At 41.9% G+C, this 231800-nt stretch overlaps 4 protein-coding genes across 11 annotated transcripts; 3 read left to right on the top strand and 1 right to left on the bottom strand.

Moving 5' to 3' along the window:
- Nucleotides 1-2001: 2001 nt before the first annotated feature.
- MAP7 (microtubule associated protein 7) lies at nt 2002-127162 on the top strand. Its single transcript, XM_086631958.1, has 20 exons — nt 2002-2131; nt 17325-17402; nt 69571-69639; nt 77808-77885; nt 89163-89326; nt 90153-90264; nt 91164-91250; nt 93383-93493; nt 99107-99220; nt 102588-102736; nt 105832-105947; nt 107089-107369; nt 110996-111179; nt 112974-113169; nt 114712-114813; nt 115102-115152; nt 115244-115301; nt 118888-119026; nt 125052-125278; nt 127089-127162. Exons 1-20 carry the CDS (start codon nt 2002-2004, stop codon nt 127160-127162), a joined length of 2520 nt encoding a protein of 839 aa, XP_086488084.1.
- Nucleotides 127163-131026: 3864 nt separating this feature from the next.
- LOC104373336 (uncharacterized) lies at nt 131027-161216 on the bottom strand. The gene is made up of 14 exons (XM_086632050.1): nt 160991-161216; nt 156441-156560; nt 155365-155484; nt 154199-154318; nt 147499-147621; nt 146398-146480; nt 144355-144480; nt 143534-143579; nt 142331-142464; nt 136799-136927; nt 134795-134909; nt 133738-133872; nt 132286-132411; nt 131027-131148 (listed from the first exon to the last, which is right to left on the bottom strand). The coding sequence occupies exons 1-14, from the start codon at nt 161214-161216 to the stop codon at nt 131027-131029; spliced, it is 1725 nt and encodes a 574-aa protein (XP_086488176.1).
- A 6433-nt stretch (nt 161217-167649) lies between these two features.
- BCLAF1 (BCL2 associated transcription factor 1) lies at nt 167650-194764 on the top strand. 8 transcript variants are annotated; one of them, XM_086631224.1, is made up of 13 exons: nt 167650-167738; nt 174878-174951; nt 177043-177166; nt 178045-178950; nt 180419-181090; nt 181205-181374; nt 184118-184223; nt 185176-185260; nt 185967-186142; nt 187294-187480; nt 191075-191221; nt 193118-193327; nt 193479-194764. In XM_086631224.1, the coding sequence occupies exons 3-13, from the start codon at nt 177063-177065 to the stop codon at nt 193482-193484; spliced, it is 2769 nt and encodes a 922-aa protein (XP_086487350.1). In that variant the 5' UTR covers nt 167650-167738; nt 174878-174951; nt 177043-177062; the 3' UTR covers nt 193485-194764. The 8 variants fall into 8 exon arrangements, with proteins under 8 accessions (XP_086487350.1, XP_086487348.1, XP_086487354.1 ...); XM_086631222.1 differs by lacking the exon at nt 167650-167738 and adding an exon at nt 168098-168217; XM_086631228.1 differs by lacking the exon at nt 167650-167738 and adding an exon at nt 168098-168217 and having other exon boundaries at nt 180944-181090.
- Nucleotides 194765-198668: 3904 nt separating this feature from the next.
- On the top strand, nt 198669-210678 carry MTFR2 (mitochondrial fission regulator 2). Its single transcript, XM_086632051.1, has 8 exons — nt 198669-198731; nt 199285-199416; nt 201325-201429; nt 201665-201789; nt 204512-204729; nt 205838-206138; nt 208018-208204; nt 209948-210678. Exons 1-8 carry the CDS (start codon nt 198669-198671, stop codon nt 210044-210046), a joined length of 1230 nt encoding a protein of 409 aa, XP_086488177.1. The 3' UTR covers nt 210047-210678.
- Nucleotides 210679-231800: the final 21122 nt, after the last annotated feature.

Below are 231800 nucleotides of genomic sequence, written 5' to 3' on the forward strand. Positions count from 1 at the left end.
GTACGAAAAGTGTTCATGGTACTGACTCATACGTGGTATTTGTGGTAGGCATTGAGTACGTGGGGTTTGATCAAGGGAGCTGTTTCTCTTACAGGATATAGTAGTAGCCTGTATAAACTCCAGAAGGGAAATTGCTGAGCTAAAGAACAGCTTGTGTTAGAGCTTTTTTCTTTTTTTCTTTTTTTTTTTTGTCCACACCCTTTAGTACAAAGCGTCTTTAATTGCAGACAGATGTCATCATGTATAGCTTCCGTGTACGCCCAGAGAGTCCAAGGTGTAGCCAAGTGGCAGGATGTAGCCAGGAGGAGATAAGTATCAGAGGTAGGCTGTGAGCTTGGTGCAGAACTTGTGCCGTCCTACAGAATACTTCTCTTCTGGTTGGGTGTTTTATGCCTGTGTTGAAGAAGGAAGAATGGTCCAGCTGAGCCTTGAGGTGGTGCCGTGTTCTTCTCCATCCACTGGGTTCCTGGGTGATGAGCCTAAGCTGTGTGAGAGCAGAGCTGTCCTGGCAGCTGAGCATGACCTTTACTCCTCATAAAGAGCATCCCAGGCCACTGTGATGCATACCATGTTGACTGTCATAAACTCTGACTCTGTTCTTCAGTATTGTTACCCATGTCATTGAGGTGATCAGGTACATCTATATCATCTTGGGTTTTCAATATAAGCCACCTGCAGATTTGTCGACTGATGTCTGTGCCATCTTGTGGTGGCAGATCAGGTTACATTAGGATTCTCTTAAAAAAAAAAAATCTGAAGTGGGAAAAATCGTGTGATTTTAACATTATAGAGATGTTCTAGCTTGCAGTTTTTCTTCAGTATCATTTTGCAATAGTGAGCACACCTTGAATTATAGAGGTGGAAGTGGATGAGGATTAAGGTCTCACAGGTAAAAGTGGCATTTGAGTCTGTGAACATGCAGATTGCAAAACTTGTGAGCAAGTGCTCTGTTGTAAATGGCTAAAGAAAATCCCAAATGCCAGCGTGCGAAGGAAATCCAACTAATTATAAACATCCAGGCTGTTTGTATTTTATTCATTTTGCAAAGTGAATGTTAATGGTTGGTGCTGTAAAACTAATGGTGTGATACAGAATATTCACTCCAAAAGTCCTTTTGTTGTCCTGTGTTGCCTGTACAAGCTAGAAATCCTGGGATTTGGGTTTTCACACATGGAAAAGTGTGTTCCAACACCTGCCTGTAGTTGTGAGTGTGCATTCCTAATGCAAAAGGTATGCACTGCACAGGAAGGTGATTAAGTTCAGGGGGGGACACCCAACACTTGCATGTATGGAAGAAGACTCATCTTCGTCGCTTGAGTTTTAGATTAGGCTAAAATTTCTAAACATGAATAAACAGAGCAGCTGGCAAAATGCAGATTCATGCCTGGAGCCTTCCAAGCTTCTTTTCACTCCGTGCTCATCTGCTTGTGCAAGCACAGCTCCATCCTCCCGCCGCCCTGCGCGCAGGAAGGAGCAATCCCTGCTGCCGAGGTGCTTCCAGCTCTCCGCAAGCGTGCGGGAGCAGCGTTCCCGAGGCCGGCTCACCGCAGCTGAGGAGACAACACTCAGAGACCCCTTTGATGAGGATGTGTCAGTGTTGTCAGGGCAACTGCTAACAGCGGCGTATCATATTTTCTCCTCTCGTGTTGCGAGCTGAATATTTTAGCGTGCTGTAGCTGGAAGAGGGCTGCGGAGGAAGAAGGTGCTGCAGCAAGGAACACGGAGCTGTGGGCTGGGATCCGATTGAACAGGTTACGACAGCGGCCAGCAGCATCCAAACCGATGTGCCTTTAATTAGGGCTTTTCTTGAAGGTGGGGAAAGCCTGCAAGCCTTTCGGAGCCGACTGGATGTTGGTGTTTGTCAGCTGTTTGCGTACTGCTGATCCATAGGGGATCTGTTACAAGTGCTCAGATGAACAGGCAGCGCTGCAGCTAGCGGCTGAGCAGGGGCTGCAGTTTCTTACTTTTCTTTTTTTTTAATAAGCAAGAGGCAACAGCAACATGCCTGGCTCAATTACTGCCCTCCGACAAGAGAGACTGAAGAAAAGTGCCAGGCCAAATCCCCTGGGTTTATTCACCATTAACGAAGAGGATGAGCAGCAAAAGAATGGGAATTCCAAAAGACTGACAGGTATGTCATGGTTCTGCAGCGCGGTCGGGGCTGTGCGTGGAACATGCTGCACAGGAGGCACGACGTTTTATTAGCTCTTCTGTGTGCTGTAGAGTCTCTAAGTGGCTGATGCAGTTTGGCAATGCATATTGGCACCCACCAATGCACTGTGTCTGTATTTAAACATTTAATTTTAGGTGTCTGGATTTAAATCCCCTGGATTGTTATGCAATAATCTGCTTTGGATATGAAGGAAAAATACTTTTAAGTTATCAACCCCGTTTTTTTCCAGCAGGGATAAGAGTCCTGCATCAGAAATATATCAGTGAATTTCTGTCTGTGTTTTCTTTGATTTCTGTGCACTGTCTGGATAAATACCTATTAAAAAAGGTGATTGTAGGCTTAGAGAATGCAGAATGCAATTCCAGGCTGTTACAGAAGACAGCTTTGCCAAAGACAATGTAAAATCAGCAATGCTTCCATTCGTGTGCGTAAGGGGCAGCGTGCCTTTGGCAGAGTATGGAAAAATATACGTTGTTCAAATATGCTGACTTTGAGAAGTGTGACAAAAAAAACCCTCAAGCAAACCAACAACAAAATACCCCCCAACAAATTGTAACTACTAAAGAAAAATATTTATGAGGCTTAAAGTAGGTGAGTGGTGGTGGTGGAGGGATGCTGGTGGCCATTGATTTATACGGAGGTCTGTCAAGCCCGTGTAGCCACTATCTGTATTGTATCGTGTAATTAATGTTCTCCACATGGATCCTTTAGATTTTGTTGGTCTGGCAAGGATCCTGCACCTTACAATTGTGACTGGAATTTTAAGTTTGATCGTTAGAATTTTTATTCTTTTTTTTTGTGATCAAGTGATTCCATTTATATGAGCACTCCTTTTTGTGGTGTTTTTTTTTTTTTTTTTTGGGGGGGGGGGGGTGGAAATTGTACTAGGTTTTTTTTTGTTTACAAAACAAATGTTAGTTTGTAGCCTCAAGACAGTGTTTCAAATTTCAGACTTAACCATTCTGCCATGTAACAGGAGAGGCTAGCAAGCATTTAAATAGCAAATTTATAGTATGTATATTTATTAGAGCTGAATCATATACAGCTGACTGGCTATTTTCTTTTTCTGGAAGGAAAAAGGTGGCTTGGTAGCTGTTACAAACAAATTCAGAACTTGAGTTTTTTTGGAGTTTGCAGCTTGTACTTTTTTTCTCAGAGTAGTAAAGAGCCTGACAGATTTGAGCGCCGTGATAAAATATATGTTGCTGGTCATTGTTAACTTGCCTAATGTGTTAGGGTCTTGTGTACATAGTTACTGCTTGTCTGTGTATTTGAAACTGCCCATCTAAAATGGAGATACAAACTCTAGTGTGAGGCTATTGAGTTTTTCATGTTTTAAGCAGCATATTACGTTCCTTTATCACCCACTGGATGCCTTCCAGAGTCAACAGTCCATGAAGCTAAGAATCAATAATTTTCCTGGTTTTGTTCAATGGCACTGATAGTTTCCCAGGGTAAAAGTTCTTGTTGACTTAGCTAGTGTTTTCTATTTGTAGCAGTTATATGGTTGCCTTCCTTGTCATAACTGAGATTCCATTTTTGGTTATTCCTTTTTTCTCTTGCTGCTGTGAAATGTAAGTAGACAAATGTGCAGAGTAGCACAGACAGCAAACTAGCAAGTGCATGTGGTTTTAATAAGATAAAAATTTTGTGGCTTACCTTGAGTGCTCGTAGTAAGATACAATACAGGAGGCTAATATTTTGGAAGTATACTTGCTTGTTTTTGTTTTGCTAAATACTTAAAATGGCTCATTCTGTCTCTAGAATACCGTTTGCACACTGAGACATGTAGTTATTTACCTCTCTGCACATTTGAATGTGTTATCAGTGGTTAGGTGGGTCAGAGCTGGAATGCCTGGTCATGGAGAGTGCCTGTGTTCAGGGTGGTGTTCTCCCTTCCCTTCTCTCAAGCAAGGTCACTCCAGTGCAGCTCTGAGTGGAAACGTAAGATGTGTGATGGACGCACGTGAGGCTTCCTTGAGTCTTTAGCACATGGAGCTGCTGGAGTGGGTCCAGAGGAGGGCCACGAAGATGATCTGAGGGCTGGAGCACCTCTCCCATGAAGACAGGCTGAGAGAGTTGGGGCTGTTCAGCCTGGAGGAGAGAAGGCTCCGGGGTGATCTTATAGCAGCCTTCCAGTACCTAAAGGGGGCCTACAGGAAAGCTGGAGAGGGACTTTTTCAAAGGGCGTGTAGTGATAGGACAAGGGGCAATGGCTTTAAACTGAAAGAGGGCAGATTTAGATAAGAGATAAGGAAGAAATTCTTCCCTCTGAGGGTGGTGAGGCACTGGAACAGGTTGCCCAGAGAAGTTGTGGATGCCCCATCCCTGGAAGTGTTCAAGGCCAGGTTGGATGAGGCTTTGAGCAACCTGGTGTAGTGGAGGGTGTCCCTGCCCATGGCAGGGGGGTTGGAACTAGATGATCTTTGAGGTCCCTTCCAACCCGAACCATTCTGTGATTCTATGATTCTATCTGTTTTTCTGTTACTACTTTACTGTGTTTGTTTTGTCTTAGTTCTTTACCTGTCTTGTTTGCTCAGCAAGCACCTGCTGCTGCTGAGATGCTTCTTTTTTTCTTCTTCTGCCCCCAGCACGTACTAAGGCAGTGTTGTCTTCATGGGAGATGGGCTCCATGACTTCTTTATCTGCAGGTTTTGTAATCATGCTGGACCTGTCTTTGTACAGCAGTTCAAAACCCAAGAGGCCTTTAATTGATCTGATCTCCAAAGTAATAAAGCAGCTAATTCCTCCATTAAGGATATTTAAATATCATCACAAGTGTTAAAATAATCATCATTTTGGTGGTTCAGGTCTGCTCAGAATACTGGGACTTGATTAGAGTTTGTATGAGAGTTGGTTTTGTCCTCTGGGAAACAAATATTTGTGTGGATCGTAAAGTGGCTAACATTTGTGAGATTTTCTGTAAATTTATTTTGACATCAGCCATTTCTTTTCTTGTCTTTGGCTGTCTGTATTGTAATCTGAGAAGTCTGATAGGCAATGAGTTTGTTCCTCCAGTGTAAACAAATAATGAAATGAAAATGTTTGTCAAGGACTTTTTTTTTTTTTTAATCTGGAGATATTAAAAACCTGCAGTGATCTTTGTAGCCACGTGCTCCTGATACTTCCTTTCCTTTGATGTGAATTGTTTTCCCTGCATTTTCACCAAGTAGTTTGACTTCCTTTTGTCCTCCTGCCTTTGCAACAAGGCCTGAGTCTTTGTTATGTATCTGTATCGCACCCACTATTGCAGGGTCTTGAGGTCCAGCTGTTGTGTAGAGGAACAGTGCAAATAAAAATTTCTTTTGACGTGCCTTTTTTACTTCTATTAACATCCTCTTTTCTGCTCCTCCCATTATAACATACAAGAATTTTGCTACCTGTACATAGTACATTTTTTCATTTTTTGGGGTTTGCAGAAGCTTATTTTGCACTTCAATTGTTTTTGCTTTTAGTCACCAACTTTCCAGCAGTTCTGCAACTATGTCCACAAAGAAACCAGACAAAACAGGCACAGAACTACACACTTAACAGCTTCAATGCTCCCTTAAAGCTCGTGTTGTAAAACAAATATTGTTTCTGTGACTGAAGATAGTGTGTGAATGTGGTTCTTTATGTAAATCACAAAGATATGTCCAGGTAGATTAGTGTTTAATTAAAGGTATCCCTCCCTTACAAGGGACGGACAAGGAAGGATGGTCAGAGGCTTTGCCCTCTACATTAAGAAATGGGTATAGCGTGAAGAGCTTTCTCTGAAGAATAGCCATGAGCAGGTTGAAAGCTTATGGATAAGGATTAGAGACTGAGGCAACACAGAGAACCTTGTGGTTGGTGTCTGCCACAGGCTGCCCGATCAAGGGGAGCCTATTGACGAAGCCACCTGACTCCAGCTACAGCTCACAGGCTCTCGTCCTGCTGGGGAACTTCAACCATCCTGACATCTGCTGGAATAGCAGCACAGTGAGCTGTAGGCAATCCAGAAGACTCCTGGAGCGCATTGAGGATAACTTCTTAAGCCAGGTAATAGACAGCCCTACCAGAGGGGATGCGATGCTGGACCTGATGGTCGTCAATGCAACTGAGCTAATCAGTGACGTCAAGACTGGAGGCAGCCTGGGCTGCAGTGATCATGCACTGGTGGAGTTTGCAGTCCTGAGAGATACGAGTCAGGCAAAGAATAAAGTCAGGACCCTGAATTTTAGGAAAGCAAGCTTCCAGCTGTTCAAGGGTTTAGTCAATAGGAATCCCTGGGAAACTGCCGTTGAGAACAAGGGAGCAGAACAGAGCTGGCAGATCTTTAAGGATGCTTTCTGTAGAGTGCAAGAGCTCTTGATCCCCAGGTGTAAGAAATCAGGCAAGGAAAGCAAGAGATGGGCATGGCTGAGTTGAGACCTTGTAGTCTTAAGTAAAGGGTAAGAAAGAAATGTGCAGGCAGTGGAAGCAGGGACAGGTATCCTGGGAAGAGAATAGGGATGCTGCCCGGCTTGTAGGGATGGGATGAGGAAGGCCAAGGTGCAGATGGAGCTGAACATGGCAAAGGATGCAAAGAATAAGAAGAAGGGCTTCTACAGGTATGTTGACCAGAAAAGGAAGGTCAAAGAAAGTGTACCCTCTCTGATGAGCCAGACAGGCAAACTGGTAGCAATGGATGAGGAGAAGGACAAGGTACCCAACAACTTTTTTGCCTCAGTCTTCACTGGCAACCTCTCTTCCCTTGCCTCTAGAGTGGATGGACTGCAAGGCAGGGAGTGGGGGAGCAAAGTCCCTCCCACTGTAGGCGAATATCAGGTTCGTGACCACCTGAGGAGCCTGAATATACATGAGTCCATGAGACCTGACAAGATGCATCTCGGAGTCTGAGGGAATTGGCTGATGTAGCTGCCAAGCTACTTTCCACGGTATTGGAAAAGTCAAGGCAGTCAGGTGAAGTCCCTGGTGACTGAAAAAAGGGAAACATTGCACCCATTTTTAAAAGTGGTAGAAAGGAGGACTCCGGGAACTACTGACCTGTCAGCCTCACCTCTGCATCTGGGAAGATCATGGAACAAATTCTCCTAGAAGCTATGCTACGGAACATGGAGGACAGGGAGGTGATTCGAGACAGCCAGCATGGCTTCATCAAGGGTAAGGCCTGCCTGACCAACCTAGTCCCCTTCTGTGATGGAAAAACTACATCAGTGGACAAGGGAAGAGCTATGGATGTCATCTATTGTCGGGGGAGCTCCTGGCTACTACAATAGAAAGCACCTGTGCCTTGTTAGGACAGGTGCTGTGAGTCACGTTGGTCAGCCGGAAACCACGTGACTCATGAATGAATAAAGGTGGGGCACTCCCAAGAGGGAGTGGGGCAGTTCCCTCCTGGAGACTGGAGTGATAGGAGCCCCTGGAGAGCAGTATCTTGAAGCTCTCTGTTGGAAGCCTTTAGTTGTGACAAGGACCTTTGGAGTGAGTGTGACAAAGCCTTCTGATATACGAGGAAGATCACAACAACCTTCTGGGTTGTGATCCCCGAAGATTGAGACACCAGTAGTCCGCAACAATTGGTGACCCCGACGTGATTCGTCGGAACAGGTGAGCCACTGGGAGTGAACATGGGTCAGAATTTTGTAAAGGAAAGCCAGACCTTCACCTTTCTCAAATCTGCAGGAATGGCTGCGGGGCTCAGTATAAGTAATGAGGATTTATATTACCTACTCAACTGGGCAGTGGGACATGAAGATCTAGTCAACCTCACCTTTACCTTTAACCTAGAACTTTGGAAAAGGTTGGGGGATAAGTTACTCTATGAAGCTGTGGTTAAGCAAAAGGGCCGGACCGACCTGCTGCGTACATGGGAGGCCCTAGATAATATAATTCAAAAGGGGTCAGCAGAAGAGGAGGAAGAGGAATCAACAGATTATGTATCTGCAAGCGAGGGGTATGAAGGGAACAACGAACTATCTGAAGGAAGACTAACCCCAGACAGCGTGGACAGCGAGTTAGACGTATCCTCGCTGTTCACAGAGATCAATAAAGTTGCAGGGACTATGCAGGGACTCTACCCCACCCTGCAGGAAACAGTGGAGCGTCCCCCACCCTTTGCCCCAGCAACCCCCCCTTCCTCCTCAGGATGCGTTATGCCTACGGCTCCGCCATTTAAGCAATTGGCCCCACCCTTGGCAACTTCATATCCCGCGGTATCTGGTTATCCGGCCCAGGTACATTTGGCGCAGCCAGCACTAGTGCGCCAGGCCGTGACAATGCTCCAAGGAGTATCTCAGCAGCTAGCAGCTGTAGTGGAGATACTGCATCAGGCTATGACCCCCCCTGTAGCAAAAGAAATCTCCAAAACAAGTGACAGCCCAGCTGAGGAGTTACCACCGAGGGAAAAGTCACTAGAATCTGTCTGTTTATTAAATCCAAACCCCTTGGGAACCCCTACAGTGACAGTTCAACGCCGTGACCCGGTCCGTTTTTGGAACGAAATAAAAATGAAAGCAATAGAGGCTGGGGATTGGGACTTGGCTCAAGTCTTGGGGCTGCCAGTCAATAACGAAAAATTATCCATGATGGAAATAGGGGAAAGGCCAAATGTATTCCCTGTGGAATTGACCCTCCCGGGTTCTAACCAGCCCAATCAATACCTGGGCTGGTCATGGAAAGTCGTACGAGACATACAAAAAGCGGTAGCACAGTATGGGCCAAACTCCCCAGCAGTAACACAATTATTACGATTACTAAACTTGGAAATATTGGTGCCGTATGACTTTCAACATCTAGCTCAGATTATGTTCCAGCCGGTACAACGCTCCATTTTTATGAGCACATGGAGGCAGTTGGCTGACCGTCAGGCACTACAAAATATACAGTTACCCCAAGGTGACCCATGTTATGCCGTAGGTGCAGATGTCCTGATGGGAACGGGTCAGGTATTTAGTAATCCGGCGGTACAGGCCCAATGGCATCCCCAAATTCTTGGGCAGATCAAACAAATAGGAATGCAGGCCCTCATGCGGACCACAGAAATGGCGAAACCCCAAGCGAGGTATTCTACAATTAAACAAGGAATCAAGGAGCCTTTCTTACAATTTGTAGAAAGATTGCAAGGGGCTATAGAAAAACAAGTTTATGACGGCAATCTACGGGCCCTGTTGACAAAACAACTCGCAAGGGATAACGCCAACGCTGACTGCCGAAGAGCTATTGAAGTACTCCCAGGGGACCCCTCCCTAGAGGAGATGGTCATTGCATGTGCTAAGGTCGGGTCCGTGGAACATGAAATGACCGCGCTAGCCACCACCTTGATGGCCTCAGATAATAAGAAACTGAAGTGTTATAAGTGCGGGAGAATAGGTCATCTTGCAAAAAACTGCAAATCCAATGGCCGGCCGAGGAGCAGCAGAAAGAGAAAGTATGCACAGATGTCTTATACTCCAGGCAAGCCCTTTGCGGGAACACTGCAACAACCGCAAACTAATCCGGAAAAGACCCCTGAAGGAATGTTGCAGCAGCCGCAGATTAAGCAGCCAGAACAACCAGGGTGGATGTATCCAACCTCATCAGAACAGTGGATATATCCACCACCGACGTGGTATGACAGGAAAACATAAGAACGACTCCCCCACGGTTTTGTTCCAAGGCATCTGACAAATGGCGATGAAAAATGGAACTGGAACATTAGAAAGTCCTAAATGCTATTAGGTATTTTTTCAAAAAAAAAAAGAAAGGGGGAATTGTCGGGGGAGCTCCTGGCTACTACAATAGAAAGCACCTGTGCCTTGTTAGGACAGGTGCTGTGAGTCACGTTGGTCAGCCGGAAACCACGTGACTCATGAATGAATAAAGGTGGGGCACTCCCAAGAGGGAGTGGAGCAGTTCCCTCCTGGAGACTGGAGTGATAGGAGCCCCTGGAGAGCAGCATCTTGAAGCTCTCTGTTGGAAGCCTTTAGTTGTGACAAGGACCTTTGGAGTGAGTGTGACAAAGCCTTCTGATATACGAGGAAGATCACAACAACCTTCTGGGTTGTGATCCCCGAAGATTGAGACACCAGTAGTCCGCAACAATCTATCTGGACTTCTGCATGGCCTTTGACATGGTCTCCCACAACATCCTTCTCTCTAAATTGGAGCAAGATGGATTTGATGGGTGGACTCTTTGGTGAATGAGGAATTGATTGGATGGTTGCATCCAGAGGGTAGTGATGAGTGGTGTCCCTCAGAGGTCTGTGTTGAGACCAGTACTATTTAATAACTTCATCAATGACATAGTGGGATCGAGTGCACTCTCAGCAAGTTTGCAGACAACACCAAGCTGTGTGGTGCAGTTGACAGGCCTGAGGGATGGGATGCCATCCAGAGGGACTTTGAGAAGCTTAAGAAATGGGCCCATGTGAACCTCATGAGGTTCAACAAGGCCTAGTGCAAGGTCTTGCACATGGGTTGGGGCAACCTCTGGTATCAATACAGGCTGGGGGATGAAGGGATTGAGAGCAGCTCTGAGGAAAAGGACTTGAGGATACTGGTGGATGAAAAGCTACAAATGAGCTGGCAATGTGCAGTCACAGCCCAAGACCAACTGTATCCTGGGCTGCATCAAAAGAAGCGTGGCCAGCAGGTCGAGGGAGGCGATTCTACCCCTCTAATCTGCTTTTGTGAGACCCCACCTGAAGTACTGCGTTCAGCTCTGGGTCTCCTAACATAAGAAGGATGTGGACCTGTTGGAGTGAGTCCAGAGGAGGGCCACGAAGATGATCCGAGGCCTGGAGAACTCCTCCTGTGAAAACAGGCTGAGAGAGTTGGAGTTCTTCAGCCTGGAGAAGAGAAGGCTCTGGGGAGACCTTCTAGCAGCCTTCCAGTACTTAAAAGGGGCCTACAAGAAAGATGGGGACAAACTTTTTTGCAGGGCCTGTTGTGATAGGACAAGCGTCAATGGTTTTAAACTAAAAGAAAGAAGATTTAGACTAGATATAAGGAAGAATTTTTTTACCATGAGGGTGGTGAAACACAAACAGGTTGCCCAGAGAGGTGGTAGATGCCCTGTCCCTGGAAACATTCAAGATGAGGTTGGATGGAGCTCTGAACAACCTGATCTAGTTGAAGGTGTCCCTGCTTATTGCAGGGGTGTTGGACTAGATGACCTTTAAAAATCCCTTTCAACCCAAACTATTCTGTGATCCTGTGTGTGAACGTTGGCCTCAGCTGTTTTTTGAATTCAGGCACAAGCAATTCAATTCACCTTACTATTTCCCTCCTCTGCCTTGTTCATTTTGTGCACCTTGGATGTAGTCTTAATAACTCTTATTCAATGTTATAAAATTGAGTGATGCCTCCTGTCCTTCCTCTTGGGAGGGGAGGAGTACATTCTGAGACTATTGATAATGTTGTGTTTCTAAAATTATCATTTAAAGAGCGTAGGAAAGTAATGCTTATATTTCTGGATTATAAATTTGAATAGTTAATAACTGAAATAGCTACCTTATGAGATTTATGGCAAATGAATGAAAAGAAGTCTCGACTAACCTAACAATGGAATCCTTCACCTGCCTGCTTATTTAAAACTGATGAAGGGAGTGTACCTCTAATTTGCTGAGTGAGTGTTGCTGCAAATACAAAGCTAGACATAAATCCTTTAGGTCTCTGAACAGTAACACTGATTCTTTGTCATCTTGAAAACAAGAAAAGGGCTTTTTCCAGTCCTTTGGTGCATGGCAGCGATGTCTGTGATTACCAGCAGATTTTGCCGCTGTTACCTGGATGTTAATGTTTTTGTGCAGTGCTCATTTCAGATCTGAGCTTTGCTCATCCGGGGAGATGAGGGACGTTTCTTCTAACATGACTGTTTCTGTGCTTAGTCTCAGTGTTGTGCACGTATTGGGGAAATATATGTTCCTTGTTAAACTCAGATTGGGTAACTTTTAATTCAGTTGTTATTTCCCTAGACATAAGTTTAAGATACCTGAAAGAAAAAGGAATTTGCCTTCTTCAAGGGCATTAAGCTGATAGTCCTGGCAGCTGAAACTGTATACCTACAAAACAGGTACTGCATGGGGTGTGGAAGTGTAATCTTATCCCACGCTGTGGAGTCTGTGCCTCAGGCTGGATCTGGAATGACAGCTTGGTCTCTGGCTTCCACCACACTTTAAACAAGCAAAACTGCCTGGGATGGTGGTTCTCCTGATGGGGCCTCTTAACACTAGTCAGTAGGCTGACCTCCAGTTTGGTTTGGGCCAAACAGTGAGCAGCTGTTAAAGGCTGGGGAACTGGCCCACCAAAATCAAGTATTAGAGGTTTTCGTGATGGTTGGTAGCCTTATCTTGTCCATCTGCGTCAGGGGAAAGAGTGGGTGGAAGGAAGGAAAGGTACCAGTTCTTATTACAATTCTGGTTGTGTAAAGGGGCAGGGCTGAGAACCTGGACAACATGGTTTGTCATGCTGTACCTTCCAGTGAGTTCTGCTAATGTTTCTCTGCACTTTCTCTTTCTTTCTGCTAGCTGAAGCCAGAAGAAGAGCAATCCAGAAGTGTCTGTGGTTTTCCTGAATAATATTTTAAAACAACTCCAAAAGTATCTGGGAGGTACATTCTTAAAAAAGCCCCCCTATATTCATTACCTAATTTGCAGCTGTTGGGGGTGCAGAAGGAAGTTGTGTTTTTTTCAGGAAGCTACTACAAAGCTGTCTCCTTTGTAGGATTTCACTGTCCGTAGCTGTAGGTGTTGGGTAGCATGAAACAATGTATTTGTAAGAGACAAAGAGATCCTAACATGGAGTAATTTATTTGTAGTAAAGCGAAGAGAACATGCTGGAAGTCTCAGGGATAGCAGGGCATATGTCTGCAGAGCAGTGGAACAAATCTGATTTGTTCAGTCCCTCTGGCTTTCCGAGTGAAAGTCCCAGGTCTGAGGACTTGGCTTGTGTTGTAATACAGTCTGTTCATCAAAGTGTGTGCTGGGATTACTGAGAGTTTTATCTCTGCTGAGTAAGAGTCATCTTACACTTCTAGCTCAACTCTGCGAGAAGAGGCTTCCACCGCTGCTTCTGGAGGATTCTGTTCATATGTTTTGTCAGCTGTGTTTGTGGGGAGAAACAGCCTGTGATCTGTAAATGTGATCAGGGAGCATACTTGACATTGAGTATGTGGATGGCAAAAGTGCAAAAAAACCCAACGTTGATAGTGTTTAAGATATTTGTTAAGAGGAATTCAGGTTAACTTGGCATGTGAGCAGGAAGCAGCCCAGAAAGCCAACCGTATCCTGGGCTGCATCCAAAGCAGCGTGGCCAGCAGGTTGAGGGAGGTGACCTCTGCTCTGCTCTCGTGAGACCACACCTGGAATACTGCGTTCAGCTCTGGAGTCCCCAACACAAGAAGGACATGGAGCTGCTGGAGCAGGTCCAGAGGAGGCCACGAAGATGATCCGAGGGCTGGAGCACCTCTGCTATGGAGACAGGCTGAGAGAGTTGGGGCTGTTCAGCCTGGAGAAGAGAAGGTTCCGGGGTGATTTTATTGCAGCCTTCCAGTACCTAAAGGGGGCTACAGGAAAGCTGGAGAGGGACTTTTTACAAAGGAGTGTAGTGACAGGACAAGGGGCAATGGCTTTAAACTGAAAGAGGGCAGATTTAGATTAGATATAAGGAAGAAATTTTTCCCTCAGAGGGTGGTGAGGCAGTGGAACACGTTGCCCAGAGAAGTTGTGGCTGCCCCATCCCTGGAAGTGTTCCAGGCCAGGTTGGATGAAGCTTTGGGCAACCTGATGTAGCGGAGGGTTTCCCTGCCCATGGCAGGGGGTTTGGAACTAGATGATCTTTGAGGTCCCTTCCAACCCGAACTGTTCTATGATTCTATGAACTGAGGATAAACCTAATTTGGGAAAAGACTGAATTTTGCAAAGTAACTTTTGTGAGTAAGCAGGGTTATTTCAACCAAGATATAAATGATAACATAGTATTATTCATCAGAGCTGTCCATGCGAGAGCAGGGTGCGGTATTTGGTTACTGAACTTGCAGGACAGACTGCTTGTTGAAGTTGTAAAAAGTCTGGAGTCCAATTTAATTTAGACAACTCTTAAGAAAGCTTTATATAATAAGGAGTACCACTCATGAAAGACTGGTAGCAAGCAGCGGAGTTTCTTCCTTATTCACTGTTACCACTGCAAAAGTAGTGGCTTTAAAAACCTTGAATTGGGAATATGATTCCAACTGTGGAGAAAAATACATGTAAAAGCAGTGTAGGCTTATAGTAATTTCTTATGGGAGAGAGAGAAACCTGGAAAGTGCTATATCTGTCCGAGAGTCTTGAAATTGTCTGGGAGCTTGTTGAATTTCTTTTTCCTGAAAATATGCAAATAACACTATTTTTAGGGGTTTATACGGTAACATGCCATTGAAATAAGATGACAGCAAGAAGTGGTGAACCTCTGTGCCCTCGCTGTACTGTGTTACACATGCCTGGGTAGTACTGGTTTTATTTCACAGTGGAAAAATGAGTCAATAGCTAAAGAGGTGTTTTAAAAAGAAATATCTTGTAGCTAGATCCCCTGATGTTTTTGTGATGTTGTCAAGATTCTTGGCACTCTTGCTGCTTTTTGTGAGCTTGCTCAGAATCTGCTGTGTCCATTCACTCCTTCAAAGTTGCCTTTGTATCCAGGTACACAGAAGTCTGGCTTTATTTTTAATAGAAAACCTTTTGCTTGCGATATCGAACTCCAGAGACATTCATCAGCACTGGCCTGGAGTGTTGCTTCTGGCCATGAGCAAGTGATGGTGGGACTCTACTCACCAGTGGGATCAGCTGAATCAGTGGGAGTACCTAATTTTCCTTCCTACACAAACTCACACATGTACATTCTTTGCTTGCTCAGCTACTCACAGAATACTTTTTGTGTGTGTGTGTTGTGGGTTTTTTTCCCTGCTTCTTTAAATTCAATCAGTACTTTACAATCGGAGAACTTGTTTTTCTGGTATTTCAGAATTAAGAGTTCTAATTGAAAGCATCTCAGAAGAGTTTTGTATTATTACCAGAAGTCTTTTCAGAAGTGATTTGTGTTTTTTAAGCCACGTTAAGGATTTATTTAACCCGGTCTACCCAACCTCAGGCCACAACAGTAATGTGCCAGGAGAAGAAATGCCACAATGATTGATACGATTTGCTCTGTTTCAGTGAACTACTTTCACTCACTGAAGGTGCATCTCACAGTGCACTGGTTTTTGCAGCCGAGCACTACTTGAAAGTCATACATATGAGTTTCACCCACGTTGAATTGAAGCATGGTATGAGTAGATGCTGATGTGTGGGTCAGATCTGTATAATGAAGGTGAGGGAGGCTATGGGCAATGTTTAATAAGCAACTAGAAATGCGGATAAAACATCAGAAATGAAATGAGTGAGTATGCTAAAACTTGGGCTTTCACATCTTGTTGATTGAGGCAAAATGTTTTTCTCTTTCAGAGGAGTGGAATCACATTTGCCCAATTTGTCATAAAAATCCCATCTCATTGATTTATGGGTTTGATTATGACAGCCATTGAATATCCAAATTGTCCCAAACCTCATCTTAGTGATCTGCATGTATACATGTAGTGTAGCTGCTTAGTCAAGCTCGAGGTGGGAATGACTAGGGGTAGCATGCAGATTGTTTAAATTTTCTTTTTATACTGGCAGTTTCAGAGGAGAAGCACTTGAACGTTAGCTTGGCTTTCTCCTTTAAATGATTAACTTGCTGATAAAGGTTAGAATAAACAAAGTTCCAGTTGGCAGGTCACTGCAGCTTAACCTGGATGCTGGTTTCTCCAGTATGAGAGAGTTGGGGCTGTTCAGCCTGGAGAAGAGAAGGCTCCAGGGTGATCTTATTGCAGCCTTCCAGTACTTAAAGAGGGCTACAGGAAAGCTGGAGAGGGACTTTTTCCAAGGGCCTGTAGTGATAGGACAAGAGGAAATGGATTTAAACTGAAAGAGGGGAGATTTAGATTCGATATAAGGAAGAAATTTTTCCCTCAGAGGGTGGTGAGGCACTGGAACAGGTTGCCCAGAGAAGTTGTGGCTGTCCCATCCCTGGAAGTGTTCCAGGCCAGGTTGGATGGGGCTTTGAGCAACCTGGTGTAGTGGAGAGTGTCCCTGCCCATGGCAGGGGGTTTGGAACTAGATGATCTTTGAGGTCCCTTCCAACCCTAACCATTCTATGATTCTATGTAGAATTTGTGTCCCTGTACTAGAGGGAGAGACAAAGGGATTTGGAGCAGGCTGTGCTGGTGGAAAGCTGGACTGCTGTGCCAGTACTGACAGACCTGTAGCAGCCTGGTGTGTGTGTTTGTGCTGGGGAGCTGTGGAGTGGGTTTGAACTGGAATATCTGTAGCTTCACTGGGATGACAGTACAAGATTCTCTCTGTCTGATTGTTTGCCAGATTAAAAGTCCATTGAAGCTTTTGTTCCTTTTTATTAATGCCAGGCAAATAGATTATCTTCTAGTTGTTTCTGGTCGGAGGAAGCCTAGCTTAGCTCTGTAGAGGCAGCACAGTTTTTCTCAAGGAATAGCTGTGCTTCTCTAGATATAAGTTCATGTCGAATTTGTAGAGTTTATCTGTGCAGATGTCAACAAGAGGAAACTGAGTTTGGAATCAAGAGTTTGAGCACAGGTGAGACTGCTGGGAAGCAAAATGTGGAAAGTAGCAGAGATTGCAAATCACAGAAATCTGTCAGTTGATGTCCTTTACTTAGGAATAAGAATTTATTTAGCTGAAGCACTCTTCCTTTTCTGGAACTAGTGTCTATACAGCTGGATTCAGGGAAAGCAGGAGTTTCCTGCTAGAAGTCATAGTTGTAGATTTACAATTGGTCCTTAATGTCAGTAAGTGGTCTTCAGTAGTGTGTGTTGGAGGCCAGATTTACAGTCAGCTTGGAAGAGGAGGCGGAGAGTCAGCTTGCTTAGGAGTTGATAGTTACTCAAAAACCTCAACAACCCAGGAGAAGAACTCAACATACTGGAAGTCTCAGAAGGGGCTCGATGTACTTACAGTCTGAATTTGTAGTTTGGTTGCTGGCCACCTGCTCTTCAGTCTTTATTTCTCTTGTTTAATACCGCTACAGTCTGAACCTCCAGTCATGCCCACTAATTGGCCTAATCCTTCACATGGAGGTTGATTTTTTTTTTTTATTATTATTATTATGTTTTTTTTCACAGTCAACTTTCTTCTGGGTCTTCCTCTTACATCTGAAGCAGACGCAGGAGCAACTGTCCTTCCACAGTCTGGCATGCCAGGTACAGCTGCTCACAGATCTCTTCTGTGATCTGCTGCTGATTTTTTGTTTAGCATTGGAGGGTTGTAGAACGAGATTAGTGCCACTACACATCCCTGCAGCCAGGAAATAATCCAGCTGGTGGGGTTTTGTCTTCAGAAGAGCCCTGCTGCAGCCTAGTGCCGTAGCCACCTCCTGGTGCCATAGCCACCTCCTGTCGCATGGTGTGCTGTGCTAGAAGTGTGCTCTCGGTTCCTTATTGGAACAGGGATGCCCCTTGAAGGATCTGAGGTTAGTGAATGACACAGAAGACATTAAGAAGAACTTTTATTGTCTATATGCTAGGAGACAAATGAAGAAAAGGAGTGAGGAAGTAACATACACTTTATAAAATAACATTTCTGCAGGATGCCTGAATTCTAATTTAATTAATGAGAATATGATCATAGTGCTGATGTTTTGGGCAGACACAACCTGACTATTTGAAAGCCTGGTGAAAGGCCCTGAACCTAAAATCTTGTAACATCCTAAAATATACTGTTAAGTGTGCTGAAGAGGCTTGGTTTTTCCGTTCTTGAGTTCCAGATCTTTTTTAGCTTCATTTTAAACTCCAGCATAGGCAAGGTTTATTATAGAAATGCTGACAGAACTTGATTCACACTGTTGTATCTCAGTGTACAAAGCTATCTTGTTTCTCAATTCTGCTTCAGAGAGCTTTTCAGAAAGCTATTTTGGAAATGCAGGTTTATCCAGTTACCCACCCTTGCCATGAGAAATCATCCTTTTGTGCAGCCAATTCTAGCTTTGTTTTTTTTTCCTTTTTCAAAGTCAGTTTCCTCATTGCCTGCATGCTGGCTACTGCACTGATGAAAATTACAATAGTTAATTTTGGCTTGTGTGCTAAGACACTGTGAATGAGATGAAATCTGTCTGAGCTGTTTTTGAAGCGACAGAGATGTGATGTCAGTGAAGTTTGCGCTTGTTTATAAACAGTTCAGAGTTGCAGCAGTGGCAGCGTGGTGGAACACAAACTGCTGAACCTTCTTCTCTGTTCTTACTTCTTATTCAGAGTGGCTATTTCATTGAGGAATGTGCATCCCATCTTGGACATGCAGACCATACAAACTCTAGACAAGGCTACTTTCACGTTTTGCATGCTTTCTCTTTCCCTAGAAAAAAAACCAAAACATGTTTACCTCACTCTTATTCCCTGCAGCAAAGCAAGAAAAAGTAATTTGTGTGCAAAAAAACAACTACAAAACAAACAAACAAAAACCAACCTTCTTGAGCCATCTAGCTATGTTAAACTGCTGTGTTTAATTGCAGTCTGAACTGCAAAAAAAGAGGGTAAAGGGGTAAAGAAAAAGCAGATGGCAGTCGCCATCTGTAAGCCAGAAAAGGACAGCAACAACCAGCTGCTGAGCGAGGTACTGGCAACAAAACCAGGCTGCAGACCAAGCAGCTTGTGCTTGTCGTTGTGCCTGGGTTATCAGTGTTTTGGTACCTTCTTACACTTCCAATCTGTTTTTTCTTTTTTTTTCTGAAATATTCCATAATGTACTTATTTAGTTTTGTGCCAGGATTTTTCTTCACCAGGTTATTCTCAAGTTTTAAGAAACACAACTGTCAACTAGTTTGTGTTCAGGGAGATTTTGGGAGCCTCGCTGTCCCTGTGAGTTCCCTGAGTTGCTGCTGTAAACCACATCTCAGATGCTCAGTGCCACTGAAGGTTGTATGGAGAGTGGCTTGGCTTTTCACTGCAGTATGACATAAATCTTTCTAGTCAGTACTGGATGCGGAGCATAGGGAAGCAGTACAGTGAAGACTGTGATGCTGACACTCTGGTGATGCTTATGCATGTCTCCTTTTTCTGTTAGACTTTTGTTTAATCACCATCCTTACAGATTTCACTTGTTTGTGGCATCTGTGAGATGAGCAGCATTCCAAGGCTGAAATATTTAAGGTGGCAGTATGATGATTTGATCTTCCTCTCCTGAAAAATGAAGACAGCACCTCCGTGATTACACTGCGTTGGAGTTCTGAAGAGGCTCCTGACGCCAAGGTGAAATTTCAGAGGTGATTTATCCTCGTCTCAGCTCTGCAAACAGGCCTTGCTATTGCCTGGCAGTAGACAAGAGTTCAGTGTGTATTACTGCTAATAGCAGTTCCCTTTAACACTCAGTGAAGATTTAGCTGAAATTTTGAGAAAGTGCTGTTCTCTGGTCTTCCTCTTTACACTCCAGGCTTTGATTATGGAGTTTTGTTAAACTTGTCCTAGAATTTCTTTTCAAAAAGATCTAGATAATTGCCAGTAGCAAGCTCTTATCACTAATGTAGTCCCAGATGGTAAGGCTGTAGCCTTCTGCTATAAATCAAGGCAAGAAGGTTCTGCTGATGAAATGTGGAAGTCTGCAGGCCAGTTTTTAGTGAAGTTCTCAGGTAGAAGTACTTTAAGATGACTTTGACCTCTTTTGTTTGTGGTGGTTTTGTTGTTTTGTGGTTTGTTTTTTGTTTTGTTTTTTTTTTTTAAGTGAGGGGAACAACAATATAGCCTCATAAACTTGACCTGGTAAGTTACCAAAAGCTTTATGAGGTGGGTCTGTGTTAGTGAGAGAGGTTACCCTCGTGTTTGTTACGGTTCACTCTTGTTCTTGTGTCTCTGAGGAGCCTGGTCTGACACTTTGCGACCAGTGAGTCACATAAGGAGGCACCTGCTCTTCAAAGTGTGTAAGCAAACATAGCTTTAGAAAAAAAACAAGCTAGGGAGCAACCTAATGAGAAGGTTTCCTTTTGTATTTGTGATGTTGGTGACATCTGTTTTACCAGTCCTTAAAGAGAGCCAAGATTTTGTTTTATAATGATGCTGTAGAGCAGTTGAAGTGGGTTGATAGAATTACTGCATACCTGGGCTGCATCAAAAGCAGCGTGGCCGGCAGGTCGAGGAAGGTGATTCTGCCCCTCTGCTCTGCTCTCGTGAGACCCCACCTGGAATACTGTGTTCAGCTCTGGAGTCCCCAGCACAAGAAGGACATGGGGCTGCTGGAGCAGGTCCAGAGGAGGCCATGAAGATGATCAGAGGGCTGGAGCACCTCTGCTATGAAGACAGGCTGAGAGAGTTGGGGCTGTTCAGCCTGGAGAAGAGAAGGCTCCGGGGTGATCTTATTGCAGCCTTCCAGTACCTAAAGGGGGCCTACAGGAAAGCTGGAGAGGGACTTTTTACAAAGTGATAGTGATAGGGCAAGGGGCAATGGCTTTAAACTGAAAGAGGGCAGATTTAGATTGGATGTAAGGAAGAAATTTTTCACTCAGAGGGTGGTGAGGCACCGGACCAGGTTGCCCAGAGAAGTTGTGGCTGCCCCACCCCTGGAAGTGTTCAAGGCCAGGTTGGATGAGGCTTTGGGCAACCTGGTGTAGTGGAGGGTGTCCCTGCCCATGGCAGGGGGTTTGGAACTAGATGATCTTTGAGGTCCCTTCCAACCCTAACCATTCTTTGATTCTATGTTCTGTGGAGTTAGCAGGATCCAACAGCTGTAATTAAAAGTAAAATTTTGAGGTTTTCTCCCTGGTTATAAACCTTTTGTAATGTGTGTCTGTGTTCATTTACTTATTTTTTTGAAAGTCTTTGTTCTTCCCTATTCTCAACTGGTTCTCTGCCACAGAATATCCAACCTGACCTGCCCACTTCAGTGGACTAAAGTAGTGTGAAAGCACACTGAGATGGGAGTCTGGGAGTGAGGGAGAGTCATGAAAGTCAAGAGAAGACATAACAATATGAATAAAGAGGCATGTTCTTCACTTGAGGAAGCCTTGTTTTTTAGTTTTAAAGCAACTGTCTTGTGAGACCGGTTATTGGGAAAGCAGTTATTGATTAACAGTCCTTCTGAGACCTGTGTTGTGAAACTGCCTTTTCACATGTGTATTCTGGTGACTTGGAGAATAACGGGTGATAAATATCATGTCTAGTAACACTTACAGGAACAGTCTCTCTTTCCCTTTCTGGGGAGGGGAAAAAACTTGGTTTTGCAGGACGTCCTAACAATAGCGATTACGATGAGAGCTTTCCAATTGACTTAAATATTTCAGACTGTGTAGGGATTATTGAACGTTACTCTGGAAAAACAGACAGCCGGTGAGGCTCTAACTACTTGTGACTGAGCAACAGTGTGCCTACTTCCCGTGCTCTGCACAGTGTTTTCTCCCTTTCTTTTGTCTCAAATTATTTGCTTGAATGTTCTTTAAATTAAACAGCATTAATTCTACATTCCAAAAGGATTTCATATGTATTGTAACACACATATATAGGTATGTGTGTATATATATATCACAAAATTCTTTTTTACAAAATTAGCACAAAATGTTTTGCCTGTAAACCTTTTGAGAAGACTTTGCTACTTGCAGGGATTAAAAGATGTTGTGAAATCACCGTCTGCATATGCTTAAACTTTCGCTCTCTGTTGTGCTCTTGGACCTTTAAATTGGCAAATCCAATGAGATCTGGCTTTCCTGTTACATAGCACGCTGCTGTGCAATTCCAAATGCTGAAGCCCCCTTCCAAATATCTTTATTTTCTGCTGCTGTAAAGTAGCGCAGTGCTGGATTAGTCTTATGCTGTGCTTTTTGAAGGGGGACAAATAAATCGAGGAAAACAAGAAGGGGTATGTTGGTGTCCTACATGATTTCAAGATGAATTGGGACCTGCTGCTGAAAGAGAAGTTAATTTGTGTTGGATACAACTCGCTGCTGAGTAAGCGGAGCATTGAGGCTTACGTTAATCGGCAGCGTTCTGCTCTTCCCTCTGTGCTGTTCTCCATGGGACCTGGTTGGGAAGGGCTGGCATGAGCTACAGCTGGGCCAAAGCTGCTCAGGCACTGGTGCTTGCAGAGTAGGGCTGTTTTAAAGGGCCACTTGTGTAGCACGTTGGTTGCGATCCACTGAGCTCTGCTTTTTGCATGCCAGTAGAGCCCAAAGCTGCGTGTGCTGAGGTGGTGGTGGCCAGGCAGATGGCAATGGGGATTGCCTGCCAGGGGGTTTGCTGAGCACGTCTGCTGCCACTGCGCTGCATTGCCTGTTCATGGGCTTGATGAGATGGAGACACGTCAGTTGTTACAGTCTTTCAAACAGTTTGGATTTCTTTTGGTGAATGTTGGAGATACAGTGCTGCCCAGTCAGCCTAGGAAATCACAAATAACAGATCACAAATTTAAAATTTTATTTCCTTTTTCTGTCCCGCCCAGTTAAGGCATTATAACATATTATAGTGTGGTTTGTGATTTTGGTGAAGGATAGAGGCTAAACTTTTTTCATCAGTGGTGATTGTATAAATGTTCCCACTGTCTGTGGGTGTCTTTTGGGGGATGTCTTAATGTCAGCTGATCCCCAAAGCTTTCTGCAAGCAAGGATTGCTCCTGCACCAGTGTTTCTAGTCCCAGCCTCTGTAGTGAAGTAGCAAGCAGTGCTTAGGGTGAAAGCTGACTTTTTCAACTTGAAGAGAAGCCTTTCTCTCTGCATCTGCCCTTATGCAAGCAGGGTACTACTCTTCACCCACATGCTATAATAAAGATGTATTGCAAGGAATCATTGACAAATATTCCAGTACTTGAAATCTGATTATTTGAGAAATAAAATAGGCAAGTATTGCTAAAGCATTCCCTCACCTCCAGGTAAACAAAGTAGGAACACTTATCTATGGGGAAGATAGGGGTCTTTTTTTTCTTTTTGTTTTTTTAAAGGGCCATTGTTTCTAAACATACAGATGTAGGCAGATTACTAATGCCAGCTGGAGTGTGGGAAGAGATTACATTATAGATTGCATCACAAGCTTTGGCAGAATGAAACACAAAGCTTGCAGACAGTGATTCTAGACCCTGTTCTTTCTCTGTTAAGTACTTTCCTTCGAAGAGAGTGGGAAAAACGCTGCTAGACTGTTGCCTGCAGTAGTTAACTCTTCAAATTGATGAACAGCTGCTGTCACAGCTGGAAAGATGTCCATAATATCAGCTGGAGCCCCCCTATTAAAGGATCTTAAGTTACTTCAGTTTTTGAGCACTGAAAAGCTAGACTTCATGTGCCCTCCATTCGCATAGTCCTTAAAACCTCTTCCAAAGGTCTTTTAATAAAGCCCTCTCTGAATAGGAGTTGAAACTGAGAATTAAAAAGGTATATGAGGAAAAAAACAAGGCTTAATTACCTTGAAGTATTTAAAATAATAATTCATGGAGCTGCTGGAGTGGGTCCAGAGGAGGGCCACGAAGATGATTCGAGGGCTGGAGCAGCTCTCCCATGAAGACAGGCTGAGAGAGTTGGGGCTGTTCAGCCTGGAGAAGAGAAGGGTCCAGGGTGATCTTATAGCAGCCTTCCAGTACTTAAAGGGGGCCTACAGGAAAGCTGGAGAGGAACTTTTTACAAGGGCGTGTAGTGATAGGACAAGGGGCAATGGCTTTAAACTGAAAGAGGGCAGGTTTAGATTAGATATAAGGAAGACATTTTTCCCTCTGAGGGTGGTGAAGCACTGGAACAGGTTGCCCAGAGAAATTGTAGATGCCCCATCCCTGGAAGTGTTCAAGGCCAGGCTGGATGAGGCTTTGAGCAATCTAGTGTAGTGGAGGGTGTCCCTGCCCATGGCAGGGGGTTTGGAACTAGATGATCTTTGAGGTCCCTTCCAACCCAAACCATTCTATGATTCTATGAAAATATTGCATGGGATAGTTGCAACTGAATGGTTTGCCCTTTTCAGAGCTGCAAATGTTTTGCACAACTGTAATCCTGACCTATGGAGTTGTAACTCATGAGTAGTGCAGAGCTAAGCCTGCCATAAGAATAGGTGCTGTGTTTGGGGGATGTTAAAGCCTGTTGGGCAAGAAGATGCAAGATAAGACTTGTGCAAAACCATTAGAGGCTGGGCCAACTTTGTCCCTGTCCTAATTCTTCTGAAGCAACGTAAATTGAGAAAGTAGAGCACCTAACCTCCTGTTTTCAGGCTTAGAGCACTTATCTTTTTCTCTTGGTGATGGACTGAAAGCACTTATTGTCCTGTTCTGGATCTCTCTGGCTTTATTGAACTGAACTGCATTTAGCAAGAAAACAATTAGTGGTCTAATTCTTGCCTGAAAGAACGAACCATGCACTATCCATTTCAAGGAATGAGACAGCTTCCAAGGATAGGTATAACTGTAGTACCTGAAGCTGCCTTGAAGAAATTAGTGCAAGTTTCTCATCAACCTTTGAATCCCAGTTCTGTTTATCTTCTGGATTAGTGACGGGTCTGTACATCGAGTCACATTCAGTCATATCTCAAAATAGTAGAACTATAAAAACTTTTACAGTTTTGCACTGGAGTAATTACTTTAAAATATCTTTTCTTGGAAAGTGGGGGATTGTTCCGTTATTAGGTGACTTGCAGAAAGGCAGTTTGGAGCAGGGCACTTGCAGAATGGTCTGTCCAGCAGGGCTGAGCCATGCTGGCAGGACTGCAGGCAGGGCTGCTCCTGCACAGCCTGGTGTCGCTTGTACGGAAAAACAAAGGGCTTCAGTCCTGAAGCACCAGCCTGCTCCTCATCGGAGAACAAGGCTCCATAGGACTTAATGGGAAACTAGGTTAAGAGTGTCTGGCACAGGGAAGAAAGGCATTATGAAGAAGAAGAGTTATTTCTACTTTAATTGTAATTTTTATTCCTGAAATCTTGCCTTTTCACGCTTCATGTTTCTTTGTTGAAATGGTTATTTACCTGGGCTTCCCAGAAGATTGCACTGCCTGTTTACTTGGAGTAGTGTCTGTTTGTGTGCCACTAGCTTTTCTGACCTTTCTTGTGCTTCAGAGTTTCCCAGAGATCAAAGCTGCATTTACGAGAACTGGAGAGACACCATGCTGGACTAGGTCCAGATTCCTTGGGTTTGCTCTTATGCTGTTGGCAGTAAATGCCTAGATTGTTTCGCAGCCATGCTATCAATCTGCTGCACAGCTCAGGCTGTGGGGACCTGGCACTGGGTTCGACTCTGCTGCATTTATTTTATTGCAAACAGTGCATCCTGAGTCAGAGAGAGAGAAGTGTTGGATGGATAGTGAATGTGTAAAGACAGCACTTTGAAATACAAAATTTGGAAGTGACTGTACTGATGCAGTTAGCCTGTGCCTTAGAGATGGTATCACAAAAAAGTGAAGTAGTACACTCAGTTCTTTCGTGTGTAGTCTCTGAAGTCTGAATTATTTAATAGTGAACTGATCCCAAAAAGTTAGAGGCTAGCTTGGGAGGCTTTTTTTGGGGTTGTGTTTTTTTTCTTTTCTTTTTTTTTTTTTTTTTTTTTCTTTTTGTGGCAAGTACTTTTAGCTTGAGCAAGTGAGGCTGCTGCTTTAAGACTAGGCTTTGGCTGCAGCTCACTAACTGCCTGAAACAACACTATGGGGAGTAATGAGCTGCCTGCTCTTGCTCCTGAATCAAATCCCAAACTGCCTGTGGTTGTTGAGGCTCTGTTCACTCTTCCAGTAATTGCTGTGTTTGATAGCATGGCTCTGTTTCCTAAATCTTCACCAAGTTCCTCAGTTCAGAGCTGTTTCCTCAAAGAGTTGCCAAACATACAGCTTGGCTAAATGCAGAAGAGAGTGTTCTTTCCACAGCATTTTGTTTGCTAGGAGAAAGAGGATTAGCTTGGAGGAAACGTGCGCCAGCATGCAAGGTGCAATTCCTGACAGTTCTGGTGGAAAAGATGTGTAGATGTTTAGTCACATCTAGAGACGGATGTGCTTGTAGCAAAAGTGAATGGATAGTGTTTCAAAAGGGTGTCTGTATGCCACGGGTACTGTATGGGAGCTACATGTATAACATCTCGTGACACTACACCAAAACGTTATTTTGGAAAATGATCTACCCTCTGAACTGTTAGCTGAAGTTCTTGTGTCTTTCCAGTAATAATATCCTAGTGAAACCAGCTTTAACTGCTGTAGCCTGCATTTGTAGGAGCTCCAAAATGATGGTAATAAATATAAATATTATTCGTTTCTTATCACTACTGAACTGCAAATTATGGCACTTCAAGCTGCTGGAGTCTGCCCTTGTTTTCTTTCTCATTAATGAGCCCTGCATACACTGCTGCTCAATACTAACTTCTTGTCACTGAAACTTACTGGTTTTGCTCCACAGTGGGAGCCACAACTCTCCTGACGGCCTCCTACTGAAGAGTATGTCAGACATCATTGCTTAGGTGCATAAATGTGTGGAATAACACTGGGTAAGAGGGAAGCAAATATCAGACTCTAGTGAATTCCCTTATAACCATAGTATTCATCAAAATAGTGGATTTTTTTTTTTTTTAAATTTTAAATATGGATTCTGTGGCTGTAGGCCTAACTGAAATCCAAATGTCTACAATTGTATAGTAAATTGTAGAAATGCTTGAAACCAAACTGGCATCTTGTCGTGGTTTAACCCCAGCTGGCAGTTAAGCACCACGCAGCTGCTCGCTCACTCCCAACCCCCCTGGTGGGATGGGAGAGAGAATTGGAAGATTAAAAGTGAGAAAACTCATGGGTTGAGATAAAAACAGTTTAACAGGTAAAGGAAAAGCTGTGTGTGCAAGCAAAGCAAAGCAAGGAATTCATTCCCTCCTTCCCATGCAGGCAGGTGTTCAGCCCTCCAGAAGGGCAGGGCTCCATCACCCGTAACAGTTATTTGGGAAGACAAACGTCCTCACTCTGGATGTCCCCCCATTCCTCCTTCTTCCCCCAGCTTTATACGCTGAGCATGATGTCATATGGTATGGAATATCCCTTTGGTCAGCTGGGGTCAGCTGTCCCAGCTGTGTCCCCTCCCAACTTCTCATGCACCCCCAGCCTACTCGCTGGTGGGGTGGGGTGGGGTGAGGAGCAGAAAAGCCTTGACTCTGTGTAAGCCCTGCTCAGCAGTAACTAGAACTTCCTTGTGTTGTCAACACTGTTTTCAGCACAAATCTAAAATGTAGCCCCGTACTAGCTACTAAAATTTTCATTTTACTAATGAAAATTAACTCTATCCTAGCCAAAACCAGCACATGTTCTAAGGCTCATAACAGCATAGTTGTAGAAAGTTCCTTTTCTAGAACTGTGTAATCAAATGTGTAATTATGGGTTAAAAAAAAAAAGGATTATTCTGCACATTTGGATCACATTGTTGATTACAGAGGGTTTTCTGCAGCATCTAATGAAACTTCTTGAACTCCCTGGGTCATGCACAGGCCTTGTTCCTGGCAATGGCTCACGAAGACTCGAAGAAAGATGTGTTGTTCCTCTTCCTGGAATGGGAACTGTGGAGCGCTTGTGGTGTCTGTCAACTGTCAACCAATTACCCTGCTGTTCTCTTCTTCTGGCTATACTTTGCCTTACGTTGTTCCAGAATAGCCATGGAAGTGATTAAACTTTCCAAAGGGGCAGAGGGATTGTTACAGTTCATCTTGGTCTTAAGCCATTGCTTCAGCTGTTTTCAGCAAATGCTCTTTGGAGTTTGAGGAGTGTTTTCAAGACGAGAGATTTGCTCTGAGAGTACCAATGCTATTATTTAGTTGTTCTCTTTGGTGTTTAGATACTGGCTTGCTCTTGACTGTGAGGACCCTGCCCTGTGCACGCAGTTGCATTAAAAAAAAAAAAACAAAACCTATTAAGATTCACAAGGCCTTTTCTATTTATTTATTTAATTTTATTTTTGAGGATAAGAGGATAGAGCTCACACAGTGGGCCAGGAGCCCTGACTTCCATTTATTCTCATGCCACAGTGAATATTGACTTCCACAGAAAAAAATTTAGGTTGTTATTACTGCTGTGGGTGGGTGCGGAGGAAGGAAGTGACTATTTGTTCAGATTTTCAGGAGCTTTTTCTGTTAGTGCACTAAAAGAATTTCATGAGGACCTTGAATCTACAGTGGAAACATATGTCTTGTCAGGAGAGTTTTTAGTTCTCTAAACGTGATTGCCTCCTGGTTACCAAAAAAGCAGCAATGAAAAATATCCGTTTATGTTTTGACGTGTAAAGAATGGGGAAAAAAAATTAATAACTCTGTACATGTATGATAAATAGCTGATGAGCTGATTTATTGTGGAGACATTTGTAGACACAAAGGAAAGTGCTGCTTATTCCACAAGATTATATGGGTCTCAAAACTGTGGGCATAACAGACTTGGAGGCCGGGGGACCCCGTTCCTAGCTACTCAGCTGTATACAGTAGCAATATATATGTATATATCAGTGTCTTCTGCTTTAGTACTAGTAGGCTGAATTATCTGAAAAGTTCACATGGACACTTTCCTACCTTTACAATGGTTTTAAGATATTAAGATCCTTTTATACTCCTTTAAAAGGAGATGGAGTGAAAGACTTTTGGAAAAACTGTTGTAGCAGTGGATTTATCTTACAATATTTAAATTTAGAGTCATATTCCCTGACAGCAGTCAATGTAATGAAAGCCACAGTGACATGGAGATAGTTCAGGGGAATATAACTGATGATGAAATCTCCCCCAAAACTCTTTTTCTACTGCTGTTTGACAGCACTGACTGAATTATACCCTTTTCAGGCAATTTTAATATTAAGTGCTAACCTGCTTAAGTTTTCTTCCTTAGGATAGGCAGTAAAGTATATCCTTGGGTTTTTCAGGGGTACTTTGGTTTTCTGGCGTTTGCGTTTTTCCCCAAGCCCTCTGCCTCTTTGTGAAGACAAGTTAGAGCAGAAACAGCTTGCTGCTTTTACATGGATGATCCACTATTCATACCATAGCCATGTCAGAAACACAGAACGACAGGAGCATCAAGTCTTGCCTGCCACTTGAATGATTTCCCTTTTTTTTTTAACTCTTTCTGTGCTGAACCTTCATAGAAGTACGTCTAGAAAGTTAAGCATCAAGCTATAACAGTAGCTGGCTCACCAAGTACTGTACTGCTATCATGTTACTCATTTTATAAGGACTGTGATGATGTGGGCTAATGTTTACATTTTGAAGGTTGATGATTGAACTCTTAACATGTGGGACTCCAAGACTGTCTTAGCTAAAGAGAAGTCTCCATCCCTTCTGCTCCCCATTGCGTTGATCTCCGGGAAAAGAAGGGCATAGTCTTGAGTGGCAAGAACAAGCTGGTAGTATGTGTGCTTTTTTAGATGCTGGGTGGTCCACGGGCAATGTAACAAGGCTCACCTGCAGAGTCAAGCTAGTCAGGGGTGCAGGGCATGAGTGGAGATTGCTCTTGGTCTTCCTACTGCTCATCGGCTAAAGGTAAAGCCGTGTCTGCCGGTGTAGGGCAATCCCCTGCTAATCTGGGGAAATCCATTTTGTCTCAGTCGGTTGATACAGGCAACGATCTCTCCATTCAGACTGAGCTTTCTTCCTCAAAGGTAACTTGGAGGATAGCATTAGAAAGACAGACCACTGTCCTCTCCACTGCAGAGATTAAAATGCCTGAGCTCTGGTCACACTCACTATTGCTCTGAGAAAAACATATACTTGTCACTGTTCCCGTGCATCAAAAATCTGTTCAGGGGAAATGCCTGAAGCCTACAAAGATGAGTCTTTGATGCCACTAGCTTATTAGTTTGTTTCATAGAATGGTTTGGGTTGGAAGGGACCTCAAAGATCATCTAGTTCCAACCCCCCTGCCATGGGCAGGGACACCCTCCACTACACCAGGTTGCCCAAAGCCTCATCCAGCCTGGCCTGGAACACTTCCAGGGATGGGGCATCCACAACTTCTCTGGGCAACCTGTTCCAGTGCTTCACCACCCTCTGAGGGAAAAATTTCTTCCTTATATCTAATCTAAATCTCCCCTCTTTCAGTTTAAATCCATTGCCCCTTGTCCTATCACTACAGGCCCTTGTAAAAAGTCCCTCTCCAGCTTTCCTGTAGTCCCCTTTAAGTATGGAAAGCTGCAATAAGATCACCCCGGAGCCTTCTCTTCTCCAGGCTTTAACACCTTACATTACCTACTGCCACCTGCTTTATCACGGAGAAGTGTGTTTTGTGTTTGTTATTGCAGTGCAGTGACATTCAGGTTCTTTGGTTCAAGATGCTGCCTTCTGACATGCTGAATGGACTGTCGAGCTGGTGGAGAAAGAGAGTTTGTGAATTAGCCGGAAAGTAGACAAGGGATTTCAGAGGGTCTGTCTGGCACACTGAGCTGTCATCAATCTTTGATCCTTCTAAACACATAGCACACTGATCTTCACTGGTTTAGCTCTTCCAGTTCGTGGTATTTTACCCGATCTAGAAAAAGCATCGAAAACTGTTAGTTTTAGTAATCGCTGCAGACAGAGAAGAGTAGGAAGAAATCACATTTAAAAATAACTGAGAAACTGAATAGGGGAAACATCTATCAAAGTTTGGGTCAATGCTCTTTTAAAGTCAACTGACTGAAAAAAAACAACCAAACAAAAAAATCACAACCAACCAAACAAAAAACCCCCAAAACCAGCAAAACCAACTTTTGCTTTACCTGACCTTTCCGTAGAAAACCTGTGCCACGTATTTTAATCTATCCTTTTCCTGTTATGTTTTGTGTATATACACATGCCTCTAGCTCTGCATGGAAATAGCTTGCAGATGATTCTCCCTTTAAACTCGGCTAAATCATGGTTATGAAAAATTAACATCAAGGATGAAAATGCGTCTTCCTCTCCCTTTTCAGCCCTGGCCTGTTACGAAGGTTTGTGCCTAGCCCTTTCTTGGGGCAGGGCTGCTCAGCCTGCCTGGCCTGAATGTATCTAGGGCATTCTGCAGCAGCTCTGCACACTTTGTGGCTATTTTTGGCGATGGAGCTTTTGTCTGGCAGTACTAGAGAAGGATGGCATATGCTCAGTGTGTACATGCTCTGCATGTGGCTGATTTAAGGATGAATTAGGTGGTTTGATTTAAACAACAACAAAAAAAGTATATATATTTATGAGTATTTTTTTAAAAAAAGAGTTCTGTATAATGTTCCAGCCCATACAAATTTAATATGCTTGACTGCACGAGTTTTCGTTTGCCCTTTTTATGTAATTGTATGCTCAGTGGACTGTGCATTAGAAAGTGAATTAGCAAGTTCATTTACCCTGCATGTCAGTGACAGAATAGCTTTTACCTCCTCAGGCTGTGTGATCTGAACTGCAACGTGGGTGTATCAGAACTCACAAACGCGACTTTTTATTTTTGGACCCATTGTGGTGAGTGGGTTAGTTTAACCTGCTCACTCCTTAGGTTTTTAATTCTGTTTTACAGTCGGGATCAATGGGGTGGCTTTGGACATGTTCTGAGTGAGTTTGGGTTTGGTTTTGGTTTTGTTTGTGTGTTTTCCATCCTTTATGTGCTGTATCTCAAGGGGACCACTTGCAGAGCAAGTTACCTGCGCATCATCTGAACAAGGATGATAAAATTAGTGATAATTAATCTTTAGTATTCGTAATCAAAGATAATTACTGCTTACACTCTGTTTTGAGTTTGCAACTCAAACTACACAGTGTTTAGCAATCTACTTTGATAATATTCCATAAAACCTTGTTGCTTCAGGCTCACAATTTCACAGGAAGAGCTCTAGAGCCGTAATTATTGTTTCTACCACAGGGTAGCCAGATCCCCCAGCAAAAAATTGGGCCCAGTTGAACCAGTTGTGGGGCTGGAGGAGAATATTTGCATCGGAACCAATAATTTGAATAAATGAGATGCTAAAAAGCTGAGAATAGAAACGTTTTCATCTAAAGATATAGATCCAAGTTGTGAGAGGCTAAGTGGGGTTAGCACTCCTGAGGCTGTTATTGCTACGGTTATACGGGAAGGCTCTGGCAGGACCAGATGCTCAATCCCGCTCTCCCGGGCTCCCTGGCCATATCACAAAGTTGCTTTTCGTGGTGCAGCCCAGGTTCGACAACGGTGACAAGACAGAGTTTTGACTTCTGTGGGCCTTTTTAAGGTCATGTGGATTGGCCAGCATGTGCAATGGGTGGGAGATGCCCTTGTGCCACATGAGGAGAGTAGTCGTTACGGCTTAAGAAATTATTATTGTAGAATCAGAGTGTTTGTAAGCGGTTGGTATTGAAACAGGAGGTCTAATGATGGCGTGATCTTGTTGGTGTGACAAATCCAATTTTAATTATTTTGTAAGAAAGTTTATAATGAGGAGAAATCAGAGGAGAAGAAGAATCAGAGAAATCATACTTCAGAGGAGAAGTATGTGTGGTCATATTCTATAGCTGTGTTTTATATCTTACAATGTGAAGTAAACAGCATAGAAAATGTGACACTGTAGCATGAGTGTTTCTTAAAGTCTGGGTTGAATGGCTATTAGCATTTTGAGGATGGGGAAGTAATATAGCAGTTGCTGTTAAGCTACTAGGAACTGATTCATATAGAATGGTTAGGGTTGGGAGGGACCTCAAAGATCCAAAGATTTGCCATAATATTGGACAAAGTGTTGACACTAATGACTGTGCTGTGCTTGTTGAAAAGGCTAATTTGTTATCAAGCCAATAGAAACATAGAATCATAGAATCATAGAATGGTTAGGGCTGGAAGGGACCTTCAAAAGTCATCTAGTCCAACCCCCTGCAACAAACAGGGATATCTCCAACTAGATCAGGTTGCTCAGGGCCTCGTCTGACCTGGCCTTGAACGTCTTCAGGGATGGAGCATCCACCACTTCTCTGGGCAACCTGTTCCCGTGTTCTACAACTCTCATGGTAAAAAATTTTTTCCTAATATCCAATCTGAATCTACCTCCCTCTATTTTAAAACCATTACCCCTTGTCCTATCACAACAGACCCTCCTGAACAGCCTCTCCCCATCTTTCTTGTAGGCCCCTTTGAGGTACTGGAAGACCGCTATAAGGTCACCCTGGAGCCTCCTCTTCTCCAGGCTGAACAGCCCCAACTCTTTCAGCCTGTCCTCATAGGAAAGGTGCTCCAGCCCTCTTATCATCTTCGTGGCCCTCCTCTGGACCCTCTCCAACTGGTCCATGTCCTTCTTGTGTTGGGGGCTCCAGAACTGGATGCAGTACTCCAGGTGAGGTCTCACGAGGGCAGAGTGGAGGGGAAGAATCACCTCTCTTGACCTGCTGGCCACGCTCCTCTTGATGCAGCCCAGGATGCGGTTGGCCTTCTGGGCCGCAAGAGCACATTGCCGGCTCATATTGAGCTTCTCGTCCACCAGCACTCCCAAGTCCTTCTCCTCAGGGCTGCTCTCGATCCATTCACCACCCAGTCTGTATTTGTGCCTGGGATTGCCACGACCCAGATGTAGGACCTTGCATTTGGCCTGGTTGAACTTCATGAGGTTGGTACGGGCCCACCTCTCCAGCCTGTCGAGGTCCCTCTGGATGGCATCCCTCCCTTCCAGCGTGTCGACGGCACCACACAGCTTGGTGTCATCGGCGAGCATGCCAAGAATTACGTGATATCCAAGAAATGCTAAAATGTTGAATAGTATACCCAATACTAAAATCTTGGAAATACCTAAGAAAACAATCTGCTTATGTACATGTGCAAAAATCCTTCACTAAAACCAAGGTCCCCTCTTGATTTAGATTTTAATCTTGAAATGCATGTTGTTTTTTTTTAGTATTGCTATAACTCACCTTTGCAGTAAGCTGTTTGGAAAGGGAGGGTGGTATTTTAAACTGTTGAACAACTGTCCAAGGCAAACACGGAGGCTTTACTGTCCTACTTCGTTTTGTCTGGAGGCAGGTTGGAGCTGGGAAGTGGGGCAGTGTGGTAGACAGCTGCCAGCACCAATAACTGGTGGCTTGAGCTGCTTAGCAGAGGCTAAGCCCAAATCCACTGACGCAGAGCACGGGGAAGTGCTCGGCAGACCTCTCCCCCCTCCCTGTCCTTGCATATAATCTCATGATGCTGTCTGTGAATGTGACAAACTCCATTTCCATCAGATGCTGGGCCAGGAATGGTGAGAGCGGGTCAGATTTGACCTCAAAAGGATATTTTGATGGCATGTGGCTGTGACACTTTCTGAAGCTGCACCTTTTCCTTCTGTGATACCTCTTCCTTTCGACTCCATGTTTGCATAACTGCCGGCCTGAAATTTTCAAATGTAGAGTAGGAGGCTGAAGTCGTGCATATGGGGTGATACGGATCATGCCACGGATTCACAGTAGACCTCTGCTGTGCAAATGAGAGTACAGTACTGAATATAATGGATGAAATAGGTAAGCACCTTGCTCTTCATATTTCCAGGAATAATCCTTTTAAATGGCTTCCCAATTAAAATTTGTAAATGGGAAACACTATTATCTCTAGCTGTGGGATGCATGTAGAGTTTTTCCTTTGTACTCTCACTTTCTAATTAATTGTAAGAACTCTAATGTGATGCAAGGGGTTGCAGAAGAGTGAGCTATGAGTGCACTGATCTTTTGATTTGATTATTTTTTGAAGATATATTATCAAATTGAAGGTTTTATCTTTCTTCAGTATCTGCTGTTGATAACTAATTCACTGCTGATTGTTTTCCAAAACACCTAATTTCTTATTTAAGTTGACTTCTTGGTTGTAAGTAGCCATACGGTTGCTATATAGTGTAGTTACCTACATGCTCACAACATAATTCAGTCTAATTAGTTTTCACTTCAAATTTGCAAGACTGATGGAAACTGAGGATGGTAAGATGCAGAACAGGAAGGGGCCCGTTTGTCTGTAATGAAATCTTTTACGTAAGCCAGGGATTGCTGTTGCGAAAACAGCTCCTACTTTGGGGATTGGGATGTTGTGTTGAAAGAATTTTGGTATCAAAATGCTTCCTTTCCTTCATCCACCCTAGGCCAGGCAGCTAGAGAAAGACGTTCTACAGTGTGGAAGTTCTATATGAGGAGTTATTCCCCAAATGGGGAATTAGCGGAGCTTTTTGTAGCTCTTAATCTCTTTAGTTATTTAAATTTGTTCATGTGAAGCATGAAAACAATATTATTTTGTGTTTTTCCTTCTACCTGCATTTAGTTTATTTTCTGGTAACTAAGCCCAGAAAAACTTTTTTTTTTTTCCCTAAATCTTTCTGTGAAGAGGCTTTTTTTTTTTTTTTTGCTAATTCATTTTGTCATTCAGCATATGTGTTTTCCTTTTTAGTGGTTGCGTGCTGTCTTTACTCTGTACGCTTTAAGTTATGCCGTGTGGGTGTCCTTTTTGCCTTTTTGTCTGCTGTGTAAAATCTCTGAAGTAATACATGATTTGCATTTTTCCTTTGCTATAAGTGCTAGTTAACATGCCTGGAAGTAGCCTGATATTGAATAGTAGCTTGATGTTATCCATGCTTTCTGTGTGCACCTCCCTCACCGGACCCTTCTTTCCCCTTGTGCTGTTGGCAGCTCACAGCCCCTCTACAGAGATGTGGCTTTTCTCCATCTTCTATGTCCCACGTACCAGCTGCAGCAGTATTTTTTTTTTCAGCCTGCAAACTGAGAGGTCAGCACCTGCAGATGTTGCCTGATGTTGCAGTGCCTGCCCTGGCACACAGCTGTGACCGGTAGGTGCTTGCCCATCGCGCAGTGCCTTTCAGGAGAGCACAGCCCCAGCACAGGCAGCATGTGCACTGCGCTTGTTAGACGATTCAAGGTCCTAGTAAATTTTGGCTGATTCGATGTCTGCAACTTTCATTTGCTTAAATCATGGCTGTCATACCCGGAGAAGTTGTGGATGCCCCATCCCTGGAAGTGTTCAAGGCCAGGTTGGATGAGGCTTTTGGCAACCTGCTCTAGTGGAGGGTGTCCCTGCCCATGGCAGGGGGGTTGGAACTAGGTGATCTTTGAGGTCCCTTCCAACCCAAACCATTCTGTGATTTGATGATACTGGATTGTACCAAAAGTGGATTGAGCAGCAAGTTCTTCAATCTCAAATCATGTTGTGAAGCCATGACAATGAATTATCTGGGATTTGTTGAATGTATTAGTTAAGTGGGGCAGGTGAAACTTAGCGCTCCTGGAAATAAAGGACTGCTAGCACTATCTGAGGACTCGCTACTGCACACTTAACTTATTTTCCCTGATGGTTAGAAGAATTTCTCCCATTTTTATTACTGAGCTTAGATTGCAGGCTTTTTCTCTTGGGAGTGGAGGATTTAGGGAGGGGAAGGAAGGGGGTGCTGAGCTGTGGAGTAATCGTGATGGGAGCAAGCAGTGGAAGTAAGCTGAGACCACCTACCTCACTTTAATTTCAAACAGCATTGGGAACTTGAGATGTGAAAGGCTGTTGCTTTAATCTGTTGTATGGTTGCCAAGATCTTTGGAAACTGAATTCACCTGAATATTTAATATTCATTGCCAAGGCTGTGGAATTCTGCAGATAAAGTTGCGAAGTAAAATTGAACGTATAATGTAATAAGGAAAACATTATTGAAGGATGTGAACAGAGCGTATTTCATTCTAAGGCCTTTATTGAATGAATTTCTTAGATATAAGAAAGAAATTCTTTACATTGAGGGTGGTGAGGTACTGGAACAGGTTGCCCAGAGAAACTGTGGATGCCCCATCCCTGGAAGTGTTCAAGGCCAGGTTGGATGAGGCTTTGGGCAACCTGGTGTAGTGGAGGGTGTCCCTGCCCATGGCAGGGGGGTTGGAACTAGATGATCTTTGAAGTCCCTTCCAACCCAAACCATTCTATGGTTCTATGATTCTAATTGATAGAAAACAAGGCAAACCTTTAGGCTATTGTAACTTATGTCGATATAATTTCGTTAGATGGTTATTTAAAAAAATAAATAAGTGTAATTATAGAATTACCAAATCAAACAGGAAATTCCTGTATTTTGGGGCTATTTTAGTATTAAAAAAATATACAGCTGGTATCAAATTCTTCAGTACTTATAATGAGGAAAATACTACAAAATGAGGTTTTTAGACTTCTCCAGTGCTGTCATGTACTTGTAAGCAATGTTACAAAATCAGAGCTGCTACAGTTTTTAAAACATGTAGAGTAATCAATATTTGTTAATAGAAAACAAAAGGAGAGGCCAAGGCTGTGTAAAATGGTGCAAGGGGAGAGAGAGACACTTGGAGTAGTTTTTGCACTCAGAAATGCTTCTGTGAATGTAACTTGTCAGTACTCATCCTCCCTGCCACCCCGGCCTAATTGCAAAAAATCCGGATTAACAGAGAGGTGGCAACTGGGGGTGCCATTCTTTCCTACAAAGTGGAAGATTCAGTTGTTGGGAATGATCATACTTATTTCCTTCTGTCTCCTTTTACCTACAAAAAGGTGTATGGATTCCTTGGTCAAAAAGAAAAAACAAAAATCCCTAGATCAAAATACAAATGGAGTAGTCCCTGAATTGCTGCTTGTTCTGCCTATGGTAATGTAGGATGGAAGCAGGGTTTTTTTTTTTTTTATGTATGTAGAGCAAGTCCCAGCTCAGAAAGAAAGCAGATCTGTTTCAGATATCTGAAGCAAAAGAACCAAAATGATTGTGTTTTTTTTTTTTCTAAGCAGTAAAAAATTTGAAATAGTCATGTTGCCCAGCAACAAAACATCTTGGAAAAAGATACTTATTCACCTGCATGAAATGAGCACGCAGCTTGTTCTTTGAAAGCATGGAGTAAATGCATGAAGCAAAATGAGACTTTCAGATTTGGTAACAAATATTCCTTGGAAGCTGTCAAAAAAAAAAAAAAAGTGTTTTAAGTTGTACCACTTTGGAAATTATAATTATGCTATTAAATGAAAGCCTGAAGGTAGCTGAGGCTTAGCTAGTGACTATACACGCTTCCTTTAGCCAGGAAAAACAAATGTTGAGATGTTAATAAATGGTTGCTACGTGTACTTCTGCTTTTACAATATTATGGTTTTGGGGTTTCTAAGATGTCAGAGGACATCAATAGGCAGATTTACAGGGTCATGTAGCTTTGACTTTCAAGCTTAGGTGGTATTTTTAACACAAGGTAGCTGAAAAAGCATTTGAAAGAACTCTCTGCTATTTTTAATGTGTCTAGCACTTAAAAAAAAAAAAATCCATATAATCCTCTTGAAACAGATGGCTACAGTGAGTTAAAATCCCATGCTAGGATTTGGGCTTTTACTTGGTGCTGAAACCAATGTCATGACACAAGGATGCATCACTGAGTTTCGAGGTGAAAACCTATATCAGAGCTGTGGTGGTGTTTTTTTTTTTTGTGGTTTTGTTGGTGTTTTGGGGTTTTTTTGGTGTGGTTTTGTGTTGTTGTTTGGTTTGTGTTTTTTTTTTTAAAAAAAGCTTGCAAGGAACTGTGGAGTCCCTCTGGATGTTGAGTTGTCTGTTAGTTTTATTTCTTACAGTTTATGCACTATATCATATCTTTTTCCAGGCTATATTGGAATATGGAAACTGGTGTTAACTGTTCCCCAACTTTTCTTTTTTGATAGGAAGCGAAATTCTTTAACTTCAAATCCTGTTAGTGCTAGAGCTGCCTAACTGAAGGCAGGATTCAAACTGAAGTTTTTGTTTTAACTGTATGTAAGGATATCCCAGGAATGCCTTGGGGGACAGGAGGTGAGGAGGACGATGACGGTATTAGTCTTACATAGAAGCATGTTTGCTTTTCCTTTCTTCTTTTTCTTTTTATTTTTTAGCAGGACAACTGTTTTTTCTTATTTGTAGAACTACAGTAGCGTCTCTAGAGATGGTGACAAAGCATTGATGTTCTTGTCCAGATAACTGGAAATAATTTAATATAGCCAGTGATGAATAGAAGAAAGGCGTATTATTTCAGTGTGCTTGTTTGCTGCACTTTTTTCATGGTAGAAGGAGGCAAGTGAGTGGAACGTTGAAGTGTTGACACGTTTAAGTTTTTACAGTTAAGTCAGTAGCTAAAATTTATCCCTGGTCAATTCCAGCAGTTAACCAGAGATTAATTTAAGCCAACTGGAGGCAGAAGTAACAGTCTTTCCTCAGGTTAACATCTCATTTGCACCAAGATGTATTTAAACTTAGCAAATACAAAAATAGGTTCTGACTTTTCTACTATGTATTATATAAAATTTGTATGTTTCAAGGGAGTATATTCTGTTCAGCAGTGATAGGAAGAGCGCAGCCCAAGTATAGATAGCCTCAGTGGGTACTGCCCAACCACTCTGAGTATGCATATAGAATCATAGAACGGTTTGGGTTGGAAGGGACCTCAAAGATCATCTAGTTCCAACCCCCCTGCCATGGGCAGGGACACCCTCCACTACACCAGGTTGCCCAAAGCCTCATCCAACCTGGCCTGGAACACTTCCAGGGATGGGGCAGCCTGTTCCAGTGCCTCACCACCCTCAGAGGGAAAAATTTCTTCCTTATATCTAATCTAAATTTCCCCTCTTTCAGTTTAAATCCATTTCCCCTTGTCCTATCACTACACGCCCTTGTAGAAAGTCCCTCTCCAGCTTTCCTGTAGCCCCCTTTAGGTACTGGAAGGCTGCAATAAGATCACCCCGGAGCCTTCCCTTCTCCAGGCTGAACAGCCCCAACTCTCTTAGCCTGTCTTCATAGCAGAGGTGCTCCAGCCCTCAGATCATCTTCGTGGCCCTCCTCTGGACCCGCTCCAGCAGCTCCATGTCCTTCTTGTGCTGAGGACCCCAGAGCTGAATGCAGTATTCCAGGTGGGGTCTGACAAAAGCAGAGTACAGAGGCAGAATCACCTCCCTTGACCTGCTGGCCATGCTTCTTTAGATGCAGCCCAGGATACGGTTGGCTATCTGGGCTGCCAGCGCACATTGCTGGCTCATGTTGAGCTTCTCATCCACCAGCACTCCTCATCAACCACACATGTGCCACTGTTGTTCTCCGCAGGAGTACTCAAGCATTTGCACCTGCCTTCTCACTCAATTTTGTTACTGACTGCGGCACTCAAGGGTCTGAAATTATGTGAGTATTGACAGAAAGAGAAATCTTAAGTAGCTTGGTAGCAGGTGAAGAAAGGACTTGAACTGTGGAGTGGTAAAGCCTGTTTTTAAGACATAAAATTGTCATGTTGTCTCTTGAGATGCATTCCAAACTCCCTTATGCTCCCCTAGTTATCATAGCTCAGTGTAAGTCCTTCCGAGCAAGTTGAAGGACAAAACGTACTAGAATATGGAAGACGTGTCAGAGAGATTCTTCACTGAAAGCTGGAAAAGTCCTTGAAGCTGGTAGCCCACAGTAAATGGTGTTTCTAAGGCTCTTACTGCAAAGCCTACTTTAGTGTTCTTAGTTTATTGCTCTAATACCTGCAAGCATATAAATAACTAGTTTATTGATGATACATTAAAATCTGGCGTCTTCTTAGTGAGACCATATGCATATAAAAACATGTCTTAGTATTGTGAGAGTGTTTCTGCTTCCTGATGAGATTTAGGATAACTCTGGGCAATTCTTAAGAGGGTGTGTAGGAGGTGAGAGCTGATCTTGAAGATGCAGTCACTCAAGAAGTTGAGTTTCTCTGGACTTCAGTGACAGGTTGCTGTTAGGCATGTTGGCACATGCTAGATTTAATCTTTAAAAAACTGGTGATGTGGCAGTCAGATTTTTTTCACTACTCTACTTACTTTACAGAGAGAGCTTTTTGGCTTGGTGACATGCCCCTGTCCTCAATTTCTTAATGCTTCTTCAGCTAGACTACTGCATTGAACCGCAGAGCAAGCAAAGAGCTCATTAAGAGGGATATTGGGACTGGGAGTGGGAGGTTTGAATGTGTTACATCCATTAGGAATGTCCTGAACAAGAAGTATTGCTGCTGGGCCTGCCAGATGAGTAGTTCAGAAACTAGGTTATTGTGAAATAACCTGGTACTGTTGCAGCCGCAGATTATTTGTGTGTTTTTTAGCGGAGGAAAATACAGTGTGTTTGTGCCGAAGTGTGCTGTTGTTGTGTGCTGTGGTAGATACATCTCTGCTGCTTTAATCTGTGCTTACACAAAGGCGGAGGGGTACTGGTGGTCTTACGAGGTCTTTGCAGGGGGCACTCTAGCAACTTTGTCTAATTAAATCATAATCAAGTCTTTCTCTCAGCTGTACAAAATGCAAATGTAGGTCTTAACCCTACAGGCTTTAATAGCCCAAATGCATACATGCAAGCAAAGATGATATTCCATAGGACTACAGCAGACCGAAATGATCTGTCTAAACATCACCTGTAACTGAGGCTGTGACACTCCAAGTGGTCAATGAGTCTTAGGCCCTTTCTGTACTTGCTGCAGCTTTCACACAGTGGCCAAGTGAGACCTGCTCCCCTAGGCCTTACAGCCAGTGTTAGCAAGCTTTTTTGCTTAATGAAGCTATGCCCCCAGACTCCCAGGGGCTTCCAAACTTGTGCATGATGTAGAGCCTTCTGTGTGCTAGTGCGACCTTGTTCAGTTTGCCAGCCTCAAACAGGCGGTGTACCTATGATCATAGAATCATAGCGTGTCCACAACACCACACAACTTGGTGTCGTCTGCAAACTTGCTGAGGGTGCACTCGATCCCACCGTCCATGCCTCTAACAAAGATGTTAAATAGCACTGGTCCCAGTACTGACCCCTGAGGAACACCACTCGTCACAGGCCTCCACGTGGACATTGAACCGTTGACCACAACTCTTTGAGTGCAACCATCCTGCCAATTCCTTATCCACTGAGTGGTCCATCCATCAAAACCATGTCTTTCCAGTTTAGAGACAAGGATGTGGTGTGGGACAGTGTCAAATGCTTTGGATAAGTCCAGGTAGACGATGTCAGTTGCTCTTCCCCTATCCATCAATGCTGTAACCTCATCATAGAAGGCCACCAAATTAGTCAGGCAGGATTTGCCCTTAGTGAAGCCATGTTGGCTGTCACCAATCACCTCCTTATTTTCTATGTGCCCTAGCATAGTCGCCAGGAGGATCTGCTCCATGATCTTGCCGGGCACAGAGGTGAGACTGACTGGCCTGTAGTTCCCTGGGTCTTCTTTTTTTCCCCTTTTTAAAAATGGGGGCTATGTTTCCCCTTTTCCAGTCATTGGGAACTTCACCAGATTGCCACGACTTTTGAAATATGATGGATAGTGGCTTAGCAACTTCATCTGCCAGTTCCCTCAGGACCTGCAGATGCACCTCATCAGGTCCCATGGACTTGTCCACCTTCAGGTTCATGTATGAAGCCTGTTCATCTGTCCTGGAAAAAAAATAATTTTATTACCTATTCTGTCTAGCCATGGTGGAATATCTATATTTGCAATAATAGAAGCATCTGTAAAATAAAAACAAGACAGGGAAATAGAGGTTGTGTTTATTGGGATCTTTCCTCACTGCGTCGGCCTTGCAGCTGGCTGTACGATGGCCACAGAGCCTCTCAGGGCTGGTATTAACATCAGTGTTGGCCCTCTTTTGTGAAAGACTGCTACTCCTGTCTGCTGGGCAGGGAGAAGGATGTGGAAAGGGTGAGGACAGGAAACAGCACGAAGAAATTTGACCCTCTCTTTTCCCCTTCCCAAGCTGGAGCTCTGCTTTCCGCTTGTTTCTCCCTTAGAAAGGCTTTCCATTACCATAGGGTGGCTGGGCCTGGGGCTCCACGTGCTAATGCAGAGGGATTGCATGGTTTTCTTTCCCTTCTCTAGCTGTCTTAATTAACGTTTATGTTGCTTAATCGACACGTCTGCCTGCCTACATGCCTTCTCTTGTTACAGCCTCCGAAATCACTTCAAGAATTTGATAATTATATACCTTGAAAAACTCATTTGTATAATCATCTTGCCTGATTCAAAGCGCTCTTACTCGCTCTCTAGTTAGCTTTGTGGAAAGATAGAATATGACATTTTTGATGGCAAAACTAGGAATGGATTCAGCGCTAACTTTTGAGACTTTGGAGACTCCGTTAGAGATTGCTGGAGCTGTTACCTCCTCACAGTAATTTGTCTTTACTTTGTAGAAGGAGGGTCACTTCTGAGTAGAATGAATGAAATATTTATTGTTCGTTGGTTGAAATTTTTAAATTTAAAAATTTTAAATTTTTACATTTTTAAATTTTTTAATTTTCTGATTCAAGTCAGTGTTGACTTACACTTTTCTCTCTGGGTTTAATCTTCAGCTAGTCCATAATCAGCATAACGTGAAGTGCTTCTGGAAAACATACACTGTAGGTTTGCCTACACTTCAATACTAAACAAATACAGCAATAATGTAACAAAATAATGTCACAGAAAGTATTGAAATCAGATTTCTAATGTGTAATCTCAGCTTAAACCACTCTGGAATGGTTGCTGCTATTTGTTACGTGTCTGGCCTCATACCCTGCAGTGTACTAACATCTGTGGCAGTTAATAAGAGAAGATGCAGTTAGACGTGTCTTCTTCACAAACAAAACTGTAAAGGCAAGCACACTGTTGCAGATGGTTTTATGAAGACCAGAGGGAAAAAAAAAAAAAATCAACCAAACCAAACAAAAAATCCCAACCACAGATGAGGGAGCTGCCAACTGTTATGTAAACGTAGAGAAATCCTTAGAAATCTGCACTAAGATGTCTACATTTTTAATACTCCATTAAGCCTTAGCCTTGGGGAGGACAGCCCACATGAGGCTTTTTCTCCATCTTCAGAGTTAGTAGTTCAGCAACTGTTTCTCAGCTGGTCCATTTAAGCCTGAGCACATGTAGAGGAAAGAACTCTTTCTTGGTTTGTGTGTGGTTCATTGAACAAGGTGGCTGCTTAAAAGCAGGAGTGTTTAGTATTACACGTCGTGTCACCCTTTGCTTTTACCCCAGCTGACCTTTCAGCTCTGCAGAGGAGAACACATGCAGCGATTAATCAGCCCACGCTTATTACTTCAGGCCACTTGCATGGCTTAGACCAAAGGAGGGAGAAGAATATAAATGCAAATATTTTCAACCATTTGCTTTTAAGAGTAGGATGGAGCATGACAACCTGGGCTGCCTGCCGTGTTACAGTGAGTTTTGGTGCTGTGTTGCCTTTTGGTGGTGTTGATTTAAATGCAGTTGGCTGGTTGTCCACCTCTTAGCAGCAACGGCCAAAGCTGCCTCTGGCTGCTGCAGCTGTAGGGGAAGGAGCTGGCACATCTTCCTAGTGGGATTAGAGGCATCCTGAGGTAAGGGGTGGACTGGAATGTCTTGGGCACTTCTTTGTATCCAGAATGTATTGTAGTAGGAATAGTTAATAATCCATAGAATGCAGTGAGCTTCAGATCTGATCAGGCAGGCAAAAGTATCTATTAAGACAAGATACTTTGGAAAGTAGTTTCATGAATAAATGTGAAAAATGTACATATTACAGTATAGTTGATTACTCATCCAGTGTTTCATGTGCTTAGAAAACTAAGCTCGCATAACACTTATTTTAAAAGTTTTTCTGGGGAAAAACGGTAACTGGTCCTATAGTAGCACTTAGACATTAGTGAATTTGAGACGTATTCAAGACTTTTTGGATGATGCTATTGAAATTGAAGAAGCGTTTGTTTTCCATTCAGCTGTCATAGTTCCTTCTGATTTGTAGCTAGCTCAGAGGAGGCTGTACTTGTTATCTGTTCTGTCTGTCCTTGTGATTTCCCTTCCTTTCCTGGTTTGTCAGATGGACCTAGGATAGGAGTGTTCTGTAGCAGTTCTGGATCTCCCAGGCAGTTCAGATCCAGCTCTGATGAGGTCTGAATGTCCTTGCATTTATACATAATGGTCTCTTGGCTTTAAGAAGGGCCACAGATCTAAGCTTACGTATAGGAGGAAGTGCGTGCAGGGTAGGAGATTTGGTTGCTGCTACAACGCAGAGAAGTTTTTAACATATGCAAATATATAAGCTGTTTAGCTTCCTACTGAATAGGTCATATAGCCTGACTCACAGTAGCACTGCGTGATGTGTGGACTACTTGGAGTACAGTGTCCTTCTCCCAGGTTGTTTACACTCTCTTAATCACTACAATATCTAATCCCAGATTAGATGCTGAGGAAGAGCAAGAGTTTCCAAAGACACAGTCATAGTGTTCATTAGCTCCCGACCAGATGACTCACTAGTATGTCTTTAAGAGATTTCCTTGGAACATCCATAGAAGATTATTGTTCTAGCACAGATCTGAGAGCATCGCAGACAAATTCCTGTCATGTAAATATAACATTAATTCTTCTAAGGGGAAGATCATGTAAACCTCCAGAGTATTTTTTGGTTTTAAAATATTACTGGAGTTATTGTCTCAAATAATGATACTCACTGGCACGTGTAACTCAGCATAGTACCTGAATTTCTTCCAAACAGGGAACTGACAAGCAGTCTGCCCTCTTCACTAGAACTTCTGTTCTTCTAAGGTCGTATGATGTTGTTTTGCACTTAAAAATATATTACTTTATTCCAGTATACACTGGGCACAACTATGAGGAGAAGAATGAAGTGATGCACATCCTGCAAGTGGAAACAAATTGCATAAGTTTAGCAAAGTCTAATTGCATAGGTCTAGTCTTCTACCAAAATTAAAATAATCTTATTAATTTCTCGTAAGCCAAGGAAAAAGACAAACTGCCTTAATTCATATTATTATTTCACATTATTTATCAAGAGAAATCAGGAAGAATTTTATTCAGGAAAAAAGGTCTCAAAATTAACTCCCAACTCAGGATCAAATCTCTGGTTTGTGAGACTCCTAGTGTGATCAAAATAAATACAAATGTAGACAAAATAATATTTTTATATAGAGTGCAAGTTAATCTATTTTCTCCCTACAATCTCCATATTACTTATTTATAGTTGCTTCCGTATCTAGATGTAGCAATAGCAGGAGGCTTAACTAGTATAGCTAAATTTAGACTCCTCTTAATTTGCAGGAGGTCAGGAGGAGATGACAGCTAGGACTACCTACTACTAATTATGCAGGTATAAGTATCAATTCACTGTGACGTTAATTACTTGTAGTTTGAAAATGCATGTGTTTGGGATTGTTTGTTGTTAATGACTTTTGGAACTTCAAAAATGGAGAGTATTTCAGCCCTTTCTCTCTGGCTCAGCATGGTGGCACTGCTGTGGCCCTATCTGGAATCAGGTGCTGTTGTTCAAGGCAGTGTAGAAATGCCAAGCAAAGATCTCTGTGTCCAAAGATCTGCCAGATTTTGAAGCTGTGGGAATGTTCAACAGTTGGCAAAGGACTGTGTTTCTTCTGATAAATAATTTAAAAAGTAGTCTGTTGGAGAGCTGTGGTGATTGGGATACTTCATATTCTTTACAGGCAGCATAATTCCAGTCCAGAATAGTCTGTATTGTGTGAGAGCACTGAGAAGAATTACAATTTGGCAAGGAAGGGCTCTGCTTTGCCTTGCTGTGATGGCTACGACCAGTTCCTCAATCACTTGTTTCCTGAGACCTCACTGAAGATCCAAAGCCTGTTTTTAATATTTACAATTCATATGCAGCTTTACAGTGATGTTAAACCAAGAGGGCAGTAGACATTGCATATTTGTTGCTTTATTCTTTTCATAAACTATTTTTCTGCTTTCTAGGCCTTGAAATAGTGGTGAGGCACTGGAACAGGTTGCCCAGAGGAGTTGTAGATGCCCCATCCCTGGAAGTGTTCAAGGCCAGGTTGGATGAGGCTTTGGGCAACCTGGTGTAGTGGAGGGTGTCCCTGCCCATGGCAGGGAGGTTGGAACTAGATGATCTTTAAGGTCTCTTCCAACCCAAACCATTCTATGATTCTAAATAAAACTGTTCCTGATCCCGTCCTAACCTACTCCAAACCAGAGCTATTTAAAAGGAATTATACTATTTTTCCCACTCATCTCTCATGAACTGGGCTTGTGAAGCTGAGTATGGACAGCAGAGTAAGCACCCAAGGCCTGTTGTCAGGCCATGAATAGCATGGGGCTTGTCAGCTGAAGAGCCCCGAGAGGCATTTCAGGTCTATATTTGCTGGATGAAAAGAGGAAAAATAGGGTTGACAGGTAAAGAGGAGGGGTTGTGCTCCATACAAAGGAATGGCTTGAATGATTGGAGCTCTGCCTTGGGCAGGTGGCAAACCAGTAGAGATCTTGTGGGTAGGGAGCACAGATGATGCTGTAGTCAATGTCTGCTGCAGACCTCCTGGTTAAGAAGAGGGGGCTGAGGCAGCTGGAGAGCCTCGCAGTCACAGGCTGTAATCCTCATGAGTGTCTCTTAACCACTTCTCTGGAAGGACAATGCAGCTAGGTGCTAGAAACCAGGAGATGAGTTCAATACATTCCAGTACAATTCTTGATGCATGAAATCAATGAACTGACAAGGAGACATCAGGCTCTGCTGGACCTCCTACTCGCAGAGAAGAACTGGTGGACGATGTAAAGGTTGAGGGCACCTTTAAACTGCTGTCTTGCAAACCTTGGTTTTTCAAAGTGTTTGTCTCTAGCTGCATCAGCTTCTGGCATTGATGTTCTATTAAAAGCAAGATAAATGCTTGTTGGAAGTGAAAAGTGCTGATGAGTTTGTTTTGGTGTTTGTTTTTTTAATTGCAAAGCTGGCACAGCAGTAGGCAAGCACTGATGAAAGTAAGTTAGCAGGCACTCAGGTTTTTGGAACTAATGTTTTAAAGTGTCTCGGACAGAAGCAGAGTGCATCTTGTTGTTGTGTCCTCTATTGTGTAGCTGTGATGTGAATCCTGATTGTTCAGAGCATGGACAGTGACATTCTGGAGTTGCCTGGCTGCGTTAATCAAGAGGCTGTGGAGCAAGGTGTTCTCTTACACAACAGCACCCTGTGTGACTGTTTCAAAGTGGTTGACTTTGAAACATCCATCGTGTGAATGAAGACAAACCAGTAAGATCGATATGCGTTATGTTATTTTAGTCACATTCCGTAGAGCTTTAATCTCTTTGTAGCCTGAAACCTCGCTAGTGGTGAGCTCCTGACCGCCCAAACCTGTGGAAAATACTGCGCTCTCATAGATGGAATGGATGAGACGTGAGTCTACCAAGAAGGGATGTTTTGAGATAAACTGGCAACATACGATGTCTGCTATGGAAGAAATATATTTTTTCACTTGTGGCACAAGTGTTCAAGTCTGGTTGGATAGTGCAGCAGGTATGCATGCAGAAACAGGCGTTTGATTGAAAGATAGGCAGGTACAGGATATGAGCAACTATGACCTGATGGTCATCTGGATCAACAGAAAGACAGGGACTGTGTGAGTAGATTTATGAAGCATGGTTGTAAGGAGTTAATGCTCTGCTCTCAAGTGAAAATCAGCATAGCAAATTATTCTAGCCTTTGTTCACTGTGGAAGACCGGCAGAATGATGGAAAGCACTAACACCCTGGTCTGGAGCTGTTACCAATCATCTAGAACAACCTGAAAGGAGGTACATGTGAGATGCATGTCATTCTCTTCTCCCAAGTAACAAGCAATAGGACAAGAGTAAGTGGCCTCATGATGCGTTTACAGGCCTAGATTGGATATTAGGAAAAATTTCTACACTGAAAGAGTTGTCAAGCATTGGAAGAGGCTGCCCTGGGGAGTGGTTGAGTCACCATCCATGGAGGTGTTTGAAAGACATATAGATGTGTTGCTTAGGAATGTGGTTTAGTGGTGGAATTGGCAGTATTAGGTTAATGGTTGATTACAGAAATCTTGCCTGAGATTCTAGTGGGAGTCTGATAGTGTTTGATTTCAGCAAGTTGGTCATTTTGAGTCTGTATTATAGTCCTTTGTGATGAAGAATACTTTTTTGAAGGATTGAAGCAGGCTTGATGAGTCTCAGTCTCCCTGTGGAATGGCAATCAAGAGGGCAAAGCTCAACAGCCTCATAGGTAAGGCTGTTTGCATCCTTAAAAACCATTTCCACCACTGCAACACAGGGAGCCTATGAAGCAGTTAGTGCTTGGCCCGATGCCAGCAGTAGCTGATCTATCTGGCCCCAAGTTTTGTGTAACCAAGCCTGGTGTCTGTCTCCACATAAGGAAAAACTTTACGGTGCTTAGTGAGGCCAGGAAATAGTTCGTTTGGGGATACTGAAGGTGATTTGTGAGAACCATTGAGTTGTCGGTATGGAACCAGTTCCGTTCAGTGGTTGCACACAGGGAAACTTAATGGCTCTGGCAACCAGCCTGGCAACCGCTGTCTCTGCGAGGAAAGGGAAGAGCTGGAGGACAGTGCTGGAGTGACCTGCCTGTGGGTGATGCAGTCTTGAGCACTCTTCCATCCCCCCTTCTCTATGAAGGGCAAAGTGGGCAAGCCCGATCACCCTGTCTGAAGTTACTGGACCTGTAGCCACTGATCATGAGCCAGAAATGTGCCCTTGTGGCCAAGAAGGCCAGTGACATCCTGGGGAGTATTAGAAGGGGTGTGGTTAGTAGAGATTCTCCTGCCCCTCTACTCTGCCCTGGTGAGGCCACATCTGGAATATTGTGTCCAGTTCTGGGCCCCTCAGTTCAAGAAGGACAAGAAACTGCTTGAGAGAGTCCAGCGCAGGGCCACAAAGGTGATTAAGGGAGTGGAGCATCTCCCTTATGAGGAAAGGCTGAGGGAGCTGGGTCTCTTTAGCTTGGAGGAGACTGAGGGGAGACCTCATTAGTGTTTATAAATATGGAAAGGGTGACTGCCATGAGGATGGAGCCAGGCTCTTCTCAGTGGCATCCAATGATAGGACAAGGGGAAATGGATATAAGCTGGAACATAGGAGGTTCCGCTTAAACATGAGGAAGAACTTCTTCCCAGTAAGGGGAACAGAACACTGGAACAGGCTGCCCAGAGAGGTTGTGGTGTCTCCTTCTCTGGAGATGTTCAAAACCCGCCTGGACGTGTTCTTGTGTGATCTGATCTAGGTGGTCCTGCTCCAGCAGGGGGATTGGACTAGATGATCCTTGAGGTCCCTTCCAATCCCTAACATTCTGGGATTCTGTGGCTACCAGGCATCAATGCGGGCTTTCGGCAAATGTGACTCAAAGATGGTGAACGATGCACTGCTGTATGGAGCCAGATACTATGATTTCAGCATTATATTGCTTGTCCCTTTTCTCTTTTTTTGCAACATTTCTGAAGTGTATATATTGTATATGATGCTGCTTTTTCTCTGTGCTGACGTGGAATATTTAATGCTCATTACAGAGCAATAGATTGGATTTTTAAGTATTGCAGTGACATAGTTAAGTCACTTGCAACACTCACTCTGTTTTGACAGTTCAGTTTCTTCTCTATTTTTGTTGACCAAACAAAAAAAAATCGGCACCAAGAACATGTTCAGTAAAAACTTCTAGAGGTATACATGGTATACTATAGTTTAGTCTAGCAATCCTTGTAAAACATTTGATCTTTAAAGGCAGGGACCCAACTACTGTGTAAAACGTCATTAACATGTTCTCATTGTTTCTGTAGGTGAATTCAAACACCCTTCATGAAATTAAATGTTTAGTTCTGCTATCACAGAGAGCAGTTTTCGTTTCATTTTTGTTGGTAACAGTCTGTCATAGTTAGGCTGCTGCAATGAAGAATGTGACTTAGAGGTCTAAATTCTTTGTTTTCTTCATCTACAATAAAGGGGAAGCCACTGTGAATTAAAGAGCTGTAACTCCATGAAACATTTCTGTGATGTTGTAAACCCAAGATGTTTTGCATAATAAAATAACCCCAAGCGAGAATTTTATCCTTCTCATGCTTGATTTGAATTTTACAAGGCAGATGGCAAATAATTAAGGTTGCATAACATTTCCCATTAAAAGAGCCTTTTTTCAGTCTCTCTGTCACTTTACTAGATTTAAATGGTTTGGCCTCTGTTTCTCTTTTGTCAGGTTCTCTCTTTCCTTTTTTATTGTGTTTGTCTTCAGCCGATGAACCAATTACATGGGAAAGTAATGGGGACTTCTGCTTCTTGAAACAAATCTTAATAGTCTCATAGGGATGGCTTAAGGCTGCCATGCTTTACAGGAAAGATTTGAAACTAGAAAAAGTATGAATTTGGTTTTGGAGCTATGCCTCTTCCTGTCCCTGTGAAAAGCCGTCCAAATTATCCACATAAAAAACCACAGCTCATGCCTGATAGGGATGCATTCAGCGTTTGAGTGTTATATTTCTGTCCAGGTTTTTTGGCTGAACTGAGGCAGCAGCCTTTCCTCTCAGATGCTTCAGGCTCATCAGTGTCCACATGATTCACCATCTCCATGGAATGAGTGAGCACGCTCCTCCCCGGAGCTCCCAGGGCTGAGCGGGACTTTCTTTTCCTGGCTGTTTCCAGTCTCTGCAGGCTGCTTTGGCACTGACACACCGACTACAAGCGCAGCGGCTTGCTCTTCTCCAGTGCTGCCCAGGTACCTGCTACTGGGCGTGCAGGAAGAGTGATCTTGTGCCATTGGAGAGAGGTGGGGAGAAGGAGGTGTTTGGGTTGGAACAAGGCTAGCCAGAAAACTACGAGGGTGAAAAGTAGAAAGGCAGGGGCAGAGAATTGCAGGGTAGCAGATTGAGGCACGAGAGGAGGGTTAAGGCAGTGCTTGAGGAGGTGTGGAGGGGGATGCAAGATCAGGAAAGGAGCAACGGATGTGGTTCGATGGGGAAAGTGGAACAGGAATGCAGCTGGTGGAGGGGAATGGAAAATATTGGCAAAACGTGTTATTCTCCCCATCTGGTGGCAGGGTAGTAAGTGTGCCAGATCAATTTCTGTCATCTTGGAGAATACAGCATCGAATTTCCTGAACTGATTTGATAACTGGGTGAGTAGGGGGTGGTGGTCTGTAGAGTTACCTGTTTTCTATGTTTGTATGTTTTTAATTTTAGATGATTGATACACGTCAGTACATAAGACAAGCTGCTTGTTAACTTTTCAGGTTCCACGTTCAAGCACTGAAAAGTTAGGAAACCTCACAGTGAAACTTGCCCACGCGGCTTGGTTTAGTATAACCTGTGCATGTACATACTGCCAAATAATTAAGCATGTGATTGTGCTCTTGGAAGTTAATAGCCCTCTCGTCAGTAGGGCTGAACAACTATCAATGAAGTCAGGTTGTGATCCATCTCAGCAGTACAGCGCACCTAAAGTTGTGGAGATACAGATTAATGGAAACTGTGTTGCAGCTTTCTTCTAGGTCAGAGTCTAAAAACCTTCTGGGATTTGCACAGTTTGAGTTTAGTTACTAGAAACACTGGTCCAAATACAAAGATTTGTGCGAGTCTTAGTATCAATAATGAGAGCCATTTGTTGCAAAATACCGAACTGTTGAAATACTGAGCAGTTACTGAAATAATTTGTGTGTTTTATCCTCAAATATTTAAAACTTGGTGCTAAGTGGATTTCTTTTGATTACAGCATGATGCAGTGCTTAGATGTTTTACATTACATATTCTGTCATGTCATCCTTGTAAAACAATAAAAAATTAGATCTGAAGAACAAAGCAGCAAGGTTAACACTTACCCCATTCTTTGTTCTGTCTGTGAGACGAAATCCAACCAGCACCATGGTGGATTTTCCCCAGGTAACTAAGTCACCAAATACAATGACAATAATACTTTTTTTTTTAACATCCTCTTTGATTTGGTGGATAGACAGACTACCTACGTACGTCAGACTAAAAGCAATGCGGTGAGGTAAGGTAAGACTTTATTGCTCCTGTTAAGAAAGTAGACTAAGAAATGTTGGTTTTGATTTATTTTCTGTAGCAACCCGTTCTTACATATGTTATTTCTCAAGAAGACTTAATTTTCAGGGATTGTTAAAACCTGAATACAGCTAGGTCCTCTCAGACTGGTTTTGGAATCATGGAAGGTGCTTAAAATAAAAGCTAGTCAGTAAGAGACAAAAGGTTTCCCTGAAGACTGGAGAGGAAAAAAGTGAAATTTATGTCTCCGAAGGCTAAGAGCTGCAAGTTATGGCAGTCAGGCAGTGCGATCACTAAGACAGCTAACAAACAAGTGCTTGGAAAGCCAGTGACACCAATGCTTGAGGAACTAAAAGAAAACCTGTGTGGACTTGGAGTGATTTATCCTTTTATGTTGTATAAGGGATATATGTCCTTTAGTCTAAAGGATATATGTCATAGTATTGGACTTAGGGCAAATGTCTGTGCTGCCAATAGAGTAGTCTGTGGCTGTGTCTACGAGAAATCAACTGTCCATGGAGATTCAAAGCCAAGTTTGCTCTTTTAAAAAGCTTATGTGCAAGGTGGGTGGCAGCATACAAAGATAAGCTCCACTTTTTAGTGCTGTGACACTCAACCTAAGATCCCAGAAGGAACCTTAGGATAAAATATACTTTGATTTTGCTATTGTACCTGAAATAATGAATTATTCTTATAACTTGAAGGCCAAAGAGCTCTATAACTATTTGATATGTTCATATTAAAGAGACTTCAAAAATAAATGTTAGTGTTATTTAAAAATTGTATGTGAGTGTCTTCCTGTTCAAATATATAATTTTGCCTTTCTAAACACATGTTCATTTAGGTAGTTTTTCCAAAGACATGGAGCTCAGAAATAATTAAGGTTGTTTGTGCAGCCTCAGTTCTGTGTATGCAGTATTGTAATTATCTAGTAGAGTCTGCTGCCCTTATGCCAACCAATAACTTACTCCTCAGGAAATACTGTTTCCTAGCAGCTGGGTATCAATAAAGATCACAATAAAGATTACAGTAAAGAACTAGTACCTGAATTGAAAATAGAATTTTCCAGTTTCCTATGATGTTCAAGGACGGACTTTGAAGGACAATCTCACCAGTAAATGGTGTCTTGAGCCTTACGTTGAGCTCTTGGCTGGTAGTAGCTATATTTGTCTCATGCCTCCATAAATATGACAGTGTAGTCCTGGCGTAGTTTTCATTTTTGACAGTGATTGAAGTGATTAAGGATAAGTCATGCAACAGAAATACATTTTCTGAAGTCAGTGTTTCGGCTTCGTTCCCTGCCCAGCAATGGTAGGAAATGTTCCTTTTTGCTTCACTGTTCCTCATTATATGGATTTCGCACCGCATTAAATGCTTGTTTTATTTAGCTTACAGTAATAGGATGTATCTTTTATATAAAGAACAGTAGAAGAATTAGAAAATGGAGTGTTCCACTTGCTCTGAGTAGTTACAGCATCCCTTCTAGTGAGGTAGAAAGAAGCAGGTTAGCAGAAAACTGCCTGTTTTCCTCAGGCAAGTGTGTCCTTGATTAGAGTAATGGCTTGAACGTGTGCACCCAGGAACTTAACTGCTAAACAACAGCATGCAGTCTTTGTAGTTTTAACTGTTTCAGAAATAATTGTCTGCATGGAGTAGGTTATATAAACAAAGTGTGGCTTCTGTGAATCTTCCTGCTGTCTTTAGTTGAGCAGTGGTTGTTGCTATAGCAACTGGCAGGCATTATTCACGTTTTATTTTCCAAAGGCTGGAAGGAAAACTCTGAACATCTCTGCAAAATTTGTGGGCTGTAGAGGAAACTCTGCAGCAGTGAAACGGTTACCTATGTCGTTTCTATTGCTCCCACTAACTTCTTAGGTGGTCTAGAATTTACCTCTCTCACGAAGAGAAATCCCAGCAGGTGTCCCACACATAAATCTAAGCCTAATGTGGTGGTGTGTGAAGACAGTGAGGTGCCAGGAGCAGTGTAGTATCTCAGTGCAATGCTTAACTTGGCTTTTCAGCCAAGGTGAACTCCTAGCTTGGAGTCTCGTGTTGACAAGGCTCTCCTGCTTTCAGTACTTGGGTTTGCTTGGGGTGCTGAGTCAGGAGATGAAATCCACATGGCAATGAACTTTTTCTTTAATAAACGAGGTCATGATACTTCATTATTTAAGGAACTGCATCTTGTAGACGTTTCTGCAGCTTCTATAGCCAATTATAGTGAATTTTACCCCATGCTTCTTTCTGTGGAGCACTAAATGCCTTAGACTGTTAGTGTTAAACAATGCTACTACTATTTTTCCCCACATCCTCCCTTCTTGTTTTTGGAACACCCTTGTTTTTGCTGATTCTTTGGTAGAACATTTGATAAGATCTCGCTAAAGGCAGTTGTCAGGGCCTGTGCAGAGCAGTTTCTTTGGGAGTAAAACACTTTGAATCTCAAGTCATTCGTCTGTTTCTACAAATATCTGTTATTGCTCACTGTAAGATGAAAATAGCTGCTAAATCTATAGGCTAGATTTAAATTATCCTGTTTCTTTTCTCGCAGTGGGCCCCTATTTATTCTCTTCCAAATGAGGTAATTGAACAGTTTCTCTTGCAACCCAGTTTTCCTCAAGGAGGCAAAAGCATGAGACTAAAGATGGTTTAAAGCAACAATAAGATGAAGGCCAGGAGCCCACTTAGTTCAGTGGATACAGTAATTCTGAGTTTAAAGTAATTGAAAACAGAGGAGAGGAAATATTGGATAATGGTAATCTCTTAAGCTTTGTTGTAGGTGGTGTTTAATAGGGGTGGGAAGTGAGGGACTTGTCCTTCATGTGGCAGGCTAGTAGCCTGGAATCCAGTGAGAGCTGCTGTACTGCTGGCAGAAGCTCTGTGGAAAGAAACTGGTTGGAGATTGAGGAGCTCAGGGAGCTGGTGAGTGTGTTCTAAAAGTAATGCAGTGGGAGAGCTGTGGTGTTGTGGGTCTCACTTGGTGAGTGTTGTGTAAGGTGACAATGCAGAGTAACCTAACTATAACTAGAAGGCTTTAAGAGGAAATAGTCCTATTTTTGAACTAACTTTCTTGAGCTTACAAAGTTCATATCACTTCATTTTTGCAGCGTTTTATGCCTCTTTAAAACACCTGCAGTGCTTCTTGGGGGGGGGGGGGGGGGGGGGTAAATGCTAGAAGTGCCCTAGTATTTAGAGTATGCAGTTACACACACAGCAGAGGGAGATCATTAAAGCAGAAAAATAAGCTGCTGAAATCTGTCTCTTCTGTATAATGTCTAGAAAGCCAGTAACTATGTGAATTTGCTCCCTGTAGAAAAAAGCAGTTCCAAAACCTCACCTCGCTTCCATGGTCAAAATCCCACCTGTCGAGCAAAGCTCAGCAGACTGAGATGTCAGTGAAGATAACAAGTGTTTGTTCTTACAGAGAGCATGCCTGGCGTGCACCTGAATGATACATGTATGTGGGCATGTCCCCGTATGGCAACGAATCGCTCTGTTGCTGTAGAAAGGGATTAATTACTGTAGACAGAAAATCAGTGGTGCCTTGTTTTTGAAAGATCAGTATGTTGCCATGACAGAAGCACCACGATAACAGGCCTGCTCTGTATCTTAAACCTGAAGTCACTGGGATGGTAGCTTTGAACCTCAGTGCACATGGCGTTAAATCCTGTCAGACTAGTGCAGCCTGAACAAATTTGGGAAGAGTTGAATCATAGAATGGTTTGGGTTGGAAGGGACCTCAAAGATCATCTAGTTCCAACTCCCCTGCCATGGGCAGGGACACCCTCCACTACACCAGGTTGCCCAAAGCCTCATCCAACCTGGCCTTGAACACTTCCAGGGATGGGGCAGCCACAGCTTCTCTGGGCAACCTGTTCCAGTGCCTCACCACCCTCAGAGAGAAGAATTTTTTCCTTATATCCAATCTAAATCTTCCCTCTTTCAGTTTAAAGCCATTGCCCCTTGTCCTATCACTACACGCCCTTGTAAAAAGTTCCTCTCCAGCTTTCCTGTAGGCCCCCTTTAGGTACTGGAAAGCCACTATAAGATCACCCCGGAGCCTTCTCTTCTCCAGGCTGAACAGCCCCAACTCTCTCAGCCTGTCTTCATAGCAGAGGTGCTCCAGCCCTCGGATCATCTTCGTGGCCTCCTCTGGACCCGCTCCAGGAGCTCCATGTCCGTCTTGTGTTGGGGACTCCAGAGCTGAATGCAGTATTCCAGGTGGGGTCTCCAAGAGCAGAGTAGAGAGGCAGAATCAAAAGAATGTTTTATTTTATTTTACTTTTGGGAGGAGAAATCATTACATTCTCTTGTTGCAAAGCTGAAACCAAGGAGATTGCATGGGTTTTAAAAATGTTTAGGTCTTAAGATCAAATTGTTTAATGGAGCAAAGTATAGCAAAGTATGCATTTCCCCCTTCTTTCCATCCTCATATTCATTTTACTGTACTGCAGGTGCTATCTGTTTTTGTAGAACTCAAAGGCTGCAATATGCTTTGATCATGGTGCCCTCTGAACAAGGATGTCCAATCATGAATACTCAAGTTACTCTCTCCAGCTCCAGCAATCTGACCTTGGGATCAGTGTGATGTTGAAAGCAGGCTGGTCTGTGCCTCATTCTCCAGTTCTCAGCGGGAGGTGTAAGCTTTGTCGTGACTTGGAAACACTCACAGGAATTACCTCACAGTTTGGAGCAAGCTCTCTAGTTGAAGTCCAGAAAGTTTTTCATCTAGAAAATGTACAGGTGCTCCATTTCATCATCTTTGAGGTGACCTTCCATGTACAAGTTCTACAACAATACACTGGCACAGATCCTGGACGTGAGGATCTGTCTGACATCGGGGTAGCAAATGCTGCTTGCAGCAGTCAGAAATCTGAGGAGGAGGACAGGCAGCTGGTGCTCTCACACTTGTCCTTGAGCAAGAGGATCACAAATAAATCAGTGCAGGGCGTATATTGCCCAGTCTCAGTGTTTGAAAAGCACATGGCCTAAGACAGACAAAATGCTGGGTGTCTGGAACTGAGGTTGCCCTGCCTGCCCTCAGGTGGTGACATTTCAGCTTTTGTTTTGGTGATGTGTAATTAAAAAGCTTCCATTCGTGTGTGTCTTCTCTATCTGGCCAAGGCTGCTAGCCCTCTGGTCAGCTGCAGAACCAGCTTCACAGCACAGGCTTTTTCAGCAGTTAACAGACCCTTTTTCCAGTAGTCCTTCTGTGTTAATATCGTCCTTTTATACTGCAGTAAAATGATGCAATATAATTATCCAGAGGAAGCAGTGTCAGCGTTTTTGTCGATGCTGTTACAGTTACTGTGTTTCTTTTATCATCTTTAAGAGACTCGAAGCAGCATAAGGGCTCTCCCTGCAAAGGCACTCAGGTTGGTATGTTCTCCTACGTTATTAAATATTTTAGGATGCAATGCTTTTGAAAGCCAACATAGTCAGCCAAAAGTAATCTTTTATAAATATGCGTCTCCCAATAGAGTAGTTACACAATTTTAGTCTAAAAAAACTGTATCCCTTTCCCTGTAGTTATTTGCATCATCTAGTTTTATGTCCAGATTATTTCGAAAGAAATCTATTTCTGTTTCTAGTGTTTTACAGTTTAGTGCTGAATTAACTGTGACAGTTTTAAATCGTCTGTTTATCTTCCTACTCTACAATATAATGAAGACAACGGCAACTCTTATACTTTTCCATGAGGAGTAAACAGTAATGCTGCTGACTTTTTCTGCTTGGCTCAGCCAGGACACCAGAGATGAAGAACATCAGTGACAGTGGTTTGGATAGCAACTCTGATGGTAGACTTCTGTGATAAGTGCCAGAGCAAAAAGGACTGGGACGGTCACTGCAGCTTGATGTCTTTTAATTTATTTATATTTGCAAACCAGACCTTTAAGTTCCACGGTGCTGGAAGAATGAAAAGATGCACTTCAGTTTCAAGCATCTAAGAATTGAAAGTGTTTTAATTTAAAATTAATTCATAGATGTATTTAAATAAGGCATGAACTTTGCTTTGCTTTACTGTTTCAGTGAGTAGAAATTACAGATACTGTGTCCCTCTGAGTCAAACCGCTAACTTGCAAATGTGCTCTATGAGTACTGATGTTTAGACTTTAAAAGAATAGGCATTTTCCATTTGCTAATGATGGAAGTTCCAAAACTGCCCCTCTACACTGCTCTTGTGACACCCCAGCTGGAATACTGTGTTCAGCTCTGGAGTCCCCAACACAAGAAGGACATGGAGCTGATGGAGCGGGTCCAGAGGAGGCCACGAAGATGATCCGAGGGCTGGAGCACCTCTGCTATGGAGACAGGCTCTGAGAGAGTTGGGGCTGTTCAGCCTGGAGAAGAGAAGGCTCCAGGGTGATCTTATTGCAGCCTTCCAGTACCTAAAGGGGGCCTACAGGAAAGCTGGAGAGGGACTTTTTCCAAGGGTGTGTAGTGATAGGACAAGGGGCAATGGCTTTAAACTGAAAAAGGGAAGATTTAGATTGGATATAAGGAAGAAATTCTTCCCTCAGAGGGTGGTGAGGCTTTGGGCAACCTGGTGCAGTGGAGGGTTTCCCTGCCAATAGCAGGGATGTTGGAACTAGATGATCTTTGAGGTCCCTTCCAACCCAAACCATTCTATGATTCTATGAAAAGTTTATATCTTAAATTGTGAAGGCTTGTACTGCCTGTACTAAAAATAGCAAACCAGTCTATAGTCTGCAAGTATGCTTTGCTTCACCCTAGTTCCCTCAACAGTTCCTTCGACCTGCTTTCCTTAACAAGAGAATGTAAGTGCTGACATCTAACCAGAATTAGGCACACCTCTTTATTCTTTCAAAACGGAAGTCTAGCTCTCAGTTCTAGATCACTGGGGTGCATTATATCGAAGTCATTTAGAGAATTCACAGGCGTCGCAGTTTTTACTGCCTCACTGCTATAGTAATGAGCAGAACCTTGAAGATATTTCTCAAAATAATTTTATCAGTGTTGCTCATTAGAGCATTTTGTTACAAAAGGATTTTAATTGGAGCTCTAATGGTATAACCATACCTGTTCTGCTAACGGTTTTCTGAAGCATCTAAATTAAGAAGCCTGAGGATATTGGTTTGGATGTGTTTCTATTTTTCTTCTGAAGTGTTAGGAAAATCTTTCTAGACTCTCTTTATGAACCATCTACACCAGGGCTTTTAAGAGGGCTTGGGTTTTTTTGAGTGGAGCAGAGCAGGGCTTGACAGGAAGTGTACAGAGTGTAGACTTCCCATCCTGATGCTTTGTTTCTGTTCTTGTCTGTATGTTCTTCCCCAAAGGATTAACGTGAGAGAAAGCCAGTGCACCATCAGTGTCTTGGTTCCCCCCTTCCCTAAAAGCTCGCATCTCTTGTGCCCGAGCTGCTGCACAGCTGCACATTCCTATAGGAATCCTCTGATTCTCTCCTTGTCCTTTCTGCAGCCTATCACTCAGTCCTACAGCCCTCCCATCCCCAGATATTTCCCTGCTTTCCCATCCTGTTGTGCTAAAAAAAAATCTTCATTTCTGAGCTCACCCCCAGCACTGCTCTGAGTCTCCCAGCTGGACTCTTCACTGAACCAGTCTCTGAGCCTTCCTGAGAGCAGCAGTTTCTTACTGTGCTGTTTTGCTCCTGTCCTCAGCAACTGCTCGGAGAGCATCTGCTGACTACCAGGACAGCACATTGGCTGTATAAGAAGGGCTCTGCAGCAAGATTTTTAAAGGATGAAGTCTTTTTTAAAGGACAAGTCCACGATGGTCTGTGGATAGGAGCTGACTGCTGGCAGGCTACTTGCTCTTTGGAGGCCAGCAGCAACCCACAAGCCACCATTTGTTATTTCCTGCAGGGAGAAGAAGTTTTAAGTTATTGCAGAAGAGGAGAAAAGGAGATGTTTCATATGAATCTTGGACACAGCTGTTCTGAGCAGCATGTACAAATGGTTTTCAGTCATGACGAAAGGAGATGGTTTGGTTTTGTGTTCAAGCTTTTGTGTTTGAGTCCCTGCTTGATCCATCTCATGCTTCTTAGCAAGGTCATATTGTAGTGTGTGTTAGCTGAAAGTAAGAATTTTCTTGCCATCTCATTTTGACAGACTTGACCTTGATAACTGTTACGTATGCGTGCATGAGAGCTTACAAAAGCAAAGCTAGTGCTGGTTGCAGTGTAATTTTGGTACACTCAAAGCACTGTTTTATAATAATCTTATGGAAAAGCACATCAGGCCCTGAAGAAGATTAGAGCTTCAGAGAGTGCTTACACAGTGAATAAATGAAAGCAAGGAGTAGCCTTGACTCAGTGTCCGTCTCAGGCACAGCTGATAGAAGCAGCAGCATAAGGAAGTTGGTCTGTCCAAGGTCAGTCCAGCTTCCAGTACAGTGTAGAAATACCGGAAAATGTTGCCTCCAGCTGTGCTGGAGCAGATTGCCAGGGCACTTCTCCCCAAGCTCTTCCCGAAGGGTTGTTTCAGAGTTGTTATTAAGTGGATTTTGGGAAAACTATAGTCATTAACAAGTGTGCATGTGGGGGTTTTTGTGTATTTTTTTTGACTTTTTGCCTCCTACATTTCTGAAGAGGAGAACAGATCATAACATTGTCCTGACTTACTCTGAAGATTTTTTTTTTTTTATATATTAGACATCCAACTGCTTGGTTTTTACCTTTTTATCTATCAGTTGAGCTGCATACATCTTGGTAATTTTTGGCCAGCCATAGGACTTTCAGATCCATTTCTCTGGAGAGATCACTGTCCTTTGTTTCCAAGCTTCCAATTTTGAAATAAAAGATAAGTATGGAGTGTGAGTATGGAATGAATGCAGTCTAGAGCAATAAACAGCACTAAAATATTGCTTAGTATGTTGTTTCTTTGAGTATATATATGGACACTATTGATAATACAAAGAGTAAGAAATGCTGAATACTTGCAAGATATATCTTACTGTAAATATGGAGAGTAGCTTTTATGTGTACATATTACCAAAGTCTTACTCATAAGCCATGAATGTAAGAAGAGGAAAAAGTCACAAGCAGTGGGAAAGCTTTTATTCACGTTGGATTTTGTTTTCCCTGTATCCAGCCTCTGGATACATGGCTCCCGTGAATTTGTTAGTAGGATAAACCCTCTAGTTTTGCCATTAGGGAGAATTTCACATCCAAACTTACTGCTTAATCATAGAATCATGGAATTGTTGTCTCGTTGGAAGAGACCTTCAAGATCATCGCGTCCAACCATTCACCCTGCACTGTCAGGGTCCCTAAACCACGTTGCTCAACAATCTTAACGTTCAGTGCTATTGCTTTAAAATAGAATAGCCAGTTGCTGAATGCTCAGAGTCCTATTCCACATCAGGTATTCAGGATTTCGGTCTTAATGTGGTTTTGCATTTAAGCTAATAAACTTTGTCAGCTCTGACCTGTACCTGCACTTTCAGCACACTCCACCCAGCACAGCAGTGTCTGATTTGACGGACGTGCTAGCCAGCCACTGTTTGCAGTGGCTAGGTGAAACTGCCTAGAGTAGCCCCACTTCTTCCTTCTTGCTTTTACAGTCCTAGGAGGCTCTGTTCTCTGCTTAATGCTGACTAGTTCAAACTACACACTTTCACCTTGTGCGTATCAGGCGTAAGAAAGATGCCATATAAAATAAGCATGTGAATTAAAGTGAGTTTTTGTGTGATTTTGGAGCAATGTTCATAAGGAGGTAAGTGAAGGTAGCAGAATTGGATGCTGAGAAGAATATACTAGTTCTCAGTTAACTCTCTTCTAAATTTCCCAGTTAAGTGCTGGATTTTCTCTGCTAAGAATTGGCAACACTTTTTGACTGAGGCACTAGTTTGTTCCAGTTGTCACTTCTGACGCCATCTCTATCTCCCAACACGCACCCCCTGGCGCTCCTCGACAGTTGATCCCAGTGTAACTGGGGGATTAGCTGGTGAGTGGCGGGGACAGAATAGCTAGATTTTTTTCTGTTTTCCCTTTAGTCCATCCTCCTGTGTTCTAGCGATTTCTTTTTTCTCCTGGCTGTTTTTCAGTACTTCTGTCTCTCACTTGTGGAGTTAGAACAAGAAACTGGAAGGTGGTATTTCCTCTTCACTGCTCAGTGCACCCTCTGCCCAGGGGTGTATCTGAACTGTCAGGCACCCGTAGCTGTCTGCATGTATGCATTGGGCTTGCCTGTGCTCTCATCTATGACTGGGTGCTGGTCGACAGCCGATTGAACATGAGCCAGCAGTGTGCCCAAGCAGCCAAGAAAGCCAGCGGAATCCTGGCATGGATCAGAAACAGTGTGGCCAGCAGGAGCAGGGAAGTGATTGTCCCCCTGTACTCAGCACTGGTGAGGCCACACCTGGAGTACTGTGTCCAGTTTTGGGCCCCTCACTTCAAGAAGGACGTTGAGGTGCTGGAGCGGGTTCACAGAAGGGCAACAAAACTAGTGAAGGGTTTAGAGAACTTGTCCTATGAGGAGCGGCTGAGGGAGCTGGGACTGTTTAGTCTGGAGAAGAGGAGGCTCAGGGGGGACCTTGTCGCTCTCTACAATTACCTGAAAGAAAGTTATAAGGAGATGGGGGGTCAGTCTCTTCTCTTATGTTATGAATGACAGGACAAGAGGGAATGGCCTCAAGTTCCGCCAGGGGAAATTTAAGTCAGATATCAGGAAAAATTTCTTTAGAGAGAGGGTTGTGAAGTATTGGAACAGGCATCCCAGGGAGGTGGTGGAGTCCCCATCCCTGGAAGTGTTTAAAAACCGTGTGGATTTGGTGTTGAGGAACATGGTTTAGGGACCCTGACAGTGCAGGGTGAATGGCTGGACTTGATGATCTTGAAGGTCTCTTCCAACCAGATAATTCTATGATTCTGTGACTGTGCAGCCCTTGTACAGTTCCCCTTTTCAGACGTTTGCTGGGGTGCAGTTCCTTCTTTCCTATTAGAAAATACGATAACTTAGTTTGGATTCTTTCCATTGTTTTCTGTGATTCAGTTAGGTACTTGATACCAAGTATACACTTAGGTATTTAGGCAACACAAAATCCATTTTAACTTAGGTATTTAACTTGTATTTCCAAAAGAATTGTTTGCAGTATTGTTTCACACTTGCATTTTAATCCCCAAAATCTGCCTTAAAGTTGAAGTTCTATGCTGTTCTATCCTTTTAAGCAATTATCTGTAGCACATATCTTAAAATCATCCGATAGATGTGCATTTTGAGTATGTCTGGGCTTTTATTGCTTAGTTAAATTACCTTTACATACTTGCAGTTAGGCATTTCATGAAGGTCTGTCTAACTAACACTAGAGAAGAAGCATGTGGTGAAAGGAAGTAGAGAAAACTCATTGAGGGGAGAAAGTGTTTGACTTCTTTAAGGAATCTCTATATCTGGCAGCTGGAGCAGATTATTCCACAACTTTGAAGCAGCTTCATCAAAGCTCGTCTCATGGCAAATTGGAATTTCACTAACCTGTAGTGAGCTTCTGCAGGTTTTTACATCAGTGACTTCAGATGACATGTTAGATAATGTTGAACATGAAGTTGTAGTTATGTAGTAGTATTGACTGCTTTAGTCAATAACAGTAGTAAGTTCAAAGCAATCCTTACACCAGGCCAATGCTCTGTCATCATCTGTTGCTACCCAGTCACTGAGCATTTAACAGGAATAGCTGAAATAAGATGGATAATCCAGCTCAATTTTAAAATTACTTTTAACTTCATAATAGATACTTCTACCTTTAGAAAATGGGGTGAGCTGGGCTTCCAACCACAACAATACAGTGCTGCATTGATGTGTGCAGAAAGAAAACAAGGTTTTGATTCTGCAAGTGCTTCGGTCAGTGGGTGATTTCTATGCCGTCTCTGAAATCCGTGTGCTGGATAGGTGGGTAAAGTTGCGTATTTTTGAGCCCTTGTAGGCCCTTTTAGACAAAGCTTTTCATCTGGCTTTCGTACCTGAAAGTGTTATCCAAGAGGACGGATGTTAGATAACACCTCACCTGGGGAGGAAGGCCAAAGAGAAAAGTTTAATAACTGGTAGGAGAGTTCATTTGTGGATGGCTGTTGGAAGACTGTCCACTGAAACAGGTCCTTGCAAAGTGAAGGTGGAGTGGTGCAGCTCTTTTCAGCTTTTTCCATCAGTGGAAGGTCAGGGTAGAGTGTTTACTATATGATCTCCCCTTCAACTGCGATGGGTGGCCAGCGTGGCTCTTGTGTGGCTCTGAGCAAATCACTTAGTGTTTTGGTTCAACATTAAAAACTCTGGAACAAAAAAAAACAAACCCAAAGAACAGCAAGGTATCAGAAAATACCTCATGGGGTGGAATAAAAGACAGAGCCAGACCTGCTTTGTCGCACATGGTGACAAGACAGGAGATGATGGGCACAAAATTCAAATACAGGAGATACCATTCAGACATAAGAAAAACTTGTCTATTGTGTAGAGTGGTCAAAGACTGACACAGGTTACTCAGAGCAGTTGTGGAGTCTCTATCCTTAGAGATATTAAAAACTCAACTGGGCATGGCCTGCTCAAGGCAACCCCACTTTGAACAGAGAGGATGGACTAGATGATCTCCAGATCCCTTCCAGCCTCAACAACTCGAATTCTGTGATTGTTTCCCACAACATATCTACACTATTACCTAGACTTTCTTCAGCCTTTTAAGTTTCCAGAATGCTTCACAGAAAAATATCCTCTTATTTCTAACATTTCTTTATGCAACTTTTATTCCCTCTATCGAAGCAGCAGAGACAGTACTAGGTAGTCGAACAATGTCTCTCCTTGCATGTGTTAGATTATTTACTGAGTCTTGCTGGAACCAGTTTGTCAATATTTAGGTTTGGATTTTAGATGTCTAGTTGTCTGATTAATCTGTTTGTATCTCAGAGCAAGAGGTATTTTATGTGGGAGCACACCTACACTAGTTACTAAATACTTGTGCTGATTCTTTAAAATTCATGGTGTGCCATCTGTTCCTTTCTTCATCACTTGTCGTATGAGTGGTCATATGAGTGTGTACTCAAACTGCGTTACAAAATATTCCAAGGAAATGTCAGAGAAGAGGAAATATGGAAAAAACTCCACTGTGTGCCTAGGCTCTATTACAAGTGTATCATCTGCATGGCCTTTAAACCATTGTTTTGAAGTTAACGGAGTATTGAATAATCCCATGGTGCAAGGCTTGGAGAAAATAATGTGTGTGCACTGTATGAGAGATGCAAAGAAACTTGTGCTGAAGCTAGTAGAACATCAGATCTCTCACTAATGCTCAGGAACAATATTCTTACTGTTTTGTAACTTTTCTATATGATGGCCTAGGCCAGGCTGATGAGAATCACGTAGGTTCCCTGTGCATTACAACAGGACTTTTTGTAGTATTAAGATACAAAGAGTTTGTAAGATATGAAGAGTTTAAATGCACTTACTCTTGTGAATAAAACACTTTTTTCCAGGCTTAGTACCACCCATTTGGAACACTGAAAGTAAAAAGTGTTGGTTTTAATAATGGTAGACCCTACAAAGCCTGGAGGTGCAAGTGTTCAGTGTTGCTAAGATTACCTTGCCAAAAATCAGTCGCTCTACCTATAAGTCAAACTAATCCGTTGTATGAGGCCTTTAAAATGGCAAAATACTGAAATCTTTTGTTGGGCTGCCTTTAAGGTCTGGCAATTCTTCCTGTGATTTGGAATTCATGTTTGTTAGGTGATCACTAGAAGTAACTACTGTTGAACAAGAGACTTAATACAGTTCTCAGGGAGGAGAGTGTCTTTTTCTGACAATTATTTAAAATTTCACACGTGATTTTTTTGTGAGATGATGTGGTTTTTTTGACTGCTGATCCCAACAAGACATTTGTCTTGAACACTAAAGATTTCATCAATGCTGTTTTTCTATTTCTCTCATCTGCCTCCCCCCTGCAGAAAGGGTACAGTAAGTGTTACATAGGCTCCTCCTGCTGCCTTTTGTCCTTTATATTCATCCTGAAACACGCTTGCGGAAGGAGGTAAAGGGGAAACAAAGACTTTTGTCAAGCTATGAAGGGAATGATCTCACTGAGGCACGAAGGCCTGAGTGCATATTGTGAAAGCTGAGAAGTGCAGGAACTTGCTTGAAGCCTTCTGAAAAAAATTTTAAAATTATTTTTTCTAAAGTGAATCAAATACAGTAATGCCTGTTTAACCTTTAAAGCTGAACTAATCAGTTTTTTCCAACTTTCATTTCTAACGATATTTTAATTTAAGTGAATTGTGTTGTGTGGGGTTTTTTTCCCACCCCTAAGCTTTATTGATATAACTGTCTTCACAAGCAAGGATAAAAATACTTCAAACTGTTTGCAGAAGGCTTCTTAGAATTCTTACAGTCTGTCTTTAGACCCTTGTGTTCTAGATTCAAACACTTCTGTAGTGGAGCTGCTGGACACGAAAATGAATAGTAACCTGAGAAAATTATGGCATCAAATGTCCTGGCTTGGCTTTTAATTATAAATAGATGCTGAGCCAAGGATATGGTTGTGATTTGAAGTATAATAATGAATCTTTTGGGTTTTCTTTATAAAGGGTTGTTGAAAGGGCATTCAGAGCCCCAGAATTAACCACTTTCTAGGCTCACAGGGTCTGATCAAAAGTCTATTGAAAATAATCATAGAATCATAGAATCATAGAATGGTTAGGGCTGGAAGGGACCTTCAAAGGTCATCTAGTCCAACCCCCCTGCAAGGAACAGGGATATCTCCAACTAGATCAGGTTGCTCAGGGCCTTGTCCAACCTGGCCTTGAACGTCTCCAGGGATGGAGCATCCACCACCTCTCTGGGCAACCTGTTCCAGTGTTCTACCACTCTCATAGTAAAAAATTTTTTCCTAATATCCAACCTGAACCTACCTCCCTCTATTTTAAAACCATTACCCCTTGTCCTATCATAACTGGCCCTCCTGAACAGCCTCTCCCCATCTTTCCTGTAGGCCCCCTTGAGGTACTGGAAGACCGCTATAAGGTCCCCCCGGAGCCTCCTCTTCTCCAGGCTGAACAGCCCAACTCTTTCAGCCTGTCCTCATAGGAAAGGTGCTCCAGCCCTCTTATCATCTTCGTGGCCCTCCTCTGGACCCTCTCCAACTGGTCCATGTCCTTCTTATGTTGGGGACTCCAGAACTGGACGCAGTACTCCAAGTGAGGTCTCACGAGGGCAGAGTAGAGGGGGAGAATCACCTCCCTCGACCTGCTGGCCACGCTCCTCTTGATGCAGCCCAGGACGCGGTTGGCCTTCTGGGCCGCAAGAGCACATTGCCGGCTCATATCGAGCTTCTCGTCCACCAGTACTCCCAAGTCCTTCTCCTCAGGGCTGCTCTCGATCCAATCACCACCCAGTCTGTATTTATGCCTGGGATTGCCACGACCCAGATGTAGGACCTTGCATTTGGCCTGGTTAAACTTCATGAGGTTGGTACGGGCCCACCTCTCCAGCCTGTCGAGGTCCCTCTGGATGGCATCCCTCCCTTCCAGCGTGTCGACGGCACCACACAGCTTGGTGTCATCGGCGAACTTGCTGAGGGTGCACTCCATGCCACTGTCCACGTCACCGACAAAGATGTTGAAGAGGGCCGGGCCCAACACGGACCCCTGAGGGACGCCACTTGTGACCGGTCTCCACTTGGACATTGAGCCGTTGACCACTACTCTCTGAGTGCGGCCATTGAGCCAATTCCTTATCCACCGAGTGGTCCATCCATCAAACCCATGACTCTCTAGTTTAGAGAGAAGAATGTCGTGCGGGACAGTGTCAAAAGCTTTGCACAAGTCCAGGTAGATGACATCCATTGGTCGACCCTTGTCCACCGATGCTGTCACCCCATCGTAAAAGGCCACCAAGTTGGTCAGGCACGATCTGCCTTTGGTGAAGCCATGTTGGCTGTCACCCACCACCTCCTTGCTCTCCATGTGCCTTAGCATGGTTCCCAGGAGAATCTGCTCCATGACCTTGCCAGGCACAGAGATGAGGCTGACTGGCCTGTAGTTGCCCGGGTCCTCCTTGTTCCCCTTTTTAAAAATGGGGGTTATGTTCCCTCTCTTCCAGTCATCGGGGACCTCGCCAGACCGTGAGATATTCCCGGATAATGGGAATATCTCCTCTGTTAGATGTCATTCAGGTCATAAATTGTCTTCTCTTCAGTTCTGCATAATGAGTGTGTTAGTACTTTGTAAGGAGTCTATGAAGTATTTACCAGTGTCTTGTACTATACCTTTAGAAACCGAGGATCTGCGCGTCACCTTTAGCAGCACAGTTTCCACATTGCATCCAAACGTTGCAAAATATTTGAATGTTTGGTTCCTCAAAGGCGCTCTGCAGTTTCATTCTGTTATTCCCACTAACTTACTTTTATCAGTGTGATTACTCTGGCTTCCTCCAAGGGAAATTAAATTTAAAAAAAAAAAATTAAAAGCTGCTGTTCTTTGGAAATAGTGGTTTCCAAAGCATCATTGGGAAGGAAGAGGGAAAACGAGCTGCGTGTATAACATTAGCATAGCATGAATAAAAATCACACACCTTATTAGAAATAACATTGTAAAATGGAATCTTCTTGTGGCTCTCTCCTCAATTTGAATGGGAACTTTTATTGTGGCTTCTATGTTTTCTGTGTAACCTTCAGGGTTTTTTCCATGCAAAATGGTGTAGAATAGTATTAAAGTGGTATTTCAGAACTGCCTGGTTTTAAAGGGAATTCGGCGATGTTTAAGTTGAATTATAATAGAGTGGTTGAGCTGTTGTTTAGAAACAGGGTTAATTAATCTCCTTCCTTTTCTTTATTTTAGCAGCTGAAGGTTCTAAACTACAAGACAAGAAAGTCACTTCAGGACAAAGCGGCACGGGAACTAAACCAGGTACGCCGTTCCACGTGCTTCGTGTTAGAAGGCAATTTGCCTCAATGTTGTAGAAAACCAGCTGTCTTTGAACTTCCGTAATGTTCGATCCTCTCATAATTCTCTGACTGTTTCAGTCAAAACTGTTATCAGTGACTGTTCATATTTAGTTAGACTGGAATCTCTGATTGTTTGCAAAGAAGCAAAACTGAAAAAAAAATACAGCTTAGGAAGTAGGGTTGGGAAGTGAGATAAGGCAACAGAAGCCACTATACTTGCATCTGTGCTTGCACAAGAATCATAGAATCATAGAATGGTTTGGGTTGGAAGGGACCTCAAAGATCATCTAGTTCCAACCCCCCTGCCATGGGCAGGGACACCCTCCACTACACCAGGTTGCCCAAAGCCTCATCCAACCTGGCCTTGAACACCTCCAGGGATGGGACATCCACAACTTCTCTGGGCAACCTGTTCCAGTACCTCACCACCCTCAATGTAAAGAATTTCTTTCTTATATCTAATCTAAATCTGCCCTCTTTCAGTTTAAATCCATTGCCCCTTCTCCTATCACGATACAGCAGAATGATCTGCTGTAGCCAAAGATTTACAGCTTTATATAAATGTGCTTCTGTTCAGACGTTTCTTCACTTACCACGAAGCATGCCATGCTCTGTAAAATATGTAGTGGGCAGATATTTGTCGTTACTTCACAATACCCATTTGGTACGTTGTTTGGATTTAATTCACTGTTCACTTACACAGTTGAAAGTCTATGCACTAAAATGCTTAGTGTAGTCCTTGATGCCATGAGTCGGTTCCATTCGCATGCTTGGACCAAGATCCAGCAGAGCACCAAAATACCTAATTTCTGCCAATGTTGCAATTCAGGTACCCAAGCTTAAAGTGTGCCATTAATAACGATCTGGTATAGATGCCTGAGAAAACATAGGTGCGCGTGGTGCTGAGGCCCAGGGACGCTGTGAGCATCCCCGTTTCAGCTCGTGGACAGTCTGGCAGCTCGGTGGCTGTTTCATCCTGACAGACTCTTCTCTGTCCCCAAACTGGGTACCTTTGGCCTACGTCCCCAGTGCTGTCTGTGTTCGGATCGCACCTCACGTGCTCTGCCAGGCAGTGCTGGATCCGGCACAAAGCACAGCATTCATGGCTGCTCTCATTCAGAAAGGCAATGGGAAAAAGAGGAGAGAATGGAGATAACAACATTACCCACTTTCACAGCAAATACAGAACTCTTGGCACTGGACAGTATTCAATATCCACTTTGTCCTGCAGTAGTTCAATCCCAGTTTTCCCTTCTCAGCGGGGTGTCCTAGCTGCTCCTATGTTCCCTTCATCTATGCTGGTGTGTAGAAAGGAACGCAAAATTCCTGGGGCTGGCGAGAGGGAGGGCATAGGCAGGTGTGCAGGGTTTAGCTCTGCACTCAGCTGATGAGAGTCGGTGTTGACGAGTGAATTCCTGAGAGCTGGTGGTTGGTTTGTTTGTTGTTTGTTTGACGTTTGTTGTTTTCTTTAGTCTGCATATGAATTTTGTGACAAACATTGTTTTGGTTAAAAACCAAACCGAAGAGTTTCTAGGAGGAGTGACAGCTGTCGCTATAAACAATGCCATTGTTGTCTGGAAGGTGTCTACAGGCTGAACAAATTCCGAGTCCAAGGCAACTCAATGTGTGCATAGCAGTGCAGAGGGAGCTAGACAAAGGGAAGCGAGTTTGAGATCCAAGTAATGTATCTTTGCAATTCCTGCTGTGGCTGACATTTCTTTTGCCCCGCAGCACTCTTGTGAACTAACTTACAAACCGGCTGTTGTTTTCCACTGGATCATAGAATCATAGAATGGTTAGGGCTGGAAGGGACCTTCAAAGGTCATCTAGTTCAACCCCCCTGCAAGGAACAGGGATATCTCCAACTAGATCAGGGTTGCTCAGGGCCTCATCCAATCTGGCCTTGAACGTCTCCAGGGATGGAGCATCCACCACCTCTCTGGGCAACCTGTTCCAGTGTTCTACAACTCTCATAGTAAAAAATTTTTTCCTAATATCCAACCTGAATCTACCTCCCTCTATTTTAAAACCATTACCCCTTGTCCTATCACAACTGGCCGTCCTGAACAGCCTCTCCCCATCTTTCTTGTAGGCCCCCTTGAGGTACTGGAAGACCGCTATAAGGTCACCCCAGAGCCTCCTCTTCTCCAGGCTGAACAGCCCCAACTCTTTCAGCCTGTCCTCATAGGAAAGGTGCTCCAGCCCTCTTATCATCTTCGTGGCCCTCCTCTGGACCTTCTCCAACTGGTCCATGTCCTTCTTATGTTGGGGGCTCCAGAACTGGACGCAGTACTCCAGGTGAGGTCTCACGAGGGCAGAGTAGAGGGGGAGAATCACCTCTCTCGACCTGCTGGCCACGCTCCTCTTGATGCAGCCCAGGATGCTGTTGGATATCTCTTTTAGTTTCTTTAGAACAAGAAATCGGCACCCTAGGAGTCAAGGGCAGAAGGGAAGCAGCCATTTGTGAGAAGAGATTGAGAGGATTATAGATGGAAAAGAATAGTAGCAGTCTGACTTTTGAAGTCACGCTGCGTGCAGCTGATAGTTACCTGAGCCACAGAAACTGGCCATATGTAGTAAGTACATATGACAATTACTAATTTAGCAAAATTACAACCTAATTTCTACAAACGTCAACTGCGTTCAAGAGTTCAGTGTGTATTAATTATATAGGAGATTTGAAAAGTTTATATTTTTCTTTTGTAAGTATAATTGGGGACCAAAAATGACTGACGTTTCAGTGCTGAATTTCTGCAAAATACTGCCCATGGCTTCTAAGCTCTTTTAAATGAACAGTGAATTCTTAAAAATAATTTTGAACTGACAGTAAGTGTTGTTAAGTTTGTGAAAAATGCTAGTTCTGTATGTAGTTTAGAGGCTTAATTTCCAGCAATAGGTGCAAAATTATCATGGAACAGATTCTCATCATGGAACAGATTCTCCTGGTAGCTGTACTAAGGCACATAAAAAATAACCAAGTGGTTGGTGACAGCCAACATGGCTTCACTAGGGACAAGTCGTGCCTGACTAATTTAGTGGCCTTCTACAACAAAGCTACAGCGCTGGTTGATGTGGGTAAAGCAACGGATGTCGTTTTCCTGGACTTGTGCAAGGTGTTTGACACTGTCCCACATGACATCCTTGTCTCTAAAAGGGAGAGACACGGATTTGATAGATGGACCACTCAGTGGATAAAGAACTGGCTGGATGGTCGCACTCAAAGAGTTGTGGTCAATGGTGCGATGTCTACATGGAGACCAGTGTCAATCGGTGTCCCTCAGGGGTCTGTTCTGGGTCCAGTGCTCTTCAACATCTTTGTCAGCGACATGGATGACAGCGTCGAGTGCACCCTCAGTAAGTTTGCTGATGACACCTAGCTGTGTGGTGCTGTGGACTCACTTGAGGGAAGAGATGCCATCCAGAGGGACCTTGATAGGCTTGAGAAATGGGCCAGTGCAAACTGCATGAGCTTCAACGAGTCAAAATGCAAGGTCCTTCACCTGGGTCAGGTCAATCCTAGGCACAAACACAAACTGGGCACAGAGTGGGTTGAAAGTAGCCCTGAAGAGAAGGATTTGGAGGTGTTTATAGATGAGAAACTCAACATGAGCCGGCAGTACGCTCATGTGGCCCAGAAGGCCAACTGCATCCTGGGATGTATCAAGAGAAGCGTGGTCAGCAGGTCAAGAGAGGTGATTCTCCCTCTCTACTCTGCTCTTGTGTGACCCCACGTCGAATACTGTGTCCAGTTCTGGTGTCCCCACCATAACAGACATAGATCTGTTGGAGTGTGTTCAGAGGAGGGCCACAAAGATGATCCAGGGGCTGGAGCACCTCTGCTACAAGGACAGGTTGCGGGAGCGGGAATTGTTCAGCCTTGAAAAGAGAAGACTTTGGGGAGACCTAATAGCTGCCTTCCAATACCTGAAGGGAACCTACAGGAAGGCTGGGGAAGGACTTTTTACAAGAGTGTCCACTGATAGGACAAGGGGAAATGGGTTTAAGTTGAAGGAGAACAGATTTAGATCTTAGAAAGAAATTCTTCAGTACAAGGGTGGTGAGACTTTGGAATAGATTGCCCAGAGAAGTTGTGGATGCCCCCTCCCTGGAGGTGTTCAAGGCCAAGTTGGACAGAGCCTTGAGTGGCCTGATCTAGTTGAGAGGCATCCCTGCCCATGACAGGGAGGTTGGATTAGATGATCTCTAAGGTCCCTTCCAGCCTATGTCATTCTATGATTCTATGAAAATTAATTTCCCCTTTATAGAACTGTGGCTTATTTAATCTCCAAGCATCTCTCTCACGCATAATATTAAGCGTTTGTATGTTATGTAAGTGTAGTGAAATAGATTGCTGAACGTGAGCTCACACGTATTGCATCATAACCAGACTGTGAATTCTACGGCAGCATGTGGATCTTCCTGGAGCATGCTCTGTAAGGCTTTGCATCCGCTCAGTTACCAATTATTTCTGTAAGAATTGAGGAATTCTTGCAGGATTTGTTGCAAATGACATAGTCCCATCTCCTTGTGCAGCAACTTAAAGCTATTCCCAGATGACAAATATGAGTAAGAGAGAGTACTAAGTACTTTGTGTGTTTGTCCTGGTATTCCTACTGAAAAAGAAGGAATACCAGTCCTCCAGGTATTTTCCTGACAGGTTGTTAATGAGCAGAGACATGAGAAATAAAATGGGGAGCAGGGCCAGTGAACTTTCTTGTTTTGCAACAGTTTGAAGCTGTTGAAGCTTTGTACTGGGGGTGTCAGCAGATCAGCTAGATTCCGAATGCAGTTGTTGGAGGTTGGGCTTGTAGCCAAACTATGAAGGATCATTTTTAAGGCTTAGAAAAGACATTTTAATAAACAGCCGAAGATTTGCACCAGCTTCTAGCAGAGCAAAGACAAAGCTGGTCTGCTGCAAAGGTGTTATCCCTGTCTTTGTGCTGATATTGATTTAGTTCTTTGATCCCAAACGTGTGCAGAATAGACTTACGCTCTGCATAGCCTGCAACTTAATGGGAATTCTTTAGGATTGTTCTAACATCCTGGGGTGTTGGGAGAGGGGCTGTGTGTGAACACTACCAGGTGTGTGATATAGGAAAAATAATTGGATATCTTCAAAAAGAATGGCAGAGGGCAGCTTTAAAAATTCATTTTATTCCTTCCATTGCTTATAATTAGGAATTCTTAAGGGAGACCTTTTTGGTTTGCCTGTCCATGTACCCCTCCTGCCTCTTTGAAGAATTGCTGCTTCTCCCCAGTAGGGAAATCTCTCAAGACGGGGGGAAAAAAAAGCACAAAAAAAACCTGGAAGGAGAATAGTACATTCTGAAAGAAGCAGGACTTTACGTTGCTCCCCAGTGTCTCATCATGCTCTGTCAACTCAATGTTACATTGACTTTGCTGACAGCTCTTGAAGAGAATCCTTGTTTTTCAGTGGAATTCATATTAGACGTGCATTATTCCACCAGTACTAAATACTCATGCTACAGAAATTCATGTTTTGTGAATCTCGTGTGCCAGCCACGAGAGAGAAGGAATAGTTACCCCTTGACCTGTGTCTGCATACTGAAGTGACTGCATGTAAGTCAGCCACTTCTTAACATCAGCCAGATGTTAATCTACACCATGCATTGGGCAACTCTGTGCAGTGGCATAGCTAGGCATGGTTTCATAAATGGCAACGCTGTGTGCTCTTCAACCAACATTAAAGGTTTGTTCTGTAACTGAGTGATGGATTACCCCGGTCTTTGCTGAGGACTTCTTCACTTGTTGGGCCTTTCATTTGGGCTATCATGTTTGAACGTTCTTCCAACCAACTATGAAATGGATTTTCTCCTTGCAGCTCTTACTTTACGTCACTGTTAACGCCATTAATTGGGGCTGTAGTCTGTGACCATTGTTGAGATGATGGTTTTTCACTGGTGAGAGTTCAAGAATAATTAAACTGAAGCTAGTTGCCAGTGAATTCTTTCATCCAAGAAATCCTGTTATCCTGATGCAGAAACTTCTGATAGAGTATGAAATGGATGAGAAGTGGTGGATGAGAAGCTCAACATGAGCCGGCAATGTGCGCTGGCAGCCTAGAAAGCCAACCGTGTCCTGGGCTGCATCCAAAGAAGCGTGGCCAGCAGGTTGATGGAGGGGATTCTGCCCCTCTGCTCTGCTCTCGTGAGACCCCACCTGGAATACTGTGTTCAGCTCTGGAGTCCCCAGCACAAGAAGGACATGGAGCTGCTGGAGCGAGTCCAGAGGAGGGCCACGAAGATGATCCGAGGGCTGGAACACCTCTGCTATGGAGACAGGCTGAGAGAGTTGGGGCTGTTCAGCCTGGAGAAGAGAAGGCTCCGGGGTGATCTTATAGCAGCCTTCCAGTACTTAAAGGGGGCCTACAGGAAAGCTGGAGAGGGACTTTTTCCAAGGGTGTGTAGTGATAGGACAAGGGGAAATGGATTTAAATTGAAAGAGGGAAGATTTAGATTGGATATAAGGAAGAAATTTTTCACTCAGAGGGTGGTGAGGCACTGGAACAGGTTGCCCAGAGAAGCTGTAGATGCCCCATCCCTGGCAGTGTTCAAGGCCAAGCTGGATGAGGCTTTGGGCAGCCTGGTGTAGTGGAGGGTGTCCCTGCCTATGGCAGGGCGGCTTGGAACTAGATGATCTTTGAGGTCCCTTCCAACCCAAACCATTCTATGATTCTATGAAATACACACTATTGATTTTTTTGTCTAATTGAAATAACTATTCCAAATCTGTCTAGCACATCCTCACTTCAGGTATTTATTTTTGCAAATACCTTTAACCTCATTTTATGACCCGTTGTATTGTTTTGCTAGTCGCTTTTCTCACAGGTTTGCAGTCCATACACAAATGGGCTGACTTGGCATGTGTTTGCAGATTGCTTACTTCTGTGTTTGCACTGAATAGTCAAAAGGATCTCTTGTCTTGTTTTTATGTGTGCTTCCGTGCTGACAGTATTCTACGTAGTTCTTTGTCTTAAAATACTTTAAAAACTGAGTTCTCCTTAATACTGAAATAAATCAGACCATTTCTTTATACCCAGAAATCTTTTTGGTTTTTCTGTGGGGTTTTCTGTTTACTTCTGCTTTTATTCAAAACGGGCTTTTTCAGTGCCAATGAAAAAAGCATAAAATGAACAGCTTTCCAGGTTTAACAGGACAGGCTAAGGATGAGTAGGAAATTAGTTTTGGCAGCATGCTGAGATGAACTGGTAACTTGGATTTTGTTCCCTTTTAGTCTGGAACAGCTCCACCACTGAGGATGGAAGTAGGATGCTAGCTGTTTGGCATTTTGTTATTTGCCAGAGAACTCACTAAGCAAGTGATGTTTTTCCAGCCAAGCCTCAATTTTTATAGTCAAGCCTGAGCTGACACAGATTTTTTTGTTTTAGTCTTATTGCTATGATCCAAGTGGCCAGTTGCAGATATTTTTAATGAAATTGTGTTGCTAACTTTCAATCTACAAGGATCGTTGAGGAAACTGTCATCTTACTTTACTGGTATTATACCAGTCCAGGCATGTGATGCACTGTCTCAACATGTTCACCATAGCTTTTAAGACAGGCACACACAACCATCTGTGGAGATCAATATCATACTTTCTTCCAAAGCTTGACCAGATCTGCTACAGTGTTTTGCTTCAGTACTGAGCTTCTTCAGTCTCATGAAATTGGGTTTTTTTGAGGAAAACTAGCGGTAAGAGTGTGCTGTGTTATAACAGGAGTTCCTGGGGATGCGTTTTGGAGAGAGGTTATGGAATAATAGACAGTATTTTGTCAGAATGCTCTCAAGCAAGCAAGTTGTTATAGGCTTGGAAACAAAACAAAACTTCTCCCTGGGTTTTCACAGGCAGTAGTCTTGCTTGGAATTCAGACTTACAACTTAGTCCACTTTTTGGGAGTGTTTTACATCTTGATAATTAGAATACATTAATCTTTTTTTTTTTTTTTAATTGTTCCATCTTTTTTTCATAAAATGGATTTCCAGAAATGTGATCTGTTTTAAAAGTAGAATAACTAGAGTTGTTTAATGGTCATTCCCCTAAAAGCTTGTTTATGGTACTATTGGATTTTATGGTGTTTGTCTAATGTTTTCCCCCTCCCTCCATTTGCAGATCATCCAACAATCCTAAAGGTTGATGACAGGCAACGGCTTGCTAGAGAACGGAGAGAAGAACGAGAAAAACAGCTAGGTAAGGCCTACTACTGTATTCTGTTTTTTTATTGTTTGGAGTTTTTTTATGGACTATCATCTGTGTGCAATGTTTTTGCCAGTTTGCTTTTAGGAGCATTCAGAAACTGATTGTGCTAGATATTTTATTCTAGATACACTATTACATCTTTAAAGTAGAACTTTTAATTCATGCACATCTTGGGATTCATCATTGCTGTACTTGTCACATACCTATTACTTTGTGAATCTGAATGAAAAATGGGTTGATTTCTGAAATGATGCAAGGAAGCTTCACTGATGTAAATGGAATTTTCAAGCTTTGGAATATTTTTTATTTTTTTTTACCAATTAAGATTAAACTTCTTAGTATATTGAACGCATCATTTATTGCCATAAAATAGAATTGCAGAATATGTTGCTGATGTATGGTTTGAATTTTTCTACATAAACCTGGATTTCGGTCAGGTAAAACCCTTAGCAGATGTCAAATAAATATGCTCAATATGTTATAAAAAGTCACCTGTGCATGAGCATGCATAACACTATTCAAGTGAATAGTGAAGGTGAAGGTTATTTAACCAGCAGCTAGTGATGGGCAGTAAACTGAGTATGGTGAAGAGAGAATTATAGAATTATATGAAGCCAAATTGGTGGCTTTCTAAAAACTGTTTATATATTTGGCTGCCACAACGTTCTATGGCAATTGGGAGGCTGGAAAGCACAAGTGTTTCCTCTTACTTTTTACATGTTCACCTTGATTTCTTTGGATGCTGCATTGTTCTGGAGAAACAAATTCTTTATGTCTGTTTTCTAGCTTCTGTAAGTTTATAGAACTGTGTCATAACCCCAGCTAGAGTTATACTGCTTTTTCTAACCTGGAAAGCCATGATTTATTGCTATCTAGGTCTTAATAGCATTAATATCCTTCTTCCTTTGCAGCACCTTATAACATTGTACTAGCCATGCATGAATCACTAGGGCTGTTTTGGAGGGGAAGAAGAAAGCTTTGGCTTTGACTTGCCCAAGGAGATAACGTGTCATGGTGCTTGCGAGTCCCTGAAAAGCTGCTCGTGGAGTTGAGGATGATGGTGTGTGTAGGCTTAGTTTCTTCAGGTTCCAGAGCAAAGGGAGGTCACTGGCCCATTTTAATGAATTTGTCATAGATGGCACTTCCATGTCTTGAATTTATTCTTTTTTCGGGTTTGATCCTTGTGTAGTAACAATGCTTTATTGAAGTGCAGAGAGAAATACTTTCCTTAAGTTTCCCTGAACTCTGATTATTCTGGCTATTGATAAATGAATATCTGTTGCTGGAACAATACGACTTCTGTTGAGAACTGTCATTTTGTGTGACATATTTTAAAAGCAACATCAAACTGTAGAGGTTTTTTTAAGTTGACATAGAATCCTTCATTCCTAAGTGGGAGAGTTCTGCATGTCCCCGTGATGTATGGTGTTGGTGTAGAGTGTGTTGTGTGTTCTTGCATGAAAAATTATTTTGAACTAACAAGAAAATTGAAAGTCATGCTGTACTTTCATCTGTGTATTTGTCTTCTAACATTATGATTTAGGACCTGTCTCTTGAGATTTGTGTTCCAGTACAACAAAGCAATGATTTTTACAATGGCATGCAAGCCTCTTTTTTTTTTTTTTTTTTTAGTGCAGAACCTAGATAATCAGTCACTCATGTCATGTGAACCATAGTAAAGAAATGCCTAAGCTGTCTATCTTAGACATTAAGTTGTATAATGTTGTTACATAAATGTGCCTTGCTGAAAATTAGAGTTGGATTTTGTTAATACTGGGACATCAGCCACGCAACAGTAAAGCAACTGAAGGAAGGAATTATTTTTTTTGTAGAATTAAGTTGGATTTAGACTGAATTCCTCTCTTTTTGATTGAGGGGATCTGTCGAATTTAGCAAAGACTTGTTTTTAAGCAGAAGTTGAGAATTTCAGCCATACTTCAAGTGAAATTATTCTCTGCTGCCAAAAAAAAAAAAAAAAGACTGTTTTCTTCTGTAGATGTAGAGCTGGTAGTAATCTGTAACAATTTCATTTTGTACTTTCAGCCTCTTGAACTGCAGGAGGTCACATTATCTACCTTTTCATGAAAATTAGCTTGTTTGACCCTTCTGTTGAGATCATGTAGAGTACCAGTTTAATAATGATTATGTTTCCTTAAGGAATATTCTAATGTTACAGGGGAGTTGATCTGAGACTTTCCCCCCCCATCCTCCCTTTTGTTTACTCTCAAGCTTGAATTTTTTTTCAAGTTCTGCTGTGCTGTGATAGATGTGGCTTTCTCTGGTATAATGGGTCGGTATGTGCTCTGCACTTTTGAGGATTTGCTTGCACCTGGCAGTGGTATTTTAGCAGTCTCATTTTACTTGCCACCCTTGGGTGTCTACCTCCTCTCTTTTTAATGAGAGTTTAGACAGTAGAAAAGACGAGTGCTGTCATTTTTGTTGTCTGGATACTTATATGTGTGGTGGGACTGTTGGCATTTGCTGTTTCTTGAGGATCATGTTATGCTACTTAATTGAAAAAAATAAAAAGGCTTCTACAATAATGCCCCTTTCACCTTTGTATATTCATGTCCAATTTTGGAACTTTCTTTAGAAAACGTAAAAGGGACACATATGCTATTTCAGCTAATTAACCCATCAAGAAGGAAGGATTTTTTGGTTCCTTCACTGTAGGAAAGGCATTGCTTTTGAAATGCCATCCTAACATGGTGATGGCAGGTGAGGGAGATAGCTGTCAAATGGGGGTGTTCTCAGAGGATGGAGTGAAGGGAGCTGTCACATTTCTCATGAATAGTTTCAACATGATAGATGGCCTGGTCAAACTGGAAAAGTTAAATAAAAGCTTCTGCTTTTTCAGTAGGGAGGCTTCACCCTTAACTCTGCCATATTGGTTGTTTTGGTTCTGGCAAATTAAACAGCGCTGAAGAGCGTTCCCTGGTGCTGAAACTCAACTGTTCTTGCTATTAAACTGTTATGATGGATCCTGACAGAGTTTTGGCTTTAGCCAACTAGCTGTCTCCTCACTGATTCCCAGACAAAGTCTGGGAATTGGCAGGGGAGGGCCATAGATTTTTCCTCATGTGTTGATTGAGTACTGTTGCCATTTTGGAGGGCAGAAGTTTAGTAGCACAGGTGAAAGTTGTTCCATGCCAGTTGGTCTCTGGCCACATTCCATTTATTAGCATAGACCTGGTTCTCCATAACTGGAAATAAAAAATCAAAATGTGTTTTTCAACAGAGAAAGTTACTGGCAGAGGTTTTAAAATGAGTTTCATTCTGGTAGCCTTAGGTAGTGGCTTGGCAAAGAGGAAGAGTGGGGGATTTTTTGCTTTCACTTCACCTTATCTCAGTCCCTGATTCTTGAGAAAATAATTTTTAAGTCTTACATCTGTGCATGGTTTATCTACACTAATCCCGCTTGAAGGCTGACCTTTTTTTATCACAATTATCATTCTGACAAGGACACATGACACATTTAGTTTCTAGTATTGGAAACAAGAGATGGTAATCCTGCCATCTGACTTAACTTGTCATTTAAGGAAATGTGTTATTAATCTTAGTTTTCAGAATATGTCTGAGTTTCCAGTTGGCTAAGTCCATTGAATTCTTAATACTTACAATGTATAAGTATTAAAATAATATTTTAAGGATCAAATTATGATACGTATTCCTCTCTCATTTGAAAGTGATCATTGACAAAATATCACATCAATAAAAAATACAATTTTTTTTTTCTGTCAGTGAATTCCTTCTGGCTTATTCTCTTCTCTGGCAGCTGGGGACAGAACTTTATTCAACGTTTCCACAGCCAGAATCCCTACAGAAACTGGGAATCGGTGACCCTAGCATATGTAGCATTTTGGGATGCCCTCGGGGGACTTGAGTGTCAGAAGGGCTTATAAGACAAGAAAACAGTTTCTAAGGAAGACTAGTTTAAAAATTTCTGTGCTGAATGTCCCTCAGAGCATAGTTACTGGGGAAAGGTTGGCTTAGAGAGTCTAACATTAACTTTGGCTTTAACACAGGTCTGAAGTTCACCTTTTAATTCATTCAGTCAGCCATTTCTGTGGCCTGATGGAATGTCCCCAGTTTTAGGTACAGTTAAAGCATCACTGATCCATTTTTCTGCTAATGCAGTGAGGAGGCCATCACAGTCTCAGACAGTGCAGAGCTGACAGCGAGGAAAGGTGGAACAGCGAGCGGTCAGAGGAGAAAGCTATTGCTGAGATCAGTGCTGTAAAGTCAGAAAAGAGAAAGGCTGGGAAAATTGATAAAGACCATAGGACCTTTACTCAGGTAAGCTGTCCGTCCAAGGTGGGTGCAAAAGGCAGACTGAGAAAGTGCGGTGCTAGAATGATTTGCCTTTAGATAGGCAGTAAACCAGCAGAAAAAGGACTAACGTGAAGGGACAGAAGAAGGGACAGCAAAAGAGGAGCTGGGGGAACCTCTCCTTGCTTCACACGGACAAACAGAAAATAGAGATTTTGACACCTAATGCATGCTCCCCTTCCCTCACTGCCTGAAACCTCTGCAAAGATGGGCTTTCTGTCAATGTGCGTGACTGGGCAAAGAAAACTACAAAATTATTTCCACAAGAAACATGCATGATTTGCAGTCGACATCTCCCACGTTAAATCAATTAATTCCAGTGTAAAACTGATTGGTTTCAAGTCTTACATGTCTCTTAATATTAGAACGTTTCTTTCTTGATTGACTTTGTTTTCTTTTGCTCTGTCATTCACTTCAGAGGTGCCAGAAATACAGCCTTAATTATGTTGCCTTGTAATCTAATCCAGCATTACTAGTTTGCAAACAAGCAGAAGGTATTAACAGCATGTCCAGTGCTCAATTTCTAAATCTCGTTTTTATGCTCTAATTTTGTGTCCTAGTATCACATGACTGTTCAAATTTATAGATTGTACTAACTAATGAGATAAACAAAGATCAGGTTGTGACTTTTCTTTGTATTTTCCAGCTTTAATGCAAATGTTCCGATGCCATTTAAGCTTTCAGCAGGCAGGTACTATGTGAACGACGACCAAGCTTTCTTTGAATGATTCTTACGTGCTGTCAGACAACGTGTGTTATTACAAGGGAGAGAAATATCATGAAGTTGTTAAGGCTCAGACCCAAGAAAAAACCTTTTAGTTGGACCATATCTGTACTGGAGGCGGGCACTGGCTCAGCACTGGGCATAGCTTCTGGAGGAGCCTTCACAGAAGTGCGTATTTTCCTTTTCCTACTGCAAATCAACTGCTCTTCCAAGTTGACCGGAACTTTTAGAGCTTTGTTTTAGAACTTTCCCATTTCCTGTAGGCTCATCTGCTGATTCCTTCTATCAGCAAGCCATTTGATGTATGTGTCTCTCTGAAGCACACCTATGTATTCAGAATATGGCTTAATATCCCTAATTTTTACCTTAGAGTAGGCTTTTTTTAACCTTTGAGTAAACTTCAATTTTTATCCTACAATACAATTTGTTAATTTCTGTCTAGGGTAGCAGGAAAAAAGTTTTGGCAAATTCATACATAGGAACATAAAAATGAAATAAAAAGATGCTATTCTAAGCTCTTTATTTTTCCTGGCGATATCGTAATATATCTAAAGACACTGACATATGTCACTGTATATACCTACCTTGCAGATGACAAAAACTGAGTCCTTAAATTCATGCAATATTGTAGTTCATATAGGAGGCAGTGAAAACAGAGCAGATATATTCTCCTTTGATTCTCTAATAGGAGAAAATGCAGAAATTAATACTTAAAAAAAATAAAATTTAAAAGCCAGAAAGATTATTTCTCTATCTGCAGAAAAAGTTAAATTCATGAAAATAGGTATTACGCTTTTCCCCAGAAAACAGATGTATCATAAATCATGCTTTTATGTACTAGTTTAATACTTAGTCCAAGCATAAAATCAGTATCTTCCTTGAGTTAACAGATGGGTGTATATTTTCTGCTGCCTTTTGCCTGTAACTTAAATATGATAGGAGGAGGTAGCTGTTATATTTGTTTGAAATCAGATCTACTTCTTTTGTATAATTTATTCCAGCCTAACGCTTCCATTTGCCTTGGTTAATCCATCACTAAAGTGTGTTTCTGTTATTTGAGCTTTCTTTATCAAAAAGTATGACCTTACCATCCCTTCTCTAAGGAGCAGAAAGGTGACAATTAGTGTTCTGTCCTGAGGTTTAGCGTCCTGATTGCCTTCCCAGCAGTGAAGAGTGTATGGGAAAGTTAACTCTTTTACATACCAAAACATAAAAATGTTTTCAGCCTTTCTCTGCCTGAATTTAGTCTTGGAAGTTCAAATATACTGTTTTCATTACTTTTTCTAAACAACATGGCAGGCTGAAGCCTGTAGAAATCGCCACAAATAATGCCCCAAGAAGGTCTCACAAACAATCTCCATGTCTTTTATGGACAAATTAATATTCCAGTGACATCAGCTAAAAAAGTTGTGGGTTTTTTATTTTATTCTTTACTTTTCTTAATTTCTCATATCCTTCAGGAAGTGCTTTATTTTCAGCAGAGAACCAAAGAGCCTTTTCGTGCTGGATTCTCATTGTGAGGAGATTCCAGGCACAAAAGATCCAGTTGATCTCACAATCTGTGGGTGTCTTTTGTCTTGATATGATTATTAGAGTCTATATGGAAGTGACTGTTGAGTAGAAGCCAACATACTGCAGCTAGATGGACTTTCATGAGGTAAATGCTACTAAGCTTCTTAGGTGCTCTTGGCTTTTTCAAAGAGAATGGATGTTTCAAAACTTCTGCGAAATGGTTTGGTTGAATTCCAGTTTTGACCAACTGCATTGTTGGGGTTACTTAGTGTGTTCAGGGTCTATGTAATAGGGTGTGTGCACTGTTATTTTTTTTTTTTTTTCAATTCATTTGTATAGCATCATGGTGACAGGATGCTGTAAGAGTCTAGAGCATTTCCTATGTGAAGGTGAGTCTAACTTAGATTACAAACATACGATGTTGCGTAAGAGAGCAGTCTAGTTCCACTCTTGAATGGTTAACTAGGGAAGCTAAAGCTTATAACAAAGATAAATTTATACAAATTTTGCATGCAATAAATGAAATAGACTCCAGATGTCCTTTTAAGAGGAGGATAGCGAATGATTCTCCTCCCTCCCCCAAGATCCATTTTGATGACATCTACAGATAGACAAGTAATAAAGACTAGAAATCAAGACTAATTGTTTTAGTTTGTGCATGTTAGAATAAAATAAGTCCATAAAATCATATACTCTTCTAAAGTTTAACTATTACAAGCTCTGCATCTATATGCATCTGTGTAATGCTGTCTGCAGAACTGAAACAAACCCTCTAAACATTTCTGTATGAGAAATGAAATGTAACAATAGACTCAAGTAGGAAGCGAGATATTTCACAGGAGTTAATTATACAGAAAGAACTGGAGGAGAGAGTAATACCACATCCTCCAGGACTGGCATTTAACAGTTATTTAATGGTACTGCAGGCTAACACTAATGAACAATTATTTGAGGAAATAGAGGAAGATTAAAACCTAGTGTTGAAATAGGAAAAATTATTAAAAGTATTGTGTTGTTCACAGTGTATTATTAGTTAAGTTCTGTTCAAATCTGGTTTTATGAAGTAAAATATTTTACCTGTTCAGGCCCATAAACTCAGGCTCTGAGTGTCTTTCCTTCCTTTTGTAGCCTAATAGGGATGATTTCCCACCCTTACTAAGCCTTTTCTGAATCTTCTGTCTTCAGATATATAGCATTTAGTGTGTATATATATAGTGCGTGTGTATATAAATACACTTCAGTATAAAGTAATTGGCTCTGTTGATGAAGCAGAAAGAATTAGTTTTTGGATAAAATATATCCTAAGCTAGAGTATTACTTATGAGAGAAACAGGAAGGTGATACTGCTCAAAACAGAGCTGCAGAGGGCTTTGGAGATGAGACAAAAACATTTGAATTAATGGGAGTGGAATTAGGCAATGACTGAGAGCTTGAGGCAGTCTTTCATAGATTTCATAGATTTCTAGGTTGGAAAAGACCTTAGAGATCATCCAGTCCAACCGTCCCTAATCCCCCATTAAACCATATCCCTAAGTAGTTCATCCACCCTTTTCTTAAACACGTTCAGGGATGGGGCTTTAACCACCTCCCTGGGCAGCATACATCTGTGAAAGACAGAGAAGCCACATTCTGTAACCTTCTTTTTCGGTGTAGGTTGGATTTGAATGAGTCTGGTGTCATAGTCTGGCATCAACGAGGTAAAATCAGCTTCTCTGCATGTATTGCATTGACCTGCTGTTGAATTCAGCAAACCATCCAGCACCTGTCTCACTTCCAGATTGCTCAGGCAGACTGTGCTGCACTGCCCAGCAGTCCCATTTCTGCCCCGAGGCTTCCTCTGGTTTCAGAACCCCCTAAACCCTCTCAGCAGCATGTCTGCTTACCCGTCTGTCCAGGCTGACCAGTCTCCAGTAGGACCAGCTGCAGCTAAGTGTTGGAAGAATAAAAGGCATGGAAGCAACCTGGCTTTATCCAACTGGTGTCAGTCCTGTGAGCAACACTGTCAGCATGAGGAGGAGGGGTACAAACTCAGGGCCTAGAGGAGAGCAAACGCTGCTCCTCTTCGTGTGGGCCAGCACTTTGGTTAAAATGGTCATGAAACCTCACCAAAATGAGTAAAAGTTAGTACAATTTTAAAATATGTGTGTGTCGAATAGGGAGATCTAAAGTGGTCCTATTCTGTATTAGTAAGTGTTAACTTTCTCTGAAATGTTCAACAAAGATTGTGGAGAAAAAAAAAAGGAGTTAGCATGAAATGTTTACAGTGTAGAATTTGAAGATTATGGGTTGCTGCTTTTAGAGAATGTTATCCTCATCTGCTGGAGAAAACAAGATAAGCACACGTAGAGTAAGTGAGGTGGCTGCCCACACTTGGACTGACCCTATTCTGCAATCCAGCTGTGCAGAAGCTAATAGGAAGAGAAAGATTTTGCAAAAATCGTTACCTTTTTAGTAACAGGCTGACAGTGCCTCTGCCCAAGGCATTGGTTAGCAAAGCTGGACTGTTAAACACAAGGCAAAGGCAAAAAAAGGGGACAGTACCTCAGAGGTGACATGCCCTACACTTCAGGTGTTCAGGATGTAACCTGAATTGTTGAGCCCTCAGACTGAGCTCTTTGATCAGTCTGTTTTGGACCTGGGCAATAGAAAGACAGCATCATGAGGTGTCTTGTACTCTGAGGAAAAGGGTGGACCATAGTGAGAGACATGTCTCTGTCCATCCATTCTCTTGGTGAGCTATTGGTCCTCAGAAGGGCCAGCAGAGGCGTGTTTCTGGTTTACAAATTAGTCTTGTGGTTGGAACACCAATTTTGTCTCCATTTTGTTGTGTTACATGGCTTTATTATAGAAGAAGAAGCCTTTGCAGATTAGGATTGGCCTGGAAGCTGCTTTTCTGCTGTATTCTGCCTTAGTGTGCAGTTTGCATTTCTCCTCTGAGTCACTTAACTAAATTAGCATAGAAAAGTATTTCTGTAGATCTTCTGGTGGCTCTTCCATTAGTATTTCACATTTGTAGGTGTCACTTCTCAAATCTATTCTTAGTAATTATTTAAGCAACTGTACTATTCCTTCTTGTTGTAATAATTCTAGGTATGGTTGTTAAATTTCCTGTAAGCAGGAGCTTTCCCTCATCTTGCCAAGAGGGTGTCATATGGTTGCTTGTAGCTACTCCTTTGTATACCACAGCAAAGCTAAACATGCTGTCTGCTTTTCTCGGCAAAGTATTTGACATCTGAAATGGTAGAGAGTTGTTTTCTTAGGGAAAATACTTTATATATGAACTAGTCTACTCAAGGTAGAGATTTTTCATGAGTCTGCATATACAAATACTTAAGGTCTAGAGTGCAATCAAAGTTCCTTATTAGGTGAGATGGGATTTGAGTAGGCAGGAAAGTGCCGAAATGCAGTTTGGTGAAGATGAGTCCTAGTGTTATAAGAAGTCATTGCAATGTCTACTCTGAACACCTTGGAAGCATTTGTGGTTTTTTGTTTTGTTATGTGAGTGTGTCAAACACCACAAATATCTCTTCTAATTGAAGGCTGGATTTGCTGTTCTAGAGTATATGATTATAACAGTAGGCTCTCTTTTTTCTTTTTTTTTTAATTTTTTTTTTTAATTCCCCCACACACCTGATTGAATTTTAAAAATCCTGTCTCAGACTGAAGTAGAAAACTTCCTTATATTGCTGGCCTTGGAAACAGAAAGTCTTTTTGACTCTGCTGTCCTGGTTTCGTTGCCGTAGTGTTATCAATGGGCTCCTTCTATGTGTAGTTTTCTAATGTGTTTCTCAGTGATGTTTGTCTCATGACCTTCACATGCATCTCTTCCTCCATCTGTCAGTTCATGAGGATCCAGAGGTATCGAATGTCCAGGATTTTTAAAAAGCAAGTAACAGTTTTTTTTAAAACACAAAAATTTCAGGGACCTGAACTTTTTCCAAGACAGCAATGGGAAGAGGTCCAGAGTGTCATATGTAAATGGTTTCATGTGGACTACAGTTTGAGCTTGTGTTCTGGATAGTACCTTCATGAAAATTCAGACCCTGATGGGGAGCAAAATTTGTCTCGTTTAGTGCTTCTTGATTTGTCTCGATTAGCACTTCTGAAACATGTTGTTCAGAGCTCTGCAGCAGTGAAGTTGTATGACAGATTAAAAAGTTCACCTTTACACTGGCTTCTTTGGTGGGTACCTTGTTTCCACCTGGTCAGCTGTTGGTATGGCTAACGGTCCAGCTGCTAGAATTGTCATCCCAGCCACTTCTACCGTAAGAGACATGTATTGATCACTAAAGATATATACTGGTAATAGTTTTATCTTTCTTTTTATTACCTTTCTTTTTACAGTAAAAGATTACAGAGAATTGTCATGGTTTGCACAACGGAAGTGTGTTCACATACATCTGACTGAAGTATTTAGGTATTTTAAACTAACAAAAAAATACTTTCTTCCCCATAGAAACTATATTCTTAAATAATTTAATTATTTCTGGTGGTAATTCATAGTGAGTAAATTGAGATGAAATGAAATTAATGTGTGACCAGGGTACATGATGTTTTAATACGAGGAGAGATTAGGATACTATGTATGTCTCCTTGAGAAAATATGTTCAAAAGTTTTTCCATTTAGGTTGGTTATTTAAACTGTATTAAAGACTTCCTCACACACAGCATGTTAATACTTTTATTTCTGATTTTTCTCACAGCTGCAAGAGAATCCGTCTGGTTAGAAAGAGAAGAGAGAGCCCGGCAACATTATGAAAAACACCTAGAGGAACGCAGAAAGAAGCTAGAGGAGCAGAGATTAAAGGAAGAGAGAAGGCGAGCTGCCGTAGAGGAAAAGCGAAGGCAGAGAATAGAAGAAGATAAGGTAAGAATAAATGTCATGAAAACACTTTTCAACTTGCTTTTACCGTAAGATACGATACTATCAAACTTTTTCTTGAGGAGTCGATGGAAAGGATGCAACGTAAGCCGTGGTCAGTGTGAGAGAACGTGCAAAAGAGGATTTTAAGCCTTACTTGCACAGATACTGCTTCTTAAAGTGCCCTTTATGAATCAAACGCAGCTAAGTTGAGCGTGTCTGGGTTGAAGTATATCGCACTGCACAAACTCATGCAGAAAAATACAAATTGGGTCGGTTTTGTGTGGTTCTCTGTTAATTCTTAGCCATTCAGTATGAGAGTAGCTAATATTAGTTGCCTAACAAAACCTTTAAGAAAGTGAGTGTGTAAGGAGATATGCTTTTGGCTGATTTGTCTCAGTTAAGCTGGGAACTACAAGCAATGTGATCCTACGTAAGTCAGCTCATCCTTGTGGGGTTTTTTGTTTCCTCTCCCATGGTTCTAGTATTTAGTAGGTGGGAGATAGAAGGTGGGAAGTAGCCCTAGGGTGTTTGTGTAGTGGCTGCCATAACAGGGCCACTGTTTTTCCTCTGCAGTTCTGCAGCTCTCAAACATCTTACCTTTTCAAAATTACAGTTAATATTTTAACTTATTTATGGCTTAATTACTGCTTAATCCTATTCTAGAGGTTACGATGGTTCATCTGAGTGTGTGTTTTAGTAGGCAGCACACAAGCCTGAAGGCAACTCCAAGATGCTTAGCTTTTGTCCGTGTGGAGGGTAGCAGGGTTTGATGAGAAGATGAAATTCAAAACCCAATAGTATCCAAATGTATTATCCTGTTGTACTTAAGGAACGACATGAAGCTGTTGTACGTCGCACAATTGAAAGAAGCCAGAAGCCAAAACAAAAGCAAAACAGGTGGTCCTGGGGAGGAGCACTACATAGCCGCATTAATAACACAGGTAAAGAGGGAGGCTTGATTTGCCAGCCAGTTCCCTGCCCTGCCAGTTAACTGGAATTTGCTTTGCTTCTGTTAAAAGGAAGGATGAGTCAGTGTATGCTGGTTTAAATTCTTTGCTCTTGATCTTATTATTGCTAGCAATGGCATGTTTCTGGCATTCTGGTGTAGCAAAAAGATAACAAGGAGAAATCTGAACGGAAGTTAAAACTTATTTCGGGAGTTGACTGATTCTGTGACTCTATTTTGCTCCAGCTTCTCGCTTCTGCTGCTTTGCTGCTGTTTGTGTGTGTACGTGTGGGTGTGCTTGTGCTGTGTCAGTCTTGTGATATGAGCTGCTCTGTGCAAACGCTAAATATCAGGGCTCAAAAAATAAGTCTGACGGAAATGACCAAATACTGAGATTAAAACAGACACAAGGAAAAAAAATTGTTCTTTGTAATAAGCTAGCTATATCTTGTACAGATATTTTGGGAGATAGAAGTCCCTTTTTCCCCCCTAGAAAACTTAAAGATGGGCAAATTAAGTTTAGGTGAATTTTAGCTGCATGCTTTTTTCCCCCCAATTATCTTCTCTAACTTAATCTGCCAATCATTAATGTGTATATGCCCTGTTAAATATGACTTGAATCCAAAAAAGAAAACTTGTCCTGTATTTCTTTCACCAGAAAGTGGTACTTAGAATTCTTCTCTTCCTACTCTAATGTATATGTTTCAACGTGTCCAACCTTTCATCACGGGGGGAAAAGAGTTGAGGAAAGAACGCTCTGAATTCTTTGTCATATATAAGTTCAATAAACAGTTATTTTTCATAAAAGGTTACTTTTTTGCTTAACTCTGTATAACTTATTTGATTTTTATTTTCTTTACTGTGAAAAATCACTGTCTTGCATTCTGTCCCTAGGTTATTTTTTTGAATCATCATTCACCTTTCTCGATTTAGCAGGCCTGGAGCACCACTTCAGATCTCTGGGTGGTGCTAGAAAACCTGGTACATAATTGCTGTGGTTTGTTGATTCCTTTACCCATAGCTAGTTCTCAGGAAGTGAGATCATCAGTAACTAAACCACCCTCATGTAGTTGCAATGCATGCTTAACATCATGCTGATAGATTAGAACTGTTTTTAGTACCAGATTTTTTCATTACTATTTATTTTTACTATGGAGAGTTATTACTGGCTGACTCTAAAGATTTGGCACAATTCACTGAAATGAAGCATAATGTTCTGTCTACTGGAATTCAAGGAGACCCAATTTGAATATTTTTGTCTTTTCCAAAACCCTTTTGGCATGCTACATATACACAGGATTTACAATTATTTTGCACATGAGCACAGACATGTAGCCAGCTGCACTGGCTGGTGTGTTGCTCGTGGATATTTTAGTTCTTTTTTTTGTTTTAGAACAAAGAAACCAGCTATCTTCTAGGCAATGGATCACATTTGGCCTGTTCTGTGTTTTTAGGAGTCATATTGCCAACACTTACACACTCATGCTGAATTTCATTCATTTAAATAAAGTTCATAGACACAAGAGAAATGTTGGCACGCCAAATATAAGAGGTGATTTTTCATGTTGCCCGTTCCCGCAAACACTGTTCTGGCAAGGATCCATGGCACATGAAGCCTGAGTATCCTGTCTCTAGTACTGAACTGCACACAGCGCTCCTTCAATGTACCCCACAGATCAATGTAGGATAATCTTGCCAGCCTACAGAGGTCTTGTTCTTAGCTATAACATTTAGATTTTTCCTTTTAAAACCCATTTCTGAGTTTTCTCCCCCATCCAATACGCAGTTTGCTGGTTCTGTACCCTCACTGAGTCATTCTAACGTTGGACAAAGTGAGCAAATAATCACATAGGGTAGGGGAGACTCTTTCTTCACCGCAACCAGTTGTAGTGAATCCTAGATAGTTCAGAGATCTGGGGAGAGTAAAGGTATTTTTCATGCACTGTCTTTGCATGAAAATGTTTGTACACAGTGAGTATACTTAAATCCAGTAGGTCAAAACAGGTAAATACAATGTTGATGTACTTGTCATAAATAGACAATTGCAGATAATATTTCAGCAACATCCTCCTGAATGTTGTCTGTGTCTTGAGTTTGTGTCTGCTTCCAAAACAGCACGTGGACGTATTTTTGCATACACAGAATAAGAATCAGCAGAACATTTAGCCATATGCTCAAGCCTCATTGCATTTCAGCATGGTTGAATGCTTTGCTGAGTAGTGCTGGAGTTCAGTACATGCTAAAATGTGAACAGCAGCAGAGTTGACTCTCCCGGTGCCTTCCAAATGTCAGATTTCCAAATAGAAATTTGCAATGGAGGACATGTAGTTGATGCACAGTGGAATTTTTTTATTATTATTATTTGAGAGAGAACAGAAAACATATAGCTGGTGTGTTCAGTTTTTTCAAGTAGTCTCTAGCCTTCCACAGACTGATTTTCTCTGTCTGCTAAACTGTGTGCTGTTTTGGATTGACTAACTACATCTTCATTCACAGCAGGTAGAAAATGACTCTGTGTTGGGAAGTTTAGCACTTATGCATAACTACGGAATTTTGAACTAAATCTTTTAATTCCTTTTATGCTTACCCTTGCTTCCCTTGTGCACTAGTCTTCCCTTCATCTTTCAACATTGTATTGTCACGACACTGACTATCTGCCTAGTAGCAGTGCCCTGTCAAGTGTCACCTTTTATTCAGATGCTAAGGGTGTTTTTTTATGAATAGCCTCACACTTCCAAGCATGTTGGTCCTTCCCTGAAACTTTCTATTGTAAGTCATGAACAAGGTTTTTCTGAGAATATTGAAAGGAACGAGGAAGTATCATCTTGTCTACTAGTATCTACTTCAGATCCTCCATTAAGTCCTTGGATTGCAACCTGATTGAATGATAATCAGTGAACAGAATATTTTGACATTTGAAACTTACATTACATGGTTTTGTGCCCAGTCTTTGAGTCACCTGTACAACATCTGCTGAAAAGTCCATTCTATTTTGAAAGTTCTTGTGGTAGAGCAGGCGTGACCTAGTCATGTTTTCCTCCTCCCACTAGCGAGCTAGGAACTTGCACTACTGCATGTGGGCTGTCAATTAGCATTATCTCCATTTGTTTTAGATCCAGACAGGCGATCTGTTTCAACAATGAACCTTTCGAAACATGTTGATCCAGTCATTAACAAGCGGCTCTCCTCCTCATCTGCAACATTACTAAATTCTCCAGACAGAGGTACAGTTTCAAAGGAAAAAAAAAAAAAAAAAAAAAAGGAAAAGCAAGAAAGAATGTTCTATATTGATGTATTACTTTGCACATAAACCAAGCTTCTGAAGTCATTTTCTGTACTTCATCTAAGTGGGAGTGAAAAGACTTCAAATGTGAAAAGTAAATGGTTGAACATTTTTTCCTGTGAGAAGGAATATATGTTTCTTGTTTTTTAAAACAAGAGAGCTTACCTAAACAATCTTACTTTAGCAAACGATATAAGCGGTGCTTCTGTCAGGTTTTTAGTAAATGAGGTACAACTATTGAAAGAATACATCGCTCCATAGTGCATGCAATCACGTGTGACCTTTGATTTGCATCAGGCCGTTTTGTCATTATTTTGTTTTCCTTTCTTCTTTGGTAGCAGTTCTTGAATATCTAAGAACGTGTTGCATGAAGCTTTCAAGTAGTTATTTTATTACCATTTCTGATTATTTTTATTGAAGAGGTATGGGTGCTTTTCATATGGTCTGTTTATTGACTTTTTATGTTCAGTTACTTTTCAAAGATTGCTTTATTTCAGTGTATGTTTTTGATGTTTACAACCGGCACAAATGATAAACAATCAAGCTTTTAAAAATTAATGTAGCTGAATTGCTGCCTCTGTTCTGAGGATTTATGGGATTGAAGCACTGAGCTTTAGGAAAGAATGTTTCTTGTGTAACTTGTGCAAAGAGCTTTACAGAAAAGTACTTGGGAGGGATTTTTTGTCCTCTGTTGAGAATGAGTAGTTCTGTCCCATTTCAATCCAGATAAATGCATGTTTTCAAAAACAATTTTTAGAATGGAACTTTGGTTGTGTTGCAGAACCGATTGGTAGACGTCATTGTTTGTGTGTCTTAACCAAGTGCCATGTTTTTTGCGCATGTTTGTGTGTGTGTGTCTGGTTGATTTGATGAGCCATGTTAATCCTAGTTGTAGAGTCTGGTGACTCGTGAAAAATACAGCATGATATTAGGAAATAATTTATTCCAAAACTCCAATAATTTTTATGCTCTAAATGTTGAAATCCAGTCAGTTCTAGTTTTATTAGCTTTTCAGGAGTATATATGTATTTCCAGATGGTTGCTGTTCTTTGCTAGGGAATGCTTCTTTGAGGAAGGATCTTGGGGGGGAGGAACAGCAGCAAGCCTTAGGTATGAAGGATAACCTCTTATGGGCTGTAACTCATTGTGTGATAGTCTCTGCCACCCATTTCAAATTCAAGAGAAGTTAGACCAAATAGTAGGCAGTCTCGTGGCGAGGAAGGGGCAGGAATATGGAAGTGATGGCCACCTGTCGAAAACTTTAAATTGTGAGGCATTCTTTGCTAGCATTTTCATTAAAACAGCTGAGAACTCTTCTGAAGTCTCTTATGTCTTTGCAGACTCCGAGACAGAAAGCAAATCGAAACGCTATAAAGGCCCTCTTTCTTGTGCAAAATCATATACCTGGATCTAGTCACACATATATTTGGAGAAGTGCCACTCGTTCTCTCCAGGGGCCTCAACATCTTAAGGCAAATGCTTAAAGGAGAGCTCTGACTTTCTGCTTCCCGTTTCACCTTCCAAAGGGCACTCAGTCACACTTTGTCTGTAGTGCATACTCCTACCTCCAAAACAGTGAGCAGAAGATGAGGATGATAAGCTTACCCTAAGTAGCTTATTGCTGTCATCAAGAATGTCTTCTGTTCCACAGCACCTTTCTACCATTTGAAGGACAGGATTATTTTTTTTAATTTTTTTTTTTTTTTTTACCCAGTAAAAGACAAAAGTTTTCATTAACTCATTCCTTTTCAAGTATAGTATTGCTATATAGCTCTTTATCAGAATCTTACAGTCAGGCAGCTTGAACAGGCTTCTCGTTATGCTTTTATGTTAGTGGTACAGATCTGAATAGTTGAAACTGTAACAAAACATGAACACCCATTCAAGCGGAGAAAGCTGGTGTTGACTAATGAATTTTGGTAATTGTGCTCTTTAAGGAAAGCTTAGCAAGTGGATAGTACTTTAGATGTGGTATGATTTACACACTTTCTCAGTTTTGACAAGCAAAACTTGCACCATAGTTGTGTTCCTTCTCTCTGCAGTGCTTTTTCTTTCAGACAGGTGATGGTCTTGATCACTGCATCGCCTTTGTCTGCCACCTTTACAGAAGAAATTCAGGGCCTCCAGTATTATTTCCTGTTGAAAGAGAATCTAAGCATAGAGTAGTTTTATCCCATCTACTCCTCACCATGTTTGTGGCTCTGTATGAGCAAACGCTACTGTTATCAGCGAGAGTCTCCTTCGTGGTGCTCATCAGGAGACCTGTTAAACCCTGCCTCCCATCTGTTCCTAGAACTAATCAGGTGCTGCTGTTTGCTTACTTGCAATTTATTCAGCTGCTGCTAAGACAACTTTCCAGTGTTCAGTTGGTATATCCTGAAGACAAATACAGATGACTGTAATCAATTCACTGTTACCAGCTCCCCGGGACTTTGTTTGTTTTTCAGTTACAAGTTAGGCTATAAAAATCTTCCTTGATCTGTTTAAACTAACCTGCTTGTAGCTGACCGTAGGAACACTCGCACCAGCAACCCTATCACCAATGTACTTCCTGGGTGGAAGCAAGGAGCAAACAACTCCTTGATGGCCTAACACATCATGAGAACAAAAAAAATTTCATTTCCCCTAGTCTGTCAGATGATTTGAAGGACTGTCTCTTGAAAACATCACCCTAAGGTGTTAAGAACAAAAAGAGCAAGGAAAAAAATTGACCTCATTGTTTTAAAGTTGATCTTATCATTTCGTGATGCTTTGTTTCATATTCAGTTTGCTTCGGTGTGAATTGGACACTGAAGTTAAGTTCAAAGTATTTAGATGTTAATGCTCTTGTATTTGGAGCTCAGTGGGCAAAAGCTTATTTGGCTGGTTTAGGTTAATGGTGATGCTAATGATTGTTAGAATATGTATTGAAAGTGTCAAATACGGTGCTTTCAGGGAGCTGTGCATTTCTGGAATTCAATACATGATGACCTTGATCCACAAAGCCAAGGTGTATTTAAATGAACTCTGATCCAACTCCATTTTAGAGACTTAGGGAGACTTCATTCCAAGCTCCTGGATAAAACTATTTTGATGCCTCTGAATCAGGCCCATTGCTTACATGGAGAAGAGAGCTTTTGTTGGTCTCTCTTAGCTCACTGTTGGTGCGTATCAGCTAGCTTGCTCCCAAACACTGTCTCAGTGCTGTTAGTTGGGTGCCGTGGGCACGTGATTGCTTCCAGTAGGTGATGTGGCTATAAGCTCCCCTGTGCTAGGGGCAAAGGTAAGAGTATTAGACTGTACTCAACTTCAGGGCAAATGGCATGGGATAGGTGAGACATGGCAATTTAATGTATTAAGTCATCAGTCTCTTAGCTGTGTCCTCCTGAGACTACTTCATCTCTGAGGCCTCACGTGTAAGGTCTGCGGCTGACCCACAGGGCCACATTGCATTGTGACGTTTGCTTATCAGCTGTTTGCAGCTGTACAGATGAACTCCAAGAAGCTGATAGTGTACACGGTTCTGTGTACCTAAAATTGGCCTAAAATTTCAGCGATTGCTTTCTGAGGTGTGGATCTGATTTTTGTGCAGCACTCTTACTCTTCTGAGAAGTTGTATGGTCTTTATGTTAAACTACCATAGAAGAGGCACTGGAACAGGTTGCCCAGAGAAGCTGTAGATGCCCCCTCCCTGGAAGTGTTCAAGGCCAGGCTGGGAGAAGCTTTGGGCAACCTGGTGTAGTGGAGGCTGTCCCTGCCCATGGCAGGGGGGTTGGAACTAGATGATCTTTGAGGTCCCTTCCAACCCAAACCATTCTATGATTCTGTGATTCTAAGAGTTTTTCCACTCAGCCATGTTCATGCCTGTGAGCCTCACCTAGCAAAGCCTGAGAGCACAGGAAAGAACCTGTTGTCTTGCAACAGTAGCTTTAAACAGTGATCATACAGAGCGTGATGCTCAGAGAAGAAAGCAAAGATTTTACCATTATTGCATCCAGTTTAATGGCAGTTCTGTGATTTTTCTTCATTGTTAAATTACAAACTTAATGATAATGTGTGTGCTGTAATGGAGGTGTCTGTAGGGTGTTTTGTGTCTCTAATCTGTACCAACACAGAATGGAACCATTAGTCACAAAGAGCTCTGGCAGTGGTACATTGTGTAAGGACACTTATCCAGAGAGCCTGCTGTGTTTTAGAGTCCTGTATTTCTATAGTAATGCCCCTTATTGAGTTAGCAGAATTTAGGGGAGCAATTTGGGAAGTGAAAAACATCACTGAGGGTGGATTAGGCAATTATGTTTTCATAGGATGAGATTGAGATCGGCCCCTCTTTTCATAGGGCTCAGCATGGAGTAGATTAAAGACAGATTCAGAGTTTATGGCTATTAAAAGTGATGGATCTCTGTCTTTAAAGATGCAAATTAATCTCAAGTCACTTCAATGAATGTTTTAGAGACTGAGCCTCATAAATTCAAGCTGCAGTTTTGTTGGCGTAAACACCAAACTAAGGCCAGTGAATGCTGACATGTAAAAAGACCTGATTTCACGTGCAGCATCAAGATTATTGCCATGGTCTAAGCTTATTATGATGAACTATTATGGGAACTACTCGAATGCTTTGTTTTGTGATGCTCATTGTAATACAATTTGTTGCATCAGAGTATCAAAGAAACATCTAGTTTAATATAAAAAATAACTTATAGGGCTCTTTTGGTTACTACATCACTGTGATCACTGTTTCAATAGTATTTTTTTTTAAAAAAAAAAAGTAAAGAGCTTTTACAAGGCAAAAGGAATATATTGACAAGCTAAATTTGCATTAGGCAATATTGGGAAAAGCAGGGCAAGGGAGTGACTGCAGCCAGGTCAGCAGTGCAAAAAAGTTGGCTGTTACTGCTTGAAATTGAAAATTATCGTTAGCAGGATTTTTTTTGACAGAGAATTAATAATCAAATGTACTTAAATGTATTCTGTGGCTTCATGTGTTATTGAGACAACTGTAGCTGCTAAGCTTGGTATCTGCAGTTGAGGCACACTGCAACCTTTTGCAATGCTTGGAAAAAACTTCTTTCCTTGAGACAATTCTATGCAAGCAGCCTTCCTTGTTTTCTAGCTGAGTTGGCAGACTCTGGAAGCTGTTTGAGTAATTGGTCTCTTTTGTAACTAGAAGACTATATACCTTAGGTGTAGAAACAGCTTGGAACACAAATATCTGTCGATATCCGTATGTAGGAGTGGCAACTGTTCTCCTAGTACAGAATAGATTATATATTATTCCTAACAGGGAATATGTGGCATATGTGCAAAATACCAGTATTAATTTGATAACAATTTGCCATAATGCCACAGGCAGCAACACAAATAAATGTTCAGATATGTGTGTTCCTATAGGAATTCCTCTACTGAAATGGAGTAAGAATAAAACGCAAAACACTGAACGATTGTTTGCTTTTGATCTCTGAAGGATAGTGTCAAGGTTTTCACAGTAGTGAGGAGATAATACTGATACTTCTGCAACATGTAGTTCTCTGTGAAGTGTTTGATCTAACGTCTTGCTTGTATGGTGCATGTTCAGCTCGCCGTCTACAGCTCAGTCCATGGGAGAGCAGCATCGTTAGCAGGCTCCTGACGCCCACTCACTCATTCTTGGCCCGAAGTAAAAGCACAGCTGCATTGTCTGGAGATGCAGGTAAACCTCTAAGAACAGAGGCTTCTCGTCTCACCCACTTGTTTTTCCAGATTCCCTGTGGAATGTTGTAAAGTCATTGATCTAATTGTGAGTGTCTGGTAGCATCCCAGAATGAACTTGAATGTCCATGATTATGTTGCTAGGACAGCATGCCAGCTTGTTTGTACAGTTGTTTGACATGCCTCTTTCTCCCACCACCCCCTTCTTAATCTCTTTTGCTTCTTCATCGATGTAATAAATGAACACAACACCCACTGGGCAACAACGTCACAGTGTCCATGGCTGTTCAATGAAATGCGCACGATGTTGTAAAGAACTGATTCGAAACACCCACTGCTAAGGCTGTGAGCTGCTTGCTGCAAAGAATAGTTTCTACCAGGGCACTTCCCACATGGAATGAGTTAGACTTGTAGAAAGATAGGCCCTGGTTGCAGCGGATTTAATATGTGTGAAGTTAAATGTGCAAGTTTAGTGAGGTTATAGTAATTGTAAGGTTCTCTGCCAACCTCAGAACAGCTCTCTGATATACTTATGGAGGGGAAAATTAACATGCAGAAATGTGGAAACGTTGCTAGGTGGTAACTTAAAGCCCAGGCAAAACTGTTTTCCAAAGACAACCAGGGTGTACTTGCTTATCATGTGTTTTAGGCAGGTGACAGCTGCCTCTTCTTTTATCATAGGATGTGACATGATCATGCACTGGGGACTTTACCATTACAGTAGTATATTGCTGCACATGATGAATGTTGAAGTCCAGGCAGGTCTTTCCTGTCTGATATGGACAGGATTTTTTTTCTAATTAAAGGACGTAGAAGGTAAGAAGGAGTAGAGATCTGCCAAGATTACTTTTAAAGAAGCTTTTGCTTAAGAACTCTTATAACTAATTAGGCCGCAGTACATTTCCACAGGGGTAGCTCTGTAGGAGCAAAAATGTGGGTGATATTCTGCAAACAGTGGAATTAAGTACAGAATTCCTTTTCACTCTTCGCAAACAACAGCTTGTAAAATGAATACTTAATGTCATGTACCAACCAGGATATTGGAAATGCAGCTCTTCATTAGGGAATAGTTGAGAAAGCAGTGTCTTCATTTTGTAAGTCATTGCTTTACTGGAGCAAGTGTGAAGATTTTTTTTTATGACTGCTGTTGTTTACCCTGCACAATAAACTCTAAACAGAGTGGAATATTGAGAAAGATTGCAAATAGCAAGAATGACTGATTTGTCAGTCATCAGTCTGAGGTAATTCCCCGAAACGCCTTCCCTATGCTAACTGGAACTGTACCGCCCAAAAGAATGATCCATCTGCTCATTGTTTTCCAGGTATTATTCTCTAGGAGCAATAACTGCAGTCTCTTCATGCAGGACGCTTCCTGGAGATTAATGATCAGGTGGTGGTAATGGCTCACAGCTGTGCTCTGAGCACTCAGCTCATCCCAGCCTGTCATTATTCCCTAGAAAATTACCCTGCCCTTTGGCTGGAGAGATAAATTGCAATGCAGAAAATCAAACTCAAATTAAATATGGATTCGTATCCTTAAATTTAAAGTGAGCTATTAGGGACATCCAGCATAAGAGTATGTCTGGATCTTGTTTTAAATAACTCTCCAAAACCAAAATGTTTTTTGAATAACTCTCCAAAAGCTCCTCTGAATAGCTGTAATCCTGTTGGTACAGGATTCACTGGAGGGCTTCCTACAGCATTGTTTGGCAACATTGCAAATGAAAATGAACTGCTTATCTTTTAATACTTATGATGTCATCCTTGGTGGTAACTTCAGATAATCAGCACGCAGCCAGAGAATTGATTCACAGAGGGTGGGAACCGCACAAATTATAAACTGTTCAAGACATACGTTGTGGCACTGCCTCCTATCTGGCTTAGATACACTCAACCAGAAATAACCACAAACAAACCCCTGTTTTCTTCTTTCTCAACATTTTTTTTTTAGTCAATACCTAGTTAAACAGAAATCCCTATAACAATAAGGCAAGCATGAGTGCCGTTGCTGTGACACGAGACGCTCTTTATTCATCACGATAATCTCTCAGCGCAGGAGAATTTGCAGCGTTAGTACTGTTAAGTCCATGATCTCTTCCTGTAAGAGCAGCTGTACTGTTGTAAGACTGGAAGAATTAACTGTGTGTGGAACTGCATTCTTTCAAGTGTGCTCAGAGGGGTCTACAGGCAAGAAATATAAGGTTTTTTTTACCAAGGAAACTGAGGATGTAATTATCTTTTTTTTTTTTTAAAAAAAAAAAAAAGGCATAGGGAAGATCCCATACAGAACCTCTACCTTTCCTTCAAGTAACATGCTGCATAATAATTATGCTAAGACTGTATTAAATGACCAGGAAAGACAAACAAGAGCAGACAAATAAAACTCTGCAGTAATAACATAGTTTTCCCCAGTCGTCGCCTGCAGTTAAATCAAGAGAAAGTCCAAGAATACTTTGCTGCAAGAAGTTCCCCATGATACGTTTTGCAGTGCTACAAATCTCTTAGAACATCAGAACACCATATATCTGATAACTTGCTGTTGGCAGGAGATGTTTTGGTAATAGTCTTTGTCCTTGTGCAAACCAATGAAAACTGCCATCCTGGTTACTCAAACAAACATTAATTTCCAAGTTGATTTGTTGTTGTTGGTCTGCTTTTTGTAATGTGTACGATAGTTTGCTGTTGAGAATGTATTTGAGTCAGCTGTTACTCCTGCATTATCAAGAAATATTAAAAGTTCTTAAATGGATGGGCTTCAAATATTCCTAAAAGAGGGATTTTATTAAAAACACATCACTTACTAAAAATTGTAGGCAGCAATTTAATTGATTTTCTAGGTGAAGCTGTTTTGTCTTGTTAATGTGTTTTGATCTTTGTGTATGTGTCTACTTTTCTTTCCCTCCACTTCCAAGACCAATTAATAGGTATTCTGATTTTAGTTTGATTGTTTTCTATTCTGAATGTAACTGAAACTCACGTCAATGCATATACTAAGCTAACCAGTCAGACTGGTCATTGTGTCCACTGCTTTTTCAGAACCACCAGTTGTATAAAACCAGAAAAACGTTCTTATTTTCTACTACTTGGTTATGTGGCATACTTTTAATTTATTTAAAAGAAATGACTAGTTTACAAATGGAAAAGTACATGAGTGCCTGTTGAAATTTTATCATTATTATATGTGTGGCCAAGCTAATGTATCAAATGATGGTTCTGACTTGAGAATTAGTCATTCCTCTGTGTATTAATACCTTCTTTCTCTTCTGTCTTTCTCTGTTGTTTCTGTTCCTGCTGGCTTTCCTCTGTCAATTCTCCAATGCTGCTCTGTAATTAAAATTAATATATAACAAAACCAACCAACACCGTAGTTATCCCCATTTGTCCCCGTTCAGCATCTTGCAGCCCCATCAGTCCTCTGTCCTACAAGGCCATGAACTGTAGGAATCCAGGAGACCGAGCGAAACTTTATGCCTCTACTGATGCTGTTGGACGTAGGAGAACAACGCATCTCACTGGGGTAAGCACGTGAGTTGGGCGTAAGCTACTGCCTCATGCCGTGACCACCTGATTGCATGGCTTGTTAGGACAGGACTTGACTAAGTCTGAAACTCTGCTCCATGTTGTCCCCACCCCCTCCACTTCGTTTCATAGTTGGCTGGATTTTAACTGAAATATACTCCATTTTGTGGTGACGTGGCCTGATTTTGCACCAAAGAATCCATGTGGAGAAACACCCATGTTTGCAGAGCGGATGCCTTAGCTTCTCCTGAGGCACAGAGGCAGGCGCAGCGTGTGTGCCCTCTTCTCAAGTGGATTCTTTGCTGCCTTTGAAGGCCCGAGCTGGTGTTGCAGCTTTTCCCTCAGTGGGGAATCTGTTTTCCCAGCAACCTGTTGTCGCAAAGCCTGTAAAATTTCATGTCTTCTGAGGCCTCTAGCAAATTCAGCGGAGCCTGTGGGATAAAGAGGGGCGAAGGCATGCCCTCCCACATGTCTACGTAAGCACACGGAGCACTGTCACTTCAGCTTTGCCTTCTTAGGAGACCAGGCTGGTAAACTTTTCCTCGTTGAGAAGGAAGAGCTCGGTTTAGGAGCGTGGCTTGTGAGTGGGGCTCCCCACAGGTCACCTCTTCCTTCTGAATGGTTTGATAGCAGTACTGTGCCCGCTCGGAGCTTTCAGGGAAGATCAGAACAGCGTGACACAGGCAGACCGAACTCGTGTTGACTGTGCTCCATCCAGTGGGATGCAGTCAGCCCCAGTGCGGATGTCATTTGCTGAACCTGAGCAGTTATGTTTTCCCTTGTACTCTACAGCCTGAGTTTTAGAGTGTGAGAAGAGTGAAGTCATCTCTGCAAATGATCGTGTAAGAGGCGCTTGCGTTTTCTTTTGACCTGATGGGCAAAACGTCAAGAGGCAGTGCTGCTGTTGACATCCGTGTTGGAAGCAGTACTAAAGAAAATTGCATGAATCATATCCAGTACTCAGTTTTTCAGGCAGATGGTGGCACATTGAAGTTTAAGTTAAGGCACAGCGTTGGGATGTATCTGTAGAGAAGTCTCATGGCATGTGCGCAGCGCGTTGCAGTCTACAGGGCTATCAGTTTAACACCTCCTGGATCTTTCTCATTGCAAGTGGTTTGCGTTGGGTTTTTTTTGTGTTGGTTTTGTTTGTTTGTTTATTTTCTTGTTTGTTTGTTTTTAGTTTTTTAAATTAAAAATAAGAAAGGTTGGTACATTTTGGTGAAGGAAACAATGTAAAAATGTTGTTAATACAAAATGACCGAGTTAAAAGCTGTTTTCAGTAGCCTATATGGTGTGGAGACTTTTATTCCTCCACAGACTTTTGTAGAAGTTCAGTTTTTTACTTTATTGATATTAAGAAAACTTTTCTGAGGCTCTGTTTTTAAGACTAATAATGTAGATCCAATATAGAGAGTTATTGCTAGCAAGCCAAAATTCTTGTTCATTGTAATGCATTTATTCTGGGAGTGTATGCTTTGATAACTCAGGTGATTATCATATTAATCAGTAGATATCTGGTAAATTATACTGCCAGAGAGCTGGCTTGAGTAATGAATTCAGGATCAAGACCATCTATTGCTAATATTAAGTTATGTTTTTGGCAATTTAAAATAACTCATTTTAGAATCATAGAATCATAGAATGGTTAGGGTTGGAAGGGCCCTTAAAGATCATCTAGTTCCAACCCCCCTGCCATGGGCAGAGAAATCCTCCACTACACCAGGTTGAAATCATATTTTAATCGTAAAGACCAAAAAAAACCCTCTTGGATTTGTGAAGATAAACCAAGGGTTCATGTGCTCATTAAATTGCTTTCAGTCTTTCTTTTCCGGTTGTTACCCTGTTTTCAGTTCAGCAGATGAGCATTGCAGAGCTCTTAGCTAGTGAACTTCTAAAGCAGCGTGGTGCACATGCTGCAGGGTTTGTGCTTAAGCCCCAGCCAAGGTGGTGAGTAGCAGCCTCTCTGCACCATCTGGCTGGGTGGCAGCTCAGAGTACTCTCCAGTATTCCCATTCTTCAGACTCCCAGAGTCTGAGCTCATAATTCCCAAAACCTGAAGTTTTTAATCTGAAGTCAAAAGGAGGAAGTATATAGATGCCTAAATTTGATAGGACAAGGGGTAATGGTTTTAAAATAGAGGGAGGTAGATTCAGGTTGGATATTAGGAAAAAATTTTTTACCACGAGAGTTGTAGAACACTGGAACAGGTTGCCCAGAGAGGTGGTGGATGCTCCATCCCTGGAGACGTTCAAGGCCAGGTTGGACGAGGCCCTGAGCAACCTGATGTAGTTGGAGATATCCCTGTTCCTTGCAGGGGGGTTGGACTAGATGACCTTTGAAGATCCCTTCCAGCCCTAACCATTCTATGATTCTATGAATCTATGATTCTATATATTCCTTTAAACAAATAGTTCTATTAATACAAACCAGAGCTATAACAGAAATATTTTTAAAAATCTTAAAGATGACAAATCTTAAATTTAAAAATCTTAAGATGACCAAAAAAAGGAGGAAAAGGGGGAAATTACTACCATGTATAAGAATCAATGGCAAAAAAGTATGTGCTGTGAAATCATCCAAGAAAAAAAGAATAGGATAACTGTTCTACCACATTTGAGGGCTTCGAAGGTGTCTGTGGTGTTCCCATATAAGCATGAAAGCAAAAAGCTGATGCTATACTGGGACTGTGACTAAGTGTGAGCCTAAGGGAGTGGTGGGGGAAGTGTTTTGCTTCTTCAGATGAAATCGTGGCTTTATGGGGAGCAGTGGAAGGTACTCTGTGGTAATTAGCAAAAATCAAACCGTAAAAGGTAATTTTTTGCCTGTGTAAAAAGAAGCCTCTGCAAATTAGTCCATTACATCTTAGGACATGATTAAGAAGGATTCTTGTTGTCAAATGCATGTTTGCTGACAAAGATGGTGTCAGATTCCAGGGGCTCTATTAATGAACTTGTTAAACAGGCTGTAGAAACTACTGACTCAGCACTGCTTTTTCTCAGCCCCCCAACCTTCCCTCCCTAACTGAGCTTGCTTTGCTTTTTTCAGCCATGTGAATGTTGGCTTGACTTTATCCTTTTGTTTGTTGAACTATAGGCTGACAAAAAAGAAAAGGAGAGAGACCATTTGTCATCCAGCTTCTCAGCCAGCTTTAAAGGAGGACATTTTTCTTCCAACCTCAAAGCTAGATCACCAGCTCCCTCTCCAGTTTGGTAAGCCAAATACATGCTTAGCTGGAGGTTGAGCTATGGGCAGCTCTGATTGTTCTGTTAATTAAATGTAAAACAGTGCAAATTTATTGTCCTGGTTTAACCTGGCTGGCAACTAAACGCCTCAAAGCCACTCACTCTCCCCCACCCCTGGGGATGGAGAGGAGAACTAAAGGGGAAAAGGGAAGGAGACTTGTGGGTTGAGATAAGAACAATTTAATAATAATAATAATTTAAAAATCAAATATAATAATGATATAATAGTTATATATGAAAATATATATAGTGGAAATAATATATACAAACAAGTGATGCATAGTATAGTTGCTCACCACCTGGTGACCGACTCCTGTCCTGTCCTGGCAAATGATCCCAAAACAGTCAAGTCCTGACACTGCAATCCTGGATGAGTGAGAGGCCCCAAAAGAGAGTGAGAGAGAGAACTCTGAGAGTCTTAGCACCCTCAGAAGAGAAAGATAACTTCTTCACAGTCAACCCTCATCTATATACTGGGCATGATGCTGCACAATATGGAATACTCTATTGGCCAATGTGGCCCTCAGTCCTAAGCCTAAGTTCAAATCATAAGGGGAATTGTGGGCCCTCTGTCCCAGCCATGCTCCCCCCCAGCCTGTTGTGCTCCTGCACACTGGCAAGAACGTGGGAAGCTGAAAGGTCCTTGATATCTCAGTGCCAGCTACAAACATCAGTGCACTATCAACATTCTTCTTATAACAAATCCCAACTGAAAACAAAACCCAGAGCTCTTCTGGCTGCTCAAAAGAGAAACTAACTCTGTCCCAGTCAAAACCAGAACGCTTATTTGATGATATAGATGTTTTCTCTCTGTAAAAAAGGAAAGACAGTCCTGCTTTTAGAAAAATATTACTGCTGCTTTGAGGAAGGGGAAGGAGGAAAAGGATACCTCATTTCTTTCCTCTTTGCTGGGCTCAGTGCTTACACCTGTGAAGAGTTGCAGAGAAGCATTTTGCATGAAAGCGAATCAGTTGCTCCAGCAGTCCTGCTCGGTAGCAGAGAAATAGAGAACTTGTTTTATTTTTAGCTATTGTAGTTGTAGCAGTGATATGTAGGTGGTGTCCAGCAGAGCATGTCTGATAGTGATTGTCACTCTTCGGTTACACAGGCATGCGTCAAAGTCTTTGCCTTATTTGCCTGGCACACCCAAGCAGATAACTTCCCCACCTGGTTCCTCCAAAGTTTCCTCTGCTCAGGCACGTCCTCCTTCTCCTGGCAACATCCGGCCAGTCAAAAAAGAGGTCAAACCAGAGAGTGAGAAGAAGAGACCAGAAAAGGAGGCTGAAAAGACCAGTGAGGAGAGGACAGAAGAGAGTAGAGGAACTTCAGCAGGTGCTGGAGAATCTGCAAGTCAGGAAGAGCTCACTGTCCAGGCAGAGCTCGCTCAAGGTAAGGAGAGAGCCTCCTTTAGGTTAAGGAATGTCTGAGAGTCTCTTATGTTCTTCCCTCCCTTTCTCTGAAACAACATAACTTTCAGAAGTTTTCTGTCAAATGTCAGTGTAAGTTCTTCAGAAATTTCCTGCAGATGTATGTTCATTATGAGGAAAGTGTAAACAGGTTGAAGTCATCCTGCTTTCACAGTCAAAACAATATATAGACCTGCCTTGCACGGTGTGGCTTCACAGCCCTCTTCTATACCCTTTTGGACTGGGATTTTGTCCCTCACATGATGACACAACTTCTTTTCCAACTGTTGAAGTAGAATAATGATGATCTGAAGACTAATGGTGCAGGAAGCCATCACATAAGGTAGTGTGAGCAGTGAGAATGTCCCACTCTGCTAGACACTGAGTACAGTTGTGCCGATAACACTACCAGCTTACCTATAGTAATGCAAGAGTAACTCATCATGGGAAGATTAGCAGGATAAAGTGGCATGCAGAGGAGAGCCAAGGAGAAGAGTAAAAAGGAATAGGCAAATTTTTTCAGGGAAAATTAGTTATTTTTTAAAAAAAGTATTGCCCAACAAACAAACAAAAAAAAACCCACAACAACCCTGAAAAGCAATAAGGCAGAAAAAGATGTACACCTAAAATAGAATAGTGATAATAAAATATAGGAAGGGCAAAAGGTAAATTCAAAAATGAAAAATGTAGGTTTGTTCTAGCAGACATCTTAGTCCATTGTAAATATGGTTTAAACTGTCTGTTTCGCAGATGGGATAGAATGGCCATTCTCAAGACGGGTTACTTAGGATTCTGAATTTAAAATTCATAGAACCCCTGTGATTGTCCTTCAGAAAACAGTTTTAAGTATTAATAATCCTGCATTTAACTGCAGGATGTGTAGTTGGGGCTGGTTGTTCTGCAAGAAGATGTGATGTGAATTGATTTCTTTTGTTCTAATAAGTTCTGTTACAGTAGTTCCAGTCTGGTACCCAGGTCCTACCACACGAGGTGCAGCCCCACAAAAAGCTAGAGGTTTACAATAATAAATACATGCTTCTGTTGGCCATGGTTTTTAAAGAAGATATAATTGCCATGTTAGCATGGGTTTTCACTGCTTTTCTGATAACCTTTTGCCTGCTTCCTTTTAAGGAGAAAGGTTCCTTTTAAAAGGATTTCAGGGATACCACTGAGAACTTGGCAAATGTTTACAATTTGGAGTTCCCCAGTACAAGGTGCAGACCAGAGGAACATCTTCATGCTTGTTTGACAGTTTAGCTCAGGAGGAAAAGATTCGACTTCTTTGCAGAGTCAGTTGATATTTGAGTTTGTGACAAGGTCACTTAATGTGGAAACAGGTTGTGTGTGATAAAGATACTCAAAAGTGAAGTAGTTCTGTATTCACAGCAAAGAAACAAGTAGTGGAGAGGGACGAAAGAGAAGGATGTTATAGTCAAAGTGGCGAGCAGCACTTCAAATTGGATGTCTTTTGCCAAAGCCAGAGAAAGTGATGGTTGGAACCAAAGATTGAGACCTTGGGCTCAGCACTTTACTTGTGAGGTTAGAGGACGGGCTTTGTGCTGCAGGTGGAGGCCTAAACCACCAAAACTTAGCCACTGGTTGAATGCAAGAATCTAGAGAGGGCAAGTGCAGCATTTGGGGCTAGAGGGATGTTGCTGGTTCTCCTAGGTCTGTGTTGCAGCAAACATAGTTGATTTCTGCCAATTAACCGAACTGGCCTTTAACCTGTCTGGCTCAGCTCCCTGCTAGCTTAGCTGTGTAGTCACAGGAGCCAGGAGGTCAGCAAGTAATGATCACTGATGGAGCGATGTCAAGCTTTTGTAGGCGAATCTCACGTGACGTTACTAATACCAACAAAGTTTTAAAGGTATTTTGGGTGTGCCTGTGCAAGCTCTTGTCATCTCTCTGGGCAGCAGGGCAGGTGTGCAGTAAACAGGCTACTTGTTACGCTGCCAGCTTCAGCACCTGGGGCAAGAAGTGAGCCCCAAGCAGCACAAAGCTGTGCTCCCTTCAGGGGTGACAGCCCTGCCTTGGTCCACGTTAGTTAATGAAAAAGGGCCGAGGTGCAGGAACTCTGTCATTCATACTGTTTAACTGTTACAGGGACTCTCTAGGATGTTTCTGATCCCAGGTGTAATTGCAACCCCACATTTTCTTACCTTCTGTCCCCAAGACTACTAAAAGCATAGCTCTAAAGAGCTCCCAAGATTCGGAGTGATTGAATTACTTACCTTTTTATATTTGGTCATCCTTGAATTTTCTGATTTCCCAGCTGCATCTTGGAGGTTGGCCCAGGCCTGGGCTGTTCCCTAGGGGTAATGTGAGAGAACAGTGCTCTGGCTGAGGCTAAACTGTACCAGCTCAGCTCGGGGCTAGAGAACAGGCCCTGGCACTTTTTAAGTTACTGGTGTACATCAATCATTTGAATTCAAGGTGAAAGCCCTGAAGCAGTTATAGAAAAATCTGCATGGTTTTTAGTTGATAGAAGAAGAGAGCAGAGAGGTCAGCAGATGTGAGCATTCAGCACAGAGAAAGCAGCTGAATTTGTGTTTGTGTACGCCACGAGGTGGAACAGGAGGGAATCAAGGAGGAAAACCCTCTTGGAAGTTGTTAGTGAGGGGAGGAAAATGCTGTTAACATCTCAAAGGATGGTTAGAAATGTAGATTTAAAATAATCTCCTGGCTGTTCCTGATTACTTACTTTACATGTATCTTCCCAGAATCGGAATCTCATTCCATTGACAGTTCAAAGTCTTCCCTTTCCATGTTTGTCTGCGTCAGCAGATGTGATTACCCTGGGAATGCTGCTTCAGTTAGCTTGTGTGTTGGTAATGGTCCCTGGCCTCTAGAGAAAAAGTGCAGCTGAGGCCCTCTGTACTTGTACTAGAGAATGCCAGGCAAACTTACAGAAATGTGAACTAGCGTTTTACTGGAGAAAAACCTGTGATACCTTATCTACCAGGTGGCCAAAGCTGGTCCTGGATAAAGATGTTACAGGCAGACACTATTAAGATTTGAACACAAGCCGTGGTTCACCAACAGTGGCAAAGCTTTTTAAGCTGGGTTCTGGTCCCACGATTTGCTTCGCGTTGGAGTAACTGCAAAACTGATGATAGTTTGTGTCCTGCCCTTATTGTGGATCACTTCAGACAGTTGATGTTTGAGATCACCAAAAGTGACTAGACTATCACCAAAAAGTTTGGATCTGCTGTTCAGATGTAGAGAATCAGACAGGATAAGATACAATATCACAATGTTTCATTTCTGCTCTCCAAATAGAATTGGTAAACTTTAAAAATGTGATGCTAGGGACTTGCTGAGTCAGCATAACTCCTGTTGAGCACCCGTCAGCATTTATTCTTCTGACGGAAAAGTTGGCTTAACCTTTCAACTGCAGCTGCGTTCACATATCCTGCAAAAACAAGCTTCTCTTAAGGAATATGAACCCCTAGAGTCTAGAAGTTTCTTCCTTCTCTGAATCATTTATAAAACTACGTAAGCTTGAAAATATTTCACAGAGTATTTGAAGCTATTTTGTGTTCCTTTCAAGAAAGTGTCATCTTGGCTACTGTGCCTGTACAAACTAGTTTTCCTTCCCATCTGTTTCAGCAGCCAGCCCATCCCTACCTCCTGCTCCACCAGCTCTTTCTCCACCCCCAGCCCCTACAAAGACCTCTGCAGGTACAACTGACCCTGAAGAAGCAACAAGGCTGCTGACTGAGAAGAGGCGCCTTGCCCGTGAGCAGCGGGAACGAGAGGAGCAAGAAAGGAGGGAGAGAGAAGAGCTCGAAAGGTGATTCTAGACCTTCGCAGTGGAGAAAATATGTTTTCAGCAGCCTCCTGGCAGCTTCTTGTGTATATTCTGTTGTTATATCGTGATATATGAAGCACAGTACTGAAGTGCAGGAGGCACGAGTTCCTCCCTGAAAACAAATTTTCCTGTTGGAGTTTTTTGTAGGTGTGATATACACCTAAGCAATTCTGTAAAGTTAAAACTTAGCCCAAACAGTGCTTTAAAACAGGACAGGAGGAGAGAGCAGATTCTTGCTGTAGTGATTCAGTGTTTCCTCGGAGATTAACAAAGCTATACTTGTTTATTCCAGCTAGGGAGCTCTTCATGGCTGTTGTCAACTTTGTGACTGGGACAGTCTCTTACTGTGAATTGTAAGATCTCTACCATGGGTGGTGTTTAGGTGTCCAACAGCTGTGACTTACAGCTGTTTGTTTTCTCGTTTAAAATCAAGACCTGCAGCAATTTTGGAGGGTAATCGATGTTGCGTCTCATTTCTACTAGAAAATGAGTAGCCTATCTGGATACTTATGACTGTGGCTATAACACAAGTTGAGCGCCTTTTTAGAGGGATTCCATGCCTCTGGAATTTTTTGGAGTTCTTTACCAACATCGCTGAATGCAGGAACAAGGCAGAGCCAGTTAAAATAGCCTGGCTTTCCAAAAGGCTCCCTTCCAAAGTGATCCCTCTCAAAAAGGGTTTAAAGAAAATGGGGTGTTTAAGAGTAATATGTTGAATAAAGACTAAGACTGAAAGATCAAAACCAAAAGATAAAGAACAATCAGCTTTCAGAGGAAAAGGAGTTTTCAATCTCTGTCCAGCACCTTCATAAATGGGCTTGAAAGGAGTTGCAGCCAGTGAGATAATGCTGGTCTTCAGTGAGATAAAGCAGTTGTGAAGAGTTTCAGACGTGTCTTATGTTGCGGAGATACAAAATGGAAGCTGAGATACAAAATGGAAAATACAAAATGGAAATAATCCTGACTTAGCTCATGTGATGGCGGTGGTCCCCGGGCTAATTGTTTCTGGGAGAAGAGATCTTGTTTGGAGTTGAGTATATGAAAGTATCAGGTGAGTCATGGTCAAAATGAATGAACTGTGATGAGTTACTGGAAAAGGAAAACAAAATTAAAATGTCATTCTGAACTATCCAAGGCGAATCCACTTCTTGAATGCTGAGTTTGGGGTTTTTTTTGAGATAGTAAATTGAGTAAAACTAGGAAAATAAGTGCAGGCAGACATCAAGGAAGATCACAAGTATAAAACAGCTCCCTTATGAAAAATCTAGTAAAAAGGTGAGGATTCTTCAGCTGGGAAGACCATCTGCCCTCTACTTCTGAGTGGGGATATGATAAGCTACAATGTCTTAAATAATTTGGGTAACATCAAAGGTGAAGGAGAAAAGTTACGCTCATAATACAAAGATGAGAGAGCATTAAATGAGATGAGGAGGTAAAGTTCAAAAATCAGTAGAATTTTAAATTAATTTAATTTCAGAAATTTAGATTATTTTCAATTCAGGAGGCATTGCTGCAAGGTAAGGTGGGTGCTAAAAATGTCTACTATTTCAAAATATGATCAAATGAAATCAGAGAAAGAAGGGGTTTGCAAGGTGTGTTAAAGTCAATGATGCTGTTCCTGATTCAGAAAGTACCCAAGTCATAGATCAGTGGAAGTCAGGCGTATGCTGGAGAAGTATTGGTATTGCCTTGCCAAGTTTTTATGTTCCATAGGGCTTCACCCTTTTCCCCTCTTTTTTTTAACTTATTTTTCTTATGCTTGTTTCACGATCGCAGGCAAAAGAAGGAGGAGCTGTCACAGAGGATAGCTGAAGAGAGAGCTCGCCGAGAAGAGGAAGAAGCTCGCAGACAGGAAGCGGAAAAAAAACGAAAGGATGCAGAGGAGGAGCGGGAAAAGGAAGAACGGCTGCGCCGACAGGCAGAAGAGAGAGAGCAGAAGGAGAAGGAGGAGATGGAGCGCATTCAGAAACAGGTGTGCTCCCCTCCTGGAATTTCTGTGCCAGTCTGGCTGGCAACGAAGTGGATGAAGCAACATCTCTTAGGCAGCACCTGGATTAGAGAGAGGTCTCAAATTTAAATGCTATATATAAGGTGCATAGGGTTGTGGCAGAGTTCGTTCCGTAGAGTGGTTCAAAGAGTAAAGATATTTCTTCTTGACAAAAACATGTAGGGAGGGAGTGGAGTTTTGTTTTTTTCTTTCTTCCCTCTTTTAGAGTTTGTTTTTTTGGAACAAATCCTTTCCTCTTCTTGATAACTTGTGATGAAAAAATCAACAGAGTTGTATTAGGGGATTTTAATGAATGGTGTTATACCAGAGAACTCTTTATCTCCACAGTTACAGAAAGTCTAAATTCCAAGATAGCTAACTGTTCAGAGTGTTGGAGACATAGCACTGCTGAGTTCTGATCCTATGCCCAATGTTGCTTTTGTGTGGGGCTAGTGGGAAGGGGTAGGTTTTGGTCACTTTAATTACGCCAAGGAGAACCTTTACCTGGTGCAGTCCTCTTGAAATCAGAGCAGCTGCTGAAAAGACATAAAAGAAATAAATCAAAATACAGTTTTTCAAGTGGTCTCATTTTTGATGGGCATGATGTTGGTTTACCAGGTTCAGGAGAGACTATGGTAAGCATTTTGGATAGGATTCTTCTCTTCTTGCATGTGCTCTTACTTCGTGCATGCGCTTTCTCACCCTCAAAATTCAGCACTTCAATCTGCCTCGTCGACATTAGTTTCTTCTTCTAGTATTGAATTAAACGTATACTTCTGAAATTAAACGTTTAAAGGATTGTATGAGTGAATATATCTTAGAAACTGCAGGTTGTTTTTTTTTTTTCACATGATGTATGCTGCTTTCTTTGAAACGCTAAACTGAGGTACATCCCCTGTTCAGCACTCAGAGATAACACATAGCCAAGAGTTTTTTGGATGTTACAGCCTTAACAAATGAACTGTTGTAGTAGTTCCACCATACAACACTGTTGCTGTCAGGAAGCAAGGCCTCTCTACAGTATATTCCAGAGAAGTTTTACATTTGATCAAAAAAAGCAGGAATAGAAAGCTTGTGCAAATGTACCTGTGGCTGTTTGTCCTTGGTCTCATTAAGTGATGACTCTGTTGGCCAAATAAAACATTCTGCTGCTTTTGTTTGATTCTCAAAAACTTCCCCCACTCAAAACTTGAATCTCTCAGATGCTTTTCCTGGCTACTGTTTTAATGCTGAAGTTTAGGAAATATATTCCTCATTTGTCATCTGGTGTGCTTTCATGCACATGTACCAGAAAAGGCACAGAACCAAGTATGATGTCTGTTGTTGAGTTGCACATCTCTTAATGAATGCTATGGAGATTAAGCAAGAAACGTGCAATTCAGTCTGAAAAGATTGTTGGTGACTTGTAAACCCCAGAAGTGTCTTTTCAGGGTTTTGTAGACATGCATACTTAAGCAGATATCAGTGTAAATCTGTCCTTAAATAGTAAATTATTCCTCACTTCTTTTTCTTTTACCATCAACTCAGAAAGAAGAGGAAGCTCGCCTACGGGAGGAGTCAGAGCGGATTCGATTAGAACGTGAAAAGCATTTCCAAAGAGAAGAGCAAGAGCGCTTGGAAAGGAAAAAGGTAACTCAGTACCTGCAGAGACACTATAATTAGTTTTGCCTTAGCAGTTTGTTCCCACTTCAGCTGCAGAAAGTTATCGATGCTATAAATGTGCCCTCGGAAGAGCTGCAGTCCTCATCTGCGTAGCCTGATGTGAAAATGGAAGGAATATTGCCAACAGTAATAAATAATTCATCTTTTTGCAATAAGCAGATGGAACTGGCAAACGACAAGCAGTTGTGGTTTGGGAGAGATGTTTTAAAATGAATGCTAGCAAACGTTATTTTACCCCTTTACATTTTGTTGTAGAGGCTTGAGGAGATCATGAAGAGAACTAGGCGTGTAGAAGCCGTGGAAAAGGTCAGTGCTGCTACTTAACATGTGTAAATATTGGGCATGTTTCACTTCCTCAGTGCCATTTTTAATTTAGAAAACTGTGCTTCCTTTGTAGAAACCCAATGACCAGCAAAATGGACACATATCGAAGGCAAATATTCCTGGAGAAGCAGGTATTGTGTTTAACTGTGCCCTGAGCACAACTGGTGAATAAATGCCTACGAAGTGCAATGGTTTGAGGTGCAGCTCTGAAACTTGGCACACTAACTGCAGTAAAGACAACCAAGAGAGGAGTGTAACTGAAGTCTTAGCAAACAGTATTTATTTAGCCCTTCTGTATAGGGAGGTAGCCATTACTAAAGGAGTCAACTGTTTTTAGCAACTTTACCACATTGGTGTTTAATGAGAGGGAGTTGCTTATTAAGTTTATTTATTTATAAAGTGAAAAGAAGCAAATTCTCTTCTGATCCTGATCACAAGAGAAACTGATTCTATAGTTTCTTTTGCATAGTATTACAGATGTGGTTGTTGCAGACTTATTCCATTTTCTTGAATGGTTATTGCGTCTCACTCATCAGAACAAACTGTTTGTGATTTCTCTCTTCCATACCTGCTGCCTTATTCACTTGGTCTTAATTTCTTTCAAAATTCATTTTCTACAAAGTTTAGGGTCTCCCTGTCACACCCACACTTTCAGTCTTCCCTTCTATTCTGCTCCCTCAGTCTTTTTATTTTCCTGTTCATTTTAGGTAAAGTTTTATATAATATTTTAATACTTACAATGAAGGAAGCAAAATAAAGCGTAGCTTGTGTTCAACAAACACCAAGTATGAACAAGCAGTACTTAAAGACACGGAAGTCAAGCTATCAAATGACTTACCCTATTGTAGGGTAACACATTAAATGACATTAATCTTTATTTCGCTTTTGTATTTGAGTTGAGGAACACAGAGGACAAGAAACAGCATTAGTTGCATGTACTGCTATTTTTTTTTTGATATTTAAAGTGAATGCTATAATTAGCACTGCCAGGAACCTTTTGACACAGATTTCCTTACGTGTATTTGGAAGTTATTTGGGAACTGCTAATACAGAAGGCATATGGGATGCCATCTTTTGCTGCAGGTGCCATAAACTGTTTTAAAGCATTGCTGCCCAAGGTAGAAGACAAGTAGTCAGTTTCCTAAGGCATACGAGAATTTGGATCTCCATTTCCTCAGGTCAAAGGGAAGGCTTGAGTCCTGAGTGATTGAATAAAGAGAAAACTGCCCTCACCTTCTGGGCAGCTTTACTGTTCAGCTTTGCTTTGTCTAGATATGCTATTAAGTTAAAGGTATGAATGAATGCACATGTTTCAGCCAACTCTAAGTTTACATATTATGTTCTAACAGACTTCTAACTATACACAAAGGGTGGGTTTTTTCTCTTTTTTCACTCTTACCATTTGACAAAATATGAGGACACCTTTGTGGGAATGGCCAAATCACAAATAAAACAAAATCCATGAGGTTTTTGTCATTTGTTTGGCTTCTGCTTCAAAATAGGAGAGAACTTTGCCTTTCCAAAGCAGAACAACTTTCTTCTGCTTTTCTCTTTTAAACGTTAAAGCCAATGTGTTTTCATCTTGTTCCACTTGTAGAAGCACTGAGGCCTGTATTGCCAATAATAATGTAAAAACTTTTCATGTAAAAAAAGAGATCAGACTAAGACATTCGGGGTAGAAGACTTCAGCCCAAGCATTTAGAGCATGGCAAAACAAGAGCAGCTGAAAGGGGGTCTCCTCCAATGAGATTTTGGGTACCTGAGATGAATGTGTCCAAGTCTGTGAATACTAAATTGTCCCGGTGGTTACTGTAACAGATGCCAGTATGGGTGGGGAGCAATTGCTTCCTTTTACTGAGCTGTATGGGAATTAGTGTGACTGTAGATGCAGCACAGAACGCTGTAGTTGTTAGTTTGAAAGAACGTCCCGAGGCAGGCCGGTGACATCTATTGTGTGGTCTTGGGATGAGGCACAAGGATACTCTGATTTTACGTTGTTCTCTACAGCATTTTGTCATAGTGATTTGGTACTTGTTGAAAGAAGTATCGTTCCCATGGAGAATTTTTCCTCTTTATTTCCTTTTGGGTTACTGTTGTGGTTTTAGGCTGATCCAGCAACTAAAACTCACACAGTCTCTCCTTCTCCAGTAAAGTAGAGAGGAGAGAAAAAAAAAAAAAACCAAAGGGACTGAGGGTTGAGACAAGAACAGAGGGAGCACCCACCAACCATGGTCCTGGGCAAAACAGGCAGAGCTTTTCTCAAAGCAAAACAGTTTATTAATGATTACTTAGAAGGACAAAGGGAAACAAAAACCGATTACTTGAGAGGACAGAAAGAAACAAAACCAGATCTTAAAATCGACACCTTCCCCCCTCCCCCTTTCCTTTTCCTCCCGGCTCTACCTCCTCCCCCCAGCAGCACAGGGGGCAGGGACTGGGGGAGTGCAGGTCAGTTCATTCCGTGCTGTTACTGCTGCTTCTTTCTTAAAGGAGAAGGAGTCCTTACACCCTTTTCCCCTGCTCCAATGGATCCCCTACCCACGAGGAAAAATCCACAAACTTCTCCAGCGTGAGTCCAGCCCACTGGAAACAATCCTTCCCCACAGATTGCTCCGGTGTGGGCTTTACCACAGTCTCGGGTACTTAGGGAGCTGTAGCCACTCGCTCCGCCGTGGGTCGTCACTCAGACTCCAGATGCCTCTCTGCCTTGTCGTGCATCCCAACACGACCGTCCTCAGGCTCAGGCATCTTCTCCCCATGGGCTGCGAGTGGGTCGCTGCTCCACCAAGGCCGTCCTGGTTGCAGGGGGGCCGCCTGCCATCTCACCATCAGCTGCAGGGGAAACTCGGCTCCGGCACACCTCCTCCCGCTCCATCCTCACTGACCTGGTGTCGATGCGGCTGTTTCTCTCAGATCTCAGTCCTCTCCAGGTGAACTCAGCCCAGTGGGCACCCTGGGAGTGGGGTGCCCCCGAGTTCCCCAGCTGGCTCCGCCGCCGCCATTCTCCGTGGGCGGCGCCAGCCCGACGCAGGCAGCCGCCCGGCCGGGAGCCAGGGAGCGGGGGCAGTGCCCTCCTCCCTTCTCTGCTCGATCCTGGGCGAAGCACCTTTTCCGGTTCCCTTGTCCTGACTTAAATAGGGCAATTCGCAGAGGCGCCCTATTGGCTCAACCCCGAGGGGGATGGCAGTCTGATCTGGTGGCCAGAACCAAACCTAACCCGGTTCCAAGACCGGGGAGGTCACAGGGACCAAAACCCCTCTCCTGCCACCAGAACCACCCCCCCTCCACATCAAACCATGACAGTTACAGTCAGTGATCAACACGGAAACCGAGAAATACTGGTGTGTGGAACTGATGATGTCCCAGTGTTCTCCTATTCTATTCTCTATTGCTGCTTGAAAACTGCCAGCATAATGTTCCGTCAGATATCAGCCTATTTTGACCACTGGCTTATGTGTTGGAATTGCATATATAATTGGAAAATGTTCATTCTTGTCTGTAAAGCTATAGCTTTGAAATCTGTGGCATTTACTCTGGACCTGAAACAGGGCTTGTGTGCCCAAAAGCTCGACAAAGGAGGTGGGGTGGGGGAGGGAACTCTATTTTTTAAAACTGTAGCTTGCATTGGCTGTTCTGTCTTTTGTAGGAAATGTTTTGTCCTAGTATGAATGTAGATGATGTCACTTGATTTCATGAAAACCTGTTTTCTCTCTCTAGTCGTAACGAGTCCTGCATCTCCCTTGGAACCTGCCGGAGGACCTCAGCTCCAGCACGCAACGCAACCTCCGCACAACGGGAAACCCGCCGCCTGCACGCATGGGATTGTTTCACATCAAACCCCTGGAAACATGGACAGGTAAGAACATTGCCAAGTATCCAAGAGTGTTTAGAGCATGAGGGTTACCAGAGGAGTAAGTCATTTTCAGATCCATGTGTTCATTAACTAAACAAGAGACAGCTGTTCTGTCTGCCTTGTTTCTTCTTTATTTTTATCTTTTCCTGCACTCAGAAAAGAGCATTATCATCTTTCACTTAGCAGTAACCTATTTTTGGCAACTGAAAGGGAAGAATTTTGTAAAAATACAGCACTTTCTTTGCAGTGTTTGGAGCCATGTTTTGTTTGCCAACAATTATTACATAAATTGAAACTTAATGGAAAGGGCAATTTTTTTCTGTTCCTTTCCATGAATTAAGCATCATAAAAACCACTCAGGATTTGCAGTGCTAGTTTTCTTGATTGGAATAATGAACACTATGCTTTCAGCCTAGATGTTTTGATTTCCAAACTGCTGTAAGTATTAACAAGTTTTGCTTACTAAGCAAAAGTCCCTCAGAGATACAGAACTACTCATTTTGGCTTTGCATTTTGAAAAAAAAACCCCTTTGTTCTCTGTAAGGAGAATTTGGGGAGGCAGATATTTAACATTGGAAGCTCTCTGTAGCCATGAAGCAAATCACTCACACTTTTGAGAAATTGTTGAAATGCTCGAAACTCAGGTATTGAACTGACTGAAATCTGTTACATAAGCATGAGCTGTCAGTTATTTCAATTTTAGTAATGCAGAAAGCCAAACAATCCCCTAGTCCTTTCATGTTTTATGCAGGTAGTGCCAGAATATGCATGGAAAGACGTGACTGTGGGAAGCCACCACGCAGTCTGTAATGGGCGGTGTGCTTCAGGGTGTGATTGGCACTAATTGAAGGAGGAATTTGCCCTGTCTCTGTCCCTCCATATGCCTGGGGGATCTTAGCCTGCTGTCATGCTGACAAGGATGCTCCTGCTGAGAGAAGTTCTGTCAGTGTCACTGAGCACTGAGCTGCACTGGATGAGCTGCACGGGGGCTGCCCCATCCTTGTCTCGGGCAGCTATTAAATGTTAATCACTCCCAGCCTTAGATGCACCTTAATGTCTGGATATAAAATGTGCCACGCTAATGAATGCTGTCATGTAGCATTATAATCCGTGTGGAAGGAACCTCGGAATGGCCAAAGTACAGAGTGAATAAATGAGATCGAAGAGCAGCAACAGAAGTAGGAAGTGTGTGCGGAAGGCTGGGGAAGGGGAAACTGGTATGCCCCTGTTTGGAGGGACTCGACTCCAGTGGTACATCCACACTGACTGGGAAGGCAAAGGCTGAAGCGCTTGGTAGAATCCTAGTGTAAGCTTAGCCCAGGTAGCCTGAAAAAGTATTTTAAGGAATACATAGCAGGATAGATTTTATCACATGGTAAAAGCCACAGTTGCCAACACCACTGCCACCACTGCATCTCGTGTGCCGAGGTTGTCTAGCATCTAGATACACCTAATATTGTAGCACGCACAACAGCAACAGGGGGAGATGGTCTCCTGTGTGAGTCCCAGGAAAGACTTGGCTTTTGTCTGGAAGAGGCTTGAGCATGTTTTAAGGGCAAGATAGTTCAGATTTCTGACCAGAACTTGAAAAGGCTTTGCCTGGGGGACTTATGGCATGAGCTTGTGTGTGCAAGAGGAGGGAGCGAAGGAGAGGAGTCTTCTTAAAGCCTAGAGCAACAGTCAGTCTCATTCTCCTCCTACAGTGTAGGAAGTGTGGGAAGTCCCACTGGGTCTAGGACAGAAGTAGTGTACGTGTCAGTGGGTCTGTTTTGTACAGCACTGGGGTCTAGCCTAAAGATGTGTCTTTGAACACGGGTGGTGCTTGGTGTTCAGTGGCCAAACCCAGAATTCCTGTAGTTGAGGTCAGAATACCTGTAGTTGTGGTCAGAATTCCTATAGTTGGGGTCACTCCCCAGACACTGCAGGTGCTCTATCCCTTGGAAAGCTACTAGAGGTTTGTGTGAAGTTAAGGAGTCCTACTCTGGGGCATAATGAGAAGTTGCCTGATTGCTGACTGTGCTCCACCTTCATCCCTGTTCCTCCCCATCATGTCATCCATCCTGTGCCAGCTCTGTGCCTGGGATTCAGTTGGAAATAGCATTCTTGCTTCTATGGCCACGAGTACAATGCAACTGAGAAAAATTAGAATAATTCTGGCAGAGTGAAGGCAATTGATTTCAACACTTCACCATTCTCTGTTGCTGCTTCTGATCAGCCATGCAGGTCTTGTTGTACTGAACTTCATTAGCTTTCCAAGACAATTGATCTTCATAAACTCTAATGAAAATGCTGTGATCTGCTGCATTATTTAACATACATCTATTGTCAACAATTATTAGTTTTATTAATAAACACTTATTGTAGATGATAGACTGGCACAATCATCTCTTACCTAATAGTTTCTCAAAATTCGTATTGATATTCGTACTCCTGTGTTTTAAACAAATGAGCATGAATCAATTTTCCTTAGGCTTAAAAGCTGCTTCCCTTTGCATCTTCTCCACAAGTAAATTGGGTTAAACAATTTAATGCTCGAATGCTAATGAAGAATCGTGAATTATTGGGGGGGAGGGAGGTAGTGAGTGTCCTTATATCTGATCTATACGTATGTGGTGAGAAGACTCACAACTGAACTTAAATGAAGACATTTCTCATCCAGTGTAGTACGATGGAAAGGGCAACACGAAATATATTTTAAAATGGAGTGTACCATGGAAATTTTCCATTTAGTAAAGTGCCTAGAATTACCAAGAAAACTGGTAGTTCATGGATGCTACAGTATTATCAATGGCATGTTAACTTCTGGCTGCATTCTGGGTTATTTGGGGTTTTTGCCTAACAAATGCAAACATGAATTTGAAACAGCCATTTGAAAATAAGGTATAGTGTTAAAATATTTTCAGACTTTGTGTAAATTATAAAAGATTCCAACATTTTTTTTTTTAGCTGCCATTTGAAGCAGTCCTTCAGGTGCTTGCAAGATGATGTTTGGAAATGCACTCTGAATAACTCAGGCAATTTTTTTTTTTTTTTTTTTTTATTATGTGGGTGTCTTGCTACAGGCACACTTATGGAATATGTTACAATGCCAAAATGATCCAGTTCTTACAAACATATCTGCAATATTGTATTCTTGAAAAGGATATCTCCAGTTGTGCTGGACACTGAGACATTGCTCAGAATGTAACATAAGACAGTAAGAACAGCTGTAGCAAGTCAAAAATCCATTTTTCTCGTGTTCTTGGCTTTAATGGCCTGTAGCAGTCACTTAGGGAGAGATTGTAAAGGGGAAAAAAAGGTAAGCACCAGGAGATCCTCTGGTCAATGAAGGGTTACTAAGCATTGTGGTCCAAATGCAACCATAGGCTCAAATAGTCCCTAAGCTGCTAATTACCAGAAGCTGGAGGGTATACCAATCTCCTAGGAATTTGTCTAATCTCCTTTTGAGCTTATGGCCCCTAAGACATCCAGTGGAATTAATTCCACAGTTCTCTTTTTCCCTTTGTCTCTTCTAAACTTGCCCCCCTAGTAATCTGGTGCAGCAAATAGCGTGCATAAAATATAGGAGATTTTACAGCATAAAATATAGACGAGTCATAGTCATTGTTTCCCCTTCTGTACCCTCTTTGTGATTGTATAGACTCTTCTGTCTGAAAAGACATCTTTGAAGTCTGTGAATCCTGGTCTAACTCAGCATGTAATGACAAAAATAAACAGTGCAATGACAAATAAATATGAAGGACTATTTATCTACGAAGTCAGCTGATCAATCAGGTAGAAGCATTAGTATCTGTTTGCAGAAGCAAGAGTCTTCTTCATTGTACCAGTGCGTGCAGAAGTGCCGTGCTGTTTAATTTATATGAATGAGCAGTTCCTCTCTTCCCCTGTTTTTTTCACCCCATCCATCAAACTTGCTGTGTTATCGTAGCTCTGGTAAAGTTATTGGTAGTAGATGGGGGTTAAGTAAATAAATAAAATAAATTAAATAAAATTTAATTAATTAAATAAAATAAATTAAATAGGGTACCTTAGAGTGAATAATAACCCAATAACTATACATTGTAGAGCAGGTTTTATTAGTCCTAAAGTATTTCACAGATTCTACTCCACATCTTACAGATGTGGATCTCTGGCACAAAAGGGTGATGGGACTTGTGACCCCTCCCAGGCAGCCAGCAGGATTTCTGTGTCTGCTCTCAAACTCAGGGCAACGTTTCACTTTGGAATTCGCTCAGTGTATCCACAAATGAAAAAAAAAAAAAAAAAAGAAAAAAAAAGGGGGAATGCCTTTCTGAGAAAGAGCTGGAGATGGTTTAAAAAACTTGGGAAAGGCTCGATACGAAAACCAGCGTGTTGTTCTCATAGGAAATCTGAGCTTTGGATAAAGCGTTGCTACTTTCAGAAGAATTCTGAAAGAATTTCAGAATTATTTTGTCTCTTGGGAAGTACTGTAAAACAGTTCTGTAATCATGAAGAGCTGGACACCCAAAGAAGCCAGCAAATGAAAATAAACTATATGCCAATTAAAAGCAGGGTGTTTAGGTTGGTTTTGTGTTTTTTTTTTTTAAGACTAGTAAATGTGCTGTCAGGAGAAAATTAGCCTGTGAAAGCACCTGCTCAGAAATGGCCTGAGGACATTGATAGCCTAGTTTAAATCTAGGAAAATTGCATCTGAGCCTTTGTGGCTGAAGCATTTCCAAACAACCAGAACAGTGGTGATGTGGTCCGAATAGGGAATAGGTACCGGAGATTGTCAGGATCTGATTGTTGAGGGCCTGAAGAAGCACCTGTGAAAGATCACATGATTTCTGACTCAGTGGAGTACTTGCTCCTTTCTCAAGGAGCTTATGGTCCCATTAGTGTCATCCTGTTCGCTAAATTGGCACCTCAGTTTCTCCCCTCTGGCAAGACAGCGCATGACGTCGGAAAGACAGCAGGATTTGACAATTCAGGGACTAATAAAAGGGTTGTGAGGGGAGGGGAGAGACTGTGAGACATCATGTATCTTCTCAGGAGAGTACGTGTAACTGGAGATTACAAGAGCTTGCTCACGTGGCATCTCTGACGAGTGGGAGATAGAATCATAGAATCACAGAATGGTTTGGGTTGGAAGGGACCTCAAAGATCATCTAGTTCCAAACCCCCTGCCATGGGCAGGGACACCCTCCACTACACCAGGTTGCCCAAAGCCTCATCCAACCTGGCCTTGAACACCTCCAGGGATGGGGCACCCACAACTTCTCTGGGCAACCTGTTCCAGTGCCTCACCACCCTCAGAGTGAAAAATTTCTCTCTTATATCTAACCTAAATCTGCCCTCTTTTAGTTTAAATCCATCAATATAGAAAAGGAAAGCGCAGATCGACGCGAGCGGTGCCGGGAGGTGTCTCTGTTGGCTTGCGCATGGTCAACGGGAGGAGTGCAGAGTTGGGAAGTGCCTTGGAAATAAGCCCTAAGAACCTGCAGGGGAGGAGGGACTGGGAGGAGAATGGCATTGGTGAGAGAGTGTTTGGCTGAGTGGCAGGTAAAAGAGGCTGCACCAAAACTGGAAGCAGGAGGTGATCCAAGGAGTAACAAAAATGACAGTGATCTTAGATGAGGGCAATTCCATTGATCCACAATAAGAGGAAAGGAATGGCAAAGGTTAGGAGAGCTGAAAAAGATCTTGGAGACTGTGTAAATTGCAATAGGCGGGTGGCCCAAAACAGCGGTGGGGGTGCTGCAGGGGTCCTCGGACTGTTCCCACTGCAGTCGCCTCTCGGAACTGCGGTGTCCGTAACGCGCTCTGTGGTTCTGGGGTTAGTGCAGCCAAAGGTAACGACTCTCCTTTGTATTTGAGGGAAGGCACATCTAGGAGTTGGCTGCAAAACCACGTTTTCTGCTGTGGTAGAAGCATAGTTTTGTTTTTACTGGCTAAAAGAACGCTCTGGATTAATGCAGACTTTTCCAGTTGTGATCCTGCTTTGAGGAGGACGAAATTTCTGTTCCAGGTAAAAGCACGTAAGGAAATACCTGTGTTTCTCTTTCAGCAATCTCAACCCAGAGACAAATGCAAATGAAAATGACACGTCTATGCAGAATGACAATTTTGAAGAGATCATAAACCTGCCTATCGGTTCTAAACCATCCCGGCTGGATGCCATGAACAATGACGGAAGCAATAGTCCCGAAATCCCTCTGAATCCCATTCTGGCCTTTGAAGATAAGGGGACTCTCTTGCCTCAGGTAGATAGTGTTCAGACACATCAAACAGCAGGTAGGTTTGCCTTGGCTCACCAACGTTTCTAATGTGTTGTAACTGACAGAGGACCTAGAGCTCTTCATTGACACAAGTTGACTAATGTAAGCATTTTTAACCCCATCTTATTTGGGGGAAGGAGCGTATCTCCTCTCCGTAAAGCTACGCGTGCCAAGTGCGTACGGATGCTGTGCCAGTTCTGGGGAGGTTTTATCTGTTGTTTGAGGGGGGTTCCCAGTTACGGGGCACTTTCTGCCCTTTGAAGTTGCCCGAGAACGTTTGCCCTGTGCTTTCGAACAGCAACGGTGACAGTGACAACTGCTCTGTTCAACTGCAGGTGTCATAATCTGAAGTGCACGTGCAGAAGGGGAGCTGGTCATTCCCCAAAAGTCAGTGCAGTTGAAACTGAACTTTCCAAGGCTCGTTTTGGAGTAACCCTTCGTTGCTGGGTAACACTGGTACCCACCTTCTGTGTAAAATTCTGGGTGTACTTCCCTCATCAAGTTCTTGCTGACATTAATATTGGGGGATGCTTTGCAGCACACGGGATTTTTTTCTGAACTACATCACAACTTGCAAAGGATGTTATGGAAGCAAATACTAATTTAGCAAACTACACTGGACTACCATTTTCTTTTTCTGTGGCTAGAAAATGTAAGGAAAATCATATTACGATAAAATTAACTGCATAAATGCATAGCACTTTGAAGTAAGCCTTGTCACTCTTTGCTGACCTGTCATTTTTGATACCTTCTGTTGTAGAAGTGATCTGATTGTTTCTTCTGAAGAACCAAAGGTGATTGTGAGCATCTCTGCAGTCAGTGGAGTTTCTTCCATGCTATGAAGGAGTCTTTTATTTTTTCTCTCCAGTTTTTTAAAGCTTTCTTGAATATCTTTTTTGGAAGGACTTTAGTAAAACTAGCAGAAGAAATGATGGGAATAGACTTGATCACCTTTCTAATAGCTTTCATCACTAGAAGAATCATGCTTCACATGCATTACTTAATATGGCTTTTTCCAACAAGCTTTTTCTGTTAGTGAATGGATATTTCTGCATCCCTTAAGACACAAGACACTGGAATCTGAAAGCAATGGGCTGATTTGGGTGGTGGGACTGATTCTTTTTTTTAAAAAAGGTGGGTGCTGGTTTAAAAGGCATAATTGTAAAATTGGCAAAGAATCTTTTACACTTTGTGGTTCTAATACTTGAAAAATAAATACCTCATTGCTCTACAAGTAGAGTTAATGGGGTGTTTCATTTAAACCTGTTGGTTTAAATATTATTGCAGAGAACTCTAATTATGGGGGCAAAGTATAGGCTTCTGTATCAGGTTCTTGTAAATGTAATTCCTACAGGGACATTCTGTAAATTGAGATGTCACTATGATCTTCTTGCATTTTCTCTAAAAACACAAAACAAGGCAGGTTTTAAAATGTGAACATTTGAAAGCGTTATTTTTTCATGGACAAGAGGAAAACCTATTGTTCTCCTAGATGATGTATTTATGAATTTTGTTCAGTACAGAAATAAATCATTTAATTGAATAAATTAGAAAAATGTAAATGATACTGCAAAGTTGATTTTTTTTTTGTTACATCCATGTTCACAATATTATAAAGGGTGTGTACGCATACATAAACACGTATGCACACACACACACAGGGAAATACCTTGTTCCGAGTCCTGGAAATTGCTGCTGTTCCCAATGATGGAAGACTTTTCCTTTGCCTTATCTGACTGTTGCAGACTGTGTGAAACCTGAAATGTTTGATTTGTGGATGATGAAGCAGGTTTGTTTGGGGATTTTTTTGGTTGTGCTCGTTTCAGAGCAAATGGAAAATGGTCATCGTGCTTTTTATGCAGTGTGCGACTTTTATAAAGCAGTAGAGTTTGAGTGGTGAGAGGAGCAATCAGGTGGCTTTCTCTTTAGTTTGATGCGGTTTTCTACCGTCATTCTCCCATCCCTCACTTTTGGTTGCTGTTGGGCAGAACTGTAAAATCTTGCCCCTTTTTGTGCTTTGGTAAGCAACGCTGTTACGGGTCGAGCTCACTTTAGGTGGTTGCGTTTGAAGCACCAACCAGGGCTTGATGCATTGCTCGCTGAAGTCGGTGAGAAGATCCTTGGCCAGGGGAAATGGAGGTTTGTGGGGTTTCGCTTTATGCCACCAGAGAACGTACCACCAAGATTGCTGCACTTGCCTCCAGTGAGCGCTGAGCTGGCCCTGTAGGAAGCTGTGCAGAAAGGCTGTGCTAGCAGAAGAGATCCTCTGAGACAAAAGCTGAAGAATTTCTGAAGAAATTACTTTCTGCTGCTGCCAAGTGTTCATCTCGTACAGGAGATGGGATAAAAGCAATGGAAATGCAATGAAAGAGAGACTTCATCTGCCAGAATATATATGGAAGGGAAAAAACAGCCATTCAGTCAGAATGCTTTCAGTAGAAGCTTGTGACACAGTAAGATGAATTGGGTTCCTTCCTTGCTTTCTTTTCTTTTCCATGTACATAGCCACAATATTTTGAAGTGTCCAAAAGATGTAGTTTTTCTTTAAATCTATATATAGCATGTAAGTACCAAATAAAACTTGTTTGAAATATTTATTTCTATTTATATTTTCATTTTCTTGCATAGTTGAAGCAGGAGTCAGTCTGTGATGGAAAACTCTTCTTTGCTACTCCTGCTCTGCTTAAAACTTTTCTTCAGACTTCCCCTAATCTCTTTACTGGAAAATCAGTACAGAGTCACTTGCAGCTAAAAACAGAGCAAAGAAATAGCTCTGGTTTAAGTCTGAGGATTCATTTAGGCTCAGGTTTAAATTGTGCTGATCTGTTTTGGGTTTTTTTGAGAGACATCAAATGCTTGCTTCACTGTTTGCAGCACAGAAGAAGAGCCTGTTTCATTTCTCATGTGTGTTTTGGTTTGGTTTTGTGGTGGTTTTTTTTTTAACAGGACTGAAGTAAAAAAAAAATTATAATTGTATTCATTCCAGGTTTGCTTCAAATGAGAGAGAGAACGTTTCCTCCTTTTCAAGGGCTCAGCATACAAACTAAAAGCTCGGGAATTGGGAGTAGAACTAGGTGTATGAATCAAAAAAAAAACCCTAAAGCAAGGAAAAGGATTGAAATTTTAAGTCTTTGGTTAAGCCCCTTTCTTTAAACACAGGGAAAAATAGTTTCTGTTCTGTTGAATGTTGTTCTTGACAATAACATGGGATCAAACGAAGGCCAGCTCCTTTGCCCACTATTGCAACTGGTTTTGTTGTTCCTACTGTCAGAGGCAACACTTAACATTCTGTGAGTAGGACTAGCTGCTCTGAAGGTACAGAGTAGTAACCTTTCCCAGCGGCTGGAATGTGTGCTTTGGACAGACTTAGCCCCTTGCTCATGCCTTAACAGCACGATGTAAGTGCTTACAGGGATGACGTTCCACCAGTTCAGGTCAGTACCTCAGGACTACGGGGTTAGTCACCATTAGCTCTGGTTGTTTCCCACCTGTCTCATCTCCTCATTCCTGATGAAGAAGGCTTTGTTATTTTCTTTCTTGCCAAGAACTTGAAATAATGTTTGCAATTAAATACCTAAGAGTACACATAGAGGACAGGTTCTGATGTCGTTACTTAATATTGCTCTGATTTTCTTTTTGGAAAACGATCTAAAGGCCTGCAAGGAGGTAGCCTGAAGTTCGAGACTTTCTGATTTTGTTCCTAGCTGTCATTGAGCAATTTCTAGTCCTCTGTCTTAATAAGCCCAGCTGCCCACAGCTGACCCACACGTGGGTTTTGCACATGAGATTTCAAAAGCAGATTCCTGTCACACATGAATATTGCAAATGCCACACTGCTTTATCTGAAGTCTCTTTAACAGGTCGTTTTACTGTGCTGCAGAGAGGCTTTTGAGTGTGGTTTTGTTTTGTTGGGTTTTTTTTTTTTCATTTTGTTGTTTGTTTTTTTTTTTCTCATTTTGTTTTGGTTTTAAACAGTACTATTGGAGAGAAGTTGCAGTTATTAGAATCATAGAATCACAGAATGGTTCGGGTTGGAAGGGACCTCAAAGATCATCTAGTTCCAACCCCCCTGCCATGGGCAGGGACACCCTCCACTACACCAGGTTGCCCAAAGCCTCATCCAACCTGGCCTTGAACACCTCCAGGGATGAGGCATCTACAACTTCTCTGGGCAACTTGTTCCAGTGCCTCACCACCCTCTGAGTAAAAAATTTCTTCCTTATCTCTAATCTAAATCTCCCCTCTTTCAGTTTAAATTCATTGCCCCTTGTCCTGTCACTACACACCCTTGTAAAAAAGATTAAAAGGAATCGTTAACAGAAAAGCCTCCCCCAAGCACCAAAACTTAAGCTTAGAGATTTGGGCCACAGAAAATGGAATGTTGAGCTCTTAGTTGACAGAATGATTTTTTTTATTGCTAGTACTATTATCAATTTTTATTTTTTTTTAATCTCACTTTTATTCTGTGTTTGTAGCCAGTAGCAGCTCTAAAGCTCTACATGCATGCAGGAGTTACATTATGGTCAGAAGTACCTCAAAAGACAGGAATATCTTCTGAAACGTTTTCCTAAGAAACTGTGCTATCTGGGAACAGATGTTTGCCATAAGAGTGGTTCCAAAATTTCAGTACTCCAGCCAGTGCAACATGAAGCTTCAGGAGGATTCTTTTATTTGAAAACAAGCTTATTGATCAAAGGTGGAATTGGATTACTTGTAGATGATGGTGATGGCTACTCTTATTAGATTAGTATTCTCTTACAAATTAAAACCTACTTTAAAAAACTAGTGCCCCATAATTTAAAGACTCTGTGCTTCATTTTTTTTTCCTGAAAAATATGGTTTTGATTGACTAAAAGGTCTGTGAGACAGATTCTTTCCCTCTGGAGGAGAGGGAAGAGGAGGTTGTTCAGCATCCTGTACACATGTAAGAATAATAGTTGAATTTAACCATATTATTACTTTTTTGTTGTTCTTTAACTCTTTTTAAAATGAAATATCGATATCAAAATATAAGATCAATTCCTAATTTGGCCGAATATGTTCACTTTTTCCCTGTCGTAAGTACTTTTGGAAATAATTTACCATTTGCAGAACACAGGTTTCTGTATTAAAACACATCTCACCCAAATCTTTATAATCTCTATATTCTGAACTTTACCTGCCTCAATGTGCCTTTGCTTTTCTGCTGGAGAGTAGTGCCTACAGCGTAGGCAAGGATCAGCCTTAAGGCTTGCCCTATTCTTGTTTCTTACAAATTTCTTGCAATTTCTGAGTTGTCCCTCAGCAGTTACTTCCTGTAGTAACCTGTTAGTAGTTTGCTACCTTTACACTATATGTTAATTCAGTTATTTTCTAAAGTCAAGTCCCTGGAGTGTGCTCTGAAATAAGGGACATGGAACAGAAAAAAAATAAAGATGAATGCAGAGTAACCTGCGTACTTGAGAGATGCCTCTTCAGTAGAATCTGCCTGTTACATGAATAAGACCTAATGAATACAGCACTGTGTGTTTTAGAGGGGAATGGGCAAGGAAACCAAAAAATAAACCATGGAAGGTTACCCAAGCATAACAGGTGTTTTCCAAACCGATGGAAGGAATGTAGCCGTAGACCTGCTCTGATTCTTGTCATCAGAACATCTCTTTTGTGTGATGAAACTGCAAGTAGCAGGAAAACTTGTAACTACAGGAACCAACAAAATGTTGTCTTCTCTGAAAGTGCAGGCTCTTGGATCTGGTAAGTTTTCGTAAGCCATCAGGCTTAAATATTAACTGTCTTCGTGGCAAAGAGCTGCCCTAAGGAGCTCTTGAGTTTCTTCTGTTTGTTGGCGGACTTGCTCAAGGAGTTTGGCCATTTGGCTTTTTCTGAATGCTAATGAAAATTCTGGATCTGAAAAGGAAAACAAGCGTTAGGCAACCTGCTGGTTTTCCTTGTATTTTAATGCAGATGCTTAAAAAGCTTATATTTCAGGTTAGGTACAGTTGATGGCTTGTATTACAGTAAAGTATAGAGAAGGTGGAACAATATTCTTCTACCACACAAAGCAGATATAAATTCAGTTTTCATCCCTATGACCAGTCAAGATGGTTTGCTGCTAGATTCTCCTGATCCGGATGTCTAAAGCTCAGTTGCCAAATTCAGCCCCATGCAACAGGTACGTATCAAGACATAGCAGGGTCTTGGCTCTGGCTCTACATATGTGAAGACACATTTATTACCGTATTACAGCTCTCATCTATACTCAACTTCTACTCAAAACAAATAAACAAACAAAAAACAAAAATTGAAAAAAAATCCAGAGTTTAAAATACAAAAAATATGAGACTTCCCAGCTTTAATACCAGCTAATCATACAATGTGTTTGTTTATTTGCTTTCTAAAAATAAACTAAATTAATATTTGAAAAGTTTTTAGGTTGCATCTAGTGCCAAACATTCTTATATTGGATAAAAACATCTGTACCTGAAGAACTGTTTCCCTGCTGGTTAGAAAGCCTCTAGTTTTAAAGCAAACAAACAAAAAAACCCAACGCCCTGCCTTTATCATGAGATACCTGTTTTTAAGTAACTGGGAGTAAGCTAACAGCTACCCTTGAGACTATTCTGTTTGCTGAAGTGAGCAGAGCTAGTCCCCAGGGGAAGGTGCCCGGCACTGTCGTTCCTCCTGTAGAGCAGTGCCCGTTTGCCGCTGATGGCAGCGCCTGGCAGCACCCTGGGAGCTGCAGGACATACCTTCATAGATTTCATAGATTTCTAGGTTGGAAAAGACCTTAGAGATCATCCAGTCCAACCGTCCCTAATCCCCATTAAACCATATCGCTAAGTAGATCATCCACCCTATTATTAAACACATCCAGGGATGGGGACTCAACCACTTCCCTGGGCAGCCTATTCCAGGGGCTGACAACCCTTTCAGAGAAGAAATACTTGCCTAACATCCAACCTGAATCTGCCCTGACTAAGCTTATACCCCTTTCCTCTTGTTCTATCACCCATCACTAATGTAAAGAGCCCTAAAGAGCCCTACCTTCTTGCAGTCTGCAGAACGTCGAGATGCCCAGCTGCTGAAAGCGGATCTCTTGGTGGGTAAGAAACTTCTCGAGGTAGGCCTGCATCTCCCCGATGTGACGTTTCAACAAAAGCGTCATTTTTTCTGCATAAACGGGAGAACCACTGGAGATCAGCAGGAGCCTTTAAAACACTCTAAAAACTGATTTTTGTATCAACATCTAAAATCCTTAATGACTCACCTAACTTCCCCTACAACCACTGTTACTGCAGAGAATGGCCAAGGACTTCAATGTACCACAGCCTCTAACAGTGTCGCTGAGACTTTGGGCAAATAAAACGCTGGGTGGGCTGCTGTGCTTGGGAGCTGGTGCTTGTGCGAGGTGTGTGCTGACCTGAAGACTGATCAGCCTGTCGTGCTAACCCATCCATGAAGCAATTGTGCTGTTGGACTCCGTTCAGTACTTGAGAATTTGCTCTGCTGCAAATCCTCGATGGTAGGATGGAAACAAGTTTGACTTTTCCCTTAATAGAGACCCATTACGGACTACAGTTTCTCTCCCATCGAAGGATGAAAATCTAACCATGCTTTTCTAGAGAACAAGGCAAGAATCATCTGAACACCTTTTTCTTTGAGGTCCCTCAAAGATCCCTCCTCTTCTGATCTTTGAGGTCCCTTCCAACCTTAACCATTCTATGATTCTTGCAAGTCTTAAAGGCTCTCAGCTGCATGGGACAAGTTTATTAGGCATAAAGTGATTGTTTTCTGCAGGTAAAAATAATGCTTTTTTCATTCTTGCTCGCTAAAACCTAAAAAAATACAGGCTACATTCTTAAAAGCCACTTTACTTCACTACTCCTGCTAATCTAGCAGTCTAGAATTACAACAGCAGCATTTGGTTTGGTAAAGATGCTTTCCTCTTGCTGGTCAGGGAGCAGAGTTGATGTAAAATTCTGGAACACAACCATCCCCTTGTAATTGTCTCTACCAACCTCCGCTGCTATCTGTGGGGAATGCCATCACATTGTACAAACCGAGAAAGAGGGTCAAACAGAAAGATGCAACAATGCCTCTGGTCTGAAACATATTCTCATCTTTCCCTTAGGAAGGAGTGTTTTACTACTTCAGTTGTTTTTGAGGACCTCAGAATTGGGTACAGACCAGCCCTGCAGAATGGCAGTGCTTGAAGAAGGCAACAAATGCCTGAATCAGATCTTTATCAGATCTTTACCTACGGTCCGTTTTCATCCCTGGGCTTTCCCAAGCACTCAAGTGTTGTTTCCTCTGTATTTCAAGGATGACTGTAGGCACTTTCATGTTAATAAATCTGCAGAGGCCAGATGGAGGATGCTATAGGAATGTGAAAGGTTGTTCGATGCCTGACAGTTAACTCCTTTGGGAAAAGGCTCATTTCACTCCAGCCAGCCATAAATATCTTTGAAAGCACAGTTAATGCTGTGTGACAGTTACCGTGACCTATCATGTGCTGGATGATGGAGGCAGCTTGAAAAGATGCCTCAGTGTGTTCCAGTTGGCCGGCCAGTCTCACCAAGCACTTTGTCAAGGGTTCATCCATCCATTGGACCATGCGTAACGTGGCTCCTTCTGGAAGACAGAAAGACAAGAGAGTAGTCTGTAAATAGAAACTCCAGTGTCAACGAAATGAAGATAAGAGGTCTGCCAGCAAACATACTGCCCAGACAGGAAATCCTTTATGCAGCTGGAGAAGCAAAGTAAGTGCTGAACTTGTGCAACAAGTATGCTTAGATTGTGAAAAAGGATTGTGTCCTGAGGTTGTGCTCTCAGTAAAGCAGGGCCGTGGATTTGATTCATGGGAAGGCTGATGGATTTTTTATTTTACTGGTTCTGTGTTCTGAAGGAATGAATCACTTTATATACCAGAGCCACTCTTGCCTAGTGGGCTCGGTCTGTCCAGCAGCTGTTGGGCACCTTTTGCAAAAGTAAATGGGACATACTGCCAGTTGCATGGTGGCTACTAGAGATGCAGGAGATGAAATATTTGACAGGCAATAGCCAGTGCTGGGACAGGCTGGGGAGATTTACATTGATCCTGTGTGCCATGAGGAGCACTGTATCTTCCATGGGTGGTAATTTGGACTCTCTTATAAAATCTGTGTTCAATAAACTTAAAGACAAAAAGCCACTTTGTATTTTAGCCTTTTCCTCTTCTTATATTAGTTTCTGCCATCATGAAATGAATTCAGGTGGAGAAACTGGGCAACGTTACAAATAAAAGTAGACAGGCTGTGTAGAGCAATAAAGTTCAGCACAAAGAACTTTGAATCAAAAATTTTAAGCCGTTCAATAGAAAAAGCGCAAACAACAGCCCGCATCTCCTGCTCGTGAGTCAAATCTTGTTCTTCTTGAAAATTATGGCAAAACTCACAGTGAGTTTGAAGGGAAAGACCTGGGCTTATGCCCATCCGTGCTTCATCTCCCATTTGGATTAACAAAGGACACATACAGGTCTCAGATTAAGCCATTTATGGTGGGCTTGCTTCCTTACCTTGCTCTGCCAGCTCAGCAAGGCAAGATGTCACATAATGAAGAGAGTCTTCTTGAATGTCAGTAGAAACCATGGTCTGGAGGAGACCTTCAACGCACGGGCTCTCGACGATTCTCTGCAACAAGAAAGAGATTCATGTTTAGCACTTCCATGATGTTTTCGTGGTGTCCGAGGACTTCAGAAGTACCGAATAACTCTTAGCAATACTGAGGGCTAAAACGTCAATAACGGAAACGTCTCCCCTCAGATCTACCACAACCAGGTGATGAGCACCTTGGCTCGTTCAGAGGTCACCTGATTTTAGGCATTTCCCAGGGCATGCTCTGTCTGTGGGATGTTCTCATCATCGCAGATCACTCTGAGCCCAAAGAATGTCCTGACCTACTGCTGCAGTACCAGGCTGTACGTTAGCATTAAACTGTCGTTTGCTCAATCGAGGCTTGCAGCAGAGGTCAATAAGCTGAATGCTCCAAGGCAAAGCATCGGGAAATATGGAAGTTTATCAGTTTCTTTTATTTGCCTCCAGAGCTTTGAAAATTTTCTGGTGGTGAAATGCTCTGATCTGCAGAAATACGAGATGACCTCTCGCTAGCAAAGGTGAGTTCTGTTTCTGGAGAGAAATGTTATGAATTAAGCATTCCTTTATATCCCTTATCTTATAGGCTGAATCTGCTATGCCAAAATTGGTGTTGGGCCAGCCAGGTTGGATGAGGCTTTGGGCAACCTGGTGTAGTGGAGGGTTTCCCTGCCCATGGCAGGGGGGTTGGAACTGGATGATCTTTGAGGTCCCTTCCAACCCAAACCGTTCTGTGATTCTATGATTCTATGTCTCTGTACTGGGATATATGTTTTAGAGACTGATGAAAACAGATTGGAGACTAAGCCTGTGCTGACCTGGATTAAAAGCAGGAGACCAAGGCATAAGTCCTGAATGAGTCACCTGGGGGTGACTGGTTACTAGTGAAGTTGAATCACAAAGTTATCAGCTCTCTGGGAGGTCCTAATAACCACAGCTGCTCAGACCTCTGTAAGGGAGCTCAGGTGTCTATGGACAAGAGAGACTCCCTCTCTTTGCATGCTCATTTTATGTTGCAGTTTTTTAACCTCCTGCTTAGTGGCTGAAGCTGGATTCCAGATCACTGCCTTTCAAGCTCCCTCACTTTGTGTCCTGCTGGCATAAAAACAACACTTTTTTTCCTCTCGTGCCAAGGACTCGTGCTTTTTGGGATGGCTCCTTAGAACTGACCTGGGAAACCAGGCATTCCCACTCATGTCTGTGGGTTCAGTTGTGCGGTGAGAGCTAAATACATTGCAAGGCACATTTGAGAGCTTTGTGAAGGTGAATCAGCTCCCTGCTGACAACAGAATAAAGTCACAGAATTTAGGTGACAAATATGGTAATTTCTTAAAAGCAAACTTTGAAAGGATGGTCCATTTTTACTGCGGGCCTCGAGTTTGAGGGAATCTATTTCCCTGCAAAAATTGGTTTCACAGCTATCAGAAATTAATATAATTTTTAGTTGGTATAAGTGAAAAAAAATATTGGAAATAGTTTTCCTTTTGGCTAGTTTATAACAAAGCTCAGATTTTTCTAGATTATGGTTCCTTTAATAGATTTAAATATTATATATATTTACATATTGTATATATTTCTATATTATGTATATTATAAATGGTTCCTTTTGTATAAAATGGCTTTGCTAGAAATACATTTTATACCTAAGATGCAGTCATTCAAATTAGGTAACTACATCATTCATAGGAAAAATTAGACATTTCTTATTTTGATTAGCATTTTTGTATTGCATTGGAAAAATACTTTAAAAATCCCTTTTCATTATGGCACAAGGTCCTTTTATTCATACACACAATTTTGTGTAGAGTATCCTTGGTGTATGTTTCATTAAAAAGAAAAAAATCTTGCTGTGGGCAGTGCTGACTCAATGTAAGCATAACTGTAACCTCCCAGGGTATATGGCACAGCGAAAAATACTGGGTACCCACCTGTCTGTATTTGGAAAGGGTCAGGTTTTTGATGATACAAGCAGCATGGCCAACAATAACAGGGTCTGCTTTATGCACTGACAGAAGCATCCCCAGGGTCTGTAGTAGCTCGGCGCACACCAGGGTGTCCTGAGAGGAGAAACCAGTATCTCAGTTGCATCCAGTATGGATGACACAGCGCAACTTTGCAGCAAACAACAGATAGATTGATCTTAGCTATGCAAGAAGAGCATTACTTAGCTCATTTAAACCAAGGGTGTAGCAGCTGGGTCCAGTGCTTTTTCTCTCAAAATATGGTCTATTGACTGGCACTGATCTACAAAGTACTTGCTATGGAAAGCTGGAGTCTTTAAGGTCCTGTAGTTTATTTTTGTTTGCATCAAACACTTCCCAGAGGTTGTTGGTAGGCAGGGGAAGGATGTGTGATCCTGACTGGAAGAAGTGGTCAGGAGTGAAAGGCAAAAGTACATGGTGAAGTAGCAGCAGCAGTGTGTCCTGGAGTACCTCAGCAATTTACCTTGCCTACAATAATGGACTGTGTGTTTAGATCAGTTTGTGATCAGGCACCACTTAACTAACACGTTCTGAACAGCATCTTCTGGCTATACAAACCTTTCTCTGCTGTCTAATGGATATTTTAGAAGGACGTTACTGAGTCCCTCTCTCCCTGAATGTAGTCTTCCTCCTATTCCTGCTAATATTAATTGAATCAGATCTGAGTTTGGATCACTGCCCAGGTAGTTTCCTCAATATCCTGGGCTGTATCAAAAGCAGCGTGGCCAGCAGGTCGAGGGAAGTGATTCTGCCCCTCTACTCAGCTCTCGTGAGACCCCACCTGGAATACTGTGTTCGGCTCTGGAGTCCCCAACACAAGAAGGACATGGAGCTGATGGAACGAGTCCAGAGGAGGCCACGAAGATGATCCGAGGGCTGGAGCACCTCTGCTATGAAGACAGGCTGAGAGAGTTGGGGCTGTTCAGCCTGGAGAAGAGAAGGCTCCGTGGTGATCTTATTGCAGCCTTCCAGTACTTAAAGGGGGCCTACAGGAAAGCTGGGGAGGGGCTTTTTACAAGGGTGTGTAGTGATAGGACAAGGGGCAATGGATTTAAACTGAAAGAGGGAAGATTTAGGTTAGATATAAGAAAGAAATTCTTTACATTGAGGGTGGTGAGGTACTGGAACAGGTTGCCCAGAGAAGTTGTGGATGCCCCATCCCTGGAGGTGTTCAAGGCCAGGTTGGATGAGGCTTAGGGCAACCTGGTGTAGTGGAGGATTTCCCTGCCCATGGCAGGGGGGTTGGAACTAAATGATCTTTGAGGTCCCTTCCAACCCAAAACATTCTATGATTCTATGATTCTATGACACTTCTGCTTATAAAAGCCTGATCTCAGCAGGCTTTGGGTTAGGTCTACAGCAAAAAGCAAAAGATTTCCTCTTGGAAGCGTTTTTTTTTTTCAGTTTCATTCCCTTAAGAATTTGAGTTCTTTATGCAGTTGTTACATTTGTTAGTAACGAGCGATTTTATTTGTGCTACTTAGAAACTGAGACACATTAGCAAGCGTGTTCAGTATAAACCAAATCGTTGGTTCTATACACAGTTGAGAAAAACTGCGTAGTTCTGAAACCTGTGAAACGTCACAGCGCTGAAAGGCCGATGTCTGAAAATTAGTTTGACTTGCATCTTTCTTTTACTTAGGTTAAATTGCAGAAGTGTATCTTTCTTTTAATATCAGCAGACACCTTCACTTATGCTCATTTTAAGCACTGTCACAATGAGTAATTCTAAAATTAAACATGACAATAGATGGAATATGCCTGAGCTCAGCGCATTTAAAGAATCCTATATGCAGATCTGGCTATAGATATTCTCTAGTTTTGTTTTTCCTTCTCTTCAACGGTGGAAATAATATAATTTTAGATAATCCAGTTAAATTACCATTGATGACTGTTTACTGTTCTTTTGGACCAGTGTCCTCTTTTCTATATAATTCCATCAACTACTGTACCCTTATTTGACTTGCTACAGCCTGAGAGCAGAAAATTGTCTACAGACTATAAATGAACTTTCTAATATATAACAACTTCCCTGCTAAGCTCTTCTGTTTATTTAGGACCTGCATTAGCAAGTGACAGTTCTTTAAATTTTGCTGAACCTTTTTTTTTTTGGCTGCTATATGGCTGGTATGCAGATTTTGTTCTCTAGCTCCGTCCTGCACAGCACAAGGGAATCATGAGAAAACTGAGTAAAAATGGATTGGGTGATTCAGGCAGATATTGATCTAACGTCTCTCAATATAAAAAAAAAAAAAAAAAACACAAAACCAAAACCAAACAAACAAACAAAAAAAAATGAAGAAAAGACTCCAGCAGCAACTGTGCTTACAGTTGCAGTGCTGCATTTGTACCCCTTATCCAGGGATTTCTTGACAAGATAAATATTATCCCGTTTCCCAGGTAGCAAGATGGGGAGGCAAGGTTATTTTGTACCCGGAGTGGAAAGTCAGTGGTACCACCTGGAGTAGACAGATCCTCACCACCCTGACTTTCTGGCCTTTGCTCAAAGGAATGTGATTTAAAGGGCTGTTTTCTCACAAAGCCTGACTCTTTCTTTAGTGTTTCAGGATTGAGCTGTCCTTAGGAGAACTGAATAAAATTCCCCCTGCTAGAGGGAAGTTCTCCAGCGCTTGCTGGGAATCACTGTCAATGGCCTGGCCAGGGGATTGCAAAAGAGGGGTTTAAGCAGGGAGAGTTGCTCCTGCGAAGCATTCCCGGGGGTTTGCTTCATGGTAACGAAAGGGCAGATGAATTCTGCCCTATTGTATCCCGGGTAGTATTTGTAATAATTCAAGCATCACTTGACTTGCTTGTAAAGGTTAGCTTTGTTCAGTGGTTTGTTTTCCAACAGCTGTTCCCATGGAGAAGTCCCTCTTTCACTCACTGAGAATTCAGCCTGGGTTGGAGAAAGAAACCTTGAAAAGACTTGAAAAACAGGCCAGAAAAGGCATGGAGGTGGGGAGGCAGGATATGAGTAAGGAGAGGTCAGCCTCTTCTCAGAGTGCCCGGGGCTCGCTCGCACAAAGCAGCAACATTCAGTAGTCAGGGACAGCCGTGTTTGCTCACTAAAACAAATTCCGAGATGTCGATACTTCTCACTGGAGAATAAACCCTCGAGGGTGACGCTTTGCTTGCCAGCCTCCTGCCACTGACCCTTTTCCCTATGAAGGACGGGCTGTTTCACTGCTGGTGTCACGAGTGTGAGCTCCTGGTGCTTTTGTCTGTTCCCACTGACACGGAGCTGTGCCCTTTGTAGCTGGGGGTTTGAAGCACTGGTAAAGACACATTTCAGGATGAGGGAGGAAAGGAGCTGCAGATACTCTTTCCTGGGAGAACAAAACGTGTCAATGGTGTTTGGGGCAAGAAGAGCAAACACGAGTGGGGACAATGTTCCAGCATGACACCTCATATGGAGTAATGTTTCTACTGTGTAAATACCCTCCAACTAACTTACTGGATTTCAACTGTGAGCTTGTTGAGCGCAAACTGGGTTTTGATGGCGTGAGGCAGTCGGACAAGCAATGAGGACGCTTGGTGCTAATGCAGCCAGCACAAGACCCACGAAGCCACAGCACCTCTGAAAAGCTCTGCACTCAGGTGCTGCTTCCCAGGCATTGAGCTTGCCCAGTTTTTCCCATCATGTTCCAGAGTTGGAGGAGGTGCAATTTGGTTCATACTGTGCCGTGTATGTGCAACTGAGGTGTAAGGCACCAGGCTTCCAGCACCCAGAGGGCATTTCAAATCAGACCAAGTGTGTTTCAGCCACGAGAAGCACCCAAGCCCAGCTGTGATTACTCAGACTGTCTGTTACTACTGCTTAAAGCAACGTGGCAGGAAAGATTCTCACATTTTTTCTGCTTTATCTACCCAAACGCTGACTCTTTTAAAAGGTTATGTTAGCTTAAGACACCTATCACAAACCTTTCATGTCCATGTTCCTAAGGCTGTCTTTAATTACTGTAGTGGAAAAGTATATTTAGAAATATTAATAATCTGTCAGTTGGTAATTACTGGTTTTGCTGTTTCATGTGGAGGATGAAAGTACAGCAGGAGTGTCTGTTTTGTTTATTTGCTGCAGTTTATTTCTAGTCAGACTTCTTCATGTATTTGCAGAGTGTTGCACTGTTAATGGTGATGTTCACCCTGAACGTGGGCAAAAGTATTGTTCTGTAACTAAGGACATGAGGAGGCTCAGGAAAGCCCTAGTGAATTAGCTAAAGATGGATAGGATTCCATATTCCATTTTTACAAGGGTGTGTAGTGTTAGGACAAGGGGCAACGGATTTAAACTGAAAAAGGGCAGATTTAGGTTAGATATAAGAAAGAAATTCTTCCTTCTGAGGGTGGTGAGGTACTGGAACAGGTTGCCCAGAGAAGTTGTGGATGCCCCATCCCTGGAGGTGTTCAAGGCCAGGTTGGATGAGGCTTTGGGCAACCTGGTGTAGTGGAGGATGTCCCTGCCCATGGCAGGGGTTTGGAACTAGATGATCTTTGAGGTCCCTTCCAACCCTAACCATTCTATGATTCTATGACTGTGTTAGCCCTCCTTGCTGTCTTGATCCTAATTCAAAAGATGTGAAATTTATGAAAATGTGCTTTTGAATAACTGTCCGCATAGGGAAGTAATGTATTTTCGCACTTTATTTCACACTGATGCATTTTAAATGCACACCCTAAATTAGTTTCTCTGCTTTTCAATGTGTGAGGAAGCTCTGTAGCCACGGAATAACTTCCTCAGCTGCCCCATGGAAGCTCTGTAGCCAAGGAATAACTTCCTCACCTGTCCCATGGCTGCAGTCTTTCATGGTACTAAGCATGTGTCCTGACCCTTGTACATCCACCTGGAGACCTACGGTCTGCGGACTGAGTGGACCGTAGTGAGTTGCAGGGAGCACAGGGCAGTGTCCGCTCATCCAAGGAATCATAGACTCAGAATGGTTTGGATTGGAAGGGATCTCAAAGATCATCTAGTTCCAGCCCCTCTGCCACAGACAGGGAAACCCTCCACTACACCAGGTTGCCAAAAGCCTCATCCAAACTGGCCTTGAACACTTCCAGGGATGGGGCATCCACAACTTCTCTGGGCAACCTGTTCCAGTGCCTCACCACCCTCAGAGGGAAGAATTTCTTCCTTATATCTAATCTAAATCTGCCCTCTTTCAGTTTAAAGCCATTGTCCCTTGTCCTATCAAAGAATCTGACGCCCATCTCCCCTTCTACCCTCCACTTGGTTCCCTTACAGGTAATCTGATTAACTTGAGAATCTCTGGATCCCACTCGCTCCTCAGGTAGTTAGCGACAGCATGCATGCAGCAGACAAAACTCCATCATTTTGGGAGGGAGAGAGAAGGACTGGGAAGCCCCACGGAGTCTATCAGTCATTCACAAAATGTGTTTCATTCACAGTTTTGCTGTAACAGAGCATTAACCCAGCTGGTGGCCAGAGCTACTCTGGTCTTGGGAAATGACCTCCCCTACCTGGTTGTGCGGGTGCTGGGACAGTATCCAGAGCAGAGCAATGGAGGAGCGACGCACATCCTCGCTGCCAGATGCCAGGAGAGAGACCAGCTTGGGCAGGACGTCCTCAGCAACCATCTCGGCCTGGATGTCTGCTGGTTTGGGAAAATGACCGATGTCAGGAGCTTCAGAGCACCACAAGGAGGCATTTGGGCCCTGGCTCATAAACGTTCAACTGTGCCTCAGTGATGAAATTAGAGGGGACCTCCTCATCTCTGTGGGGTGGGACAACGCTGGATGTTTGGTTATAAAAATAAACCCTAATTTGTTCTGGCTCCTTTTGCCAAAGGATTTATAAAGGCTTGAGAGCAGAACGTAGCTTTGAGCACTCTTCAGTTTCTGAACCATGGCGAGAAGAAATGAGGGGAATTTTCTGAGTCCTTCATCGGCATAAGGCCTGGCAGGAAGGTGGCAGCTTCTGCTGCACAGGCAGAAAGACCTCCCCAAACACCACCCATCTCACAGTTATGGTTAGCCAAGGGAGAGATCACCCATCCTGGCTGAATCCTTATATCCCACTTGTCCCTGCAACCTCAGCGAGTGCTTTCGGGCACTAAAGCTTTACTTCCAGCTCCGCTATAATTGCGATGGCTTGACAAGGAAGCACCTCTACTTTTTCTAGATGAACAGCTCCACCCTGGACCCAAGGGCTCTAGTGTTGAGTGTGACAGTCCTCTGCTTTCATCTCCCAAGTATGCTGTAGAAACGGATCTTGGGCATTTAACAGGATACGATTTTCTTAAGAGGGTGACAAATGCTTGGGAGAAAATTATATTTAATGACAGACAGATTTATGCCTTGGGATAAGGCAGGTCCCCACTCAAGCAGCAATTTTGAGAGACATTCTGTCCTAGTCAGGTTTAATGCTTGGAAAACATGGAAGGGAGGAAAACTTAATACAATTGCAGAGGGTCTGTGCATAAGACCTCTGCTGTCTCTCTCACTTTGTCCAGATACTTCCCCTCACTACCTGGAAGCTCTGAGACTGGTTTAGTTAGTAAAGCTGCACCTCCCTCTTCCCTTAACATCCAGTTAAAATGTAGAAAAGAAGGTATCTCTTTGCTTTTAACGTGAAAGATTCCCAGCCCACTGTGCTCACCCTGAAAGGCAGAGAGAGAAGAAAAAGAAATAGTGTGATTTGTTTATCTCCAACACATTGCTTACCTCTGGTAGCCAAATTTCTTAGGCAAACACATGCCTGGCTTGAAACCTGCTTGCACCAGAGAGAAAAAAAAAAAAAAAAAGAAAGAAAAAGAAGGGGAAAAGAAGGGATTTCAGTAATGTGTGTTCTTGCCTGTTGTATGCAAAATAAACATGACAACACTAGCAAGTTATTACATTATCTTCAGAGACCATATTTTGGGACGTGATTTTTTTTCAAAGTTTTGATGAATTTTTTTCAACTTCCTCTAGTACCAGTCATCTTGGTTTTGATGAGGAAGAGCCAATGGGGTTCAGATGTTGATTTATTTTTAAGAATGTCAGATAAGTTATATGAAAATGAAGGGAGTGAATTTGTCTCATTTTCTTTGCCTTTTTTTCACCTCCCTCCCTACACAGAATTTAAGGTTCTACCCTTTAAATCCTGAACTGTGGCTTATTGAAGTTTCTTTGGTATGGCTCCCAACAAAGCAAAATTTTCAAGATGCCTTCTGTCACGGACACAATGATCAAAGATAGTTGAGAGCCCAGACAGAGCACTTCACATGCGTAATTCGAAGTTTAAAGAATACAGGCCATGTTAGTCTAAAGGAAGTGGCCCAGGCTGCGGAACAATTTTAATTATTTCCCTTCTCTTTCTCCATACATTGACCTTGTAGAACCTAGGCATCTTCTACTATATGTGTCTTTTCTCGTGGGAAAGATGCCGCATAGGCACCTGTACAGTACCTGAGTAGAACTGTGCAAGACTGAAACTGGAAGCCTAAGTTTGCAGCTCTACCCTGATGCTAAGCCTTTACACAAAGAGAAAGCTCCAGCTTTACCTTGTCCACAGAAGAGGATAGGAGAGAGAGGAGGGTCCGCAGCAGGAATCTGTTGCCAGGTCTTAGCATGGCTTCATGGTGCTGACTGTTGGCTGCCACGTTGCTTAAGGCAGCACAGCTGTAATACTGCAGAGAACCAAGAAAAAAGTAGAGAGAGAGGAGGTCACAGTGGTGACATGTTGAAAAGAATAAAAATAAATTGGAGAAATACTCATATTTGCACCTGATGAAAATAAAATGCTTTTTAATCTTAAGAGTGTTTTATTGCATAGATGTGATAACAGCCTGAGGGGTCTTACTCCGGGAAAAGCGATGCAATCTGCTGTAGCTGCAACAGCAGTCATGCTGTGGTACAGCATGTTGTGCAAACCCTTTAGGACCCTGGATGGTTGAGAATGTACTGTGCTGCTGCAATGACACTGCTGCTGGCACCTAAGTTAGGTCACCTGCAGCTGTATTGTGTGTTTACATTGATTTACTCAAGCTGGATGTAGTCATTGCTCTAGCATGCCAAGAGACCATTTTCAAAGGATTTAAACATTAACACTAGGGAGGATTATTGTATAAGAGTATGTATTACTAGGGAGGTATAATTAGAAGAAACAGGTTGAACTGCAGAGAAGGAAATTTTAAGATTAATCTCATAGAAAGCTGACACTGCTTAAATAATTTACAGAAAGCAATTCCAGAGGCTCCATCCCTTCAGACATTTAAAAGAAATCTGAAGAGATGACAAAACCAATGGAGGAAACAATCCTGTACTACTCAGAGGACTGAGAGAATGAACTAGCAGATTTTAAGGTTTACAACTCTGATTCATAGTTTTTCATCAGCATACTTTTGAACGAAGACTGGCTCTCTGTTAAGCGTGCAGAATCACAAAGAGGTGCCTGTGGTAGGCATAAAATAGGAAGATTTCCCAGACACATACAATGCGAATTAAAAAAAAAAAAATCTTTGCAAGTTATGCCTGCTTGGAACACTTAGTAAAATTGCTTAGAGTGGAAGCTCAAATTTAGGATGCAAAAAGAACGAAGGGGAAGAGGCCTATCTACAACTTGTCTGATGATGTGAAAGATAGAAGAAGGTAACCGCATAGAATCATAGAATCACAGAATGGTTCGGGTTGGAAGGGACCTCGAAGATCATCTAGTTCCAACCTCCCTGCCACAGACAGGGAAACCCTCCACTACACCAGGTTGCCCAAAGCCTCATCCAACCTGGCCTTGAACACTTCCAGGGATGGGGCATCTACAACTTCTCTGGGCAACCTGTTCCACTGCCTCACCACCCTCTGAGTGAAAATTTTTTTTCTTATATCCAATCTAAATGAACCCTCTTTCAGTTTAAATCCATTGCCCCTTGTCCTATCACTACACACCCTTGTAAAAAGTCCCTCTCCAGCTTTCCTGTAAGCCCCCTTTAGGTACTGGAAGGCTGCAATAAGATCACCCCGGAGCCTTCTCTTCTCCAGGCTGAACAGCCCCAACTCTCTCAGCCTGTCTCCATAGCAGAGGTGCTCCAGCCCTCGGATCATCTTCGTGGCCTCCTCTGGACCCGCTCCACCAGCTCCATGTCCTTCTTGTGTTGGGGACTCCAGAGCTGAACGCAGTATTCCAGGTGGGGTCTCACGAGAGCAGAGCAGAGGGGCAGAATCACCTCCCTTGACCTGCTGGCCACGCTGCTTTGGATGCAGCCCAGGACACGGTTGGCTTTCTGGGCTGCCAGTGCACATTGCTGGCTCATGTTGAGCTTCTCAACCACCAGCACTCCCAAGTCCTTTTCCTCCGCTGCATGCGTTAGCGTGTGCTGGCAGATGCACTTCTGTGTCATAAGCTTTCTCCTGTGTAGCTAGACAAACTGAGTATTTTGAACATACGTTATCTGACTGAGCTGAGTTCCACCAAGATGCTCTCACGTGTTTCCTTGCTTCTCTAGAGAAACCTTCCCTCCTCTCCACCTTTTCATTTCTACATGCTGTGGTTTGTGCTCTCCTTACAATCCACTATTACTGTTTAAAAATGTGATCTGTTTGAACCATACCTGCACTTCTGAGTCAGGAGATTCCAGCAGCGAGGCAAGAACTGGTAGGGCTCCTTCCTTGCATAGGACCTGTTGGATTTTCTCTGCCATTTCAAAAAAAAAAAAAAAAAAATTGCTGTTAGTGTGTCTTTACCCTTCCCTCCCTCTCATCTGGAGGCACCATTCAAAAGGGATACGAATAATCATTGGATTCTAGAGTGGTGATGTTGTCCAAATAGATGCCAATCAGTGTGACTGGAGAGTATACAAATCAGAGCTTGTACCATACAGCAGCATGCAGACATTTTAGCAAAATTAAGCCTTTGCTGGTTTTATGCTAAAGATTGTTACAAGAATCTGAATTTCTAGAGAAGCTGAAAAACCTCAGGTATGCTATTCACTATGATTTATGTGTTTAAAAAAAAAGAAATTCTTAAAAAAATTCTGAATACCAACAGAAGTGTAATAGCCAACTGTAGAACTTCTTCCCAATCGTTCCCTTCCACCAGATGGAGGTAACAGGCATTACTCATGACTGTATCATTTAGCTGTGTGGGATAATGGTATCGTCTAGATAGGTGAGATTTAATGCTGGTTTGTTTCAGAGTTAATGTACGGCAGTGCACGTATTGCAGAAGCTGTTGGCAGACATCCCAGGAGCCTTTAACGTCTGGCCCATAACAGTTACATTTTGCATCTTCCAACATCAAGTTAGGGATACAAGTCAAAAGTTCCTAGAGCTTGACCTTGTTGGATAAGCTTTTGAGATTGCTTCAAAGTACCACCGAACATGCTGCTAACTTTTCAGACTAAGTTCTTTCTTTAACAAATGATTTTTTTTTCTATTCTGTTGACTGATGATTTTCATGCTCGTACATCAGCCCCTTGGGGTTGAAAATCAAGCCTTTCTATTTCAGTACTAGGCACAAAAGGGTCTGTAGTAGCTAAAGAGACGCCAAACTTAAATCATCAGCTATGGTATCAACATGAACACCACATGTAAAGGAAATAAGTTGTTGCTCAGGTATACTTTTATTCTTGCTTTAACTCTTTCGAATTATTTTTCTATCGGTGAGGAATTTTCTTTCAGCAATTTTAGATAAACCATTAGTCAGAAAGTACCTGATTGCGTGAGGTTGAGAATAGCACCCACTGCGTTTTGTTGGACTCTAGGATCGTAGGAGCTGGCGAGAGACAGCAGGGGTGTAACTCCTCGAGCAGCGCCAATAGCCTCTCGGTTGGACTCTGGAGAAAAGAATCAAAGAAAGAAATAAGACGTTGCCATCTTCCTGTAAGCCAGAAGCAGGACAACTAGCAGGACTAGATTTCTTCAGTGTTTGCTTCTCTTATTCTTTGGTATATATCAAAATTTCTCTGTATGCTGAAAGGAACCTGTTAAAAATTCCAAGAGCTCAACAGGAAAGAAACTACCTCTTCTGGATTACCCAGATCACAGCTGGGTCAATGCTTTTTTTTGTGACTGGGATGATTAAAATAAAAGGACAGCAACTCCCCTTAAACAGGTTAGCAAGGTGTCATCCTTGCCTTGTACCCATGGCGTGTCTAATAAAGCTATTCACAATGTGCCAACCAAAAGCTACATAATGAACTGCGGGCAAGACTGAATTAATTTAGCAGAGTATATCGAGGGTCAATTTCTCTCTTTGAATGTGCATGTGTCATTTCTTTGACAGCTACAAACAATGCAGAGGTTTCCAAAGACAGAATTTGATTTAACCACTGGAACTCGAAAAGTTGCATCTTCTCTGAAGCGGTGATGCTTCCTTGTGTGACAGAGTATTAAGCTCCACAGTTGTATTCAACATCTTGGAGTATAAGGAGAATCCAAAAAAGATCTGCAGAGCCCCTTGAGACTCCTGGATGAAAAACTGGGGAAAAAATAACTATAATACTTAAATAATATCATAAAATCAACTATATACTATAAAATACTATATAACATATTTATATACTGTGTATATGCGCATACAACATATGATAAAGCTATACTATGCTATGAAATATAATACAATACAATTTAGAAAAAAAATGTATCTGCTTTTAGTTCTTTTGTCTTGGACTTACTGAAGGTAGACTCAGCTGTGCAGTATAGAAGAGAATTTAGAAGAGAATCCTTCCATTATGTTCTTCTCTACCATGAGGCCATCAGAACATTTGCAACAAATAACCCACTGCCACACTCAGACAGCTGTGGTCCTCTCCCCTTTACTGTCTTATTTATCATAGAATCACAGAATGGCATAGGCTGGAAGGGACCTCAGAGATCATCTAATCCAACCTCCCTGTCATGGGCAGGGACGCCTCTCAACTACATCAGGCTACTCAAGGCTCCGTCCAACCTGGCCTTGAACACCTCCAGGGAGGGGGCGTCCACAACTTCTCTGGGCAATCTATTCCAAAGTCTTACCACCCTCGTACTGAAGAATTTCTTCCTAAAATCTAATCTAAATCTGTTCTCCTTCAACTTAAACCCATTTCCCCTTGTCCTATCAGTGCACACTCTTGTAAAAAGTCCCTCCCCCCCCAGCCTTCCTGTAGGTTCCCTTCAGGTATTGGAAGGCAGCTATTAGGTCCCCCCGAAGTCTTCTCTTTTCAAGGCTGAACAATTCCAGCTCCCGCAACCTGTCCTCGTAGCAGAGGTGCTCCAGCCCCTGGATCATCTTTGTGGCCCTTCTCTGAACACACTCCAACAAATCTATGTCTCTCTTATGGTGGGGACACCAGAACTGGACACAGTATTCGAGGTGGGGGTCTCACAAGAGCAGAGTAAAGGGGGAGAATCACCTCTCTTGACCTGCTGACCACACTTCTCTTGATACATCCCAGGATGCGGTTGGCCTTCTGGGCCGCATGAGTGCACTGCTGGCTCATGTTGAGCTTCTCATCTATAAACACTCCCAAATCCTTCTCTTCAGGGCTACTCTCAACCCACTCTGTGCCCAGTTTGTATTTGTGCCTAGGATTGGCCCGACCCAGGTGCAGGACTTTGCATTTTGCCTTGTTGAAGCTCATGCAGTTTGCACTGGCCCATTTCTCAAGCCTATCAAGGTCCCTCTGGATGGCATCTCTTCCCTCAAGTGAGTCCATGGCACCACACAGCTTGGTGTCATTGGCACACTTACTGAGGGTGCACTCAATGCCATCATCCGTGTCGCTGACAAAGATGTTGAACAGCACTGGACCCAGAACAGACCCCTGAGGAACACCGCTTGACACTGGTCTCCATGTAGACATTGCACCATTTATAGCTATATGTTATCTGTATTTGTACTTTATAAGCATTCTAATGGCATAATTTTGAAAAAATAAAAAAAAAAAAAGGTGTTGGCAGTGGTGTTCTTTGAAGTTGAAGAGATTTAAACGGGAATTAGACCAATGAAGGATTCTCTTAATATCATAGTATTCTGCAGATTATTTTATAAAAGGAAAGAGCAAAGCCCAGAGTCTACTTTGTTTATATGAGCCAAACTGCCACTGAAGACCACAGGAGTTTCAGTTGAGTCTTGCTTCATTTACGTCCATTTCTACACAGTTTAAACAATGACCAGTCTCTGGAAGTTTGCCGAGAGAAACACGAAGCAGAAGAAAGCACGAAACGTGAAGGTATTTGGATGAGCTCAACTCTTCAGGTGCCAATAACTTAGAGAGCTAAGGGAAGAAATCCATTATTTCTACACCTGCAGCCTATGTGTCCTGGGGAACCGACACACATAGATAATCCAGCAGATCTGTTCAAGTATAGTTCATCCAGTATCAGTTTAGTATTCCAAGACAAGTCTCTTTCTGCCTTCATATGAGCATTTTACACTCAAGGCAAATACCTTTTATTCCGGAGAAAAACCAAACCAACCTCTAATTTTTGAGCAAAATAATTGTTCTGGAAAGAGTCATGTATTTAAATAGCTTTTCCATATGGGAAGCTATTATTCTGGTGACATTTTCTGGCCAATTTTGTAGACAAGCCTTTCTCCAATTGAATCTGCCTGTATATTGTTCTTTTGTTTCCCTCAGCAGAAGCAGAAATTCTTTTGTGCGGCTCCAACTGATGGAAACCAGTCTGGTGTGATGTAAACTCTAATTAGTTGAGTAATGGAGAGAGGTAAAAAGATCGAGAACTCAGATATTGCTGCTTCCTTCATTCTTTCACACAATACACTCCATGAATGTTTGTGAATGTGGAAGAGAACCTCACATTTGGGAATATGGATTTAAAACATTCAGACAAAACTTGGGCAAAATATGACAGAATATGAGCCATTGGGTGTTTCAAAGGTGTTTTTTTTTCCTTAGAGAAACATAACTGGCTTGATTTGGAAAGGCTTCACATCTATGACTGCTCAAATGCTTTTTCTGCTGGAGAGATCAGAGGTGGTGGTCAACCCTGGAAGCCCACAGTGGCAGGATGAGCTCTTACAGGCTGCTTTGGAGGGAGGTGGCACATGGAGACCCAAGCACCCCACTCCTGCCTGGGAAGGACTGGAGTGTCTGCTCTCCTCACAGGGGAGTGGAGACACCAGAACAGATACCCACACAATGGAAACCTCAGTGACCAAAATTAAAAAAACTTTTTTTTTTCTCTTTTCCCTTGAGTCATTCACTAGCTGACAAGTTCTCCTCTGCAGTCTGTTAGTGCCCATTATCGTGAGTTTGCTGGATTTATTTCTAAATACGGCATTTCCTGTTGTCCTTCTCTTCATTCTCATTCTAGTTTTGGTCAGATAATGTGGCTGAACACTATCAGTTTCATCAGCTTATGTCAGAATGGATGGAGATATCTCTCTAAGATGTGTAACTCTACTACCACCTCCACAAGAGATGTGGCAGGCTAGATTATGCTTCTCTCCTGGACCACCTGTTCTTCTAAGTAATGCAGTCCCTCCACTGATAACACTGCGATCACTGATGCCTCTTAGAAGGGAATTATATTCAGATGCTACTCTAAAGTGAGAAAATCAGTAACATTTACTCAAGCTGCGTTTGAAAAACTCACCTTGAAACCTGCATTTATAAATTCTTTCTTTCCACTCTCTGCTATTTGCGTGCTTGAAAATTCTCCTGTTGCTACAACTTTGAACGTGCTCTGCACTCAGTTCCTCCTCCTCCTTGAGCTTAATACAGGTGTTCAGGCCTCCCTAAACCCTTGCTGTGAACGTTTAGTTCTGTTCCTATGTACTCGGAGAAGAGTTCTTATCCCAGAACTGATTACTTTCACCCACAGATTGAAAAGCTGCAGATAACTGCAAATGCACGTGTCCTCTTGCTGTGTGGACAAATGCTACTGTTGACACAAACTGGCCTTCAAATCCTTTTCCTCTGGATGGGTTTGTTTGTCGTTTTTATTTTTAGCTACCTATTGCAGCACGTAAGTACCAGACAACCCAGCTTATGTATCACTGGCAGCCACACTGCTAACCAGCTTCACTCTGTACACAGTCTTGCATGCTTATTGCAGCAGAACTAAGACACATCACCATTCTTGGGTTTAGAATTTTAGCCACCTTAAAGCTATCTAAAGGATCTTCCTAATTTGATTGTGCTTCCATATTTATCTTTTTTAAATCACTCTGAAGCATAAATGGCTTACTTGAAGGACATGGTTGAACAGTATACTTTTCTCAAGTAGGCCCTTTAAGATATCAGTCTGCAAGCTAAAATTAAAATGAATTCTAGAGAATTGTCTCTTGCTTTAGTGTCATTGCTATGGTAGCTAAACATAGTCTGAAAAAGAAATAAATGGATCCAGTCCATCTAAACGCTAGCTAAACTGAGACAGAGATCCTCAAAACTGTTCTAAATGCCAGGCCTATGCAGTTGCAGGACTGCCTACCTCTGTTCAGCACATGCTGTCCTATCTAGTTGGAAAGCTCCTCCAGTGCTTAATTTGAAGTACTTGTGCTCAGGAGTACACGACGCTTAGGGAAGTGTGCAATGGCATTAGGTGACCACCCTCAACAGAGAATGAAGGTGGATTGGATCTGTAGTGGCTGAAGGTTCCCTATACTCTGGGTTAGAGACAGAGACATCTAGGAGGGCCAGAGTGCCTTCAGGACTAAGGAACACCCTTAGGAGCCCAGAGGAGTCACTTTCGCTGTGCGCTGCTTAAAACAGGTGAAAGGATCCCTCTGTAGATCTTCAGGTGCATAACTCCACTGACCATACACAAAGAAAGCCCTCCTAGTGCCAAGCACCTAAAATTTTAGTGATGCCATGCCTAATTTAGACATCTAAATGAGACAATTTGCATTCCACACAGAGTAATGTAATACACAGAGTTCTTCACCTGACCATAATAATATGCAAAACTTCAAAGTTTCAAAGGGAAAAATATTTTAAAACCTGCAGATAAAAAAAGATGGGATAAAATGCAAATCAGCGCTTTCATGTTGTTGCATCCTGTTTATCTACTCTCCCTTTGCCACATAAATACTTAAGTGAGGAAGTAACACTTTCGCCACGCTTCTCCCAGCCTTCTGGGAGATCTGATTGCAACTTCCCATCATACTGGAGAGGGAAGCTGCACCAGGGGAAGGGAAATACATATTATTCATGGCTTTTACACAGGACTTTACACAATTTGTATAGTAGAATCACACAATTTGCAAAAGGTAAAATAAGCCAGACTAACCTGACAAGCTCAACCACAGTTGCCAAAAGAAAAGTTATCTGCCTGGATGCCAGGAAAATATCTGTATCATGATATGAAATATGCATAGTAAAGCACGAGAAGATGGTGATAAATGCAAGTAGTGCATTACTTATGGTGGATAAGGAACTGACTAAAAGCAAGCTGGCAGCAAGTTTTGCTGAACGGGAATGACTACCTGGAAGGAGACTACAAGCAGAATTCCACAGGAACTGGTCTGTTGCTTTTGAACCGGAAAGTTAATAGAAAGAGGTGAGTGCAGCACTGTCAATGCCGTGGAGGACTGGAATATTTTACAAGTAACAAACAAGTTAGAAGACTGAAGCAACAGAAATGGAATGAAACCTTATAGCACAAAATGCATGGATACGCATTTGGAAACATTTGTTGCAGACAATTAATTGGTGTCTGCTGGAAATATCAGCAGAGGAGGAGAAAGACTAAGTGATTAAGTCAGCTGCAGGACAACATCACCATGATGCAATCACAAAAAAAAGCAAGTGTTATCATGAGACGTACCACAAAACATATTTCCCTGGATAACACAATAAAAGACACACGTGAGACCCCAGCTGAAATACTGCACATTTCTGCTGAGCTCTCTTTCAGAAGAGAGGAATTCAAAACGGAACTCCTGCAGCATTTATGTACATCTTGGTACTGTAACAATGGCTGAGGGCTGTGGTATAACAAAACAGCAGAGGCAATTGCCATATTCCATTTCTGGAACATATCATTTACGCCCAGAAGGATTACGAGGATGAATGGAGAGCCTCACTTACAAGAGGAGTCTTAAATGAGCTTGGCTTTTTCAGTCTAGGAAAATGAAGGAGCCCCATCAGCATAGACATCAGAAAGGGAGAACGACTGAAGCAAAAGCCGATGTAGGCACTAATTAAGATAGCTGGTCATAAATATATTTAGGTTGGAAATCAGAAGGAGGTTTGTAATCATAAGAGAATGAAGGTCAGAAACACTGAGAAAAAGATCTTAACTGGGATCTCAAGAGGTTGAATTTATGACATGGGAATACCAAAATTTGCTGCTGCATCTTGTGACTCTTATACCAATCACCAAGAGGTAGTTTCACCTTGAAACATGACATAAGAGTTGAATGACCTCACTGCAGAGGATAAAGCAAAAGAACGGCATGCTTACCTGAAACAGCCAAAGTCATGGTGCAGGCACAGGAATTACACTGGACAGTGGGATCCTCCGACTCAAGCAGATCCAGAATTGGCTCAAGTAAACCCATTTGGACAACTAATTCTTTGTCAACTATTCACAAATTCAAGAAAAAATGGACAAAAAGAAAAGTAAACAGTTAATGCCTTTGTGAAAACAATGTGTCTTCCTTTGACGACTTCAGAGGTCTGTGTTATGATTATGCAAAACAGCCTGAAAGGCACTCACAGTCCCTAGCTAGGTTGGCTTGATTCCTCTTCAGACTCATGAAAGAGTGTAAGAGATTCAGAAGGTCCCAAATATTTCTGCTGGCAATTCTGTTTTCAGATGTAAGGATCATTTTGGAAAGTGTAACTGCAGCTTTCCAGTAGGTTTACAACTTACTTAGCCCCTCCCCTCTTTTTCTTCTGAAGTCTACCCTTTAAATATTTTTTTTCACTTGTAAATAGTGACATGATATTATTTGCAGCAAGACCTTTAAAAAAAAAGAACAGAAAACAGTTGCCTTCATTGAAGACTGACCTTGTCTTCTGGTGTTATGGGATAGTGTGATGGAATACCTGTTGTGGCGTGTTCATGCCCTGTCTATCAACATAAACTTTATTGGGAAGTTTTCATCTGTTGCTCCCAAATCCTATCTCAGTTACATTGATCCTACTAGCTACAGAATAAAGTGAATTATATTAAACATTGTAATATATTTTTTTTTAAATCTGCAAGCAATTTAAGACCAAGGTCCAGTTAATAAATAACAAGAAAATAAGCACTGTATCATAGGCAGGGTTTATTTCTAAGAGCTGTATCTGTTGCTTGAAAGGGTAAGTGGTGGCCTCTTGATCCAAGAATGAGAATATTATAGCTGTTCCCACATCAGCCTGGGAATAATTTATCGGCCTTTGCATATAGATCCAAGATCTCTTGCTAGATGATATAATCTAGCTGGAGAGATCTGATACATCTTGGTGCTACCAGAATCTATGTGGCTTGTAGAAAGAGACTCACACCTATCCTATCAGGAACACAAAATATGGAGTCTGGATTTATGTAGACCTGGGAGTGTAGACGTACCCTCCTTGTGTCTGAGTCTGGCTGAAGAGACACTTTTTCACCTGAACAGAGATGTGTTGTTAATGACTTACTATTTCCTTCCAGCAAGAAGTTGACAAGGGACAAGGAAGACATTTGCTGCACCTGCAGGTCAGCAGACCTTAGTAAGGCATAGAAGGGTTCCAGATGCTCCACAGGCAGGGGGATGTTCACTGCAGGAATGAAAGGAAATATTCAGGAGTCTCATCGTTCACCACAGTCACATGTTTCTCTTGTTGGTCTTAAGCCTCAGGTGCTACCATACATAGCATACCTTCATTTAAATTCCATTGCTACTAGCAAAACAGGCAAGTTTCCTGAAAAGGTTTTGAATAATTGAGTACTTCAAGATCATTGTGGGAAGGGGTGCAATATGCCTCCCTACCAAACAAGTCATTCCACCTCATAGCAGGTCCTCGTGTTGTGGCTATCTGCACTCTTTATCCAGAAAAAAAAATAAAATACATGGGATAAAGCTATCAAGCCAAGTGCCCAAGTGCCAGAATATTCTCCTTGAAGTAAACTTAAAACAAACAAATAAATAAATCAATCACAGCCTGCTTGTCGCTGGTATTTCCACCTTTTTGTAGGACCCACACTCTTGCTGGAATCTTATTTAGCATATCTAGGCTGACTTCTTACCATTTACAAATTACATCAGGAGCCAAGTGCTCCCACAGAATAGTTTGGACAAAGAAGAATGTTTCCTTCTTAAATTTCCACTACAATCTGGCCTCTAGAGCTTTGTCTTCTTCCAAAAAATTACACAATATAAAACCTTAAACGATCACTATGTCCGTTTAATTCCACCATATTTTGACTGTGTTGCTCTCAGGAGACTCATTATACACTGAGTCTAACTACCTTGGGTTCTGCTGAGCTTCATGGAAGTACTATAATTACATAAATGACAGTCTTTTATAATCATAAGAGATATCTCCTCATAGCAGAACCCAAAAAGACTGCCCACACAGTGATGACAGCATTTCCATTTTCCTTAGCAAACAACACAGCATGAAAGAAAAAAACCCCACAACTTTGATTAATGGATCAAGGGGATTTTCAAAGTTGGAAAAAGTATTTTGCTTATACTTGTGTGAAAATTTTCTAATGCACTGAGATAACTTACTGTGCTGACTCATATGCAAGTAATAGAGGGCAGCAGACTGCTGTAAACTCGGGTTTTCTGAAAAGGCTAAGGTCCTCAAGGCTTCCACAGGGTCCTTTCCCGGCGGTGACATTTCAAAACCTAAAGATGTACAATGTGAGCACAGACTCAATTATACCTGAAAAGGGTCAGTTTACAACAAGAAATAAAAATTCACAGCCAACCAAACACATAGGATTTTTGTCCTGCAACAACTCCATAGAGCTTATCTATCCTTATTCGTGTATCCATAAGCAGAAGCAATAAACAAATCTTGATAACCTGTCTTTGGCAATGCTTCGTGTGAAGCTCACGAAGCTAGTGATAAAGCAAGATAAATTACAACCTTTAGACGCTTTTATGCTATCCAATACAAACGCAGGTGTTCCTGTTCTCCATAAAAAATCTTTTCCTAAATCACAGAAGATCTTTGTTAAAACATATCTACTGAACATGATATTCTTAGTTATGAGTTATAGAAAGACTATATATTTTAATTTACTACATTTTATGTTCACTGTGTTTCCTATCCCAGGTATCACAATACAGGATTTCAGGGAACAGCTACATGGATTGCAAATGGGCTTGCCTCAGGCTCAAATTTCTAGCACGAATCTACCTGGTTTTGAGTATGATAGTTCCCCTGTGAATAAACCAGATGTTCAGCAATAGCCATAAAGCAATAGCAGTCATGCATGGCTTCTGTAGGTTACTGTATAATGTATTTATAATGTCTGGAATAGAGCAGCAGAGAGGGAAAAAAAAAGGGCCACTGAACCAATGTTCAATGGTATAAACAGTTGAAAAGGCAATGTAGTATAAATTGGCTGTTGGAGCACACAATTATAAGATATTTTCAGACGAGATTAGAGCAGTGCAGTTCTGGGTCCAGTTCTGTTTAACATCTTTATCAATGACCTGGATGAGGGAATTGAATGTACCCTCAGTAAATTTGCGGATGACACCAAGCTGGGAGGCTGTGTCGATCTGCTCGAGGGTAGGGAGGCCCTTCAGAGGGATCTGAACAGACTGGATCGTTGCGCTGAGGCCAATGGCATGAGCTTTAATAAGGCCAAGTGCAGAGTCCTTCACTTGGGGTATAAAAACCCCAAGCATCGCTATAGGCTCGGGGAGGAGTGGCTGGGGAGCTGCCTGGCAGAGAAGGACCTGGGGGTGTTGGTTGACTACCGGCTTGATATGAGCCAGCAGTGTGCCCAGGTGGCCAAAAACGCCAATGGGATACTGGCGTGTATCAAGAATAGTGTGACCAGCAGGAATAGGGAAGTGATCCTGCCCCTGTACTCGGCACTGGTGAGGCCGCACCTGGAATACTGTGTCCAGTTTTGGGCCCCTCGCTTTAAGAGAGATATTGAGCTCCTGGAGCGAGTCCAGAGAAGGGCGACTAAACTGGTCAAGGGGCTGGAAAATAAAACTTATGAGGAGCGGCTGAGGGAGTTGGGGCTGTTTAGCCTGGAGAAGAGGAGGCTGAGGGGAGACCTGATTACGGCCTATAAATACTTGAGAAAAGATGGTGGGGAGGTAGGGGAAGGGCTCTTTACATTAGTGTTGGGTGATAGAACAAGAGGAAATGGGCATAAGCTTAGTCAGGGGAGATTCAGGTTGGATGTTAGGAAGTATTTCTTCTCTGAAAGGGTTGTCAGCCACTGGAATAGGCTGCCCAGGGAGGTGGTTGAGTCCCCATCCCTGGATGTGTTTAAGAATAGGGTGGATGATCTACTTGAGGATATGGTTTAATGGGGATTAGGGATGGTTGGACTCGATGATCTCTAAGGTCTTTTCCAACCTAGAAATCTATGAATCTATGAATCTATGAATTAAAGATTGGAATATCTCTGTGAGCATGATCTAGCTCCCATGGGATAAAGACATGCAAGGGATGTGAGGGGTGTGAGCTTTCATGCCTCAGTGTAACACTCAGCCAATATCTCAAGCCATGAGAAGCTACTGACATGTCCAGAATAAACAACTCCTGCCTTCAGGATTAGGTAAGTAGGCTTCACAGAAGGACTGCTTCATATAAAGATCAATTTTGTTTAACAACTAACAATAAACACAAAAGGAAGATTTAGCCAGTGTGTGCAGGGTTTTAGAGAAAAATCAATAATTTCTTCATGTGGTTTAATTCTGTTCCTTACACACCATCTGAATCTCCCACATATCTGTGTGGTTCTGTTCGGGAGAGTGATAAAGCAGAAGCCACTCAAAATCTTCACCTCCTTGTAATAGCGAGCATTTGCTGCCCTAGCTAGCAACTGAGTATGATGATCAACGATGAAGTTTCTCCTTGCACGCAAACTGTCCAAATGTTGGCTCCCTGCTTATTATAATTTGTCCAGAACTGAGGATGGGCTTGCTCCATAGAACCATAGAATGGTTTGGGTTGGAAGAGACCTCAAAGATCCTCTAGTTCCAATCCCCCTCTACTAGATCAAGTTGCCCAAAGCCTCATCCAACCTGGCCTTGAACACTTCCAGGGATGAGGCAGACACAACTTCTCTGGGCAACCTGTGCCAGTGCCTCACCACCCTCTGAGTGAAAAATTTCTTCCTTATATCTGATCTAAATCTCCCCTCTTTCAGTTTAAAGCCATTGCCCCTTGTCCTATCACTACACGCCCTTGTAAAAAGTCCCTCTCCAGCTTTCCTGTAGCCCCCTTTAAGTACTGGAAGGCTGCAATAAGATCACCCCGGAGCCTTCTCTTCTCCAGGCTGAACAGCCCCAACTCTCTCAGCCTGTCTTCATAGCAGAGGTGCTCCAGCCCTCGGATCATCTTCATGGCCCTCCTCTGGACTTGCTCCATCAGCTCCATGTCCTTCTTATGTTGGGGACCCCAGAGCTGAACGCAGGTGGAGTCTCATGAGAGTGGAGCAGAGGGGCAGAATCACCTCCCTCGACCTGCTGGCCACACTTCTTTGGATGCAGCCCAGGATACGGTTGGCTTTCTGGACTACCATCTCAGAATAAAATACAAAGCCGAGCACTAAAGTAAGAGGTATGTGTCTTGGTTCTCTTTGTGAGGCTTCCCTGCCTCCATCTGTCTTGGCAGCAGGATGTGGCCACTCAGACAATTAACCTTGGTTCTTCTTCCTGGGGGCTGTGTAACTTCTATCATGGACATTGGGATTTCCCTGAGAGCACACATTGCAATCTGTGCACTGCTGTCACAGAAGCTCTAGGCTCACTGCTGCTGTACCGCAGTTCCCAAGGATCCAAGACAGACCACCCTTTTGAAGGCTCATCTCAGAGAGGAAAGGTTTTCTAAAGAAAACACACACTTAGTCTTTTCAGGAAGCACTAGTGGGTGCTGCAAAAGGCCATTCTGGCCTCACCATCTTTTCCAAACCACCTCTTTGTTGCGCCTGATGAACTGAGCTGGGATACTGCCAAGACATTTTCTTACACAGTCAGGAGCATTTTAGCCTTCGGAAGAAAAAGTTCAACCCTGGAAGATCCACAACGTACATCAAGCTGAAAGGTCTGGTCCTATTCTGGACATGGACTTATTGAATTAAGCCAGTGCTTAATGTGCAACAATTAGTGAACCACATCAGCAGCACAGGACCCCCCACATTCATAGCTTAATGACACCAGCTAATACCAGCTGAGGCTAATTCATGCAGTTCCCAACAACCATCGTCAGAGCAATTATTTCAAAGTTTGTTCCACCACAGATCATTTCAAACAGCATTAACTGTTTCACACCAAGGAAAAATGCCTCTCCTGGCCCCCTCGCAAGATGGTTTTATGTCCTTAAAATGGCAAGTAAAGAAATAGCAGTTTGTGTTCCACACCCTTCATACAAATAAAAGTAGAAGACTACAGAATTTTGTGTAGTAGCTTTAGCCCAGGTTGCTAAACTTAGAGCAACATACTCCACTAGCTGTGAGACAAAGCAAAACAAAAAAAAACAATGGCCCCCGCCTAAGCTCGAGACAAGGAATGATTTTAGGTTCAACGACTGACAAAATACATTCATCCAAGAAGATATTCTGTGATTGCAGGAGTGAAATTTAAAAAAAAGTTTTCCTATTGATATTTTTGTATCCTAGGACAGCATAGAGAGGACATCACAAGTAGACAGGGGAATTAGTGAGGTAGCCTGTAAAGCAGAGGAGATACATGAAGAGTTATGGATCCACTTTGATTCATGCACAATCCCATGATTGTGTCTAAAACGTTTGCACAACAGCACTTAGGCAGACCAGTTGCTTGGAATCTGAGGAAGTCCTGGGAGCCCAAAGGCGCCTGTCCCAGGGTGACTTTGACCTTCCCCATGTATAGCACAGACACCCCCACAGCAAGTCCAGGTGTTCTGCAGCTAGCAACATGGATGTGCACAACTCAGTCAGGACCATACTGTGATTTACCTGCTCACAGCTCGGCACTCAGGTAGCATCCAGTGGTGGTACAGCCTGTTTCCAGCTTTGTTATCTCAGTGACTGACTTCAAAAAATTAACTTCAATTGCTAGAAGGACTCTCTTAGAATTTAGAATAAAACAAGCCCTCTTACCTGTTTCAATATGCTGCAGAAACTCCTGTGCTGTCACCCTCTCATGAGGCTGCAGGATGGGCTTGTACAGCTGCCTGGCTTTAGAGCTGTTTTGTTTTAAGCAGGAGCATTTACTTATCAGAATTAAGCATTCCTTGATGCTGTGCAGTATGTTGGAGGACATCTTCTGAACGAAGGCCACGAAGTCCCGCAGCAGCTGCATGCATCGTCCGCACAGCTGACCCATTCTTGTTCCAACAGCAACACAAAGCAAGAGGAAAAGGAAAGTTTCTTCTCAACTTATCTGCTTTTTGAACTAATTTACTGCTTCAGTGCATGTCCTGTCTTACAGATGTTAACACTACACCGTGTGCAGCTGCTGTGAAGCAGACAAGCTTCTCCATCCAAAAGGCTACATTGCTCAACAAGGCTGGCGTCTGCTCTCCTGGAGCCTACAAAATATTATTTAAAAGGCTGTGCTGGAGCCACACTCGAACACCCTCCCTTTGCTTGAAGGAAAAAAAAATGATGACCTAAACACATCTCGTGAAGAACAGACAGAGTTTAACTCCTGAAGCATCCACCAAAGCCTTCAGGAGACTAGAAAAGGTCTGGGATAAAGGAAAAAGCAACCCCAGTTTTTGTACGGCAGCTTTGCACATGAAAGGCAGGCACCACCTTGTCTGCCTGTGTACAAACTACAGCTGCCAATAGGAGAGGAAGATCAAAAAAAAAAAAAAAAAAAAGAAGGGAGCACCAAACAGGTTTTTCCAGTTTTTGCTGAAGCACAGACGAGAACAAAGGCCCTGTTAGGCAAACAGCTCATAACGCAGTCAACTGAGACTGTGAATCAGCAAGAATAGAAAACTGAAAAAAAAATAAGAGTAAATAAATGCCTTTAGAACTATGTTTTCCTCCTGTCAAACAAATCCTGCAGAGTGGGCTGGATAAGCTGGCAACGGGAGGATGGAAAAATCATCTGGAGTTTTCATGTAGAAAAAGGAAGCAAAATGAAAAAGAGCAGTTCTCCTTTTGCTCTATCCTTTTGCTTAATTCACCAGTTTGGTGCATGTGCCCACCCTGGGTTGAACAGTTTTAAAAATTACCTTGGTCTAATTAATGTAGTATGAGTGACATTTGTAATGTTCTTGAGGTTCCCAGTAAAATCTGGTTTGATTCAAGATCACTCTCATTAGGAAACCAGTAGGTACTGGTCTGCTGAGTGTTGATAAATTCCATTAACTTCTCTTCATCCATGGATTTGATGGATTTATTCTAACCATTGCATTCGACACATTTATTGGTAAGTAAGAGAATGAGGCACTGGAACAGGTTGCCCAGAGAAGCTGTGGCTGCCCCATCCCTGGAAGTGTTCAAGGCCAGGTTGGATGGGGCTTTGGGCAACCTGGTGTAGCAGAGGGTTTCCCTGCCCATGGCAGGGGGGTTGGAACTAGATGATCTTTGAGGTCCCTTCCAACCCAAACCATTCTGTGATTCTAAGTTTTAGCCTGTGATAGATCTTTAAATAATTTCTGAAAATCAACCCTTTGTTCTGCACCCATCACCAAACACTGATGAACAGGCTCACCCAAATCTCACTGGTCTGTCCAGCTACTGCTAGTTCTTCTTCTCTTACACATGATGTAATTTTCCTACACACAGATACCATGTGGCACAGATAAACCCACCTACACCTGTAAGCCAAAAGGTGTGAGACCTCTACTGCACATGCAATCCATTATGAAGAATCAAGACTGATTTTTCTGGCTACTTCCTTGACCAGCTCTGCAAGCTCGCCAAGTTCTGATCTCTGGCTTCTTACTATTACCAAAAGTGAGGCTAGTATGCCTATTTTCTCACCGTGTCTTCTGGATCCTTTCAGTAGACATCTTCTAAGATAGAGGGAACGCATGTAATTGTCAGGTCCTGCTTCTGCCACCACTTGCTCTTCACCTTTTGCTCCTGGTCTTCCACCTTTCAGCTTCCATCCTAAAATCAGTGAGGTGGAAGATCCCTGGGAACCCATCACATGCGCCTTCTGTCTCTTGCTCTGTCCTGTCTACAGAACTGTAAGGTTTAATTGTTGTGACAATTTTTTTTTCAAGGTAATTTGAACTGTACTGCACTGAGGTGAGAAAAAAACAGGACTGTTTCAATGAGACACTTGTTACTAATGACTGCACTTCTGTAACATGTTCTTACTAAGCATTTCAAAACGTATTACAAACATTAAAACAGCTTTCCAATATACAAGACATTTCCCAAATGGAAACAAGTTTCAGAGGTGCTAAGCTCTTGGAACTCCATTTGAAGTTAATGAGAGCTAAAGAAATGCACCACACCTGAAAATCAGGCTATAATTTGCCTAAAGGCATAAAACTCAGGTGTCCCAATACCTAGTTTGATGAGTCAGTCAGGAAATTGCCCTCCTTTGATTTGAAACCACTACTTGAAAGCCAGTGTGGAAGGCCGGTTTGTGGCTCTTCAAGCTTCCTCTGAATTCGCAACAGCTGCTGTAAAGGTAAAGGTTGCAGCCACAAATCCAATGTTTCTGGTTTCCTGACCTAGACATGTTTCCTTATTTGATTGAACAAAATGTTAGCTCGCGACTGTAGAAGGGGAAAAAATTATTAGTAGTAATAGCATTAAACCATTTTGCTTTTATTCTTCTAAAGAACACGTTCCAAATAGTAGAAGCCCCACACCCTGATTTTTTTTTTTTCCCCAAAGGAAAAAAATCAGTTCCTTTGTAAAGGGTTAAAAAAAGCCTTTCCAAACCATTTCTATTCAAGTCGTATGTAAAGGACACTTCCAAGTAGTAACTTTACTGTATAAAGACTATTTGGAATTCTGTATAAAACGCATTTGGAAGTTTAAATCTGTTTGCCAAACAATACATAGATGCTGTAGCTAAACAGCACTTTCAACAGAGAGCTTCTATTAGTCCAGCATTTTATCTACTGTGTAGTTTCTCTGTAAAGGACAGAAAATACTGCTTTTAGGCACAGTCCCTTAAGCATCTGGCACTTGCAGCAGATTTATTTTGGTTTAAATTAAGAACAGAAAATCTAAAAATATGTTTATTCATCACTAAATTAATCCGCCATTTCACTCATTGCAGTATCCCGTTGCTTGAGCTGCTTCTTGTAACAGAAATTCCTTTATCTTGTTTGCAATGGTGCGTAACTTTTGATTGCTTAAAAGCTGACTGGCACTGGAGAGATGTACATAAATACTCTTTATACTCTTCTTTCGTATGTTACCTAGGGCTTTTTCATTCTAACAGGCCCAAAACCCCCTCAGGCCCTGGCATGAGTATCGGAAAAAACAGAGGTCAACAGCTTTATTTGAGATACGGTAGCAAATGCTTCCCTCTTAGAGGAAGAAAATGATAGATTCAGGTTCTGGATTTTAGAAGTACTGTCATCACTGTGATTTTAATCAGTGCAAAAAGGATTTTTGGGGAGAGAGTCAGGGATCAAGAGCATATGGAATCTTGACTTGTGTGCCAGTCAAGTAAGAAAATAGAGAAAGGAATGCTTAAAAAGCAGTAAGTTCAAAGAATATACTTGCATTACTCAAGAATTCAAAACTTCGAGAATCTGAACTAATTAGATTTGCATTTGATGAATTCGTCCATGTAATTTTTTATTGCAACCTTTGTCATACACATTTCTTTCACTCTCTTGCCTCATGCTTCTGTTCAGGAGGGAGGAAAACACTGCACAGTTCAGAAAGCTGTAAGGTGATGGCTGTGCATGCCTGTCTCGTTAGCAACAGATCTGATTGAAAAGGAGACAGCTCCCCTAACGCCTAGCAGATCTTTATTGCTCCCATTCCTGCAGTTGAGGCCTCCTCACTTGTACTAATTCTTTGCAACGGCTCTTCAAACTGGATCTATGAAATTTTGTGGCTTCAAAATAACAACGAGAAACAATCAACACACAAAAGATGTGAAGTTCTTAAACTGGATCTACCACTGACAGAATAGTAGAATAAAATTATGAATTAGAAACAAATCCATAATTGAAGAAGCAGAAGGTTGAAGAAGCAGAACAGTTCTGTTACTACTAAGCTCTTTTAAATATGTATATTTTATATATATCATAAACAAATATGTACCTTTTAAATACATCACGCGTGTGTATGTATGTATATATTTACCATCAAGATTTCAGAAGGAATTTCGGCTAAACAGAAACAGACTATGGTCATTTAAGCAGGGGGGGAAGCCAGATGCGAGGACTTGATAGATCCAGATTTGTGAAAAACTGCCAGGGGTTAGTTACTTCACTGCACAGTTAGGCAGAGCTTTGTTTGCGTTCACTGCAATTTTTGCAGAGTAGAAAGGAAGCTGCTCTCAGGTATTCGCTCATCCTCGCTCAGGGGGAGAGTGCCATCTACTGAAGCATCCCCTTTACACAGCTCCCTTGAGCCTAGTCCCACTCAAGGACATGCCGAAATTTACCCACGGGGGCTGTAAAACTGAGCAAGGTTTTACCAGGAGGAGAAGCTGCTTTAGGTGTGAATAACACCTAATCGTAAAATAACAGCTGCATGTAAAGGACCAGGCCAAACACCAGGCAAGTAACACCACTGACTTGTGCAAGCCTATGCCCTAGTGAAGAGATTAAAACCCACCTCACTTTGGGTTTCTTCATTCTTAATAAACCTTTGAAATTGAGGTTACGTTACCATTTTGTAACACTTAAGAGCAGCATTCCCTGATGGGACAATCTGACTTCACTACTGACTGTTAACCATGGACTTTCCTACTCATTTCCTCTTTCTACATCAGTGCTCAGAGACGTACAAGTACTCAGCCATCTGCTAACAGTCGGCGAGAGTTTGGCTTGGGCCAGTGGTGACACAGTATTATTGTGCTGCTTTGTCTTCTTGCATCTTACCATTGCCCTGAACCTCATGCTTTATTTTAAATTTTGGCAAATTTTTTGCTTTGTAGCAAAAGATAGTGCGTCTAAAACACCAAAGGTAAGTCAGAGGTGCCTATGTACCTTAGAAGTTTGAACAAACGGTATAAAAAAAAATAATTCTGAACTTTTATGAGGTAAATTACCACACAAAGGCAGGGGATCAAGGTTTTGAAGAAGTATACCAGCTTGCAGGAAGGTGAAGGGAGACCTGTCAGGTTGTGTTTCATAGACAATACCCTTAGAAAACCACTGGATTGATGTGTTTGAAGGCTTAGGCACACGTCTGGATGTTTTTGCTAACAAGAGGCTGCTCTGAAGAATTGCACAGCCCATAGCTCAGATGTCAAATTTCTGATAAACCAAGAGTGAACAAAACTTGAAACAGCTTGCACTGTTTGTCATTAGGCAAATATATAATTTAAGTATATTTGCAAAAGGTTTTATATTACAGTTTGTTTTGGTTTATTTTTTCTTCTGAGTCCATAGTATATTGTCTTAAATTGTTCTCCCTTAAATACAAGGGAGAACTTACAGAGTAAAAGTGACCACCCTTTCTGTCCCAGTAAGATATATCCCTCATATCTCACAAAACAGAGGACAGTTCTCCATCACTGAACGGAAACACGAGCATCCCAAAGGCATTCAGAAGCCTTAGAGAAATACATGTATGGAGGGGGTTGCATGCAGACAAATCCCACAAGGGTTCTGGAAAATTTACTGGCCCTAGCAAGCTGGCTTCCTCCCACAAGTGCATTATCAATCAACCTCCACATTAATAGTGTCCTATTGTTGGTAACAGCAAAAGCTGTAGCACGTGCACCACACTTGAGCTACAGGTTAGGAACCTCCACCCTCACATGAAAGAAAAAGCTTAAAAGGAGAGAGGGAATTGTGTGTCTCTAGGCTTGGCTAACCACAAACGGTCAGAAGTGAAAACTTTCACTGTTTCAGCACCAGTAACTCATGAGTGGCTGCCTCCATAGAAGGCCAGGTCTAAAGAATTTAGTAGCCAAAAGAAACAGATCTAAGCAGTGCATTACTTTCCCTATGCAGGAAAACAAAAAACAGCATTTGGGGATTACGTCTCATTCCCATCTTCCATGCCTTTTTCCTCCATCGCTTGGTTTTGGCTGCCTCCCTGTCATCGTCCTCTGAATTTAAAAACTCAGTTAAAATTATGCATACGCATCCTTTCCTGCTCTTCTTTTATATGTAGGCTTTTTCCTTGCCTCAGAAATAATCCGCAATAGCCTTTAAAAAAATAAATCAGCTGTGTCAAGATAGAATCATAGAATGGTTTGGGTTGGAAGGGACCTCAAAAATCATCTAGTTCCATCCCCCCTGCCATGGGCAGGGAAACCCTCCACTACATCAGTTTGCCCAAAGCCTCATCCAGCCTGGCCTTGAACACTTCCAGGGATGAGGCATCCACAACTTCTCTGGGCAACCTGTTCCAGTGCCTCACCACCCTCTGAGGGAAAAATTTCTTTCTTATATCTAACCTAAATCTGCCCTCTTTCAGTTTAAAGCCATTGCCCCTTGTCCTGTCACTACACGCCCTTGTGAAAAGCCCCTCTCCAGCTTTCCTGCAGGCCCCATGTTAAGATGTTAAGACTCGATCGGTGCAAATTCGAAGACCTACGGTATGGCGGGCGGCGCGACGCGCACGGCTGCCGCAAAAGCCGCCGCCGCAGTAAAGCGCCGCCATCGCCTTCCTGGTGCGCGGGACCGCCGGCCGCAAATGCCGCTTGGCGGCGGTCCGCTCGCTGCGCTCCGCTCGGCAGGCGAGCGCTTCCAAGAAACGCCTGTGGATGGACGCGCACCCCGACCGACAGGTAACCGGGCAGCGGCGCGGCCAGCGGCGGGCCCCAGCCCCTCGGATCGCTCGCCGGGGAGCGAGAGGGTAAAGGCGGCAGCTTTAGTTACGGCGGTGCGGGAGGAGACGAGCGCTGGAGCCGACAGGGCACAGAGCCCTGGGCTGTGGGACAGGGCGAGGGGGGACGTAGCACAGGGCCACACCGCTCCCTCAGGACACCGGCCCGGGGACCGCTCGCCGTCGGCCATCACCGCCGGGGACCGCCATCTTCCTTGCGGACAGCTACCCAAAAGCAAGATGGCGCCCGGGTGGCGAGCGATGGCGGTTTTACCCCGCCCGCGGCGGAAGTGACGCGCCCGCGGCGGCAGCCGCCCTCCGTTCTCTATGGTGGTTTTTCCTTTTTTCCCTTTGGGCCCCGCGTCTCTTCCTTCGGCGAGACGCGGAATGGCCGCCGAGCTGCCATAAGGGAGTGGGGCCGCCGGGGTTTCCGCCCGCCAGGTGAGGAAGAGGCGGAGGCGAAGGGGCGGCGGGGAGGTTTTGCTGGACAGCGGCGTGCGTAGGCGCGGCGAGGTGGCCGCGGGGGGGGGGGAGCGGAGCGGAGATGGCGGGGGGAGGCCGAGGGGGAGCGGCCCGGCCCGGCCCTCCCCTCCGCGGCGCTCGCGCGCGGCCGCACCTCCCCCCTCCCCTCCCCCCCGCGGCCGCCCGGTGGCCGCGCGCCGCGCCGTCCCGCCCTTCCTCGCCGCGTGACCTCGGCGCTGCGCAGCCATTATCCTCCGCGTCCCCCTCCCCGCGCCGGCCAGCTCCCGGGGCGACCGGGCCCAGCCGCTGCCCCGGGGAGGGGCCGGGCGGCCGCCGTCACCGCCCTGACGCGGGCCGCCGCTTCCCGCGGGCATCGGGCCGAGCCGGCGTCGCGCCTCCCTGAGCCCGGACGGCGCCGCGGGGAGCGAAGGTAGAGAGGGGAGAGGCGGCGGGAGTCGGCCGCGGAGCTGCCTTGAGCTGGTTGGCGGCTTCTGGAAACCCGCCGCGGGGGAGGGAAGGGGAAGGGGGGGCGGAATGGGCGGCCCGCCTCGCTGGGCCTCCACCCCGGCCGACCTGCGTGTGCAGCCTGTCCGCCCTCCCTGTGGGAGGTGGGCCCGAGGGGATCGGCGTGTGGCACTGGGTACGGGAATACAAAAATCTCCTCGTTATCCTAGCGGGTGTGACTCTTAAGGAGGGAACGGTGCTGAGGTGAAAGGATGCCTGGCGGTGGCGGGTCAGCCTTTATGCTCGTTGGAGGAACTTCCCGCGGGGCATGGCTGCGGCTCAGGTGGCTGTGCTTTACAGACGCTGCTCCCGCTTGCCTCCCTCTGCCTGCAGGGTCTGTTCAGAAACGCTCGCAGAAGCCGGTGAGGGGCTGGGATTCGATTTATGCGCCGTGTTGAAAGGGGCTGTTATATTCCCGGCGTTGATCGTACTGTAATATACGACCTTTGCAGGACCCAGTCCTTTATTTCTTGTTCGCTTTGTAAACCTTCTTTTCCCCTTTAATTTTCTCAGGAAAATGATTCTTGTTTTGTGTCATAGTAATCTACCAAGTCAGTACAACTTGTCACTTGTTTATCTCAGATCAAAGTTTTGCATTAAGAGTAGCAGTTAAATCTTACTACAGAAAGAGGCAGGGAATACAAAACAAAGGAGCTACTGGCACTGCAAGTAGTCACTGCTTGAGTAGTGTTGGTTCATTACAAGTATATAAAAACATCCCTTAGAGTAGTTGTTCTCGGTGTGCAAAGGATTGGTTAAAGAGCGTGGGGTTCCAGGAAAATGCTGTCTAGCTGTTCTCTTTCTCGTCTTTCTCCTCTTTGCTCTCTCTACTCTCCAGTAACTCTCATTGCTTTAGAGAAGAGTGGGGAAAATAAGAAGGGGTAAAGGCTCTGTCTCCGAGGTGCGCTCCAAGCGTGCAACTTCTTGTGGCAGGGAGGATGGGAATTGCTTCCTCCCACTCGTCCCTTTTGATGTTGAGTGACAGGCTGTGCTGAATGGCAGGAAGAGGTTTAATGTGTTACATATATCAGTACCTGGGGCCTGACTGCCTCTCTCCTGAGCACTGCCTCCATGGCTTGAGCAAGGTTTTAGAGGGCCTGGCTGTGAGAAGCAATTTCTCAGGTGGAGGCTGTGGCTGAAGGAATCGTTCTAGGGGGAAGGGAGAAATGGGGAGGAGCATGTACCATGGGGACGGGCCTGTTGCCATTAGGGATGCAGAAAACTTGGAGTGGTTGTAGGAGTTTAGAAAGAGTCAGCAGGGAGCTGTTGTTTGGAGCTAGGGTGCAGGTATTTGAATGGATTAGATTGGGCTGGTTGTAAAGAGAGATTGTGGTGTGTAGGGGTTTGAGGAATGCCAGAGAACGTTTGGGTTTTGTTTACAAGTAGTGGAGATAGGTGAAGGAAACTACAGAAGAAAGTAAGCCTTTGGGTTACAACTGTACTCGGATTATCTGCGTGAGACTTTCTCCCAAAGGTGTTCTGAAAAAGTGCATCATTACTGTCTTGTTCATTGTGCTGGCACTGGCCTCTGTGCAGGCTTGTGGAAAGTGGGGTCTGAGAGGTGATGTGGCTGAAAGTCAGCTTTGTCTTTTTGTCCAGAGCATTTTCTTCTGGATCAGTTCACTGCTCCAGCTCCCCAAACATCTATATAAATCTCATTCTTGGAACAAATGAGGGAGGGCAGATAGCCTTTTCTGCAGCAGCACGCTTGGTTTTATTGCAGAGATTGTGGAAACCACTGTGTTAAGGGCGTATGAAAAGACAGTGTTTAAAACACAAATAAAAAAAATGACAAGAATGGCTATCCAAAACAACTTGTATCCAGAAGCATGCTGATTCCTTTTAGTGTCTCGACAAAATTCTTAGAAATAGTCACTTTGATTTGTTTTTAGTTAGAGGAGAAACATGCTTTTGTTTGCCAGTAGTATTACATAAAAGAACAGCTACCAATAAAATGATGGTTTTGCAGAGCAGATTTTACTGTTACTAGGATGCTGGTTTTTGACTTTATTGAAAACAGTATAAAATACTTGCAAATTAAGAAATGAATGAATTAGGAAAAAAGACCTTTGTATGTTTTACTGTTCCAGTTGGCCTTTCATGCTGTGATTCTTACATGAGTCTGTTTTGTCTTGGTAACTGTGGATATTATGAAGACAATATTATATAGCAAGCATATAAAATAGGAGAAAATATTTGTATGTTCCAAGATAGTTTGGGAAAATTTACTATGGTATTTTAGCATTTGTGGGATTCTAGTCATTGATGATCTGAGTGATGCGCATTTATAGTCGCTAATGAAATACATTCTCTTCTTATTTGTGATGTGCTGCTGGTAGGTTTGTTGGCATTTAAAAAAAGGGAGGGAAGATAAAGAATGGATAAGGAGGCACGTCAGATGTACAAGCACTAAATGGATGCCTTACACTACTGTCTCAGCAAGACTGACCTTTAATTCAGCATATGTATTATAAGAGAATATTACAAATTCTGTGGGTTTTCTTGAAGACTGCCCTATCCCCTTTTGCGTTGTTCTGGTTGTATAATCCTCATTTCTTTGGAAGCCTGAATGAGAATGCATTTTGGCAGCAGCTTGTGAATTACTTTAACAAGATTTTGACTTAAGTCTTTCTGACAGCTTTCAAGTAATGCTTAAGCAAGAGAAATGGTGATGGCTAAATAACTATAAATTAAGGATAGCTAAAATAATGAAACTAAGAGGAAGCAGTATTTTTCTAGTGTAAATGTGGATAACTGTCCTGAAAAGTCTTAAAAAAAAACTTCCATGAGGTGTAGAACTTTAAAATGACTTAACAGATATGTTGCATCTGCAGTCTGTACTCTTGAGAAAACTTTGTCAGTGGTGTAGTAAAGACTCTTAAAAATAATATTTAAAAGGACTTGTAAACAATTTTGTTTGTCCTTCTTTTTTGTTTTAAGCATAGCACATGCTAACAACGATATTAACTTCCTCGTTATTGTATTGCCTGCGGTGGGATGAGCCTGATTCTGTTGTGTATCTCTTTTTTTGCTTGGTGGTCACACACACTTGCTGAGGCTGATCTAAAACACACGAAGATCCTGCTGTTACGTTGTTAAGAAACTTTTCTTGACTCCCTCTTTGGTCAGAAATGTGACAGTTATTTGACAGGTAGTGGACTATCCGTTTTTAAAAAATGTCTAGGTTTCTGTGTTAAGGTTTGGTTGTTTGGGGGTGAGTTTTCTTCTGGTTGTGGCTTTTTTAAACTACTTTTTAAAGCTGCTTGCAAATACTGTTAAAAAGCTTAACTTCCTCAAGTTCATTGTTGCTGATGGCTTTGCCAAGCTAGTTTCAGGGAATTTTTAAGATTGCAGTGCTGCCAAGAGAAGGAGTCCTGTCTGGTTGTTATTGCAACTTCCCTGCATTGGCCTGAATGTTTGTGGGGCTGTGTCATGAACCACATTGGAAAAATAATTTGTATTGAAACTAATCCAGGTGGTCCATGCATCTTTGGATCTAATTCGCTGCGTGGCTGCAAAAATATGTGTGCTGGCTTAAGGGAGAGGATCATCAGGAATGTAAGGAAACAAAGGCTAGGAGATGGGGCTGTTTCTTTAAACTAGTGGTGCCAACTTACTCTGGTTTAAAGTACTGTGGGGCTACAGCAGCTTCCTTTGTAATATCCAGGTTTTCTAACACAGGAATGAAACAGTTGAGGGCCAAGCATCTCTCTTCCCATAATCAGTGTGGAAAGCAAGGGAGAAAGAAGCTTGAATTGCAAAACTCACGTGGATTGCAGCTGTGGTGTTCCAGGCATAGACCATGTTTCTAGCATACAAGGTCCCCCCTTAAAAGTGCTCAGTGTTAGTGATGATGTTTTCTGTCACGTTCTTTGTACACACCTTTGGCAGACTCTGGATCTCCTCTGAGACTAGTCCAGAGATAAGCTTCACGCACTGAGATGAGAGGGGCAACTAGGTGTTTGATTTAGTGATCCATGTTGTCCTGCAGCAACATGTCATGCTTAGCACCTCTTTTTCATTGCCCTTTACCACTTGTGCCCTTACTTGACGTGGTGTAGCCACTACAGACTGGCTGCGGGCGCTAGAGTCTACAGGAAGAGGCTGTGGGTGACTTTATTTGATACCGTGAGGCAGTATTTTGTAGTTGTGATGCTTTCAGAGGAACATGTACTTCATCTGTGAAAGTGTGGAGCGTGTAGAAGCTTTCTGTTACAAAGGAGCTGTTTTCCTACATGTTTCTGTATCTACCACTGTTCTTCTCTGAGTTAGCTTTAATAGAGGTTAATCACATTTTAGGTTCTTGCATATCGTGAGAATATTTACACAGACAAACCTTTATTCAAAACCCAGCTATGTAGTCTTCTCACTGCTGTTCCTAAGTATGAGAGTTTCTTGGAAAAGGGGGTTTTGTGTCTCAAGCTGTACCTGTTACATTTAAATGGAAACAAAAGCTGCAAATAGTTGAAGGTTTTTTAATTCAATATTTAAATTAAGGTTTTCTGTTCAAAACTCCTTTCCTTTAAAATGTTATATCCATACTCTTCTTTTTTTAAAAAAAAAATAGAAAGGTAACAAATACACTTTAGCTGCCAGTGTTAGACATGATATATCCAATGGCTGTTTAAAAAAAAAAAAAGTGTGGCTACTTCTCACCTCTTCAGTTGCTAGAAAAGACACCTAAAACTGTGTGGAACTGACTGTCAGAGTTTGAGCTATAGTAATTTAAGATCCTGTCTTCTGCCTAGAGGTTTTAAAGGTGAAGTAACTGTCGTGTTCTGTATCCCCAGGATCTAAAGACTTGTCTAAATTTAGAATTTTGAATTTCAGCTGACACCAACAGATTGTTTTTAAAACTCAGAAGTAGAGATAATTTTAAATATTGGCTTAAAATCTCAGACTAAACTTCAACCATCTAGCTGAAGTTTGTATTACTTTTTCTGTACTAGACTTCCGAATGCCTGAATTAACCTTTGCTAGCTAATACCATCTCGCCTTTTGTCTAGACAAAATCTGAAATGGTCCGATACACTACTCTGCTCCTTCAGAGACTCATGCTTGCTGCTGCTGAGAAGTAAAAACTTAATCTTATTAAAGCGTATATTTTGTAGAAATGGGAAATATCTTGGTCACTACTAGTGAATGGTAAGTGGACTTTTGAAAGCAAGTGTTTATGAACACAAGTGCTACGTGTCTTCTTTCAGATGAAGAAAACTTTGGAAACATCTGTGAACAAGTGTGAAATGTCATTTAGGAGCAGTGAATGTCTTAACAGCTTGGGCTTTAATGAATAAATTGTTGAGGTGCAGAATTTTTGACATCTATCCCATCTGTATTGAATTGGGAAAAAATTCCCAACTGCTTCAATGGAATTGGAAAGTTTGCTTAATCTTGAGTCAGACTAAAATGGATACATAGTCTTAGAGCTTCGAGGCAATTAAAAGCTGAGGCCAGTGGAAAGCTCTTACTTTTGAGACTGGTTTCGTTGTTACAGTTATGCTTTATTTCTGTATACCTGTAAAAGAGCTTGCTTTCGAAAATGATGATGTTGGTTGTTTAGGTAAACTCATGTTTGCATGCATTTCAAACAAGAAGGTACAACAAAGTAATGCTTCTCTAAATGTTGCAGACAAACCTGAAGATAAAGCTTTCACTGTTGTCCTAAATTTTCTTTCCAAAAAAGATAGCCCCAGTTAAGTGCAAAGCTGTATGTTAGAGTTCAGATTGGTCTAACGGTTTGCCACTGTCCTTTTTGCCCCCTCCTCCTGGCTGCATGCTGTTCTTTCCACCATAATTCTTCTCTGACACTTGCTTGGCCCTTCATGAAGCCCGTTCGAAAACCTAGCCATACGAAAGTGAATTTCTGGAGGACCTGAGCGGTGTCAGGGCTGTTGTGAAGGTGATGATAATGCATTATACAGCCCTGTGTGCGAGGCCGAAGGAGTGATGGTGTATGGAAGGGGAGTAGGCAGTGGCGGGCTCTTGAGCTGCTCTAGTCTTAACGTGCAGCATCACCAAGCCCAAGAATAAATTTGCCGTTTCTAATCTCTTTATCATGAAAAGACAGCACGTAAATGTTTGAACCCGTTTAAGCAAAAGTTCATGTCTTTGACAGTCTCTTTTTCTGTTCTATAGAGATCAGTATTGCTGAAAGCACAAATAGAGAGTTTTGAAATAATTGCTTCATTGGCACCAACTAACAGTTTGAGGTAAGATTAACTTAATTCTGTTTTTAAATGTTCTGATTGAACCCAGCCATTTAGGATGAGAATTGATACTGTCTTCCTAAAATTTATGCTTGCGATGAGAAACTAAAATATAGAAAACTTCCTGAAATTAGCATTTCTCTTGTACAGGTCAACTATTGTACAGTATTTATGTAGTTGTACATAGAATGCAAATGTATAAATGTTATTGTGGAATAAAGGGAAAACAAACCACACTAATTTTCCTTTAAAGCTGAGATTGGCTGTATTATAAACTTGTTGTACATCTGAAGTTTGATCTGAAAATTACTTGTAATAGCAAAAATCCAAGGTTTTTATCTGTCACTCTTGGAAAACTGGTATGCTTCGTGTCTTACAACAGTTTAAAAACTCTAAATTTATGTTGCCTGTGAGTAGATGAGAGCATATAAGCCATTTTCTGTGAGTTTAATTGAACACGATGAGTTAGAAACCATCTTCTGAGTATAGGTTATGTAAATTTGCTTTTTAATGGAAGGAGCCAATAAAAGACAGCATTCAACATATTTTTCTCCAAGGTAAATAATTTTGCATTTGTTACATGGAAAGCTAGTTTAGATTAAAATCAATTTTTTGCTGGGTTAGTTTCAGATGAGGTTACATCTCTAAGGCCATGCAGAGTCTTGTGCTAGTGTGGTGGGAAAGTCATGTGGGGCAGGAGGGACCAGTTGATAGAGGAAAGATTGGTCTGCTTTTTCTTTTGGATTTGCTTATATGTGTCTAAAATCTCTGAAATTCTGTTAACTTTAAGGTAAGCTCTAATGCTGTTTGTCTTTACATAATTGAAATATCACCCAGGAAACAAGAAAGATTATATAAAGTATCTTGTGACAGAAAGTGCTTCTTGTGTTGAGCTTGTGTTTTCAGTACAATAATTTTAGACTTTCATGCTTGTTTGCAATACAAAAGCTAAATGTTTGCATTTTCCATTTTTGTTTTAAATATTGTTAAAAGATGATGATTATAGATACTGAGCATACAGAGGCCTGAAAATGCGTAGTTGTTAACAGTTTATAGTCAGGTTGGCTAGTGTGACCCTTGAAAAAATTAAAGCTGTGCAATTTCAGAAGAAAATGGTAATGGGTCAGAGTTTTTAATCATTAAATTAGGGATTTTTAGCCAGTGATCTAAAAAAAATACACATCTTTTCCTTTTATGATTATCACTAATTCATTCTAAGTATTTATTACGACTGTACAGAATACATGATAGTTTATTATGAGCTTATTTTCTTTTAGGACTCACTACTTTATAATCAATTGTAGTTTTCATAGCTTAATTGGAGCTGAAAAACGTTGATTTCTGTTGCAAGCCATATTATTTAACTAGCTGTTAAAATCTTTAAGTTGGCCATGCGTTTTACATGTAGTTTAAAGAGCAAAGTTAACGTAAAAAGATGCAGGGTGGGCGTATTGACTGGTGGAAAACTGGATCAGAGTGATCAGCCTGAGTACATGTGGTTAGGGGAAATAATGCCTCTAGCTCAAACCAGCAACTGCTGGGCAGGATACCTCAGGGCTTTTTCTTTGCTTGTGTAAAAGGTCCATTGTAGGGAACTTTAAAGTCCTTAAAGAGAAGGAAATGGAAATGCAGGAAAAAGGAAAGTTCGTTGAAGAAGGAAAAAGTTCATTGGAAACGCAAGGAAATTATAAACCACACAAATAGCAAGAATTTTGTTTAAAATACATAAAAATGTATAATTGTTCAGACTCACAATATTTTGTGCCTTAATTTACAGGAATGTTTTCTCTTGTTTCCTCTCTCCTTCCACAGGATCAGTTTGCAATGAAATCTGGAAAGCTTTTTACTATTTTACTTTATCTTTTCAGACAAACAGTGTGCATTGTAGCCACATTAAAATGTGGTTGAGGCTTTGATCTACTAATAAATGTACTCATATAATCTTCAAAGTTCTTTTGTTTAGGAAATGCTATACCTCTTTCTAATATTCTCATTTTAATATGTAAAAATTTTGTTCATTTGTGGTTTAAATGAACTCTAAATAGTTGCTTCCCTTTTTTTTTTCCTCCTCTCACTACTTTTCCTTTTGGGAAGGAGTACATCTACTGGGAAAAATGGGTCGATCTAACTCTAGATCACATTCTTCAAGATCAAAGTCCAGATCTCAGTCCAGCTCTAGGTCAAGATCCAGATCACATTCTAGAAAAAAGAGATACAGGTAAATGGATGTCTTACTGCATGAAAAGTTGGTTTACTGTATTAGTTTTTGTCTGGAAATTATTTTTCACTTGCACGATGCTGTGGCAAAAGTGAGCCTGGGATCTTATTTCATTTTAGGCAGTAGGTAAATTCTGCTTTGAATGTAATTTATGTTACTTGGTTTGTTTAATACTTGGCTGTTTTTTTCCTCTTTTCGTGAATCTTAAGATAATTTCAGCATGCTGATGGTTCTTCTTGATTTGTGGCTTGTTTGATTCTCCCCTCCAACTTCACATGGTGTTTCCTTTGTCCAGCCTCTTTCCCTGTGGCTCGTTCTGTATTTCTCATGCTGCTTTTCAGATCTGGAGTACCTTAAGGCTTCAGCAGATAGGCTTTGCTGTATCTTGTCTTCTCAGTTGCCTCCAGCCTTTTCGTCCTCTCTCTTACTAGTGGACATCACCATCTTCCGTAAAAGAACTGGCTGAATTGGACATTTGCTGCCTCTTCAGCTGCTGTCCACGGGCTGGCATATTAAACTGGGGGTCATCTAACTTCATGTTCTGGGCTGTGAACCGTGGTGGCTGAGAAGCTGAGTGTCATGCTCCAGAGTGGTGATTGTCTCTAATAAAATGGCAGGGCAGGCTGCTGAGGCTGGTCATGTCTTAATCATGGGATGCTGAAGTCAGAGCTTCACAGTCCTTAGGAGTATGGACATGTTTATTATAATCTTTTGAGACAAAAATAATAAATAAAGATAAATTGTAGAAGTTACTTTTAAGACCGTTAGTTCGCTTGCTTTACCATTCTGACTGCATTTGAGAAATCTAGTGTTCAGTGTCAAGGCACTTTTTTTTTTTTAAAAATTGTCAAATGTTAATGTTTGCTTTTTAATTTTAGTTCTAGGTCTCGGTCAAGGACATATTCACGATCTCGCAGCAGGGATCGTGTTTATTCTAGAGATTATCGCAGAGATTACAGAAATAATAGAGGAATGAGACGTCCCTATGGTTACAGAGGAAGAGGTAGAGGGTATTATCAAGGAGGAGGTGGTAGATACCATCGTGGAGGTTATAGGCCTGTCTGGAACCGAAGACACTCCCGAAGCCCTAGGCGTGGCCGTTCACGTTCCAGAAGTCCAAAACGAAGGTCTGTGTCTTCCCAGAGATCCCGGAGCAGATCTCGTCGATCTTACAGATCTTCCAGGTCCCCGAGGTCCTCTTCATCTCGTTCTTCATCCCCATACAGCAAATCACCTGTCTCTTCCAAAAGACGTGCGTCTCTGGAAAAGCAGGCAAAGAAAACTGAAGGGGCTCCTTTGCAAGATAGCCCTTTGAAAAATAAATCACAAGATGAACAGAAAGATACATTTGAACATGACCCTTCAGAGTCTCTTGACGATTTTAACAAATCATCAGCAGCTTCTGGCGACATTTGGCCTGGCCTTTCAGCGTATGATAACAGTCCAAGGTCACCCCATAGTCCTTCTATTGCCACCCCACCTAGTCAGAGTTCATCTTGCTCTGATGCCCCTTTGCTTAGCACAGCCCACTCAGCAAAGGACACACCTCAACATTCCCATTCCATTCAGCATAGCCCTGAGAGGTCTGGCTCTGGTTCTCTTGGAAATGGTTCTAGCCGTTATAGTCCTTCTCAGAATAGCCCATTGCATCACATCCCTTCGAGGAGAAGCCCTGCAAAGACAATCCCATCTCAGAGTGCTCCTCGTGAGGAGGCTCGAGTGCGGTCGTTTTATCCCGAGGGTGGCGACCAGGAAACTGCAAAAGGTGGAAAGTTTGTGAAAAGGTAAGAATTAATTCATAAGGTTAATGTTGCTTCTTAAAGTGCTGTCTGTTACAGAGTTTTGACAAGATCATCAGTGTGCAATTCTATGGAATAAATGTTACTAATTTTAGTCTGGTTGGAATTGAGCTTGAAACATTTACCTGTTCCCCTAAGATGCTTCAAGTTCTTGTCCGTTGGGTAGTGGAGATAGGGACGTGTGTTCTTGAGGAAAAATTAGTTCGTGCTTTTCCTCTACAGTGTATTTTCTTAAATGCCATTTACTGTTAAGAAAAATCTCAATTGGTATAGTGCATCAGACTTGCTTGTTTGATAGTGAATTCTGTTCAAGTATTTTAAAATTTTAATGCTTCATGTATTTTGAAATGCAAATCTTCTGGAAGTCTAAAAATGCAGATGTGCAATGATTTCTTTGTTAACATAAACAGCATCCATTGCTAGTTGTGTGGTGCAGTATGACAACTTTGGTGCCTTGACTTATGAAAGAGGGTACGTCTTGGTATTCTTGGAACATAATTCTTTTGACACAAAGGACGACATACTTTAAGTTGAATATGTATTTTCCAATTAACGTAAAACTCAAATTTGCTCTTAAAATGTTAGATAATAGTGATTTTTTTAAAGTTGTAAAAATCTTACTGGCATTATTAGGCTGTTCCTAATTAGGCTGTGACTCGTACTTCAGTGGATTTCTTATAAAACTAATTACAAAGCAAAGCTGTGACTATGCTGTCTGGGTTTGATTGTAGGCTTTTAAATGAGTTTGTCCAGTCAGTGATTTATTATGTAAAAAATATACTGCTTAGAAGGTCAAAAACGCGGCTTCCCCTGGGTTAGATGTGTTGGAGTTAGTGAACATGTTAGGACCTATGTGAAAATAGTGTGTAGATAAGACAGTGGCTGAAATAATTAATTGGTAAGTGTGTTTCTGTGTTTAGGAGAGCTTCCTTTTAAAGGTTCCCTGCTTGTACACATTATAGTGAATGTGCTAAGTCTGTGCTAGATTTTGGAATTGTCTTAGAAACGTGCAGGATCTTGAAAATAACTCAACTTTTTTTTTTTATGATGCTCCTGTAACTTTTTCACTAAAAGTAGTCCGAAAATGAATTACAGTCTGAATTATCAAATTTCACGTGAATTTGATGGAAAAAATGACCGGTGTTAGAGAATGTGAAACTGGGTACCAATTAAGGAAGAACAAACAACGAAACCACTAGTTTTTTTTATAAACTCAAGCAGAGAATTTCTGCTTGTTCTGCAGAAAGTCATTGTATGCTGTAGATGCCTTCAGTAGTACATAAATGACAGTGGGTACAGTATTGATGGTGTGCGAAGCGTTGCACGGGAAAGTTAAACTGCTCAGAGCAATGTATTTTCTTCTTCTTGGTGTGGGATTGACACAAAAGAGGAATGCAAGTGAACTGGAATGAATGCAATCCAGAGTTACCAGTCTCTTCTTTGCTATCCACAGGTACACAGATGAAGAGTCTAGAGTATACCTGCTTGATAGGGGTAATACCAGGGAGAAGGAGGCCCAGAAGGAGAGAGGATCAGAAAAAGGGAGGACAGAGGGAGAAAGGGAATGGGAGGAACAGGAAACTTTAGATTTTTTCGTTGATAAAGAGACTGGGAAAGAAAAGTTTAATGACTCTGAAGGGGAGGACACAGAGGAGACAGAGGATTACAGACAGTTCAGAAAGTCTGTCCTGGCAGATCAGGGTAAAAATTTTCCTACTGCATCTCACCGGAATGCTGAGGAGGAAGGAACCAAATACAAATCTAAAATATCAATCAAGGGCAATAGAGAGAGCGATGGATTTAGAGATGAGAAAAGTTATAAGCTTAAAGAGACTGGCTATGTAGTAGAAAGGCCTAGTGCAACAAAAGATAAGCACAAGGAAGAAGACAAGAGTTCTGAGAGACTAATGATGAAGAAAGAAAGTCAGTCACCTGAGCAGGTAAAGTCTGAAAAGCTCAAAGAACTCTTTGATTACAGTCCCCCTCTCCACAAGAATCTGGATGCGAGAGAAAAATCCACCTTCAGAGAGGAGAGCCCACTTAGGATCAAAATGATAGCCAGTGACTCCCATCGTCCTGAAGTTAAACTCAAAATGGCACCGGTACCTCTTGATGATTCCAATAGGTAAATTATTCCACTTTACAGTGTGGGTTCTCCACCTGCCTGCAGTGTCATTCATCTTTATTTAAACTAGTGGTTTCTTTTTTTGTGTCTTTTTTTGTTGTTGACGCGTTTTAGACCTGCTTCCTTGACTAAAGACAGACTGCTTGCTAGCACACTTGTCCATTCCGTCAAGAAGGAGCAAGAGTTCCGATCCATCTTTGACCACATTAAGTTGCCACAGGCCAGCAAAAGCACGTCAGAATCATTTATTCAGCACATTGTGTCCTTGGTTCATCATGTCAAAGGTATGCATTCCATTTATCCTACCAAGTACGTGTCTGACAACTTCATTTAAGCCTGTTTGCTATCTCTAGTACAGGAAGATTTCAGCCCTCTTTTAATGTTGATTTAGTCGTTCTTCTTTTTGAGGTACACATAAAAATAATTAGAAAAATAATAGAAGATAGTATCAAAAACCCCCGAGCTATGTAGAGCATAATAGCAGCTTTATGTTTCTGGATGAAGTTTTGAGCCTAAGTAGCATATAAAGTTTGAATTTTTGCAGTGTAGTTTAAATATGCTACTTTGGTCAATCATCTCTTATTTAGTTTTATTTTAATGGCTCTAACATACAGTTTCATATTATATGGTGCAATATGGGTTGTCAACAGTCTTTGCATTTAAATACACTGGCGTTCCTCTTGGAACTCCCTAGAGTTCATGTCCAGGTTCTTACTAGAAGGGTTTTTTTTTTCTGAAAATAATAAGATCTAAGAAAAATTGTGCTCTAAATGATACTAAAATACACCGTGATATTTTATTTTATTCCAATTTGACAGTATTGTAGTGCTGGAGCCAGGGATTTCACTCACAAGACCTTGGCAGTGGCTAAATAAACCTCTGTTAAATAAACCTCTGTTAAATGTGTTATATGCTAATTATTTTCTGATTTATCAGGCTGTGGCTTACTATAAACACCTAAAATTGACCAACCAAACAGCAAAAAACCCACCCTTAATGCACCAATAAACAAACCCAAAGCACCAAGTAGGTGTATTTCATTTAGGTTGCATATCCTGTCAAAGTTTTCTGATGGAAAAATAGAGAATTCCTTGAAATGCAGTGAGGATATCTCTGGAGGGATCTTTATATGCTTTCTTTTTCCCATAGCGTTTACTTTATTTTGCTGGGCTATTGTCTGGTTCTTGTGTTTAATATGCTGAGATAATGTGGAAGAATTTGCTGGTGAAAAATAATTTTGTTGTATCGTACAAAGGGGGAATGTGAAAATGCTTAAATAGGTGGCCAGTTTCAGCGAATCTATCTGTAAGCATTGTTTAAGATGCTTTAGCTTCTAAAATTGCAGAGGTTTGCAAGCTAGAAGTATGTGCTAAAATTCCCTTAAAAGTCTCATTTTGTTGGCAAAATTCATATTACTAAGGCCAAAATTTCCTGCGTTTTGAATTAGTTACAAAGAAGAAAGTAGTAGTGAGCAGTAACAGACTATGATGAAGTGTTAGATTAAAAAAAAAATTGGAACAGCTCTTTAGACTATAATGATCTTTGTTCTGAAAGTATCTGTTTTATTGATGTGTAAAGTGATTAAAGACATTTAAGGCCCAATTCAATGAGAGCTTCTGTAAGTTTTTGCTTATATGGTTTATGTGTAGGCTGTAGGTGAAATAATATTCCTGAAACTCTCACGTGTTGATCACAGACTAGACTGTTTTTCTGTAAACTTTTGTATGTTAAGCAAGTACCTGGTAAACATAACAGCTGAACAGCCTGTCTGGTCAAGTTATTAGAATATGTGCAGTTACAGTTGTTTTTTGAAAGCAGAACCTCTTGTTAAGTTTCACGTCTACTGTGGTCTGTGATCAGATTTTGGTAACTCTTTTGACAAATGGAAGTTAATGTTCGTTATTGGTGTGATGCAACCAGTCTGAACAGCTCTTTATTAATGTAGAGCTGAAAATGCCCAGTGATGTTTTCTTTTTCATTGTAACTAGGTCCTGGAATGTGTTTTGAAATGGCAAAATCCATGTTACAAAAGTAAAATAGCTGTTGAAAGATACAGATGCCAAACAGGCAAAGTTGAACCTTCTGTCTTCCTGGCAAAAATGGCATAAAAACAGAGTTGCTAGCTCAAATTCCTGTGTTTGATGGAATTATGATTGAGGCACTACCCTTGTAGTGGCCGTTTCGAGTTTTAATGGTTGGTTATGAGACAAATGCTGGATGCCGGGCGGTAAGTCGATACAGATGTATGTTGACCTGTTAAGCAGATAGCTTGCTTCATATGTAACATTTCATAGCTCATGACTTTATGTATTTTTCTATGACATTTAAACACATTTGTTGAGCTGGTTTAAAAACCTGAGTTTTGCTGTTGCTAATTTAACTGTCTCTGAAGGAAAGAGAACGTTTGTGAGAGAAGTTGTCAAGTTTGCCAAGATGCCAGATGCTTTAATGAGTTTATTTACGTTTAGGTGTGTTAATTGTCTTGGATTGTTTATCATCACAACTTCAAAGCAATAAATTGTATTCCTTTAAGAAACTACTTGTTAGGTCATTCATGTAGTTATTGAAGCATACATTACTTAAGTGTTTTCACTGAATTAACTCTTGTTTAAAGTTAAAGAGGAGAGGAATAGTAAAACGTACTTAATGCAAGTATTCATGATTCAAATAACTTCACTTTCTCTTATGGGCAAAATATAAAATAGCTGTTAAGAGATTGCTCCTTTCTCGCTCATTTTCAATGACGTTTTCCTCTAATGAAAAAGTTGAATCAGTAAATGATACTTGAAATAGATGTAACACAGTCATGGCATAGTCACAAGTAGACTTGCAGTGATGCTGTGTACTGTTACTTTGTTTGGATTGCGGAATGTGTAAAAAGTAGGGGAAAACACCACATTTGCTTGTCCTGATAGATTTATTGAAAAATACTATGGTTTTGCTTGTTACTTGCCTTTCTGTCAGGAGTAAAATACCTGTCAGTTGAATTAAACTGATGAAACAGTGTTTCTCTATTGTAACCAACAGAGCAATACTTCAAGTCGGCTGGAATGACCCTAAATGAGAGGTTCACTGCATATCAAAAAGCTACTGAAGAGCACTGCACCCGGCAAAAGAGCCCGGAAATACATAGGTATATGTTAACTGCATATGTAGATGCTTTGTGTTTCAAATAACATTTGCTAATATGTCTTCTGAGAGCCCCAAATATTTTTTTTTTTTCTATTCTGTATGGAGTAATTTGTCGATTTCTGTGTAAATATGAAATACCTAAAAACCCCACTAAATCCCCCTTCTGTAAAAGAGAACTCATCTGAGCCAGATCTGGCTTCATCTGTGGTTTTGTAGCAGATGTCTTCTCTACCTCTGTATCTCATTTGGGATATATTTACTTTTCTCACATGCAGTGCTCAAATATTGAGGGGCATATGTCTTGAAGATGAAAAGAAGCCCTGTACATGCATCTTTATTCTTCAGTGTGAAATGTTCCATCTCATACTACTTTAGTTTTTGTGTGTTAATTTACAGCAGTTTTTTGAAAAATCTGAGAGCCTGAAAGGTAAGAAGGTAGGCATGCAGATGTAGTTTCTGGTCATGTGCTATAGTTTTATGATGCAGTGTACTATATTTGTGTTGCATGTGAGGATATATTTTCTCCATATTCACTATCCAACTTCGTAAGTTTTCTTAACTGTTAAGTGTTTTTGACTTTACAGCAAACTATTGTGTTCATTTCTTGGGGGGGATGGATTTTCAACTGACTATATAAACTGATCTTTTGAAGTAACTCATTAAACTTTTTTTTTTTTGTATGTTTAATGTTAAGCTTACAGTTAAACTGTACTTAAAAAGTGAAAAATCAGACTGCCTATTTTCTGTATTTGTTTTTAGCATTCTTCACACAGGACTGAACTGAGGTTTTTTAGTCTGCTTTCTGTATTCTGATGGTGGGGCTTTATATGCAAAAAGTTTGTTCTACTGCAAAGATGCCTTCTTTCTCAGTCTTCTGTTGGGAAAAAAAAAGTCTGCGGCCATTACCAGTCACAGACACATATGGCAAGACACTGCTTTTATTTTACATTTAGGAGGATTGACATCTCTCCAAGTACCCTGAGGAAGCATACCCGTTTAGCAGGTGAAGAAAGAGTCTTTAAAGAAGAAAGTCAAAAAGTAGGTTCTAAGTAAATGTCCTATATGTGTTTCTAAACTTAATTTGTGTTTGTCTTTAAATCTGAACTTCAGCTTTGTATCTGTGTATAAAAATAGAAGAATAATTTGTATTATTCTACTTGCATTTGGAACAACTTTTTTTTCCTTTGAGTCAAACATGTTACCAAGAAGCTGACTTAGGTAGCATGAATTTTGCTCTATTGATAAGGTGGCATGTAAGCATGTAAGGTCACGTCTTCTCCCACCCTTCTTTTCTTCTTGGACGTTTCTTGACCAATTTTGTTGCACCAAGGACAAATAATAGAAGGGGGGTGGGGGGCAAGTACTGAGGTGGTCAGTGAGTAGTGTGGTTGAATTGCAAAGATGTGTTCTGTTTTAAAAATGATTCACTGGAAGAAATGAATATTTAAGCATCCTTCCAAACCATGTATTATGGTCTGTCTGCATCAGAAAATAGATATCCTATTGGCTTGATGGGAATACATGTTTGAAACTGGAATTCTCAGCTGTTTTTTTTTTTAGATCTAGCCATTGCAAGTAAAGGGCATTCACTTAAAGTCAATTTATGTGCTGAAGAGTTTATTGAAAAAATAGGTAAATTCTGTCTTGCTTGTTTGAAAATTGATGCACAACTTGCTTTTTTGTTCATATTCTTTCCTGGATATTTTATTTCGAAATTTTGTTCCAAATATATATTTGTTTACAGGGAGATAAAAAATTAAGATGTGATTCTGCTGATCTTCGGCATGACATTGACCGACGTAGAAAAGAGCGAAGTAAAGAACGAGGAGACTCAAAGGGTTCCAGGGAATCCAGTGGGTCAAGAAAGCAGGAGAAAACTTCAAAAGATTACAAGGATTACAAATCTTACAAAGATGACAGGTAAATATTTGAAGTCCTAACATAGATTTTTAGCTTCTAATTAGCCTTTTGTAATTGTAAGCTTAATTGCTTTCAATTTTCAATGTACAATGGAACGTTTAAATTTAAACAATTAAAATTATTTGTTTTACAGCAAATATGTATTATCTGTCTTTTACACGGCTTATGGTGGATGAGGACAAAAACTTTGGAATAGCAAGCTAACACTGAAAAAAAAAATGACAAATTAATCTGTCCTATTATCCAGGCTACATCAGGAGGTTGGACTTCAATGCAATACATTTCTATAAACAGTTTGTGTAAGAACTTTGGTTCGTTATGCTTGATTCCGCACTTTTTCAACTCATAACACCCAGAGTATGAGAATCTTACTGATACTTAGGTTTTAACATGGGTGAGAAGGGGAATTTTTTATTTTTGTCTAAAGCCAGTGGGCTGTTTTTAAGAAAAAAAAATGTTAGCATATCTGAGTGGATACTGTGTAGCAGTGGCAAGAATTACTTCAGGTATGACCTTCCTTTGAATAGAATGTTAAAATTTTGTAAATCGGGTCAAATTAATACCACTATGGGGTTACTGAAAGTCTTGCTGTAGGAATTTGTTTCCCTGCTTTGTACTGGATATACAATGAATTTTTACTTATGCTTCCTGTTTCCCATTTACTTTCTGATTTTGGTATCCACATTACCTTCCACTGGCTTATTCAATACAGCCATCTACGTAGGGAAGCCCACACCATATCTTCTCAACAGTGTGCAAACTGAACTGTGTAAAGTTACCGTAGAACTTTGCCGTGAGGGTTTTCTTCCCTTCAGTTTCTGTTTTTCTGCCTCAGAAGAAAGGCAGATCTTAAAAGTAACAGAATCTCTTCATGGCATCAAAACCTAGAAAAACTGTATTTGCAGTTTGCAGACTGCTGCTTTCCAACTCACTAGCAATGCTTTACGTTTAGTGCATTTAAATGTGTGAGAGGAGGCTGGAAAGTGGAACTATCCTTCACCTTAACATCTGAAATATGTAACATATATGTGACGTTATAATGCAGAAGGGGGATAGTTTTTCATAAAATATAGAGACCCGTTTTAGTATAGCATGTTACAGACTATCTAGTACTTTTGAAATAGCACACAGTGTATCTTTTTATTTTTCAGTAAACAAAAAAGAGATCAAGACCGTGCTCGGTCCTCTCCATCTTCCTCCCCGTCTTCTTCCTCATCCAGTTCTCGAGAAGAAAAGGATTGCAAGAAAGAAAGATTGCAAGATGAAGAGTTCAAAACTCACCACGAACAGAAAGAGTACTCTGGTTTTGCAGGAGTCAACAGGCCAAGGGGCACCTTTGTAAGTTGTGCTCTTCCTCCAAACTATGAACACTTCACTGACAGTAAAACAAATAAAATGAGGAAGTGTTGCAGTGATTAATGTTAGGCTAGACTTCCTTCATAGCAGTGATTCTTGGAATTCTTTTATGTGATGTACCAACCCTGAAAGGTGGTTGTCTTACCCCCCCCCACCCCCCCCCCAACACAGCCCAATAGCAGTTAATTGGTGTGTAAATACACATTAGCATGCTATTAGTGTAAGGGGTGGGGAAAAATGATTTCTTGCTTATTCCTTGCTTGTTTGTAATGACGTTGCTTTCTAACAGGATCTGAAAATTTGCTTTTTTTGTAAAGGTTAAATCTTGTGATCTGTTACCTCTTAACTCCATGCAGCTTCTGTTCTTCCCTGTCATTTTCAGTTTGGTTTTGCCCTTCTTTGTGTGCGATGCTTGCAACTTGTTAAATAGAGAGTGGCACGTAATTAAAAACGTACATCAACCTTGAAACAGTTGTATTGAGGAGAGGAGATGGTATACTTGTTATTTTTCAGTGTTTCTTTGGCCTGGACTAGCCACAGGGAGCATGAGAGCTCTGGAATGTGTTTTAGCATTGTGATTTGGAAAGTGACACATTGACCACTATAGTCTTCAGAAAAATGTTAACGTTAAAAATTCTGTGTTAATCCAATTATTGATATTTAATTTGGAAACATAGAAGCATTAGGAAAGACTAGGAATCAATAAAGGAAGCCTTGAAAATTTAAGAAACACTTAAAAAAAACCCAAACAAACAAACAAAAAAAACCACCATAACAAAAACCCCCAGACCAATACAAAACACCAAAAAAAAAAGCAAGTTCCATGTTTGGGTGGGCAGAAAGTCAAATACACTTACGTAACCGGTAGGAGTGATTTTGTACTTTCGCTGTAATTCCTTCATGTAGCTTGTAGTTAAGACTAAACAATGCTAAAAGGCATTGTTTGGTATAAATGTACATTGAATTGTTTGTAGTAGTGTAAAACAGGTTCTGAACTACACATGAGGATGTCTGATAATGCATGTAGGGCGTGTAACATGTGTAACACTTCAGTTAAGGTTTGAGTCTTCCATCTAAAAACCTGTAGCTACTTAGAAGAACATTAAAAGTTAAAAATTTCTAACCCTAAAATGCATCATTTCCTCCTTTCTTCTTACATTTTTATATAACTAAACCGAGGAACAGCTATGTGGCATAAATGTGTAAAACCTTGGATGGTGGGGGCCTCAAATGTGGCAATACCAGCATAGTGTCCAGCTGTGTAACTAGTGGCACTGATTTAAGAGTAGAGCGTAGCCCCTGTCCTCTCAAAGAGAACCAGTTGAAGAAAACTCACGGTTGGTGGCAGCCTTACTGCTTTATCAAACCAGATGGTACAAATCATGAAGGACGTGCTTCTTGACGTGAAACTTGAGTAGATGTGAACTGGGAGATGATTAAACTCAGAGTCTAGATGTTAGATCTAGCATTAGAGTTACGAATTACTGGTGGCTGCCAGTTCTGACTGTGCAGTAATTACTGGTTAACGTTCCCTCATGACATGCATGGTCACCCACAGGCTTATCTGCCTGTGCAGGAGAATCCAAATAGGCCACCCTGGTGATTCAGGTCTTTTCTTTAGGGCTGCAGCTTGAACAGCACTGAAATGTGCAGACTGGCTGGTGTAGGAATGTCTTTGTCGTTCAGGCTGGTAGTGGCTGCATTCCCCTAAATACTGGTTTGCTCCTGGAGTAAATGTTTTGGTTAGGAATCCTTCCCAAAGCAGGAAGCCTTGATGTACCTGGAGAGCATAGCTTGCTGGATAGGGGAGACTTTGTAATGGAAGCAAAGCTGTCAATTCCCCGTTCAGTCAGCAGTGATAACACTTGCTAATAGATTACTATGTTTAATTCTAGGCTTCTTGTACATAAACCGTGAATAGTTCTGAAGTAGGAGCACAGAAATAGGATAAGGAGAATCTTTTAATGACACTGTCACTAGTATCCAGCTCCTAAAGAATTCTCTATTTAACAGTTCTGTTTTAAGAAGTTCTGTGCTTTTTTGTGATGGTCTTTGCAGTCAGCCCGTAAAGGTAACACCACAGTGCATTTCACCTCCCATATTTCTTTGCCTGACGGGTGACCTTGTCGGGGTGGGGAGTGTTAATACACTGTCAAAGAAAGCTCTAGGTATTTTTCTTAAAGGGAATCTGATCATAGGACCTAATACCAGGAAATGCTGATCTATCTATTCATTTTTTATTTTTATTTTTATTTTTTTATCCTGGCATAATTTTGTGTCTACATTCTCTTTCCCCTTACTGTGATACTGCTTATTGTTCCTTAATTTTGTAAAGGTTTCAAAGCTGTTGGAAATAAAGAATGTAGTATTTCCTCTCTTCCATTTTTTTTCAGGTGATAGTCTGTCACTTTCCAAGTGATTTTCTAAGCAATTCCTTTTTTCTTTTTTTGTGTTTTATTTGCCTACAGTATATTGGGTAGGACTTATGAGCCTTTTATAGGTTTTTTTTTTTCAATGTTTGTTTTCAGAGAAGTTTTAAAACTGTCCAGCATAAATCCTGCATTAGAAGTGTTGGAGTTTTGTGGGATTAAGTGTGCATAATACTCCTCTCTCAAGTTAAATATATCTTTTTTTTTTTTTGTCTGTGTTTGTGGAACATACTTATTTTTAACGAATGAAATCAATTTCCAGTCATGTTTTTGTGCATTTACTCTGAAGGCTCAGTTCTGTGGTTTTAACTAGGCTGTTGATGGAAATGGTGTTCTGTAGTAACTGCAGGTTTTATCAGTCTGTCTTCCCAACCTGACTTCTCTTCTTCCCTTGAATGGAGGATACAAACTTTACATGCTGAGGGAACTGTATGTATTACTACTTAGTGTATTCTGAGTTAAATATTTTTCTTTATTGCTGTGAGACTTTTTAGCCTAACATTTTAAAATACAGTTAATTCATTATAAAGGATATTTAAGACACTATTTTTCACTCAAAGCATTGCTGCTCTGCACAGTACATACTGTTGATTTTTCTGACTAAAGAATTGACCCATTTGAAATTTAATTTGGCCTAAATTACATTTCTGAATCTCAGATGAAGATGTTTGAGTAACACACAGTGGATATACTTATTTGAAAACTGCATTGTTTGTTTGTAGTCTAGAATCATTTTCTCATAACCAAGACAACTGACTCCATAAACGACCTTTCTTTTCCCCCGACAGTTTTCTCCCTCTTTCAGCCTAGTTTTTCTGTTTATTTTTGCCCGTGAACAGTTTCAGAGGCTTCTTCTGACCTTCTGTTGCAACATGCTGGTTTACCAACAGTCAAAGGAAGTTTCTTTTTGATGGTTGTGGGTGAATTTATGCCAAGAACTCAAATGTGTTTCAATCAAGTTTAATAGAATCATTATTTCAAAGTGAATGCTTGAATAAATTGCTTAAGGTAATATGTGAGTTTGAAAATTATTTTACCCTTACAGATACTGTAATGAAGCACAGAAAGAGTATTTTCAGTAATAGAGAATTTGAACTCTTCTTTGTGGTTTTATGTAAATGGATTAAATGACATTTTGGTTAATCAGTTTCGAATTAGGGGCAGAGGAAGAGCCAGAGGAGTCTTTGCTGGAACAAATACTGGTCCCAGCAACTCAAATACTACTTTTCAGAAGAGACCGAAGGAAGAGGAGTGGGATCCTGAATATACCCCAAAAAGCAAGAAATACTTCTTGGTGGGTGTGGAGAACTCTATCTTATGCATGCTTTTGTTTTTTCAAACTTTCTACAAGCGTAGAAGTAGCATGCATGTATGGACAGAGACTTCAGTTACGTAACCATGAGAACATCAGGGTGGTTGTAGTGCCTGGTTCTGCTTCTCTTGCATCTTTCTGCAGCAGGCTGACAGTAACAGGCCTGACACGGAATTCATCTCCAAAACTGTCATCAGTGAGTGGGGAAAAAGGCAGACTCAGACTAAAATTATTAAAACCAAATTTTAAACCAAAAAGACTTTTGCTGTGTTTTGCTGGATTTGTGTCTCTGTATGGCATTCGAGCTTTGTCTTAGACTTGTGTGGAAGTCTGCAGAAGTGGAAGATCAGGAAAAGCTGCCAGTATTTTGTGGATGTCTGTAGCCTGACTGTTGTTCGCAGTTCTTCTGCTCTTAGTTGAGTAGTGTGATAGTCGTAAGAAAATCACCTTAGTTTTGATGTCTTTTTCCCATCTGGATGGAGGACTGTGAATGTAACCACCCAGTAAGTAGTGCAGTATGCTGAATTACGTAGCCTCTGCTCTAGTTGACTTCCTTAACAATGCAAACTTCTAAGGAAGGATATTGTTTCACTTTAAGTAGTGAAGATTAGACCTTCTCCTATATATAGCATTGTATTTTGTCACTAATATGCTGACAGGTAATGCAAGAAGGAATGCGATTACAATTTGGATGTTTGTACAAGGAGTTCTCCTCTGTCTCCCCACACATATAGAAACTTTTCTGATCTATAAACATAGAAAGATGTCATAATCTATTGATTAAGAAATTCTATAATAGCTGGAACAAATAATTGTAGCTATTAAGCTTTTTTCCTCATCTGTAAAAACATTTTTAAAATTAAAAAAAAGCCACCCTTTAACTGTTCAACTACAAATTTAACTGTTCAACTACAAATTTAACTGTTCAACTACAAATTTAACTGTTCAACTACAAATTTAACTGTTCAACTACAAATTTAACTGTTCAACTACAAATTTAACTGTTCAACTACAAATTTAACTGTTCAACTACAAATTTAACTGTTCAACTACAAATTTAACTGTTCAACTACAAATTTAACTGTTAAATACAAAATTGTTAATAAACTGCTTTATATAGGTGTGGTATGTGTTCAATAGTTCAGACTTCTTTCCAAATCACAAGTAAAAAATCAGATATTACAGCAAGTGTACCTCACTCTTCTAAATATAAACCTTTTTTGTATTGAATAACTGTCTGTAGTGTTCATGCAGTGCACGGAATGATTGTCAAAATCGTTAACAAACTACGTAAGGCTGTATTCAGTAGCAAGATAGCAAACTTTAAGCGTATTAACCAGATAAACTCAACTGTTGTTTGTTAATGTCACATTTAAACAGCTTAAATTTCGCTTGCCCCACACTGCGCAGGTGGAGCAGGGTTTCTGAAAACTGCCTTCAATGACATTTCCTTAATAAGGATAAAGAACTCTTATCTGTGCATTAAAGTAAAAAAAATAAATAAGAAAAATCCTAGCGCATTCCTAGAGCTTCTTTCTTCAAAATAACAGGTTGTTTTTTCTCAAAACTAGTGAGTAATTCTTTTTTCTGACTGAAGATAAGTGACAGATAACTGATTTGTTTCTCACAAACATTTCAGTAGACCCACAGCTAGTAGGGCTTTTAAAACAATTTTATCGTTGTGGTTTTAGTTATAGCATCATGAATTGTAAGGATATATTTTAATTCATGGTGTATTCTGTAGATTGTGAGCTGAACTGCTAAAAAGGTCTCTTGTTATTTTTCTATATATAGTATAAATTTGATACTGAGTATTAACATTTAAGGAGTATGTTTAAGAGGTGTTCTAACCTTATTCTTTCTCTGGTGTTATTGTAGCATGACGACAGAGACGATGGTGTGGATTATTGGGCCAAAAGAGGAAGAGGCCGTGGTACTTTCCAGCGTGGCAGGGGCCGTTTTAACTTCAAAAAGTCAGGTAGCAGTCCGAAGTGGACACATGACAAATATCAAGGGGATGGGATTGTGGAAGATGAAGAAGAAACAATTGAGAATAATGAAGACAAGGACAGACGCAAAGAAGAAAAGGTAAACAGTGTAATGAATTGCAGATTAGACAGTTTGTCTTGCGGTATCTCAAGTAATTGTGTGGGTGTGTGTGGAGGGGGGATCGCTTTAAAAGGTTTTGGAGTTTGGTTATTAACAGTTTGCTACAAGGCTGTTTTCTTTCTTTCCACAGGAATAACCCTGGAAGAACGTTGTAGCTGAGAGAGCAGCTCTTGCACCACCCACACAACATTTTTAATATGTCTTTTTGTTGTCAAATGAATGTAAGCATTTTACTTAAATTTTACTGTTGGAAAGTAGTTTAGAGGGATTGTTTTTGTTTTAAGCCTTTAGAAAAAAAAATCTTGATATAGTAAACTATGTTAATGATCGTACAGGTAGAAAGTAAAATATTTGTAACAACTTTTAAGAAATTTTACTGTTTGTTATATGCAGTGTAATTCTGCTTTGTCCAAATATATGGTCAAGTACAACTCCGAAAGTTTTGATTCTCCCCTATGTCTGTGTTTTATTCTGAAGTAAACTTACAGCTCTGCACACCTGAAATCCTGGAGCAGCATTTTTTATAAACTGATTACTACTTCTGTGTTGCCTTTTTATAAGAAGTGTATTTAAGGGTAGTTACCCAGTCATAGTGTAAGTACAAACAGTTGTGCAAAATGCTGATTACATGTTAGTTCACAAGAGTCACATTTACATAATGTGTCAGTGATAAACCTGGTTTCTTATTCCACCCTGCTAGAGGGAGCAGCAAGAACTTTGAGAGTGAAATTTGTCACTCTTCTTTAGTAGCCTAAGAAATACATATGTGTATATAAACATTAAAGTGAGTTTCAAGTGTATTAATTCCCTTCTGGAATGTGAGTTTTAGAAAGCTATTTCCAAGTCACCACTGCTAGAAACTTTTAAACAGATCTGAAAACTGGAGTTCCATCCCGTGTCTCTGTACTTTGTGCAGAACTACCTACAACTAGCTGAACTCCTGTAGCTTGTTTCTAGAACACATCAGTCGTGTACTGTGGATGCCTAGTGATTTCTTTTGTCATTAAAAGATGCTTCTGTTGTCAAGGATAACTTAGTATGATTTCTAAGGTTTTACAAACCTATGGTTTAAACTCTCACCGCAAGAAAAGCGTGCTGTCCATAAAGTATGAAGTACAAGTGGAATTTTCAGAGCCAGCAGCGATTAGAGTTTCAGCTGTTGATAGCGTAACCATCAACAGAATCCTTTAGTTAAGGTAAGGAATTGGTGACAGGATCAGTCTAGCTTCTTTTTTATCAATTTTCGTCTGCTTTGTTAAAACTGCCTCTTCATTTTCTTTCTGTGGACTTGCCTCTCCAGATAGGTAATCTGCCAAGAGGAAATTCTTAAATCTTCTGTTGCATTTAGCGCCTTATCTGAAATGGAGTGGGCAGTGGGGACAGGAGAAACAAAACAAAAAAACCCCACAAAAATCCCTGAAAAGGTAAAGCAAGATATGTTAAAACCTAAATCAGTGAAGATACTTAAGATACCACTAAACATTTCTATAAAGTGCAAATCCCATTACAGTGCCCTAGAATTAGGGCATTCCCTAGAATTTAGCATTCCACATCATAGAGTGTGTCAATTTGAAGCTATAACTCAATGGTAAAATTAAGTTAGCAAAAGATATGAGAAATGAGTCTTACTTTCTTTGACACTGATTTCTAAATAGTTGTGCTTCTAGTATTTTTGTAGCCAAAGTGCAGAAGGTAGTTTTTGGTGGTTTGTTTTGTTTTGTTTTTTAAACCAACAAACCCACAAACTTAGTTGAGTGGTAGGTACAGAATGTTAAGGATGACAGTAACATACTTGAATTGCCAGAACAAGGACATTCTGATACAAGACAACCACTTGGTTTTCTTTATCAGACTGCTATAGACACAGTAAATCTTAAATGCTTTATCATGTTGAAAGTGTAGTTGTTTTTCGTTTGCCCTTTGGAATTGCATACTGTCCTTAAAAAAATAGAAGGGGAAAAAAAAAAAGCAAAAGCTTTGGTAGAGGTGTTTGCATTAAATACATAGATAATGTGTGTCCTCTTACTGGGTTCACTGTTAGGGCAGATGGTTAACTACTCCCTATCCAAATGAAACACTAGAAGGCAGAGAAATGTAGTACTGTCACTAATCCTAACTGTCATTGAAGAAACTGTATTTCGGATTGCACTAGTTTGCCAGTATCTGTGTAGAAAGAGAAACAGGAGTAATACTTGCCTGCCAGTAATAGTTACTAAAAGATCATTCCTGCCGTAGGTTTTAGGAAGTTTAGGCAAACTATAATTATTGCAAGATCTGCTTTTACATGTACAGGGTATCTTATAATAGCTGTTTGAGATGTAAAACTGATTATTCCTTGGACTTTTTAGCAAAGCTCACACTGACTTTGTGTATATTAAATCAGAATAAGCAAGAAAAGGGACAAAACAAATTCGACAGCAGTATCAAAGTGTGTCCTAACGAAGCAAAATTTAACATCAGTCTGAAACTAACAAATAGGAGCAAGATATACTTGAACTGTTGTACCCTTAGAACAGATAATCTGTGTCATCTAGGTCAAGGTGGAAGTCGATTGCTGTAGTGTGTGTCATAAGGCAAGGTAGTTCCTGCATGATGAGGCAGATACAAGTTTTCTGTTTCAGTTGAATGTCCAAGGAAATCTGGTAGATTGCTTTGCTAATGGCATTTGATCCTACAGACCTGTCTTGATCTTAAAAATCCTTTTTCATTATGCTTAATTTCAATGCAGTTTGTCATGTATTGATTACAGAACACATGTGGGCAGCTATAAATCCATTTATTTAAAAAAACTGCATGAATTAAGATAATGTAGTTGAAGATGCAAGTTGCAGTCTATCAGAGATCTGTAAGAGACAGACTGAGTGGGAGATAGATTATTACTGTTTTTTTTAAATCCAAAAATAATGCTTCAGCACTTACTAGTCCTTCAGTGTGAATAGTGAATTTTCACTGTCGTGATAAGAAAAAACGTTTTGAGGTTTTCACTGGATGCTGCTGAAGTAGTTGTATGACCGTTGGGAATGGAAGTTCAGCGCATTTTGCGTTTCTCTTTTCAGAAGGTAAAGACCATCACTGATGGATCTGCAGGAAAACAAATCCAAGCATTCTACTGATATAAAATGTTCAACTTCATTTTTGAGTTGGGTAATTCATTCTGACTCATTGCTTTCCAGCAGTGAAGCAGTTCCTGAATCCAGTTCATCTCTGCGTGGTATGCTCACGAAGTTTGAGGTTACCCCTGCAGTTAGAGAAAATCAGACATTCGTTTCACTAGGCAAACACCACCCCCCACCCCAAAAAAAAACCCAAACCAGTAATCCAGTAGATATACTGTTAGTCCAGACTCTGTGCACTCATTCAGTTTCTTGGTTTGGAATTAAATCTCGCATCCTCTTACTTGCAGGGATGATCAGTAGCATTACAGTAATGGTGGGCAGCTGTACATGATTAAAGCTTTCCCGTGTTTGCTGTGCTGGTGCTTCAGAAGGAGATCCGTTACCCAGCTTTGATTTACCTCCAGAGGTAAAGCCTGCAGTGTTAAGCCCTAAGCCCCATGTCCCTTCTCATTTCTTCGAGCTGGCCTTTCACAAAGTCTTTTTGCTCAGGAGATCATCCTGCAGGTCCCAGCAGTGCTGTTCAGAGTTGCTGGCACAAAGCGTTTCTGTACGAGTTCCCGACTGATACCTCCATTTCCAGAGCAGCTTGATAGTGGTGGTGGTGCAGTCAAACTAAATGGTCTGAGTTTTGCTGTTGCTTTTGAGACCTCATCTCTTCCCAGTTTTGTGTTGGAACTGTCTGCAGTTGTGCCCATCCGATTGTGTTGACGTTTCCCCTTCCTTGGTAAGAAGATGTTGGAGGAGCGGGTGGAAAGTGTGTTTTGTTAGGGCAAGTACTGGAGTGCAGTTTTTCAAAATACCCATTCAAAACTCCCACCCTTTATCTCCTCAAGCTTAAACCCTCATAGGCCCCTGAAACAGCTTTATACTGGTATCGCAGCTCGCAGTACCAGTACTGTTGCTCCTTTGTGTTTTGCCTTGGAGATGGATATCCAATGGATAACAGCAACTACAAGAAAAGGCAGTAACGGGTGCAACTAGGTGTTGTAGTTACCAGGCTTTGTGTAGGAACTGTTGCTGAGACACGTCTGTGAATATGAATAAAGAAAATGTCTAATAACCCAATTTATCTTAATTTCTTAAAAGATTTGGTGAAGTTAGCGTTGCTGGGAATGGTACAATCAGGTCTTTGAAAGAATTTGTAGTTATGAGCAGGTAACACTAACTGCACAGCTGGTGGAAAAAGATCTCTACAGTTTTCTCCTCTGAGTAGCAGCACTTGGCGTATTTTGCGGTGCTGCTGGCTTGTTTGACGTTTTCAGCATTTCTTAAGCAAACCAGCAGAAATCGTGACAAGCAGGATAAAACTCAACCAGCCTCTGTTAAAAGCAAGTACGTGATCCAAAGCCAGGTTTTGAGGTGAGCTCAGCTTGGGCAGACGCCAGCGAGTAGCACCTGTGTTTTGAGGATGCTTTCTGCACTGAAGTTCTACTTGAGTTGCTTTCTAGTTCTCTGAACCGAGCTAGTTAGAAGTGAACTGCAGAGAGAACCTAAACCCCCTCAGTTCAGTTCAGCTCCGGAACAGGGACCCATCTTGTCCTGGTGGGCTCCTGCTGGTGACGCGGGCCGTTCTGCTCTTGCATGAACTGAAGTTTCCCGTTCTCAGCAGCAGGATAACTCGCGTCCTTCTGGCACCAGCGCTTGCCTCAGCGCTACACCCGCCCAACAACGCTCACGGGGGAACCGCTGCCGCGGAAGGGGCGCTGGCTCTCGCCCGGGGCCGGCAGGGATCGCCGCTGGCAGCGGCCCGGGCCCGCGGGCGCCCGTCCTCGCCCGGGCAGGGGGGGGCAGTGCCGCGGGAGCGCCGTTCAAACCGTCCCCCTCCCGACACCCCCCGCGAGCGCGGCCCGCCCTCGCCCCCTGATTGGGCCTGCGCTAAGCACTGGCCGCTTCCTATTGGCGCGATTTCCTTTCTGCTCCGCCCTGATTGGCGCTGCTGACCCGGGCGGCCTGGCCGGGCTGCGGGGCGGTTTCTTCGCCCGTCGGCCGCGGGCGCAGGCTCGGCGCGCCGGCGGAGTGCTGCAGGCGGTGTGCGGGTGTCCTCTGCCCGCCGGCGGTGTGCCGCAGGCGGTGTGCGGGTGTCCTCTGCCCGCCGGCGGCTCTCGCGGAGGAGAGGGGGCACCGGCTGTGCCTGCTGAGGTAGGAGCGCCGCGGAGTGGGCGCTGCTCTGCTCGGCGCGGCGTTCCTGCCTGCGCGGGGCGGCCATGGCGCTCGTGCTGGATCTCCTCAGGCGGGCGCTGCAGTACTTCGGCTGGCCGCCCGACCAGGTAAGGCGCCGAGGCGGGGAGGGGCGCGGGTCGTCTCGTCCGCAGCGGTCTGTGGTTGAGGGGAGGAAGGGCCGTCACCTCAGAGGCGCCGGGCGGGCTTCGCTTCTCGTGTACGGTGGGGTTTGTCGGTGTGGGACAGTCCGACCGTGCAGTTGGACGCGCGTGGGGTTCCGCGGGGTCACTGCTCTGATACAGCCGTTCCAGTGGTTCTTTCCTCTCGGAACAGGGAGAAAAGTCAGTAACTTCAGCTGTTAGTGGTTTGCTGTTTCAAATGAGCGGCTACATAACGATTCCTAAGCAGCAGTTAATCCTGTGTTTTCAGAGACCTGGGAAAGGTATCGTGTGGGAACCTGAAAGAGTTAACTGCTGCGATGTCAGGGTCTGGGCAGCTCTTTAGGAGTGGGTGTTAATAGCAAGGCACTGCTGCCACTTGTAGTTCCGGGGAAATTCTTTATTTATGTGAAACTACTGAACTATCTGTAGGAGTGTTAGTTTGAGCTATCCTGATTATTTTCTGGTTTCATTGTTGGAAGTTCTTGTGGTTTTCTGACAGGCTATAGTTTTGGAAACTCGCATATTCAGCAGCAGTATCAGTCGTACAATCAGAACATCCCTTTCTTCAGCAATCACGTCAAGAAGGCACTTCCAGCAGTTTTGTGCAGTCATAAGGAAGTATCAAGTCAAGGTACATTAAACTTATTTCACTTCTTTACTAATATTTTTCCCCAAGACTTACATAGATGCATGGAGTTACTCAAATACACGCTTTTTCTTTTGTCAGTATCTCAGAATATTTCTAGCTACGTGATGTAGCTGCGACGCTCTTTATTGGCCTTTCCACCACTCTAGAACGTGCTGGATACAGGCTGTATCTTGAGGGTGTTTTGGAAACAGTCTGTTGAGACCAGGGTAGGCCTCTTTGGGCTTTCAGCTTGAGAAGCGCATTGAAAAGTTCGGTTAACCCAACTACGTTATATTTCATAGAATGGTTTGGGTTGGAAGGGACCTTCAAGATCACCTGGTTCCAACCCCCCTGCCATGGGCAGAGAAATCCTCCACTACACCAGGTTGCCCAAAGCCTCATCCAACCTGGCCTTGAACACTTCCAGAGATGGAGCATCTACAAGTTCTCTGGGCAGCCTGTTCCAGTGCCTCGTCACCCTCAGAGTGAAAAATTTCTTCCTTAGATCCAATCTAAATTTACCCTCTTTCAGTTTAAAGCCATTGCCCCTTGTCCTATCACTACATGCCCTTATAAAAACCTCCCTCTCCAGCTTTCCTGTAGGCCCCCTTTAAGAACTGGAAGGCTGCAATAAGATCACCCCGGAGCCTTCTCTTCTCCAGGCTGAACAGCCCCAAGTCTCTCAGCCTGTCTCCATAGCAGAGGTGCTCCAGCCCTCGGATCATCTTCGTGGCCTCCTCTGGACTCACTCCACCAGCTCCACGTCCTTCTTACGTTGGGGACTCCAGAGCTGAATGCAGTATTCCAGGTGGGGTCTCACAAGAGCTGAGTAGAGGGGCAGAATCGCCTCCCTTGACCTACTGGCCGTGCTTCTTTTGATGCAGCCCAGGATACGGCTGGCTTTCTGGGCTGCCAGCGCCTATTGCCGGCTCATGTGGAGCTTCTCATCCACCAGCACTCCCAAGTCCTTTTCCTCAGGGCTGCTCTCAATCCATTCTCCGCCCAGCCTGTACTTGTGCTTGGGATTGCCCCGACCCACGTGCAGGACCTTGCACTTGGCCTTGTTGAACTTCATGAGGTTCTCGCAGGCCCATCTCTCCAGCCTGTCAAGGTCCCTCTGGATGGCATCCCTTCTCTTCAGCATGTCCACAACACCACACAACTTGGTGTCATCTGCAAACTTGCTGAGGGTGCACTCGATCCCACTGTCCATGTCTCCAACAAAGATGTTAAATAGCACTGGCCCCAGTACTGACCCCTGAGGAACACCACTCGTCACTGGCCTCCACTTGGACATTGAACCGTTGACCACAACTCTTTGAGTGCGACCATCCAGCCAATTCCTTATCCACTGAGTGGTCCATTCATCAAATCCATGTCTTTCCAGTTTAGAGACAAGGATGTCATGTGGGACAGTATCAAATGCTTTGTATAAGTCCAGGTAGATGATGTCAGTTGCTCTTCCCCTATCCATCAATGCTGTAACCTTATCATAGAAGGCCACCAAATTAGTCAGGCAGGATTTGCCCTTAGTGAAGCCATGTTGGCTGTCATCAATCACCTCCTTATTTCTATGTGCCTTAGTGTAGTCGCCAGGAGGATCTTCTCCATCCAACCCCTCTGCCATGGGCAGGGACACCTTCCACTAAATCAAGTTGCTCAAGCCCTCTTCCAGCCTGGCCTTGAACACTTCCAGGGATGGGGCAGCCACAAGTTCTCTGGGCAACCTGTTCCAGTGTTTCGCCACCCTTTCCACCTTTCTTGTAGAGGTCCCCTTTAGGTACTGGAAAGCTGCTAGAAGGTCTCCCTGGAGGCTTCTCATCTCCAGGCTGAACAACCCCAACAACTTTGATTGTAAGAATGGCGAACTTTGATTTTACTTCTCAGATTAAAAGGTATTCTGATTTTTAGGTCATATCTGTTTGCCAAAAAAAGGAGTATGGATCTACTCGAAGTGTCGTCCGTAGACTTGGGACAATTCTTTCCTTACAGCCCTGCCCAAGACCTTATTTTCGAGTAAGTGATTTATTGTTATTCATGTGCTTCAACTAGTCAAGTTTTCTAGTTTCTTAATGTGGTGAGTGCTTTCCTGTTCTTTTTACCTTATGTAACTCTGGTGTTGCGTTCCTTATGCTCAGTTTTCAGCTTGCTTGCAGCACCGTTTAAAAGTTCCTTTTGCTGAGGCAGAACTTTTACTGTGTGCTGAATGTGCTTTCTCTTCATACTTGTTTGTTTGTCTGTTTGTTTTTAGCTTGTTCAAGACCCAAGTCCTTTGGGTAATGATGAACAAAGCACAGTTCCAACTCCTGTTGGTCCATCACTTGCTGATGTCCTGTGGGTGGCAAATGATGAGGGACAAGCATTTACCAGACTTAGGTAAGTAAAACTAGAATATATACATAAAAAGGTGTAATAAAAGTAACTTCTGTCTTCTCTTTGTGGTGCCTGCTTTTGTATTTGTTTTTGGTTTTGTTTTTTCTTTCTTTTTTCCTAGTCTTTTCAGGGTCCCAGGTAAACCAACTCTGGAAACTTTTTGGTTTTTTTAGGGAGGCAGTTCCTGCTTAACTGGAAATCCTTACTATGTAGAGTATTCCTATCTGAAAGATTTCTGAAATTGATTCCTCTCTTTTCTCTGCCTAATAATATATCAGATATCTTACTGGTGTTTTAATTTGTTTTCACTCACAAAGTACTTTGTGAGAGAGGGAGTTTAAGGAAAACTTGTGTGTTGCAACATACAGTAAGATTATTCTTATCTTTATCACTTCAGTTTACAAGTGTTTTGATAAACGTTATAAAGGGGAGAACAGGATAAAATATTTACATGTCTCCTTTTGATGTTGCTAACTGCAGTGCTATGTGTGTGTTGTGGTTTAGCCCAGCTGGCAACTAAACACCACTCAGCTGCTCACTCACCCTCCCCCACTGATGGGGAATGGGGAAGAGAATTAAAGGGGAAAAGGGAAGGAGACTCATGGGTTGAGATAAGAACAATTTAATAATAAGATAAAATTAAAAAGAACAATAATCTATGGATATGTATAATGATAATAATGTATACAAACAAGTGAAGCACAGTGTAATTGCTCACCACCTAGTGACCAACACCTATCCTGTCCCAGCAAACCATCTCTAAACAGGTAAGTCCTGACACCACAATCCTGGATGAGTGAGAGGCCCAAAAACAGAACAAGAGAGAGAGAGCGCTCCGAGAGAGCAAGTCACTGGAAGAGTAAGAGTACTTCTTCCTGGCCAACCCTTATCTATATACTGGGCACGACGCTGCACGATATGGAATGCTCCATCAGCCACTTTAGCCCTCAATCCTAAGTCTAAATTCAAATCCTTAGGGGAGTTGTGGACCCTCTATCCTGGCCATGCTCGGGGGGGAGCCTGTTGTGTTCCTGCACAGTGGCAAAACATGAAAAGCTGAAAAGTCCTTGATGTCTCAGCACCAACTACAAACATCAGTGCGCTATCAATATTCTTCTCATAACAGATCCCAGACTAAAACCAAAACGCAGAGCTCTTCTGGCTGCTAAAAACAAAAACTAACTCTGTCCCAGTCAAAACCGGGGTAGTATGTAAACCTTGATGGTTGCTTTGATGGAAAGAAAAACGTAATTTCTTTATTTTAAAAATTTACCTTGAATATAGTCTTTGTAATTCTTTCTAGCTCTTACAGCTTATTAAAGGCAAATATTTTTACAATTATAAAATATTACAAGTACTGTGAAATGTCAAATTATCCAGGAATTTGTGGACACAAATAGCGTACAAGTCTCTTCTTTTCTCGCCTCCTCCCACCAAAAGAGGAAATACAAAGTTGTTTTACTGTTCCTCTAAAGGATCTGTTCAGAGTCAGAGGATGAGCCAGCCAGAACCAAGATTAAAATTTGGACACTTTTATTGTCTTGCACTACAGCATCTGTGTTGGACATTGTAATTCATTTCGTGTTGGCATGTGTTTGTGATCTTTGTGCTGCGTGCTGGCAATGCTACTACAAGAAACTGATGAAATAACACACTTTTTATTAGAGAAGTTCTGATAAAGTTGAATTATGGAAAGTTTTTTTGCAGCAGCTGGAAGAGTAAGAATATTGTTAAAAGTAACTGTGGCCTGTTTCGTGGTGTTTGTGCTGTTCTTCGGTCAGTCTGATTCACAGATCCATGAAAGCTCATTCTTTTGTTGTTTTTCTTCTTCCTCCTCCTCTCCTGGCTCTGTGGGATGTTTTTTAACAACAAGTATTGTAATTGATATCTTTTTCTTCTGAGCCACCATGGAGGGCAAGAGGTTTTGGCAAATCAGAAAGCAAAGCTGCAGGTCTGATTTGAAGTAAAAGGATAATTAATACAAGGGAAAAGGTCTGGGTTTGTTTCAATCAAAACTTAGTGCATCTCGAATAAATAAAGTAAATTTAATTTCTTTCTTAGTTTCATAATCTGTTTGCACTCATTCTATATTTTAAGGTTGTTTGTGCAGGCACAGACTTGAAACAATTTTTAAAATTAAAACCTGAGAGTTGTAGCACGATTTCCTAATGCAGTCTGTGTTCATAGGTAGCTTACAGAGATGAGGTTCTTATTGTGTCAGTGTGAATTAAAATTCATGATTATTCTCCAGGTTTTTTTTCTGAAAGATTGCAGGTTTTTTGTTGCTTGCAGTCTCCATCTTGCAGAGTTTGATAAATGACTAAAATGTGTGAAGCCTAATTAAGAGATCATTATTATTTGACTCTCCCTGCCTTTCATATCTGCAGTTTCAGGTGGGAGGGAGAGACACATTTATGGTGTCAGTCTGTTATTGACTGAGAACAACTCAGTCCTACGTTATGACCGTGTGATGGACAGTCTATCTCTGAGTAAATTATCTGACTATTTTTTGTGATGTTTCTTCAAGGATCTGCATTTTACTTGAGCAAAAGGGAGACTTAAAATATTTTTAAGGTTATGAGTAGTTAAAAGCTTAAGATTCTCTTAAATAGTTTGCAAATTTGTGTCTTGCTGGATGATGATAACTTGCTCAACTAGATAGTAAGTTTTGAGGTTTCCCTTGTTGGCTGTGCCTTTCGAAACTGTGTCCCTTGCTCCTTTCTAGAACTGAATTATGGAGAAAAGAAAAAAATACAGCATATCGTGACCCATATCCATCTGTAGATTCAATGCAAAGTGTTCCAAAACACGGTACACAAAAGGACAGTCTTGTTGATCAAGCAGCACTCCAGAAAATTTCTGCGCTTGAAGAGGAGCTGACCTTTCTTCGCGCTCAGATCGCCGCGATTGTTTCAGCGCAGGCATTGGGAAGCATTCCGTCACGTAAGCCCTGCTGGTTTGGAGCAAACCATTTTTCCTTTTTTTTTTTTCCTTTGGAGTTCCTGTTTACAGCTTGCCAAGTCTGATATTGACAGAGAACATCTCTAACTTCTCAAACTGAAGTTACACTGACTAAACGTACACAATATAGTATTTTGTTTCTCTTTTTACTATTTGGCAGCGCTCCTCTCCCATCCCCACCTATTTCGTGGCCTGTTTGCCAGTTTTGAATGTAGTTGGTCCTAAGTGATCTTTGTGCTCATTGCTAAATTGGTGAAGGAGATAAGTAACGGCATTATTAATAGGCTACCAATTACTGTTTAGTAATTATCCTGTTTGGGTTGTGTACTGTTTCTGACCAGTTATCAAAATACTGGATAGAAAAAGTATTCTAAGTCAGTCAGGTTCAGGCTTTAACAAAAACAAGTGCTGCAAATAGATGTATTGCTGGAGTATCAAAGAGAGAAGCTCATGCTGGAAACTATCTATCTTGTGGCTTTTTTTCTCCCTTTCAAACTTTTGAGGTCTCGATTGTTCTTACTTGCAGACTAACCCCACTGTGGTTGTTGAAATATTTGGGCTGATGCGAGGTAGTTACCTTGGTGTGGTGTTGTGAGGCACCTCTGTGCTTCAGTTAGCTGTTCTGTTGGCTCTTGGTTTGTCCCTTCTCCGTTGCACTCAGTGTTGTGGGCTGTTTTGCATGCATTGTGCTTATCTTTGCTTCTGCTTCACGTGGGTTATTTTAGCCTCCAAACCGCTGTAAGTTAATTGTGTGTAGCAGCAGGCTGCTTTGTTGTTGGGTGCTGCATTGCTCATTGACCTAGTGCTTAGCCTGAAGACACAAATGGAGAAAATCAGAGCAGCACAGGACACCTCAGATTCATTATTTCATGTGTTCTGAATCTGTGGCTTTGAAATAAAAAAATATTTTCTGTTTTAAATGTAATTCTTCTGTGGTGTAACATGTGAGGTGTGTAAGAAAGTGCTTTAGGAGGGCTGTCTTACCTTGACTGAAAGCTGAATCCTCCTAGATGTTGCTTAATGTTGTCAATTGTGAAGATACACTGACTAAAATTAAAATCACTCTTTTTCTTTTATAACTGCCATCTAGAAGCCTTTAAAACATTCAGTGCTCCAGATGGATTTTACCCAGTGCCAGCCATGACTTCTACGCCACTGTCCGTCTCTCACAATCACTTTGTAATTCCCTCACCTCCTCCACTTCCTTCTGCTGTACCATCTGGCGTCGGTGCCAGCACTTCGGCAGTGGAACTTGTAAAACAGCGTCGTGCCGCAAGGAGCAGCGGTTCAGCTGCAGCTGACAGTGCTGAGCACCAGAGGACAAAGAGCGTTCCGAGCATGATGGATGTCTTGAAAGACCTGAACAAAGTTCACTTGCGAGCTACTGAGAGGTAGGTTGAATCAAATGGCTAGGTGAGCATCACAGCACTTAAGTAGCACCAGAGAACGACAGTGTGAAACATCTTAGAAGGAGCATCTACCACTGACCAGCTTAAGGTGGCAGCTCGCAGTGTGAGATGTTTGTGGTGTGGCTTTTAGATGCATTTAAAACATGCTGAATATCACAGCGTTTAAAACTAATCTTCTGCTTTAGTATGCAAGTCTCAGGTTGGGGTGGGGAGGTGGGTATGTTGCTGTCTGGAGATTGCTTACAAAGTTGTCTCCACAGTCACAGGAAATTGTTCTGAACAGAGAAACTTTTTAGATTCACTGTGAAAGGACAAATCCTTGGGGAAATATTGGAAAACTAGTGTTAACATACCCGAAGTATTCTGGTCCTAGTTTTAAAGTGTTAAAGAAAATACATGCTGGGTCTTTTATTGAAAATGTTTTGTAAATTTGTATTTCAATAGTGCAGTTGGATTATAAATATCTTTAGTGGTCTGCTGATGGGATGGTAAGCACAGCTGATGTTAGAAAAATGTGTTACTGAAGACTTCAATACCTCTTTGGGTCAGCGTTGCTCTGCTGTGCTAGGTGTGATGGAAGATGTCTTTCCTAAACTTCTTGAGTTGAAAAACTGCATAAGAACAACTGAATCTATAACGACTATTTGGAGATCCTAATGTGGGAAGAACATCACTTGCCAAAACTTACTGCATTTCAGCATTTTCTTAACTCGGAGCTTTATCCCTCAAAATAACTAGCATAAGTCTTGGGCAAATTATCCATATGCAACTCTAAAGCATATCTTTACACTTTTGATGACATTTTCGTAGTGAATAAAGTAAATATAGTGCATTTAGGTAAACCTATGTGTTTCCTTATATATGTTTTCTTCCATATAATTCAATGTACGATGAGTGAAGAAGGTGAATGTTCAGGTTAATAGTTTTAGTAACCATCATGTTGAGCAGGGGCATAATTAGTAGGAAGTGGTAGGTGTGCATCCAAAATGCTTTCTGGATTTAGGCGTTGACCTGTATTCTGAAGGTAGAGCTTAACTGAATAATGAATTTATGTTGTTGGAGGGAGTAGTAATGATCAAAATTCCTATAGCCTTTCAGGCACCAGTCTGACAGTAGTTAAATGTGTGCACCGTGAAGGGAAGACCTCTCTTGTCAGAAGTTGAGAGCCTGAGGATCACAGTTTCCACCACTCAAGCACCAGCTTACACATTGGGCGAGTGCTCTAACGGCTTGATTTTGTGGGAAGGGTGAACTCAGTCCTCTCAGGTTTCATGTAAAACAATATCCACTTTATAGTCACCTGGCTACATGTTTGATTTAAACAGAATGTTTGTTTTCTTTAAATATAGCTGCTCGGGAATCTTGTAAGTTCTTTTTTTGTGAGACCATAGAAAGGCATGCTGTTCTGAACTTACTAAAATTAATGAGGTTTAAATCAAATTAACATGTTTCATAACCATTGTGAACGTAGTGGGAGATTCCCACAAACATACCTTAATAGAAATAAGACCTGCTATGAAAACTGCACGTTGCTTTTTTTCCTCCCTCATTATTTATTTGCAATACTTTATTATTTTGTGTTGGTTTACTGCCATTTTTCTTTATGGAACAGCATCAAGTTGTATTTTCAAGCTAAGAATCTAGCTGACAAGTTGTTGAGTGTACTTGTATTAGTCCCATTCGAATTGCTGTAAAATAACATTATTTATGTAATCTGGGATTTATAGGATAGGGTGTATACAGATTATTTGTGTAATCTGGGATTTATAGGATAGGGTGTATACAGAAGTTGTGTCTCTGGATTTTGGATCACTCAGCATAGGATTAGGGGCAGGAGACAATAACTTTCTTTTTTTTGTAGGTCACCTGGAGGTACTCCTCTTTCCAAGCCCAAAAAAAGGCAAAGTTCAGACTGGGATCCAGTTGCTCTCCTAACTCATGCTCTAAAGCAGAAATTTGCACATAAAAATGATGATGAAGATGATTCCCTGGACAAAGAAAATCGATCTTTTGATAGCTCCCCATTTTCTAGTCCAGAGATCCCAATGGTACGTTTTTATATACGAATATGTTTTCATATTCTTGAAGTGACTGCTGTTTTCATGGATAGTTGCAGAGTTTTCATGAGTCTACAACTTCTCTGTGATTTTTTTTAAGCCATCAGCCTAGGTCATTGCTTTTTTAAAGTATAATCAAGGCAGAGAATCTCAAAGATTAATTGTTTTGGCTGGATTTAGACTGGTAAATACACTTCTAGATGTGCCAAGAGGAAAAACTTAGAAGACAGCTCACAATTGAATGAACTATGGACGTTTGATTGATGATAACTGGCAGGTTTCCACACATAGAAACTGTTTGTATAGTTAGTAATATTAACTACTTATTGACTAACTAATTTTACCGATAAAGATGCTAGGAGGGTACAGAGAGGTCTAACGCGTGCTGTGTGTTCAGAAATTAATATTACAGCCAATGCTTTGATTTTTTTCTTTGAGGTAGCATCATTTCCACAGTTTGCATCTTTATCCAGAATGAGATGTGATTGTGAGCACTGTTGCAAAGCCTGTGAAAAACAGAGGTTTTACCATGGACAAGAAAAGTAGGGTAGACAAATCCACCAGACTAAGGTGATTGAGGGGTGTAGAGCAGCCAGTGCAAGCTATCTCAGCTTACACAGTCCAGCAGTACTGTTGGTTGGTTGGTAGAGACTTCCACAAACCTCACAGCTGCTCGGAGGAGATGGAGAGAAATAGGTGGCAGTGGTTTAAACTCTGTCTCGCAGTTTAGCAATTCTATCTTTATCTTTTAAGAGCAAGGTAAAGATTTGGACTGTGGCATTTGTTAGCCTAATGGAGGAAGATTGGGAAATGGAAAAAAATGGGTGGTGAGGCACTGGAACAGGTTGCCCAGAGAAGTTGTGGCTGCCCTATCCCTGGAAGTGTTCAAGGCCAGGTTGGATGAGGCTTTGGGCAACCTGGTGTAGTGGAGGGTGTCCCTGCCCATGGCAGGGGGGTTGGAACTAGATGATCTTTGAGGTCCCTTCCAACCCAAACCATTCTATGATTCTAAAATAATAATGCGAAACGTATCATGGAAATCCGGACCTTCTTTGAAGGCCGCTGCTTATACACATGGCTAGCTGCTTGGCTCAAAATTTAAGGCAAATTAAGGTGTGTGTTTCTATTTCGGGCTATTATGATTTTTATTTTTTTAAAGTTTCAGCTGCCACAAGTATTTTGCAAGTGAAAGGTAGCATATATTTTACAGGCTGTAGTGAGTCAACAGCTCTGATGCAGTCTTAATAAATTTCCCTGTTGACTCTTTTTTTTTTTTTTCCTCCTCCAAGGAGAAAATGAGAAACTTGTTAAAAATGGCCAGGCTTGTATTTTGGATGCCGCAAACATTGCATAGCTGACACACCTGGTTCTCGATACAAAGATCAAAGTTGGATGCTGGGACAGCTTGTTTATGAAAGAGCTTTTGTTCCAGGATCTCACAGCTCAATTAGAAAGTCCTGGAAGAGAGATTGCTTAAGGCCAGCATGTTGAGGAATAGATGGAGATATGGGCTTTTTCTGGTTAAAGCAGAATAATCTCATGAGCTTGTAATCAAGCCTCTGTTTACCTTTGAGTATCTTGAAGAATAAATGTACTTAAAACAATTCAGGCTTACTATTTTATTCTTCCTATTTTAAGAGATGTGCCACAACTCTTCCAAACTGTCTTTATTGTAAACATCTTCTCATTCAATTGTCTTGTACATTTTTGTTTAATTCCATCCCTGCTCCACAGGTTGGACGTTGCAGTCTGAAGCCAAATGCAAAATCTAGCCTGGTAAGAACTGATGAAGTGAAACAGGTGTCACCGTTGAAAGTGAGAGCTCATATTTAACTGGTGGAGACTTCTGAGGAAACTTCACAGTGTGTAAGTGGCAGGTCCACTTTGAAACTGCTGTAAGGTGCTGTAATGTTTTCTAGTACTTGTCTCTCCTATGCTGTTTTGGGTTGTAGGGTTTGTAAAATTGCCTCTTCCTTCTTAGTTTCCCAGCAGCCAACTTGTTAATGTGATGCACACAACCAAAAAAAGGATTTTGTTGCTATGGAGCAGTGTGTTTGAAATCTGGGAAATGCAGGAAATAAGTGTGTGTGAAAGAAAAATAATTATTGAGTGGCAGCTGAGGTGTGCACTCTCCACTTCAGTGTAAATGGTGAGGAAGTGTAAACTTTTTGTTGATGTGTTATATATAATTAACTATATAGTTAATGGTAGCTAATACTGTTTCGTTAGAATTTTTCTTTGCAGTTTGCTGATGGAACTCCATATTCCCTGTGCAAACAGTATTCTAACTTATTTTGGGTCAGTAGAAAAACTTTGGTGTTTGTGAAAGTTTATTATGCTGTGAATACACTGCAGGCTGTCTGTTCAACACCTGTGATATGGGGTGGTTGTGTTCCTAAATAAAAAAGACCTTGCAGAGAGATTTGCTAGCACGTAGCCTAAATTCCATGTGTGAATAAACATTAACTCCCTCCTTGGCTTCTCCATATGAAGTCTGTTTTGTTCACAAGGGTTTATGAAATAAAATTTTCTTTATATCATAGATGTGTGTGGTAGTGGCATTTTGTGTTGCAGACTAACTTTTTTTGTATCTTAAGAGCTGACCATATTAGACAACTTAAACTGTATTATCTAAAAGTAATTAAAATCGAATTTACATTTTTCCTGCCAGAGTACTTGATGGGAGGAGTATCTTATTTACAAATTTATTAGAATCTACTGCCTTCACTTAATCTTTTGTCTAACGATCCTGATGTATAGAACAGAAATCCTGTCAGTGAGACTGGACTGTGTCCCTTGTTTATCCTGCGTGTCTTTGTTCCCCTGCCTGCTTACACGGAGCAGGCTGGCAGCTGGTTTCCCTCTCGCTGCTGAGCATTGTTTGCACAGTTGTAAGAAATTACTGTGCAAATCCCATACTTCTGTTTTAATTTTAAAAGTTATCTTTTGACTAAATCTGGAGCTTAAGTGACTTACATGGTTTTAGAAGCATAAAATAGCCTTCTAGGTGGTTTTTTTCGAATTTAGTAGTTATTGAACTTTATCACCTCTCCCATTCCTCTCTCTGTCTGTAACAGTTTGACCTTCCCTTTCTTTCACAGAATCCCAGAATGTTAGGGATTGGAAGGGAACACAAAGGATCATCTAGTCCAATCCCCCTGCCCGAGCAGGACCACCTAGATCAGATCACACAAGAACGCGTCCAGGCGGGTTTTGAACATCTCCAGAGAAGGAGACTCCACACCCTCTCTGGGCAGCCTGTTCCAGTGTTCTGTTACCCTTACTGGGAAGAAGTTCTTCCTCATATTTAAGTGGAACCTCCTATGTTCCAGCTTATATCCATTATATCCTTGTCCTATCACTGGATGCCAGTGAGAAGAGCCTGGCTCCATCCTCATGACAGTCACCCTTTCCGTATTTATAAACACTAATGAGGTCCCCCCTCAGTCTCCTCTTCTCCAAGCTCAAGAGACCCAGCTCCCTCAGCCTTTCCTCATAAGGGAGATGCTCCACTCCCTTCATCATCTTTGTGGCCCTACGCTGGACTCTCCCAAGCAGTTCCTTGACCTTCTTGAACTGCGGGGCCCAGAACTGGACACAATATTCCAGATGCGGCCTCACCAGGGCAGAGTAGAGGGGGAGGAGAACCTCTCTTGACCTACTAACCACACGCCTTCTAATACACCCCAGGAAAGTTCTTTCCGCTTTCAAAATACGCATTTGTTGCATTCTCTACTTAAACTTGACAACTGCTATGGAATCCATACAGAATAGGCAGCTTGGCCTGATTCCTTAGCAATCTTACCCTCTTTTATCAAAGCTGCCCATTGTCTTTTGTCTCCTACTCTGGTCCCTGATACACTAGGGCAGCAGGGAGTAACAGCCAAGGAAGTCCGTACAGTGCCTGCAGAAGAGGACATGAAGGCAGGTGAGTCCTGTTGAGTGCAAAGCCTGTGAATCAGCTCTCTTTTGCTCAGTATCTGCAGTGTGATGAGGTGGAGCAGGTTATCTCCTGTGTTCTGTCAGCTTTCATAGATCCAGGGGGTCTCCATGCTTGTGGCCACTCTCTTGTAATTGAAAACGTGAAGGTGGAGTTCCTACTGTGAGAGACTGAATTCATCTGCAAAGCCCTCAGTACAGTAGTCTTCTCTCTCTCTCCTGCTTGAGTTGCTTTATGTGACTAGCAGTTTCTTCTCTTCAGGAAGAACTATCGTTTTGGACTCCTTTTGTATGTTTTTTTTCTGTTCTCTCCAGCGTTCATTGTTTATCTACAAGTTTGGCCTACAAGAGCATTTTGCAGCAGGAATTTTCAATGTCCCTTCATTTTGGAAGGGAATTCTCTCAGAATGCCTCTTAAACCAAGGATCTAGTGTCAGACTTCAGAAGCATCTGTACATTTTGGTGAGCTGTATGATCCTTCAGGCTGTTGGGTAATATCTCTGATTTTTGTGTCAAAGTCTGTTACGAATTGTGTAGTAATGTGGTTTGTATAGTTGCGCTTCCTTAGGGAAAAAAGTCAGTCATGGGCCATGTGATTTTTTTTTTTTAACTATGTGCTACCTACACATGTTATGAGAACAAATTCTCTGTTTTATGCAGCTCCAGATGTAAATGAGGTTAGGCATTGAGCCCTGGTGTACCTTGAGAATTCTGTAGGAGGCATCTAGTAACATCTGACAGTTTTCAGTATTAAGAAGTTGTAAAACTTAAGATGGTGGTCTTTGCAGTGGGGACTGACCTTGGCATTACTAGAGGTTTTTCTCCCTTTCAGAACTAATGGAAACTTAGCTTTATCATCCTCTTTTCTTTTGACTGAAACATCTGTATCAACAACTTGGAAGCAACTTGAGGTTCTGTGGTGTTATCCATGCCTACCTAGAATCCATGCCCTGTTTCCCTACAAATAGCCTTGTTTCCATAAGGTTCCTGACTGAATCACTCAGTGGCAATACAACTTGTAGAGATGTGGCAGCAATACACGGAAGGATGGACTCAGGAAAATTAGTGCTCTACTGGTCTGCTGGAACAATCTTGTAAAATGATGTGCCCTCTTGTCACTCAAAAGTCTGGAAAATTTATTCTCTTACCACTCCTGATGAAGTTTTGGGCAGAATTTCTTCCTTGGGAGTTGCTGGGGAGGTCTCTTTCCACCACTAGAAAGATTATGAAATATCTATATATATCTCCAGTTTTTCAGTTGGTAAAACTTGAAGCAAGAATAAATATTTCAAATATTTTCAGTAAATAAGGCTATGAGGAAAAATATAATGTGGTTGTTTAAAAGCACTCTTAAGGATTTTTCCTTAGGAGATCTAAAAAGATTTGAGTTCTCCATCAAAGAGCTCCTCATGAAAAGAAGACTAATAAATACAACTACCTGAACTGTCAGAACACCGCCGTTTGTTCACAAACTCCCATAAAATACAAGAGCTGTCCAAGTACTCACCATGCGTGAGGGCCGATTTATATATCTGTCATGGTCCATGGGACCTGACGAGATGCATCCACAGGTCCTTAGGGAACTGGCAGATGAAGTTGCTAAGCCACTATCGATCGTATTCGAGAAGTTGTGGCAGTCCGATGAAGTTCCCGCCGACTGCAAAAGGGGAAACATAGCCCCCATTTTTAAAAAGGGTAAAAAGGAAGACCTGGGGAACTACAGGCCAGTCATTCTCACCTCTGTGCCCGGCAAGTTTATGGAGCAGATCCTCCTGGCATCTATGCTAAGGCACATGGAAAAAAGGAGGTGATTGGTGACAGCCAACATGGCTTCACTATGGGCAAATCCTGCCTGACTAATCTGGTGGTCTTCTATGGTGGGGTTACAGAGGTGTTGGATAAGGGAAGAGCGACTGGTAGTCATCTATCTGGACTTGTGCAAAGCATTTGACACTGTCCTGCATGACATCCTTGTCTCTAAATTTGAGACACATGGATTCAATGGATGGACCACTCAATGGATGAGGAATTGGCTGGATGGTTGCACTCAAAGAGTTGTGGTCAATGGCTTGATGTCCAGGTGGAGACCAGTGATGAGTGATGTCTCTCAGAGGCTGGCATTGAGACTGGTGCTGTTCAACATCTTTGTCAGCGACACAGGCAGTGGGATTGAGTGCACCCTCAGCAAGTTTGCAGATGACACCAAGTTGCGTGGTGTTGTGGACAAGCTGGAGGGAAGGGATGCCATCCAGAGGGACCTTGACAGGCTGGAGAGGTGGGCCTGTGAGAACCTCATGAAGTTCAACAAGGCCAAGTGCAAGGTCCTGCACGTGGGTCGGGGCAATCCCAAGCAGAAGTACAGGCTGGGCGGAGAATGGATTGAGAGCAGCCCTGAGGAAAAGGGCTTGGGAGTACTGGTGGATGAGAAGCTCAACATGAGCCGGCAATGTGCACTGGCAGCCCAGAAAGCAAATCGTATCCTATTTTATCGCATCTAAAGCAACCTGGCCAGCAGGTCGAGGGAAGTGATTCTGCCCCTCTACTCTGCTCTCGTGAGACCCCACCTGGAATACTGCATTCAGCTCTGGAGTCCCCAACATAAGAAGGACATGGAGCTGCTGGAGCGAGTCCAGAGGAGGCCACAAAGGTGATCCGAGGGCTGGAGCACCTCTGCTATGGAGACAGGCTGAGAGAGTTGGGGCTGTTCAGCCTGGAGAATAGAAGGCTCTGGGGTGATCTTATTGCAGCCTTCCAGTACCTAAAGGGGGCCTACAGGAAAGCTAGAGAGGGACTTTTTCCAAGGGCCTGTAGTGATAGGACAAGGGGCAATGGATTTAAACTGAAAGAGGGCAGATTTAGATTGGATATAAGGAAGAAATTTTTCACTCTGAGGGTGGTGAGGCAGTGGAACAGGTTGCCCAGAGAAGTTGTAGGTGCCCCATCCCTGGAAGTGTTCAAGGCCAGGTTGGATGAGGCTTTGGGCAACCTGGTGTTGTGGAGGGTTTTCCTGCCCATGGCAGGGATGTTAGAACTAGATGATCTTTGAGGTCCCTTCCAACCCAAACCATTCTATGATTGTGCTAGACATCAGTTTCCACAGTATTCTTTATTTAGAGGATTAGTTCTAATAACTAATTATAATAATTAAAAAGCCCTCTATTGATATTATTTCCCCCAATAATCCTGTCAGCAGGATCTCTTGTTCTGCAGTGGGGATTTGTTTTTTTTTTTCATATTGAAAGGAAAATAATAAATAATGTGTTGCTTTTTCTCCAGCTACACTTCTAGTCCTCTTTACATTTTAATTTCTGCTTAGTTTTAATTCAGGCTATTTGCCTGGAATGCTGAAGGAGGCTTTAAAAGCAGATTATTTCTGTGAGTGAGCAGGAATTTTCAAACTCATCGGGATTGCTATTGGGATGGAAGTATTTGTACCTTTTTTTTAAGACTAATTTAGGCTTTTAATTTCAATGGGTCAGAGAAGGAAAAGCAGCAGCCTAAATCCCCTCTTTAGGTAACAAAGAGGCAGCAGCACAGTGTGCAGCAGTGGAGTTGGCACTGGTTGCGGTGAACTCCTAATCAGCAAAAAATTCCTTGGAATAAAATATATTTGAAGATTTTGAAAATAATTGAGGTAAATAGTAGATACGTTCTGCAGATGAACTGCACGTATTTAACCACAGGAGAGCAGTGTTATACAAGATCTATGTCCCAAGTCTTACATTTAAAAGTAATTCTGCTTTGTCTGTAATAGGTCTAACAGCAAAATTTTAATCCCTTTGTATTTTTATCTTTTTAGTGGTATTCACTAAATCGTACAAGTACGTGCTTCTATCTTGCTAGTGTTATGGAGAACTATGTTTATGTGTATTTGCATTAGTAAAAAGTCAACAGCAGGCTAGTTTATTTTCTTATTCACAAAATAAATCTGCTACTTCACTTTCTAGGGGAACAGGCAGATTCTATGTGGTGAGTTAGAGAAGAGCTTTATCTGGCACTAGTCTTTTCCTGAAGAAATATCCTCTCATATCCTACGCAAAGTGGCCATTGGAGAAAACATCTCTGTGGTGCAGTACACGCATAATGAGCCTTGCCACAGAATTGCAGGGATTTGCATAAATAACTTTTAGGTTATACCGGTGCTCTGGTTACCCGGGACATAGAGAAGGCTGAGGTACTCAATGAATTTTTTGCCTCAGTCTTCACTGGTAAAGCCTCTTGTCTTACCACCCAAGCTGTGGAAAGAACTAGCAGGGACTGTGAGGATGAACCACCGCCCACTGTACTTGAAGACCAGGTTCGAGAACATCTGAGGAACTTGAAGGTGCACAAGTCCATGGGACCTGATGAGATCCATCCGCGGGTCCTGAAGGAACTGGCGGATGAAGTTGCGAAGCCACTGGCTATTGTATTCGAGAAGTCGTGGCGGTCTGGCGAGGTCCCCGATGACTGGAAGAGAGGGAACATAACCCCCATTTTTAAAAAGGGGAACAAGGAGGACCCGGGCAACTACAGACCGGTCAGCCTCACCTCTGTGCCTGGCAAGGTCATGGAGCAGATTCTCCTGGGAACCATGCTAAGGCACATGGAGAGCAAGGAGGTGGTGGGTGACAGCCAACATGGCTTCACCAAAGGCAGATCGTGCCTGACCAACTTGGTGGCCTTTTACGATGGGGTGACAACATCGGTGGACAAGGGTCGACCAACGGATGTCATCTACTTGGACTTGTGCAAAGCTTTTGACACTGTCCCGCACGACATTCTTCTCTCTAAACTAGAGAGTCATGGGTTTGATGGATGGACCACTCGGTGGATAAGGAATTGGCTCAATGGCCGCACTCAGAGAGTAGTGGTCAACGGCTCAATGTCCAAGTGGAGACCGGTCACGAGTGGCGTCCCTCAGGGGTCCGTGTTGGGCCCGGCCCTCTTCAACATCTTTGTCGGTGACGTGGACAGTGGCATGGAGTGCACCCTCAGCAAGTTCGCCGATGACACCAAGCTGTGTGGTGCCGTCGACACGCTGGAAGGGAGGGATGCCATCCAGAGGGACCTCGACAGGCTGGAGAGGTGGGCCCGTACCAACCTCATGAAGTTTAACCAGGCCAAATGCAAGGTCCTACATCTGGGTCGTGGCAATCCCAGGCATAAATACAGACTGGGTGGTGAATGGATCGACAGCAGCCCTGAGGAGAAGGACTTGGGAGTACTGGTGGACGAGAAGCTCAATATGAGCCGGCAATGTGCTCTTGCGGCCCAGAAGGCCAACCGCGTCCTGGGCTGCATCAAGAGGAGCGTGGCCAGCAGGTCGAGGGAGGTGATTCTCCCCCTCTACTCTGCCCTCGTGAGACCTCACTTGGAGTACTGCGTCCAGTTCTGGAGTCCCCAACATAAGAAGGACATGGACCAGTTGGAGAGGGTCCAGAGGAGGGCCACGAAGATGATAAGAGGGCTGGAGCACCTTTCCTATGAGGACAGGCTGAAAGAGTTGGGGCTGTTCAGCCTGGAGAAGAGGAGGCTCCGGGGTGACCTTATAGCGGTCTTCCAGTACCTCAAGGGGGCCTACAGGAAAGATGGGGAGAGGCTGTTCAGGAGGGCCAGTTATGATAGGACAAGGGGTAACGGTTTTAAAATAGAGGGAGGTAGGTTCAGGTTGGATATTAGGAAAAAATTTTTTACCATGAGAGTGGTAGAACACTGGAACAGGTTGCCCAGAGAGGTGGTGGATGCTCCATCCCTGGAGACGTTCAAGGCCAGGTTGGACAAGGCCCTGAGCAACCTGATCTAGTTGGAGATATCCCTGTTCCTTGCAGGGGGGTTGGACTAGATGACCTTTGAAGGTCCCTTCCAGCCCTAACCATTCTATGATTCTATGATTCTATGAAACATGCTGCTGCTTACTGATTAATAGTCAAAGTGACCATCTGGCATAAAAATTAGCATTTTTCTTTCAGACGAAAGATTATAGTCTGCTTCTGCAAGCATACACAGTCTTTACTTGTCACATGTAAACAGTGACTTGAGTGAGTTTAGGTGCATTCGTGAAGCTAAGTGAGTGTATGTCTGCAGGGTTGGGCAAAGTCCAACCTTCAGCAGTGCTTCTGCATCCCTGTCAACTTCATCAGAGTTGCCAGAGTGCAACTAAAGGCCGTATTTAGCTACAAATTGTTAATTAAGGAATATCTTACTTATCCTGTCACCTTGAACTGTGGAGAACTTGAACATTTAAGATCTCTGTTCTTGCTATTGGTGCTTCCTTTTTAGTACTCCACATTTTAGTTAATGGGGAAAGTTAAACTAGACTGATTGTTCCTGCTCTCTGTTTTGCTTTTTAGTTCTTATGCTGTAACACAGCAACTGTATTTGCTGGGAGGCAGTTGCCACTGAGTATAAAGGAAGAGTAGAAAGAAATTCAAAGTAAGATTAGTTTTAGTTTCTTCACGTGTTATTGTTGCCTTGCAGTTCTTTGATGCATTATCACCTTCTAGTTTACAGCCTGTGAGTATTTGTCTTGTTTTTTGATAGTAAAAGCTGTAGGAATCTGTGTTAAAAGTTCCAAAATAGCAGTATGGATCAGCGAGGCTGATTGTGTGTTCTGCTGCTGGAGTGAGTTGATTGTTTTCTGTCCTTTAGAATACTGAGGTTTTTTTGTACACGTATTCTGTTGTTTCTTTCTTAATTTTGTCTGATTGGTATTCTAGTAATCTTTTTCCATTATGCTTTTTCTGGTTAGGCATATAGCTTGACTTATAGACCATGTTTGACCGTTGTCTACTGGGGCAGGCTTGATAAGCTGGCTGGTTTTGTTATGTTCTTTCCTTGCTTGTGAGGAAGCGTTTCTGAATAGAGGTCAAGATCAATGTTCTTGTTTTTAATTTTAGGTTAGGAGTTGCCTTACCAGCATGTACAGTGGGAAAGTATTCTCAAAGTCAGTATTTTTTGACAGTAAAAATAGCTAGTTTAAAGTTGGACTTTGATTTGATTCAGTTGAAATGTGGGCTTGGTTATCAACAACCCCTGTTCCTTAACTGCCCACTCAAATGTTTTTCATCTGGTTGCGTTCGCTTCTTAAGTCTTCTATTGCTCTCATATGCACTGCCTGCATGTATATGAATTATATTTCTGTAGGGTCTTTTCTTTCAAAAATTCTAGTAAATCTTCAGCCCCTGTGGTACTTCTCAGTAGTGGCATAGCCTTTTCTTTAGGATTTGAAGAGTGTACTTTGTATTTAGTATGTTAGAATAATAAGGCTGCTAGTGAGACTGATCTCTACCACATAATTTACTCTATAACCTAGTTTGTCACTGATATTGTGGTTTTGGATGTTGAGTTAGTTTTGAGGTCACAAATAAAATAGAGAAATATTAACATATGATAAGCTAAATAGAATTCGAGAGATCCCACTTCATGCTTTGTAAGCTCTTGGTGCTGTTGCTAGGAGAAAAGCATGTTGACAGTTCTCTAAGCTAGTAGTTGCCTGGGAGCCCACAGAAAGTTGTGCGATTTCTACACATCTGTATGAACTCACAGACAATATTTTTCTTCCCTGTGCTCCCCTTTTTCCGCCCTCTCTAGCGTAATAAAAGCCATGGATGAAGAAGATTGCGTCTTGATGATAGGACTGAGTCCTTTCTCATTCTCCAGCATGCAGGTGTCCCTTACAGCAAAGACCCAGTAGCTTTGAAGAAAATGGTGTGTGGCCAGACCTTGACCGAGCACAGTACTCGTGAATAGTTGACCTGATACAAGTTGAGGATCATGAGCGTCACACCTGGTCATGGTAACTGGCACTTCCATTTGGAAGTTGTTGCTGTTCTCCGTTCTGTTGCTTAAACAAGAATCAAAGTCTCACAAATTGCACAGATTTTAGAAAAAGTGAAAAGTGTTTACTTCAAAAAAAAGCAGGGTCGCTAATTACTACTAAACCAGTTCTCGGAGTAATACAGAAATTCATAATATTATTCTGGCATCTAGGTTTTTTTTTTAAGAAAAGTGAGGTAAAGCAGGTGAAGATAGGTCCATTAGCATGTATCAGTTCCAGGCAAAAATTCTGCATGATGGGATCTTATTGCAGATTTGGAAATGCTTAGATAACAGGAGTGATCTCGTGTGACTTCATTGGAAAATAGATCTTTTAAATCATCTTTGACAAAAATAGCTGTAATAGAGTAGTGTAAATTGAAATTGTAAATTGTAATTGTAATTGTAAATAGAGTAGTGTAAATTGAGGCCCTGAGCAACCTGATCTAGTTGGAGATATCCCTGTTCCTTGCAGGGGGGTTGGACTAGATGGCCTTTGAAGGTCCCTTCCAGCCCTAACGATTCTATGATTCTATGATTCTATGAAATATAGTATTCGTAGTATTTCCTGCCCATGGCAGGGGGGTTGGAACTAGATGATCTTTGAGCTCCCTTCCAACCCAAACCATTCTACGATTCTGTATTATTCACAAAATATATGTGAAATAGATGTAGAACTGATTAACTGGCAGATAATAGTAATCACTGAAAGGAAATATTTCTACTAGGGTTATAGAGAATGGTTCTAGGTTAATGCAGTTTCATAGTTTTAGTAATGAAATAAGTGATAAAGTTTGTGCATAATTAAAAACAGAAATTACATTGTGAGAAATAATGAAGATGGGAATGGTGGCACAAAGCCATAGTGATAATGCCATAGTATGTCCGGTCTTCAGAAAGAGAGTACATTCTAGTACAGTCAGTTGGAAAACTATAAAGGAGCTTTGTTCAAATCCACAGGTTTTGCTACTGTATTCTTTCAGAAACAGAAAATCTGTTTGGAGTGGCCTGATTTGTCTGTGAATGCATGAAGAGAAAAAAAAAAAGGTACTAAAAGCCTCTTTTGCTGACAGAGAGAAACATAATACTAACCGGTAGCAGGAAGTGAAAACTAGAATAATTTAAATTGAGAGTGTGTTTCAATGATGAGCTTGACATCCACAGTGGGAAGTGATGACTCTTACTTATTTCTTCTCTGTAGTAGAAGCCAAAGCTAGTTCTACAGTGAACCAGCTATGGAGTGTAACAGACAAACAAACCCAACGCAACTCCCGTATGGCTTCTGATATCTAGGTGATCAAGGCTCAGGTCTCAGATATGTGAATCAGTTAGATGAAATTTCTACGAGATTTTTCTTGGCTGAGTTACCTTTTGGTGATAGTACCTTCCTTCTCTCTCCCTTACGTTATTTTCTGCAGAGAAATTTTGAAATATGTTTATTTTCTAATGTATTTATCATAGGTTACCTTATAAAGAGACCAGCTCTTAAAGGTATTTATATCTTTTACATTTCAAAAGTACTTTTAGTTTCACAGCAGGAGAAGCCTGAGCTACTCTTGAAAGTGCAAACTCCTTGCTGATATTCAGAGCTCCAAGAAGACTCTATACTGCCATGGATCTCAGTAAAATTTAAGTTTGTAGATGTGCTGCACCAGCTGAAAACGACATCTGCATTATTATATAAGATGTCCCTGAGAGCAATATAATACCCACAGGCAAAACCTGACGCTGTCAAGTAACTCAAGAGTGATGATGTAAGCTCTCCCTTTAAATTAACCACACTGAGATACCAGAAAGAAAGAGCTGCAGTTGGATTGGTGAAGGAGTAAACTCTTTCCCCAAAAAACTCAGCAAAATGTACCGTTTCTTTTAAGATGGTCCTCATAGCTGATCAACTCACTTTTTCCACAAAACTGTGTAGAAGTTTAGCTACTTTATCATTAAAGTAAATGCTCTCCTTTCACATCTAGCTCTCTACAGGATCGGTGGTGGTTTTCTCCTTGAGCTTTGAAGTAACATGAATCTGTTATTAAATTATTTCTATTGTGAAGACTTGTGGTAGGAGCAGTATTGGAGTCCCTTATGGGACCCTGGTCTAGAACCAAAGTGCTCCAAAGTGTAACCACAGTGCAAATAAATAAATTCCACCTTCAGCTAGCATTCCATGTACGATGTGACTGTTGAGTGGTAATAGTCAAGATGCCAGATCGTTTTGTTAGTGGTTGTTGTGGTTTAGCCTCAGGCAGCAACTAAGCACCATGCAGCCGCTCACTTACTCCTCCCGTCCATGGTGGGATGGAGAGGAGAAAACATAACAAAAAGCTTGAGGGTCGAGACAAGGACAAGGAGGGATCACCTACCAACCATGGTTACAGGCAAAACAGACTCAACTTTGGGACAAATTAATTTCTTACCAATCACATCAGAGAGGATAATGAGAAACAAAGCTAGATCTTAAAAACACCTCCCCCCGCCCCTCCTTTCTTCCGAACTCTACCTCCTCCACCTCAGTGGCACAGAGAGACATGGAATGGGGGTTGCAGTCTGTTCGTCACACGCTGTTTCTGCCACTTCTTCCTCTTCAAGGGGAGGACTCCTTACATTCTCTTCCCCTTCCCACGGGAGACAGTTCTCCACGAGCTTCTTTGACGTGAGCCCTTCCTGCAGAATCCAGTCCTTACCAATCAGACTGCTCCAGGGCAGGCTTTCCCACAGGGTCACGGCTTCTTAGGGCGCAGCCACCCGCTCTGGCGTGGGGTCCTCCACGGGCTGCGGGTGGATCTCTGCTTCACCATTGACCTCCATGGGCTGCAGGGGGGCTGCCTGCCATCTCTCCATGGCCTGCCAGAGAATCAGCTCCAGCACACCTCCTCCTGCTCCATCTTCACCAACCTTGGTGGCTGTGTAGTTGTTTCTCTCATGTCTCAGTCCTCTCTCTGCTGCAGCCGCACCGGGCCCATCCGGCCTGACGAACCTCGATGGTCGCGGCAGGATGAGTTCCGCCCAGTGGATGAGCCAGGAGCTGGGTGCTTCGGAGCTCTCCAAGCTGCGCTGCTGTGGCCGTCTCCAGTTGAGTGGTGGCGGCTGAGTACGGGCACGTGCTCATGTTGGGTTGGAACCCAGGCTCCTCCACCCCCCCGCCTTCCCCCTCTCCTCACTGCAGGTCCCACACGACATAGGTTTCTTTGTCCATTCTTAAATGTTTATTCCCAGAGGCACTGATTGACTCAGCCTTGGTCAGAGGCAGGTCCTGCTCAGAGCTGGGGAAGCTTCCAGCAGCTCCTTCCAGGGGCTATCCCTGCAGCCCCTCCCCAGCTACCCAAACCCCACCACATGAACCCACCACAGCGGTTTATATTTCAAAGCCTGCAAACATGTAGTGGAAGTGCTCAGAAAGAAAATGAAGGCTGTTGGTAGTGCGAGGTGATGTTGTGGTGCGTTTAGGTCTTGGGCAGATGGAGGATTTGGCAAACAGCACCTGAAGTCCAAACGCTTTTCCTACACTCCTTCCTAAGCAAACATTAACTGTAATATTTTTAACTACGAATCCTTAAAACTGGGAAACAGAAACGTATACAATAATATCTTAAAAAATTTAGGTTTCATACTGTTGTAAAATGTGCTTAATAACAAGTGCGACAGGAATCGAAGCTGACCTGAGCCTCAGGAAGATGTTTTTCTTGAAATCAAAAAGCCAGGTTTTATTACAATGAAAACTCCATAGTTTTAACTTGAGAGAACTCAGAAATGACCAAGACAGACAGAAAATAAATGGAAGTAACTCTTCCTCTGCCCGTCGTGCCCTTCCATGTCAGTGCTCGCTTCCACTTAACTCGGTGCCTTTCTGAGTTGCAGCGAAGTCTCTTAGGCCCCTCTCACATCCAGGGGACAGCAAAGCCTCACAAGGGTTTTGTTTACTTGCTGCGTTCTCCAAGTGAGCTGTGAGCTCCTTGCTATGACTCCCTTACATGAAACACCCTGCAGTCTCCAACCTTGCTCTTCCAGCTCAATCCAGGGCATCTCAGAGAAGGAAGAATCCCCCCTCTCTTCTGGGGGTGAGGAGGAAGTTGCTCTGCTCTTTAAAGAATGTAACATATGATTTGGAATACACTAAATAAATACCGTATTTCCCCAAAGTAAATTATTTTTGTCTTGCTTGTGACTAGTTGGTGTCTTTGAGAAGCTGACCGTAATTAGGTATGCATGGGGGTCAAGAGACCTAAGGGGCCTTGATAACCAGATTTAGTCATCTCCAGACTCAAGTCCCGATACAAGCACAGAGGAACCGTGAGAGTTGAGCACAGAAGGAAGCAGACTATCCAAGTTTTCTTCGCTTCAGTCCACTAATACCTTCAGGTAATGTAATTTGTGCGTGTATTATCTTTGTATCTACAATGAAGGTAAATGTAGGAAGTGTATTTGCCATGTTAACACCTCCGTACACACCTTTGTGCACCTAAAGCACACCTACAATGTGCCGATGTCCATTAGCTGGTTCGAGTAGCTGAAGTACCCATCCAGTGTCACCCCTGACTGACTTAATGATGTTTCCTAGTTTCTTTAATGTCTGTCTTTACAAAGGCAGTCTTCAGGTAGCAGCGTTGCTGGGGAAGGTTTTCCTTTAATGTGGGAGTCGGGGCAGTTATCGTACACGTGTGTGTGCATCTTAATTAGGCTTAGTGCTGATAAAAGGTACTTCAAAGCATGTCGTGCAAATGGTTACTCCTTAATGTTTCTCGCAGTAGTGGTAGAACTAGTGGTGTTGACTTTTTTGCTATATGGAGGGGAAATGCATTGTGCATAGGTATCATGGAGGTCAGCTGCAACGTCCCTGAAGTACTTGTCACATACATGGAACCTCATCCCAGCAAAACAGGAGATTTTAAACAAAGTCATTCTCCTTGCGTTTTGGTCTCCCGATGATACTAATATATTTTTTTTTTTCTCCTTCCTCCAAAGATTGAATTGAAATATATTTATGAAAGATACAAAAGAGTGGTCTTTTGGGCTATATTTTATCTTTCTTCTTGCATCTGTCTCTGAATTTACTGTACGTTTCAGTACTTCTTATTTTCTTTGGATTTTGGTTGCATGAAGTGACTGGCCCTGAGTTTGTCTCCAGATGTTGGTAGGTCCTGTTGTAGAAATGAGGCTGGGCACCAAATACGTGAGGATTTGTAGCTCTAGATTTTTCTTTTTGGTAGCTATATTTCTTCTATAAATATACTTATGTATGAACTAAGCTTATTGGAATCCTCTGCACATATGAATGAAAACAGAATTTGGAATGTAACAGCTGCTGACCTGTATGAGTAGGTCATCGAAGTGTCATTATAAACTAAAGGTTAATTTAAGTCTTAAAGTATGTTTTCTCTAAGATTATGATTTTAGTAATATTTGTTTGTAACCGTGAATTTTCTTTTTATCTTTATAAATAGTCAATCTCCTTTTCAAGTTTTGCTATGTTGTTAAAGGTTAATGTATTCTTGTGGCAGCAATTTCCACATGTATTGCTTTACTTTGTTTTACCTATGTTTTGATTTGGGGAAAACAAAGAAGAAGCCCTCGATCTGCCCAAATGTTCATTTTTATAGATGATATTAATAAAGCTAAAGGGGTGGGGGGTGTGTCCCCATCTAATTTCTGGAGCTTTTTTGTGATTAAAATTGGTTTTTGCCACCTTTCTTTGCACTTCTAACTCTTGTACTTGCACTTTCTAGAGAGGTGATTAATATGAAAATGATGGCATAGAATTTATCTCCAGGTGGTAGGAGAGGTGGAGCTAATAGTACTACCTCTCTTTACCCCTGTTTAAAATGGAATATTAGAATTCATACAGTTACAACTTCTTATGACACCCAGGTCCCCTTCCTAATCTGGTACAACACATTTAGAGCCCTGTAGGGTGTAAGATTCAGCTCTTCTCTCTCAAGTGTATTACCATAAAATCGTCTGACATGAAATTCACCTGTTGTTGTGATACTCGCTTCCTTGTGTGCTTAGGTCTGCATGGCCCTGTGGAGACACCTGAGGGAGCTTTTAGGAAGTGGTGCTGCTGGTAGCAAAATTCAGTTGTCATAGATGGAGCTGTTGCATGATGTTTAGTAAAACTCTGCCTGAGACCCGAACTAGCCCAGGACATAGTAAGGGGATCCATTGGTTTTAGTGGCAGAACCAATTTAAGCCTTTTCTTCTCTATGCTGTGGTTCATTGTCTGTCTGTCTCTCCCTAAATACCTGTTTGAGACTAAAAGATCGGGAGATGTAGGAGTGGGAACACCATAAGCCTGCCTTGTTGCTAAAACCAGTTATTTTCTAACTACACCCATGTTAGCTTGGAGAGGACTGGGCTGTGCTGACATTGGAGATCCTGCTTTCCTCACCTTTAGGGGAAGGGAGTGTCCGTCACCTAAATAATTGTTTGTCACATGCATATTGTATTGCTTATTTTCTTAATGAATAGTTATATCTCCAAGATTCACCACCTGAGCTTTAAACCACAGTGAAGTCTTTGGCCAGGACAAAAAAAAAAAAAAGAAAGCCACATTATTAGTTTTTCTTTTGCTGTTCAGTGATTCATTTCAATGTGCTAGTCTACATAATTTGTTTTGAACCATTAAACATCAACATCCATACAGACAGTGCCTGTGCAGAGTAAGAAGATGTATTGACTTAGATGTGCTTGAAAATAACACTGCTAAATCTGTTACGGAAAAATGTGAGTGGTTTTTCCAATGCTGACTATGTAAAACTTTTCCTGGAGAAACCATCACAACTCTATCCATATATAAGACAAATCTCTAAGTGGCTTCATTCTACAATCAGTTCTGCAATTCAGCTTGCATGCAGGGCACGCCTGAAAACACTTTTTATTATAATTCCGAAGAGTGGGGTTTTTTTTAATATTAAGAAAGTCAATTTCAAATGTTGGCTAAATAACACTGAAACCAAATATATTCAGTTCAATTGCAGCATTTGCACTGCACAAACTGTGTTACTGAAGACTTTGAGGTACAAGTAAATTCTGGCATTAAAAATGTATCAAAGTCAAGAAGAGGAGTCTCTGTGGTGACAAACATCCTTCAGCAATGACTAGTATTTCTCACTTAGAAATATTTATCAGTGTAGAATGTCAATACTTCTCATATTTTCAATTAAACTTCACAAGCCTCTGTCATGTTGCATATATCATATATAACATGGTCTGCAACTGAGAGATGAGAAAACGGAGATTAAAACTGACCAATGATATTAAGGAGAACTAATTAGTGGAACTGAAACAATAGTAACAGACAACTCCTTCTTCTTTAGATACTAAACAGAGAAAGATCTTCCCTGGGGCTTGAAAATCCTTCTACTATATGATTAAGAGAAATATATGGAAAGACTTTCCTTGCTGGTAACTCCATTTAAATTCCTACAGCAAGGCTAATTCAGAGAAAAGTTCTCAGAAACAGTGCACTAGGAAAGTGACTATTGTGTTGGTAGGAAGGAGAGGCAGTGGGAGGATGGATGCAGCAGGACTTCTGCTGCCTTGTCAAACCAGAATCTCTGCTGAAAACTGAGGAGATGCTTTTAATCAACTGGCTGTACCGAAGAACTTTGGACACCCCACTCTTTGTAATTTTTTTTTTTTTTATTAGTTGTAGTTCTTTGACATGATGAATACTTACAGCAGTATGTTAAAAAAGATACAGTTAAGTCTCTTGGCATCACTGCATAGCAGTCACAGCGTTTTCACACAATCTAGTGCTTCCTTTCAGGATGACGCATATGGCATATATACGCACATATGGGGGCAGAGTCTTGGTCCCAGTGAAGTTGGCGGGACCAGTGTTTGGCCCATAGAGTTGTATAAGATATGTGAATATGTATATATAAAATGCTTTACAATAAACATGACATATACAATCTTGAATTCAAAGATAAGCAGAATATATTTTACATCCAAGTCAAACTTAGGCTCTGCACTTAAAAGTTTATGTACCTAAAATATTGGATGGATTAAGAAACAAATAATAGAGTAATAGTTTGCACCAATCAAAGTAATTTGGGTACATATTCATGGCATGAGGCTTGCCTTGAGTTTTTGTTTTGTTTGTGTTTTAGGGTGGCTTTTTTTTGGATTTGCAGGATCTTAATTCAAATTTAAGTACTGATTTTTGTGGGCCGTGAGCAGGGAATGGTGGTGTCAGGAGGACACTAGGAATACTTCATGGATAATTCAGCTGAGTGACTTAAAATATAAGGCTGTAAATGGCTGGTACCCTGACTGATACCCGAAAATAAAATGATAACTACTTGACTGTTTCTCCTTTCTGAGGAGAGGGCATTTTGAAGGGCTAGTATGCATTCTGTATCTGTTTTGTTGGAAACTTTGAACAGAAATTTCAACTACAGATTGAGTGAGCTGGTGAGATAGCTATGCAGTGTGAAAATGGGCTCGTCTCACTTACTGTGGTAACAGCCTCCTCACTGATTGTCTGGGGAGACTGATTTTCTTCATGAAAACCGGCAGTTTATACAAAAATAATTGACCGACATCATAGATTAGGTTAGATACAACTGCAGATCATGTGGTTGTTTTCCTCTATAGACTCTACTTAATCTTAGCTACTCCTCTCTGTTTCGATATTTCAAAGGTACACGTTTTCCATAGCCCTTTTTTTTCCCCTTTTGGCTGGTGGCTGGAACACTGACCCTTAAAAACCCAAATGTAAGTAAAATGTTTACTTAACGAAAATGCATACGTATGCGTTATTTTAACCAGCCTAAAAGTTTCACTTATCACCACTTTCTTTTACTATAATTATTATTACTATTGTTGTTATTTATATAGAATTTGCCTCTTTTACGGCATGAAATCTGCATTTAAAGAAACGAGATTTTAATAAAATGAATTGTATTTGCGGGGCATAAAAGTGTTTTAAGCTCCTGCTTTTAGCAGTTTTCTACTTCTTTCCTTATATGAAAAACCTAACTCGTTTTTAAAACTTCAGAATCTTTTAGCTACACTGGCCCAATAAGAAAGAAAAATAATTTACAAGGCCTTTATGTGAAGTGGCTAATCAGGTTGACAAGACAGAAATCTGTATTACCTGCATAGATGTGTTTTTATTCTGTGTATCTAGCAGTCTGTTGGCATCCTGAGGAGAAATCCCAGTACAGAAATGTCTTCCAAACTAGAGAATACCAAGTATACATCCCAACTGCATATGCTGAGCACTGGTGCTGTTGGATTGGCTGTTATCAGGCATGGTTTGGCTTCTTCTAGGGGAAACCAAATGGTAGGATTTTGCATTTTGGATTTTGCATTTTGCTCCGGCAGGGGGATTGGACTAGATGATCCTTTGAGGTCCCTTCCAATCCCTAACATTCTGTGATTCTGTGATTACAGACCCCAGTGAATCTCGCTGCCAGGCATCTGCTGCCAGAGCCTAACTTCTCAGTGCCCTTTTGTCTAGAGCACCTGAGGCAAGCTGGTCCAGACCCAAACTCATGTAATGGGTTTGGCTGACAAGTACAGAAGCATTTCTGGAGCTACCCTGAACCTATTTCAAGCATTGTTTCATTAGACAAAGTGATTGAAATCCAGCCAAGTATGTTCAGTGCACCAAAACCCCTCTTTTTTAGAGCAGCTTTTCAAAGTTGGGAAGTTTTAACTTGGAAAGAGCAGACTTGTAACAGACCCTGTAGGCTCTAATTACAGAAAAGGTCTTGGTTTTATTGTAGCTATAACAGAACTTGATCTGTAACTAAGCTTTCCTGTTGGACTTATTTTCTGGAAGCTCCTTAGAAACAGCTCAACGATGTATCTGACAAGAGCTTTTTATGCTGCTAGACACTGGGTTTGTTTAACTAAACTTCAGAACATTTTAAAAAAATTATTGGAACTAGATGGAAAATGGCTTCCATTTCTTAGTAAAAAGACAAAACCAGGGAAATTATATCCTTTTGTACGTACTTAAGTGCTTCTAAGCAGCACATTACACTGCTCATGTAATGTCCTAATAATTGTCCCAAATGTCTCAGGAGAAAGAAAACATCACCTGAAAAGCTGCAAAGTGGTGATGCTCCCACCCCCACCATCAGGTGGTTAAAAAGACATTTATGTCCTGTAGTTAGAAATCATTTTAATCTACTACAACTCTCTCTCTTTCCCTGTTTTGGTGCTTCTAATAGATGAATCCTATTTAGAAGAGGGAGGAAGAAGGATGTTTTCTGCTGCTTATAGCTTACCAAACAATAGAGAAGAGGAAAAGCATCATTCTCAGGATGCTTTGTGTTCTCACAGTGATTTCCACCTTCTTACTTCACTGAGCTTCAGTCTCTCACTGAAGATATATGTCCAATGAATTAGTAGAGTAAAACATCCTTTACTAGCACTTACGCTTTTTATTTTCCTTTAAAGATATCAGTCACCTTATGAGCATGAACACTTTTTCTAATCAAGTCAATATTCCCTGTAATTGAGAAAAATTCTATTAGATCTCCCCTTGCACTTATATGAGCAAATATTGTCTTTCTCAAACACCGTCTTAAATAGCTCTTTCTGTTGGTCTTTCCAAGGTACTCATGTCCAAACATGATTATATGGCCATATTTGCTAGTTCTTTTGGAAAACATCTATACAGATTTGATGTACTGGGGGTTTACAACACCACCAGACTTTACCTGAATGCAACTAATTTTTCTGGGGGCAGAGGAGAAGAGGACAATCGCTTTGGTGCACTGCAGTAGTGTCTGAGAATACATGCTCATTGAAATGATGGAAGTGAAAGAAAAGTTTTATAAAGGCCATCTGAACTGAGGTTGTTCATGGCATAGATAAGGCCATGTATCTTTCACGAGACCATAGAAAATTCCTCAGCTACTATGATAGTTGAGAGGATTTTTCTTAATAGTCTGACTACGACACATTTTTTTCCTTCATTGAGTGAGACTGATCTAAAAGTCAGCTGAAGTATTTTTTTTTTAATGAGAAGAAAAATACAGATGTGTTTTGATGCTGGCTATCTAAGGAGGGAACGTGGGGAAAAAATCAGCTACATTGCATCATCACTCGAGAAAACAAGTGGACTCCAGAACTATTAGAATGTCGTGCTTTGTAGATCACTAAGCTATTTAATAAAAATTCACACTCTTGAATAAATGGTAATCAGGTTGAACTGTCAAATTATGTGGTGTTGCTGTGGGTTTTGTTTTTTTTTTAACTTAAAACTTCAGGCTCTGTGAAGCAGTTGCCTAGACCAAATGTGCAAGGTGCCATGGATTAACAACACGGACCCATATGGAATGTGTTTGAAGTTTTCAAGAAGTTATCCTGCCAGACTTCATTCCTTAATGACCTTTGATACACCTTGGAGAGTGGAAAGGCAGTTCAGAATCGGATCTTGTGATCATATGATTTTGGCAGCTACCAGAATATGAAGGATGCTAGAAGTTAAGGCTTTTATCCACAAACAATGGTGTATATTAATAAACTCTATACCATATTTACAAATGCTTTCTCTTGTATTAAAACTAACAGTATTCTGTTCACAGTGCCAATGTTTTTACAGGTAGCAATCCCACAGTACTCCAGTATTTTGGCATGGGAATCAGTAGCGCTTTGTATTTACAGAAAATGTACACATAGGAATATAAACATGTTACTTGAAACAGTACTCAAAAGATAGATCTGTTCGTGTTTCAAAGGTTTAGACTGTACAACACCTTCCCTTTTGTTTGCGAGGGAATACTGTTCCTTGCAATGAGAAGATGCCCATCTGTTATCCAAAGTGGCATAAAAATGATTACCAAAATGAGCCTTGTTACACTGGAGTTGTGTACACGGAGAGCAACTTCAGTCC

The sequence above is a fragment of the Tauraco erythrolophus genome, chromosome 2, assembly GCF_009769465.1.
Source record: "Tauraco erythrolophus isolate bTauEry1 chromosome 2, bTauEry1.pri, whole genome shotgun sequence".
NCBI classification, from domain to species: Eukaryota; Metazoa; Chordata; class Aves; order Musophagiformes; family Musophagidae; genus Tauraco; species Tauraco erythrolophus.

Excerpts from the sequence above, each read along its gene's own strand:
- MAP7 (XM_086631958.1), top strand. The coding sequence starts at position 2,002 with ATGCCTGGCTCAATTACTGCCCTCCGACAAGAGAGACTGAAGAAAAGT. Across the intron at positions 69,640-77,807 it reads CGGCACGGGAACTAAACCAG|ATCATCCAACAATCCTAAAG; the intron begins GTACGCCGTTCC and ends CTCCATTTGCAG. Across the intron at positions 119,027-125,051 it reads ACCCCTGGAAACATGGACAG|CAATCTCAACCCAGAGACAA; the intron begins GTAAGAACATTG and ends TTTCTCTTTCAG.
- LOC104373336 (XM_086632050.1), bottom strand. The coding sequence starts at position 161,216 with ATGGGTCAGCTGTGCGGACGATGCATGCAGCTGCTGCGGGACTTCGTG. Across the intron at positions 146,481-147,498 it reads TCTCAACCTCACGCAATCAG|AGAAAATCCAACAGGTCCTA; the intron begins GTACTTTCTGAC and ends TTGAAATGGCAG. Across the intron at positions 133,873-134,794 it reads TGCTGAGCTGGCAGAGCAAG|AAGGAGCCACGTTACGCATG; the intron begins GTAAGGAAGCAA and ends TCTGTCTTCCAG.
- BCLAF1 (XM_086631224.1), top strand. The coding sequence starts at position 177,063 with ATGGGTCGATCTAACTCTAGATCACATTCTTCAAGATCAAAGTCCAGA. Across the intron at positions 181,375-184,117 it reads CTTGGTTCATCATGTCAAAG|AGCAATACTTCAAGTCGGCT; the intron begins GTATGCATTCCA and ends TGTAACCAACAG. Across the intron at positions 186,143-187,293 it reads AAATCTTACAAAGATGACAG|TAAACAAAAAAGAGATCAAG; the intron begins GTAAATATTTGA and ends TTTATTTTTCAG.
- MTFR2 (XM_086632051.1), top strand. The coding sequence starts at position 198,669 with ATGGCGCTCGTGCTGGATCTCCTCAGGCGGGCGCTGCAGTACTTCGGC. Across the intron at positions 201,790-204,511 it reads CAAGCATTTACCAGACTTAG|AACTGAATTATGGAGAAAAG; the intron begins GTAAGTAAAACT and ends GCTCCTTTCTAG. Across the intron at positions 206,139-208,017 it reads CACTTGCGAGCTACTGAGAG|GTCACCTGGAGGTACTCCTC; the intron begins GTAGGTTGAATC and ends TTTTTTTTGTAG.